Source organism: Haliotis rubra, unplaced genomic scaffold (assembly GCF_003918875.1).
Source record: "Haliotis rubra isolate DU_JTF1 unplaced genomic scaffold, ASM391887v1 Scf276, whole genome shotgun sequence".
In the NCBI taxonomy this organism is placed as follows: Eukaryota; Metazoa; Mollusca; class Gastropoda; order Lepetellida; family Haliotidae; genus Haliotis; species Haliotis rubra.
Window position 1 is genome coordinate 294438 of NW_025766847.1, and position 278810 is coordinate 573247.

The 278810-nt window shown below is 40.1% G+C and overlaps 10 protein-coding genes and 2 long non-coding RNA genes across 18 annotated transcripts in view; 7 read left to right on the top strand and 5 right to left on the bottom strand.

Moving 5' to 3' along the window:
- Positions 1–8615, bottom strand: part of LOC124280936 (chitotriosidase-1-like) — a 21168-nt gene extending 12553 nt beyond the window's left edge. Inside the window, exons 1-7 of the mRNA XM_046716941.1 lie at positions 8569–8615; positions 4057–4254; positions 3541–3797; positions 2962–3086; positions 2204–2324; positions 1609–1773; positions 192–311 (exon numbers count right to left, since the gene is read on the bottom strand). Coding sequence (XP_046572897.1) covers positions 192–311; positions 1609–1773; positions 2204–2324; positions 2962–3086; positions 3541–3797; positions 4057–4254; positions 8569–8605 — 1023 coding nt within the window. The 5' untranslated portion in view covers positions 8606–8615. The remainder of the gene's footprint in view (positions 1–191; positions 312–1608; positions 1774–2203; positions 2325–2961; positions 3087–3540; positions 3798–4056; positions 4255–8568) is intronic.
- A 7511-nt stretch (positions 8616–16126) lies between these two features.
- On the bottom strand, positions 16127–30475 carry LOC124280901. 4 transcript variants are annotated; one of them, XM_046716885.1, is made up of 18 exons: positions 30261–30475; positions 28706–28786; positions 27037–27231; positions 26558–26814; positions 24797–24921; positions 24513–24636; positions 23884–24042; positions 22306–22428; positions 21988–22126; positions 21451–21612; positions 20265–20426; positions 19613–19892; positions 19063–19168; positions 18623–18716; positions 18095–18256; positions 17546–17671; positions 17117–17222; positions 16127–16734 (listed from the first exon to the last, which is right to left on the bottom strand). In XM_046716885.1, exons 2-18 carry the CDS (start codon positions 28752–28754, stop codon positions 16299–16301), a joined length of 2805 nt encoding a protein of 934 aa, XP_046572841.1. In that variant the 5' UTR covers positions 28755–28786; positions 30261–30475; the 3' UTR covers positions 16127–16298. The 4 variants fall into 4 exon arrangements, with proteins under 4 accessions (XP_046572841.1, XP_046572843.1, XP_046572842.1 ...); XM_046716887.1 differs by having other exon boundaries at positions 27037–27232; positions 28707–28789; XM_046716886.1 differs by having other exon boundaries at positions 27037–27232; positions 28707–28796.
- LOC124280902 lies at positions 24928–26570 on the top strand. The gene is made up of 2 exons (XR_006899791.1): positions 24928–25436; positions 26090–26570. It is a non-coding gene; the product is annotated as an uncharacterized LOC124280902 (long non-coding RNA).
- A 2933-nt stretch (positions 30476–33408) lies between the features above and the next one.
- On the top strand, positions 33409–39172 carry LOC124280903 (baculoviral IAP repeat-containing protein 7-like). Of its 2 annotated transcripts, none has more exons than XM_046716889.1 (6): positions 33409–34119; positions 35120–35280; positions 35707–35734; positions 36127–36270; positions 36528–37067; positions 37920–39172. In XM_046716889.1, exons 1-6 carry the CDS (start codon positions 33549–33551, stop codon positions 38177–38179), a joined length of 1704 nt encoding a protein of 567 aa, XP_046572845.1. In that variant the 5' UTR covers positions 33409–33548; the 3' UTR covers positions 38180–39172. The 2 variants fall into 2 exon arrangements, with proteins under 2 accessions (XP_046572845.1, XP_046572846.1); XM_046716890.1 differs by having other exon boundaries at positions 36127–36213.
- Positions 39173–44333: 5161 nt separating this feature from the next.
- Positions 44334–48608, top strand: LOC124280937 (testis-specific serine/threonine-protein kinase 3-like). The gene is made up of 4 exons (XM_046716942.1): positions 44334–44466; positions 47004–47470; positions 47558–47694; positions 48351–48608. Exons 2-4 carry the CDS (start codon positions 47036–47038, stop codon positions 48547–48549), a joined length of 771 nt encoding a protein of 256 aa, XP_046572898.1. The 5' UTR covers positions 44334–44466; positions 47004–47035; the 3' UTR covers positions 48550–48608.
- A 7340-nt stretch (positions 48609–55948) lies between these two features.
- Positions 55949–201408, top strand: LOC124280905 (unconventional myosin-XV-like). The gene is given in 65 exon segments (XM_046716891.1): positions 55949–56162; positions 81844–81983; positions 96331–96424; positions 109705–109768; positions 117862–117971; positions 120315–120389; positions 126494–126694; positions 127147–127210; positions 129246–129359; positions 129645–129806; positions 131566–131679; positions 131809–131867; positions 132013–132142; positions 132381–132608; positions 132872–132997; positions 133573–133587; positions 133589–133651; positions 133817–133971; positions 134525–134695; positions 135013–135136; positions 136728–136903; positions 149943–150027; positions 154854–154943; positions 158365–158446; positions 159403–159533; positions 160353–160451; positions 161210–161284; positions 161881–162041; positions 163484–163653; positions 164367–164439; positions 164943–165149; positions 165892–166029; positions 166032–166614; positions 167812–167908; positions 168134–168240; positions 169265–169648; positions 169650–170457; positions 171202–171464; positions 171664–171799; positions 172278–172399; positions 173331–173446; positions 173645–173735; positions 181410–181460; positions 183639–183641; positions 186274–186388; positions 186695–186792; positions 186959–186985; positions 187229–187341; positions 190072–190196; positions 191831–191883; positions 192068–192140; positions 192399–192475; positions 192780–192862; positions 193528–193658; positions 194316–194410; positions 194698–194781; positions 194946–195036; positions 195406–195572; positions 195848–195910; positions 196131–196195; positions 196485–196624; positions 197027–197076; positions 197245–197322; positions 197698–197832; positions 198081–201408. Coding segments are annotated over 63 exon segments (8244 nt in total). The 5' UTR covers positions 55949–56162; positions 81844–81983; positions 96331–96362; the 3' UTR covers positions 198177–201408.
- A 9596-nt stretch (positions 201409–211004) lies between these two features.
- Positions 211005–212134, bottom strand: LOC124280894. The gene is made up of 2 exons (XM_046716876.1): positions 211644–212134; positions 211005–211372 (listed from the first exon to the last, which is right to left on the bottom strand). The coding sequence occupies exons 1-2, from the start codon at positions 211801–211803 to the stop codon at positions 211071–211073; spliced, it is 462 nt and encodes a 153-aa protein (XP_046572832.1). The 5' UTR covers positions 211804–212134; the 3' UTR covers positions 211005–211070.
- A 5305-nt stretch (positions 212135–217439) lies between these two features.
- On the top strand, positions 217440–218988 carry LOC124280906. The gene is made up of 2 exons (XM_046716892.1): positions 217440–217605; positions 217816–218988. The coding sequence occupies exons 1-2, from the start codon at positions 217449–217451 to the stop codon at positions 218115–218117; spliced, it is 459 nt and encodes a 152-aa protein (XP_046572848.1). The 5' UTR covers positions 217440–217448; the 3' UTR covers positions 218118–218988.
- Positions 218989–219596: 608 nt separating this feature from the next.
- Positions 219597–231119, bottom strand: LOC124280907. Its single transcript, XR_006899792.1, has 2 exons — positions 230958–231119; positions 219597–219796 (listed from the first exon to the last, which is right to left on the bottom strand). It is a non-coding gene; the product is annotated as an uncharacterized LOC124280907 (long non-coding RNA).
- Positions 231120–233146: 2027 nt separating this feature from the next.
- Positions 233147–248525, bottom strand: LOC124280908 (chitobiosyldiphosphodolichol beta-mannosyltransferase-like). The gene is made up of 13 exons (XM_046716894.1): positions 248236–248525; positions 247670–247750; positions 246940–247043; positions 245919–246067; positions 245477–245566; positions 240719–240829; positions 240200–240297; positions 239406–239444; positions 238383–238445; positions 237648–237758; positions 234493–234607; positions 233859–233934; positions 233147–233346 (listed from the first exon to the last, which is right to left on the bottom strand). Exons 1-13 carry the CDS (start codon positions 248432–248434, stop codon positions 233203–233205), a joined length of 1380 nt encoding a protein of 459 aa, XP_046572850.1. The 5' UTR covers positions 248435–248525; the 3' UTR covers positions 233147–233202.
- Positions 248526–248721: 196 nt separating this feature from the next.
- LOC124280909 (ankyrin repeat domain-containing protein 54-like) lies at positions 248722–259009 on the top strand. Its single transcript, XM_046716895.1, has 7 exons — positions 248722–248873; positions 251485–251698; positions 252566–252613; positions 253325–253495; positions 255940–255987; positions 256543–256667; positions 257159–259009. The coding sequence occupies exons 1-7, from the start codon at positions 248814–248816 to the stop codon at positions 257342–257344; spliced, it is 852 nt and encodes a 283-aa protein (XP_046572851.1). The 5' UTR covers positions 248722–248813; the 3' UTR covers positions 257345–259009.
- A 6010-nt stretch (positions 259010–265019) lies between these two features.
- On the top strand, positions 265020–271705 carry LOC124280910. 3 transcript variants are annotated; one of them, XM_046716897.1, is made up of 5 exons: positions 265020–265106; positions 265487–265574; positions 266328–266417; positions 266612–266663; positions 267053–271705. In XM_046716897.1, the coding sequence occupies exons 2-5, from the start codon at positions 265546–265548 to the stop codon at positions 267443–267445; spliced, it is 564 nt and encodes a 187-aa protein (XP_046572853.1). In that variant the 5' UTR covers positions 265020–265106; positions 265487–265545; the 3' UTR covers positions 267446–271705. The 3 variants fall into 3 exon arrangements, with proteins under 3 accessions (XP_046572853.1, XP_046572852.1, XP_046572854.1); XM_046716898.1 differs by having other exon boundaries at positions 265021–265106; positions 265397–265574; XM_046716896.1 differs by lacking the exon at positions 265487–265574.
- Positions 271706–278810: the final 7105 nt, after the last annotated feature.

Below are 278810 nucleotides of genomic sequence, written 5' to 3' on the forward strand. Positions count from 1 at the left end.
GACATGGACATGCACTGAGACATGGACATTCACTGAGACATGGACATGCACTGAGACATGGACATGCACTGAGACATGGACATGCACTGAGACATGGACATTCACTGAGACATGGACATGCACTGAGACATGGACATGCACTGAGACATGGACATTCAGAACGACACAGGGCTACCTCACTGCTCTCCTACCTTAGTATCCACTGTTCTGAAGTTCTCGTAGTTCACCCAGAGGTTGTCGCTGTGCATAGAGGCCGTCATGGAGATGTTGTCCCACACTTTCCTCCACCCTTGACGTAGTCGTTCACACACCTGACAGTACAGAGGAACTGTAGTAGGATGGCATAACATATACAACCCAGATTACTGAGAGGATCTGTAACAGGCAGTCATAAAGGTTTTGTCGCGAAACTTATTATAAAAGTACAAGTCTCTAAGTATGGACAATCAACATAAGAGTACTGACCTCATCTGTAATAGTGCGGACAGTCATTTCATTACAAACACGTTTACAGACAATGGGGACACAGGGTTGTCCAGAATGTTGATTGTGGTATTTTGATTCTTGACCTTTTGTACCAACATGTCTTCCGTAACTGATACACAGAGACATGTGAATTTGGCCATGATTTCCGTCTCAACGGTAGGTACTCCAGTATTAGTGTCATGGCTGCCACAAAAAGTCATACAGAGTTTTCAGATCCGCAATGTTCTGGAACTGCTTGAAGTAAACAACGCCCCAGAACCATGTTCGGTATGTTATGTTGGCTGGCCGTCTTTCAGATGGTTTTCAGACGTCAGATGGGCTGAATGGTGCCTGGCGCTATCATTCAGAAAAGTGATTTCCTTGGATGACACCAGTGATCAAACCAAGAAAAAAAGAATCTAGTATAAGGCGTCCTGCTGATACCGCTGACAACTGATGGCCAGTCACAGTGACAAGCTGAAGCATGTCAACTCGACACAACCATAGACCCGCCGCCATGGCTGCTGAAACATTGCTCTGTGTGCATGCTGTGTGTCTTCCCTGCTCGACGCGAGTTCGGCCATTTGGCGCAAAAGGAAACACCCCTCACACGCACGCACGCACGCACGCACGCACGCACACACACACACACACACCTAGAGGACCGTCCTCGAGATTCCAACTCCACTCAACCGTAATTGATCACAGGCCGCTTCACATGTCTTCTTGTACGATATCCATTCGTTTTCGGCCCATTCCTTCAGACAACTTTCTTAAAATGTTTTCAGTAAAATACTCACTTGTGAACATGTGAGCTACAATATGCATGTATAAAACATCTGTCTAGTGTACCTGTATTAGAGCAATACAAATTTAAATCAATAATATAATTCATTGTTCAGGGCATTTATCACCTAAGTGTGAGTATTGAAAACACTCCTATGCTGCAATAATTTTCCCATTCATAATTTTTTCTTAGTTCACAATATTATATGCAGTTTAATGATTATCCATTAAACAACACTTTCAAACAGTCATCATTCCATGCTTATGTCGGTTACCATCACGTTTCTTTTAGAAACGTAACAGAGATAGTTCTGCCCTTCTACTACTCCACCTCTGTATTTGTGTAATATGTATTACCTCTGGGTGGTACAGTTCGGTGATAGTGCTGTTGACTTTGATCGAGTCACCGTAGGTAAAGTTGCTCCCATCGTCGAAGGTGTACTCACGAGAAAACATAGGTACTCCCAATACAATCTTCTCTGATGCTACACCGGTTTGGAGTAGAAACTGCACGGTCATGTTCTGGAACAATATCGGATGTAGCTAATGAGGATGGGGACGTGTTGTCAGTCTGGTGAATTCTTATTTCCTTAATTGTTATGTTAGGCGCTTTCTATCTCAGTTGTATTCTTTGGTTTTATCATTGATCCCTTTATACTACATGTGACAACTTCAATGTTTAAAGAGCCTCAATTTGCTGAGCAGTCCTTAGCAAAGCCTAACAATGTTCAGAAAGTAATGTCTGTTCGTTTCGAAAAGATGTTCGCCCTTATTGTAGCGTTTTTGGGTTGTCAGCAATGTGCCACTGGCATGGGTCCCTCAAAACAGTAAACATCTAACACTTGGATCACTTCGGGCTTTTCCTCCATAAAATATCCTACAAAGTCCGAATCACTAGGAATCCCCGCTAGTCAGATACTACAGTCATGGTCAGCTATTTGGGTATGCTTACGACGTTCAGCTGGTCCGCGGGGGGCGCGTCTTCGGGTCGTTTGTACAGAGGCGCTGCGTAGTACAAGCCCTGTCTGCTCACGTCAAAGTCGTAAGCCATCAGGTTGATGAAGTCCATGGTCCTGAAATGCCATTAAAATGTGTTACATTTCTGGGGCTACAGTCCTTCCCTATCATGTAGTATAGACTGCACTGAGAGGAGACTGAGGAGAAATGGGGTTAAACGTCGAGATCAAGATTGTATAGTGACGTAGTGCACATGCGCGGTGGGCGCGCGCTGGTAGTATGGAGATGCGGATTGTATTTGTCTGGGCGAATACCGATGTTATAGTGCTTGCCTATTGTGATGCAAAGCCACAGTAAAAGGATGCCCTTCTCAAACTAGTCCTTAAATAATCGTATTAATGTTATCTCATTGGTGCTGAGCGCCAGGCTTGGAACAACAAGTACCGCTTCTAGGTATGATGCGGCCAAGCAATCAGGGCCTCGTTCCTCAAAGCGATCGTAGCGCTACAACTGTCGTAAGTCTATGTTAAAGTATGGGAGTTACGATCATCTTAACGCTACGATCGCTTTGAGGAACGGGGCCCAGAACACCGACATTCCGCACTCAGGGCAGATGCTCTGCCTGCTACACCATGGAGACTGTGATGACATTAGGAACAACTTCAGGACATACACATAGAAGACGTAGAGTGTTGATAAAGACATGGAAATTATACATTAGACATTCATAAACATAGATTTTCAATATCTCACCTAAACACTTTCGCGACTTCGTAGGCTTTCTCCATTTTGGACGGTATGGCGGGCATTGCTGTCGACAACAGCAGGCGGGGTTTGCCGGATGCCACTGCCTGTTCCTCAAACTTCTGCATCAGTGTCTGCAGTAAGGAAAATATTTCACTATTAACCGTTCAGTCATTCATTAAACGTTTACTCTAATACCAAGCTCATTATAAGAAACGGATGATAGTGTCTTTTTGAGTATCTGTCACCACATGTCCCTGGCCATACTAACAGCAACAAGGCATGCCCTCATCCATGTCTTCCCCACGCCCCACTCTGAGCCACACTGTCAGCAGTGTTTGCCCTTAACCCTAAAAAGCTGCAGAACCTAAGGACCCAGAACCATACAAAGTTATGGGTCCTGATCAGAATGTGTAGACCCTATATTATAGCTATAATATAAGTAATTCCCAGCAAACAAGACCATAAGGCCCTGCAGAAAACAGAAGCTGTGGGTCCGAGTGGTTTTCAGTCGGCTTCGGGCCTAAGGACCGACGTTAATTTGGATGACATCCCCTACCCCTACCCCGATACTGAAGCCTCACCCACCTCTGCCAGGAACGTGAACCTCTCTCTGTCCGAGTCGTTACTGCCCCTGTGCGCTGGATACTCCCAGTCAAGGTCAAGGCCGTCAAAGTTACGATCTCTCAAATACTTGACGACGTTGGCACTGAAGTTGTAGACTTTGGTGTCGTTGCTGACAAGTTCGACAAACGGCATAGAACCGTGTGTCCAACCTCCTACTGCCAACATGATCTTCAGTTGAGGGTTTACGGTCTTCAGAGAAGTCAGCTGCTCATAGTTTCCTGCAACATGGCCGATGAGGCGCCATCTTACTTCTCGCTCGTCTATGGAACTGACAGTTTACTCTTTACAAATATGTATATGGTTTAAAACAGGATGGCTAATTCGGCATTCAAAAATTCAAAAATCAGGAGTCCTACATCGTTTAAAGGTCTCCGCTAAGCTGGAGTACGTGTCTGTGTATGCTACACACAATGGTAACCCTGGCAATACTCAGGACATGAGATCCTGCCTACTTTTTAGTGGGTGTAGTAAACCTACCTCCCGGTATGTCGTCGTTCCACTCGTATGGTGCGATGGTGTCCTCTTCTGGAATTACTTTTGAAAAGGCAAAGATGTAGTGAGTGCATAGCGTCGGGTCGCTGATGTTGGCGGCGGTAAACTTGTGCGTCCCAGTACGATACTGACTCCAGTTTGTTATGTAGCATGTCCGTTTGTACTCTACACACGTACACACACCTGCAACAATATCTGCTGTACAGTTTTCCCAGAAAATATTGAGAAAATAGTTGTTTCCTAATACTGATAATAGAATTTTAAAAGATGTGTTACATTATGTAATAAGGTACTCAATATGGGAGGAAACTCTTCTATGCTTAAGAATGAACCTTACTACATGAAGAGTTATCTCCCCTGGTGTAGCTGACAGCTTCCTTTGTTGACATGACAGATTTGACAGCAAAAGAGAAAAGAAAGCTGGTTCTAGATGATTTCGAAAGGGGTGTTACTAATGCAAAAGAGTTAGCTGGTAGACATCGCATTCCTCTGTCCTCAGTTTACAGAACTGTGAAGAATATTCAGTCAGGAGGTGGGATTGAGCACAAGACGGGGGCAGGATGGCCAAGGAAGTTCAGTACTACAGCAGTACGGTCCGCTGGCGACTTGATCAGATTGTGAGTTGGGGGAAATTGAAAAGCGTTGAGTATATCAGAAATGAGATGATTAGCAGAGGAAGTCCCCAGGTATGTAATGAAACCCTTAGACAAGATGCATAAAGACTTGTGAAAAAGCGCGGAATTCCCTCACCTTTGATGAAAGATGACAAAAAGAAAGACGTTTAGACTGGTATAGGGCTCACGAAAATCAATTGGGATAATGTTTTCTTTTCTGATGAAAGTTCTTTCTGGCGTTTTCCGAACGGAAAACAGATACCGTGAAACCTGTCTACCAACGCCCAAAACATAGCCTGAAATTTCACATGTGTTGTGGAATATCATCACGTGTAGTGACGCCGTTGTGTATTTTCACTGAAAATTTGACGAAGGAACGATATGTTGACATCTAAATGATCACCTCCTTCATTTAAGTAAAACTTCTATACTTTATATGCATGTATTAGATATTTGCCGAAACAACTTTCTCTGTAATTTCTGGAAATACAATACTCCACACGCTTACATTTACACGAAACACCATTTCAGGTCCACATAAGAACATGTACCACAACTACAACACCATCTACTGTAGTCCCTACATATGTATACACATCTGTAACACCATCTACTGTAGTCTACATATGTATACACACCTGTAACACCATCTACTGTAGTCTACATATGTATACACACCTGTAACACCATCTACTGTAGTCTACATATGTATACACACCTGTAACACCATCTACTGTAGTCTACATATGTATACACACCTGTAACACCATCTACTGTAGTCTACATATGTATACACACCTGTAACACCATCTACTGTAGTCTACATATGTATACACACCTGTAACACCATCTACTGTAGTCTACATATGTATACACACCTGTAACACCATCTACTGTAGTCTACATATGTATACACACCTGTAACACCATCTACTGTAGTCGTATATGTATACACACCTGTAACACCATCTACTGTAGCCTACATATGTATACACACCTGTAACACCATCTACTGTAGCCTACATATGTATACACACCTGTAACACCATCTACTGTAGTCTACATATGTATACACACCTGTAACACCATCTACTGTAGTCTACATATGTATACACACCTGTAACACCATCTACTGTAGTCTACATATGTAATACACACCCATAACACCCATCTACTGTAGTCTACATATGTATATGTTTACACCATCCTGTAACATAATATGTTTACACACCTGTAACACCATCTACTGTAGCCTGCATAATATGTATACACACCTGTAACGCCATTTACTCTAGTCTACATATGTATACACACCCGCAACACCATCTACTGTAGCCTACATAATATTTATACACACCTGCAACACCATCTACTGTAGCCTACATATGTATACACACCTGTAACGCCATCTACTGTAGTCTACATATTTATACACATACTACTGTACTACATATGTATACACACCTGTAACGCCATCTACTGTAGCCTACATATGTATACACACCTGTAACACCATCTACTGTAGTCTACATATGTATACACACCTGTAACGCCTCTACTGTAGTCTACATATGTACACACACCCACCATCTACTGTAGTCTACATATGTATACACACTGTAACACCATCTACTGTAGTCTACATATGTATACACACCTGTAACACCATCTACTGTAGCCTACATATGTATACACACCTGTAACACCATCTACTGTAGTCTACCTACACACCTGTACACACCATCTACTGTTGTCTACATATACACACCTGTACACACCATCTACTGTAGTCTACATATGTATACACACCTGTAACGCCATCTACTGTAGTCTACATATATGTATACACACCTGTAACACCATCTACTGTAGTCTACATATGTATACACACCTGTAACACCATCTACTGTAGTCTACATATGTATACACACCTGTAACACCATCTACTGTAGTCAACATATGTATACACACCTGTAACACCATCTACTGTAGTCTACATATGTATACACACCTGTAACACCATCTACTGTAGTCTATATGTATACACCTGTAACACCATCTACTGTAGTCATATGTATACACATAACGCCATCTACTGTAGTCTACATATGTATACACACCTGTAACACCATCTACTGTAGTCTACATATGTATACACACCTGTAACACCATCTACTGTAGCCTACATATGTATACACACCTGTAACACCATCTACTGTAGTCTACATATGTATACACACCTGTAACACCATCTACTGTAGTCTACATATGTATACACACCTGTAACACCATCTACTGTAGTCTACATATGTATACACACCTGTAACACCATCTACTGTAGTCTACATATGTATACACACCTGTAACACCATCTACTGTAGTCTACATATGTATACACACCTGTAACACCATCTACTGTAGCCTACATATGTATACACACCTGTAACACCATCTACTGTAGTCTACATATGTATACACACCTGTAACATATCTACAGTCTACATATGTATACACCTGTAACGCCATCTACTGTAGTCTACATATGTATACACACCTGTAACACCATCTACTGTAGTCTACATATGTATACACACCTGTAACACCATCTACTGTAGCCTACATATGTATACACACCTGTAACGCCATCTACTGTAGTCTACATATGTATACACACCTATAACACCATCTACTGTAGTCAACATATGTATACACACCTGTAACGCCATCTACTGTAGTCTACATATGTATACACACCCGCAACACCATCTACTGTAGCCTACATATGTACACACACCATTATCTACCATGTAAGTGTATTCCAACTGCAAAATCTATTATGTTCCAAATGGGTACATCAGCAACACCATAATAATAATAATGATAAATGGATATTTCTTGTGCGCCATAGTCCACCCAGAGCATGCTCAAAGCGCTACATCTGAAAGTGTCACTAGAGTTGATGAGGAAAATATGTCAGTTCGTCAAAAAGACCATCAGAATATTTGGCAGTTATAGGTTGTAGAAGTTTTTTAAGAGGAAGGTTTTGAGTCCGGATTTGAATGCTTCTAAGGATGAAGCATTTTTTTTATGGGAGAAGGAAGACTGTTCCAGGGGGTTGGTGCTGCAAATTTGAATGATCTATGGCCAAAGTGTTTGAGATGAACTTGGGGAACTGTGAGAAGATATATTTTGATTCTGAGAGCGGAGAGAACGGGCAGGCATATATGTTGACAACATCTCAGAGAGGTATGGAGGAGCTAGGCCGTGTCTGCAGCGGAAAACAAGAGTGGGGATCTTAAACTGAATTCTGGCTTCACCCGGCAGCCGATGCAGACTCTGGAGGATTGGGGTTATGTGAGACCATTTGGATGTTTTAGTGACAACTCGCTAAAAGTTTCACTTGAAGTTTTTGAAATCTGAAGAGAAGATCATTAGAGATTCCAAACTGTAGGCTATTGCAATAATCAGTCCTGGAGAGAGCAAGTGACTGAGTGAGAACTTTAGCTGCATCTGTGGTTACAAGATGACGGATGTTACCAATAGAGTGGAGATGAAAGCAGCCTACTCTACAGAGATGGTTCACATGTTGCTCCATGGTAAGACAAGGATCAAGATAAACACCTAGGTTTTTTACACTGGATGAAAGTGGGATATCTGAGTTGGCTACTGTGATGTCGTAGAGTTTATCCTTTTCAGACGTTGCAATGTGCCAATCAACATAGCCTTAGTCTTGTCTTCACTGAGCTTCCATGTAGTGTGTTTTACACATGTACATACACTTCCAATACCATCACAAGACCACATGTTGCCAAGCCATATTACCAGGCCTGTACATTATTTGTCTACTACAGTAAATGGTGTTGTGAACAAAGAGTTATATTACCTATCAACAAAACCGTCACTGGAACCAGGGAGTACATCACGCCGAGGGCACTGCAAAGTAAAGCATGTTTCTCTTATATTTCGATACATATAAATCGTAAAAGTTATATCTCAGTTCAGACAGAACCTGCATCTCATGGATGCAGCTTGAGTTCCGGGCGTTTGACGTGTTGACGGGAATTGACTCGGTGCAGGTCCTACTCAGCTGTCACCTTGAAACATTGAGAAGGGCGTCCAGTCCCTTACAGCGCAGTAAAGTATCTACCACTGGACACCTTATACAATGTATGCCGAGACTCAGGCCTCCTGTAGAAAGTATTTGAAGAATCTTTATGCGTTAATCTAATTCTGTCAAATCTGTAAATCTAATTAGGAACGCGCGCTGATCATCCATGTAGATAATATCATTTTGGCAGTAATATTAGCTGTCTAACTGACATTATCTACTTAAAATGACGGTGCGTTCGGCCATTCTGTGTATGTTACAACGTCAGACGTAAGCATAGCCATGTCCCCCTGACTGTGTAAAATAATCCAGCTCGGCTAATACTAGTTGTAAGACACATAGCAATAAATACACAACACCTATTGTTAGATCGTGACCTTCATAGGTTGACTGAGGTTTAGAGCTATGGTAATGTCCCACTGCTTTGGAAAGCCTTAGAAAGCAAAAACAATACATATAGGTTACATAAAACCGATACTACTGAAGTATAGACGACACATGCAGCCATATATGTGCTACATTCGACCAAACAGAACATGTCATGCTTGAAAACAACGAAAGAGTACACGATAGTGAAACAGAATATAATGTCTTAGAAGAAGAAGACTATATTTCGGTATATAGCCATTGGCCCGTGTACAATTAATGCAAAGTGGTATATGATATATAGACAATATGGTTTAAACATATACATAGGTATATATATACATGTCTCTTCTATTATTGGATAGAATTCCTTTTAGATAGTGCATGTTTAATAAATAATGAAATTTTTATAAGTAAATTCTTATCTTTGCATGTTGACAACTTATGATATTTGCTTAAAACAGATGGACAATTAAATTCTGGTAGGTATTTGCTTCTTAAATTTGCATATGCATCACATAAATATAATGTCTTAAGTAACATTTGACACGTTGTGATTGACTATAGTTTCCAACGGGAACACGGCAGTTTTAGTATGTTACTCTATGTTAATGTGGTGAACGGAAGCGCTTAGGGTGATTCCTGCATTTACTTTATGCACATGGAAGTCTTTGATAAGTCCTTTGATAAGGTCACTATCGGTGTGTGGTTCCCACGTCAGCGTAGGACACACAGCCAATGTGATTGAGGTGCATACTGATAAGATGCATCCCTCTATTTATCGAGCGTGACAGTTGTTTTGAAATACGAGAAACATCTCTGTACGGATCAGAGTATATGGCATGGGGAGTACCACAGTACGTTGTATTTCGCGCTGACAAGAGAACCGGGGAAGAATATCAGTCCCGTTGGACCGCCCGGAGTACAGTAGGACTTCACTGCTAGGGCAATTGTGCTGAGTAATTCTTTAAAACTTGCATTTGTTACAAGTATAAAACGGTGTCCCCAATACATTTAGAACTCAATAACAAACAATAGATATTTCTATCATTTAAGTTTCTATCTACTCCTTTTGAAAAAGTTATATTTTGTGTTTATTTTAAAAGTAATATCTTATTCACTATACATTATATTTTGCATTCATAACCTGGAACTGAGGAGTTCTTTTGACACCGGGTAACGAAGGGTTGAAAGCTACATACATTCAAATTGAGACAGCAGTGTACGGTGTCTGCTGGGGGAATGTCTTAGGTCAGGTTTGAGGCCAGAAAGTGCCTTTACACATGCCTTTACGCAACAGCGAATTTTCAGCTTTTAGTAACAAGAAGATTTACAACGATAATAGGTATGTTATCGATACTACATACATTTCACAACTGACGGGTTACAGGTTAATAAGTTAACATCACACTCAAAACAGTTTACATGTAGAGGGAGTTCATTTATTGGATAAATGTAGCTTACTGTTATACACCTGTAACGTCATCTACTGTAGTCTACATATGTACACACACCTTATACTCGTTATACTCGTTTTTGAGAAGACTTACAGTGTGGGACTGGCTGCTAAGGAAATCGTCTCCGTCTAGGATATGTGCTGGAATGTAAACAATATATAAAGTATAACTAAAGACCTACGAGCAGCTACGGATCATCTGACCGAGGGCATGAACAGTATTAATCCCTTGCCTTTTGCAGATAATCCGACATATAGGTGCACGATCACATATACGGGGGCTTGGTCCTGGGATTTTATAATACGTAATAAAGGAATGTCAACACAAATGCTTGAAAATAATAATTATGCTTTATATTATTTCTTTAAGCGGTGGGGTATCCTGGTTGTTAAAGCGTTCACCATAGTTCCCCACATGGGTACAATATGTGAAGCCCATTTCTGGTGGCCCGAAGTGTAATTGCTCGAATATTGCTGAAAACGCCGTCAGACTAAACAACTCACTCATTAAATATCCTCATCGCCCCCAGCCCCAACCAACCAAAATTTATGAACGGTCTATACCGAAACATCGCATCCGCTGCTATAAAGAAGTTGTCCATCCATAAAAAAATGGTTCCGGTTCATCATACCAGCTTCTAAATGCCACTCAAAGAACTGAATACATTTACTTTCCATGTATATTTATGGTAAATGAGGCGATTCCCAACTGAGGTATTTACAAATAGCGACTTCATAACATTTCAATGTAAGGTGGTGTTAAAAACAAGAAGATTGTGGCCAATGGCGTCACATAGTCCTTTTAGAAAGAGAGGTTTTGTTGTTGTTGTTGGGGGGGTGTTTAGCAGTGAGACACCCGTCTCTGTATCGAAACGTCGTGCTCTAGAATTAAAGAAGTTGTCATCCATATATACTAGTTCTCTCTACTTCCAGCTTCAAAAATGCCACTCAAACAAGTTACTGCAGTTCAAACCATATTTGCCACTGTTATATCAGTCATATTCCCGTTATACCATATTAAACAACGTTATGTGAGTATATGAAGTACTGTTATACAATCCTGGTTAACCATATCTGCTGTACCGTTTTTCATTTCGATGTACATGTATCAGTAATATTTTACCTTGGTATGTATACCAATCCCTGGTTATTTATCAGAAATATCTTTATGTTTGGAAGGAATTATTTAGAACAGATAGTGTAAAAATAACTGATTTAGAAATGTGTTAAAAAACTTATCTTATCTAGTTGTTGTATATGAAATAGTTATCACAAATCCCACCCAGAAATCTGTATTTGCACCTTATATAATGAATTGTTATAGTCCTTACCTTACTTCATGGGACGTCCTTTCACAACGAGATACATCCTCTGTCTGGCCTATCAAGGGCTTTTCTATTGACACACTTGCTCATGAATACCCTCTGTTTGATGTATTGATAGTACGACCAAGAGGCTGGTATTCCCGGGCGGGGCAACTGAATTCTGGTAGTGAAATAAAATATATTGTGGCAGAAACTTCTGCAGAAATGCATTTTCAGAGCCAATGTTTGACCTTATGAACACTGGCACATGAACCTTTTGGGTTCAGCTCCTCGAGATCATCCCAATGATATAGAATATGTCTTTTGTAGCTTGCTTCCTTCTGTGTGTCAAGTTAGGACTCGCTGGCCATTTCTAAGTTGTCCCGCCCGGCCTTTATTCATAAACGTCCTTTCAAATACCGCAGTGCCCGACCTTATCTACAGCGCTTATCTATAAAGTATAGGTACATCCCCAACACACACAGCAGCCTACATAACCTAACGCTGACTGTTCATCCCTCTAGTCTTCCCTTGCACCCTTGATGGGGTGTAATGAGTAAGCAAATCCCATACCCTCTGATCATGTTTGAGATGGTATAGTCGACAAACATACCCTTTGTGGCTAAAGGTTCATTGCCGTTAAACATATGGGTGCTGGGTACGGTCCTGGTCCTCCGTGCTGTTTGTCATCCGTGGGACAATGCTCAATGAACGTAAGCTACTAAAGATACAGTACTTGAGTTCAACAGAACCGTACCCGTGTCATTGTTGCTTGAATAAAGTCACTAACTCAATAGCTCAGTACGTTGGTTTGGTGTATTCGGTTACGCTTCGGAAATATCATATATTGATTAGATTACGTATAAAAAGGAACAATATTTTTTTATGGACAGACAACTTCTTTATTATAGTAGATGCATGTGTTTATTGGTAGAACAGCAAGCGGTGGCTTCAGTTGTTCAACATCCATGTTGTCTAGTGGTTCATTCAGCTTGTCATCAAAGATGTTTTGTCAGTAGACGACTTTTAACCCAAAAGTTCATATTTTTGTTTTGCCTGTTTGTCGCCAACCCACGCAGGTGTTGTTGGTGGTGTATCATCGTATGTATGGCTGACGTTTTTGTGGCATTGCCTAAACAAATGTTTAAATCTAGCTAAGCCGCATTACACAGACAATAACCATCGGTGTTGACGAATAAAGGTAATATCAACGTGTTTAAATCATAATTTATGAATGTGTTGGAGATACACAGACTTTCCTATCATTGTAAATACATTATGCCCAAACACATATTTAACAGTATCAGAGGACGAATGATTCTGGTGATGCCACAGAATATTGCCATGACTATTCCGTCATGTCCCATCTGCCATGAGGTCAGTAGCTTAACTGTAGCAGTGAGTGAGCGAGTATGGCTTTACGACAATATCACGACGGGAGACACCATAAGGAGACGCCAGTACCAATCAAATATCACTTTCTTATGAAATTAGGCAAGGTAATTCCTTTTTCCATACGAAATCTGTGCTTAAGCAATGTCCACTGTACACTGTATTGATAGCTATACTATCAGCATGTGTGTATTAATCACTGTGGAACAGACATGCAGGATTCCTCTGACAGACGAGCATGCTGCAGGGTCCAGACAATGTGATATATCGGTATCTATCACATCTACCTCACAAATCAACAAACAAATATAATATAAGACTAATGAGAGGTAACAGCGACACCCGCCCTGTCCGACTTGTCTAAACAACAAACCTGCACAAGGAGAATATGTACTGGCGGAACTTCCTTTTCCTAAACACCGTGTGGTCTGCTCGCTCGCTGTCTAGTGCCCCATGTAACGTGTTCGTCCCCTAACCACCGGGACACTCATCTTACAGGAGTGTAGTGTACATAAACGATGAATACATTCTACCTGGATACAAACACAAAATTCTATTACAGCCCGCACCCGCCTAGATGACAGCATAAAACAGGTAAATGTTTGCGAATGACTTGTACAGGCTGAATGTTCCTATTATGATGATGTGTAACATGCGACTTGGATTATTGCACAACTGGACGCTCATCCTTCCTCAGCCGCCCCAACGCCTTCATCCCCATCCAAGTGCGAGTAATATATGTGTATGTTAATAGGGAGGGCCTACACTAGAAGACGCACTGTGTCCTGTTGACACCACACGCCGATGTCGCAATGCACAGTGATATTTCATGCTTGTTACTAGATAGTTTTATGGAAATGCTTACATAAGGTATGCAATGAATTGGTTAAAGGTCACATGCAACCAAAAAATCAAACATAATTAAAACACAATTATCACTTCTTCATGACATATAATATACATTGCTGGTTATGAAAAAAACATATAAACAAAATTATAAGAGTACAATCGCAAATCAAAAGTGCAAAATTGTGTACTTCGGTTTACTTCCCAAGAAACGAAGCAGCCGGGACACCGAACCCAGTCAGAGCGGGTGGGTGTGCACTCAAGTGTAACGGCTGGTTCATTAGCAGATGCCTTCACGGCTCATTGTGTGTGTATATATAGAGATGTTGGGTTTTGTAAATACATGCTCATTTTTTGTGTATAACATTTTGCAATCAACAGACATCATAACACGTCATGTGTTCAAGTATCACACCTGCCTGTCTGTGTAATTACATAATGTGACAGAGACCGAACTCGGGCCATAAATCAATGCGTTTTGTTTATGGTGTATAGCCTGATTGGTGTTAAGTTCAAATTGCATGTGGTCAGTGATCGCAGTTGTGTATTGAATATTGTCATTAGCAGACAGGCAGGCAGACACACAGGTGTCAATAAAACAAGACATTGAGATTTGTCTGTGACAGCGACATATCTATATCACAGTTAGAAATTGTGTCAACGCCAAATAATGACATTGCTTTTAAGTATCGAACTGAGAAAGTGACTCGGTAAGAAGAACGTGTGGTGAAATAGATAAATGAAATTATATAAACAGTTTATTTACTGTCATAACATATAAAAAGCTCGCGCCTGTGGGATATCAACAAAACATTATGAAAATAGCTCACACCAAAGCCTTCACCGAGTATTCACCAGACAGCCCGCCTCCAAGTTGCGCGAACCTATTTCACTGCGCACTATGAGCGCAGCCCAGCTGTTGAAACCCGTATTCCCCAGAAAAGTCTGGGGAAAATTAGTGAAACGTTTGAACTCCGATTTCGCGCGTTTTTTTTCATCGCGTTATTTTTCAACTTTATAAGTTGAATTTGCATTTTTGACGCTTTGTTTCGATAAGTCCATACCGAAAGGTATCAGAATCTGCAAAGTTGTGTTTTACGTTGCATGTGACCTTTAACCTCAGATGTTAGATATATATATGAGTGAGTTTAGTGTTATGCTGCACTAAGCAATATTCCAGCTATATGGCGGCTAGGGCTGGGACGATTCACCAATGCATCGATGAAATATGTTCAGAATGTAAAACTGTATCAAAATCTCAACAAAAATGTGTTAAAGATATTTCGACTCGAGCAACGTGTCTTATTTTTCAGCCAAGTAGTATATTTGGTACAGTCGTGATGGCTTCGAAGGCTAGTAATGAGAAGAAGAATTACAATCAGGCCGAATCGAAACCAAATTGTCATCAAAATCATCAGCGTGACGACCCTTGGTCTAAACAATGTCAAGGACATAATACAAACAGTTTCAGGCTAAATAACTTGAACTAGAACTATGATGCCACGAAGGAATCCATCAGAGCAGTTTGTAACAATATAATGTAAGAGTTTGACTTACCAGCATTCGTATTACTCCAGTGATAGTAGTGTTACGGACAAGAAGCTGCTTCTCGTGGTAACGTTACAACCGAGCAGTGAGTTGCCTGCAGTTCACTGACCTACACTGGGTATGGACAGAATAAACGCCTTCACTTACTTACTGAATAAACACACGTACAAAGGAAAGAAAGTACACACCCGGTGGTTTGGGATCATTTTCCAAAATCAACGAAAATGGTCTCTTTTGTACGTCCGTGCAGTGTACCCTTCAATATAGGCCAGTGCTTCCAGCGATGAATATGTCATGTTTCACTTTCAAAAGTGACAATACCATTTCCATATTTAGAAGTGATCCCTGCTGAAAGCTGAAGCCATAGTATGAAGCCATAGTTACCAGGTATGCTCCTGTCTATAACGTACAAAATACAATCTGAAAACGATATGTCTTTAATGCGGATGTTTTACATGTTAATATATTTTAAACGAAAGTAATGTATTGTGAAGCTTTCATTGAACGCATCTATGTAATGCAGCAACGCGTGTCGCACGTGTAGGATGTCTTTGGTTGTGTTTTGTATCCCTGTTATGTTCGACACGTGCTAATCACATCCTCAACATAAGCGTCTCAGGTTTAGACATTTCTGAGTTTTTCAGTTCCTCAGTACCGGCATCTACAGCAGGTGACACAACATCAACGTCATAAGTGGCTTGAGCTCCAGAAACATCAGGCTGGATGGGTTCTGTATCCTTGACAGCAGTTTGAGTAACCCCAGTAGCCGTCTCCGGAGTAGTCTGAGCTGTCGCATCAGTAAGGTTAGACGTCGAATCCAGTAGAATGACGGACGGCGTTGTGAGAGTGTCAGGTCTGCCGCCGCGACCTGGACCAGGGGCGAGAAGGGGGCTCTCAACGTAGTGAGGGTCTGCAGCGATGACGACTGGCGTGGGCAAGAAGTCGCCGGACATAACGCCTGTGACATAGAAGAGGTCGTCGTTGTTGTAGTCGTTTGGTGCTGATGACTCCCGGGTCTTCGCTCGGCGCCTGACGTGGACAATGAAAGAAAAAACCACCAGGGTAAACACTAGTTATTTAACACCGTCGTCATAAATGCTTTGACTATGGAATATAGGAATATACAGGTTATTTGAATTATTCATCAAAACAAATACCACTTACCTAATAACCCGAGTAGTGACAGAATCCGCTAATAGGTTCTTAACCAGGGCAACAAGCGACACTGGCGCTACAACTTTTGTGCTTTCAACATGTCTTAAGCTGGTACTCCGTGATACGCCTCAAATACTCATCAAACCCGCGTGAATACTTGCCCCTGTTCAGATTATTTGTTGCTATGTTATGTTGTGCACTGGTTGATTCTCGTTTGAGGATGAACAAATCTACTGACAAATGACTTTATACTCACTTATAGCACACACAGCAAATCACCATGGCAACGCCGATGATGATGAGAGACCCCAGTCCTCCGACCACGCCCCCCACCACTGTTGGTACATCCTGTGACTGACGTTCTGTAACAGCATCAGTTAAATCATTAGGTATACATCTCCCGCCCTTTCATCAGCTCCATAGTAACATCCTATATGGACCATTTTGCACGTTGTCTTTCTGTTGCTGTATTGTTGTGTCTGTACTAGAAATGAATAATGTTTGCATACCGGATCAGTCTACGATTTAAAAATCTCATAAGGTTGACTCATCGCCAAGAAAGCTGTTATATCTGCATACAATAACTATAATATTGATGGAATAATTAATGTACATTTGGTTTCAGATGAAATCATGCGGATGCTGTTCCACCTTCTTTAACTGCCACATCGTGATTCATGTTTACCCGCATGGATATCACAACGCTCGCCGTAGTAAGGCTCCGCACACTGACAGAAGACTTTAAGTGACTCCGACTTCCATACACACTGTCCGTTGTTTTCACAGTAATTTGGATCCACGTCACAGGGAGCTGTAAACAAGGGTTTAGAAATATATGTGTAGAGTTTCCCGTCGCAATACGGGCATATTTCAGTATTATAGGTATTATATCGTATAGGTTAAGGGGCGGTTGGGTAGCCTAGAGGTATAAGTATTCGTTCGTCATGACGAAAACCCAGATTCGATTCCCCACGTAGGTTCAATGTATGAAGCCAATTTCTGGTGTCCCTGGCCGTGATATTGCTAGAATATTGCTAAAAGCGGAGTAAAACCTCAATCACTCACTCACTATTACTGGCTAGAAGGTTCGCCAGTAAGGCCGGAAACCAAGGACCGAACTCGTGTCTCAACTTGTGACGGCGTAAATAGTGTCATGCCGTGTTGTCTTTACAACTGAAAAGAAATATACTAAGTATTCTATTCGGTGATATTTCAGTTCACTTATAGGACTCACAGAGGCACTGTTGTGGTGTTCTTGATCCTGTACCGAAAGTCAGCATCGGTCCTTTACACGCCTGACATTTGGTCTGCGCCAACTTGTCTTGATAAGTGCCCACTGGACAGGCTATACACTTCCGTGGTGTCGCCTGTGCATAACTCCCCACTGGGCACGGGACTATTATAGAATAACAAAAGTAAAGTAATTAGTACATTGTACAGATACATAATATCATGAAGTAAGAGCAACTGAACCTGAAACTTTGTAAATCAAGGCATGGGCGGATCCAGGAATTTTGAGAGAGGGGGGTGGGTGGGTGGTTTTCAGGGGGTTCGAACCCCGAAGTCTTAAAACTTTCCAAACTTAGGGTCAAGTCTATGTTGTTCATCACTGTAGCCAACTTTCTACGTCCGTGTTCATATTACTTTACTTAATAATGTACCTCAGCATCATCGAACATGTATTAAGGTACATTTCCTGCTGTTTTCTACGCCTCTAATGTAATCTTGTGAGATGATTTGACTTGCAATGGTGTGAGCTTACCACAATCTCCATCGTGGAATACGTGGCCTGTGTGACTGCATAGCTTCTCCACCAGCCTCCCAGTCAGTCCTACGTAATGGATGCCATACACCGCCTGAAACAGTCGAGGGACTGAACAGATTCTGTGTCGTCTTCCTGCTCTGGAATATCATAAGCATGCCTAACTCTCCTCCATACCCATTGTAGCAATGGTAAGAAGTCAGTACCCTATGAAAATCCTATGAAAAAGCCAGTGCTGTTTTAGTAACGCACACGTGCATCGGACGGAACTCGACGTGCAAAGTTGTCTCCCTTTGATGACATGATCAGCTGAACTTGCCAGACTCGTTCCCATTGTGATGCATCATACCCGTCTAGCATCTAGTGGCAAAGTCCTGGAAATACTGTTACGAATTACTTGAAACTTATATGTCTGGGTTTTTTTAAGCACTGTAACTCACCAGACTTGAAAAGATCTGTTTGTCAAAGAACATCTCTGTCAGTACACTGTCCGTCGTGCGCGTCACGATAACGCCATTAGCGGTGGGCGCTGATGTGAGCTCCTCACTGTACGTGTGGAATAAAAAGGAAGACGAAAAGCCTAGGGTCATTTGGGGCTTTAAAAAGGGGATTGTGTTTTCTTCTAGTCGGTTGACATGTTCATTTTTCAGAGTGACTTGATAAATTTGACATATTCAAGAATGGTGCGAGATGAGATGTATTTTACTAGAATAGACAAATGTAGAGGATACCTATAACCGCTAGTACGAACTTGTATTCACGCGATTAAATATTGATGGTCCAAAGAAACTCCAATCAAAAATTGTTTGGAAAAAGTGAAAATAGATGTCTAACTACATGCAAACAAATTACTACCCGCACTGAAAGCTAGTCATTGTATTGTGTTTACCAAAAGCCAAAATAATTATCTATATCAATACATCAGAAACTACTGTATAGACCATACTATAACAATGCATTCTATTCAGAATTACATAAATGTTTACTCACGGTATGTTCTCCACAACAACCCTGACTGTGAGCTGGGTTGTCTCCCCTGCTTGTCTCCGCCTCCTCACCCCTCCTCCACACCCATCAACGCGCACCGTCTTTGCGTTCCTGCACCCCTGGTGACACACCTTGGGCCACGTGTGACTAGCGTCGGCCATCACGTTTGTTATCCCGTTTATGATGGCTGCCTTGATGACGTCTCCTCTCTCACACGTCGTCGTGTTCAACTTCAGCGTCATGTGATACATCGTCATCAGAACCTCCCTCCCGGGAACCCCCTCTACAACGACCAATACACCATCCATGGGATTTTCAGCCGATATACGAAGCCCTAACCACCTCACAGTATAATGAGGTAGACACAAAGATTACTATATATAGGATACAATTCGTGTGGTTATGGATCTGTTACATACACACACACACGCACGTACGTACGTACGCACGCACAAAACATTTTTCTTTTCAGTAATGTGTCCCTAATGTTGATCATCACTGACACAGCCAATATTTCTCATGTGGGACATGTGTGTGCACGATTGCTAGCAGGGGACCTATGGGACGATAGGCGCGATTCAAAGCCACGGATCTAACGTTACAAGAGATGACGATACAGAAACTGACAGTAAAATATATATGAAGTAAAATATACCCGGAAGAGGTACACATGTGGCGCTGCCAGTTGTCATGGTAGTATAGCCAACAGGACACTTGACACAGTAAGCAGACGACAGGTCGGGGCGCGTGAAGCCCAGATGACATTCAACACATTTCTTGTCGCTATAGCTGTATCCATGGCCCACAGAACACGATTCTGCAACACATGGAACATACATCATTGTTCAGTATACCAAGAAGGAATGATACGACTAATACGAATCCTTGCTATCACACATGTTCAGACACTTTTTTCAAATTCTTCAGTGTAGCCTTGATGTGATAAAAATAGTTTAAACGTAATGTGCTGGTAAAATTGCTGAGACCAAACAAGTCAAAACATTGATTACACAACAGTCTCGTTTCCTGTTGACTGGGTTCCATCCTATTGCGCAACTTAGTACAATGACCAGTCCAGAATTTTGAGACCAATTCATTTAACTGGATACATAAATATTACTCTGTATTATTTGATACATCTAAGCACTTGTATATTGCAACACTAGGCTCCTTATAATCCTTGCAAACATGACGCGCAGCGTGCTCTGTCGTACAGCGAGCACTGACAAACAGAAAACTGGAAATCTTGGAAATCTCAAAACGAGGCTCTGTCGCTAGAAAAGTTTGGCGGTCTGGTACGGACTTAATACTATATCAATCACATTGTGCGTTATAGACCTACACTGAATAAGCGCAAAAAACACGTAACAGGTGTAACCTTTGATAGATGCATTGTGAATCATTTTACGACTTCTTCAAACAGGGGCAGTCTGTGACTTCTTAGTTAAGGTCATGCTGCCTACACCTCGCCATAAAATTATAGAAATACGATGCTATTAAAGATTAAAATTCATTTGTAAATACCATTTTCTTATGAAACAAGAAATTGGAATTCAGTGTAACCATAGTTGTTTGTGATGTCTCTTCACTTTCACACGAGAAAATTCGGATCGGCTGAAAAGTAGGTCATTGTCTGAATAGGTTAATGAGACTCATGTTTCGGTTTGAACTTTGCCTGAGGAACCACTCATAAATACGCCAAACAGCGTATAATACCATCCGGTTTTAAATTATTCGAACTAGATAAAATGAATCCGTGCATATACACGTAACACCGAAGAAGAAGATATTTAAGCATTGGATGATCATCTTGATATTGAGTAAGACGGCGGTACCCTTACCTACACAGAAATACCGGTCTCTTGCACCCTCCATGTTGGTGTTGGTTTCCACTGGACACTGCAAACACTCGGTCCTCTGTTTTCGGGGCTGGTAGTACCCTCTTGGGCAGAGGGTGCAGCCAGACTCTCTCAGTCGACCAAAGGACCCCGGTTCACAGTCGTCTGACAGGATAATGGCATAGTGTTACTTATATACATCCTCCCGAGAAGTATGGTTCAATATTCGGTCAATGTACATCAGTTTTACATTTGCTGTAAGTATTCGAGTATGGTCTTGTTAAACCAGTTGTTGTAAGCTGGACTCCGCTGGTGTACATCGTCACTCAAACAGACTGGTCAGTCATTGCAGCAAAACATTGTTCCTCATCATAATGTACTCTTCCGACAAGACTGGTCCCATGTTGACCCATTAAGTGAAAAAGTGGAATTGTAGTCAACATTCTTCATCTGTGATAACGCCAACAGCACGTGTATTTGTCTTTCTATGAGCTACACAGACATGTTATACTTCTTCAGGACAAGGAGCCCATCACCAACCTTTGGACGCAGTTAGAACGTCCCTCACTCTTGACAACAGAGGATATCTGCCCTGACCACAGAACTTCCCGCCAAAATCATCCTGTCCAATTTCCCAGAACATAGCGCCCCCTAGCTGCTGCTCCCGGATGTATAATGCCTGGAAGAAGATACACTCTATGGCTCAGTTGTCCCGTTTGGCCATCAATTTACTTGCAGTAGAACAATGTAAATGTCCAGGGCATTGTGGAGATCAAGAAACATCTTCTCCATGGGCTGCTAATTATGGCTTTATATCTGACTGCACTTTATATCAGACACGCCTTTCAAAAATCGAACCTTTTTCTCTAGACTTTGGAGATCGTCGTACCCAACCCACTGGTCGCGGCTGTAGATGGTTGGAACGTCGCTGTCATCATCCCAAACACGTGTCCAGTTGGTACTTTGGACAAACTGGCAGATCTGTCGACATTAATTGATAAATGTACAAGTGCTCAAACACCTGCCAAGGTATGATCATTGGAAATAGCTGCTGATGTAATGTAACGGAATATTGTCATATGAACTACACTTAGATAGTCTGAAAACCCTTCAAACATGAACAATTACCAGTCACTCGCGACCGTGTACGTCCACTGTAACATGGATACCATTGTAAATACCTGGCAGCGACCGTGTACGTCCGCTGTAACATGGATACCATTGTAAATACCTGGCAGCGACCGTGTACGTCCACTATAACATGGATACCATTGTAAATACCTGGCAGCGACCGTGTACGTCCACTGTAACATGGATACCATTGTAAATACCTGGCAGCGACCGTGTACGTCCACTATAACATGGATACCATTGTAAATACCTGGCAGCGACCGTGTACGTCCACAATAACACGGATACCATTGTAAATACCTGGCAGCGACCGTTTAGGTCCACTATAACATGGATACCATTGTAAATACCTGGCAGCGACCGTGTACGTCCACTATAACATGGATACCATTGTAAATACCTGGCAGCGACCGTGTACGTCCACTGTAACATGGATACCATTGTAAATACCTGGCAGCGACCGTGTACGTCCACTGTAACATGGATACCATTGTAAATACCTGGCAGCGACCGTGTACGTCCACTATAACATGGATACCATTGTAAATACCTGGCAGCGACCGTGTACGTCCACTGTAACATGGATACCATTGTAAATACCTGGCAGCGACCGTTTACGTCCACTATAACATGGATACCATTGTAAATACCTGGCAGCGACCGTTTACGTCCACTATAACATGGATACCATTGTAAATACCTGGCAGCGACCGTGTACGTCCACTATAACATGGATACCATTGTAAATACCTGGCAGCGACCGTTTACGTCCACTGTAACATGGATACCATTGTAAATACCTGGCAGCGACCGTGTACGTCCACTGTAACATGGATACCATTGTAAATACCTGGCAGCGACCGTGTACGTCCACTATAACATGGATACCATTGTAAATACCTGGCAGCGACCGTGTACGTCCACTATAACATGGATACCATTGTAAATACCTGGCAGCGACCGTGTACGTCCACTATAACATGGATACCATTGTAAATACCTGGCAGCGACCGTTTACGTCCACTATAACATGGATTGTAAATACCTGGCACCATTGTAACTATACGTCACAACTGGAACGGATAAGTTTGCATTTGCCTCAAAAGTTCTGTTTTGACCACTATTCGGACCTGATATGTTATGAGGTATAACTTGATTTAGTCCTCTTACTCCTTGAGGAGCGTAGGGCCTCAACAGTTGTCCTCCACGATTGTTCGAAGTATCAAATAGATAGTTATTGGTTGGCCCCAATGCAGTGGGCCCCTCCAATCCCCTTTCACCCGAAGCCCTCATCAGTGCGTCTACCTGATAGTAAGGGTAGAAGCCAGTAGTTCCGTTCGCCGGGCTGTACAGGGAGGTCAGCTGTTGACTGAGCAACACGTGGTACCGGCCGTAGAAAGGCAGTCCAACCACCAGCTTGTGTCGGGGTGCTCCCTTGTTCGCCCAGTAGTTGATGCTGTAGCGCTGAAACACCGTGGTTGTCCACGGAGACATAGTATTTGAACATTCACTCCGACATGTACTAGATTCATATAATGTTAGACTCGTCCATGAAACATGTTCATGATTTTAGTCGTAAATGATCTACGTGTTTCAAGATAACAAGCTGCGTTGTTGGACTTGATGACATCCTGTCATCAATCACAGGAGGATCAAGGGTACCAAGGATGATGAAGAGATTGCCCAACTACATACCCGGCTGCCTGTATCAAAATGGCTGACCAAAGAATGGGGCCACGTCGTACACACAAGTCAGTTTTACAGTACCTTTACATTGACGTGCGCCCTCAAACAGCGTCAGGTATACCACATGTTTTTACCTAACACTATATACATGCTACGATCAGCTTCCATAGTCAAGGGAGATAACTGACTATATAGGTCCAGTTGACATTATCCCTTGCCTGAGGCTGCTATCAGATTCTGCTACCTACAAGGTTGTACTTCCGGTCTTCTTCCGAGTCCCCGGGTCGGCTAGAGAGGGGTGCATGGTGGAGGAGGCGTGGTCCACGAGACGCGTCCAGGTCGAAGGTCATTACGCTCAGGAAATCCACAGCTCTGAATAACGATAGTACCGAATTACTGACACCTGCTAAGTCCTACTATCGGAAAGCCTACACATACAGCATGTTGGTTGTGGGATTAGCGAGAGAAGGGAAGTACTATTATTCTACTTTCCATGTACAAAAATACCGTAAAAGGATAAAAGGAAACTTACTGGGCAATCTTATCAACCTCGTATCCAGCGTCGACGATGTGCCGGGAGGCGGCGACAGCGGCAGTAAGGAGCAGACGCGGTAGGCCAGTCCGGCTTGCCTCAGTGTTGATCTTGTTCCGGAGACGCTGACAGAAACAAAACAACCACTAAACTTTATCCGCAATAACATGTCGAAACATTTCGTGGTATTGTATTCGAGAGACCGTCTTAAACATTTGTCCTATTTAATGGTGAATGGCGAGGATAGGTTTTACAATCAGGGTGCTACTTGCAAACTGGCACCTGAACATGAAGGTTCGATACGAGAGTACATGTATTGTATATAAGCGTATATAGCATAGCAAACACTCGTCTATACAAGGATTGGCTCTCGTAATGCACCAGGTTCATCACTGTTTGTCACATCAATCATCGGATTCTGATGACAGACCAATGTTAAGCATTGGGTACAGACAGAATATTAGATGTTTGTAACTTTGGTGGCGAATCTGCGAATTCAGGTAACTGTGGCAACCATTGACTTCAATATCCAAGGAAACATGGAGTAGATTCGGACACCTGAAGTGTACCTGTAGATGTGATGTTTAGCGTTTTTTTCTTGCTTTAGTGTTGTTTGCCATTGTTTACGGTACCTGCAAAAGTGTAAATATATTGTATATCGTTGTTTACAGTATCTGTAATAGTGTTATGTACCGTTGTTTACGTTACCTGTAAGAGTGTTGTGTATCGTTCTTTACGTTACCTGTAAATGTGTTAAGTATTGTTATTTACGCTACCTGTGAAAGTGTTGTGTAGCGTTGTTTACGGTATCTGTAAAAGTGTTGTATCGCATTGTTTACGTTACATGTAACAGTGTCTTGTGTCGTTGTTTACGCTACCTGTAAAAGTGTTGTATCGCTTTGTTTACGTTACCTGTAACAGTGTCTTGTATCGTTGTTTACGCTACCTGTAAAAGTGTTGTATCGCGTTGTGTACGTTACCTGTAACAGTGTTGTGTAGCGTCGTTTACAGTATCTGTAATAGTGTTATGTACCGTTGTTTACAGTACCTATAAAAGTGTTGTCTCGCATTGTTTACGTTACATGTAACAGTGTCTTGTATCGTTGTTTACGCTACCTGTAAAAGTGTTGTATCGCGTTGTTTACATTACCTGTAACAGTGTCTTGTATCGTTTTTACGCTACCTGTAAAAGTGTTGTATCGCGTTGTGTACGTTACCTGTAACAGTGTTGTGTAGCGTCGTTTACAGTATCTGTAATAGTGTTATGTACCATTGTTTACGTTACCTGTAAAGGTGTTGTGTATCGTTGTTTACGTTACCTGTAAAGGTGTTGTATCGCGTTGTTTACGTTTCATGTAACAGTGTCTTGTATCGTTGTTTACGCTACCTATAAAAGTGTTGTGTCGCGTTGTGTACGTTACCTGTAACAGTGTTGTGTACCGTCGTTTACCGTATCTGTAATAGTGTTATGTACCATTGTTTACGTTACCTGTAAAGGTGTTGTGTATCGTTGTTTACGCTACCTGTAACATTGTTGTATCGCGTTGTTTACGTTACATGTAACAGTGTTGTGTCGCGTTGTGTACGTTACCTGTAACAGTGTTTTGTACCGTTGTTTGCGTTACCTGTAAAGGTGTAGGGTAGCGTTGTTTACGTTACCTGTAAAGGTGTAGTGTAGCGTTGTTTACGTTACCTGTAAAGGTGTAGTGTAGCGTTGTTTACGTTACCCGTAAAGGTGTAGTGTAGCGTTGTTTACGTTACCTGTAAAAGCGTTGTGTAGCGTTGTTTATCCGCTGGACCACTGCCTCCCTGAGCAGGCCAGACCCAATCTATATCCACGCCGTCGAAGCTGACTCTCCGGATGTATTTGATAACGTTGTCACAGAACGTGTTGATCCTTTCCCCGTCACTCACTACCTCTACGAAGGGGGCGGATCCATGTGCCTGCCCGCCCACAGCCAGTAATACCTTCAGACTGGGGTTCGAATCCCTAAGCTTGACCAGCTGAGCGTATGTCCCTTAAAACAGATGTTTTTGTCAAATGTTTTGAAATTCCTGCCATTAGTTCTTTTATTACATTTATGCCTATGACTCTTACTGATACAGGAAAAAAAACATAAGAACGATGCGTAGCACCTCCATCCGATACAGAGTATAGAACTGAGTTGGAGAGACATATAAAACTCTCTCGAAAAACACTCATTACTTTACTCAGCTGCATTACGTTTAACGAAACTCACCGTCTGGTATGTCGTCGTTCCATTCATACGGCGCGAGAGTGTTACCACTGTCGTTGACCTGAGCGAAAGCGACAATGATGTGGGTGCAGAGGGAGACGTCAGTGATGTTGGCGACAGTGAAGCGAGCGTCTCCAGGACGATTCTGTGACCAGTTGGTCATGTAGCACACTCGAAGATACTCGCCATGACAGGACGCGGTGGAGACCAACACTACTATTTCTGTTACAATGTACAGATGTATGTCAAGACGTGCTGTATGTCCAGTATAGCGACAACATCTAAACAGTTCCCCTTGCCTTGTGTATAGCGCCAGTATATCCAGCAGTGTTCTTAATCATGTGTTCCAGTAGTTTAAATCTTTACTTGAACCTGAGTCGTATCTATACAACTTACGTAATAAAAATCTTCTTAATGTTTTCAGACTCCTGAGACTTGGCCTAAACCATATATCTATCAATCAAGGAAGATATTCATAAATTTTAAAATTACAAAGGTTCAGTCCATTTTGTAATACTGTAGAGAATAAATTACATCTTTTCCCTGTATATAATGATTTTAGGCAAATGTATTTTCCACAGTTAATACTACAAAACTGTATTCAATACTTCCTGTAAAGCATCCCTATTACAACATAAGGTAGCTCTATTTAGTTATCGTGCGCTTGTATTGAGAACAGATTCATTGTAACGTGTGTGTATCATATCTTGTATATGTTGTACATATTATGCATATGTATTTTGCATATGGGCCTATGGCCTTCATGCAATGAACTGATTTCTTGATTGAATGTGTGCCCTAGTGCAGCAATCGGGAGAAAACGTCCAAGTGTGATGATCAAACTCGGTTCCTCAGGTAAAAAGAAGCTGCCTTCCATCAGTTCACCTTTATCTACCCAGCATTATATTCAAATAATTTCAATGATCTAAACACCTACCACAAAATACTGGTCTATATCAATGAAAATCTGGGTTGAAGACAAACACTTGCTACCATTGCTAAATGGTCAACTTAAAGCATACAATTACTACAGAACTCCCTCCTATTTTGATTTGTGATCACAGGATGCACCCTACCTTTAAATAAAATTATGCATACGCGCTTGTCAATATCAGTCCCAACTCATGTAGGACTAGACCCCATGAACATCCGGGTAGAGTAGGTATTAAATAACCCCCATGAACATCCGGGTAGATTATGCATACGCGCTTGTCAATATCAGAGCAAATTCTCAGTTCACTCTTCCATGATTTTGTCCGATTGTTGGACCAAGAACTACAGAGGTATTAAACAACCCCATGAACATCCGGGTAGAGTAGGTATTAAACAACCCCCATGAACATCCGGGTAGAGTAGGTATTAAACAACCCCCATGAAAATCCGGGTAGAGTAGGTATTAAACAACCCCCATGAAGATCCGGGTAGAGTAGGTATTAAACAACCCCCATGAAGATCCGGGTAGAGTAGGTATTAAACAACCCCCATGAAGATCCAGGTAGAGTAGGTATTAAGCAACCTATGCTTGTCGTATGAGGAGCATTCATCGTATCCGTCGTTCGTAGATCATCGCTCATAATATTGATCACTTGATTGTTTGGCCCAGACTCGTGGAGCCGGTGGTGCCTTAGACAACAAACAACCAGTAAAAATGGACTTCACGTTTCATACTTACCTGTGAAGACGGTGAGCAGAAGTCCCACCATAGACCACACCAACGACATCTTCACCAAGGCGGTCTCACTCCACAGTGGGTCTACCCAAAACAATACATAGAATACTATTTGAATATCTACAACTTAGAGATAAATATGTCATATAATTTAAACAGAGAATTCTCAACAATGTTTAATGCTACACAACTTCCTGCCTTGGATGATCTGGGCAAGAACATGTCCATACTAAACCAGGATGGCCGTAGGAAGCGACCAAACAGATGGACTGGTCAGGTGTTAGGTGACATGGTTGATTTTGTGTGATTGTATCCGACGGGCCATTGCTCACAATAGCTATCACTGATTCTAGGCCGCCACCATAGAGACGTAATACTGCTGAGTGCGACGAATATAGTTGCATGGTGATCCCTTGTGAAACCAACATGCAAAGTCATCTTTCCCTTTTATTAATTGTAACATGTTCATAGAAAGGTATTTCTCGCCTACAGACACTCTGTTGTGGGCTATGGTGCAGATCAAATCATAAACAACATCCCCCTTAGTACCATCCACGTCCTGGCTATGACAGGTAACAGCTAGTATCTACCTGACTAGCGTGACTGTGTGCGGACAGTAATTGAACTCTCAGCGTTCCGACCCACTAACTTCTATATCTTACAGGACATCAACCAATCACTGATCACACTTCAAACTGTTCTCAGCCTGGGAGTATAACAATAATATGCCAACTTAAGGGTATACATGACAGGCATGCACGTATTATTTAGATCACAAACAACACAGCAGATATCACATTATTACATGTAGATACATGCATTGTAACCATTATTTCTTGTGGCAATGAATGTATGTAGTAATACCAGACTGGTCGAACTGCCAGCACATCTGGAGGTGGGGGAAGGTGCCCATTCCCAGGTGTCAAATGTGAAAAGGAGATATTCAAGAAATGGTTACCTCAATTAGCGTTATATAAATTCCTTTAGAATATAAACAGTATTGATGTAAGGTGATTAACGGATTGTATCTGAACATTTTATACCTGTTGGTTGTCGTTTCGGCCTAAAGCTCATCCACTAATGGGTCCATTACCTACATTCCTACACATGTTAGAGGATGATCTCGTCTGTGATAACAAGTACCAGCCCAGTGGTCTACAGAACAGGTGACCGTAATTGGTACAAGTATGTCATAGATTGGAAGAAGACACGCCAAGCTGTCTGCTAAACAGTGCATATACAAGTATAGCTCCCCCACTCCCGCTGAATGCACTGCATATAAAATATTTCACAATTACATCAATATTTATCGGACATATCATCTCCGTAGTCTAATACTGTGAACGTTTATCATGTGCACATGCCACCAGTTCATATATCAAACCAAGATCCTTCGTAGTACAGTGTATACTGGTTCAAACTCATTCAGCTACACCGTTGAGACATCCACAAGTCTATAAGATGATGATGTTCATGTTAACACAAGATAATTGAAGACATATGACCCCCAAAAAGAAAACAGAATATTACACCTTACAGACCCCGAGGAAATACTTACTTGAAGTTATCGCCTGCTTAGCTCTCCATCCGGGGCTCACGGCTTGTTCATGGGGTCGTGTTAAGAAGCACGATTTCTAGTTGTCTCAGCGCTTTGAAATCAGTTGTGCCTAATAATACGGTATCGTTTTTAGCAAGATGTACGTTATTATGACGGCCTTCTGTGTAAGCCCACGGAGGGTGGTGTAGGGCGACATGAATGTTGCGTGTACGGGCGCTCACCCAGAACGTTGCAGTCTGTAGATAGATCACAGTAGATCCCACTTACACCCTAGGTCGCCGCGTTCTCATCTACCCGTATCTACCTGTTTCAATGTGCTACTACATATCCAAGGGAGTGAAACGAATGTTTTCAAAATATTCAGATGCGTCAGTGAACGAGACGGGACCTCGATGATATTTGCTGCAAAAGAAATATGTATATGGTCAATGACATTGGTGATAGGGTGACTGGTTTGATGCTATTCACCGTGAGCGTCTCGCTGTGGAGCATGCACGCACTCCCCACGACTGCCCAGCTTATGATGCAGGAAAAGCTGAGTCTGTGACAGATGAAGAGGCGTCTTTATATAGATGCGCGAAACCAGTTGGACAGGATCCGTCTGTTCACGCATCTTCATTGACATATTGAGTATCATCAGATATTTATCTTGTGGAAACAACTGCAGAAGCTCCACGAACCAACGGGCACTAACACTGTAATTACTGTCTGGTCGTATTTCAGATAGTAGGCCTATCACATAGAAAGCCGACATGTTTGGGATATGTTGTCGACGGACAAGTGCAGTTTTGTCACTGCAGTTAAGGTGTATACGACCAACAACCAACCACTGAAAAACAAAACTGTACACTCCACTGTCAGCTATTTCCTCTAATATATGCATATAAGGTTATTGCGTTAAATATGCAGCTTTTTTCATCTTGTTTTAGTTTACGGATCTCTGTCACCAAAATGATGGTCGGTAGGTGGGACAATGAAATAGAAAAGAGTCCAAATTCAATACATACATAGTATTTATACCCAGGGGCAAAAGTAATTGTGATATGTATGGGGTTTTATTATTGGTAAGCTTGTGAATGCAGTTAGGACGTGAACCAGAGAAAAGCGTGTCAAAATAGTCGAAGAAACGCAACCAAGTAGTTATTGGTCGAATTGCACGAAGTTTGCATTACATATTTGAGAAAAATTATAATGATCAGCAATGTTCACTATAAAAGGCCAGACAACCAGACACAACTCATTTCCACTCAAAGCAGTCTTAAGAAGTGCTGAAGTAAGAAAAAAACTCCACTCATTGTTCTGGAACATGTACGACAGGTCACGCCTTGGGGAAAATCACAGAGTGAGAGCTAAAGGTATGCTTCACTCTGATACCTCGCATCGTGACGTTGCCTCAACGTCCATAGAAACACCATGTTTGCTCTTATGGCGTCGTTTTCCAGCAAAACAGTCCGTGCAACCCCGAACAACGAGACAGGTTGTCTTCTGATTTTCCTCTGTCATTTTAGAAAGTGGTCACATGTAACATATGTTATATTTGGGATTACATGTGGCCACTTTCTAAAATGGCATTGTGTACTTCATAGCTTTCGGCCGTGGGAGCCGTGCCAATTAACACTTATCAGAGGGGTACACAAAGTCCGCAGTCTAGACTACCAGTTGTCCGACTTCCATTTTTTATGGAAGCCGCGGTGGCTGAGCGGTCTAGGCGTCTGACTTTATGTGCTGGCGATTAGGTGCCTGACTCTGAGGGTGCGGGTTCGAATCCCAGATGGGACTCAACCCCAAAAGTACTAGAATCTGTACTTTACTAAGAAAGTGTAATCCCAAATATAACATATGTTACTTGATTATGTTGTTTAAAATAAGGCAAAATGTTGTTTCTATGGACGCTGTTCAAATCGACGCTGCGAGGTACGAGATGCCGAACTTGTTCCAGAACGGTGAATTAAAGTGTTTTCTGTCTTCTGCACTTCCTAAGAACGCATACAGTAGAAATGATAAGAGCCTAGTTGTCTGGCCTTTCAAAGTGACCACTGCAGGCCATTTTTCTGGAATATCTGCCATGTTTCTTGGTTGCGTTTGACGCACTCAAACACAAACATTCATTCACAAGATCACCAATGTAATAGCGGTATGTCACAATAACGTTTTGGGCGGTGGGGTAGCTTAATGGTTAAAGCGTTGGCTCGTCACGCCGAAGACCCGGGTTCGAATCCCCACATGGGTACAATGTGTGAAGCCCATTTCTGGTGTCCCCCGCCGTGATGTTGCTGGAATATTGCTAAAAGTGGCGAAACTCTGTCAGTCAGTCACAATAACGTTTTCCTCTGAGTATGTTATCGCCTATCAAGGCAAGTCCAAATTAAGTGTATGAAGCGAATGTAAAATATCGATGCTCATCAGCGTCTGTTGCGTGGTAGCCGGTATTATTCTTGTTAGCATAATGGAAAGTGATTGTTCCTCTTAACGGCAATCGGTGGAATCAAGCAACTATTGCTAGCCGGCTATCCTGATATTCCCTACATACTTCAAAGTGCATCCATTAATCTGATACAAACAACTGAAAGTACATCAGTGTAATCTTAAAGTTTAATAAGCAGATTTATTTAAAGTCGGATACTGGAGTAAACAGAATATAAGCCTTAAATTTTAAACTTATTGGTACCAGCTTTGTTCGGTTGTTCTCACAACAGTATGCCCGATCTATACATCCAATACAATGAAAAATGAGACAAACATGATATGACATGTACAGTGGATCTATTTTTAGAATGTATTATGATTATCTCCCTTTTTCGCGGAATATCCCTCACAACAAATATGGCCGACGTCTGTTGATATTTTGGTAGCGTTACCAAAAGTTTTTTATCTTCTTTGCTGAATCTAAGGTGCATCGAGCTTTGAAATATTGTCATTTGGATACCATGGATACCGATCCCGTCATTGTCATGAGTGACAGTCTCAGGAGACTCGCCAGTTTCCAGGAATACCCTCTCCCATCACCGGGGGGCAGGTACCACGCGTCTTTGTTGAGGTATAATTCACCACTGAAGTTGGCAAAAGCAGGGTTTTTTCGCCCACCTAATGCTCGAGGAGATGAGGTGAAGTGTTTCAAGTGTTCTGTGTCCTACCGGGGCTGGTCAGGGGAGTCACCGATGGCTGTACACCGTATCCTTAGTCCAGACTGTGCCTTCTTAGCGAGACACACACCGGCACATTTGACAGCTCGAACAACCGGGAGAATCACGAACAGGTGCCCCCACTAATGTTCGGAGACGTCTACTAATGGGCTCACCGACGTCGACGGAGGATACAGCTGATGTCACAACAGTTGGAACCCAGGAACAAAGTATTTTGGCCGTGTATGACCGCTACAATACTCCCAGAACACCTGAGAATTCTGACAATGAGACTGATGGTGACGGACAGAGTGGGTCCATGTTGTTTGAGAGTCACAGACTTCTCACCTTCCCCAGCCCCACCCACCCACGTGCTGAGGAGTGGGCAGGGTCGGGATTTGTGTACGAGAGGGAGGAGGGTGGTGTTAGGTGTGTGTTCTGTGAGCTGCAGGTGACATATAACGAAGGTGAACCTGCAACACTTCACCGGGAAAAGTCCAAAAATTGTCCTCTGGTGAAGTGCCTGGACATTGGGAACATTCCACGAGACTTAGAGAATAAGATTAGATCACAACATCTGGAACAGTCTTGTGACAACACCTGTGTGAGTGGTGACCCCATGTTTAAACATCCTCAGTTTGAGGAAACACAAGACAGACTGGAGACATTCAAGTATTGGTCTAAACAAATCAGACCCACAGCAGATCACCTTTGCAATGCAGGGTTTTATTTCACTGGTAAGTTACTTTGTGTCATATAAATACTATATGGACAAACATAATATTAACAAAGTTTCAGATTGTGTTATACCAAGATACACATGTTGCTGATATGCCTGTAAACATGGTAAAGTTGTTAACATGTTGAACAAAGTATGCTATTTCTTGTTTTATGTGCTATGGGTTATAACAAAATATTCTATTTTTTTTAAATGTGTTGGATATTATTCAGTTATACTTTAACTATACTGATTACATTTCTAAGGTTTATATATGTTAGTCTGATGCAAAATGACTTGGTTGACACATGTCATCATATCCGAATTGGGCGGATCGATGTTCATGCTGTTGACCACTGGATTGTCTGGTCCAGACTCGCTTATTTACAGATCACCACCATATAGCTGGAATATTGCTGAGTGTCATGTTAAACAACAAATAAACAATTTCTTTATGATCAGGTGGGTTTCAGCCTAATACCTGTGCTTCTGAGCTTCTCCATAGTAGAAAATATCTCAGGCCTGCATTACTGCAGAGTTTCTTCCCACATAAGACTCCCACAGATTTAATAATAATAATCTTTATTTGCACTGAGAAGGCCACAGGCCTATAGTACATAAAGTTATGTTACATTTGAGAGGAATTTAGATCGGGTAATCATAGCATAGTAAATGAACATTGAAATATTTTGTAGAAGAACTGGATTTTTACTACTTAACAGTGAGGAGAATTTTATCACATTTGGATGGACATAGTAATATCTTTTAATATATTTTATTCGAAACCGGTCATAAAATGGACATATTAGGAGAAAATGTAATTCATCTTCTATTTCGTTAAAATTACAAAGTGTACATATTCTATTTTCTCTTTTTACATTCATATATCTGCCTCCCAGTCCCACAGATAAGAGACTAAGACTCCCAGTACCTGACATACCATTCAGAGCAGCACTTTTAATCTCTCTTTTTTTCCAGTGCACAAAATTACAACTTGTGTCTTATATAATCTTGTTTAGGATACACAGATAGGGTTGTGTGTTTCGCCTGTGGGTGCAGCCTAAGGAATTGGGACCCAGAGGCCGACCCCTGGGTACAGCATGCCAAGCATGCCCCTCTCTGTGTGTATGTCAAGCAGCACAAGGGAGACAACTTTATCATGGACGCTCAGGAGGCTGAGGTTAGTTGTAGCAGATAACAGATATTTCTTTGTATATACAAAACCTATTATTTAGTGCACCATATATTTTAGGCATTATTGTATTTGACTGCTGTGTCCAACTGTTTGAACTGTTCATTAGATAACTATATCAGAGTATATCACAAGCATACATATGTTCTTTAAAAGATACCACTGGAATTTGAAAACTATTGCAATTAGAACTTGATGTATAACTGATCGTAATGAACAAACTTACATTGCCATTTAGCATATGTATTTACTAGATCATATATTAACACTAAAAATCAATTGATAGCCCTACGACTATCATAAGTCTGTGTTAAAGTATTGGTGATGTTATCATCCTCGTTGCTATGATCACTTTGTGTCACTTTAGGCCCAACTGAATTTCTACCTGACTATATTGACTTTTGTCTTTTCCAGATTCTGACAGAGACTGACACAGTTGAAGGTAGGTGGTAGGCAGTGTCTGCTGTATCATTCAGTAATTAGATATACTGGGTAGATTTTAGACACTGATATCAGTTTCATCTTCTAGCTACTATATCAACTAAGGCTGGTCTTGGACCACATTGTTGCCTTGTAAGGAAATAACTCTGAAGAAATTTTTGTATATTAACAGTAAAAAGAAATATGAACCAGTTATTGGGTTTAGTGTTCAGTGTAGACATCACATGTAGATCTCATTTAAGATTTTTAAAAATATATATAACTGGTAAAGGGAGATTACTAACTGTGAGATTTTTTTCCATTTTTAGTAACTGAGATTTTTGCAATACCTTTCAAGTCAGGTTTGATGAAATATTCCTGTAACTTACTTAATGAACATATCTCTGTTCACAGACCAGGGCAGCCTCTCTGACACCCCCGCCTTGCAGTCCCCGCTGCGCCCCAGTCTGGACATGGCGGCCATCAAGGCAGCTCTGGCATGTCAGTATGACATTCAGCAAATCCGTCAAGCCGTTCTCAAATTCTTTATCTTGTCCCGTGAGTGTACTGAGCTCATGTTGGAGTAACTGGAATATCCTGCTTGTAACCTTGCAAAATGAACTTGATATTGCTATCGATAAATATCATGGTAGTCTTTCATATCCATCAGACAGGTCCAAAAACCTATTTAAAATGTAAATTATCTCCCTTTAATGTGTTGTATTAATTCACTTTTTACGACACAAGTGTTACAACTTTCCACCTGTAATAAAGTCCCATCACTGTATCCTTATGCACCTGTCCTTTCTATACAGGTGGGTTCTACCCTAACGATGCACTCCTCCTCGGCACACTGCGAGCATCCGATGCCAATTTCTCCCAGCTACAGAAACAAAGGGAGACAATATACACAAATTACATGAGTCTCATCAGACAGAGTGAGACCCTCCAGCAGAAGAACCAGGAGATAGCAAGGAATAAAGAGGACATAGAGCGGACCCAGGAGGAGTACCACACAGAGCTGAGTCGGGAGCAGGCACAGAGGCGGTGTGAGGTGCGGGACCTCAAGGAGCACAACAGGGACCTCAAGGAGCACAACAGGACACTGACAGACAGGCTGCAGGGCCAGGCCCAGGTCATCCAGAGACAGGTCCAGGTGGTGCAGGACAAGGACCATCACCTGGGACATCAGGGAGAGGAGCTAGACAGGAAACAGAGGGCACTGGACAGTCTGGCTGAGGAGAACAGGAGGAAGGATGAGGAGAACAGGAGGCAGGCCGAGGAGATGATGAGGCAGGCCGAGGAGAACAGGAGGCAGGCCGAGGAGCTGGAGAGACTCAGGCATCTTCTGCAAGGTTTGTTTGCTTTTTTAAGCTACTGTTTATCTCCCTTGTGTCACATCACAAGTGACATTCATTCCCGTGGTGGATTGATGTTTGTGTGGAAGTCACCTTACTTAGAGAAGTTATGAATACATCAATGCCATGTAGAAAGTGTTCAGATGTGACATAATTATGTCATATGTTACTTCATGTTGTGTATTGTTTGTGTAGCATACAAGTGATATGAATACACAATGCCATTTTGAAAGTGGTCAAATGTGACGTGTTATATTTGGGATTGCACTTTCTTAGTAAAGTACAGATTCAAGGACTTTTGTTGGGTTGAGTCCCATCCGGGATTCAAAAACACACATTCAGAGTCAGGCACCTAATCAGCCAGCACACAAAGTCAGATGCCTAATCCGCTTAGCGTTGCTACCTGTATACATTTAACACAGACACATGATAATCACATGTGAAAGCCGAGGTGGCTGAGCGGGTTAGGCATTTGATTTTGTGTGCTGGCGTTCGAATCCTTGATAGGACCCAACCCCACGACAGTACTAGAATTTGTACTTTACTGAGAAAGTGTAATCCCAAATGTAACATATGTTACATACAAGGGATAGTTGAAGTAAATTGTTGTTTCAGGGAACTTCCACTAGGATTCTGTACCTATGCTGCTTTTAAGACCTAAAAATATGGTCTGCAAGTAAAGTATATATTTTGGGCATTGAACTAATTTGTATCATATATGACAAAAGTTTCCAGTGATTTAATGTCATAATTAAACACCAGAACATATGTTCTCCCTGTGAGGACAAGCCCAGGTTGTAGTTGTATCTTATAACCTGTTTAAGGATTCATTGCCTTTTGAATCTGCAGCTAACAACATTGAGAACAACGGGCCAGTCAACAACAACGCTGTCGCCCCTGTTGCCCCTGCCGACCCTGTTGTACCAGCAACCCCTGCTGTCCCTATCGACCGTCGCTGTAAGGTGTGTCTGGGTGAGGAGGCCCAGTGTCTGTTCCGCCCATGCCGACACGTGTGCTGTGGGACTCAGTGTGCCCCTCGCTTCATCGGGAACAGGTGCCCCATCTGCCGGGACAAAGTCAGAGACTGGGAGATTGTCTTTGTGGCCTAGGATAGAGAAACAGGGTTTTGTTGTATCATTTGCTGATCACAAGTATATTTTCACAAGGAAATATTCCCCATACTTTTCATATATATATATATATATACATTATATATTCCCTTTCTGAAAACTCTTCAAAATGATGATATAAGAACAATATTTTTCTCAAGTTGAATTGAATGTGAAGTTGCATATATTCTCCTCCATCTCATTACATAATCATATGCTGAGAATTATTTGATATAACCAACACAGATACCTCTTCTGAGGGACATGCTGGTCATGCTGTTTAGGTTTCACAAACATTAAATGTTTACTTCTACAGCTATAATTCTCAATACTGTCAGGAACTATGTTAGATCGAGGTGTGTCTCCTCCTACTGCATGGACATACACACATATGGCAGGGGTGCAGCTCCTAACTGGGGGCAATTAGGGTTCTAGGAATTAGTTTTTAGTCAGATAGGCACCTGTATATACCTGAATGTATATTAAGGCTGTATGTATTCCATCTGTATCTGTCTGTGTTCTATTTATATCCATGTCTGTCTCTGTCAAGCTGCTGGCAGCTATACCTGTTATTCTGTCCTGGTGGATAATCTCTTATACCACCCTCTGTCTTTATAGATATATTTTACACATGAAATATACTTTTAGAAGTTGAAGATTTTTATTTATTTTTCATGTTGTTCATAATTGTTGTACATAAGACATAGTAAGGGGCATGCCACTTTGTCTGTGGACTCTCATATTCCATATTACCCAGAATGTACTCTTCAATCTGACAACATTGTCTGTTTCTCTTTATCAGCTTGCCATTCTCATTCTTGATATTATACAAGTTCTAGTTAATATGATGTTTGAGATGAATTTTGTTTTATGATTGTAAATAGCACTTGGTGTACAGAAGAGGGTATGCATTTTCATCATCAATCATACCATAGATATAGTAACTGGACAGTTTTCTATGAATGTATCCACATACCCATCTCACAGTTGATGTACTTATGTAATTAGAGGCAGCAAACTTGTTAGGATGTTTTTTGACATATTTTATTCCACACCATTTCATCATAACCAGTCATCAGTACATCACACATTACAGTCAGAGCTGCTCCACTGCCATCAGAGATATCCAGTTACTGTATTACCATGGTTACCAGAGCAGGTTATGGTTACAGCAGGTTATTAGTGATGTCACATTAGTCCACACAGCAGTAATATACACCATACATGTACCCATATATAACTTCAGAATTTAGGTGACACAAAGTTTTGTAAAGATGCTTTCCACAAAGGCGTTTCTATACCATCTCTCAAAACAAACTGCTACATCTTATAGTGTATATTAGAGCTCCAGACAAGATTTAGCTCATGTGGGTACTGTACCCACTGTACTTTTTTGGAGTGGGTATTTCATTTTCCGTTACCCACTGCTTTCAAATATGTGCATATTTCAGTCATTTTACTCACCTAAGTATTATGTCGTTGAGTAAGTTTACTAAGCAGGTATGTTCTGCCTTATGCCATACCTAATCAAAACCAACTTAAATATAAGGGAAATGATTTCATAAAAAATCGCTCATCCTGTACTGACAGTACAACACTTGTCCTATTCTAACAGTACAACTTGATAACAATCAATGTCATTTTCATTACGCAAGCGATTGTTATAAAAATATTCCATACGCATTTGTTTTAAACTTTTTGCATATCTAACATTTTAAATGCGTAATTGGTACGCAACAATTATTTTTCAGTGCGTAATTGTAAATTTTGTATGCTTATTATACCCGGATAAGCAGCTTATCTAGGCCTCTGTGATGAGCCTAGGTTAATCAGTGATGCATGGTAAAACATGAACTGGCTGATATCAACGTTATGGAACATTGAGGAATTCATAGCTAACAGCAGAAATATAGAATTGTGGGACATGGTGTATTTGACTCTAATATTGCAATAATCAAGATTTACATATGTGACATCCTAGTGATTATCATGTGTGTATGTTGAATGTATACAGGTAGCAACATCTACATCAGCCTCAACATCTACGCATACAACATTACATGTGACAGTGACATCCTTCAGGCAGCTACAGCAACATATAAACATCATGTCATACAACTGGTTCACATATGGAGAGAGAATAGGACCATTATCCCCCCTTTCTCTTAACATTACAAGCTATGAAATATTTGTACATTATTGAAATATTTGTATATTATAAATATATGGATAAAATATATTACCACTGATATCTGTGTAGATATGTTATGCTTGTAAATATGCAAATATGGTATGTTAGTACATGCTGTTATCTTATGTCTGTTATACATGTATTATGTTTATCTCATTGTGCTTATCCATCTTTGCGATTGTGCCATACATTAACTTGGTGAAATACGTTTTACACTATCAAGTGTTTTAACACTCAAAGTGTCAGCAATATGAACCCTCAGCTGTAGAACTGTATGAGTTTGTATTTGGGACAACATGAAGCCAGCGTCACTTGAATTGGAAGCCAACGTTTCACATATTTTGGGGTGCATGTACCATGTAGCAAAGTGAGATTCTCCCCTCGGCAGTGACTGCTTATGCAGGTAGTTTTACCAACATTGCTGTTCGTTTCCATCAGCCAAATATGAACATTTTCTTATTTGTTAAGACCTTATATTATTTTGCTACGGTGATTTGGGTCAGGTTTTTAAATATAATATGAAGGTTTTCATATGAATCTATAGATTAGAGTTCTCAAAATTAGAGTTCTCAAAAGACATAGTCATATGTTTCATATCATACTGTTCTTGTGCACTTATATTTCCGAGTTTTATCAATAGAGTAGACCTGTGAGTTTACATAGTCATTCTTAAAGATTAGTAATATGTTTGATAACAGCAGATAACAGAACTTTAACTGATATTTTAAACCTCATTTTTGATAGTATCCTTTGTACAAGAAAAGGTTACTTCTCTGAAAGTTTTTTGGATTTGAAGATTATATTTAGGGTATGGGTGGATGTTCGACAAAAAGCCTTTATACAAAAATATAATTCCTGTTTAAAAGTTCTTGTAATATTTTTCTAATGTCTTCACATGGTTACTTTCATTATGGTGCATTGCTTTCATATGTATTCCGTTATGAGAAAATACTTGGTATGTTTGATCAAGTCAAAATGACGTTTTCAAGGAAAGTAAACATTTCACTTTTGAAGATTTTTCACAATCATCCAAACTCAGCAATATTAGTCTAATGACTGCTGTTTTTATATCATCAGTTTTTATGTAGAAAGACCATTGACTGGCATCATTAGCACCGGCCAAGCAACTTAGATACACAATGCCAGACATGATCACTAGAGGCCTTACATAGGGTAACCATGTCATACACAATGCCAGACATGATCACTAGAGGCGCTACATAGGGTAACCATGTCTCATACAATCTCAGATCTTTGTATCAACCACTGATAAGTTTGAATATTTGAAAAAACATATCTTTTTACGAATTCACTCTCATTATCATTTTTAAAAATTCAGTGAATTTGAAATGGACATTGTACATCTAGTGGAGTCAATATTTGTAGCACATTTTCTAAGTTGCAAGGAAATTGGAATAAATAACATACAACTCTACCCCCACTTTGTTTTCACTACCTTGCATGTTGATGGGAGTTTGTTTGTTTAGTTGTTTGTTTGTTTGTTTAACCTGGCAGTCAGCAATGTTTTAGTTATATGTCTGTATTCAATAGATAACTATGTGTGGACTTACAAACCAGTGACTGACATCATGAGCATTGATCCACACAGTCGGTATGACAGGTATCAACCAAGTATATACAAGCCACCAGATCTGTCACTTCTTATGACAGGCATGGATTTCTAAATACCAATCTAATCTTCACTGGTATCTTGAAGAAACGTGGAGTCTCTGTTATCAAATAACCACATTCAAGTATGTGTTATGTTATCACTTGAAGTTGTTATACATAAAGTATGGACATTTGGCTTATCATATGGACGTTAGCTAGGTTTTTAATACCTGATATCAAATGAATGTAGGTTAGCTTCTGTTTGAAGCGCCCTTATTATACGTAAGGTAGGTAGGTGTACATGTGAAAATCTAAATTTAAAACACTGCTTAAATTTTCATACTGTGCACGAACAATCATACTTTCGAAACATTGCCTAGGAATACCGGTGGCTTACCTAAGGTATGGCAAGTATGACAGTGCTGTGGGTGTCACTTGAAGCCGCGGCGCCACTGAGCACTTTCTATTCAAGTCAGATAAAGGAATTTTCTTCAGATGTATGATCTGTCTTTGATTGTCATGGACGAGAGGCACTGCAGTGGCTGAATTGTTAAACCATTCATATAAATTAATACGTAAAATACAGTGCTGGATTTACGTGACCAGGTACCTCATAGTACCACTTGTCCAATATTTCCAAGATCTGTATAACACAGGTCACTCCCTTCTAAAATATCAACATTTTGGGGAAATACTTCTTGTATACCTAAATGTGCCTTCAAATCTCAAAATGTGTGACCGATCTAGTTTCCGCAACCCATTCATTCTTTATTTGAGTGCTTGTCATATACGCTATTTTCCGTAGGTAGGCCCGGTACTATCCCGTGGGGTTTCCGGTAGAACAGGCCCCCAGAACTATATTACCTGCAAGGGGGAACTAGTTTTGATCTCGTTCGTTGACTGTGTTCCAAATTGACTGCGTGTCTACAGCACTGTTCACAATATCATGGGTTTGTCTGGCCCATGCAGCTCTATTCACGCTCCCGTTGCGTGTCTTGCATGTTGTAGACTGTGAACGTGAACCATCTGGAAAACAAAAAAAAACATATACAGACCGCGCAAGATACTTACATAAGGAAAAGATTTCACTGAGTTAAAGTAACAAACTCATTTATGATTTAATCAGTCTGATGCCAATGTGAGAAATCTCTATGACACAAGAGACAAGCCATTCTCGGCTTATTGCCGACTGACTACAGATCAATGTGCAGGTAGTTTCTAGCCCTTGCTGTATCCCATGGTCATCTATCACTGTTTGTCTGCAGAAGGTCACCATGACGACTGATACCGACGTAATCATCCGATTCTACACAGTGATAACTTGTGGACAGAATATTTGGATGGAAAAAAAAATCAAAATTAATTTTAAGAATTCCATGAATCATTGCCAGACTACAGAGTTGCATGAGTGTCTTGTGAACATTGCTTATTGTTTACATGTCCTTTTCTGATGAGCGAAATATTCACATATTTGATCGGTGCCATAGCTACTACGTAGCACAATAAGCAAACACTGACACTTTAGTTGTAATATATAATAAACAAAGAAATAAATAACAATGCTAAAGAATGTCAATGTTTTCTTGTTGCGTCAACTGGGTTTGTTCACAGCTACCATACTGTTCTACACTTACAGTGTGTTATGTTCTGAGCCTGCCACGGACATCATTGTGAAATCTCCGGTAGATATTTTGTATTGTTCTGCTCGTGTTGATAAGTGTTTACAATTTCACTTCCACTCGCTAAAACTCTGTTTACATGAAGTTAAGTTCTTTCGTCATACTAGTTATACACTTGGCATTATTTTTCTACACGTTTATCACAAGTCGAATCATTATTCAGCAAGGGCACATGGTATCTGCGACTATCATCCTCCAGATAAACACCACATGAACTTCGGCATCTAACAGAAACCACTGCAACATGTGTGGTTAATGAACACCTGTTTTTGAACTGCGTGTAGTTCATATACTGGCGTCAAACAAATGACGATGAAAGGTCAAAATGACTGATTATCAGTGCAGTTGTCGAGCCCACGATAGATAGTGTGGACATGACAAAGAAACATGTGAATCAAGGGTCTATGAGCAGTGTACATTGTTCATTGTCAAGTGGCCACAATAAAGAATGTACTGTATAACGTATTTTGTTTTCCTTAAATGCCCGGAGCGTCGAACGCCATCGTGTTAACGCCTAATTACCTCCTAAATACCCGAGACATCGAATTTATAAAATTTCAATATTCTAGAGTCCGGGTGAACAGCGGCGAAGCTGACCCTAAGACCATTGGACCGTGTCTCAGTCAACCTGTTCTCGACAGCAGACATCGACACACTTTCATGTCAGTGAGTACAACCGAGAGGACAAAACCTTACACTTTGGTTTGTCAGCCCATTATGACGTCAGTACACTGTGACGTTACAATGCCGATGACGCATCACATAGAAGATCATGTTAGACATCGCACGTTAATATAAAAGCTCCGGTAAGTGTCTCAAAGTGTCTTCATTGATTAGCATAATATTACATTCTAATATATCAACCTCATGTTTGTCTGTCTTGTTCAGGGTAATACGTCCGTATAATGATTGTCAACCAATGATTACCCCAGAAGTGTAGATCAATGCTTAAGATGTTTTCCACTGGATTGTTTGACTCGGTTATTTACCGCGATGTAGCTGGAATATTGCCATGGCGACGTTATACAACAACAAACAACACCAATAACTCAGATCGGTTAACTGGGCCCGCCAAACAAAAGCACACGTTAACCCTAGACAAAACCTGTATTTCATTTATATTATTATAAATATTACAAGAAGAAAACCAAATGCATTACAGTCGAGCACCCTTGTGTCGAACTCTGATAACTTGATATCTCGGTTGTCTCGATATAACATCTCGGTCCCGGCAAAATCCTTCATAACTTATCATTATTCAAACTCTTTTAACTCGAAACAGATGTTTCGATGTTTCGGATATCTCGATATAATTTCATGGTCCCAACAAACAAAATTACCATTTTAACTCGATATTTGCAAAGCAACTCGATATTCACCTACCTTTCATTGGCAAGTATTCCTCTGAACTGAGGTTGTTTCCACACGTTTACACACGGTGCGGCATGAATCTAAGGGATGCGGTAGTGTATATAGATACCCACTCTTCTATCCTTATAGGCTGACCGTGAGATAAATCATAAATCCAGAACAAACTCACAGTGCACTCATCTTGTTGACTGGTATGCCGTGATGACTTCAGCACATGATCCTTTCATATTGCCGAGGTTTTTACAGGAATCTCACTAATGTGAGGTAGACAACCCGTAATTCCCTGTGTGGGTTCCTATTCTGCCAGTAGACCCCGGGCCTCATGCCTGTAGAAGTCAACTGAGATGAGGATCGGTTGGTCACACTTTGTTCCCTAAGACATCATCGTTGCAGATATCATTGTTGCTTTCAATCATTATTTAATGAATGAATTGCAAGCGATTCCAAGGTGACCTGTGATTGGTTAACCAAGCATATATTTTGCGTTTATTTCCCTATATACTATAAAGAATTAGGACACACCAAGACATCGCTCAACGATTTTCTACTCTTGTCTACAGTACGTCAGTGACTAAAGAAGACGTTTTATTGTAGGTTTATTTATTTATAAGAAAGTATTAAGTAGAGGGTAATGTCCGAGTAACTCTCCATTCCTTAGAAATATTGGAGCCGAGGCCCCGGAGGATATTACCCTACTTAAATTACATTCAAAGTATTGGGAATGTTTCTGTTATCAAAATGAAATGTCAAAATGACAAAATGAAGGCTTTAATTTGAAAGTGGTACACATCGCTTCATTCCTGAAAAGTAATGAATGACGTCATAATTGTAATGTATATATGTGTTCCGTATTGGGAGGCCAAACACTATTTGCACATTTTGTGCCAATCCACTGTCCGCCATAAACGCAAGAAATTCATGATTTACCTTGACAGGGGAGACCGGGGGCAATTATAACAAGGTACAGTTGTAACAAGGGCGATTACTCTAAAAGTTTTCGCTCAAGCATAGTGTAGGTGAGTAAAGTTATTTCCCTTTGCTTTCCTCTGGTTCACATCCAGGCCTTTTTCAGCTGCTCGCTCATGGCGAGATACAGCTGATGAAAAATCGTTTTTCACATAGGTTAGTAAATTTTTCACAAAACGTAATAGAACGTTCTTAATGCAGTAAATGTTGCTTGGTATGAAATTAACTTTTTAAGTGTGAAATTGAGGTATTACGACATGTTTTGAAGTAGAAATATTTGAGAAGCCCAAAGTGGTTAACATGTGACGTGGCATGAAACATGGCTACTACCATCGGGGGCAATTGTAAAATAGTGTTACATGTAATTTTCCATTGTGCTATGATGATGAAGCACATTTTGATGAAGGTTTTATGTTAGTTATTTACTAGTTTTATCATAGAAGAACATTTTAAGTGTTATGTTGATAGTATTAGCCCTCGGGTGACAGTTTTTGGTGCTAGTCGTTGTATTATATTTTGGGCATACGAAAACAAGAAGTTTAAACCAAAACATTTTAAATGTCGATGGTGACAAAGGTTTAATCCTAATCCATTTCCACCTCAATTGATCAAGATAACATCTTTCTACACTTTATTTTGATTTTATTTGGAAAATAAACAGATTGTTACATTTAAACCTTCTTTGTTACAATTGCCCCATCCACCTGTTACAATTTGCCCCGTGCTAGGGGTCAATTGTAACACTTGTAGTCATTACAATTTATACGTAATAACTTTATAACGACATGATAGTGAACTTTAAATGACACTGAGGTTTAAAGCCAAGATGCCAATGTATTAGTTAGTACCGATTGACTTTGTGAGCGGTCGACTAGTATCAAATTACAAGAAGTTACTAAAAAGTGTTACAATTGACCCTGGTCTACCTGAAATATGGAAACACCTTCTAGTGGTTACTCATTCATTATAAGTTAAAGTATTGAAACGTGTTCCTGTGGACATACAGGTGACATCGACCAGTCACCCAGGCTGACCCCTATGTCATCAGATGCTGCGTCCTCTGGGCAGAAGGACGAGGATGATCTCCATCCCCTGAAAGACCAGGGCTACTCTCTCGGTCGTCAGATTGGCGCGGGAGCGTACAGCCGGGTCTTGCTCCTACACCGAGGTCACCAGGCACGTGCAGTCAAGGTCATCAGCAAGGTGGGGTGTCCCCAGGATTACCTGGAGGACTTCCTCCCACACGAGCTGGACATCTTCCCGTCACTGCAACACGAGAACATCGTCACGTGTCACGAGATCTTGGAGTCCCCGACGTCCTACTGCATAGTGATGGAGTATGCAGATGGCGGAAGTCTGCTGGAGCGTCTACAAGAGGACGGGCCAATGGAGGAGGAGGAAGCAAGGAGGATGTTCTTCCAGACTGCACGTGCTGTCAGTATTGCCACCACCAGGGGACAGCACACAGAGATCTGAAGCTGGACAACATCCTCTTGTCCCGGAGCGGCGGTATGACGAGAGTGAAGCTGGGTGACTTCGGTTTCAGTACAAGGGTTTTAGACTCTGAGGGGGAAGAAGGTGCTGAGCGGGAATTTTTGTGGGAGCGCTCCCTACACAGCACCGGAAGTACTTCAGAAAAATGGTCCGTATGACGCCATGGCGGCAGATGTATGGAGCCTCGGCGTCATACTGTACAGGTAGCAGTCAGCGCTGTAGTTCCATTAGATTATTTGGTGCGCATACTGTTCTCAGAACACGACGTAATCTTACGGACATCTTTGGTTTGTAGATGTGTCAGTACTACGATACACTAATATCCCGTGGGGTTTCTAGGTTAGAACTGGTCCCCATCAACCTTGCCACTAAATATATCACCTGGTGGTTGCATGTCACCACCGTACGGTACGGATCGTTGCTCATGATATTAATCGTCTGGTCACCCTTAATTGTCTGGTCACCCTAACTGGATTGATTACAGGCCGCCGTCATATAGCTGGAATATTGCCGAGCATGGCATTATAACAACAAACGTATAAAAGGCCATTAATGTATAGAGCAGTCGTTGAGTGACTCGTATGGCGTCTGTGATCCGAAGAAGCGGACGTATAATATGACGATCAATTTCGGTGTAACTCTATGTACAGCACCAGAACGGAACATCACCTGACACTTACAAGTGATTCTTTACCTGTACAACCTTTACTCAGCTTGCATTTACACATAATACAAGACTTATCCCCTTTACGTGAGATAGTTTAAGGCCGGCGTTCAAGCTCCCAATTTGATATGGCCCTGCTATCCGACATGCTACATGAGCACAGTGTATTTGCTGACAATCATTTCGTAATTTCAGCATGCTGTATTTCCGGATGCCATTCAACGACAGTGACCTGGACATCATGCTACAGCATCAGCTACAGCGTGACGTGACATTTCCCGCACTTCACCCAGTAACTGTCACATGCAAAACCCTCATCAAGGCCATGTTGGAACCAGATGTACAACACAGGGCCACTGCTGATAGCGTCTTGGAAACGGACTGGTCCATATGAAGGAACACTGTGGTCTGAGATTGTAGCAATATCTGGAAAATATATTTTTTTCTACCTGATGATGTCTGCAATTTTTCTCTTCTCACTTAGTACAAATATGTTTGTCACTAAGTACTTATCAACATCTATTTAAAAAGGGAGGGAGCACACCTACCTCCCTTCTTCACCACGCCTGTAAACATGTTTTAGTTGCCGAGCCATTCATTATAGTTCTCCCCATATTCACGTGTTTCTTATCTCTTACATTGAAACTACACTGTCATTAAGTCGTGGGTGTGGTAGTCAATTACCTTGAGCCCCGTTGGCCATCCCAGTCAGTAACAGATGGAGTGATTTCGGTCAGATCCATGGTAACAGTATGTCAGTTAGTGTCCAAGTTTCAAACGAGTGTCATACAGAGTCACGGGTATGGTACGGATTGGGTACTGGCTTGTTACGCATAGGGTTCTCATATTGTACGGTAAAGTATGGTACGAAATGGGTACTGGTAGAGTGTGGTTATGATACTGGTATATGCTACGGATTGGGTACGGTTATATTAGGGTACTGGTATGGTACGGTTAGCGCATTGGTGTGGTACGGGTATTGTATAGTAATTGTCTTGTCTTGTCTTGTATACTGGCATGGTACGGTTAGTGTATTGGTATGGTACGGGTATTGTATACTGACATGGTACGGTTAGTGTATACTGACATGGTACGGTTAGTGTATTGGTATGGTACGGGTATTGTATATTGGTATGGTACGGTTAGTGTATTGGTGTGGTACGGGTATTGTATACTGCATGGTACGGTTAGTGTATTGGTATGGTATTGGTATGGTACGGTTATTGTATGGTACGGGTATTGTATATGGTACGGTTAATGTATTGGTATGGTACGGGTTTTGTACTAGTATGTTAAGATTCGGCACGAATGGAGTACGAGTTCTGTATAGACAAACCAGGAATCACACTCAAGGAGAATCTGTGACTCGACCCTACAATCAGGGGGTAGCGGGTCGGGGTTTGCTAAAAGGTGACTGTAAAGCATTACATACTGTACGCAGTTGCACAGATCGATGCCCATGCTGTTGATCACTGGATTGTCTGGTCCAGATTCGATTATTTACAGACCACCGCCATATAGCTGTAATATTGCTGAGTGTGGCGTAAAACTAAACTCACTCACATACTGCACAAAGGGAACCCCCGTTAATCTGAAGTATTCCTGTCACAGTGAATGTACAGACAAAACAATTGTTACATACAGAGTATTGTCCTATAGATACACGCAACCAATATAGTATTTCGTAAAGGTTGGTATCCCCGGACAGCGGGTAATAGAAGGAGCCAGGCACATGTGCGGGTTGAGTACATTCATGTGTGTAGATATAGGAATAGGTATAGACTCCGACTAAATGATGTTTTTATGTGCCTGTATACAGTGGACATGAGGCCATGTGTCGGTGTTTCTTTGTAAGGTTTGTTATAAGTAGCAACGGATTATGTACTTTAACAGGGCGGGTCCCAGCTGATCATTATGATCCGCAGTGTACACAAGGCGGGGAGGACGGTAATGTAAGTTGGTGTTTCTTTGGTAGTATTTATTTCATAACTTCGGCATAGTTTATATGAGGGTGTATGGTGTTTCATATCGTCAGGCAATGCTCTACAGGTTATAGACACACACCCCAAAACCTGACATATGTTTACCTTTGTATTTGTTATTTTGCTACCACTCATACATAACTACAGCCTCCCGCGAAAATGCAAGGGTAAGTGAGGACAGACGTTGTCATTATCATGAGAGACCAACAAGTTGCGATTTAGATGAGCATATCGACTATCTGTGTGGTCAGGTAACTGTTGGGAAGTTCCTAGTGTGCTTAGAGTGGAAGTGCCCCCAGCGGCGTTGATATATGTTCACACTATCGACCTACTGGTTTGCAGTAGACATATCTATAACATGCAGACCGTTGTAACGTCCAATTCTCATAATGTCTACCACAGGGATACCATAGGCCTCTAATTATGTTACTCAAAGTCTGGTTCCTTTGAGTTTGTATGTTTTTGTTTCTAGGTTTGATATATTTTATGTACTTTACTATTTCGTGAATGACAAATGTATGTTATTTAAAACGTGTGAGTGTTAACGATATATGCATAAGAGTTTAAAATATTTATTTGAGAGTTGTGAGGGGTATTTACAATGGGTGTTTACACGTATTTAGATCACTAGATGACTTGTATCAGCATTACCTTGATGCTAAATGTACCTGGGCTGCAATCGCTGCACTGATTATTAGGGAACAGAGGTCGAAGAAAATAAGACGGATTTTACGTCCAAGGACTGATCCATAATGTTTGATACATGATGAATGCTTGTGTTTGATGTTGTACAAGATATTTATTTTGGCTTCCTGCTTGTATCTAGGTGACGTGTATAGACATGACTCGTAATCGTTTGATACTTTAAACAAACGCTCTGAACGCTGACAGTGTGTGTACCTACTCATCAGTCCGTCCACGTGTATCCACAAGCCAGGCCGGGTACATCTGCTGCCAACAAGGCGACGGCCCTCCACCCGAGATATGACACACCACCTTCAGATACCCTGCCTATATATACAGTCTATTTTTAGAAACACCTACGCCACGGCATGTTGCTACCGTGAACACAGGTTACCACAAAGTGACTGATATGATCGACGTCTTTGCAGTGAACAAACAAAGCGCATATCGACAAGCAAGCATAGAGGATAAAGACCGTCGCCCACAGGACGGGGATCTTCAAAAGGGCAATATGACACCATACTTCCGAGGTTTTAAGTGTGCCAATGCAATAACCGATCGTCCACCTCAATGTATAAACTATTTGTTAATCGGGATATATATACCGTAGACTAATAAGCATGAATATAGCTTATGGTGCTTGAACAGCTCTGTGACACCGGTACAGCCTGATTTACAACTATACACGACAAGGCCAATTAGTTTGAACAAATAATAATGTGTGTTTAGGACATTATGGAAAACGTCAATGCAGGTGTTTGCAGAATTCCTGCAGACTTTCCTGTAAACAATATCGACAGGGATAGGCGACACTGGGTCAGGCGTTTCTTCACCACCTTGCATGTATTCCACCAAGGACTTGTCTCGAGTTGATTCCAAAGTTTTACTGAAATTCAGTCCATAAAAGAAACCAACAAACAACACAGCAATGTGTGATAAACAATAATTGTATTCTAAAATTATTTTACAATGTAAAACAAATCGCTACAAAAGTATTACAGTGACAGTACAAATCCTAAGGCAGTATAGTACAAAAATTGTAATTAGGGCAATAAAGACAGAGATGGTAATATTCTCCTCACTCCAACAATTAGGCAAAATTAGGCCAAGGCTGAGTATCCAGTGTACCAATGATCTCCACACAAGTGCTTGTCTTTTTGTGACTTGAGGTGTAATGTGAGATTAGAGACACTAGTTGTAGTTAGCTTCCAGTATATACCTAAGACAAATACTCCAGATGATTCTCAAACTCCCTGGGTCAGAGGAATAGTGTAGATAGGCTGCTGTTCCCTGTAGTAACTTCCAGAACCCTGTCCAAATATAGCACAAGTCTAAATATAACATACCACTGCCCTCCTTACTGTACAGTGTTACATACTTGAACATCATAACACAATGAGTGAGTAAGTTTAGCTTTACGCCGCTTTTAGCAATATTCCAGCAATATCACGGCGGATGACACCAGAAATTGGCTTCACATATTGTGTCCACGTGGGGAATCGAACCCAGATCTTCGGCGTGACGAGCGAACGCTTTTATCACTAGGCTACCCCACCGCCCCTCGAAACACTTCGAATAATACTGACACATAATATTAAAGTGTGTTTCATATATTTAACCACAACAGTTCTTACATACCAAATTTTGTCTTCATAGCAGAACGCAATAATTTCATTCTGGACCTATTTATTTTATGCTACTTTGTAAACAGTGTTGTGAAGCGGTAAGTTCATTTCTATGTCGATATTTTGGTCCGCAATTGAATGACATTGAACGAAACTGATAAAACATTAAATATTCTCTCGCAAGACTTAATGTATAAATCCACATAGACCAGTAAACGTTGATTCAATTAATATGCTATTTGTGATAGATGCATGGTGAATATTATTCTAGTATACAGGTTAGTGTATGCGCCAGTGTATAAATCGCAAAGTGCTTTGGAAAACAGAAAGTTACATAACAAACAAAGCATACGTTTCGACCATCTGCCCTGACGACGGTCATCGTACTGGCTTGATCTAAATCTAACAGTCAAAAAGCAGTACATGTACGTTGTCTCTACGTTCTGCAAGTATAATGTGTTCGGCTAGGGAAAAATTAACAGAAAAAAGTTACAATAACCAATTCTATTAAATAAGTTATGTTATTATCACCATGATCATAAATCATACGTTTATTATTAAATAATAAATTCAAGCACTCAGATATCAATCAAAATTCTTTGTGAAATCGCATGTTCTACCCAACCCCATACAGGAACTTCCTGTGACTTTATTTCCATGACTTTTTATCCGTGACATTTTGTTCCTGTGACTTTCTATCCTATATTTTATAATGTATAAACAGTGATGCTCGTGTGTAGATATCCGTAGTTTATGGTGACGCGTTACTTAGACACACTGTTCCATTCCCCATACGTACATGTAGATTAGTGAAGCCCTTTCAGGGTTAAACACGGCAACAAGTGAAAATCCCGGACTACAGGTAATTATTGTGTGGCAAACTCTACACATTTTCCAATGAACCACTTGTCCTGCATGGTCTCCTGCAATGACGTAAATGGCAACCCCCGAGCGCCACTCACTCACTCTTCGTGTGTCAGTAAAATAGGTTGCATTTAGGATTTGACGTCATCAAAAAGCAAGAACCATATACGGGCTTGATATATGTATGTATAGCAAATTTCCAAATTCAAAATTCATACAAATATAATTATGCAACCCTAACGCACCCTTCAGGTTACCGTATCTTTCGGTCAAATCACCCCTTTCGGCCGCACACTAAATGACCTGGCAGGCCGGTGTGCGAAATACACATCATGTTAGAAAGCGCGCGGTAAATCTCCAATCATCATCATCAGAGCACGTCATCAGTGAGAAAATCCACTTGAGACGTCCAATCGAGGCCATGACGTTGTTCTACCAAACACAAGGTTCAACCATGCGTGTCTATGTACACGTCGGCGTGTCGAAGGACGTGCATGTAACTGGCGGAACAGGCTCCGGGGTACATCAACCATAACGCTGGCCACTTGTCCTGTGTGTCGTGACCCGTAATCACTAACAGGTCGAAGTTCAGGGTCATCTCCTGGGGCGGCGAGACAAACCTGCCCATCAACGCCAAAGAGGGTCGGAGCGTGACGGCCTTCTCCACCCCCTACCCCCTCAACAATACGTCATGCATTCACTTGCAGACTAGCGCGACACTATATGGGCTGTAAAACATGCACTCGGTGACACCTACTTGTGCGTCAGGGCAATCGGGCATGTCATACCTATGAAATGTGCAGGTATTTTGACTAGAAAGGACTTACAACAACTTGCGTCAGACCAAGAGAAAACACAATGACGTTACCTGGCTTTCATCACAATGCTTTCCATCAAATGATACACGATAAATGCATTAATCCTCCCAGTGTGAACAACTTAAAGATATAACGATCTTTGTTTTTCGTCTTAAGACGAATGATGTCGACTGATGGGTCGTGAAGTACAGAGTAACAAGGGCTTTACAAGAATGTATTGAATGGTTATTGAAGACGTCATCTGACGTTAAAATATCACCATCTATTTGCTTGTTCTTTACATTCACTCCTGTTTGTGTCTTTGCCAGGGGCGTAGCTACCATTATGAAAAAAGCCCGGGCTTATACCTGATTATGTTAAAAAGGTTGCGCAAGCCCTCAGGACTCACATCTACATATAAAGCTTTGCAACCTATCGAGCTTACACGAAAAAACAATTGGCTCGCCTGTTCGCTGAGTCTTTAGTTTAGTTTGTCCACGTGTTCATTTCATCATAATTTCCTAAAAATACGTGTATACATAATGTTTCAACATCTGACTGTCTCTTCACAGCCGGTGACAGGACTTACATCAAAGATGATTAATGAGACATATATATTCATCACGTTGTGGACAATGCTGAGAATGTCGGTGTAGCACGAGACGTGACAGCACGTGTAACGCATCCGTCCTGTTGTCGTACAATCTGATTGATTGACCAGTTCTTGTATCAGTGTAAAAGCCAAAATAAACATCAGAATCATTGTGTTTATGTACTGCTGCGTCTAAACACTCATACACTGGTGACTGAAACGTGAAACTATGAGAAGAGTTGGAGTGAATATAGGGGAGATAACTCCATTGGTCTTCGTAGTGAATAGTTACCATACCTGCCGGTGCGATTATACTCAGCATCGCTCTTTGTATCCCGAGTGGAAAACTTTCAAATACCTATCATTGAAAACAATTTATTCTTCTCTATCTTAAGTTAGAAATTACTACATATGGTGTACTGCCTCATTGCAATACAACTTCAACTTTATCGTGAGATCATTCGAATTCCAGCTTTTCACGAAAACCTTATCCGCTTTTTGCTCAATGAACAAGGTGTACAAGCACCTGTTGGTCGCATTCCACGTGTATAAGTGAAGCTACAAAATGATTCATCTACAAAGTGATTTAAATACGACATAAGAAGTCAATAACTTCTTACAGTTTTCATTCACATCCTGATTAGATGTACTATTGTATCTAGACGAATCTGCAGTAAAATGTTAATGAATAGTTTCGTCAACAATTTATTGTTATTTTAAAGTGAATAAGAAATCAGAAACAACGTAATGGCGACGTATACCTTTTTGGCAAGAATTGTGTTATTTCTTTATTTCACCTGTGCTCGTGTTGACTGACACCCAGTTAAACAGCGCCAAATTGGTAGTTAGGAAATAACCGTTTTCCTGTGACAAGACCGAGTTAGGGCTTGTTCAAATAATGTCAGGGCAGAACTTTGTCTGTGTCCAGTCAATCAATGTATCGCATAGTTCTCCTTCCACAGAGACAACATTGCAGCAACAGCCGTTAATAGTCGGTGACAATGGATGAACACGGGAATGGGACGATCGATAATTCAACCCAGCCATATGACTCTGTGGGCTGGAATGTTTGTCAAATAGATTTTATTCCATTTGCAAAAATCAGCAGAAAATTGACACAATCTTTTTACACGTCCCACATTCCACTGAGAACAATTCAGAAATGTAAACATACATAATCTACTGGCGCGTGATGGTTGACCTCCATGACCTCCTACTTCGACCAATGAATAAGCCGGATATGTTCATGACTATTCATGACACCCTTCGTCTTACCGAACACCTTGGAGTAGGCTAAACGGCGAATTTAGGAAAACAAAGTCGCGCCCGGCCACTCCCTGGACAGGATATTACATTTCGGAACTTTCACATCTCGGAAACATTGTGATAAGACGACACAGGCATAATTTCAATTTGTGGGACACAAACTTTGTCGGATTGTACACCTGTGCTGAGATCTACAGGTAAGAATTTCCTCTCACACACCCGGGTTGGGCCGGTCTGTCGCTCGCCCTGATCCAACAGGTACTCTAAAATAATCCACGTGCAGAAATACACGTGCGACAATTAACACCTCAGTTAAGGACAATTTATTTACCATTTACTAAGTGGGTATATACGCGTAGAGTGTTAAACATGTGTACATTTCAAAACGCGTTATAACGAGGAGAAATGTTCAATCATGTGTGACCAGTAGCTGTCAGTCGACCGCGGTTTGCTGGTGATTACTGACCGTGAATGTAGATCTTATACCTATTGTATGTTACACATAATCTCCGCCAGGTTCTCAGTGTAATCGAATAATTAGCGAACCTGCCATGACTTGACTTTAAGGAAAAAATCAGGTAGGAGTCTCAAAAGAGTACGTAGTATTATAGAGATTCTGGAAAGTGATAAAGCATTACGGGTAAAACAGGTCAAGATATTGCCAAATCTGGGCGTAACGGGTGGATGTTGACAGTGTCTTTTGAACACGCCCGGTGACATCAGTCGTTACACGATTCAACACAGAGACATGGCTTAGGTTTCTAGGCCAGAATACGAATCAAACATTTGCTTCAACATGTAAGTAATTTTATCCACGTACTGAAATTAGATATTGTGTATCATTGAAAACAATAGGCTGCCGTACATATTGATTATTTTACAGTCGTTAGAAGAACATAATCAATATTTGTGTATGGGCACTTTTAGAATTTGATATTTATATTTACTTGTTTATGTTTATGTTCCTTTTATAAACAAAATGGATCCTTTAATTGTAATATAGTAAAGTAGTCAAACGGCTTGAATGAACTTTTACCCATATTGAAATCTCCCCATATCTGAAGTAGTCAGTTATTATCATGATTATGGTTTGTTCATGCGTGGTTGACAACAGAGATTCATTGTAGGGTGGGCTAAACATAATATGGCCAGGAAAGATTTTGGGCAAAACACATACTGCTGATTATTATGATGGTGTTGAAAACAACAGATAGTCATTATTAAAAAGATTCTTAAAATATTGACAATAATGTACATCTTAGGAGAAGGTAACTGAAATATGTGATCCTTTCTGTTATGTCAACTACCAATGGTGCATGACATGAGATATATATTTGTAACACATACTACAACATTGTGTTATCTGTTATGCACAAGTGGTGCAATAAACAAGATAACGACCACTATGAGTAATACAGACATCTAACAAAAGTGCTTATTCATGATGAAGTTTCATATCTAAAGAGATGATTTTGAGAGAGATTGGATGTTCATAAACTTATAATTTTTATTTATTGTGAGGATTTCCTAATCAAAGATGGTGAATGCCATCAAACTGGTCCATGTTTACTGGGTGTCAGAACATTTCCACAAATGAGCATACTATCCATCAACAGTTTTCAGGGATATCTGTTTTATTTGTTTTGGTTGTGTACACATTCAAGTCTTAAAGAAAGACTATTTCTAAGTTTAAGTCATACCTCAAGCCAGTATGATACAATGGTTGTTACTTATGGTTGTTTCATTAACCACTGTTGACCCTCAAGTGAAGGTAAATCATATCACCAGTTCAAGCTTGGACACCCAAGCAGGTTAGGACCCCTCTATGATCTAAAGAGTGGATGGAGCATCTGTCTGCTTCAGTCCCATGCAAGCTTTTTTTAAAATGGTTCTTGTTGTTACCTTGCCTGGTGTACAGCATTATGGGAATAGAACAACTGCTGGTGACCCGGGGTCAGTATACAGAGTGTGTGGGGTGCCCACATGTTACACTGCAGCACAGTATCTCATTGGGCTGGCACTATAGGCCTGCCATTAGTCCTAACAAGCAGTCACACTCACATGCAAGTTGCTATTGAAGTGCAACCATTTTGATCACAACTTTACACTCCATGTCACCTTATCTCTGTATGACCACTGCATGAGCTAGTGATTTGTCAGTTGTATGGCTTCCAGCACCTGTTGCATGTTTGGGCAGATAATGCAGACAGTATTCCCGGCATTATCACACAAGTGTTAGATATATATCTCAGACCGATAGGTAAAGGTCTCCACTGGCACAGAACATGAACACAGGTACGACACGTCAGTTAGTTCTATCAGCTTGTCTGCTCGGCATGTCCTAAATACACCAAAGCTTTACGACTAAGTGAGTTCATATGTATCTGTCCCATCATATTACTTACCATGAGTATTAGAAGGTAGCAGGGATGTTGATATGGCTGCTGTTGATTTCAACATCTGATATTGATGGAATAATCCAGGATATATGGCATACTAATTACTACACCTTCTATTACTACAGTGATATATATCTGGGGCCAATATTTGACCCCAGATCTACATAAATGTCTGTGGAATTCTGGGATTGGTATAATATTTCCAAATTAAGATTATCTCAATTTGATAATGCTCTTGAGGCAATCTTTTCATTTTGCAAAGTTTTTTGTTTTTTTAACAGATAAGAACACAAGAGAAATGTTTCATATCTTTTTGTGTTTTCAATGTAATGCAAAGATATACCTTATGTTAAGAAAATAAAGGCTTCTCAATTTTGGACCATTTTAAAAAGTTGATTGGATGGTTGCTGGTTGTGGCTGTCTAAGTACCCTGACAACATGGATGGTTGGTCACAATAACTGTTGGATTGTCTTGTTGAAATTTGATTATTTGAAAGTCTTATAACTGGATTATAGCTGAATGGTGCTTTAAACAACAAAATAGAATCAACATGGTCCAAACTTACCTGTCATGGGCACAGGACTATATCAGAAGAACGTGAACATATGACAAAAGCCAGTTTGGTATGCTGCTAAGAAGGTTGATATACAGTACAATGTCTAAAAGATTCCTTGCGATAGATTGTAGATCTAAGTTGGTTTGATCGATAAAGCCTGCACTTTTCCATTACCAGACAGAGGTAGGTGGAATAATTTCTTTTGTCATAATAACTTTAATTTTACAAGTTAATGAGAATTGTCATGAAATATCTTAAAAGTATCCATCTTGAAGATGATATAACATCTTTGACTTCGAAGCTGAAGATGTTCTGTGTTGTGGTTGTGGATGCTTGTGTTGCATGTATTCGCTCTGTCCTGTTAAGGCAGCCCTTGTGACTGCCTGCCGAGATGCTGGATGTACACACTGATTAATACATCCATTATACATAGGACTGGCCTGCTTTCCTCGACAACAGGTAGTCACGACCACAGCCCAGGGTTCAGATCACGCAAGCAACCCACATGTGCTGTCTGTGTGTGCGACAAACAGTTAATATTCCAGCCATATTCATTTCTTGTTATACTGGATATAGCAGCATTGAGATTGTAATTACAGTTACTGTTTCCAACAAAAAACATCTTTCGTTCAAAAAAAAAGAAAAGCAACATTTATGACTGTCAGCTTCTGTATTGTGAATAACACTACAATCAGGTGATGAAGGATCAAGCATACACTCCGAAACGTCATGTTATTCACAATAAACAAGTTGACATCCATAAATCTTGCTTTTCTCATGTATTCCACTTCCAAATTTCCTTCAAAGATTTGATCTTTCATAAAGACAGATTTTCTACCGTGTCACTAGCTCTAATCCAATACCATGTTTTCATGTAGCAGTTCATACAAGATATCTCTTGTAACTGTATTTCACAAGCCTGTATCATGTTGTAATGCAGAATTATTTAAATAAGTTGAAATCTATATTGGGAAAACAATTAAATTGATAAACTTTACACTATGTAATCAGGTGGGTTTTTTCAAATTGTCAAAATTTATTATTTCATTGTCCTGAAATCTTTTCTTGTGGAAATTAGTCAGCACAATATGGCACATGTATTTCACGTTATCTTAATGTCTGTAGTTGGGACATGTGACTCAGGGTTCAAATTGTGTGATATGGAGACGACACTTCACGGAAGGAGTGGCCTGTCAAAAACATGTCAATCTCTCTGACTCAAGTCACACTTCTGACATTGTGCAATGTTTTCTTTCTCCCATGATGCAACAACGAGAGGTGACAGGGTTATTGTTTACCAAATTGTGTGATATGGAGAGAGGTGACAGGGTTATTGTTGACAGGGATACCACCAACAAGGAGAGGAGGTGACTGGGGGTTATTGTTTGACTGGGTTATTGTTTACCAACAACGAGAGGTGACAGGGATATTGTTTACCAACAACGAGAGGTGACAGGGATATTGTTTACCAACAAGGAGAGGTGACTGGGTTATTGTTTACCAACAACGAAAGGTGACTGGGTTATTGTTTACCAACAGGTGGCAGGATATTGAGAGGTGACAGGGATATTGTTTACCAACAACGAGAGGTGACAGGGATATTGTTTACCAACAACGAGAGGTGACTGGGTTATTGTTTACCAACGACGAGAGGTGACAGGGATATTGTTTACCAACAATGAGAGGTGACTGGGTTATTGTTTACCAACAAGGAGAGGTGACAGGGATATTGTTTACCAACAACAAGAGGTGACAGGGATATTATTTACCAACAACGAGAGGTGACAGGGATATTGTTTACCAACAACGAGAGGTGACAGGGTTATTGTTTACCAAAACAAGAGGTGACTGGGTTATTGTTTACCAACAACGAGAGGTGACAGGAATATTGTTTACCAACAACAAGAATTGACTGGGTTATTGTTTACCAACAACGAGAGTTGACAGGGATATTGTTTACCAACGAGAGGTGACAGGGAGAGGTGACAGAGGTGGGATATTGTTTACCAACAACGAGAGGTGACAGGGATATTGTTTACCAACAACGAGAGGTGACAGGGTTATTGTTTACCAACAACTTGAGGTGACAGGGATATTGTTTACCAACAACGAGAGGTGACAGGGATATTGTTTACCAACAACGAGAGGTGACAGGGATATTGTTTACCAACAACGAGAGGTGACAGGGATATTGTTTACCAACAACAACGCCGTGAGACAATGATGGAGACTGTACACTGGCCAGTCAGCTTCTCATCATCTTCAGTATTTAAATGGTTTATGTGAAAATAAAATGAAGAAAATCTTTAAAATGTAAAACAAATTTATTTCACCAAATTCTTTCTGTTCTGCCCAATTTGATCAAATATTTTTTTTTCTGTTTTTAAAGTTGACAGAAACAACATCATTATATGAGGCATTGTGTGGGCTGGCTAGGGGGATGTACCAGTAGTGCATTTGAACTGACACACTGCCACCTTAAATTGGTTTGAATTCAGCTTCATGCTTGTCAAAGGCAACTAATGGCTCACCGAATACTGGTTCATGCATGTCCAGTTGCATGTTCCAGTTGCCTAGATCAGTGCTTTTGTTGGCAGTCACTAGACTGTCTTGTTGAGACTCAAATATTTCTCCATCATAGATGGTATACTCCTCAGTGAGTTGACATTAAACAACAAACAAACATGTCACTCACCAAAAGGACATATTTAGCATTGCAACATCATGTCAAGGTGTTACAGACCTACAGGACATATTTAGAATTAGGACATCATGTCAAGGTGTTACAGACCTACAGGACATATTTAGAATTAGGACATCATGTCGAGGTGTTACAGACCTACAGGATATGTTTAGCATTAGGACATCATGTCAAGGTGTTACAGGCTTAAAGGCCATATATAGCATTAGGACATCATGTCAAGGTGTTACAGGCCTAAAGGCCATATTTAGCATTAGGACATCACGTCAAGGTGTTACAGGCCTAGAAGCCATATTTAGCATTAGGACATGACGTCAGTCAAGGTGTTAAAGGCCTAAAGGCCATATTTAGCATTAGGACATTATGTCAAGGTGTTACAGGCTTAAAGGCCATATATAGCATTAGGACATCATGTCAAGGTGTTACAGGCCTACAGGATATGTTTAGCATTAGTACATCATGTCAAGGTGTTACAGGCCTACAGGATATGTTTAGCATTAGTACATAATGTCAAGGTGTTACAGGCCTACAGGATATGTTTAGCATTAGGACATAATGTCAAGGTGTTACAGGCCTACAGGATATGTTTAGCATTAGGACATCATGTCAAGGTGTTACAGGCCTACAGGATATGTTTAGCATTAGGACATCATGTCAAGGTGTTACAGGCCTACAGGACATATTTAGCATTAGGACATCATGTCAAGGTGTTACAGGCCTACAGGACATATTTAGCATTAGGACATCATGTCAAGGTGTTACAGACCTACAGGATATGTTTAGCATTAGGACATCATGTCAAGGTGTTACAGGCTTAAAGGCCATATATAGCATTAGGACATCATGTCAAGGTGTTACAGGCCTAAAGGCCATATTTAGCATTAGGACATCACGTCAAGGTGTTACAGGCCTAGAAGCCATATTTAGCATTAGGACATCACGTCAGTCAAGGTGTTAAAGGCCTACAGGATATGTTTAGCATTAGTACATAATGTCAAGGTGTTACAGGCCTACAGGATATGTTTAGCATTAGGACATCATGTCAAGGTGTTACAGGCCTACAGGATATGTTTAGCATTAGGACATCATGTCAAGGTGTTACAGGCCTACAGGATATGTTTAGCATTAGTACATAATGTCAAGGTGTTACAGGCCTACAGGATATGTTTAGCATTAGTACATAATGTCAAGGTGTTACAGGCCTACAGGATATGTTTAGCATTAGGACATCATGTCAAGGTGTTACAGGCCTACAGGACATATTTAGCATTAGGACATCATGTCAAGGTGTTACAGGCCTAGAAGCCATATTTAGCATTAGGACATCACGTCAGTCAAGGTGTTAAAGGCCTAAAGGCCATATTTAGCATTAGGACATTATGTCAAGGTGTTACAGGCTTAAAGGCCATATATAGCATTAGGACATCATGTCAAGGTGTTACAGGCCTACAGGATATGTTTAGCATTAGTACATAATGTCAAGGTGTTACAGGCCTACAGGATATGTTTAGCATTAGGACATCATGTCAAGGTGTTACAGGCCTACAGGATATGTTTAGCATTAGGACATCATGTCAAGGTGTTACAGGCCTACAGGACATATTTAGCATTAGGACATCATGTCAAGGTGTTACAGGCCTACAGGATATGTTTAGCATTAGTACATAATGTCAAGGTGTTACAGGCTTAAAGGCCATATATAGCATTAGGACATCATGTCAAGGTGTTACAGGCCTACAGGATATGTTTAGCATTAGTACATAATGTCAAGGTGTTACAGGCTTAAAGGCCATATATAGCATTAGGACATCATGTCAAGGTGTTACAGGCCTACAGGATATGTTTAGCATTAGTACATAATGTCAAGGTGTTACAGGCTTAAAGGCCATATATAGCATTAGGACATCATGTCAAGGTGTTACAGGCCTACAGGATATGTTTAGCATTAGTACATAATGTCAAGGTGTTACAGGCTTAAAGGCCATATATAGCATTAGTACATAATGTCAAGGTGTTACAGGCCTACAGGATATGTTTAGCATTAGTACATAATGTCAAGGTGTTACAGGCCTACAGGATATGTTTAGCATTAGTACATAATGTCAAGGTGTTACAGGCTTAAAGGCCATATTTAGCATTAGGACATCATGTCAAGGTGTTACAGGCCTAAAGGCCATATTTAGCATTAGGACATCATGTCAAGGTGTTACAGGCCTAAAGGACATGTACAGCATTAGGACATTATGTCAAGGTGTTACAGGCTAAAGGCCATATTTAGCATTAGGACATCATGTCAAGGTGTTACAGGCCTAGAGGCCATATTTAGCATTAGGACATCATGTCAAGGTGTTACAGGCCTAAAGGCCATATTTAGCATTAGGACATCATGTCAAGGTGTTACAGGCCTAAAGGCCATATTTAGCATTAGGACATCACGTCAAGGTGTTACAGGCCTAAAAGCCATATTTAGCATTAGGACATCATGTCAAGGTGTTACAGGCCTAAAGGCCATATTTAGCATTAGGACATTATGTCAAGGTGTTACAGGCCTGAAGGCCATATTTAGCATTAGGACATCATGTCAAGGTGTTACAGGCCTAAAGGACATATATAGCATTAGGACATTATGTCAAGGTGTTACAGGCCTAAAGGACATATTTAGCATTAGGACATCATGTCAAGTGTTACAGGCCTAAAGGCCATATTTAGCATTAGGACATCATGTCAAGGTGTTACAGACCTAAAGGACATATTTAGCATTAGGACATTATGTCAAGGTGTTACAGACCTAAAGGACATATGTGACGGTAGGTATATGACTATGCCATGTCAGGTCAGGCTGGACATATACGCTGAAGACATATTATGTCTGCTGTAGTAGGTTTATAATGAGAGGTATTACAGGTAGCAGAGTCTGATTATGAGGACATAAGTAGATCAAACATGTGGCTATACCTGACAGGTGTGGAGATACAAGCACATATATCAGTTCACTAGTGCTGTTGATGGGCAGGAATGTGGCCTGGTCGGGTCATCAGAATGCGGGGTGTGCCCCGGGATGTCTCTACCCACTTGTGGTGCCACGGAAATGCTACATTGTTGTCATAGTAACAACAATCTTTTGATGGGATGGATTATAATAAGTGCTTCTTATGACATTAACAGTTCAAAATTAGAGTTGTGTGTAAGAGCATATGATATGATAAGAGCATGCTCACCTGACTATAAGGAGACCATGCAAGTTTCAAGGACATAATTCACCTGTTCTAATATATTCAGCTGCAGTGTACACTCTAAATTAAAGGTCACATGCAACGTAAAACACAACTTTGCAGATTCTGATACCTTTCAGTATGGACTTACCGAAACAAACCATCAAAATTGCAAATTCAACTTATAAAGTTGAAAAATAACACGATGAAAAAAACGAGCGAAATCGGAGTTCAAACGATTCACTAATTTTCCCCCAGAGCTGTGACGGCATCTGCAAATGAACCAGCCGTTACACTTGAGTGCACACTCACCCACCCTGACTGGGTTCGGTATCCCGGCTGCTTCATTTCTAGGGAAGTAAACCCAAATACAGAATATTGCACTTTTGATTTGCGATTGTACGCTTATAATTTTGTTTATATGTTTTTTCATAATCAGCAATGTATATAATATGTCATGAATAAGTGATAATTGTTTTAATTATGTTTGATTTTTTGGTTGCATGTGACCTTTAACCCCCTGGATGCCACAGGGACATATACATGTATGTCCTTCCCCTTCAACCCTCAATTTCAAGTCCAATAAAAATCAAAATATCCCACGCACACAAATACACTTCACAGTTCCGAATTCTGCGGGAAATTTCCTGTTTCTTGATACCATCCACTATTATTTTAGACAAAGCTCAAGTGCTGAAAATGATCTTTCAAAATAGGCTTTATCGAAAATGTCGCCATTTTTGACACAGTACGAAAACGCGATTCACAGCGTTATTTGCTGTATGTTTTGAAATGTGAAAATCGGATAATTACTGGGAGTATTGAATTTAAAAAATAACATATTAATGAACACTGATATCACTTTTACATGAAATCGCTAATGATAATTCTGAAAGCGTTGCCGATGAATATAGAATCGGTTGGGATGTTTTCGAAAATACACTTACACGAAACCGTGAGCTTTCTGCCATATTGGATAGTGTTTACAAAAGCGTTTACAGAAGGCTGGTATTGAGGCGCCTATTACATCAACGTATATTTCATATTCAGCTTAGAAAAATGCATCACTGAATTCCCCAGACATTTTAGAATCAAATTGCAACTGGTCTTCGTCACCAATACCAACTGTCCAGATAAAATGAGATGAAACATATTGGGTGTGAAAAGCGAGCGCTGTGCTTTCGAAAGACTGCGCTGGTTGAAATGTAAACAAAGACAAATTCCGATTTTACACTGCGTAGCATTTTCTGAAATTTTCCAACATTCATCCGTCTATTCATTGCTTACAATGGCTCAATACCTTTGGAATATGCATGGAAAGAGTATCGTAGTAAAAGAATAGGAAATTATAAATAGATACAATGCAATGATTTGATAATTCATAAGAAATTGTCAAAGTTTCCGTGCAGCGTGACGCCATGACTGATGCAAAATCACGCAGAATGACAAGTGTAATTGACAGCATTTCTGGCTTCTTCTCTTACTTACAGTGAAAACGATAAAAACATATAACAATACACAGATAGTCAGAATCATTCTGATTACTTACATGTCATATTTATGTACAAACGATCACTGAATCAATGGAAGGGTCCTCGCAAAATCCTGTGTATCCTTGTCAGCAAAGCCGCCGTTTTGTAAGAAATAGGTCATCGGTAGTGATGTCATATGTCAACATTGTTGTACATATTAGGCAAATTTTTTTTAGGTGAAGGTCGGTTGAACAAGAGTAAACACAATCGCCCAATCCTTCCGATTACACTGTCAGTATTATGATGTATATTTTGCGGATAGTTCAGATACTTTTTCATGAAACTGACCTCAGTATCTACATTTAGCCTTGTCCAATATCATATCATACGTGCATATAGGGTTTACGGTGTTTTATTCTTTGAAAGTTTTTGATTGTTTGAATAATATTTACATAAGAAATTGACACATTTAGTGCAGTACATTATATTCTAAACTTTTACACAAGTGTTAGAAGATCAAACGTAGCCATAACTGCAATTACTTTAGTTCCTATGATGTACAATATTCAATGCATTTGAACTAATATTGCAGTTTCACATGAACAGGTTAATGAACGGCGATTTGATTAAACCTTATAAGTAAAAATGATAATATTTAATGAAAATGATTTATGTATGTTATGAAATGTATATGCACACACATTTAAAGGAATTGTCTTGTTCTTCGCACATTTTTGTGTCGCTTTTATAGAGAAAACAATGATGTATATTGATTGGCCAGGTCTTGGCGTTTGTCGGAAGCGTTTTATGATTCACTATCATTATTTTTCGATAATATAATCAATTCATATTCGATTTAAAAATATTGTGATGACAGGATATCAAACTCTAACTATATTAATACGAAAATTGTTTAAAAATGTAGAAACCATGTCATGTCTTAATTTAGACAAATCTAACATCCATATTCTAATATATAGTACGTACTAGATCCATATATAAAAAGGTATCTTTTTTGCATCTTCCATTGCATACTTATGAAGAGAAATAGCTACATAATCATAAATAAATAAAATTCTTAGCCTAAACAAAATATTCGGGTGTTGTGAAATGTTATTTTTCATTTACGTTAAATTGATGCCAAACAGGTGCGCGTGTTGCTCATGATAAGATACACAGTCAAACTGTCTAATTGTTGATATATTCAGGACACTATTTAAATGGAAAAAACAGTCATTTTATGTTTTGTCTAAAGAGTGTTAATTCTGACAAAGAAGCCGAGACCTTTCACACAATTAATGGAAATTAGGTGAGATATATACTTATCAGCATACCAATGTCATTTTTTTCCGACGTCGCAAAATGCACAAAACAAGCAATGACGTCAACTAAAATGTTGTATTATTTTCAGCAATTTCATTACATTTGAAGATATGGCTAGTACTCTGGTAATAACGATGCAAAATTAGTCAAAATACATCTACACAAACAGGAGAATATGGGAATCTAAGAACTAACTTATATATCGGATAGGGCCATCCAAATCGCTATTACGTGCCTTCACATGTAGTACGTTGTCATCTTTTCTTATAAATTGTGAAACTACCAAAGCGTAACCGCTCTTATTGGGGAACTTTGAATTGGAATAGTTTGGTTCACCGTGAACAAAAAATAACGAAAATATAGTGTCCGTATCCACAACAAATACTCTCCATGTGATCTGAGTTACATTGACCTAGTATTAAGCATAACGGAGTTATGCTCCCTTATCATTATACGTGTATGACCTCTCTGTCGTCGTTTGATGTCGTAGAAGAAAATCCATTTTTGACATTTATTGCGAGTCATTTTTAATGTTGAGTGCATAATGTTATGCATAAGCACATAAATCCAATTCATATACACTTATGTCGTTCAGATACCGGCTGTATTTTCTTCACTCACACTTTCCGTAAAGATGCCAAAATAAAAATTTCGTAGCACAGTGCTTTTATCGGTGCGCGATAAAAAGCAGATAAATTTACTGTTTTTAAAAGCATAACTAAAGTTTAGACAACATTTAGCAAGGTCTATTTCTCAAACCGTCGAGGTAGTTGCACTTATATTTAGACCAACGGATAGGAAATTTAATATTCTACATTTCTGTGTAATTTTATAGCCTTACGTAGATCCAGGACCACGCGAGCGCAATTCTCGCACAACGTTCACTTTTCAAAGCGTATGAAAATGTGAGCCTGAAAAAAAACTCGGCATCAAGGGGGTTAAATATAATACAAATGTAACTGGAGTAAACAGGCACTGAAATTGATGTTAGGTCTTACTATGCAAGTCTTTAGAATTAGATCCCGGGGGTGAAATATAAATATTATTTTTTTATTGCCAGGTTTGGTCATCTGTTTAAGTTGTGATCAGCCATTCAGTGATGCACTGATATGATATCTATCTATATAAGTAAAATTAACCATCCATGATGCATAGAAATCCAACTGTCCTTTCATATGATAATCAACAAGCTGACTTCTGTTTACACTTAACCCATTTTGATCTTGGCAACTGAAAAAGTAAATGGAAGGGATTTTTTGTTCACAGTGAGACTCATACGCTAACACTGCACATCCAAAAGCCTTTATTCTCTGTGGGTTTTTTAGCATGTAAGTGTTAAAGCCTACATTTGGAGAGATGGCACTGTGTATGTCCACAGTATAAGGGGCTTGCTTGATGGACAGGCTTGTAAACCAAGATGTTGACAATGATGGTGAGCAAACACGCATGTTGACAGAAACTGACAGATAGACTCGCAGCTCTCAAGATGGCTACTGGCTGTAGTTACCACAAAAAATACTTAAGTCTATACTGCTCTATTTGGCCGATATTGCTGATGACAACAATGATGTGTTTCTAATGCAAGCATCAAATTATGTTTTTAAGTATCTTATAAGTTGGTTTTAAAGTTTCTGAATTCATTTGCCTCCATGACTTTTATAACTTCAAGGTAAAAGGTGAAATAATTGGTTGTATTAATGAGTGAGTGAAAAGTGTAGTATATCCTTTTGACAATTTTTTTGTAATATTGTGTTTAATTAAATGAAAAAGGATTTATGAAATTTTCAGTGTAGAACATAGGTCTTCTTATTCATGAACACAGACCTGAAAATTTCACTATATATTATGAGACACATTTCGTTGTGTTCTTCATGTGTCTGTGAGTGCCTCTGATCCTTCATGGCCATTATGCCATTGTTAAGTAAGTCACAAGTAAGGAAACACCGTAGTGGGGTATTTACGGTAGCAGATATATACAGTACTTACTTAATGTTTGCCTACACTATAGTTGTCAGACTTCATTGATCACAGTTTGCGCAGAAACTTTTTAGCAATCCTTTAACCCAGTGTTTATTCAGGCTTCAGTCCTTTTGATGGCGTCATTGTATAGCAGTCATATTGCCCTACATAGATGCCCATTGAGGAAGTGTTCTATCACTTGTCAGAGAACTGCTTGTGGTCTTTTAAGAACATAAAGTATGTTCATCTGGTGTCCTGGAAAGTTTCTTGTTTTGTTGTGATAAATATTAAACAGCCCAATCAGACAATATTCAGGCCTGATTAGCCTGTCTGCCTGAACAAAATGTTGAAACAAAACCTTATGTCAAGTTTTTTTAAATTGTTAAAAATTGGATTAAACTTTACCGAATTTATCAAACGAATATGTACCAATTATAAATTGGAAAATAAGTACGGGTAACTTTTACTTTTTCTTTTTTTTAAACTTGCGTTTTTTCTGAAATATGGCAACAAAACCGTGTCCATGCTTATAAGACAACAGTATTTTTGAGGAATAGTAGCATGATACGCTTTGAAATCAATGCAGAAAGAACATGCTCAAATGTAACATCAATGCAGAAAGTTGTTGCTCAAAAGTACACATCAAGAGCTTTTCCAGTTGTTTAGAATGGGTACAATGTGTGAAACCCAAGAGAAGAAGTACTTTATATTCTAATGTGAGCTTTTCCATCTTGTTTGCCATTGTCATGATCACATATCAAAATAACACACCACAAGTGATGATTTCCTTATAATAACAGTACTGTGCAGGGATGTGCCATGATAGAGGAGAAGGCTTATGTTACACACACAATACTGCAGAGCACCTGCCAGTTACACATGACATGATAGGATTGCCTTACCTATCTGGGGAGATACATGTCAACCTGTCTTTCATTGTCACTCAACCACAGCCAAGGTAGCAAGAATTACATTTTCCAGGAATAGAGCTAAGATTTTCTCAGAAATGCAGGTTCATGTGCCTAAGACCTTAAACTGCCTTTTCTGCACATCATCTGCCTGTGATAGTGAACTTGTCTTATCAGTCTTTGATTCAGGACATGTTTTCTTATCTCCACAGGGTGCTCAGGGAGCCAGTCTGATAGTGACAGTGTTAGACATACATTGTTAATTGTTAGAAGCATTCAGAGAAACCTTGTTAGTAGCATTCAGACACGTCAGAAGCATTCAGACAAACCATGTTAGAAGCAGAAGCATTCTAAATTGTTAAATGCATTCAGAAATACATTGTTAGAAGCATTCAGGAATACATTGTTAGAAGCATTCAGACATAAATTGTTACAAGCGTTCTACAAGCGATCAGACATGAAAATTGTTAAATGCATTCAGTTCAGACATGAATTGTTAGACAGTATTCAGAAATACATTGTTAGAAGCATTCAGACATACATTGTTGGAAGTATTCAGACAACCCAGACATAGAATTTTTCAAGCATTCAGACAACCCTTTTTAGACGCATTCAGACAAACCTCATGAGAAACTTACAGACTAATTTGTACAAGATGTTGTGGATGTTGAGTGTATGATTTCCCACGTACCACAGTCAGCTGAACGGTTGTATGCTGTGTGTGTGTAAACCCTACAACATACAAAGTTATCTGATCGTGCACCTTTGTGCACTGACAAACACTCAGGTTAAATACAGGTAAGAGGTAGGTAAATCAAGCTGCCATACATCTAAACCTGTGTGTGATGGGGACAATCTCAGGTGATGCATTACGCTCTCTCAGGTAAACAGACACAGAGAAGCAGAAACCTCCTTACCTGATATTTACCTGCCAGGTGTAATGGCAAGAGAGGTGAATTACACATTCAGTCATAGAACACTTCTTTTGTTTTTTATGGAAAGGTCTGAAAAAAGAGGCCAATGGTTTAATATTTTGTGTCACATGAATTTCATATTATATTTGAAAGTAAAATGTTTATGTTTTCTTTTTGGGTGGTGAATGACATATTTCAATATTTAAACAAGATGTTCGTGAATGGTATTTATTTTCATGACTAAAATGTTATGTTATGTGTGGATTGCAGTGCATCCCTCCAGTTGTGGGTATCTTTAACCTATTTTGAGTGGTATATGTTGTCATTTAATCACATAGTGAGTGGAGATGAATAAAGCTGTCATTCATGAAGTCAGTGACATAATGATGAAACGTATATTCTATGTTTAGAATGAAAAGAGTCTAAGAGACAGCTCAGATCTAATGAGGGGGATCTGACCAAGGTTCATGACACTATCCTGTGTTGACTGAGAGGTAGATATGTTCACATGGCTAATACATCAATACATCAATACATCTAACCCAGCCATGTCTATAGTTGTACATGTAAGTGTAATATGGATAATTTCCAACAAGGGGACTTAGGATCTGGGTCTATTTATCCAGCATCTTTTCACATGACCGTGTCTATTCAGACTTGAACTGCAAACTTAAAAAGACAAGCATACTGACTGTTAGAAGGTATCAGTGAATTTTTAACTGCCATGTACAATTTATATGCTGCATTGAAAGCTATTTATATACTACTCAATTTACAATACACCCTGATTTTCATATGACTATAGTTAATCTGTCATGGCGTAGAAAACTTTTTAAATCAATGTAGATTGATATTTTTTCCCTCGATGCAGAATTGTGATGTCAAAGGTTAGATTGTCATCATTATAAAGTTGTTTTAAGTAACAGCTATTTGAGACAGTGTCAAGTATAAAATGTATGAAATAATGACCTCAGTTGACTGCTCAGTAACTGTGAGTATAGTCAGATTTATGTTGTCATTATAAATAGGCAGAGACGTTTGTTTTTGTTTGCCCAGACAGAGTTGTTTCGTTCATCCGTTGTTCTCTTTACCTATGCAGGATAACCTACACTTGTTTATTCCTTCACGGAGGGCCATGGGAAAGTTGAGGTTATGTGTGTGCTTGCATATATGATCTTTGTATGGGCCTGCCATGCTAATAGAAAGTTCCCCCACAGAGTATCTTGTCATTATTTAAAACAGGGCTACCCAACAAGGATCCAGACCACTGAGGATCCCATTTAGATGACTTTGTTTAGTACTGGTATATGCTGCATGTTTATATTTTTGGCTTACAGTTTTTAACTTACATGTACATTATGAAAATACTTTTGGTGGACTTGGTTTTATTGAACGAGGAATAGAATATGAATAGAAATCAGTTGTCTTGCAGATCTACTCACAATTAAGTTAAAAAATATGCAGTGATGTAACGAAAAGTATTTCTATGCGGTGATTGAAAGAAGTCATGTGAAAAAATAATGTTTTTCTAGAAATAATACTAGTTGCAGTACATTTAATATGATAATAACCACAATTTATGACAATTTGTGTACAGGTAAGATGAGTAGAACTCATATATATTTATGTCCGTGCCACCAGACTAGCCTGAGTCGGTCAGTGTGTTTATGGGGAAAATGGCACAGTGCGACCTTGTTCCGCTGCTTTGTGACAGACAACACTCACAATGTCTGCTGCCATGAACGAACATTCAGAGATCACACTCAGCTTAAAGTACAGATCTATTCATGATCATTAGTCTTTGCAAGATTGAACACAAATTGACAGTTTTTCTTATTAATGATATGGATGTGTGATTGATCCATGCAAGTTTGGGAAAATTTAGTCCATAGGACGCATTTTGTAGCCGTGTTGTGGAATATTACTTGACAGGTCATGCAGTGTTGAGAAATCTGTCTCACAAAACTGTTACTGTCTCAGTGGGAGGTGAGAGTGAGTGATATGTTGTTGTAGGAACACAGAATTCATGTGTTCTGAATGTTATAATTTACTGAACACTGTAGCCATAAGTCAAACAGACAGAGATAGGTACAAGTTGTTGTCTACATTTGAATGTCTCATTAAAGCGTCTCATTAAAACTGATGCTGTAGTATGATTCACTGAACCTGTGGAAATATTTCCAAACTTTACACAGCACTGGCAAAAATTATGTCTTAGGGAGTGTTCATAAGTTATGGCTAAGGGGTGATGATGATTTTTGGGGGGGGGGTACCCATTTTGTTTCTGGCGAGCTAGTGGGGTTCATCAATTTTGCACACACATACTTGGGGGTCATCAATTTTGTACATAAAATATGTTTAAAATTAAGCTTAGAAATTATGGGAAGGGGGAGTCATTGATTTTGTACATGATATGCACGGGGGGCACTTATTTTGTACATAAATTTTAGTGGGGATCATTCACATTGTACATGCATCTCATCAACCCCATCCCCTCAGCCATAAATTATGAATGGCAATAGCAATGTTCTATTGTTCCATGTGGTTTTTCTGTTGGACAATTGCCTTGCCTTTGCCTGTGTTTGTGATGGATGCCACAGATGTGGCAGGATACATTCACATTTTCATGAATATCTGTTGTCCTCTTTATCTGCTTATGATAAAGTTGCAGGGATTTATAATAATTCCTGTTGCTTTTAAAAAAGTCTCTATAGTCAAAACCTACACACAGATGTGTGACTTCAGAATGTGGGTGAGACTCTCAAACCACAGTACTGACGCCATTGCGGTGATCCTGCTGCACTTGCTCAAGCCAGTCACAAGTCACACATGCATGATCAATCTTATTTTAACATTTACCAAGCAGGGGCAGTCAGATTCCCAGAGTGGCGTCCGAAAGCTCCTGTCTGACCACGTGTCCAGGCCACTAGACAGGTCTTCAAAGGCAGTTTGAAGTGTGTATGTGTAGTCACACGTGGGTGATCACACGCCGCACAACCTGCTCATGGGACTGTGGGACATTCAGTCTGACAACAGAGATTGCGATGGGTGTGGGACAGACAAGGGCGTAGGCTTACTCCTTCACATTTATAAACAGCGTGATGTCGGGTTTGCAGGGAGCAGGGCACAGAGTATGTGAGCTAGCTACACAACCAAATGTTCAGTTTCAGGTTACATAACCAGGTTAGGTTAATGTCCAAATAAAAGGAATGCTATTTGAGCAAAACAGGGACCGAGTGTAGTTTTACACCGCTTTAAGCAATATCATGGCAGAAGACACCAGAAATGGGCTTCACACATTGTACCCATGTGGGGAATCGAACCCAAACTCAGGTCTTCAGCGTAACAAGCAGACGCTTTAAACATTAGGCTACCCCACCACCCTGAGCAGAACAGAAGTCCTATATCAGTATATGATCTTGGATTAGAACAATTATTTCAGTTTCTTGTGGCGATAGTGTAATGCTTTTTGTAATTTTGTAGCACTGAATGAAACTACATCAAGAATCACTTTCACAGGTAAGGGTTTGAAACGTGATGAGTTGAGACAAGGAGGAAACATGATACCATGGCACACATCCTGACCCCACATGAAGCCTTATTGTGGGGTGGGAGGTCATTCATGAATGACGCTTGGCATTGACCCCTTGCTAAAGGCATATGCAGATTTCAGTATGTCCTAGCTATGATACAGATCTGGTATCTCATTAAGGTACATTCCACTGTTTGTCAGGTACCATGCTGTTACTTTCCTTTAAAAGTTTTCATATTGATATGCCTTTAGTGTCTTCATGCCAGAGTTATTTTAGTCCAAGATTGAAGAACTTATATGTACACTTGACAAAGTTAGTTTTATTTAGCTCTTTGCATGTATTGTCATCTTGGGACTGATAAAATAATCAAACGTCCACTTTTTTTCAAATGATTTGGTTAACATTTCACCAGACCTACCACAAACAAACCAGTCATGTCACTATGTTACTTTCACCAATGACCTAAAACATGGACCAGGTGAATAAATGTAGTTTATTGTGGTCACATCTTGAAATGGAATCTCAGAATGTAGTGATTATAAATTAACAAAGATGCCTATGTGTGTGCTAATACTTATGAAGCAATAAGGAATTTAACTTACGCTAATAACAGAAACTATAAATGTACAAAATCGCCTGGCTCCCAACTCTTCCTCAGATTCTAACCATTTGATTATTTCATGTATCATATTGGGGATTACACTTTATCATTAAAGTACAGAATCTAGTTCTTGTGTTAGGTTGAGTCCCAGCCAAGGTTCGAACCCACACTATCAGAATCAGGCATCAACACACAAAGTCAGTGATCTAACCCACTCAGCCTCCATGGTAAAAGGGGCGGTGGGGTAGCCTAGTGGTTAAAGCGTTCGCTCGTCACGCCGAAGGCCCGGGTTCGATTCCCCACATGGGTACAATTTGTGAAGCCCATTTCTGGTGTCCCCCGCCGTGATATTGCTGGAATATTGCTAAAAACGGCGTAAAACCATACTCAGTCAGTCAGTCCATGGTAAAACAATATGGAAGTCTGACAGCTGGTAGTCTAGATCAGGTACATTGGGTACCTCTCAGACAAGTATATATATGTCAGGGTAGAGACTGCGATCTGGTAGAATCAGAGATTCTACCAGTAGAGATTGCGATCGGAGTCTCTACCAGTACTCCAAAACAGACTTAACAAATAAAGTTAACAAGATAACAATAAATAAGTTCAATTATGACTGGCAAATAATAGGAAAACATTATCCCCACTTATTATACTTGCTTGCATAAGCTTGAACTTGCTTGCATAGGTTATTCCATATAATCGTAGTCTCTACCAGTAGAGACTACGATTGCAATCTCTACTAGTAGGATCAGAGATTCTACCAGTAGAGACTCCGATCGCAATCTCTACCCTGACATATATATAATGTCACAGCTCTCACAGCTGAAAGGGCTTTGTGTACCCATGGTGATGTTTATCAGGAACAAAATGGATATTAATTAAAATTATACTTTGCAGTTTTTGTGATTTCTGTAAGTAATATTTCTTATTGCAGGAATGACTTCTGTTCATTATCTGATCATTTATAGTACACACATTTTGCTATCTTCCTTAGTTAATAATTGTGATATTTCGACAGTGGCAAAGACTATAATGTATAAGTATGCATAATCAGTCAACATGTCCTTACTATTATGTAATAACCAGTGCATACACCTAGTGATCCTTCTGTACATATGTACACCCTGCTCCTTGAACACTGAAGACTACTGCTAATTGCTGGGTATTAATATAGTGGGTTATCAACAAGTTCAACATTGCTAATTCTATTAAATCACCCTTTAAAGCACAAAGGTTACATGCAGTGGTGCAATATGTCACCAGTGGATATCTTAAGCAAGCAGAAGTAAATATGCTAGAAGGATATTTTCAACACTGAAGAATACAGGATGTGGACTTGTTTAAAAATTGGAATTTTCCCTAAAACAACAGGTGGTTCTTTTTCTCATTGTACATAAAAATGTATGCCAGTTCGGCTGAAAAAATGTAGCATGAAAAAATTGAAAATGTCTGTGACAGTGACGGGGACAGAATGTCATGTGTTTCGGTTAATCTTGGCATAGCACCACTCCTGTGAAATAGATGACCATTCCCTAACCAGGAAGCTTTCTGATATGAAGGATATATATAGTAACGGCAGGGATCGGTACCTGTGTGGTGATAAGAAATATACATAAACACCCTAACTACAGTCATGAATAGGGAATAAAATGGGGTTTTTTTTCATGCAAGCCGATACTGCGATCACCCATTAATCTCACGTTCTCCTTTATGTAGTTCAGGCCCTTCTTGGTGTTACTATGTAGCTGTGTTGAAAGGTGTGTCCTGGTGGTAATAATGTGTCATGTTAAACAACTTGTGAAGGTAAATGAGAATCGCACCAAAGTGTCTTTTGATATGAAGCGTATCAGCACAAGTCTATTATCGTACAAAACTCTCCGCTTCAGCCAAGTATCTGCTATGGTGACATGAAAGCAAGGTCTCAGATTTAGCATTTACACAAATAATATTTCCCATTTAAAAGCAATTTGATGTTTGAGATCATCTTGAAATTGTTAGGGCACCTAATGCAATACGAATGTAACGACATTACCTTATTGATTTTGACAGTAACTTTCTTACAAACAACTCAGTTTATGTTCTTCCTACATTGTGTTTGAAATTACTTTACAGATATTGTTTTTGTACGTGGTCCTCATTTTAAAACACCATGTAGAAGTTCAAATTCCCAGGCATCAAATTGTGAATAAAGCCTCAAATTCTGATAAAAATGTTATGTACATCTCGGAAATATAGAATGTGAAACAACATCTGATGTACAACAGTAAAACATGAGATACAACATATGATATAGAAGAGTAAAGCATGTTATACAACATGTAATTTTCAACAATGTAGAATGTGAAACAGCTTGTTATGATACAACCATTATGTAACAACAATGTATCTATTTAACCGTAGTCAGTTAACATTCCACACTGAAATATGTTTACAATGTTTTTTATTGGTTTGAAATGAAGTTCTGATACATACAACCCCTGTTGTATATACTACTACAAGCAGTAACTATTGTCCAATTAGACCTGTTATTTCATGTCTGACCTGCTGTGTGTCTCTCCATCCCAACACAGCTGCTGCATGATTCTAGGATGAGGCGACAGTGACTGAACATTAGTCCTGTATTACCATTACAATTACATCATTTATATACACTTAATGTGGCTGCCAGAGACTGCTGTGTATTTCATTTTATGACCACATGCAAACTCAATAGAGCTACAGTCACTGTTTTAATACTAAAATTAAAGCTGCTGAAATGTTTTATGGTAGACATGTGGAGGACAGTTCTAGGTTTTACACATCAGTTACAAAATTGAAGTTTGGTGTAATTCCCTGTTTGACGCATGGTTTTCACAGGGAATTGACTTGCCTGTACATGTGTTTGTGACAGGTGCCATCATTAGGGCGTGATACACTCACCTTTTTAGAACACTTTGAAAAAGAGATATTGATGTTCATTATACAGTAGGAATTATACAAAGGACAGGACTGATTCAGCAGAGATTTCTTGATTATGAAAGGGCATCTATTTATTTATATGTATATGTAGGCATTTAATCACTTTGATAGAATCTTTGCATTAATGTTGGTACCACACCCCCACCCACTTAATACTACTTGCATTTTCAACTATAGTCTGTTTGATTTGATTTGAGACTGATGAATTGCTCACTAATACAAAATCTAATAAATGCAAGAAAACCAAATTTTGCAGTCCCATGAAACTCTGTTGATTTGTCTCATAATTTTAGACACCCGAATAAAAAAGTTATTTAACAAACAATCATTATTTTGTTGTCATTTTTCGATATATATTTTTTCACGGTGGACCACTTGCTGGTAGAACAGCCAGGTAATGTTGCAATTATTAGATTTTATGTTAGTGAGCAATTCTTCCGTCTCAAATGAAATCAAATGGACTGTAAGTCTGTCCTTCTATGGTTCACTTTGTTATTGGAAGTGTCACCATCCGTGCCATTTTTTCAAATCCACCTTCATACAATATCAATTTGATGTCTTGTCTTGATTCACCATGGCATGCCAGTAGTCCAAGTGTTTACACGGCTTCCAGCATAGCTTAGAGTAATCAGAATCAGATCCATGATAACAGCATGTAGGTATACATCACGTCCATTACTGACGTACACTCTGCCCTGGAACAGGTAGTTTCACCTGTAGAGCACAGCTCAGATCAAGATGTCTCTGTCCCCAAGTATGGAGGGATCCAGATTGCCATTAGGTGTACTGATAAGATGTTAGTCGTAAATTGAGGTGTTCTATCAGTTATTATAAACAAGGTTAGATCACACGTTTGCGGCCTCTGGCCGTTGATTCACCTGCTTGTGAGGACATTGGGTGGAGTTATGTGATGTTGTCCTAGCCTGGAGGGATTGGTCTTGTACAGGCTCTGTTCAGATGGCTGCAGTACACCGGAGGCAGGTGTTGAGGTACTTGTGTAGGGCTGCAGTACACTAGAGGAAGGTTTTCAGGTGCTTGTGTAGGGCTGCAGGACACTGGAGGAAGGTTTGCAGGTGCTCATGTACACTAGAGGAAGGTTTGCAGGTGCTCATGTACACTAGAGGAAGGTTTGCAGGTGCTTGTACTCTAGAAGAAGGTTTGCAGGTGCTTGTACACTAGAGGAAGGTTTGCAGGTGCTTGTACACTAGGGGAGATTTGCAGGTGCTTGTACACTGGAGGAAGGTTTGCAGGTGCTTGTACACTAGAGGAAGGTTTGCAGGTGCTCATGTAGGGCTGCAGTAGTGGAGGCAGGTGTTGAGGTGCTTGTGTAGGGCTGCAGTACACTGGAGGAAGGTTTGCAGGTGCTTATACACTGGAAGAAGGTTTGCAGGTGCTTGTGTAGGGCTGCAGTACACTTGGAGGAAGGTTTGCAGGTGCTTGTACACTGGAGGAAGGGGTAGAGGTGCAGGTGTAAGGAGTCACTGCCCTTTTGCTCACTATTGATGTGAGTTTATTGAACAGTTTTGACAGCATTGTGTGACTGTAAGTTTCCAGATTGTTGGCTTCATCACAAGCAATAAACTGAATGAAAGTGTTGTATACCAGGTTGTATTCAGGCAATATCCAGTGATGTCAGAAACATGTTGTACACATCATACACTGATGGGAATCAAACCCAGGCTGTCTGGGCACCATCTCCTAATGAATAGATGGCCACAACAATCTGGACATGTTGCTTCTCTACTTTGGAACTTTAAGCCACTTACTGTTGTACTTTAGCCTATATATCAGCCAGAGGATGTGTACAGGAGTTGTAGTGGGATGTAGTCGAATAGGGAAACAGATGGCTTGTTCGTTTTATAGGTTCTTGTTGCAGTAAGGAAAGGATAGTCAAGGAAACTGATTGCCAGTATCAGGCTTAACTGTTGATTCACTGTGTCATCCCTCAGTGGGCTGATAGCGAGAACATACCTCATACATTTAATCAGTTCAGAATATGTTTAGAATTATTTCTCACCATCTCTCTATATAATGTTCACTTAAATAGTTCTGATAACTCCTTTTAGATTATAGAGAACACCGGTTTCTTTCATATTGCTACAGTATATCATTGTATGATAGATAAACTTAGTAATGTGAAAGTGTGTATGAATTCCAGTGTTCTTAAGTAAATTTAGTAGTATACATTGTCTATAACCCTTGCTAATGTTATTTTGTGACAATTTTTTACTTACTATGACCTTTTCTTTGCTGGTGTAATTTGTTGTAACAATCATAAACAATTTTAGATGCCACTATTCCCCCAAATATGTTCCACCTAATTTCAATATTTATATAACTGAACCTTGACATGCCACGTCAGTCAAATGCAACATGACCATCCACAAGCCCCTCTCAAATCATATATTGCTTTTGCTGAAATCATTTTGTGTGTCTTCTTTCTGTAGCATTCAATATATAAACACAGCTAAGTGTCAGAAAAACATCAAATATTGACACTGGAGACAAAGACTTGATTGTTCTTGGTCCAGTTGTTAGCAAGACCAAACAAGATGATCAATAGCATCAGCATAAAGGTTTCGTTTTTTGTTCCACCCCCTCCTGAAGACTGTTGTGTTATTTATGGGAATGTAATCATATCAAGGGGATTAATAATTCATGGCATGATTAATGCGTGTATGCTACCATTCATTACCTAGTGGCTGTGTTGTGAAGATATACAGTGCAATAGTTGTCCGGATTACGTGGTTAGGTGTAGATAAAATTGACGTAGTATTTCAGATTTTCTCATGCATAATATATAAAGAGTGTTATTGTTCTTTTTATCAAATTTATTTCAAGAGTTTCTAGTATTGACCTCTGCATATATTTGTGTGTATGAATTAATGTTTGTCATAGTTTTAATAGGATAGTTGTATCTGTTGTTGAATTTGTTACTGCTGGTGCAAAATCCAATATTATGATAACAGTATTAACATATGAAGCATGTGTAGGGTTTGTTGGGTGGACATGTTTCACTGGAGATGAAAGAGTTAATATCTATTCATAAAAGCTTGTACACAGTGTAGTAAGGACTTGTATTGTTGCCCACATTAAGTTCATTGTTGAGAGACCTGTCTGATATTGTGTTATATTGTAATACAACTTTTGTGCTGAAACAAAGCTGTTATGAATTGATGATTATCTAGGCATTGTGAGATAAGGCTGATTGCCTCCCTTGGGCGCATTCCATGGGGAGATATGTTGTCAGGTGACATCCAACTGAGCGTGACCATATAGAATGTCCATGGGAGGTGGTCACAGTTGAATGGGTATTGACATCTGGTTGTATATTGCAGATATACATATACAGTGGAAGGAGAACAACACGATGACATAACAAGCGGATACCTAATGGATCATGGGATACCACGCAGTGACAAGATGATACAAGCTGTGGATACTGTCTATATACTTTGTAGTTAACACAACATCACAGGTGAGAACATTTTCCATTTGGAAGAAATAATCTTTTTAAATATGTTTTTGTGTATTGCTTATTTGAATTTGTTTACTGTTTACCGTAATATCCCAGACAAATTAACTTTATCTAATGTTATCTTTTTTTGTAAGGTATTCTGTGCTTTTTTAACAGTCATATAGATTGCATTCATTTCTTTTAATGTTATTATTTTGAGTAGTGTTATTTTTCAAAGAGTTGACCTGACATGTATATAATCAAGCAGTCATGATCACCTGTATATGTACCTGGTGGTACAGGTGAGCATAACGATGTAATGTGGCTACTGTGACTGCAGGTGCAATGATGGTATCTGTAGACAGGGTTGTGGTGATGTAGAGGACAGTAAGATAATCTGAAGAACTTTCCTCAGGACACAAGGTTATCACTCTGCTGATACCACAGCTAACAATACAGAGAGATTACAACATGGAGATTATAACACATATCATATTTCAGGGATGAAGGTTATGGAGGATATAATACAAATGTATTATGTCTGATATGGTGACTGTTTCTGTTATGGAAACACAGTGGAGTAATAATCTCTCTTATCATGTAAATTCATACAATAATCTATATCTAATATGTAATTTTCTTTAATGCGGTAGTTTTAGAGACTGTGTATGAATATAGTGTTTAAGTGAACAATCAGTTTTTTATGTAGAGCCAAATAACTTGCAACCATGTAGGTCTCCGGAAACATAGGGACACTTTGGGACATGCCTACCTAAGCATATTAGGAAATGTCTGTCTAGAGTAGATTAAGAAAGTAAGCATTTACACTCTGTATGGCGCTTGAATATACAGTACAAGAACATCACAGTCTCATAGTTTACCCTCAAATCTCATACATAGATCTCCAAACATTCTAATGTAAGTGTTTGAAAAACCACATTTTATCAGGAAGAGGTTATTATACTTAGGCAATGAAATACTATGGTATCAGGGTTGACAAAGAGACAAAATTACAGGTCTGTAATCATGGCAATGCAGTCTCGAGATAACTGAACAGTTAGCTCTAATAGCTGACTCTCCGATAGCTCCCTATACTCTTACTTTCTCCTATGTCCCACTTACATCCACAAAATTCACAATTTTATGCAAATGTATCTTTTCACAACATTCTGACAAGATGTAAGTTCACCCTGTTACAAATACACCTATGTATGTAAATGTAGGTACAAATTGACACCTGTATGTAAACTGACACAGAGATGTAAAGTGGTACTTGGTGTCGAAGGGCCTGGGATCTCCTTATCTACATAACAAGGGGCTGGACGGGGCTGCCGCCCTCAGGGAGGTGTTCAAGGGGGTAGAAACATGTGCTCTCAGAGTTGATAACATACTTCATCTGCGGTTACCGCAAGACAACTTTGTTTGAGTTTTACAAATTATCTACCGTATATACTGTTTATATGCTGGATATTAAACATTTTGTTGTTTGTATATTTGTCATAAATATTGTTTTAGGAGGACTTTTGGGCAATGAGTCAAATATCACCCCTGACATTTCTTTCTTTATATTTTTTGTGCATCCTGTATCTTCGCACACTGACTATGAAGACGCGTGTGAAGATCCAGGGTAGAATAGGTCTTCAGCAACCTATGCTTGCCACAAAAGGTGACTATGCTTGTCGTAAGAGGCGACTAACAGGGTCGGGTGGTCAGGCTCGCTGACTTGGTTGACACATGTCATCAGTTCCCAATTGTGCAGATCGATGCTCATGCTGTTGATCGCTGGATTGTCTGGCCAAGACTCGATTATTTACAGACTGCCGCCATATAGCTGGAATAATGTTGAGTGCGGCGTAAAACTAAACTCACTCACCCACTCACTCACTGACTATGAAAGTTTGTAAAACGAGGATGTATCTGTGTCTGTTGTATCTCTGGCCTCATCAAACCAAACGACATGAAAAGGTGTTACTTGTTGTTACCTAGCCTAATGGTCGGCATGAAGGGGATAGAACAAGGACTGGTCAGTGAGTGGAGTCAGTTGGCTGTGTTTGAATGGGGTGTCTTGTGTCTGAGTGGGGTGTCCTGTGTCTGAGTGGGTGTCCTGTGTCTGAGTGGGTGTCTTGTGTCTGAGTGGGTGTCCTGTGTCTGAGTGGGTGTCCTGTGTCTGAGTGGGTGTCCTGTGTCTGAGTGGGGTGTCCTTTGTCTGAGTGGGGTGTCCTGTGTCCTGTGAAGTCTTGACCAGTGCATGCAGCCCCACTCACTTGTGTTAGTGGGGCAGTGGGGTAGCCTAGTGGTTGAAGAATTTGTTCGTCACGCCGAAGGCCGGGTTCGATTGCCCACATGGGTAGAATGTATGAAGCCCATTTCTGGTGTCCCCGCCGTGATATTGCTGGACTATTGCTAAAAGCGACAAAAGAGCATATTCAATCACTCATTTGTGTTAGTATTTCACGATATCAATGAAATAGTTATAAACATGAAGTTAAATCCTGTTTCACTAAGCAAACAAGACTGTATGGTTATAAATCAGTGTACAACAGGTACAAGCAAACCCCACAGATGGTGTGTGATGTGGAGAGTTCAGTGTAGTTAAACAGTTCGGACAGCTCATGTTACAAAATAGTGTGTCAGCCAGTTAGAGTTTCAAACCTCTGTTCAAAGGTAGGCATGGTGTATGGACTTAGATATTCAACCCTCTCCACGTCACATTCCTGAATATTTGCATATAATGTTGGTCTTAAATCACTGGCTGTGCTTATTACACTGGTCCCAGACAGCTGATACCTGACAGGCACAAGTCCATGACACTATACTATACTTACAGTAAGGTTTGGTTACATAGCAAACATGCATAAGGTCTTTATTACTAAGGGAACAAACTACTTCTTAATGGAGAATTTAGGCAAACTTTAAAATGTGACTACTGATTTGTATCCTGAAAAAATATCCGTAACATAAAATTATTGTAAATAGTTGTAATCATCAAACTTTAATGTAATAAAAATTGCTTGTTTTTGTGTGAGTGAGTTAAGATTTTAAGCCACATCGGCAATATTTCAGCCATATCTATGAAAAAGTGTTGAGCAAGCATGATGTACTGCAAACACTTCACATCAAGTTGTTTGTTAGAGTTGTGTATTGTACAAGGAAGGGAAAAAACTATCAGTTAGAATTATTCCTAGGAGAAACAAATTTTCCTAATATTTTCTCCACTCAAGCACTGATGAACAGCTGTTAACGTTCAAAGTTAGGCACTATTCAAATCTATCAGATAGAGGTTGTTTAAGTAGTGTTGGCCTCTACGCACACAACTCACTCACCCCCCCTACACAACCTCACTCACTCACTCACTCCTGATACCTCAAGATCCTGTGTGTGTGTGTGTGTGTGTGTGTGTGTGTGTGTGTGTGTTTATAGTGGTTATAGCGTTGGCTCGTCACGCCGAAGGCCTGGGTTCGATTCCCCACATGGGTACAATGTGTGAAGCCCATTTCTGGTATCCCCATCATGATACTGCTGGAATATTGCTAAAAGCGGCGTAATACTAAAGTCACTCACTCACTCACTCAAGATCCTCAAGTCTCCTTCCTGCTCAAGTCTCCTGTTCATATTCCTCATCAATGTTTGTGTGTATATGTGTGGAGGGGGAAGGGGGTAGGGGGATTTAATTATTGGTAGTTGAAGTAATTATCCGAGGTCCGCCATTCACTGTTCAGGTAATCACACGCTGCAGCCTGCCTTATCACTAGCCATTTCATTGATTCAATACCGTCTTTTTTCCTTAAGTTTATCGCATGTTTACACATTACCGCTTCAAACAAATTCTCGTGCATGTCAATGACGTCCTTGCAGGTAAATGTGCAGGTGATTGATTGTATGAGGTTGATTGCTTTACCTGTGTCAGGTGAAAACACCATCAATGAATGCTGCTATTGATGTGTAGGGAGGTATAGTTGTTTTTGAAAGAACATGTGTTATTAGTAACAGAAGCGAGTTCCTGCTGTATTTAACTGTTGGCCTTTCTTGGTGGTGGAAAGTGGGAGATAGTGTAGGGAATAATTGTAAAGAAATAGTTCCGCGTATCTTTGATGCAACACTTAAGGACAGCATTCGATGATATTGGTCTGTAATAGTATCTCAATTTACACTCGTCCTGGTGGTGTCACCAGGTGGTGTGTGTGGAAGCTGATTCCCAACAGCCTCAGTATTCCATTACCTTGTCTCTCCACCATAACCTGGACCTCCAGCTTTGTTCTGGAGTCGGGTTCTATTTGGAAATTAGATGTGGTATCAACAGAATTTGTCAAACTTTGCATTGCATTCTGTCCCAACTGCTATTAGAACATCATGCAGCAAGATTTCTGTCTCTTGTCTTATACTCAGGGAAAGGTTCACTCACTCACTCAGCGCCTGTGGTCTATTGAACTGGGTGTGTTTCTCGAGAGTTCGGTGGTTTGATCCTAGTCTGACTGACTGACTGACTGACTGTGAACATATAGCCTTTTTGACATATTTTGAACACTTCTTTAAGGTCCATGAATCTTCAGAATTAAGTGTATACATAAGTGGGTCTTTTGTTGTAAACTGTATGTATGGAAAATATTTATCTCTCAAATCATAATAAATAGGACATTTAAACATAAAATGTAATTCATCTTTAATGACATTATGCAAAAATGTAAAAATTCTCAAATTTCTAACAATACCCTCTCTTCTACCAATATTTTTCAATCTCTGTTTTTCACCTATTCTTAACAATGTTAACATACTGATAACAACAGTCTCAAAATTAGATTGGATTGATACTGTGGGATGCTTTCTTCCTTTTCTATTAAAGTTTGCTGTTTTGTCAATGTTTTACAGAGGGAAACATCATTTGTGACTGAAAGTCTGTGCAGATGTTAACTAGAGCTAATCACATAACTTGCTCTATGTTTCTACTCACTCACTCACTCACTCATCGTCAACAAATGTTTAATTTCTAATTTCTAATTCATCACGATATGGCTGAAATATTGCCGATGTGACAATACATTTTAACTCACTCACACACTCACTCACTCACTCACATATATATTAGCATTGAATAACTAGAGTGTTTATTTTTAGAAGTTCCATCCGAAGTGTAAGTTTGACTGTCTATTCAATGTACAACTACTAATGAATCACCCATGTAATACCATTTATCCTTTTATGTTGATGTCTAAATGTTGATGATGAATGCCAGGCTATAAAATTGTTATTTCCCCATGCCTAATTATGCCCCTGCCTTTGATTCGCCCAGTCCACCATGTTGCACAAAGTTGCCAAACCAGTTCTACACCAGATAAAGATTTTCTTGGTCTTCATTGGACACAATCAATTATTTCAAACTTTGTTAAAGCACCTGGATTAAAGCAAAATTATTGTATGGTTTATCACATTATATTAAGTGTTGTTAATTAACTTAATCACGGAGAAATCCCTGCTTCACCTGGAAGGAAGTCTGTTATTGATATTATTATTGATCTTGATATTGATTCTTGATTGGGTGTTGTGATACAATGCATTTAATCAGGTGGAGCCAAATATGGTCGTGAGTGTCTATAAACGCTCTCAGTTACAGCAGCATATTTCACTGAGATAAGATCAGGTCATGGCAGTGAAGGTTGCATGGAGTTACTTCAGAGTTGAGGTCATGGCAGTGAAGGTTGCATGGAGTTACTTCAGAGTTGCTAGGAGCAAGACATTTTAAAAGGTTCTTGCTAAATCTATGGATCATTTTGCATCAAGAAGATTGACATTGAGAGATTACTTTGGCATCAAGTCAGATGAAATGTTGAATTGGAACAGGAATGTGCCTGTAATTCATGGACAGTGTTGCGGAATTCAAGATTAGAGGGAAATTGTGATTCGGTTGGGATGAACTCATGTAGGTGCTGCTTATATATTGACATGTACCTGGTAATTTCTGACTGGAAATAATCATCAGCTTATGGAGTAATTGTGATTTGAAGTTGTGCTTTATACATTTTTATGACAATGTCTAGAGTGGTGAAGCTTTCCCGCCGCAAGGTTCTCACCTCAGAGAGCAGTGTGGAATTTGAGGGGGAGACTAATGTTGCAACAACACATACACCTGTAGTTTATGAGTGGTCTTCATCTTCATCTGTCACTGCTGATGAAGAGTCAGAAACATCCATCCAGTCCGAATCGTCTTTCAGTGATAATGAGTCAGGCAACTTTAGTGATGACCAGTCAGAGGACAGCTATGCAATGTCAGAGACTCACACAGATAAAGTTGGAATATCTGTACAGAGTGATGACCAGTCAGAGGACAGCTATGCAATGTCAGAGACTCACACAGATAAAGTTGGAATATCTGTACAAAGTGATGCAACAGAAAGTCTCAGTCTTTCTTCAAACATGTCCCAGTCAGTGAATCCTCTCATACATGTGAATGGGCAAGACTACATTACAGATATGAGAGTTCAAAATCAAACTGATCATCCACTGGCTTTAGGTCAACCAGGTATGCAACAGTGGCCAAATCCTCTCAATACAGTTCCTGCTATGACTCTGCCTGGACTGGGAACCAATAGTCTTCTGACTCAACACCATGATCTCATCCTGGAAATGTCCAAGCAACCAGGTGCAAATATTCAACTACTTAGTGGAAATTTGTCACCGTTGGTCCCCATGAATCAACCATTTACACCAAGCTTGCAGTTTCCTTTCAATCCCAGTGTAATTGTGCCAACTGATGTACAGCTGAGTTCCATTCCACATCTATTGAGTGGACAACCCATGTATCCAGCACAGACTGACCTTTGGATCGGACAGGGTGCCATTAACAGCCTTGGAGAGCAGTTTGTTCTGCCTATCATAAATCCCCATGACATCAACCAAGCTGCAAGTTCTACCATGAAATCTAAAAAGAAAAAGACCAAGAAGCATGTCTCTGAGAAGGGCATTCAGTCTGGCCCCTACAGTCATAGGGATGAGTCTAACTTAGTGAGACGAAGTGGGAAAGTCAAACAGAAAGTAAAGTTTGAGGATGAGGAGCCCCTGCCTAGTACCTCAACCGGGCGCCGGTCACAGCAGTGTGGCGTTATCCCTCTAGTGAGGATAGACTCTGAAGATTCATTTTATTCTGTGGAGGTTGGTAGTGACATTAGTGGATCACTGGAGGAAGACACACAAGACTGGTCAGATGATCCAGTGGTCATGAAGAGGTACAGAAAGAACAATGGTGAAAGGGTGAAGAAAAGACACACTTCTAAACCAGTAATCCAAACAAAACCCAGAGGCCGTCATGACCAAATCCATGAGCAGGGGGTCAAAGTTAGATTCAAAGAAATGGATAATTCAACCCAGTTTTCCAGCAGTCTCGTGCCTGAGGAAGAGAATATTGTGGTGAATGAGACCAGTTCCAGACATTTCAGTGGGCAGAACAAGAAGGCAATGGTAGCCAGGTTAGACCTGGGCAGGACCATGAAGGAGATAAGACTGAAACCAACTGAGAACATGAAGGAGGAGGACATCAACCTGAACAAGGGGGAAAGGAAGGAGAACAAGTCCAAGGTCATCTCTGTCCAGACCATTAATCATGGGCGTAGGCTACATCAAGAGAAAGGAAACATCAGACGTGAACAGTTAAAGGAACATGTCAGTCTGAAAGCAGGTACCAAACAGGCTGCTATGCAAGGACAACCCAAGGCACAGGCTGGTAATGAACATTCTGTCATGGATGGACAAGCAAAAGAGACTAAAACACAGGGTATTGTACAGTCAGGTACTGAACATGCTCCTGCTGAAGATGGTACAAGGAAAACTGCTGCAGAAGATATTGTCACACAAAAGGCCAGCCTCTCTGAAGATGGACGCAGAGACACTGTACCAGAGGGTATGCCTGAGCCTGCCTCCACTGAGAGTGAAGCCAGTGTGGCTGAACCAGAGGGTATTATCAAACTGAAATCAGGCCAGAAGCCTGCCACCATTGTAGAGGGGACCAAAGAGACTCAAGAAAATATCAGGTGTTCAACATCACTGGAGAGCTTCACACTTGCTAAAGCAGATGAAGCAAAGCAGTTTGAAATACAGGAGATAAATAAGCCTGGGAGTATGAACTCCACCAGCAAGGCAGCAAATGATAACACTTATAAAGAAAACATTGTCAAGCCAGAAAATGCTGAGCCTTCCCATGTATCTGATAGTGCAAGAGAATACACCGTAGAAACAGGTGGGTTTCATGAACCCGTGAGTAATACTAATGAATGTAGGCCAGAAGACAACACCAGGCATGGCAATACAGGGAAACTTGGCCAAAACCTGAAGACAGAGGATGTTGGACAAGGTTCAACAGAGGAACATCCTGGGCCTAGTTCTGAAGATGTGAATCAAGGTGGCTCTAGTCAAGAAGATGGTAATGTGAAAAATGGTGACCAGCAACTTAGCATCATGGGTGGTAGTTGCGAACCCACAGTATCGCTAAGGAGGAAAAACTCACAACAAAAACAGTTGGAGGACATTGTGGAGACAGAAGAACCTGAGTTATCTTCTGACATGATCAGGGAGGATGAACCATCTTTATCTGATGGCAGCAGTCAAGAAGAGAGAAGTGGTGAATATAACAGTCAATCACACACATCATCTCTCAGAACCAGCCAATCAGCACCATGTGTTTTGGAGAGTGGCATTGTTGAAGAAGTATCATTAGAGGAAAAATCTGTGGATTGTACACCATCATCGACTGATGCAGAACCAGCAGGTAATGAAGGTACATTTTCAGTTGGTGTCAACACGGCTACAAGACATAAACCAACTCTAGGTGTCAAGCATTTAGAAGGCTGAACAGTTGTTTCATGCAGACTCACTCACACACCCACACACAACGCACGCACGCCACGCACACACACACACATGCACGCACGCACGCACTCACTTACTCACATAAAATTGGTCTCGCATTGTCATCCAAATTTCAATTTGATTTCTTTTTATTGTCTTCTTGTTTCCATGTGAATTGTATTGATGTGAGTTTTGGCCAATGCAGGTGGATACTTAGTTTATTCATATCTTTTATACTATCTTCTTATAAATGTTCCAAAGGTTGTGTAAATAGTTATAATTTTAGTGTGGCTGCTGTGTCCACACATTGGTGAAAGGACACACTGGCTGGATGTAATGGAGATCCTCTGTCAGTCAATATGCCACGTTTGTGCTCAATCCTGCTATCAGATTAGCCAATTAGAACTTACAAATCAGATACATCTTTCTGATAAACTGGAGAAAGTTGTCACTGTACACTGAAGCCTGTATGCATGTAGATGAAACAGAAGATAGAAATTCTAATCTGAGTTTGGTTTGACATTCATGGTTTCTTATCAAATAATTAAGATGAAAGAAATGTTCGGTGACTTAAGGTGTGGTATTCTTTCTGTAGTTGGAATCGTACAATGAATCTGATTTTGAGCCGAGATTTCATCTCATTATGGAAATCATTTTGCCACTTTTATTCATTATTTTGTACTAAGTAAGAGACTTGGTATTGGTCAATAAATTTCCAGAAAATTTCATGAAGTAGTTCATTCATAACCTTGGCAGTTGTAATGCTTCCAAAACTGAAGAAATGATTTTCAATGAGACATTTAAGTTCAAATTCAATACAAACTGATTAGAAAGTCAGTGGGTTATGAACTAGAAATGACATATGAGTCTACAATATATTATTGAGTTATTTCATTATGGAACATTATGCTGGTGCCATGTAGCAAGTGCTTTATACAAATATTCATGGTAATTGAAAATGCTGTGTTTGGACTACAGAAGCCAGCTGGTGCAGCTGTATATTATTGAGACAGATTGCCTGTATATATGACTCACCTGACAGCCCGTGGAACACTGTGGAACATTGTATACTTCATATAGCTTGATTGAAGTATAAACATCATAACACGTGGCTGTCAAGAGATTACAACAGATAATTTATGACACTGGTTCTGTATTGATAAAAACTGGTTAAACGTTTATCTTGTTTACCATGAAAACAAACTGTTTCCTATTTCTCAGTACTAACAGTGTTACAAGCCTCCTATCATATATGTTTCATCAAAGTTCAATGTATCTTTCTTTGAAATACATGTACATAGAACACATGAACTTTGGAGTAGAGTGTGTTCATAAATTATGTAACATCCAAGATCCCAGATGCCTATAGTGCGTTTGGCTCAAAAGCGGACCGATGAATTGCAATCTAACTCAAAAACTAATAAACATATAATACTCAATGAAACGCTGATCATAATCAAAACATCAGACCAACTCTGTGATTTGTTTGCAGAATTTATGTCCTAAAATTTAAAAAGTTGTTTAACAAACTATCATTAAAATATTGACACAGTTCACTATTTGTTACGAGTGAGGAGTGCAGAGAAAGGGACAGCCAGGTGTTAAAGAAGCACGTGCACAAGTGCCGACAAAGTTATTGATTCATTAACCTGTGCTGTGCCGTCTCCTTCCTTTCTCGCACACCCGGCTGTCCCTTTCTCTGCACTCCTCCCTCGTAACAAATAGTGAACTGTGTTGATATTTTAATGATAGTTTGTTAAACAACTTTTTTATTTTTAGGACATAAACTCTGCAAACACCTCTCAGAGTTGGTCTGATGTTTTGATTATGATCAGTGTTTCATTGAATATTTTATGTTTATTAGTTTTCTAGTTAGATTGCAAATCATCGGTCCGCTCTTGAGCCAAACGGACTATAGCTGGGTGGATAGCATTCTGGACGGGAGTGAGTGAATGTTGTTTTGTGATGTCTGAAATATTCACAGTGATCTGCAGTTGATTGCATCAGCAGTCACCCTTGTAGTCAGGGACTGATGGCACATCATCCATCAAGTCAGTGACCACCCAGTCCTTAGTCCCTGTCTACTGCAGATGATGTGTCACAGTAGATGTAACGTTGGTGTTACTGTAGATGATGTTGAGGTGCCACAGTAGACGTAACGTCGGTGTTACTGTAGATGATGTTGAGGTGCCACAGTAGATGTAATGTCGGTGTTACTGTAGATGATGTTGAGGTGCCACAGTAGATGTAACGTTGGTGTTACTGTAGATGATGTTGAGGTACACGGTGTAGATGATGTTGAGGTGCCACAGTAGATGTAACGGGTGTTACTGTAGATGATGTTGAGGTGCCGCAGTAGATGTAGTGTCGGTGTTTGTGTGGTAGGGTTGTACAGAGCAACAGAAATGTGTTATGTCTCTCCCCCTATCACACTGGTAGGTAGCTAACATGACACCATTGTTCTACAATGTACATAGACCTCCATTGTTCATGACCTTTTCAGTGAATATGGACTAATGTACAATAGCTAGTTATAGTGTCAGTTTTAGTGGTTAAATACTTCTCATGTATGCCTCACCCATATCTATTGTGTTGTGTAGAGAGGTTAATTAACCTTGTGACATTGTTAACAGCATCCAACAGGACTCTGTCATGATGATTTAAAAATGAACGAATGTCTGTCTTTATAAAATATTTATTTTGCTACTTTTGACATTGTTTCCAAGTATCACAGTCAAGCGTAATTATGCTCTTTTCAACGCACCCCATGAGGAATGTTGCTGGTTCTCATGTGTAATATGTGACTGTTGGTGCCACGGACTGAATACACTGGAAATTACACACGCACCACATCCAGTATTGACAAGGTGCCATTGTTCCAATGTCAGGTGTAGTTGTGTGGCTATAGCAACTGCTCCCTTGATTGTCCTCTACCCTTGTCTTTAACCATACCCCAGTATTGCTCTCTAGAGAATTGTGAACAACTTGTTCCCGGTATACCTATTGACAATTTTAGTTTAAGGACTTCCTTAATCAGCGAAAAAAAGAGAGATTGTCGCTATCAATAAAGTTTTAATCACTGGTAATCTTGACTGTGAGTGTAGAGATTGTAATGCAGCCAATCAGATTCCGGTATTCCTGGGTGGTGATTGGCACGTGTGTGATCCCGGTGCCACTGACTTACTGGGTTGCCAGCTGCCTGCCACCAGAGGTGGAGTCAACCGTCCTGTCTGGCAAACCTCCAACAGCTGGTCAACATCTACTGGCTTCTAGCGGGCAACATAAACTATGCTCACCCCTGCTTACACTGTTAACCAATATCTTGGTAAATTTCTAAAATGTCTTAATCAATATTTCCGGGATTGATGTTTTATATGCACTAAGCATGTTGATATTGACAGCTGTTATGTACAACAGTGTCACTGGAGTGTGGACACATTTATAGTATCAAACTGAAAATAGAATATTGCGCAAAATTTCTTAACATGGAATCCAAAGCTGAAAGAAAAATCACTTTATCTTTATGTGATCAGTTTTAGAAAACACTACCACCAATAGCTAAAAACATTAGGCATTGAATTGAGTGACATATCCAGAGTCATAGCACTTTGTGTGTACTCCACTTCAGCTCACGATGTCACACATTCACAGTTCTATACATAGGTGCCACCCGTATAGCTATGACGTCTTCCTGGTAATCAATCTGGCCACTTGAAACCCTGTAGGAGAGTGTTTAATGAAAGTTACATTTAAGTACATTAACACCATATTGTCAAGCTGTGTGGGTCAGTATTTCTGTGAATAACTAGGTGTTACACACTCTATGGCCACCAGTGATATTAATCAGTGATCAATGCTTCTAATGGTGAGGTTGTTTTTTGTATTGATTGCTTAGTGTGAAATGGTTACAGGTATAAAGGAGGTAGCATATGTTCAGGTCATAAGAAAACAATGTGTATTCCAGGAAAGTGAAGACAAATATTTTGATCTGTAAGGAGTCGGAGTGAGTAAGTGTTTTGGTGAAATGACTTTTCAGTAATATCTTTTAGAATTTACGATGTCATCTGGTGCAGGTGCTGAATCTGTTATGTTGGAATTCTATGGCATCAAATATTAGTTGTTTCCTATGTATTTAAGGAATAGGTGAGTGAATGTTGTTTTGTGGCACAGCTAGGATTCATACACAGTTTTTAAAGTTATGATGCTGTCCTGCGATTGATGTAGGAGGTGATTCTGAGCCAGAAACTCACTGGCCATTCTGGATGTATTACCAATATATATATATTGATGGTACAGAATAATCTCTATAATCAGATAAACAGGTGGCATGAAATGAGTTTATGAAGTCTGTAAATGATGGTAAAGACCAAAATGCAAGATGCAGTGAAGTATCCACACAACCCATGCTTGTGATAGAGGCAACTGATGGGATTGGGTGGTCAGACTTGCTAACATGGCTGATACATCTCATTGTATCCCCAATACAGAGATCAATACTCACGATGACAATCACTGGATTTTCTGGTCTTGATTATCTGTGTTATTTCAATGCTACCATCATTTTCTGACTGTGACATTACACTACAGGACTCAACCGGAGTCCATGTTAGTTACAGGAGAACATAGAATTGATTTATTAAGAGGACTGTGGCAAGTTGTCCCAGAAAGTCTCATCCCAAGGCTTTAGTCTACACACTGTCTCCCACACTACAGCCTCCTTGATGAGTGCAACAATAGGTATAAAATGTATCCCACAATAGCCCCTGCCTCGCTTGTTGAACAGTATAAGTGTACAATAATGGTATAATGTGATTGTCATACATACACAGAGCCAAATCCTTGTCAGCCACAATAATGGTAGAATGTGATTGTCATACGTACACGGAGCCAAGTCCTTGTGAGCCAATGTCTGCAGCAAGCCGTAGCCAGTACATATACAATGAGATAATAACAGACAAAACCAGCACATATGAATGATGTATTGGGTGTTGATGTTGGTGCTTCCCCATGAGATATTGGTTATATCCAGTGGCATGGGAAAACAGCTTAGTTGACGCAATTGGCAGGTAACTCAGTGAGATCAAAGATATTAATGCACATTTCATAATGTATGAAAAATAATAATTTTTAATGTAAAGGTTGCCTATCTGAACATTATTTCCATCTATCAGGAAACTTGGTGTAGCCAGATGGTTAAAGTGTTAGTGTGGCTCATCAAGATATTGGTTCCTCTTCCAATGTAGGTTTGAAGGTTATTCATAAAGCTTTGTTGTGTGACATGATGGTGAAATACTGTTAAATGTGGCATTAAGACCTCAGAAACATCCACGCTATGTTGTTTTAAGTTGTTGAAGCAGGACCTAGGTGCACAAGTTGGATGTCAGTGTCAAGATAAGCCACTAAGCTGAAGTACCATAACCATACTAGATACATAAAACTGAACAAACATGTGTTTTAGAAATCAGATTGTACAGTTTGTATTACTTCTCTCTTAACCAGTTGCTACAGACTGTATAACGTTTGACCTCTGTTGCAGGTGACAAGGGAGCCCAGGCAAAGCAGACCAAGATGGCCCTTGCGGTGCGGGCAAGTGAGGCTGAGGATGGGGTGGAGGACATGATCAAACTCAGGTAAACTTTTCGAATACATCCATATGTCAATACAACAATACATCAATACATCAAAGTTTGTAGCACTCGTGGCAGACTGGAACATAGGTCAGGAAACAAGATGCCTTATATGAAGCCTGATATGTTGACATTATACTAGACATGTCACCACTGAGATGTACCAACAGCAGATGTTAAAGCTGTCTGTCCCAAATACTGATCCAAGAACACTGCAGACCTACCCTGATCACATGCTGCTTGTAGGCAGCTATCACACAGGAATTCATGTGAGCCACTGAGGATTAAGTTGGCAGACACCAAGGGCTCTAACTGTAATACCGGTGACCTCCCAGATAGACATGTATGATCTCTACAGTCTGCCAACAAATGTTCTAACTGGTTAGCTCTGGTGTACATCTTTCTTCACCAGAATGGTTTTGTTAATTGACCATGGATTTCAATCTGTTCTCCTGGATGCAGGTCACAGGTTAAACATTAACAGTGACGGAGCTCTAAAGTTTCCAAACATGACATTTGGATGTTTGTTGCTGGGCAAGTTCTAACAGTATGTGCTGCTGATGAAATGAGAAATAATCAAAAGACTAAGTTATTCAAGTCTGGAAGAGGCACATCCTCATTGATAACTAGAACACCATATATTTAAACCCTCTTTAAAACTATCTAGCTCCCTTATCTCAACTGGTTTTTCTGGTTAAGTCATGGAACCAAACAACTTCAGATTTGAAAGCAAAATGGGAGATAATCTTGCACCACAGGCTAACGTCACTGGCCTCTTACCTGCTTGAGGGTGTAGTGTCGGTTGTGGGGAAATGGCAGGATTAACTAGATCTTCTTATAAAGACATCAAAAGAACCTTTGGTCTCAACTTAATATTTGTTTGTAGTCCCCTCTTCAAGCGTGTCAAACATGCATTATGTCCCGTCCTTCAGCCAGACCCTTTAATGTTGGACAGTTGGCCAGTCAAGGGGAATGTTCAGTCAGCTGGAGAAATGAATGGTGTAGTTGTGTAAATGTATGAATGTCAGTGTGTGTCGGGGTCTGCCGTGTGTGTGTGGGTGGGGTGGTGGTTGGGGGGAGAATAGTCTGTCCTGATGACTTGCATGGCACATTGTGGAATCACCAGTGTCAAGGGGGACACAGCCCCCATTCTATAACATAGATTGGTTATACATGGAGAGCCCTTTATCGCAGTAACATGGGTCTATGTAGGTTATAACTGTTATATGACTGTTATCTGCAGAGAGTATAACATTGAGCTATATCATGCCTCCATCTACAGCTTTTATATACTGTAGTTACATGTAGGCTATAGATGATAATCACAAAGATATGTAGGTTATAACTGTTATATGACATAGATCTGCAGAGAGTATAACATTGAGTTATATCATGCCTCCATCTACAGCTTTTATATACTGTAGTTACAGGTAGGCTATAGATGATAATCACAAAGATATGTAGGTTATACCTGTTATCTAACATAGATCTGCAGAGTATAACATTGAGTTATATCATGCCTCCATCTACAGCTTTTATATACTGTAGTTACATGTAGGCTATAGATGATAATCACAAAGATATGTAGGTTATAACTGTTATATGACATAGATCTGCAGAGAGTATAACATTGAGCTATATCATACCTCCATCTACAGCTTTTATATACTGTAGTTACAGGTAGGCTATAGATGATAATCACAAAGATATGTAGGTTATACCTGTTATCTAACATAGATCTGCAGAGTATAACATTGAGTTATATCATACCTCCATCCACAGCTTTTATATACTGTAGTTACATGTAGGCTATAGATGATAATCACAAAGATATGTAGGTTATAACTGTTATATGACATAGATCTGCAGAGTATAACATTGAGTTATATCATACCTCCATCCACAGCTTTTATATACTGTAGTTACAGGTAGGCTATAGATGATAATCACAAAGATATGTAGGTTATAACTGTTATATGACATAGATCTGCAGAGAGTATAACATCGAGTTATATCATACCTCCATCCACAGCTTTTTATATACTGTAGTTACAGGTAGGCTATAGATGATAATCACAAAGATATGTAGGTTATACCTGTTATCTAACATAGATCTGCAGAGTATAACATTGAGTTATATCATACCTCCATCCACAGCTTTTATATACTGTAGTTACAGGTAGGCTATAGATGATAATCACAAAGATATGTAGGTTATACCTGTTATCTAACATAGATCTGCAGAGTATAACATTGAGTTATATCATACCTCCATCCACAGCTTTTATATACTGTAGTTACAGGTAGGCTATAGATGATAATCACAAAGATATGTAGGTTATACCTGTTATCTAACATAGATCTGCAGAGTATAACATTGAGTTATATCATACCTCCATCCACAGCTTTTATATACTGTAGTTACAGGTAGGCTATAGATGATAATCACAAAGATATGTAGGTTATACCTGTTATCTAACATAGATCTGCAGAGTATAACATTGAGTTATAACATCGAGTTGTCATACCTCCATCCACAGCTTTTATATACTGTAGTTACAGGTAGGCTATAGATGATAATCACAAAGATATGTAGGTTATACCTGTTATCTAACATAGATCTGCAGAGTATAACATTGAGTTATATCATGCCTCCATCCACAGCTTTTATATACTGTAGTTACATGTAGGCTATAGATGATAATCACAAAGATATGTAGGTTATAACTGTTATATGACATAGATCTGCAGAGTATAACATTGAGTTATATCATACCTCCATCCACAGCTTTTATATACTGTAGTTACAGGTAGGCTATAGATGATAATCACAAAGATATGTAGGTTATACCTGTTATCTAACATAGATCTGCAGAGTATAACATTGAGTTATATCATGCCTCCATCCACAGCTTTTATATACTGTAGTTACATGTAGGCTATAGATGATAATCACAAAGATATGTAGGTTATACCTGTTATCTAACATAGATCTGCAGAGTATAACATTGAGTTATATCATACCTCCATCCACAGCTTTTATATACTGTAGTTACAGGTAGGCTATAGATGATAATCACAAAGATATGTAGGTTATAACTGTTATCTAACATAGATCTGCAGAGTATAACATTGAGTTATATCATACCTCCATCCACAGCTTTTATATACTGTAGTTACAGGTAGGCTATAGATGATAATCACAAAGATATGTAGGTTATACCTGTTGTAGAGCCATTTTCTGTGAAAAGAAGACTGGAGGGTGTTGAATGAAATGTCTTAATATTCATTGCATGGGTGCAGTCTTTTCTATTCATGTCCTGAAGCATGAAGTGATGATGGCTCATCTCACCTCTATAATGTCTTTCTGTTGACAAAACACCTGCCTTAACTGATTTGTAATATAGTTGGTCGATCACATGCTGCTGAAGATTATGTAGACACAGTCTTCTAACCCCAAATATTCTTTTTTAACATCACTTTAGGTGTATGTTCTTATATATTTGGAATTGATTAGATTAGATATTCTGAACAAATAAGTTGTAGATAATGAAATTGAGTGGCCAGTCTTCAGCACAAAAGAATGTGCCCCCGTGGTACCCAGCACTTTGTGCCCCCATGGTACCCAGCACTTTGTGCCCCCATGGTACCCAGCACTTTGTGCCCCATGGTACCCAGCACTTTGTGCCCCCGTGGTACCCAGCACTTTGTGCCCCCGTGGTACCCAGCACTTTGTGCCCCCATGGTACCCAGCACTTTGTGCCCCCATGGTACCCAGCACTTTGTGCCCCCGTGGTACCCAGCACTTTGTGCCCCCATGGTACCCAGCACTTTGTGCCCCCATGGTACCCAGCACTTTGTAGGTTAGATGTCCCTGGCTTGTTTTATGTCTATTTTCCACTGTCTAATTTCAGTGTAGTCCTCCCAGCTGGGAATGACAGGACTTCTCACCCATGTTGTCCCTCCCAGGGGATATTTCATTTCACCCATGTGAGGTGCTGTCCCTCCCAGCTGTGGAACTTACTGCCATGTTGAGGGTATTTCACCCATGTGAGGTGCTGTCCCTCCCAGCTGTGGAACTTACTGCCATGTTGAGGGTATTTCACCCATGTGAGGGTATTTCACCCATGTGAGGTGCTGTCCCTCCCAGCTGTGGAACTTACTGCCATGTTGAGGGTATTTCACCCATGTGAGGTGCTGTCCTCCCAGCTGTGGAACTTACTGCCATGTTGAGGGTATTTCACCCATGTGAGGTGCTGTCCCTCCCAGCTGTGGAACTTACTGCCATGTTGAGGGTATTTCACCCATGTGAGGTGCTGCTGTGGAACTTACTGCCATGTTGAGGGTATTTCACCCATGTGAGGTGCTGTCCCTCCCAGCTGTGGAACTTACTGCCATGTTGGGTATTTCACCCATGTGAGGTGCTGTCCCTCCCAGCTGTGGAACTTACTGCCATGTTGAGGGTATTTCACCCATGTGAGCTGTGCTGTGGAACTTACTGCCATGTTGAGGGGTATTTCACCCATGTGAGGTGCTGTCCCTCCCAGCTGTGGAACTTACTGCCATGTTGAGGGTATTTCACCCATGTAGGTGCTGTCCCTCCCAGCTGTGGAACTTACTGCCATGTTGACACTCATGTGAGTGGGTGCTGTCCCTCCCAGCTGTGGAACTTACTGCCATGTTGAGGGTATTTCACCCATGTGAGGTGCTGTCCCTCCCAGCTGTGGAACTTACTGCCATGTTGAGGGTATTTCACCCATGTGAGGTGCTGTCCCTCCCAGCTGTGGAACTTACTGCCATGTTGAGGGTATTTCACCCATGTGAGGTGCTGTCCCTCCCAGCTGTGGAACTTACTGCCATGTTGAGGTGGTATTTCACCCATGTGAGTTGCTGTGCCCTCCCAGTTGTGGAACTTACTGCCATGTTGAGGGTATTTCACCCATGTATTTCACCCATGTGAGGTTGCTGTCCCTCCCTCCCAGCTGTGGAACTTACTGCCATGTTGAGGGTATTTCACCCATGTGAGGTGCTGTCCCTCCCAGCTGTGGAACTTACTGCCATGTTGAGGGTATTTCACCCATGTGAGGTGCTGTCCCTCCCAGCTGTGGAACTTACTGCCATGTTGAGGGTATTTCACCCATGTGAGGTGCTGTCCCTCCCAGCTGTGGAACTTACTGCCATGTTGAGGGTATTTCACCCATGTGAGGTGCTGTCCCTCCCAGCTGTGGAACTTACTGCCATGTTGAGGGTATTTCACCCATGTGAGGTGCTGTCCCTCCCAGCTGTGGAACTTACTGCCATGTTGAGGGTATTTCACTCATGTGAGGTGGTGGAGCCTGTCCCTGTGTACCCCATTTAAAGTAGGCATAAGGATCCTGCTCTCGGGCAAATGACTCCTATGGAAATACACTGGATGAACTAGCCTAGAGTTCCTATCCTGGAGCTCTCACTGTTTTCAGTTCTTAATGATTCATCATGATATGTTTTAATATGAAATAAGTCTTTGATTCTAATGTTCAGTTGGAAGTATAATATGATTTATCATTCTGCAAAATTTTAAAAATTCCCCTTTTGCTCAGGAGTAATTGGTAGGACATGTATCTGAGGTTATACGGTACATCAGTGATCTACAACTGCACCAGCACATGGTATCAACCCAGGTAGTGTAATGCCCTTGGCTTTGTGCCAGGACTGTCTAAAAAAGGAGCCATTGTGTGGTGCCCGATCTCATTTCAGAGGTATTGTTGACCCAGAGGGTCAGGAAAGTGATCACATTATGGTCACTTCTTATGAGAATGCTTTTATAACTTGTTTCCTTTTAACAAAAATATCATTTGATCAGGGAACAATGTGACAATTTACTTGTAACTTCCAGTGATGGTAGATGTAGCCGACGTCTGCTCTCAGGTTGTCAACAAACAACATGGCAGACAGACAGGTGTCCACTTACATGTCATGACTGACCAGCCATCTGTATCTGTTTACTTACAGTCAGCAGGGTATATGGATTAACCCATGAACATCCCGTGAAAGACGTAGATTAAGACCCCACTGGCAGAATGACCTCAGTGTTCATGTCTAGTGTATCTGTACCTTATGAACTCAATCGAGATCAATTCTCACATTTAGTTTCACCTAAAAATATAAAGTCAGCTTGTCATGTTTTGGAAGAGGTCATCCTGACCTTGATCGAAGCACTATAATAACTACTCACTCCCATGTTCATCGTTACCTTTAGGTACAGGTGGCAAGGGCCAGGTTGAAGGTGAAGCTGCTTGCCGTGCAGAGTTGTGTCCCTTAGCCTCAAGGTTTGGGGTTCAAATCCTGACCATATCTTCTGCCCTGTTTCATTAAAAATTGTATAAAAATGTGATGAAGGAGTGAGAATATATTTTGGAACATTGTGTTCCCCATATCATAGAAGTTGACATCCACAAAATTCCCACATTTATGTGTATCAGTTCTAAATGTCATTCAAAGACTTGATTAATTGTTCAGTTCTCAAGACTGCAGGCTTTCCTCACAAGTATTTAAATATAAAACATCACTATCCTTGTTCACTGTCCAAGAATATCTAAAACAATGTTACAAGCGGCATTGATTGTTATGATAGGTATCAGAAGCCCCACAGACACCCATCACCTTCTCAGGTGCTCACCAACCTGCATGTGTCTGTCCTCCATCTCACTACAAGAAACCATTGTTTGGCATTGTGGCTGGCCAAGGCATCTTCCTTGCCATCAGCCAAATGCCTTAATCATGTGACCTACTATGGTTTGTGTTTAGTCTATAAACCAAACACAAACATTTATTTATGGTCTGTGCTATGGTGGGCCTCCAAGATTTGTGTATGGTCTAGAAATCAATTACTTGCCATTTATAAGAAATATAATATGGGGAATGAATTATTTGGATGCTCATATTTTCAGGTTCATTTTAGGTTCATTAATTTCCACAGAACCTTAAAGTTATCTTACGTTGCCATGTACTGCTGGTATTCATTATGGCTGTGAATGTAAATACATTTGACCCAAGGAGCACTCTGAGGGGTTGCATAAGTTGCTACTGATCCACCACTAGGGTGCTTTATGTCCACTGTAGTGACAGGTCGTTTTTCTTCATAACAATCCCAGCATGTTGTGTGTGGAATATTCCATGTTGTGGGTGGAATATAAGTCTGGGCTTACAGTTTTGCCACCAGTGCAGGCAATGTGATGGGCATAAGAGTGAGGGCTCACAGTAGTTTTTTTTATTATAGCTGAGAATCATATCATCACTTAGGGCTATCCTCAAGTGAGAACACGTGAAATGGGCAGGGGTGGAAATAACTTTAAAATTGCTAGTGTACTCCGGAACAGTGGCACATGTAAAATCACTTGCCCTGATAATTTTTCCACTATACCGTCCATTTTCTTGTTGATTTTTTAAAATAAACAACATAAATAACATTGGAAAGTCAACTGGACACTGGTACAGTGTGATATACAAATTTGCTTGCCTGACAGAAAAAACACTGTACTCGGACGTCGAGTGAGTTGGATTCAATTCTGATGTGAAGAAAATATTCCTACTATATCACAGCTAGGTCAGCCATGCTCCACCTGTCCTTCCGAAGGTGAAGGTCCAGGTTAGAATAAATCTTCAGTAACCAATGCTTGTCGTAAGAGGCGACTATCGGGATCGGGTAGTCAGGCTCGCTGGCTTGGTTGACACATGTCATCGTTTCCCAATTGTGCAGATCGATGCTCATGCTGTTGATCACTGGATTGTCTGGTCCAAACTCGATTATTTACAGACCACCGCCATATAGCTGGTATATTGCTGAGTGTGGTGTAAAACTAAACTCACTCACTCACTCACTCACTCACTCACACTCACTCACTCACTCACTGTCCTGCATGTTGGTGAGCCTATTTGAGTCAAAATCAGAGGTCATCCTGTACTGAGCTCTTGTACTTTTTTACACTACATCTGTCAATCAGCTTTATCGCTTCTCTTTATCTTTTGATTTATTTGCAGCTTAGCTGTAGTTCTTGCTGATACTGTTGCCTCTTATATTCACACTTTGACAGAGTACATTATATCAGAGCCTTCTTGGAGCATGGGACTAGAAGTATTTTTGTGTTCCTTCTGGTTCTGCGTGACTTTTGGCTAAGAACTATGGCAGGTATTCTATTTACAGAGAAACAAACAATACTTTGAGGTCTGGTATGATTTAAAGATTATTCAAGACTTGGTAATATAAATACCTTATACTGATAGTGATATATAATTCATTGTAAGATGTTTGTATGTCCAAACTATTTGTAATGTTCAAAGGTATAAGGTACATTGAGTGTATATGAGTAATTCATGAAAATATGTTGACATGACATGACTGTTACCCTTCAAACTCTGGTCCCTCAGACTGGGTCAGACACACAGTTTGAGAGAGTCTTGATTTTGTTCATACATAAGGAGCATCCACAGAGTTTCCTCATGGACTCACAGCACTAGGTGGTCTGGCACGTTGCTGGTCATCAATACCCCACTGCATACATTGATGCTCATTGTGTCAATCACTTGATTGGCTGGCCCATACTCAATTATTTTCAGACTGCCGTCATAGAATGTTGCTGAGAATGGTATTAGACAACAAACTAACAAACAAATAAACAAATATTTCAACCCAAGTTGTCAGCTTACCCAAAGTTTAAGATTTGAAATCTTATTTTCCCAATTGCTGTGATTACAGCTGTATGTCTCAGGGAGGAAATTCACCAATAAGCAGAAGATGATGAATCTCATCAGGAATGAGGTAGTAAATCCCCCCAAAAGATTTTAATTCCCCATAATGATGGGGCAGGATATTATTCTCGAGAAATCTAATCTCCAACTTGTGGTATGTATATTATAAAGCAAAGGTATGCAAGTAATAGCAGTGAAGCTTGGTATTTGTCTTTGTTTGGTTTTTATAACTTGTATACCCCCCACAATGTTCCATTGATTTCCCATGCCATGTTATACTACACAAATATTCTCATGCATGTTGTCATCATGAATATACCCTGGCTGGGATCTCAGGGTGTTTCTGAGAAACGCTCATGAACAACCACACCTTCTATTTGAGTCTCTGTAGGCAAAGTACCCCACCCATCCTGGCTTTATGTGAGAGAGTATTTTAACATGGACTGGGTCACAGTAGGTCACACATAACGTCATGCAGCAGTCAATGTTGCTGGCGTAAGAGGTAATCACATGACACAATTAGCTGTGTTACGATACAGTCCCCTGCGAGTCCCCTGCAACACATCACACCCTGAGGATCAATATGACGGTTTTAAAGTTAGGGAAGAAAACAAAAGGGGCGAGTTAAAAGAAGTAGTTAAACTTGTTCTTTGGGCTGATGACGAATGTTGTTGATATATACCACATGAGTGGTGGTGTATAACAAGCGTATTTCCTGGTTCCTGTTTGTCTATATGTGCATATCACCTGTCTACCTCCTCTGAGAACAGTCTGCCACAGCTGTCATCTCCATTTTTAATACTAACATTACGTCGAGAGGAACACTGTTTGATATCACATTAAACTTGTCAAACAACATTACACATATTGTTTGATCCTGTTAAAATTTGAACTTAACACTTTTTATACCTTCTTTTAAATTTAAATTGTAATGTTTGAATATGAATAGTTTTTATACTTTCTATCCAACAAGCCTCCATGACAATGAAATGAGCCTACAGATTTCCTTCATTAAATACTCCTACATTCACAATGTACTCAGGTGAAAGTAAGCACTAGCTAAATGGCTTATGGTGGATATTTTACTGTCTGTTAAACCGGTCTACACAATGAGTAATGCTCTTCAACATAAAGATGAACTTGGTAATGTATCAAGTAGAAATTGTTGCGTGACGCACATGTTGTATGTCTGTTAAATAGACAATATTGTGTCTTCCAAGATCAAGTATATTAAGATGAGTTAATGAAAGTACAAACATCAGGGGGTGATCATTGTTCCAAGGTTTATGTTGTAATGGGTAGAAATAACTGTGTAGATAGTACATCAGAACTGCTTCAGCAGCAGGGAGAAAAATGATGTCGTTTGATTGTGATGTCATGGATATCACATCTCACCCAAGTTACATTTTCTGTGGAAGCCATTATTATATGATAAAATCCTGAAAACCAATGTATTGAAGGTGTGTAGAATGATTGAAACTATAGTATCCATTTTGTCAGTGTTAGAAGAGTAATTTTAAGTAAAACTGCTCCACAACCCCCGGCCACCCCAACCCAAGGGAGTACACCTCTGCCTATACATCTTAATACATGTCAGGGGCGGTGGGGTAGCCTAGTGGTTAAACCGTTACGCTCGTCATTCGCCGAAGACCCTGGTTCGATTCCCCACATGGGTACAATGTATGAAGCCCATTTCTGGTGTCCCCCGCCGTGATATTGCTGGAATATTGCTAAAAGCGGCGTAAAACCAAAAGTCACTCACTCACTCACTAATACATGTCCACCAGGTATCTATATGTTTGACCCAGAACTATGTACTTCCTAAACTAGGTGACTCATTTCACAGTTCTCAATGGGTATATGTCTGTCTTTGAAATCTTCCTTCAGTTGATATTCTCCTGTATTCATTCCAGGCCTGTAGATACAAGTAAAGTGTGACGGTCTATGTACTGTATGTACATGGAAGTCGGGGACACTGATTGGCTGGAGCTACATGTTGTGTATTCTCGTCGAACTGACACACCAGTACATTCTCCACTATAACGCTGGCAGACAACTGTAACTGGGATATATACACAATGTTAGGCATGTTTCTCTACCTTCAATGAAGGAGTTAGCAAAGTTCATATAAAAAGAAATATCTTATGACCTTCAAAGTAAAATGCACGTATGTGTTCATCAGAATGTATTTGTATTTACATATGTTTTATAGTATATCAATTAATGGACAATCACCCTAAAGTCCATACATGACTTCCAAACATGATTGAAAATTTACATTAACAATAAGGCATGAATGTATAATGCCCCTTTTTTCAAGAAAGAAGAGCCCCAAACATGAACATTAAGTATGACTATGACAAATAATTACTCAGATATCATTTAGTTTTCTCTGTGTAGTAGTGATGATGTGATTCATGTGATATAGAATTATATGGCATACCATGTAATTCTCATTTCATATGAGCCTTTGTGATTTATTTCCATGAAATGCAACACATGTCAGTATGAATTCTTACAGGTGTATGAGACAGGTTATGTCACCTCTATCAGTGTTTAAGGAACATGGGTGGCCAAGTTGTATGAAATGCTGCACATCACTTAGCAGAGTTGTATCCCTTAGGTATGCAAGAAACCAGTAACCTATCGTTCAAATCCCTGTATCACGCCTTGCTTGAGGGTTTCACTAATGAGGAAAAAATCTTAGACCAGTATCACTGCGAGCATTCCTTCCACATCAAGCGGACGTGCTGTGATAGAACTGGAATACTGTGCAAAGTGGTGTTAAATCCTACATGCTTGCTTGTGCAAAGTGGTGTTAAATCCTACTTGCTTGCCTGTGCAAAGTGGTGTTAAATCCTATGTGCTTGCCTGTGCAAAGTGGTGTTAAATCCTACATGCTTCCTGTGCAAAGTGGTGTTAAATCCTACATGCTTGCCTGTGCAAAGTGGTGTTAAATCCTACGTGCTTGCCTGTGCAAAGTGGTGTTAAATCCTACATGCTTGCCTGTGCAAAGTGGTGTTAAATCCTACATGCTTGCTTGTGCAAAGTGGTATTAAATCCTACATGCTTGCCTGTGCAAAGTGGTGTTAAATCCTACATGCTTGCCTGTGCAAAGTGGTGTTAAATCCTACATTCTTGCCTGTGCAAAGTGGTGTTAAATCCTACATGCTTGCCTGTGCAAAGTGGTGTTAAATCCTACATGCTTGCCTGTGCAAAGTGGTGTTAAATCCTACATGCTTGCCTGTGCAAAGTGGTGTTGAATCCTACATGCTTGCCTGTGCAAAGTGGTGTTAAATCCTATGGTATCTGACCCGGCGGCGGAGGTCCTGTGCAAAGTATTGGTGTTAATTCCTACATGACAAAATAAGCGTATTTTTTGCCTGTGCAAAGTGGTGTTAATTCCCTACATTCTCACTGCCTGTGCAAAGTGGTGTTAAATCCTACATGCTTGCCTGTGCATGCAAAGTGGTGTTAATTCCTACATGCTGACCGAGCAGCGAGGTCAAAGTGGTGTTAATTCCTACATGCTTGCCTGTGCAAAGTGGTGTTAATTCTTACATGCATTAAATTGCAAAGTATTTTTGTTATTTTCCTACATGCTTGCCATAGTGGAATAATTACTACATGCACGAGGCACTCACCTCATTACATACCTTATACTTACATTCTACCATGTCTTCTCTATGGTATCTGACCGTGTCCTCCATGGCGAGGTCAGATAATATAGGAAGGTCAGCGAAGTTTCCTATAATTTTTATGTAATGAGACCGAGTGTGGTATTTTATTTATTACCCACTTCTTACATGCATTAAATTGACAAAATAGCGTATTTTTGTTATTTTCTTGTTTCAAACGAAACCGGTTTCATAAAGAGGTTGCGGAAGATTTTTGTACTGTAGTACAATATTTGCATGATGTCAAACTGTAATGACGTCACTGCCTTGGCAACTGACGTCACGATGCATTGCAGTTGCAATCGCCTCATACAGCCTCCTACAGTAAACTACTCCGTTGCACCCCGTTTCTTGGTTTGCAGTTGCTTCATTCGGCTAACATCACTGGTGGAAACATTGCATTTATGTTTTTCGACGGATATAATGTCTCAGTTCGACTCACAATTAAACAGCGACACGGCAACGTTCGCAATGTTTACATTCCCACAATGCATTTAAGTTGTAGAATGAATGAATTCACGTGTTTGTTAAGAATGAAAAAATAGTTACGTCAGAATGTGACCTAATTGAGAGGTCATCGGTTATCCAATCAAATCGTTATAATCTCAGGTCAAGTCGTTACGACACAGGTCAACGCGATACGACACTCGTGTGATGTACGAGATTAGTATGCAACTACCCATACGTTAACCATGTAGGTAATAAAATGAGATATAGTCCATATAGCATCATCGCTGGTCTGCAGGCCATGTCAGTGTGTCCCATGTGTTAATGACAGGTACAACTGTTTATGGTAAATATGTGCTACTTGTTTGTCTCATACATCGATAAATGTTGATGTAGATTTGTTGTGTGACCCAGCTGTTGTTTACTTTGCAGTGATCTGAATGAGGACACCATCTTGAAGAACCTTAAAGTCAGATATGGCAAAGACAAAATCTATGTGAGTATCTCAGTGGTGTGTGCATGTTCATGACTGATGGAATATGATAATTAATAGGCCACTTACAGAGTGCACAATTACAGTATATGATAACAATGATGTTAATTAGATCATATTATTTCAAGATACAATCCTGTCATGGTCACAAATGCCTCACAAACCAAGTCTCCCCTCAGTCTCATTCCACTCGGTTGGAACAAAATGTGGCATTTGAAGGCTCAACTTTGGCTGAGAATATAAAATGCTGATTTTAAGCTGAAAATATAAAACATATTTAGTTGTAACTCTTCCACATTCAGATGCCTTACTTTCACAGGCTTTGCATTAATTAGGAAAGTGTAGATATAATTAAGATGGAATTGTCAACAGAATCATTACAAACATCTTTTACAATCTTGTGAAACTGTAGCAACTGGATGTACTTTCAATAGTAAGAATGAAAACTAAGCATTTTTGCCACTGATCAACTTCTACAAAAGAATGATGTTGGTTTCAACAATCTGAACTCAGACGTTATGAGGTAACTGGGACGGTGGGGTAGCCTAGTGGTTAAAGCGTTGGCTCGTCACGCCGAAGACCCGGGTTTGATTCCCCACATGGGCACAATGTGTTAAGCCCATTTCTGGCGTCCCCCGCCGTGATATTGCTGGAATATTGCTAAAAGCGGCGTAAAACTAAACTCAGTCAGTCAGTCATTATGAGGTAACTGAGTGTCCCCTGTACCCCGGTGTGATAGATGAGTTAATCAACTGAGAGAGGTCATTACCCTTCAGTCTAAGTCTTGGAGACAGGTGGATACACTGACAAGCCAAGCATTGCCATGACGATAGACGACAGGTGACTGTTGTGATTGTTTATTATTGCTTTATTATACGTGTGATTGCAGATGTCAGGACTTGTCAGTGATTGAGTGCACCCAAGTAGAAACACAATCTGTCTTTTTTATGTTACCTGTCTTGTGGAGGGGGGGAAGGGGGGCTACAGGAGAGATGGCCATGAGTGGGATCAAGGTGGAATTTGAGCGGGAATGTGAGGGGATATGCCACATCAGTGTCAGATTTCCTGTAAAAGAATCAAACTTCTTCTTTTCATTGTATGTGTGGCAAAGACCTATGGGTAATTTCTTTTTTTGGAGTTGAAGTGTAGTTCACAGTTAGAAAGTGAATTACAAATACAGGTACAAAGAAAACACATTCCAGTTAGCATCCTGTCCCTGTAATAATCAAACTGACGCCAGATTGTACTTCAGTTAGTGCTGACTCTTAGTCCTTGCTCAGGAAAACAAGTTTGGAAAATCATTGTGAAAATATTTTTCAAGCAGACATCCAGTGACTTTTATCAGTATCTTAGCACCTGTTTGCCTGAGAAAGCGGAGGGGTAGCCTAGAGGTTAAAGCATCCACTCATCACGCTGTAGACGCAGGTTCGATTCCCCACATGGGTACAATGTGTCCCTCACCATGATATTGCTGGAATATTGCTAAAAGCGGCATAAAACTAAACTCACTCTCTCACTATTACCCTGCCTGGATCTGGATTAAACAAGGGCTTTGGGTTCGAGTTGATATTCTTCTCTGAGTGGGTCATCCATGTTTTACTGTGGCATGGTGTCCCAGTGGGTGAGCAATACCAATAAAATATAATATAAAACCAATATGAGACAGACACTGACAGACAAGCAACCATGCATGCCTGCATGTCTCTATATAAGTATAGTAATCTAGACTACAACCTAAGAGCGCCTTTCATCTCGTGTCATCTCTGCACACTATACAGGGACATATGCAACAAGAAGTGTGTATATTCATTGAGCGCTATGTGTTGTGAAGCAGTAACATACCTGCCAGGCATCTGACCGTAACCCAATGTCGTAGTTCAGCCTTAAACATCGGCAGCCATTATTGTTGTGTCACGCAGGATTACCTTCCTCCAGACCTGGTCCTTCCACATGCTTGACGTCTTGTCATCATGATACACATTTGTTCCATATATACATGAACTTTAGAAAACAATTAGAATCGTCCTTTAAAAGTCCTGTCAGTTGAAATTCCCAGACATTGTGATGTCTTTTTGATGAACAGGAGGTGGAATCATTGCTCTTTGATGCATGGATAAGTCAGACCCTTGAATCACTTAACTCAAAAATAAATGTTAAGGTATACTTGTGTACATAATAGAAATTACACCATTAGGGCTCTTAATTGTAGTAGTTAGTGTGCAAAACATTCACTAATTTTTAAATGTATTTGGCTTGAAAAAAATTAAACATTCAGATTAGTACAGCTACAAATGAATAGAAACAAACAAGTCTTAACATGGCAAGATTTTGAACACTAAACTGACTGCTTTGTTTTGTTAGGGAGAGTTTCTGGAATACTATTTAATATCTGTGTTTATATTACATGTATCTATCATGAGTGGGGCTGTAGGGTAGCCCAGTGGTGAAAGCATTCACTCATCACGCCAAAAACCCGGGTTCGATTCCCTACGTGGATACAATGGGTGAAGCCCATTTCTGATGTCCCCCGCCATGATATTGCTGGAATATTGCTGAAAGCGGTGTAAAACTATTCTCTCACTCACTCTATCATGAACAGCTATAACATCTTCTGTTGTTATTTTTCATTTGACCTAATTGAAAAAGAGTATCAGACCAAATGTATTTTGTTTTCTCTTTTCTACCACTCCCGCTTTGTTTTGTTATTGTTTAAAATGATCTGGGCTTCTCAGGTCAGACAGCTTTGTGCATATCATGTGCCAGAGTTATTGATGCCATGTTATCAGTTAATGAATGACTAATGAACCAGTCCTTGGGGATGATGGACATGGCAACACAGGGCACTACTTGAATGTAATCATAGCTGATCAGCTGCTGCTGGAAGCTGTTCTTGTGTCTGGTCATATCTCCCAGGATTTTCCATGTACACTCCATGTTCCTGATGTGTTGGAACCGTATGCCCAAGCATGTCATACAGATGGAATTAAGATGACATTCAGGGACTTCATATTCAGATAGATATACTTGTTGGGTCAGATCTTCACACCTTTACATCTAGAATTGCGAAGAAACTATAAAAGTGAATACATTTAATTTGACTGACTGACTGACTGAGTTTGGTTTTACGCCGCTTTTAGCAATATTCCAGCAACATCACGGCAGGGGACACCAGAAATGGGCTTCACACATTGTACCCATGTGGGGATTCGAACCCGGGTCTTGGGCCTGACGAGCCAACGCTTTAACCACTAGGCAATCCCCACCGCCCCCATTTAATTTGAAGTCTTAAATACCTCTCCATGCAAGGAATAATGAGTAATTGTGAAATGAAACTAGATATAATTAATTTTTAAGTCAACAAATGGTTCAGTGTCAACTAGTTATAATGATCTTTGTTTTTATGAATATAAGAATTGAAAACATTTCTTTCAATTGATTTACCTATATGAACAGTAGTCAAAAGTTTGTTTTACCTTAAAACTTAAACTATTAGTCACCAACTCTATTTGTGTGGTATAGATATTGTGATAGTTGAAAGACTTGGACACTCTGCATTGTGACTCACTGACCACAATCATTGACAAGGCAGCCATAAACATAGCTCTCACAGAGGGCTACACTGGATGACAATAAGTTGATAGGAAATCAGTACTTTGTATCACACATATGTCATATGCAGGGCACCTGTAGCTGACAGTCATGACAGGCCTGTTACCAGTAGTTGTCATGCAGTAGTATAGGGTGAAGAAGTGATGTGGATTCACATGTAAGCCTGAGTCTCCAGATTTCAGGGAATCTGTCCCTACTTATTTTGGACCATATAACTTAGAACTCAGAACAGTACACACAGAGAAGATAGGAGTAGTTTCCTTAACTTAACACACCCAGTCCATCTTGTCACCTGTCACAGAAGCCTCTGCTTGTCCTAAGTTGTGACTTCTTGGATCTGGTGGTCAGCCTCTATGACAACTGATTGCATGTCACCATATCTCAGTTGTGTAAAATAATGCTCATGATGTCACTCACTGGATTCTGTGGACTAACAGGATTTACAACCCATCATCTTGAATAATGCTGAGTGTCACAAATAAACAACCCAGGTGTATCATGTAAAATGTTTATCAGGGGCTGATCTTCACTATGCAGATGATAAGTTGTTTTCAGGAAGCCAGTGCAGTAATCACATTTACATATTCAGCTTCAACTTGATGACTTCAGTGAATGACCTTGAAACAGCACTCACAGTTGAAACAAGTACACCTGTTAGTCACGTCATAAACACTGCATTGTCTTCTTGAATACACTCATGTAATGTTAGTGATTCCCGTAAAAAATATGGAGAATGATCATTATAAGATCTCCATTGTCGCTTTGTTGGGTGGCTCAAGGGATATCTGGTCATGTATATTTCATTAGGTCTGTGGAGACAGCCGTGTCACCAGGTACATGTTGACTGGTGTGGGTTCCTTGTCAGCTGGATGTGTACCTATTGTAGTACACCAGGTACACTGAAGAAATACACGACTTAATTAAGTGTTCGTATATATAACTCGATCAGGTGGATATTGTCAGTCACAGTGGATTGTGGGGATGCATTTGTCTTTGTCCTCAGTATACAAGGTCAATATCTAGGTAAATAACTCTGTGTTTGGCTTGTTTTTTTACACTAAAATCAAAGTTCTGAGGTTGCAGTGGCTAGACGTTAGAACCTACCTACCTACCTACCTACCTACCTACCTACCTACCTACCTACCTACCTACCTACCTACCTTCCAACCTACCTACCTACCTACCAACCTTCCAACCTACCTACCTACCTACCTACCTACCTACCTACCTACCTACCTACCTACCTACCTACCTCCCTCCCTCCCTCCCTCTTCAGAGTCTAACAAACAGTCTAGGTTATAATTCCATGACAAGCAAGGGGTACCTGTGAAGATCCAGGCTAGAGTTGATCTTCAGCAACCCTTGCTTGTCGTAAGAGACGACTAACAAGGATCGGATGGTCAGACTTGCTGACTTGGCAGACACATGTCATCATATCCAAACTGCGTAGACCGATGCTCATGTTATCGATCATTGGATTCTGTGGTCCAGACTCGATTATTTACAGACCGCTGCCATATGACAAGAATATTGTAGAGTGCAGTATTAAACAACAAACAAATAATAATGCTATGTTAAAGTTATTAAAGCACCAACCGATCTTTGAAATAAGTTATGTTTGCCACATCAGTGGCATGCAATGACTGGAGAGTCTGTTCAGAGAGATCTAATCTGGGGAGCTGTTACTGACTTTATTGTCATGCTTTTGTTGGGCTGGAAAGGGTGGTTATGACCGTATTCAAATGTGTATCCCATCCAGGTTAAGTACTTGAAAATTACATAGATATCAAATTCCTTTTTAGGGTTGGAAATAAAACAATTTACAATTTTGTGTCACTAGGATTTATTAACTTTTCTACCACCTCAACTGACAGTTGCCCCAACTCAAGTACTAGAGATCGGACATAGTGCATATCCTTGGATGTAAAACGTCCAGTGAACATTGTGATGGAGCCCAACAAGCTGACTCTCAGGGATGGTGAATACTTCTGTTGTATCGACAGCAGTACAACAGCCTCCTGGTGTTTACAGAGTCTTCTCACAATGTCGGAAACAGGGATCCCTACTCATATACCCCATTACAACAACCTGCATGGGATTACCAGATCAGATGGTATACCTACAGTAACTCCAATGCAGACCTACACTCAATGATGTCTACTCATGAAATGTGGGTGTATCCCTGCAATCAGTCATTGGATTCCCAGGTAGAATAAGTTCACATGAAACCGGAAAAAAAACATTTAAAATTTGGTTATGTGGACATATTATTTCATGGTTACTCTCACCTAAGCTCCATAAGCGAGTTCAGTATTCTGTTTATTACTCTCCAACATAATTTGATAGAAACTGCCTACAGTGTGATGACTCTCAGCTTTTCGTGAGTCAGGCAAGGTCTAATGCCATTGTGACAGAGGTATTAGCATTGTGATGTCATAACTGTAAACCATTATGACGTCATACGTCTAGCGGTATTACACTAGTGTAATATTGCCATAAAAATATCTTACATGGACAAGTAATAAAACAACATCACTTCATCATCCATGCCAACCAACTGCATATCCTGGCAGTGTGCCCAATCATCATGCCAGTGACTATTCACTTACAATTCCTCCCAGAATCAATCCAGATATTTCTGTTCCTACCACATCATCTTCCAGTGGGTGGAGCATCACCAGCATCTCCTTCTACACATTGTGGGGGAGGTCACCAGCCCCTACTGCAGATATTGACTTAATAATTGTCTGCAGGAGTCCTGTTGTTTATAGTGAGCCAGGATAATTGTGTGTAAATGCTACATGGTATTTCAATTAACGTATCAGCTTGTTTGAGAGTATAATAATAAGGTAGTGTTTAATTTCCTGGAATGTACCATGAGACTTACTTCAGTGCTGCAGATCTCATGGTGTTAATGTTATTGAGATCAGATGGTGTTGATGCTATGGATTAAAGATAACACTTCTAGGGAATTATAGGCCGTAATCCCCTCACAGGGGTTATAGCACCTGAATACCCTATACATACAGGCAACAGAGGTATCCAGAGACTGGGAACAATGCCTCCACATGATGCCTCCAAGTTTCTATACTTTATTCAGTACTGATGTAGGCCATCAGCTCTTTATCTTGTAAGATATATTTTATGTAGGATTTTAAATAATTGTTTGCAAAAGTAATATGAGATAAAAAATTCTGCTCCAGTAGTAAAGTTGGGAGCATAATCCATGAACCCCTATTACCTGACCCTACCCCAATAATAGAGTCGAGTACAAAATATTTGATTAGCAATCATTTTACCGGAGCCCAAATATAATCATCTGACCATGCATACACTGAGCTTGACTGAAGTTTTCTATTTATTCAAACATATTCAAGTCAGAAGAAATGTGTGTTTAGTCAGAAAGAAATGCAATCATTAGCAACTTGTGTGTAGTGTATCCATGAAGGTTTGTTATGCCAATATAGCCCTGGTAACTAACACTGGTGTAGGGCGCCCTGGGGATACCCTGTTCCTACTCAGGACCTACAACACCGACTACCTGAGTCACTCATCCAGCTCAAGCAAATAGTTTATCCCCATATATAGTGTTAGGTCCCCTTCTCAAAGATGTGAATAGCTGCAAATTTGTTGATGCTGAATAAATCAAGTGCTCACCCTTTCAAAGAGGACACAGAGCAGACACTACTCCGGTTTAGCACAGATGATAAAATCATGGAGCCTTCTCCATTAGAAAAATATTTAGTTATATTCACAATCTGACAATGTAACCTGTGATTGTCAGTTCAAGAGAATTGTTGAATGTCTTTTCAATGATGCTACTGTTGACACATTAAAGATATTTTCATTTATTTTATCAACTGTTAATATCCAGTTTGATATCTCGGATCTTCATTTTCTCAGATGAGTTTGGGGTGTTGACTGTCACTGCTGGTATACCAGTGTTGTCCAGCAAATACTGTAATTATTAGTCCTTGTCCCTCATCAAGACTTGTTCTCTCAGAACAGTGTGAAGATGTCAGCCCCAGTTTTTATCGTTTACAGATGTCTTAAACCTTCCTGACAGGGACTAAAATGGCTGTGTGATCCATCAAACCAAAAATATCCAAAAAGTAAAAAATAACGGTTCTCCTCAAAGGAAAAAATGTCTTTACCTTACATGAGTGATAGATTGACTTACATGATGTCACTGGAACATTCCCATACACAGCACTTCAAGTGGTGCTATGATAACAAAGTCATACAAGCATACCTCCATGATTTCGTCTTGTAGATGGTTAACTGTCTTTAGAGACTGTCAGCATCAATCATCATGCAAAATATATTGCTCGAGGTAAAATCCCCTTTCTCTCCCTCCTTCCCTCCCTCCCTCCCACACTCACTGTGTGTGACCTATGTGGGCAGCATCCTTGTTGTGGCAACTCACTCACTCACTCACTCACTCACTCACTCACTCACTCACTCACTCACTCTGTGTCGTGTTTCAGACCTATGTGGGTAGTATCCTGGTCGCCGTCAATCCATACCGGATGTTCAGCATCTATGGATTGGACATGGTCAAGAAGTATGAAGGACAAGCCCTTGGAGCCCTCCCACCGTGAGTATAAACTGTACTACTGTAACCATGGTAACATTCTGTACCATGAGATTTAAGACAACATACCTAAGTCTGGTGTCAGTGTCTCGTTTACATATCACAACACGACAGGGTCTTAATTCACCCAAATGATAACAGTGTTGAGATTAGGTACACATTGCCTATGGTTCTCAGTTTGGACCTGGTTGGCCCAGTTTGAAGTCACACCCAAGTGACACGTGCTGTCATTATCAAACACCAGGTACACTTCCCTTGATGCTCCCCGGGGAGCTGAGAATGGAGACTGTATCAACACTGTTCTCTGATCTGGATGAGGTCTCTATGCTTGATGGACAAGCATTGTGTTAAAATAGCTCTGTATCAATGTTCATGTCATCATCATCATCATCATCATCATCATCATCATGTGATATGAAGGATATATCACTGAAAACCATGTGAAACATGTAGATATTCCTTTATGACCTTGACTGGTTGGTCATGAATCAGGGGCTGTCACAGTGGAAGACTACCCTCACTTTTATAGCAGTTTTATTTCCCAGTAGCATGCCCATAAGTCTAATCTGTAATAAACTGTCATTGACTTCATATCATAAATATAGTTATAGGGCTCATAACTATGTTGTGTGCCTATGTTTAGGCTGATACCGTTTGGACATGGGGAACAAAAGTCAGGGCATATATAATTTGGAGGCTAAAATCAAACATTCCAGAAACTTCTTCGAATCAAATACAACCATATCAAGAATTAAAACATTTCATGACCCTCTTGATGACCAACACTTACTTTTCTGTAGGGTAGCCTGAAGGTCAAAGTGTTTGCTTATCACACCATATGCCCAGGTTTGATACCTCGCATGGGTACTGTCTTTGAAGCCCATATCTGGTGTCTTCCACCATGGTATCACTTGAATACTGCTAAAAGTGACATAAAACCATATTCACTCACTCACTTTAACACTGTAATATGTGTCCCCATTAGTGTGGCTTTTCCAAAGATTTTCTGATTAATTGGGGTAACAGTCTCTCAACAACAAAGCCAATGTTGATAGTTGGTTTAACGTCAGCAGTAAAAGCTTGTCACAATTTTATCAAACCAGTGGAGAATCTCAAATCTTCAACTTTTAAATTCCATTAAAAATGTCACTGGCTCTTGATGTTCAATGGAGAATGTGTGAGATGAGTGACATCAGTCGTGGAGACATGTCGGGAAATACCACAACAATGCTGGTCAAGCCAAGCCACACTGAAACAGTTACTGTTGATGAGCAACAAACGCCAGGGGATTAACTGTGTTGAACGAACATTGCTAAATAACACGCGTGCCACAAGGAACCATTGAAACTGGTTTACACTTCCAAATGTTAAACAAATTTACACTAACAAACAAGTTCAAGTGAAGTTGGTTTTATTTGTTTGCATGGATGGGGCAAGTTTAGCCTAACAATCCGTTCTCTCACTTGCCGATGTTGTCCGTGAGATTACGGAAAGACATGTAGCAAATACACCATTAGCAAGTTCAGTTTTTACCTCCTTTCAGGAGAGTTCGGGAGGACTCTCTTTGATGAGGCTGAGTCAAGGTTCAAATCAAATTAAAGTTGTTGGCAGTGTATAGATTTCTCTCCCAAAAGCACAGACCTGTTTCTATTTTCAGTTGGGAAGGAAATATTATGTCAGATTCTTTCTTGAGCTGTGTGCTTTAGTAAAAAACAGTCTTAAAGAAAACTTATAGAGGGCAAGTTGATGCATGTACCATGTCTGGATGTGTTTGTCTGACATGTTGCTAATACAATGTATTTGTTTCTGTTTCTTGGTCAGTTATTTGAAACTTTATGCTTTATTACCTTGACTTAGTAGTATAATAGTTTTATAAGAATATAATTGCTAAGAAACTACTCTTGACTGAATTCAACATTTGGAAGCTTTGATTGGTTCAATACTTGGATTTGTCATGGCAATATGATAACAGTGTTTTACTCTGAGCCTGGAAACAGGGAAATTCTTTGTGTCTACAACTTGACGTGGAAGTATGGAGGGCCACAATGGCTGCTGAGGATGTATTGTGTTCACGAGTTGCAAGATAAGAGATGATCTTACATAAAAAAAATATTTTCTTCACTTCAGAGGTAATTTATTGAATTTTAACATTGGATTTGATGCAGTAATGCTAATCTATGCATTTAAGCCTTGTCTACACTAGCAGTGAAATAAAGCCATGACAACGGTTAGAAGTATAGCAGCATGAAGTTGGATATCTTGAATTGGGTCTAGAATAGGGATGAATGTCAGGTATGACTACATCCATGACGTATAAGCCCATTATAATGATGCCCTGTGTTTCAGGCACCTGTTTGCTGTGGGCAGCACGTCTTACTGTAAGATGATCAAGGACAGCGAGAACCAGGTTATTGTGATCAGGTAAGAAGATAGTCACAAACAATGCTCAAATCACATGCCAAGATCCACATCAAACATGTCTTATTCCCACAACTACAACATGTCTTTTACACCATTGCCACATCCTGGCGTGTTGGCTGTCGTCACACTATGCAAAATCTTCAGTATTTCAGCAGAAGTCCGCTTTAGTGTCTACTGTCCTTAATTGTTTTATGCAAATGATATTATCCTGAAACCCACACCTCTTGACGAGGAACATCTCACGTCTTTCCTGTGTGTGTTAGCATCAACACCTACAAGCTTTCAGAGTTGTCAGAACAAATTATGAGGACCCCCTCATAGTATGCAGGAAATATCTCATCATAAAGTCTTAAGTTTGTCCATTGATTGTGGTGTATATGCATGTAAACACACCTTTACAAATATATTAATATCTATAAACTATTACAGGTATTGTCCTTTCAGGATTTTTAAATAATCCTATATTAGCATTGTCATCACAGTTTTGGCTGTTGATCACAGGATGTCTCTATTCAAATGTATTTGGCCAATCAGAGCCAAAAGCCACTGACAAAAATCAAAATAGGAATAATCTAGTGTATTTCTATTTGTCCACATACTGGCTCTTTATAAACCTAGTTAACTACAAATATCAGACCAGAATGTAACTGTTAGCTTTCTGCTTCATAATTTAACAAATGCCACTGACAAAAGGACATGCTACTGAAGTAGCACTAAACATCATGATCTTTAATGCAATAACCTTTTTCCCCTAAACCAAACAAATCATAAAAACAGTTATGCAAAAGTATAAAAATTTTCATTGATCAAGTTAACTGGCTTGAACAAATCTATAAACTGTCTAAGGCATTGATTTGAGTTAATGAAGACGAGATAAAATGGGTGAAGTTCCCCACCCAATTCCCCTCATAAGTTTCACATTACAGCACAGGGTAGTCAGGGTGTGCCCGACAATGTGATAGAAATAAACTGGTGAAATTCAAACGGGTGCTAATCAGCTTACGTGTCTTGGTTTCAAACTGTGCATGTTGAGAACAACAGATGTTGGAGAGTACACAACATCGGAGAGGAGTGTCAACACCGCCACAGCGGCACCCTGGCAACACTGGTGCCACAGAGAGGCTGGACAACTCCTGGCGGGTCATCGGGGAGTAAATCATAATGGCCGACATTTCGCTGCAAACATGAACCTCTGACATCATGTTTTCTTAAAGATAGAGATGATTCAATATAATCTCAAAGTCATGACAAATATATCAGCATGTTGGTTTTCTGTTTTTATTAATTTATTAAACTTTTGTATTAATTTTATCCATTTCAGTAATATTTACAGAATTATTTTCATTATTGAATTGTGATGGAATTAATTTTTGTTACAAGAGTAAATACTATAATTTACTTGACAAAGTAACTTAAAACTGCTTTGATATGTACATTATCAATGAAACATTGTGTGTCAGTGCCTGACAAACAGTAATGTGGAAATATAACTTGACTTGTGTTCAACACATCCTTCAGCATGGTCCGTGCAATCAGCTGATAATGGGTGTTTCGTAACACTGCCTGACGTCACATATCTTTTCTCCTGTTCTGGGAAGATGTGTTGAGTCATTTTGCTTGGTATCTGAAAAATTTCAAAATAGAATAAATTGTGTTATACCCTCAAGCCTGAGGTATTTACATGCACCTGACCTTGTTTGTGTCGGAGAATGGAAAGAGATGTCTCTCCAGGGATGTCAGGGATGTTAACCCTATTTAGTTACCTAATGCATTCAGGGTGACTAACATTAACATTAAGATTTTAAAGCCATGTATGTCCCATCAGTGTAATGCTGGGGTTTATACTCTGTGGTGTGTCCTGTGTCTCAGGGTGGTTGTGGTGGGGGGCTGTAAGGGAGCATGAGGAGGCATGTTGTACGATTACTGTACAGCAAATGCTGATACAGGATTATGTTTGGGTGTGGGGTGCACAGCTTGATGTGGGCAGAAAAAACACCCTGCACCCAGCCAACTCTAAGTCAGTGTTCTAGGGAGGGGTAGTATGTATGGGACATTGTTTCGGGATACGTCAGTATTCTAGGGTGGGGGAGAGGGGTGGTGTGTTTGAGCCATTGCTTCTGGATAAGTCAGTATTCTAGGGTGAGGGAGATGGGTGGTGTGTTTGAGCCATTGCTTCTGGATAAGTCAGTATTCTAGGGTGGGGAGATGGGTGGTGTGTTTGAGCCATTGCTTCTGGATAAGTCAGTATTCTAGGGTGAGGGAGATGGGTGGTGTGTTTGAGCCATTGCTTCTGGATAAGTCAGTATTCTAGGGTGAGGGAGATGGGTGGTGTGTTTGAGCCATTGCTTCTGGATAAGTCAGTATTCTAGGGTGGGGGAGATGGGTGGTGTGTTTTGACCATTGCTTCTGGATAAGTCAGTTTTCTAGGGTGGGGAGAGAGATGGGTTTTTTTTGCCATTACTTCTGGATAAGTCAGTATTCTAGGGTGAGGGAGATGGGTGGTGTGTTTGGTCCATTGCTTCTGGATAAGTCAGTATTCTAGGGTGGGGGAGATGGGTGGTGTGTTTTGACCATTGCTTCTGGATAAGTCAGTTTTCTAGGGTGGGGGAGAGAGATGGGGGTTTTTGCCATTACTTCTGGATAAGTCAGTATTCTAGGGTGAGGGAGATGGGTGGTGTGTTTGGTCCATTGCTTCTGGATAAGTCAGTATTCTAGGGTGGGGGAGATGGGTGGTGTGTTTGGTCCATTGCTTCTGGATAAGTCAGTATTCTAGGGTGAGGGAGATGGGTGGTGTGTTTTGTCCACTGCTTGTGGATAAGTCAGTATTCTAGGGTGGGGGAGATGGGTGGTGTGTTTGTGCCATTGCTTCTGGATAAGTCGGTATTCTAGGGTGAAGGAGATGGGTGGTTTGTTTGGGACATTGCTTCTGGATAAGTCAGTATTCTAGGGTGAAGGAGATTGGTGGTGTGTTTGACTGGCAGTGATAGTGAGGTGAAGACTATGAATTGGGTCCAGTGTGGATAAGATGTGTAGGGTAGCATAGAGTGGCACCAGGCAATGTCACTTGATTCAGGGTGCAAGGCAGCCAGGTTTGTTTTATGCAAGATATGCTTCCTTTGGGTTTGAGAATGAGGACTGGAGGCAATTAAAGGATTATGGGATTTGGAGTATATTATCACCCAGACAAAGACTAACAGATGATATATGGGTCATATCACCCCAGTACACTGGGACATACAAGGAACATCATGGATAGAAGTGTAAGGCTTATGCTTGACAGCAGTTCTAAAGGGTTCCCACCATGCAACATAAAGGACAAGGAACAAGTGTCATGAATAAACAAACAACACAAGCCGGAAGTATGGTGCAGTTCACACTCATGGGAGTTCTTCAAATAAAGGGAGATAACTCCTGTCTTGTGTGAATAGTGTGGTGTTAGAGTAAACAATCCCCTCATAACAGAGGGATTAGATACTGTATGAATGCTGTGAGCCTGTCCACTGGTCAAGCAGGTTTTCCTTTACCATGCAGGTGGACATGATCTAGGTCAAATCAGTATCTCGACTACTGTGTGTGTATGATCAATGATTAACAATAACTATTGATAATAATTTTCTGATTGACAATATCTGAGTTATGACCACATCCTTCTAGAAATTCATGGACAGCACTACTCATGTTGAACCAAAACATTACCGTGTGTGATAAGGGATATGTAAAACAAGATGGAAGAATCGTCAGATTAGAAAGCCAGTGTATTACCATCTTCATAAATGTATTGTATAAATCATTAAGTCTGGCTTACCTCCCTGCTGTGACACGATGTAGTTGATGATGGAGGTGAAGCATGTCACGGTTCAGTTGTTGCTGTGCAACAATGTATGACATCTTTTCATTATTCAGAATAAATCTCTTGAAAATAGACTACCTATTGTTGCAGTGTTCTGGGACAGATCCATCAAGAATACCTAGTGCAGCTTATCTGTATTTGTTGGGGATTTTGTTATTTTGAAATCAGTTGTAAGGAAACTTGATAATAGCTTTGTACCATGTATCTCCCAGTGGATACAGCAGTGTGACAGTTGTGCCACTTCGACCATCCTAGGAGTCCACTAATCATAGGCTGGAATCTGACACTGGGATAGTGTATTATGGTGGGTGTTATCTACCTGTATGTAACATGAGGCAGCAATGTACTAGGGTAGAGGGGTGTCCAGCTTTATGGTACTGGGTTATCATTCTCCAGCAGGGATATAGTTGTCATCATCTGACAGATAATAATTTGGTTTATGACGCCTCCTGACCGTAGACAGTACTGACCCCTACTGGCTCCTTTATGGCGCCCAGAATAGAAACCTGGTATCGAGGTTATTGGGTACCTGAAATATGTCACATGTACCAATTGAGTGCACAGTGGCAGGTCAAGTATGTGATAAGCGAACAGTCTACACATGATTACATTTCCCTCAAAATGCTCTATGAATAATAATCATAATTTCTTTGTTACTTGAAACCATATGCACTTTGAAAGAAGGGGAAATATCTTATTAAGAAGCTGATAGCAATTCCTTTGTAGAAGTGGTTGAAAGAGTTTAACCACATTAGAGACAGTCAATAATGACATAATTAAACCTTTGTCTCATTATTTTAATGTGAAATGTGGGTGAAGGACTTCCCTATTGGCCAGATTTTACTTCGTGATAAATTAAATTTTATGGAGTATTTAGAGAGATCCAGATTTGCCATTGTTCAAAATATGTAGACCACCTGTGGATGAGTAATAAATGTGAAAGGCAGGTTGCTGCATACCTGTATCTACGTAGATATGGAGCACTTCAACTGCCTCTTTAGTATCTGAGTTGTTTACACAGGTCATTATCTACTGCAGGTTTGATATGATACCCATATATACATCACAGGTTATTGTTAGTTAAACAGGGTTATGTATCTGCCATCTCCGTACAAGGAAAGAAAAATTGGCAGGCAATGTTTTTGTATTGCCCTGATCAAGAATTAATACAATGTTATGAAAAACAACTCTAATATATTTTACTATTGCTAGGAAATAATAAAAATATATTTGTGATTGAAATGCTTCCTTTTTTTATTTGTGACCTACCAACCTGAATTTTAGAGCAAAGAAGTCTGATTTGATTTTTTCACAACAAACAAATGAATTTCTGCCCTTACATTCCAGCAGGCATTGGTACCCTACTAATATATTCATCTAACAAACTTGAACCGCTCTGGTATGTTATAACATATGTTCAAGGAGGAAATAAAATAAAAATATCATACTCGTCTCCTTCTATGTGTACCAGGCTGGGGAACCAGGTGATTTATTACACCCATATTGTGTAAATTTCCAAGGAATCCAGGCAATAAAGATAACAAACATGCTGAGCATTCCACGCTCCAATTCCTCAGAAAAGAGCAATGTAATTGAGATGATTTAGTCCAGGTCTTTTATGAAGTTGAAAGTAGACAGAAGACAGCAGACAATACAGTAACAGTGGTGGGCAATGCTAAACTTTTATAACACATGCAAACTGAATGTGTGTTAACTATCAGAACCACACCATATGTCTATCTTTAAATTGTAGAAATTAAATGCAGTGGGTTTACTGGGTTGAGTTTTTCTGACTTTTTCATGATTCTACTCTATTTTTAAATAATATAGATAGGCCATGATTTGTCAGTATCATAATTTAAATTGAAAAAATGTCTCCAGGACAGTTTGTTTGTAGTCAATCAATGTGTCAGAAAACAAAAAAAATCTAAAATGCCTGGAAATGTCATTTCTCATCAGGCATCCAAGCTCCCATCTATCATGTAATATTTCTGTAAAAAGTCAATGCCATCAGCAATTATACAGTCATACACACTCAACAGATACATGATTTTTAGCCACCTCATTTAACCATTCCATAGCTCCTGTATATCTTTATTGCACGATTCACCGTCCACATGATGCTTCTGTATTTTCCCTCTTGTCCAAGAGTCCAGTATGATTGCTGTTAAGACATAGCAACACAAAAATAAAGTTAGGAATTCAGTTGGAGACATACTTTGGGAACTGAATGTTAATGTGGTCATTGTTTCAGTGGTGAGAGTGGAGCCGGTAAGACAGAGAGTACCAAGCTGATTATGCAATATCTGGCAGCGGTGAATAAATCCCGTCACAACCTCATCACAGAGCAGATCCTGGAGGCAAACCCACTCCTTGAATCCTTTGGTAACGCCAAAACAATACGCAATGATAACTCAAGTCGATTTGGGAAGTACATTGAAGTTTTCTTCAAAGAGTAAGTGATATTAGCACTATTTGTTTTTGTAACATGTTACTCTTTAAATATGATCTTCACATAAAGTGATATATTTGGTAAATTTGCGTAGTACTTTGACATTGTCATATGACTAGGAAAACTGCAACTTTGCACCATGTCTAAGATACATCTTGATTCACAATCAATAATATTTTGGTGATAATGACCTTGTGTTTTTATGCTCTGACATCACAAGGTCATAATTCTGTTTGATCAATGCATGTGAATGATGTAAAATTAATGGTTATGAACTGATTATTGATGTGCTGAACTGTTGAAGGTGCACAGAGCTAATTTTTGTATAATTTACTTGTAAAGAAAAATCGTGGAATATTAACGTAATCAAATATTGCTATAACTTGTCTAAATCATATCTTTTTACATTAATTACATTCGCAAACACAAATAAAGCGATACAAATTCTTTTACAGTGGATCAATTGTTGGTGCAAGAACACTGGAATATTTGCTGGAAAAGTCGAGGATTGTCACCCAGGTAGGTACTGGAATATGTCTCCTAAGTTGAAATGTCAGTAATGGTTGTGGTCAGAACAGCCTGTACTTGTATTGGGTGGTCAGGTGTGTACTCTCCAGACATGCTATTACACAAGTTGTCTATACCACTGTGATATACTGCCCAGTATTTGTGAAGGACCATATACTCTTGACTAAGATGACAATTCTGCTCTTTATCAAGTGTTGAGTAATATAATTGACAAGGAAGTGACTTTTTTCACTTAACCTAACTATAAATCACAAAGTGCATGTTTATAATGCACTAAATTCACATCTTAAAGTATGCTCAAAATACTTAACACCATTGTGTCTGACCTGTGGGCGTGGAGTACATGGATCACTGTGATTTACAATTTAGTACGAATTGACTTGATCTCATACAGAACGTCTCAAAATCTGTGTTTATATAGATGGATGGAGGCATGCATGCATACATGCATGTGTATCTAGAGGTCAAGTACAAATTGTTTCTGTTAACTGCAGTGCGTGCCAATTTGACATAGACATGATGTGATATTTAGAGAATAGTGTTGGGTGGCTAACAAAAGCCTTTAATGTGTATATATATTACAATACAGAAACAGGTTCACATGAGAGGGAATTGGTCCTTTCAGTAGACTCAATATATTGTTTAACATTAGGAGTTCCTTTGCCTCACATTTCATGACTCAACAAAAGTTTTGTTTGACATCTTGTTTGGCGTCAGTGTGTGAGGGTAGTGGTGTTGTATCCATGCTTGGAGGCGGCATCAGTGTGTGAGGGTAGTGGTGTTGTATCCATGCTTGGGGGCGGCGTCAGTGTGTGAGGGTAGTGGTGTTTTATCCATGCTTGGGGGCGGCGTCAGTGTGTGAGGGTAGTGGTGTTTTATCCATGCTTGGGGGCGGCATCAGTGTGTGAGGGTAGTGGTGTTGTATCCATGCTTGGGGGCGGCATCAGTGTGTGAGGGTAGTGGTGTTGTATCCATGCTTGGGGGCGGCGTCAGTGTGTGAGGGTAGTGGTGTTGTATCCATGCTTGGGGCGGCAGGGCCAGTGTGTGAGGGTAGTGGTGTTGGCATCAGTGTGTGAGGGTAGTGGTGTTGTATCCATGCTTGGGGGCGATGTCAGTGTGTGAGGGTAGTGGTGTTGTATCCATGCTTGGGGGTGGTGTCAGTGTGTGAGGGTAGTGGTGTTGTATCCATGCTTGGGGGTGGCGTCAGTGTGTGAGGGTACTACGTGTCACCACCATCCACAGCTTCAACATCAGTTACCCAATCAACATATTAGCCTTCAGACTGAGTGTACCTCTCATTAATCACACATGACCGGCCCTGGAGCTGCATGTGCCTGTGGTCATGTGACTGGCAGAGTCATGTCCATGTCATGTTCCACAGTGGGAGACCATATGTGTTTCATATGTATTTCAAAGGTTACGGTGACAGTTGGGAAGCCTAGTGTTTAAGGTCTTCACTTGTCACACCAAAGGTCTGGGGTTCAGTTCCCCCATTGGCATAATACATGAATCCCAAGTCTTGCATCTTACACAGTGATATTGCTGGAACATTGCTAATTGTGTCTTTGAACCCTTTTCACTCACATAAATGTTGATTGTTATTGAAATGTGAGAGAGTTTGCTTGTGATATTGTCTGAGATATTTAACAGTAATAATATACCCACTTGAAGATATAACAAGATATAACTCAAGTTATAACCCCAAAAACATTTTAAATCCTGACACACAAAAAATCATTTATCTGATTCACACTCATATCATTATAGTTTTCATAAAGTAGGACTTGTTCTACAGGGGCAGTGAAGTACCCTAGTAGGTAAAGCGTTCGCTTGTCACACTGAAGACCAGGTTCGATTCCCCACATGGGTACAATGTGTGGAGCCCATTTCTGCTGTCCCCAGCCGTGATTTTGCTGGAATATTGCTAAAAGTGGCATAAAACTATACTCACTCACTCCCTCACATCTTCTACAAAAGATACATGTTTGCAACTTTTGGCTACATGTTATGTCTATGTTGTTTCCAGGCTTCAGAAGAACGGAACTATCATGTTTTCTATGAGATGCTGGAATCGATGTCAGATGAACAGAAGTCCAAATATGGCCTCCAGACTGCTCCCAAGTACTTCTACCTCAACCAGGTGAGTGCAACCTCCTAGTGTACCATCAAGATATGATGAATTACAAACAGTTGACATTTTAGTGTTATCAGTGAGGTGGAAAGTCTTCGAACTGTTTGGAAATACATTTCCTCATTCAGGATCTCATGTTATGTAGCCATCACTACCCTCTTCTCCAAGATCAGGTAGTAAGGTAGCCTTGTTTGCTCCTCATGTGGAAGATCCAGGTTTGATCCCCATACATAACTGAGATGAATGTTGTAGAATGGTGCATGGCATTGATTCTGTGACATCTTCTCCCCACAGGGTGGAAGTTCAGTGCTGCCGGGTCGCGATGATGCAGAGAACTTTCGCAAGTTGCAGTCGGCCATGGACATCCTCAGTTTCCAGAAGTCAGAGAAGGAAACCATCTACAAGATCCTGGCCTCCGTCCTCCACATTGGAAACGTCTACTTCCACACTCTACTGGTGAGGGAAAGAATATAACCATTACCTACATCACCTTTGGTGTGGAGTTACTACATCCATACTCCAAGCAATCTTTGCACATAGGGGATGAAAACTTCAAGGACTTACAACAGCGCTCCACGATTTCTTTGTGAATCACATATCCTAATTGTGTAAATCAATGCTCATGCTGTTGATCTCTGGGTTGTCTGGTCCAGACTCGATAGTTTACAGACGTTGACATATAACTGGAGTAGCGCTGACTGCAGCATTAACCAACAAACAAACAAAATAAATATATGGGAATCAGGGCCGCCGTGATATTGCTGGAATATTGCTAAAAGCGGTGTAAACTCTCTCACTCACTTTGGCAATCAGGGCCCAGTTGAAATTTAAGACTTCATCTGACATTGTTTGTTTTTTTATTATGCATATTTTTTACAAAAGATAACAAATTATAAAAACTGTCAATGATCACAGAAACTGTCACTTCCTGAGATGTAGAGCTTCGGTTGACCTTTCTTTCATACCCCATTATGAACTGTCCTATAGTGTGTAGTAGTGCTCCAACACAGGCCAACAAACTGCTAATCATTTCATTTAACAGTTGATCACCAGATCATGCGTCCATTAAAGTGTAATGACAATAAGGTCTTTGTATATTGTATCTTACAATAATATCCTTTGGAATGGAAAAAAAATATGATTTCAGTCCAGTGCTTAGTATCAATATAATTATTATGATGATATTTTAGGAATTTTGGTCTGTGAATAATCATGATTTTGATGTATCCTTGATCCCATTTTTGTTTGTTGAAGCTGACTGAATTTCATTTGAACCTTTATATAGATCTCATTTGAAGGTGTTCAGATTATGATCAGTATTTGTGTGGACATTGAAATGCAGATTGGTTGAACAGCTGTGCTCCTGATTAACCTGAAATGGAAAGTAGGCACCTCTAGGATTACTCACATTCCTTGTATAATTGTGATTGTGAATGTCATACATGAATGAAAATATGGGTAAAATAGTTACTAAATATATTTAGGCCAGACCAATTTTATTTCTTGTTTTACAGATCCACCGGTCATATTGTTTCAAGAATAAGAAAAAAAATACAAATTAATTTTCCCTGTTCAAAAATATATAATCCTAATGTTTTTATTGGCCAAAAATGTAAACTTACAAGAGAATGGGTTTTTTATTGTTTTTTACCCATATACACTTCATAAATTGCCAAAAGTAAAATACTTTTAATATTTTGTAGGAATATTTCATTGACTGGTGATTTTATTTTTATTTTGTTTCCCTCCTGCCTTTAGGTTTTCTGAGGACAAAAGTCTGTAAAACAAGAAATATAATTGGTCTAGCCTTAACAACAAATAAAAGGACTTTAAATTTAGGGATAATTATCTTTTTGTAGAATTGTGTGTTTGAGTGGCAGATCATACCAAACTTCCCAGTGTGATATAATTATGGATGCAAACAACAAACAAATGAAAAATACCACATTACATATATTGACATGTGAACATAACTTCTCCAAAGGCATATATGTGAAAAGTGTTTGGTGACTTCCTTTAAAACCTTAAACTACAGGTAAAAGTTACAAAAGTTCATTAAAGAAAGGCCCCCAGTTTGCCTCATAACCAGTTCTACAGTCGTAAGCGTAACTTTACTTTCAGAGAGTAAGTGTTGGTATTAGTTCAGTGCACTGTGCTGTTAAATGCCACATACTTGTATTGTGGAAACATCATGTTAGAGAACCTATTTCTTCAGATTGACAACCATGACACAGTGCAGCTTGGCAGTGACGCAGAACTCAAGTGGGTGTCCTACCTCCTGGGTCTATCTGAGGACTGGTTGAAACAGGCACTCACCAGCAAAATCACGGTCAGTTCCTACTTTACTTCTACTTACTGAGTTACGTCATTAATTTTAAGACTGCAAGGTCAAAACCAAATTGAGACATCAGTTCCCATGACTTGTGCTGCATACATGTTTCAATATTATTTGTTTCAGCAAGCACGAGGGGAGAGAGTTGTGTCCCCTTACAACATGGACCAAGCACTTGATGCAAGGTTGGTTTCACGGATGTATAATTTTCAAGTTAGAAATATCATTAATATAAGTATCATTAATAATGATCTAACAGGAACCTAACTAAAATAATCAGAAATATTCAGAGTGAACATGTTTTATGGCATGTATATTTGTGCTTTACAGGGATGCCATATCCAAGGCTCTGTACAGTCGCCTCTTCTCATGGCTTGTAGAGCGTATCAACCAGATCATATGTAAGGCAGAGAGAGAAAAGTCAACATCACTGGCTGTACTGGACATCTTTGGATTTGAGGTAATTGTCATTCTTGTAGTGCCTCCTTTAATAGCAAATAATATCATGCTACCTGTCATGTGTCTTGCATAACAGATCCTCTGAACTAAGCAAATAGACTTATGAAACTTTCAGGTCAAAGAGAGATATGTAACGAAAATATTTTCGTGCCTGTCTTTTGGTTATTCTTAGGGGTTCAGTGATATTTGCAATATCTTAATGAGTGTCACTAAGTGTCTGACATTTTTGTTCCTGCCAGGACTTCCTCGTGAACAGCTTCGAGCAGCTGTGCATCAACTTTGCCAACGAGACACTGCAGTTTTTCTTCAACCAACACATCTTCCGCCTGGAGCAGAAGGAGTATCAGAAGGAAAAGATCCAGTGGCAGCAAATTGACTTCCGTGACAACCAACCCACCATCGACCTGATCTCCAGCAAGCCAGCTGGCATCCTCCACATCCTGGACGATGAATGCAACTTCCCCCAGGTCAGTGATGACATTGGGGCACCTGTCTTCCTGTGTTCGATCCAAGACTTCTGACAGGGACTACAGCTGAGAAGCTCAGAACACAGAACATTGTAACATCTAGAGTAATGTCATGGTTACCACACAGGGGACTTGTTTATAATACCACTGCAACAATGTAGTTCGGAGAAGTTATAACTTAACTGGTCTGCCGTTGTTAATCTTTGTTTAGAGATGTTGTAGCTCTGATGTTGTATTTACCACCCTGTTTCCTGCTGTTGTAGTCCACTGACACTTCCTTCCTGGAGAAGTGTCACTTCCACCACGCCCAGAACAGTCTCTACGAGAAGCCACGCATGTCAGACCCAGAGTTTTACATTACTCACTATGCCGGAAAGATCAAGTACAGTGTAAGTGGATAGAAATATGACTGAGTGTATGTTGATAGTAATCAAACGCTGAATATATTGATAGTAATGCAACATAGTGTCTGTTGATAATAATGTGACTCTATATGTTGATAATAATGTGACACTCTATGTTGATGATAAAGTGACACTATATGTTGATGATAAAGTGACTCTATGTTGATAATAATGTGACACTATATGTTGATAATAATGTGACACTCTATGTTGATGATAAAGTGACACTCTATGTTGATAATAATGTGACTCTATATGTTGATAATAATGTGACACTCTATGTTGATGATAAAGTGACTCTCTATGTTGATGATAAAGTGACACTATATGTTGATAATAATGTGACACTCTATGTTGATAATAAAGTGACACTCTATGTTGATGATAAAGTGACACTATATGTTGATAATAATGTGACACTCTATGTTGATAATAATGTGACCCTCTATGTTGATGATAAAGTGACACTATATGTTGATAATAATGTGACCCTCTATGTTGATGATAAAGTGACACTATATGTTGATAGTAATGTAACACTATCTCTGTCTGTCTTACAGGTCCAACACTTCTTGGGAGAAGAACAAGGACACACTACGCAGTGATGTTGTGGAGCTCATGTGTGAGAGCAAGAATAAGGTATAGACTTATGTCCCGTTATAAAGTCTCTGGATTAACTCTCTCACTGTGCATTAGCATGTATGTGTATGACCATGTGTATAATAGCATTCAGTTTATGATCTCTCGTATTCATCACGTCGGTCCAGATTGGGGTTATGCTCACATATGAAATGTGTCTTCCAGTTAATAGCCCAGATGTTCAAAGAGTTGCGAGATCGCCTCATCACGAAGACTCTCAGTAAAACCACCGGGCGCTATGTTACACTCAAACCTCGCACATCAACAGTTGGAGCAAGTTTCAACGAGAGCCTCATCTCACTCATTGACACCATGTCAAGGTAAACTTCACCCATGATATTGCTCGATGCATTTGACCAGTGATCAATTTGATTTTACGGTCTGCAGAAATTCTGCAGTTATTTTCTCATTGGAGACAATAATGATTACAATAATGTGATTCTGAAATAAAAACAGTTTGTCTGAGTTTATTTCTGTTCATGAACAAAACTGAAGAAGATGACTCATGCACAGCAATGGTCATGAATCAGGGATGAGAAGTTTCCACTGATCCGCAGAATTCCACGGACTTGATCACACCGGGTCATTCTTGTAAATTGTCTAAACCTGCAGCCCCCAAGAACCATGGCACATTTTCCCCTTTTTTTTTCACTCCTACCCATTCTCATCCCTGATAAATGACTCATACCTACTATAGTGTACAGATCACATTGTGGGTCCTGATATTCACAGCATTCATAACATTACGATATGTCGTAACTCTACAGTTTACCATTGGCTTACAAATGTATAGCGTACCAAACACTTTGTGGGTCGGGACCCATATAATCATTTATATGGAAGCATGCTGTAGTCTGATTATGTTCCCTTCAGATGTAACCCCTACTTTGTCCGCTGTATCAAGCCAAACACAACCAAAGCAGCGATGGAGTTTGAGGATCGTGTCGTTATGGAGCAGCTTCGTTACAGCGGAATGTTGGAAACAATCCGCATACGGAAACTTGGATATCCAATCAGGATCAAGTTCAGTGATTGCATTGAAAGGTGATTGAAAAAGGTTTCATTTAACAAGTAAAAATCTATTCAATATTGGGATGGAGAATATACCACATAAAAGATCAGGAGTTATAGTGTTCCAGTAGACGAGCACTTGTCAGGGCTGAGTGTCCTCAATAGTAGTACTCACAGAGTCAATGTATGTGCTCATACCTTCAACCATCGGAGTGCTTGCTCCAGAGAAACTTTTAGCATTATGTACCCATGCTTAGTACAATAACATTTACGCCTTGTGTTGCATGTTTAGAATAGGATGTTATTTCTTTTGTTAATGATTTGACATTTAATGTCTGTCTGTATTTCAGGTACCGGTGTCTGATCAGGGAGAAGTATTTTGCCAACAGGCATCTGCCAGCTGATGTGTGTACCAAAATTCTGCAGTCCCAGGGTGCAGCATTTACCCAGCAGTTCCAGGTTGGAACATCCAAGGTAAGCAGCCATAGTCAAAATGTTTGTCAAATCCATATTCTCTTATATCTATATAGTTTATACAGTTTTAGTCTCTTTTTCTCAAATGACTTGAATGAGTAAATATTATGTCAGTGTGTTGAAGTGTTAACAAAATAGAGAAATGAGCAATGGAAAAAAAATTAAAGATTGTTTGGAAAAGAATTTGTTTAGAAAGTAATGTACAAGTTGTTGATAATCTCTTGGAAAAGAACTTCTGGAAATTAAGAAAGCCTGATATAAAATTATATATAGTGGTGTGTCTTATGTAATAACATAGTTGTAGTATCATGAACCACTTACACATGTTGAGAAGCTTGGAGTTTACACAGTTGTCACAGCTGCAAAATATTACAGATTTATAGGCATTATACAGGGGTGTAGCTACCATTATGAAAAACAAAGCCTGGGCTTACACATGATGTTGCTAAAAGGGTGGGGCAAGCCCTCAAGCTAATCTAAATATGAAGTTTTGCAACCTATCGGGTTTACACAAAAAATATTGGCTTGCTATGCACCTGTTACATATTACCATGCTTGAGTTCATTTAGAAATAATTTTTGGTCCAAAACCTTTACAACCATCTTATATTCTTGCTTGATTGATCACTGCTAACAAGAGTTACATCCCTTGAACTGTAGCCTCTGGCCTAATTTGTGCAATAATTGTCTTTGTGGGTAAAAAAATATAATTTATGTTCATGTTTGAAGTTGAACATGCTGCATGTAGACACATGACAGCACCGTCTGGAATATGAGACAGACAGGGAAGATATGACACTCCCTGCCATGGTTTAACGGAATATATTCCCACATTGACTGTACATTTGACAGATTGTCGAATGCATTCTGGAAGTTTGGATTGTGTTCTATTTTAGGAGTTTAAATGTGAAACACACAGTGGTTGACTTATGTGGGGATCATGGATCAGAAGATTTCATTTCCTCTGTTATGGGCATGTTGTTTAGTTGCCTTGTCTTCAAGTGATCTGTAATTGGAATGTAATCACATTAATTAAGTTTTTAGCGCAAAGTGCATCCTTGTGTACTTGTGTACAGAGGGTATGAGAAAGATGTTCCGGAATTATCATATTAGACGATGTGTCAGTGCATTGTAACAGTAGCAACAAATTACCTTCAGGCGATTTATTGCCAAGAAAAATACCTTGAATTTGGACAACTTTGAAGGGAGATTTTGGATTTGGGCAAATGCCATTATTACGTTGCAGTGAGTAGGATTGACATTATCACAGCAAGATGTACACTCGCCAGGGCATTGTGAGCTACCTGAACTCCCTTCAGACTATGCTGGAAAGTGAGGATGAACAGGATGTGCATTGGAATATTTCTCCATCAGAAGACAATTTTTCATATATCTCAACTCTGGACGAGAATTATTCTTTCATTCCCCCTTCAGAGGATTCCTACCAATCTCCCTCAGCAGACAACAGCATCACACTGTCCTTTGTGTCGTCTGCTAGTGACCTCACTGAGGATGATACCTCCATCTTGCCACCAGATTATGATGAGATTTATGATGATGCTCATGTTGACATGAATTCCAATCATTTGCAGGTGTTTATGAAGGAGACATTTGAGCAGCATCTTGATGCTGAGGCTGCAAAGATCCAGACAGTAGCTGTTATTCACATCCAGACATTTGTCCGAGCCTGTTTGGCCAGGAAGAAGTTCCTGCGTATGAAGTCATCGTCAATGAAGATACAGAAGATGGTGCGGATGGCAGTCAGAAGGTAAACATCCCAGCAGTATTTTAATGAACAAAGGCACTCTCCTTCCCCAGACTGATGAAATGATCATATTTTATCTGAGAGTCATTGATTATGTGTTGACCACTGTGCTGTGTAAATAGATGTCTGTCTGTCTGTCTGTCTGTCTGTCTGTCTGTCTGTCTGTACATTGTTGAATGGTCTGCAGTAATAGAGGCATCTGTCATACCTTGCAGCTTTATTTACATCCACCTTCCTGTAGTTTCCATGCATATCCCCATTCATTATGCTCCTGTTACCTGTATTCCCTACCAGCTGTCTGTAGGAGCTGACCCTTTACCTGCCCAATCTGCAATCTTGTATTGTGAGACTCACATTACACTTCCTGGTCCCCGGGAATCCCGAAATAGGTAGCTATCCCACAGCTGGTGAGAAGACACCATGACCAGAGTGAACAGTCCGATCTATTTCTCAGAGAAGTTTAAGAAGAAAAATGTTTCAAAATTGTTAATTTCCACAGTGGGTCATACAACACAACACATTAAGAAAAGCTGATTATTCTGTGTGTTTACTAAGGATTGTATCATTTTCTTAAAATCTCTTAAAGAACACACTAGGTTTTATAATGTCTATAAGCATTTGTTCAGATTAATACTTCCAGGGTTCTTGTGTGATATATCTAAGTAATATCAATTTCTGGCCCCTGAAGGAAGAGGTCAGGTGCTTGTATTGTAGCTGGGCATGAAATTAAGACATTACTATGCACAGACACATGGCTTCATTGGATCCTCTTACAGGATCACCTGTCACCTCTTCTGTAGTCTGTAGTGCACACACAGGCTGTATGTGGCTGCAGTTTCCATTTCAGGGAATTCGGCAGTTACGGTTGTGATTTTACAGGTAGGCTTGGTATGCACATGAGTCAACACTATGTTTATATCAACATGCAGCTCTGTGCCTTTGTGAACCAAGCACCTGAGTGTCTAAGTCCAAGTATATCTGTGACTGAAGTAGGCGTGTTATCAATAGAGCAAGGTCTTCAAAACACCTGTCTTAGATAATGGTGTCATAGCTGGTAACATCCACAGTTCCAGGAAATATCTCCCCTGTGGGTAAGTTGGCCCTCGTCACATATTACAGTTACTATGAGATTATATTATGAAACAATTGTGTCTGTTTGTTATTGGCTCCTACCTATATATCTACTGATATATTATATGCCACTCTGACATTATCACACAATTATCAGGTCGATGTTTATCTTCACTTAAAATACCCTCGAGACAAGTCAAGTTGAAGGACTACAGTTATCAGGATTTGTTTAAAAATAAATTGACACGCTACTTACGTACATTTTTCATGTTGTGAAATAGATTCCTCCAAGTTGTTCTTTGAACACTTTACCAATCCTTCTATATGCTGGCCATCTAGATCATGTTTCTCCTGTTTGCTTGAATCAAATACAGGCGTGTTGTTCAGTCCTGCAATTAACCCCATAGGGTGTTTGTCTTGTAATCTACCAGTAATTCAATCGGCAAGTTCTCATTTCGCCTACATCCCAATTCGCCTACAGTCTTAAAACAACATTTCATGGTCTGTTGACTTTTGATTACGCAATGGTAAACTAGTGGCACCCCTATGATCTAAAAGTGGACTCTTCTAGTTAAAGTAGTTGAAGGACAAAAAGAATTTATTTCTGTTATATTTCTGTTATTTGTCAGTTATTTATTTATTCTGTTATTTGTCATTTCCCGATCACAATGACATTCACATCATATCACAAATTCACATCATATCACATTAGTATTAAGGAAGTTAACTTGTGCAGATGTCCATTTAGGAGATAAATATACTGTGTTGGAAAATTAGAGGTGTACATGTATAATGAAATTATAATAGCTCTAAATTTGAATTAAAAACCCTACGTATAGCATGAGGTTTTAAATACAAAATTTAGAGCTGTTATAATTTTGTCTCCATTCTACCATAGCTCTGTTATTAAGATTAAAAATAATACATACTGTATTGGAAAGTCAGAGGTATATAACATGATTATATAACTCTGAATGACTTTGATTAACCACAATCCAGTATTTATTGAAGGCATGGTAGAATGTCACTTCAACTTGAAAAGGTGACCAGCCGTGTCAAGGACCTAAATAGTTCAAGCATTTTGAACATTTGTGATGTGCTTTCTTTGAATAAAAATGTCAGTTGAAACATTTGGTAGATAAAATTTAAGGTGTAATGATTTTAGTGCAATTTCTATTTCCATCAGTGAAAATGACATTGCTACTTTTCGATAGACACAGAGACCAAACAAAGAGAAAGCCTTAAACTGGTTGTAAACAGTCTTTATTCACATGTTCTATGCATTTAGATAAACAATTTCCAAACTGTTTCGATGTTTTAAAGGTCACATAAACCCTAGGGGGTAAAAATACATCAATCACTAACTGGCATCATTATAAATGAAACCCCGTCATTAAAACTACTCATTTCGACCTTTAAATGACTTAAATCGACCTTTTTGACAACAGTGCACAATTCTCACCCGCGAACGAAATTTCAACCAATCAGAGCGGCGCGCGTCTGTGACATCATATGAGGAATAGCTTTGAGGGCCGATGCAGAATTCATCTACATTTTAGGGGTTAAATTATCTTGTTTACAGGCTTGTATAAACCTGAAATCGTGACAATTGTTGTGGAAAATAAAAGCTATATGTTCTCACAATCTACTGTCATTTAATTTTGTCTCCTGCTTTGCCTAGTTTCCGAGTTACAACTTGTTTTCGTGAGGCGATTCTGTCAAAATCGATTGGTGTCGTTAGGCCCTATTTGTATAATGACTGATCCAAATCGATCCCATTTCTGTGTTTTTACCTCGATATTTAATCATGTCATGTAAAAATCTGTTTGTATTCTCAAAAACAGTGTCGGCCCATAAGTTTTCACATGCAATACAGCAATTAATACTCCCTTCTTGTAACCCGTGTTAGGTGGTATAAACCTACACATGTTATTTGTCATCATTCACTTGATGGTCAGTTAATGAATTTATAACAGGTATAATTAGTGGTAACACACTTAGATTACCCGACAAAGGTTCCCATTTGGCATTTCTTGTGTCTGGAGTAAATATTCAACATTATAAACATCGATCAAAGGATTAACCGATAACACGCTGATTGATTAATTACTTTTATCTTACACAGCGGAATTGTCAAAAGGTAGTGTTTATGTATGTAGATTTACTAATCTATACTGAATACACTCTGTCGTGTCGGTGTCTGCGTAAAACAACGTCCTTCTTTCAAAGGATTAACCGGCAATAAATTGATTGATTGCCCATTATTGGCTAACTAAATTACTGTTTTTAAAGAAAAGCGGACATTATGCAATTAGTTGCCAGGTGTGCTATCTTGGGTGACCAATGAGACTATACACCAATACCTGAAAAGATTTATCACTTTTAGGTATATTAAACTGTTAAAAGACACATCATTTGGAACAGTTTTGTGGATATTGATGGATACATTCCTCGAACAAGGTAATGGCCTGATATTGTTCCTATAACTTTAATCTGTTTTAATTTTAATATTTGCATTTTGATTTGATTCATTTGTCGTAGCATTCAACAGAATCATTGTTTTCGCCGTGAAGTGTAATGAGTCAGACAACATGCACTAGGGTGTGTGTGCGAATTATGATTCATATTGGCAAACTATAAAATGTCTAGATATTACAGTTATGTTATAAATTCACTATAAGTATCAGCAGATTGTCTGCTTTTTATTATTTTATTTAGTTTCAAAATGCATACAAGTATGATAATAAACTAATCAGGAGTATAAGACCAAATATAAAGACGCACATTGACTAGTATCTACATACTGGTGAGTGGACATTAACCATGGGAATGTAGCAAGAAATGTATCGCAAGCAGTATTGTGACTTCGACCCCCACCTCGGCCTCGTGGAAGAAATCGTTATGTTATAAGTTGTGTCATGCAAAATCCGTTTGGTTATGATTTCAATACATATTTAACTACGAGTAGAAAGTAGTCTTGATTATCTAACTTGATGAAAACAAACTATAATCTCATTAATTCTAACAGATTTTTATTTTTAAAAAATGGCTCTGTCGGGAACATCCGCCAGTCTGAGGATAAATGGTATTTAGGTTTGTTTTCACCGAGTTACAAAATCAAACTACTTTCTACTGGTAGTAAAATATGTATTTTATTGATGGCCAATAGGATTTTGCATGACATAGCGTATAACATAACAATTTCTCTCGTGGCAGCGAGGTGGGTGTCAATATAATACTACTTACAATATTATTGTTACTTAGACCACAACCTCACTTCGAGGAAGAAATCGTTATGTTACAAGTTGTGTCATAGAAAATCTTTATGGTCATCAATCATATGCATATTTTACAACAACTAGTAAGTAGTTTTGATTCTTTAACTTCAGTGAAGCGATCTGAACACAAGTAAGATATCGCTTCAGGCTTCCACAACGCTTCGCCAAGACTCACAAACATAACCGATTTAGCACGAACTGCGGGTCCTGTGGAAATCTGTACATGGGGACACCATCGCCCGACCCTAGGAGCAATTGGCGACAAAGCAACGATTCGCATGTCATCGTTGATGAGAAATCATCAAAATGATGACCGTGCTACACATTCTATACAACTAACTGAAAATCGCTCATATGACGTCACTGCAGTGCTCTGGCTGCAATCGAGTTCGTAGAACTCTGTCTGTGGTTTTATGTTGGCGGGGCAGAGGGAAGCAGGCGAATTTTTGGCCACTTTTAATCGCCGGTATTAATTAACCACAAGTTTTTAAAGAATAAATTTGGTGTTCCGCATAAGACTAACCACAAATCTTTCATATGTAATGGTTAAAAGAGTAACAAAAAACAAAGTTTAGTGGTTCTTTAATATACCAGCTATGATTTAATTTGACATATATAAACGTTTATGAAATACAAGGAATTATGCGATATTTGTTTCATTTTTTTATCTTCCACCCAAAATTTTGTTTTTGATGCATTTTCAAATTTATTTGTACTTACCGAAAGTTCCACCCATTGTCTCCCAGATGAATAAGATAGATATGTAACAATGATTTGTTTGTGAAAAGAACACTAAGTGGTGCTATTTAACTTACACCAAACAAAGGTACCAAAATGGTTTTCGTAAAGCTTGAGGTTATAAAACATGAAAGAAACCATGATATGGCTTCAGAGTTTCTATAGTCATTAACATATTGTGCATGCAGAACAACAGTGAATTTGGATGTTAGGCAACATATAACCCATCTAATCACAGGATATACAAGGTATGATGTTGGTATTTGTAGGCAATTAAGAAAACGAGCCTTCAACTTCACTGATCCACCAACTTGTCACTTTTGGAGATTAGTGATGGCAACTGATTTTCATAAGAGGCAAATATGTTGACTTTACATTGGTAAAAAGAATTACAAGGTGCAAGCAATTCTACTTTGGACACCTTATACCTAGCTGTGTACACTTTTCGTTGGAATCAAACACATATCCTTATAACAACAGTCGATCAAGATGTAGTATGGCACTGACCAGTGAGTCAGGTTCATTATAAGAGTAGGGATGCAATTTCTAATCCCAATTAGCCTACAGTATTTTTGTATGTGAAATGGGATGTAGGCGAATTGAGATGTAGGCGAATAGAGACTAAACCATTCAATCTGTATGGTGAACTGTTAAACAATGTCCAGGAAACTCTGATAATCCTCTGAAGGGTGGAATACAGCCAAGTATTTATCACTTTAGGAAACTGTTGTAACCGGTTCCTTCAAGCATAATTTTATATATTGACTTTTTATTGTCATACCTCATTGTAATGTCATTAAACTCTTGATATTTTAAACAAAATATGACCAGCAACTGCCATCTCTGGGACAACACTTGGCATCATTGGTTGATCTGGTAGTTGAATTAGCTACAAAGTACATGATTGGACACAGTGAAAGTTTTCAAATGGTCAATGTTGTTTATTTTGAATATCTGTATGTATACATCTTAGATGATCTCTGATTGAAATATTGGTAGATTCTTTGCAGTGACAATGAAAAATGAGATAACTTACCCAGTACATGGAATTCCTAGGGCAAGTCAGAATGTATGGAAAGCAAAGCTTGCTGAAGTTTCATGCAATGCACTAAATGTCTGTTTGTTTTCATGCAAGAAATTCTTTTTATTTCTTTTCACTTGTTATCGAACAAGGGTAAATTCACATAGTACATGTGATTTATTAATCAAGACAAAACAAAATGATAATGCTTATTTTAATAATAAGTTATGAAAGAAATTTTTGTTGTAATGGATAGGACATAGTGTGGTTGCAGATTATATTAATATATGTTAATAACAAACTGAGTTATTTATACCATATTTTGCTGTTTGTTACTATATATATATTTTTCAAATCCAGACATCTGTCCTCAGACTAAATGTGTGTGTCCTATGTATGCCCAAGCCCATCTTCACCTCTACCTGCTATCCTCAGACCGCCTCCGTGGTGTAGTGGTTAGAGCGTCCGCCCAGAGAGCAGAAGGTCGCGGGTTCGATCCCCGACCGCGTCATACCAAAAGACGTTAAAATATGGTACTTGTTGGTCCCTGCCTGGCGCTCGGCATTAATGGGTACAACAAGGACTGGTCGGCTCGGAGTCAGTATAATGTGTCTGAGTGGGGTATTCATGCTACACTGCGGCATGGTATCTCAGTGGGCTAGCACTATAAAACCAGCTTACGTCTGGGCTAGTACAAGCAGTCGCACATACACATACACACGCATGCAAGTCGTCATATGAGCGAAATATTCTCAAGCACAACGTTAAACCCAATTTCACCTCACCTCACCTCACCTCACCTCACCTCACATGTTACCCTACCACACCCCTCAGGTATACATGTCTGCCATCCACCTTCAATACTTACCTATCTCATATCAAGGCCCCACCCACTGAGAGTAATTTGTGGTACTGCAGAGTGTGTGCATATAGGACATCCCCCTGACTGACAAGAATGTGTAACACTGGTGCAGGTATATTTATGGTCATATTTGACACCAGGGGGTATCAGTGAAGCTAGCACTACGACACTGATATGTCCTAACTTCTAGTCAAGAACAGGAAAACTGTGTAAGTTAGATCTTATCAATATATCGTGTTAGTCTCTCGTAACATTTGTAATGTGTTGTTCTCTTTAATAGGAATATGTTCCTGTATTTCCCATGCAGTTGTTTGATATTTCATTAAATTATGCCTTTGCACCTGTGTTACTGTATCAAATGTTCTATTTATGTCAACATGGGTCATAATTCTTATAATCACTTGTGCACTGAAGCTCTCCTTTAGAAAAGGCTGTTTCTTCACAGTTTAGGAAATCTCAGTCAAATCATAAGGTAAAATAAACCTCAGATATTTGAAGTATTACATAAACAAGGAGGGCCATATCTAAGTGATATTGTAGCAAGACCAGCTGTTCCCATTGATCCATCACAGGATCTATACACACATGTTGTACTGAATATGCCAGCTAGTGTATACGGCCATGAACTTCATGGACATTGAAATACAGAGATCTATAAGTCATGGAGCAGTCATTCTCATCAGGAGAAATAACAGTATTTCTCACTTCCACCAGTGAGAGTGATGATGTGTCAGAGATTGGAAGGTACAATGGATGTGATTGGATACTTTAAATGGAGCACTATTACTTACATGGATGTAGATTCCTATACCAGCAGATTGTTGTGGATATGGAGGTTTACACAGGATATACTGGGTGTGGATGAGCTGGGTGTACTAGCTGAAAGTTGGTAAAGTTTGTCAGAATGATGTCTATGCCCTGTGTCAGTGTACAGTATTTTGGTGATTTAGTACATTTATGTGGCATGTGTTCAGCCATCATTGTTCTCCTGTATTGATTACCAAATGTGACTCATTTCAAGTAATGCAATTCAACCTTCACTGTAGGTACAATGGGTGTCTGTTCTTTTGTTGCAAACAAATTGGATTTACTATACAACAGAAAGTCATTTTCATCGCAAATGAATACATGCAAGTTTCTAAAGCTTTTCAGGGGTCTGTCCAGGGATTTGCCTAATTCCCTATCTGTAGCAACATAAAGGAAATACAACAACTCTGTTTACATATTTCCTGTTTCAAGTCATTATATATTTTAATTTGACATGTTATAGCTTTGTGCCAGGCATGTGTGTAGAATTGTACAGTCACTGCAGTAGACATTGTAAACAGCAATAGATCTGTTGGATGAGCAAGCTTTTATTGCATTGGCAGTAAATGGGACTGTTCAGTTTGTTCAAGGTAGAGGGTCAGTCTCGTGACTATATTTGTACTAATTCAGGACAGGTTTTCTACATGTGTACAGAAGTCATTGAAACAGCAGCATATCTACATCAGTTGTTTACAAGGAGCATTATGTAACATTTACCTGAAATAGTGACACAACACCTGTGTAGTATCAGCTGGGTATAGTCAAGTTGAACCAGCAATCCATATCTGAACTTGTTGGCTGTCTGTGTATGGAAGGGGAGGACTGTGATGGGCTCTCATCCATGATACAGGCATCGGTGGACCAGTGGGAGGTTTGGGAATCCTTGTTTCATCTTTTCTGGTTTTTGATTTTGTATCAATTTCATGAAGTTTATGACAAGTGGTGTAATCCATTGTGTGTACTAAAACTATGGCAACAACATTCATGATCATTGGCAGGAACTTACCTTTACATACAGGACCCCTGTCAGACTACCACTGTTGAAGCCCTGACATCTGGCATGTTTCCTATTTCCAATACTCAGGAACATATGGATCATACTTTATAGGTGCAATGTTTCATGTGAATACTTGATGTCCCCTACAATGTACTGACTGTGATGTATATTTTATACTACATGGGTGCAGTGTATGAGGTCAGAGCTTGATATCCCCTACAATGTACTGACTGTGATGTATATTTTATACTACATGGGTGCAATGTATGAGGTCAGAGCTTGATGTCCCCTACAATGTGCTGACTGTGATGTATACTTCATACTACATGGGTGCAATGTATGAGTCAGAGCTTGATGCCCCCTACAATGTGCTGACTGTGATGTATACTTCATACTACATGGGTGCAATGTATGAGTCAGAGCTTGATATCCCCTACAATGTGCTGACTGTGATGTATACTTCATACTACATGGGTGCAATGTATGAGTCAGAGCTTGATGCCCCCTACAATGTACTGACTGTGATGTATACTTCATACTACATGGGTGCAATGTATGAGTCAGAGCAATGATGACCCCTACAATGTACTGACTGTGATGTATACTTCATACTACATGTATGGTGCAGTGTATGAGGTCAGAGCTTGATGTCCCCTACAATGTGCTGACTGTGATGTATACTTCATACTACACGGGTGCAGTGTATGAGGTCAGAGCTTGATGTCCCCTACAATGTGCTGACTGTGATGTATACTTCATACTACACGGGTGCAGTGTATGAGGTCAGAGCTTGATGTCCCCTACAATGTGCTGACTGTGATGTATATTTCATACTACATGGGTGCAATGTATGAGGTCAGAGCTTGATGTCCCCTACAATGTGCTGACTGTGATGTATACTTCATACTACATGGGTGCAGTGTATGAGGTCAGAGCTTGATGTCCCCTACAATGTACTGACTGTGATGTATATTTCATACTACATGGGTGCAGTGTATGAGGTCAGAACTTGATATACCCTACAATGTACTGACTGTGATGTATATTTTATACTACACGGGTGCAATGTATGAGGTCAGAGCTTGATATCCCCTACAATGTACTGACTGTGATGTATATTTTATACTACACGGGTGCAATGTATGAGGTCAGAGCTTGATATCCCCTTCAATGTACTGACTGTGATGTATACTTCATACTACACGGGTGCAATGTATGAGGTCAGAGCTTGATGTCCCCTACAATGTGCTGACTGTGAAGTATACTTCATACCACATGGGTGCAATGTATGAGGTCAGAGCTTGATGTCCCTTACAATGTGCTGACTGTGATGTATACTTCGCTTAAAATAATATCCATCAAATGATCCTTTTGGTCTTAATACATAAGAACCACAGACAAACATGGTGCACCAAGAGAAAGGGAAAAATGTGATTGAGAAAAAAAAATATGAACTATTTACTGTGTCAATAAGGATCAATACAGGTAACGACCACTACCTGTCATGATCAAGAGAAATAAAGTTACCTGCACATAAAATGTCAGTTTTGAAGCAAGGCATGAACTTGACAAAACATAGTCACAGTGCAGGTGCAATGAGTGACTCATCGATCAGCTGATCAGTGCGAGTTTTCTTACCAGAGGCTGGTCATCCAATGCCCAGGCTTGCTGACCAAATGCATTTGGTGAAATGTATATGTTTACATTGCCATTTATTGTGTGATGTAACAAGATACTGGACAGAATCCTTTATTGAGCCATGAAGTAGTTCTGGCTACAGCGAAAATATCACTTTCTCAACATCATGAATCTTGGTCTTTAACAGCTAAGTATATAATATATAGGTCATTCTAGATAATGCAGTGTATTAAGTCAGTGCATTGTGTGGCCTACAGTATCCCCTACAGCGTTATATCAGTCATACTGCATGGGTGGAATATATGAGGTCACTGCATAATGTGCTTCACAATGTCCTAAATAGTGAGGGGCGGTGGGGTAGCTGAGTGGTTAAAGTGTTGGCTCGTCACGCTGAAGACCCTGGTTCGAATCCCCACATGGGAACAATTTGTGAAGCCCATTTCTGGTGTCCCCCGCCGTGATGTTGCTGGAATATTGCTGGAATATTGCTAAAATGAGGCATAAAACCAACTTCAGTCAGTCAGTCCTTAATAGTGAAATATAGGTCATCCCACATAGGTGCAATGTGTAAGGTCAGTGCTTAATGTGCTTCACAGTGTCTTTGACAGTAAGACAACAGTGCTGCTGCATAGGTGCAGTGTAAGGTCAGTGCTTAATGTGCTTCACAGTGTCTTTGACAGTGAAATATTGGTCATACTAGAATGTATGAAGTCAGTGCCTTGTGTCTACTTCATACTTATGTGGTCATTCATTGGTGTAGTTGCTTAGTCTTCATTTCAGAAACATACAATTTCACACATGATGGTTATTTACATGTGCTTCATATTGTGCAGTCCTGATGCAGTGCAGCTGCAGAACAACAAGCTAGGATGCAAGGTCTTGTGTTTATGTACACCAGGGTAGAGATGGTGCAAGGTCTTGTGTTTATGTACACCGGGGCAGAGATGATGCAAGGTCTTGTGTTTATGTACACCAGGGTAGAGATGATGCAAGGTCTTGTGTTTATGTACACCGGGGCAGAGATGGTGCAAGGTCTTGTGTTTATGTACACCGGGGTAGAGATGATGCAAGGTCTTGTGTTTATGTACACCAGGGCAGAGATGGTGCAAGGTCTTGTGTTTATGTACACCAGGGCAGAGATGGTGCAAGGTCTTGTGTTTATGTACACCAGGGCAGAGATGGTGCAAGGTCTTGTGTTTATGTACACCGGGGCAGAGATGGTGCAAGGTCTTGTGTTTATGTACACCGGGGCAGAGATGATGCAAGGTCTTGTGTTTATGTACACCGGGGCAGAGATGATGCAAGGTCTTGTGTTTATGTACACCGGGGTAGAGATGATGCAAGGTCTTGTGTTTATGTACACCAGGGCAGAGATGGTGCAAGGTCTTGTGTTTATGTACACCGGGGCAGAGATGATGCAAGGTCTTGTGTTTATGTACACCAGGGTAGAGATGATGCAAGGTCTTGTGTTTATGTACACCGGGGCAGAGATTGTGCAAGGTCTTGTGTTTATGTACACCAGGGCAGAGATGATGCAAGGTCTTGTGTTTATGTACACCGGGGTAGAGATGATGCAAGGTCTTGTGTTTATGTACACCAGGGCAGAGATGATGCAAGGTCTTGTGTTTATGTACACCGGGGCAGAGATGGTGCAAGGTCTTGTGTTTATGTACACCGGGTTAGAGATGATGCAAGGTCTTGTGTTTATGTACACCGGGGCAGAGATGATGCAAGGTCTTGTGTTTATGTACACCAGGGTAGAGATGATGCAAGGTCTTGTGTTTATGTACACCAGGGCAGAGATGGTGCAAGGTCTTGTGTTTATGTACACCAGGGCAGAGATGATGCAAGGTCTTGTGTTTATGTACACCGGGGCAGAGATGATGCAAGGTCTTGTGTTTATGTACACCAGGGCAGAGATGGTGCAAGGTCTTGTGTTTATGTACACCAGGGTAGAGATGATGCAAGGTCTTGTGTTTATGTACACCAGGGTAGAGATTGTGCAGTGTTAAGGCATGGTAGACATGTCTGTACACTGTATGCCTCTGCCCTGAGCAGACAGACTAGACCTGTGGGTGGTGGGATATGTTTAATCTGCAGCTCATTCACCACAGGCAGAAAAAAAATGTGTTTGTCATGCCTGAAGCAAATTTAGAAAACATAAACATGCTAATGCCATGATTGTGTTTTTCTATTAAATGTCTAGAAGCAAGCATGTTCATGATTGTGGTTATTTGAAATTCATTTCATTAGAATATATTGAGTTCTTTGATATGGCTACTGTTTTCATTAAATAGATACATCTCACCATGATTTCCTGTCATTTCTTAATTAAACACGAAAGCAAATGTTATCAGTGATCTCTTTGGTTAGATTCAATATCCTTCCCTCACAAACATGATATACCTTGGAAACTATGTACTGAATGAGTTGCTAGAGGAACATCAACACCGGGAGGTGGATTGAAATCTTGGCCGACACTGCCACTACCTGACATGTTACTCATCCATTCTGCCACCTCTCCCTCCCGAATCAAAGCTGGTCTGTAACTAGGCCATCAAGTCTGTGCCAGTCAGGGACCAATAACACTGGTTCTGCAACTTCATGGAATGTTCCTGTCTTAATTTCAGAAAAAAGTTCAAAGCTCTGCGCAATGGAATCATCAAAGCACAGGCCCAGTTTCGGATGTACAGGCAGCGGGTTCGTTATTTGCAGGTATGTTTACATATTTTTAATTAGTTTTATAATGATCACTTTGTAATTTTTGTTCCTTTTATCTTGGAGCTTTCATTTTAAACATCTGTAAAACCCATCCAGTCTGCATGGTATGGGTATAAGCTGTGTTTTCTGTTGAGTTATGTAATGCGCAGAACAGAAGCAGTGTTTGTGTTGTACACTGATCCAACAAAATATGTTAAGGGACAATTTTGTTTGTTTTCTCAACATTGCTAGATGGAAGAGGTAACTCAAGTTTAATTTTAGATGTTAGATGTTGTTATGAGTATGGAAAGATTTTGGTTTCAAAGTCTTCCATTTCTGTTGTAGGATCTTATAGCTAGCTTGAAGTTGATAGTTATCTGGTAGGAAAACTAGCAGTTTGTGTGTACATCTTTCTTGGAATGTTCCTGAATATTGGTTATTTTGCACTTTGTGGACCAGAAAAAAATCATGCAAACTCATCTGAGTGTTGTGCTAGTGCTGTCAGCTAGATATATAAATTTGTTCAGTGTATTAAGCAGTGTGCTGTCCACTGCTCAGTCCTGTTGTGAACTACATCCTAAGCCTAATGTTTGTTGTCCTAGTGCTATAAGCTAGATATGGTAGTGGAGTGTATTGTACTGGTCCACAGCTTAGTGTTGTCCTAGTGCTATAAGCTAGATATGGTAGTTGAGTGTTTTGTACTGGTCCACAGCTTAGTGTTGTCCTAGTGCTATAAGCTAGATATGGTAGTGGAGTGTATTGTACTGGTCCACAACTTAGTGTTGTCCTAGTGCTATAAGCTAGATATGGTAGTGGAGTGTATTGTACTGGTCCACAACTTAGTGTTGTCCTAGTGCTATAAGCTAGATATGGTAGTGGAGTGTATTGTACTGGTCCACGGCTTAGTGTTGTCCTAGTGCAATAAGCTAGATATGGTAGTTGAATGTATTGTACTGGTCCACACCTTAGTGTTGTCCTAGTGCTATAAGCTAGATATGGTAGTTGAGTGTATTGTACTGGTCCCCAGCTTAGTGTTGTCCTAGTGCTATAAGCTAGATATGGTAGTGGAGTGTATTGTACTGGTCCACAGCTTAGTGTTGTCCTAGTGCTATAAGCTAGATGTGGTAGTTGAGTGTTTTGTACTGGTCCACAGCTTAGTGTTGTCCTAGTGCTATAAGCTAGATATGGTAGTTGAGTGTATTGTACTGGTCCACAGCTTAGTGTTGTCCTAGTGCTATAAGCTAGATATGGTAGTGGAGTGTTTTGTACTGGTCCACAGCTATGTGTTGTCCGTCCAGATATGGCCATCCAGTGTATTTAGTAGAGGGCTAGTCCCCAGCTTAGTGTTGTCCTAGTGTAATCAGCTACATATGGCCGTCCAGTGTATTTAGTAGAGGGCTAGTCCCCAGCTTAGTGTTGTCCTAGTGTAATCAGCTAGATATGGCCATCCAGTGTATTTAGTAGAGGGCTAGTCCCCAGCTTAGTGTTGTCCCAGTGTAATCAGTTAGATATGGCCATCCAGTGTATTTAGTAGAGGGCTAGTCCCCAGCTTAGTGTTGTCCCAGTGTAATCAGTTAGATATGGCCATCCAGTGTATTTAGTAGAGGGCTAGTCCCCAGCTTAGTGTTGTCCCAGTGTAATCAGCTAGATATGGCCATCCAGTGTATTTAGTAGAGGGCTAGTCCCCAGCTTAGTGTTGTCCTAGTGTAATCAGTTAGATATGGCCATCCAGTGTATTTAGTAGAGGGCTAGTCCCCAGCTTAGTGTTGTCCTAGTGTAATCAGTTAGATATGGCCATCCAGTGTATTTAGTAGAGGGCTAGTCCCCAGCTTAGTGTTGTCCTAGTGTAATCAGCTAGATATGGCCATCCAGTGTATTTAGTAGAGGGCTAGTCCCCAGCTTAGTGTTGTCCTAGTGTAATCAGCTAGATATGGCCGTCCAGTGTATTTAGTAGAGGGCTAGTCCCCAGCTTAGTGTTGTCCTAGTGTAATCAGCTAGATATGGCCATCCAGTGTATTTAGTAGAGGGCTAGTCCCCAGCTTTGTGTTGTCCTAGTGCTGTGAGCTGGATATGTTCATCTAGGGTCTTGGGCAGTATGTTAGTCCACAGCTTAGTGTTGTCCTAGTGCTATAGACTAGATATGCTCGTCTAGTGTCTTGGGCAGTCTGTTAGTCCACAGCTTAGTGTTGTCATAGTGTTATAAGCTAGATATGCTCATCTAGTGTCTTGGGCAGTGTGCTAGTTGACAGCTTAGTGTCGTCCTAGTGTTATAAGCTAGATATGCTCATCTAGTGTCTTGGGCAGTGTGCTAATTGACAGCTTAGTGTTGTCCTAGTGTTATAAGCTAGATATGCTCATCTAGTGTCTTGGGCAGTCTGTTAGTCCACAGCTTAGTGTTGTCATAGTGTTATAAGCTAGATATGCTCATCTAGTGTCTTGGGCAGTGTGCTAGTTGACAGCTTAGTGTCGTCCTAGTGTTATAAGCTAGATATGCTCATCTAGTGTCTTGGGCAGTCTGTTAGTCCACAGCATAGTGTTGTCCTAGTGTTATAAGCTAGATATGCTCATCTAGTGTCTTGGGCAGTGTGCTAATTGACAGCTTAGTGTTGTCCTAGTGTTATAAGCTAGATATGCTCATCTAGTGTCTTGGGCAGTGTGCTAGTTCAAAGCTTAGTGTTGTCCGTGTGTAATCAGCTAGCTATTGTGTCCTAGATTACTGGTTAAAGCATTTGCATTCATGGTCTAGATTCGGATCCCTAGTTTCTGGATTATATCAATTAAATGATTTTAGGACTAATTCTTGTAATTTATGACTTAATGAAATCATGTCATAAATGCAATATAGATGATTATTTTCACCAATCCAAAAGCAATCACTCACTCACTCACTCACTCACTCACTCACTCACTCACTCACTCACTCACTCACTCACTCACTCACTCACTCACTCACTCACTTACTCACTCACTCGCACTCACTCATGCTCACTCACTCACTCACTCAGTGAGACTGAACGAGGATATATAAATTTTACAAAAGATTGGGCCTGGTTTGCACTAACTCGGCTGACCTACATCTGCATCTGCTCCACGCCTTCACTGTGCATCCCTGAACATCGCGGAGCCTGTGAAGCGTGACGCAAACAGCAGACCATGCCTCCAGGTCTCCCTCACAAAACAAAATAATGATATTCATGGCATTTAAAAACTCCGTCCAGACTTTAGTTTCACATGCATTTTGTGGAGATAATAAAGATAGTTAGACAAAAATACACCAGCTAGTCCATGAATCACATCTGATAGTAAGTAACCCCTCACAAATGTGACAGATTATGCTTGTATCAGATTGTTAGATCAATGTGCATATTGTTTAAAGGTTTTCACTTTGTATGAGATGTCTAAGTATTGATAATAAATAAAAGCAATAAAGCCATTTCCATGATTATAAGAATTTGGATAACCCAAGATTTAGAGTTCAGATTCCAGTGTTACTATTAATCACCATTTCTAATAGCTGAATGATTTCCACTAAGGAACATTTCATCATGTTCTAGGAGAGCGGAAGCTTGTGGGTTCGATCCCCGACCGCGTCATACCAAAAGACGTTAAAATATGGTACTTGTTGGTCCCTGCCTGACGCTCGGCATTAATGGGTACAACAAGGACTGGTCGGCTCGGAGTCAGTATAATGTGTCTGAGTGGGGTATTCATGCTTCACTGCGGCATGGTATCTCAGTGGGCTAGCACTATAAAACCAGCTTAAGTCTGGGCTTGTACAAGCACCCGCACATACACATACACACGCATGCAAGTCGTCATATGAGCGAAATATTCTCAAGTACGACGTAAAACCCAATTTCACCTCACCTCACCTCATCATGTTCTATGGTATACAGTGTAAAACAGTTTGAGCATTCAGAGCATTATAGAAATGTAGAGCAGATCCTCAAACGTACATGCTTGGATGAGATGGTAATGTGACTGTTAGCCTCCTAGTGCTGCAGCTTTGGTTGTATACTCACCAGGAAGTTGAGATTGATAATCATGTGCCCTCTGATCCATTGACTGGGGTAATTATGTAGCACTTTGAATATACTTTACGGAATGGATTTGGCACTTGAAAATTTTTATTATTTCTGTCATACATTCTGTTTTTATATTTATTCTGTTATTCTGGTCTATAGTTATTAAAAACAAGGGGTCAAGTACACCACACCACTCCTAAAGCTGTGTTAGGGAATAAATGGAGATTCTCAAAAGTTTCAAATTTAATTTAAAAGGTCAAGTCTTTTTGTACTTGTGTAAGTATTCCTGACACTAGAAAAAGGATCACTGAAGGAACTGTAGACAATGCTGTACTGTTGATGCCATGGGAGGATTCAGTGGTGGGGAACTGTTACTGTTACAGTGCAACCGACATGGGTAATACGGTAGTTTGATCTACAAGGAATATACTGATGCTCGACCTAGTGGTAAACAAAAAGTGGGTTTGATGGTATTATCACCCAACATGGCCTCGGGAGATGATACAAACGTTTCTCTGCTGATGATATCTTACCACTGAAACATTTACATATAGACCCACAGAGGGACTGATCGTCTCCGCACCAAGGTGATATGTCGTCTGTGTTACTGACAGTCAGACTGAACCGTGTTGACTGTGGGTGTCTGGATGAGCTAACACTGTTGTAGGGATGTAGGTGGAACTCACGTCCACTTTCTTGATGTATGTATTCAGGGTAGTTTCTAAACTCTGTTATGATTGTATCGGTGAAATGTTCACATTCATAGTTGTGCAGTAGTGACTTGATGTCAGTGTTTGAATGTTCCATATGTTGCAGACAAGAGAGCAAATACGTCAGAAGCTAGAGGTGGAACGCCAGGCTCGCAAACAGAAGGAGGCTAAAGAAAAAATGGAACGTGAAAAACGGGTGAGTGGCTGTTGAGTTGTAACTACGTGTGTGATGATAGGCTAAGTGTACAATATGGAGCAGCATCTGATACATGACTCAAACACTGTTGTGTCAAAGTTGAAAGGATTCACGTAAATACCTCGAGTTATCAGAGGTTCTTCTCAACTGCAAAGTGACTAAATAAGGAAGGGAACAAGCTTAAGGTTGTCATATCAAAGTTTGACACAACAGTCTTTGACTGCATGAGCTTTCATACGAGACATCAAATATTCAAATTTTAATCCTTATGATTACAATATGTACAAAATGGTACTGTACATGTCAATTCATTGAGGTTGCGGCTAGAGTCTGTCACTTCACAATGAAAGATTTCATGTGTTAGAATACAAAAAAAGAACATTGACATTGATAAAAAAGAGGTATCAGTCCCCGTGTAGGACTAATCTTGAAGCATGCAGTATTGCATAACCTGACACAGTGTGTCATAGTGGACGTCTATTTCCCACAGTCAGACTAAACCTTGCTGTTTGGTCCTGATGAATGTAGCACCTGGTGATTCAGCATCGCTGTAGAAGGGGGTCAGGAACATCGCTGTAGAAGGGGGTCAGGAACATCGCTGTAGAAGGGGTCAGGAACATCGCTGTAGAAGGGGGTCAGGAACATCGCTGTAGAAGGGGGTCAGGAACGTGTTCAATGCCAAGTATTGATTACACTGCTTGGGTGAAGTGTTTGGCTTCACAATGCATAAAAATATGTATATATGTGTCGTCACTACAAATAAATAGGCCAGTGGTGATTCTGGGTTAAGTAATATAGATTCACAGGAACTCTGAGATCACTGAATGGATCAGATGGTTAGACTTGGTTCCTTGCATATCGTTGTATCCTAATGTAGATGTACAGTTGTATGTACTGTTGTGATGTAAGCAGAGATGCCAACCACTCCGATTTTCAAATACAAAATCTGCTCCCCGATTTCTCTTTAAAAAACTCTGATTTTCTAGAAAAAATTCTGAATTTATTTTTACGGTATACAATTTTGTAAATCACCTGTGATTTATTTGAGTGAACACTGGTAAAAGCATTCAGAAGCTTAGTGTGTGATCCTTTGGGTGCCGATTGTGTATATTGCGTGTTATTGACGATGAAGTTTCACAAAGTGTTTTCCGAATGCATGTCATAGTCCGTATGAAAGTGAAACAAAATGGCAGAGCCGACCACACGCTCACCCCCAACTCTCACCTTTGGTGCTCAGGGCTGGCTTTCAGTAATGACTCTGTCTTCCTTAGATTCAGGGTTGGCATCTCTGTGTGAGGGTAAATGGTCCTTAATACTTCAATCACACTGGACTAGTTGATGAAATGGGGACTGGCCTGAGATTAGTGACCTGAAACCATTCAATAGTTGATCAGTCATACACCTTAACAATGATAGGCAGGCAATAGTTGGTCAGTCATACACCTTAACAATGATAGGCCAGGTAATAGTTGGTCAGTCATACACCTTAACAATGATAGGCAGGCAATAGTTGGTCAGTCATACACCTTAACAATGATAGGCAGGCAATAGTTGGTCAGTCATACACCTTAACAATGATAGGCAGGCAATAGTTGGTCAGTCATACACCTTAACAATGATAGGCCAGGTAATAGTTGGTCAGTCATACACCTTAACAATGATAGGCAGGCAATAGTTGGTCAGTCATACACCTTAACAATGATAGGCCAGGTAATAATGATAGGCCAGGTAATAGTTGGTCAGTCATACACCTTAACAATGATAGGCAGGTAATAGTTGGTCAGTCATACACCTTAACAATGATAGCAGGTAATAGTTGGTCAGTCATACACCTTAACAATGATAGGCAGGCAATAGTTGGTCAGTCATACACCTTAACAATGATAGGCAGGCAATAGTTGGTCAGTCATACACCTTAACAATGATAGGCAGGCAATAGTTGGTCAGTCATACACCTTAACAATGATAGGCCAGGTAATAGTTGGTCAGTCATATACCTTAACAATGATAGGCCAGGTAATAGTTGGTCAGTCATATACTTTAACAATGATAGGCCAGGTAATAGTTGGTCAGTCATATACTTTAACAATCTCATGATATAACAAGCAGCATTCATGTGGTTTTAAATGGAACTCACTCACTCACTCACTCGCTGACTGGATTATCTCTCTACCTTCGCCTCTGCAGCCAGGGCATGAAATCAAGCGGAGAATCTCATTGTTGTTCCCCGTTCCGAACATCATGATGTTGAGTGATGAGGAGAAGGTATATCCTCCTGTTGCCTCCACCTTCCCTTTACGTTCACCCAAATTTATTTGCATGATGATTATTTTAATATAATGTTTAATTATCATTATGTTGTATACTTAGTTACACATATTTTACCCCGCATGATCCGAGCTTATGTCAACATTTCAGCATTTACTCTTGATGCAATTTGATTATCTTGTAGTCTGTGAACACACTGTTGAAAAATTAAACATCAGCTTCTCCTGTAAAGCAAAACTACATGTCTCTTCCAAAATCAGATGTGATCTACCTGTCAATCTAAAACTTTAGCATAATTGATATCGATATAAGAATCATGGTATATACTCCATATTGTAAGGTATATTACATCTGGTGCATTGACCTGAACTCTGGCCAGAGTCATCTATAATTCAAATGGTCTAATGATCAACATCAAACCAAAGGCTTAAAATAAAATCTGAAGAATTTGTGTTATGTTTATTGGGTGGTCATGCATTAACCAGTGCCTGCTGATGAATTACTTACTGTTGTTACCTGGTAATTGCCTTGTGGTGTCCTACCTGTGTAGCACAGGTGTGTAATCGCACAGCATGGCAGACACAGGTAGAGTTACCTGTTAACGAGCTCCGTGGCATGAAGTAGCTTGCTTGATGTTGTTGGCCATAGACTTAATCATTATGTTAATGACAATTAGAACTGCTTCGGAATGGTCCATATTTGTCAGAAATATGGTTCAGGTATATAGAGCATTCATTTTTACATATGTTCACATAGTATTATTTGTTCGTTTTTTGTAGTTTATTTTGGGATTTGTATCAAATTGGACTTATATTTTGATATGTTATAATCTTAGGTCATTAATAAATGTAATGAAATATTTAGCATATATGTATCAAATTTCCTATACTAGTTCAACTACTTTGTTAACAAGTTATATGTTATCGTAATAAACTTTTTACATAGTTTCAGTGTATTATTGTTCACATTCCCCTTCATCTTATTGATGTACAAGTGAAAAGAATTCTGGTAAAATAATTAGTCATTGGTTCATGAATTCCAGCTGTATTTTGATGCTTTTCTAGAATGTCATCAAACTGTTGTAATTGTGCTTGGTAAACAGCATGTATGAAAAGAGGAAAGTCTTTGCTGAGCAGTCTGTTATATGTTTCAGGAAAGGGAGGCCCGGGCTGAAGCCAGTGTGTCCAACCTGGACATCCCAGGGGAGCTAGCCTTTGTCTACAACAAGCTAGATGGTAGGTAGAGGACCTTATGGTAGTACCCCCTGTGTGTAACGGCAACAGTCTTCCCCTGTAGGATTCAGAGCATGTTTAGTGATGAAGGGGCTTCTTGTGTCAACTCCCACACCTTACACTGGATGACACATTGGTCTAAGGTGCTGCAGTTCACTACCCGGAGTTGTGTCCCCTAAACATGCCAGATTCCTATAATTATCTATTCAAATCATGAACTGCCATGATAAAGATTCTTGGCTTGACAGCACCACCCTCTCCATGCCAGTGGGCTGCACCAAAATGTTTAACATCCAAGATCTGCATCAACCTGGCCGTCAGGGCTCCCTCCCATGTGAAGCTGTCCAACAGTTATACAACTGAAATACTGATCTAAGTGGCTTTATACCACCTCCCTCCCAAGGACTCTGGAATAGGTGTAAGACTGCTGGGGGAGGTGCTAGCTTGTCAAGATCTCTGTGTAGGGCACCTTGACTGTGTCACTATCATGGTCTTAGCTTCAGGATAGCTCCATACTGACTCGTGATGAGAACTTTCAAGGGAATCCCTACTGAAAGAGGAACTGGGGTGCTGTGGGCCATCACAATTATCAAAGCCATAAAACCAGTACTATCTTGTTGAAATATTGCCTGAAATATATATGCCAAATGAAATACCTTTGAAATAAGTTTAGGTTTTGTGCAAAGTCAAGAGATAGGACATGACTGCATGTCCATCCATGTTTGTGCTTATTTCTCTTTCAATGCCACTTTCCTTTCTTTCAAATTTGGCAGACTGTCAGAGGCTGTATTTGTCAGTTCAAATTTCAGCCTGGACAAATTCACTTAATAATAGAATAATTCATCACTTTCATTTTTCATATTGAATAATGCATGAATAACTGGAGAATAGTTGAGGTATATGCTTCAGGGTGTTTGATGAAAATATGCATTTTACAATCATATGTTCCGTTGTTGTAGACTGGCGGCTGGTGCACACCGGCACCAACATCAACGTGGTGGCCGACGTCAAGCCCATGGACATGGCCTACAAACTGCCAGTGGACATCAGTTCCCACACATTCAGCAAGTACATGGGCGCTTACTTCAAGGTACAAACATGTAGTACTGTGGTCCATGCAAGACATGCCCCATATTCCAGCAGGAAACACAGTACATGTATATACACATACACTGGAAGGTGAAACCAGCAAATGCTCACACAGAAAGTCATGTGACAGGCAGGGGTATCAGTACAGCAGGACATGATTAAATGTTTGGCAAACACCTGGTGTCATTCATTTTCAGCGGTTTATTCATACATTTTTCATTGCTGTCATTTAAGTTTCAGCAGATAACTAGGATGTTGTGTTTAATTTTCTGTATGCCTCTACAGAAAAGTATGAATTTGATGTGTTAGTTAACAAATGCACCTGGTGCAGCAAAATGACCACAAGACCCCTTCTTCTTGTTTGGGCAGTTATATTACATATATTAGAAAGATGTTAAATACTGTTGTATAGACCAGCAGACAAATCAGGTTGTATAGACCAGCAGACAAAAACAGGTTGTATAGACCAGCAGACAAAAACAGGTTGTATAGACCAGCAGACAAAAACAGGTTGTATAGACCAGCAGACAAATCAGGTTGTATAGACCAGCAGACAAAAACAGGTTGTATAGACCAGCAGACAAATCAGGTTGTATAGACCAGCAGACAAATCAGGTTGTATAGACCAGCAGACAGATCATGTTGTATGAATTGGTTTTCTGTTCCTAGGTTAGATCAGAGACCATATAATAGATATTATATTGTCTCTGGTTAGATCCACTTCAAAACATAAAATATGAAAATCTCATTTCCTGTAAACTATTGTTGTAGTAGTCACGAACCAAGCATTAGGCATAACAATGACTGTTTCCTTTTGCAGAAATCTGACTGGGGAATTCAAATTGAGCCAATCAAAGCACCTTTTACAAATCTACAAGGTGGTGACCTTTCGCATAGGGCTTTGTCAGTATTCAAACTGGTAAGAAAATAACTAATAACATGAGTCACAGTAACATGGTTGATAATATGTCACCTTACTCCAGTAGTTCGGAGCATGCATAATATCAATCACAGGATTGCTTGCTCCAGACTTGATTCCTTAACAGACCAGCCATGATCTTACAGCTGGAATATTGCTGAGAGCATCGTAATACAAAGGCAATACTAATCAATCATTAAATGCCAGCATTATTGTGATGTACACATTCCATGGATGAGTTTCCTGGTCCACTGGGAAGGCCTAGCTTCCTGTCCTCTGGTATCCTGTGAAGCTCTCTCGTGGCCAGATCTTACCGACCACACCAAACAGGAAGTGGCCCACACAAATATGTGTGTTGGGAAGACTATATAGTATTTTGACATCATTAGTAATCAGGTAAAGAATGCATAAACAAGGTCACTGTGTGGTGACCTCCTGCAGCAGACAGGGATGACCCCTGCAGGGGAGATGTTTTTGAATACTGACCATCAGTTTAGTAGCCTTCAGCTGCAGCAGCAGCATCACATATTACCAGCATGGTAAAGCCGTTTCGGATACCTGTGCCGCCAAAATCGGCAGAACTCAAGAGGAAGTTCAAAATCTTCAAGGTTTCGTTAAGATTTTCTATTGTGGGTTATTTGTTACAATATTATATATTTGTGATTCACTTTTCTTTACATTCATATTTGATCAAATTTTTGTCACTTTTAACTGATGTAATGCAAACCATTAATGGGGATCTGGATGGTTATGTTTAGATTCTTCGCTTCATGATGGAACAGAACATGTCTGAGAAGAAGCAGAAAGTTCTGTCAGATTATGTCGTACAGCTGGTGAGTGGATATATTTTATTTGGTATTATGTTACATAGATGTGAAATATAGACCTTTCTACATGTTTCATATCACACTGATGGGAAGTCATGACTACATCGGTATCCAATGATGAATTATGTTTCTTTGCATTGAAGTATAATCTCACAAATATTTTAACAAGCCCACTTAAATTTATTTACCATAGTTGTGTTGAATGTTGTTTTGTTTGTTTTGACAGTGGTAATATTTAACTGAAATCTTAAATGTATAGCACCCAAATACCATCTGTATATTTTGTCAATCATCATTGCTACACTGAAATATACTGTCAAGCAATGCTGATGTGATTTAACTTGACTTTCTTAGTACATAATATGTCCATACAGCAACTCCCTTTGGAGGAGGTGATCGAGGGATTCTGTTGGTTGGCTAATGACCCAGTCCATTCTGTTGGTTGGCTAATGAGCCAGTCCATTTTGTTACTCTACATGGATACTATATCTTAGGCACAGTTTTGTGCCCATATCTGATATTACTGGAACATTATTGGTAAGGGTGCTTATTCTGTCACTCTTCCCTTGTATGAACTCTGACCATTGTTGCCAACTCTACAGGGTCTGCAGAATGAAGGTTTGAGGGATGAGATCCTGTGTCAGCTGACCAATCAGACGTGGAAGAATCAGAACATGTCCCAGGCGGAGAAAGCCTGGCTGCTATTGGCCTGTTGTCTCAGCTGCTTCTCACCCAGCTCCACCCTCTTCAAGTTCCTGCTCAAGTAAGTTGCCGAACCTTCATGCCCATGCCCACATATTAGACAACATGAACACATATGTGAACATGTGAACACCTGACACATATTAGACAACATGAACACACATGTGAACACACCCAACACATATTAGACAACATGAACACATATGTGAACACACCAGACACATATTAGACAACATAAACATATATGTGAACACACCTGACACATATTAGACAACATGAACACACATGTGAACACACCCAACACATATTAGACAACATGAACACATGTGAACATGTGAACACACCTGACACATATTAGACAACATAAACATATATGTGAACACACCCGGCACATATTAGACAACATGAACACATATGTGAACACACCCGGCACATATTAGACAACATAAACATATATGTGAACACACCTGACACATATTAGACAACATGAACACATATGTGAACACACCCAACACATATTAGACAACATGAACACATATGTGAACATGTGAACACCTGACACATATTAGACAACATAAACATATGTGTGAACACACCCAGCACATATTAGACAACATAAACATATATGTGAACACACCCGGCACATATTAGACAACATAAACATATATGTGAACACACCCAACACATATTAGACAACATAAACATATATGTGAACACACCCAGCACATATTAGACAACATAAACATATATGTGAACACACCTGACACATATTAGACAACATAAACATATATGTGAACACACCCAGCACATATTAGACAACATAAACATATATGTGAACACACCTGACACATATTAGACAACATAAACATATATGTGAACACACCCAGCACATATTAGACAACATAAACATATATGTGAACACACCCAGCACATATTAGACAACATAAACATATATGTGAACACACCTAGACACATATTAGACAACATAAACATATATGTGAACACACCCAGCACATATTAGACAACATAAACATATATGTGAACACACCCGGCACATATTAGACATCATAAACATATATGTGAACACACCCGGCACATATTAGACAACCTGAACACATATGTGAACATGTAAACACACACCACACATATTAGACAACATGAATGCATTTCTGCAGACACACATATGTGCAGATATGTGTTCATATTATGTCATGTGTTTATATTATCTAATATGTGTCCATGTGTTCTTATATGTGTCTGATGTATCATCTGTTAATACACATCTTCATCTTTCAATTATGTGTCTGATGTGCACAGATATTTGTTCATATTATCTAATGTGTATCGTGTGTCCATTTGTTCTCATATGTGTTCATGTTATCTAATATGTGTGTCCATGTGGTCTTATATGTGTCTCATGTGTATGTCTGTTAAGATGCATGTTCATCTTTCCAACTTTGTGTCTGATGTGTGCATGTTTTCAGTAACTGTTGATGTTTCCAGATATGTGTCTGATGTGGGCATCAATGGCTACCGAGCAGTGTGTCAACACAAGGTGCTGCAGAGTGCCAACATCCCCCCACAGCTGTGCCGCACCTACCCCCCATGTTTCCTGGAATGGGTTGCAGCTCAGAGGAAAGCCAACATGGCACTGCACGTCAAATTCCCAGATGGTATGTGTCAGATATATTGTGTGCTCCATTTTCATATGTCATTGTCTTTTAGCCTCAATGATAATAGTTGTCTGTTATTTTGTTGGTCATTACTGACCTTGTATTTTCTTCTCAATCAATCAAGTTTATTTCGTAACAAGGCCTTAGGACCACGTACAATACAAAATAAACAAGTGTAATTATAAGATAGTGGCAATTGACAGTTAGATTCATATGTATAAAGAACGCAATGACAATGCTTCCTTAATGTAAGTAGAACAATTTGTTGCTGTTGAAAAATTGGTACATGATAGTGTGTTTAGAAAGTATTGCTGATCTATGTAATTTGGTAATGCTTTAAAATACTTACAGCGCAAGTCATAATAAATTTTACATTCCAAAAGGAAATGAAATTCATTTTCTACAAAATTATCGTTACAAATATTACAAAGTCTTTGGTGCCTCGGAACTCCATCAAGTCTACCGTCTACCAGTATTTATATATATTGGAAGTGCACCGATTTGTAACATTGTTATTCTCCGTCTCGCATCTTTAGATTTTCTTCTGAAATCTTTGAAATGAATTAAAACTGTTTATGTACCTTTACTGGCTTGCGATGAGAATACTGGTACTGCATTTTATGAGAAATATGCAAGTGTGTTAGATTATATGGATAATTCTTACAAGTAATAAAAAGTGACTTAAGTTATTGTGGTGGTGTGATTGTTTTCAGACCGCGAACATTTGGGCCATGTTGAATCCTGGACATCTGGAGAACTCTTCACATCACACTTATTGAAGCAGAGGTATGGAGTTCAGTCTGTTCATGTCTGCTGTTGTTAAATTTGACATCATTTGTCCGAGAACTTCTTTTTACATCAAATACAGTCAAACACTGTTGTGTCAAAGTTGAAAGAACCTCAGTAAATATTTCCGTTATCCAAGGTTTGACGCACACGAAAAATAACATAGCATACATCTAACGACTTACATGAGAAATGAATAACAGAGAAACAGGAATTTGTGATTTAGTGTTAGGGCATTGCTGAACTGCCATCCCCGTGTCATACTTAGTCTCAATGGATTTCAATATTACTGTGTAGGAACCATATTTTGTCACATCAGATTCAATACATCATAGGTAATAATGATGAACAGGGAAGGAAAACACAGAGACCAAGCTTTTGCTTCAAGACAACCATCACTTCAACAAATCAAAGTTTGACACAACAGTGTTTGACTGTATAACACAAATATTGCATTCCGGAGAATTGACGTCAGTAATCAACTTATAATTTTTATCTGACAGAGGTTTGCCAGAGAATGCCCATGGCTGGACGCTAGTATTGCAAGAGGATCTTGATTACTACGAACTGATGGGATATGACTATGTCCTTGACCTTGTCAGTGAGATTGAGATTGCCCCGGGATTCCCGGTGTGTAAGTCCTACTTCCTGGTGTCGACAGATAGGAGCCAGGAGAGAGTCAGTCAGCGGAGACATGCTCACACAGATGGGTGAGTCTGGAGCCTTCAACAGTTGTACTTTAACCAAACACCTTTTGAGGAAGAATGTAAATTCTTTGAAATCAATGTGCAAAGAAAATGCTCAAATGAAATTTATGATGACTTCATTCAGCAAATCTTTATTTCCAATTTACATTGGGTTACCATAAGAAACATAGGGTTGAGATGGGGTTACCATAAGGAACATGGGGTTATCATAAGAAACATGGGGGTTGAGATGGGGTTACCAGATGGAACATGGGGGTTGAGATGGGGTTACCATAAGGAACATGGGGTTGTCATTAGAAACATGGGGGTTGAGATGGGGTTACTATAGGCAACATGGGGGTTGAGAAGGGGTTACCATATGGAACATGGGGGTTGAGATGGGGTTACCATATGGAACTTGGGGGTGGAGATGGGGTTACCATATGGAACATGGGGGTTGAGATGGGGTTACCATATGGAACATGGGGGTTGAGATGGGGTTACCATAGGCAACATGGGGGTTGAGATGGGGTTACCATAATGGAACATGGGGTTTGAGATGGGGTTACCATAGGCAACATGGGGGTTGAGATGGGGTTACCATAAGGAACATGGAGTTGAGATTAGGTTACCATTATGAAGAAACATGGGAGTGAGAAGATGTTTAGCACATGAAAGTGAAACTTCATGTGTTATGACATATGACTATGACACTGTATGGAAGCATATGCAAAAACTCCCATTGTTCATTGTATGTATATTGCAGCGCCCACAACCCTGACCGAGATCGCCTGATGGTGGTGATTGGCTCCCTGCCCCAGATGATCAAACGGACTTCCCACAGCCTTCCTCTGGACACGTGTCAGATATCAACAAGCATCGCACAACATCAACATCAAAAACAATTGTTCAAAATGGTACCACGGAAAATCTCAATTTCTCAATGACAAGTGTCCTCAACCAGCGACCAACAGAAATTTTGGAAAATGGTTTGTCAGAGAGCAAGCTAAATGTTCGCTACAACAAACGGCGGGCACCAGCACCGCCATTAGCCAATGGCCATGTTTCAAATGGATTGTCAAATGGGGAAATCACAACCATTCTTGAAGTCGAGAGTGACATTGATCTTGCAGAAAACAAACTTAACAACCGTTATCGAGCTCAGAATGGCGATACCAAAATATACACAGATACTAATGGTGATCTTTCACAAAGCAAACTCAACACTCGATATGTCAAGTCAAACAAAGGTAATGCCAGGAACAAATCAGGTGTTGCTGATCAAATAAGTCGCAAGGACAAAGTGTTTGATCGAAGGTCAGTAGCTTCAGACCTGTCTGATGGTCAATCTGCCTGGTCCAACTGGGTCGACGATGTGTTCAATGATGCTCTGTTTAATGAGGTCCAGGATGACATCAGTGACGGACGTTCCCTAGAACAGAGGATCAAGGGAGGAGGGAAGGGTATCCCTGGCCTCACAACACAGCAGGTAGGCAAGGGGGGACTCTCAAAGGATGCTTGGGAGGGACTCTCAGGGAAGGCTAAGGAGCTAGGGATTTTCAGGGGAAGCTCAGGAGGGACTCTGATAACACTATTGTCAACAGTATGACCTGTTGTACTGAATACTTCCCACTATTGTCAACAGTATAGCCTATTGTGTAAAATACACCCACTATTGTCAACAGCATAGCCTACTGTGTAGAATGCTCCCACTATTGTCAACAGTATAGCCTATTGTGTAGAATGCACCCACTATTGTCAACAGCATAGCCTATTGTGTAGAATGCTCCCACTATTGTCAACAGTATAGCCTATTGTGTAGAATGCACCCACTATTGTCAACAGTATAGCCTATTGTGTAGAATGCACCCACTATTGTCAACAGCATAGCCTATTGTGTAGAATGCACCCACTATTGCCAACAGTATAGCCTATTGTGTAGAATGCACCCACTATTGTCAACAGTATAGCCTATTGTGTAGAATGCACCCACTATTGTCAACAGTATAGCCTAGCCTATTGTGTAGAATGCACCCACTATTGTCAGTAGCATAGCCTATTGTGTAGAATGCACCCACTATTGTCAACAGTATAGCCTATTGTGTAGAATGCACCCACTATTGTCAACAGCATAGCCTACTGTGTAGAATGCTCCCACTATTGTCAACAGTATAGCCTATTGTGTAGAATGCACCCACTATTGTCAACAGTATAGCCTATTGTGTAGAATGCACCCACTATTGTCAATAGCATAGCCTATTGTGTAGAATGCACCCACTATTGCCAACAGTATAGCCTATTGTGTAGAATGCACCCACTATTGTCAACAGTATAGCCTATTGTGTAGAATGCACCCACTATTGTCAACAGTATAGCCTACTGTGTAGAATGCACCCACTATTGTCAGTAGCATAGCCTATTGTGTAGAATGCACCCACTATTGTCAACAGTATAGCCTATTGTGTAGAATGCACCCACTATTGTCAACAGTATAGCCTACTGTGTAGAATGCACCCACTATTGTCAACAGTATAGCCTACTGTGTAGAATGCACCCACTATTGTCAACAGTATAGCCTATTGTGTAGAATGCACCCACTATTGTCAACAACATAGCCTATTGTACTGAAATGTGAATGCATTCAGTTATCGGCAACAGTGTATGCATGTGTTCCTATCTGTTGTAGCAGCCGTTAATACCTTCTGGACAGATTGGTCTGGGTCTCCCGCCAACAACACCCATCACCCCCAACATTGGCTTAGGAGTGGGATTTGGTGGAACAGGTATGATCACAAGAACTATGAACATATTTCATTAAATTGCTGAAGTATCTAACTTTGATCAGTGGGTACCTGGTATGTTTGAAGTGAGAAAAAACAAAGAATCTTTCTTAGTCAGGATTATATTTGTTTTGTCATAATGAAGAATAATATGTGGAATGTTTAATGCTTTCTGTCTTAGAAGAAATAATACCTTACTCAGATGCTCTTCCATTGCTTCTCCTTCAGACCCAGTTCAGCAACTAGTGGCCCAGCAGGTGCTTGCTCAGCAGCAAGCACAGCAGCAGGCTCTAGCACAGCAGCAACAACAGCAGGCTGTGTTACAGGCTTATATGGTGAGTAGATATCTGGGTACAATATAACCTGGGAACATGCAATATTTATGTCTTTCAATGAGTCAATAATAATTTCAGTTATAGCAAATACATTTATGCAATTGCCTATTGGAAGAATTAGATTGAAACCTTTTTAAGTTTAGCCCCATAACGTTGATGTGTTGTGGTAGATGATGAAGTGTTGGTTCCAACAGGAAACCGATCAGCACTAATGTGTTTTGAACCAGAGATAATTCCATTTATCATTCCTGAATCGCTGCCACAAGAGACCGGTGGGATCGAGTGGTATTATCTGGAGGAATGGTCTTGGGTGTTAAATAGAATCCCACTCTGGTATATTTTGATATCAAACTGATCAACAGTCAAATTAAGGTGACGTGTTTATCACTTTGTGTTGATATATTTCGTATCAAAAGATTCATTCCTAGGAGATATTGCTGCAATGTATTGCATCATAATGCTCTGTGGACTATGGTGACATCATTGGTTACAATGGTGAACTGTCACAATGACTTTCTACACTCAAGGCACTGGTTATTAGTGTTTACAAACTAAAAAGGGTGGAAGAATGATCTTAGATGATAACAAGAATATCACCCTCATGTCCCTCATATTAAATACAAATTGAAAACTGTTCAGCAATGTTGATATAACCAGTGTATGAAATAAGCCAAAAATCCAGCCAGACATCAGGGCTGTTAACTTCAAAATGTTACCAGCCCAAAATGGATTTAACCAGACCAAATATGTTGAATTTACTCAAATGTATGGAATATCTAAAAAAAAATTACCAGACCATCGGGCTGGCCAGCTGTAAATTTAGACCGTCCGTCAGAAATCTAGACCGCCTCAGGCAGTCGGACGGGCCTTATTTCATACACTGATATAACATAGTTTAAACTCAGGTCAGTTCTCCATTCTGTATATTATTTATGTGCCTCAGAAATGCCAGTAAATGCAAGTATGATTGAAAAAGTTTTGCTGGTAATGAAGAGATCATACATATTAATTATCATTATCACAGCAAGCACAGCGGCAACAAGAACAACAGCAACAACAGCAGCAACAACAAGCTATCCTCCAGGCTGCCCTACAGCAACAGCAGCAACAGCCTGTTCTGTCCCAGCAACAACAAACCTCTGCTCTGCGTGCAGCACTTGCACAACAAGAACTGCAGAACAAGTTGTTAAAGCAGAGCATCGAGCAGGAGCTGTTGAAACAGCAGCTGCAGCAGGTCAAGGTGACCCCCACACCCATTGTCAGCCCTGCCCCCAGTTTTGGGTCAGCCCTTCCTTCAGCCCTTCCTTCAGCCCTTCCTTCAGCCACACCATCAGGCATACATCCAGAGACAGGCCAGCCAATTGCCACTGGCAGTCAGTTCCCAGGCCAGAGAAACCGAGGATATGGTGTTTCCAGTGATCCTCCCCCCTGTACCTAGTAAAAAGGTTGCCTTCCAGAAGAGCAAATTTGAAGGGCAGACCCATCAGCCAGCTAGGTATACTATCACTACACAGGCAGCTGGTGGTGCCAACAAGCAGGTTGGCATTATTGGAATAGAAACTGGCCGACAAGAAGCTGATCAGCAGGCAACATCTCCACCGTCGCAACCTCCTCAACCACCTCAACCACCTCCCCCTCCTCCTCCACCAGAACAGTTTGCTGACACTCCGTCTCCTCCTCCTACTGTACACCAGCAGACAGGCAGCCCTGCTCCTCCCCCACCACCACCTCCCCCTCCTCCAGCGCCAGAAATTATTTCATCCAATGACAAAACAAAAACTATTCGTATCCGCGTTGGCAACATTGTGTGGCCACCAGTGAAAGAGACAGAGGAGAAGTATCAACGAGAAGTGGGCAAGCTGCTCATAGACGAGAAAGTCAGCAGTAACTTGGAAAACAGGTATGGAGGTAAGAAGACGGCTGTCAAGATAGAAACAAAAGTTGATGAAACAAGACCTAAATCCATCCTGAAGAAACCTGATGATGAAAGTAGGCCACCACTGAAGAAAACAAAGTCCTTGGTTGATACCCATGCCAACACCATGAAGCTACTGGAGAGCAAGCTTGGAGGGGGTGGAGCTGCTAAACGGGAAGAAACGAAACCCAAGGTGATGGCAGAGGCAACCCAGACAACAGACACCCTCAAGTCCACCAAAACATCAACAACAACCATGCCAATACCACCTCCACCTCCTCCACCACCTCCACCACCTCAAGGTAAGAACATTCTACTCACACCATCATTGGCTTTATGCAGATATTTAACACCTGTCTGGAAATATTGTTTGGGCAAGACAATCCTGACATCATGAGCCTATATTCACCATGGGACATTGTGACTTGTATCAAACAAGTCACTGGCCTGATCCCCTGAGTACATTTCTTCTTGTGACCAGAAGGTGCCAAAGAAGCAATTCTAAATGCTTTAGTGGATAGAGCAGCCATACAGAAAGTGGAAGGTCAGTGGTTCAAACCCTGACCATGTGATGCCAGATGTTAAAATATGGTACTTGTTGTTACCCTGTCTGGCCCTTGGTTGGCTCAGAGATAATCTACTGTGTCTAAGTAAGTGTGCTCACATTTAAACCCTGTTGTATGTGACAGATGTGAGGCCTGATGATCCTCAGCCTCTTTAGATGAAAAGCAATTTTGAACTTCTCAAGAATTTTCAAGAGTTATTGGCTTGGGATTACAATTTAATACACTCTTTGCATGGCATTTAGAAGTGATACACATAAAGGGTCACATTTTATGGATATCAACTTCTGTAGTATGAAGAACGCAATGTTTTCCTGGATATTCTAACATCATATTACAGAAGTTTACTTTTAACTTACTATCCCCCTTTATGGTTAAACAATTTATGTTCAAGATTGTGGAAGTGCCTTGTTTTCAATAAGAGCTTCATAACCATTGACTGATGAATATTTCTAGACAATAATCTGTACGCATTGTCTGCAGGTGATGCTCCCCCTCTCCCCTCCCGCCCCCCACCCAAGAAGAAGGTGACGGCTAACATCACCACCACCATCACAGAGACCACTACAGAGACGGTGGAGGTAGCAGCCAGGACATCACCAGTGTACAGCACGACGATTGAGGAGCCGAAGCAACAGATTGACTATGCTGCCCTTGAGAGAGCTATCACAGAGCTGTACCCTCAGAACAAGACATTCTTCCTGGCCTACAACCGAGTTCCCTGGACTCTACACATCAGGAAGGAGGTACGTACTGAAGCTACAGGTGCAGCAATCAGGTACAGGGAACCCAACTGCACCTTCTTAATCCAGACATCCTGCCTAATATGGACAATTATCACACACACGCTTGACCTTTGATTATTTCAATTAATTGGAACACAACTAGCTATTGTTCATCAAAGTCTGAGACCTTCACAATTCAGGTATGGTGTCCATGTTGCAGGTGTTCTGGCCATCTGAGAGACTGGACAAGCCACTAGCACTGCACCTGCTGTTCTGCCAGATTGTGAAGGATGTCTACAACAGTGGCTGTATTCGCATCTCCAAGGACGACAGAGTCAAGATGAAGAGTCATCTCGGTACGTAACCCAGTACATCAAAATACTGAAAATACATTGTCATGGGTCTTATATGGATGAGGTGTGTTGGATTCCTTCACAGAAATTTCTATGTGTTCTTCTGGAAGCATTATTAGGAAGGGAAATGTCACTGTATGAATGAAGACCTGGGAAATTTATATCACACCCTGAATGAATGATGTGAAGATAATTGACATGTACTCTTTTCTAGCATTTGTCTTATTGCCCATGCGTATTTAGCATGTCATCCTAATATTCAATTGAGTCTGAATATATCCCATGGGCTATAATTGCATGGAACATTTCTCATAGTCTCTCTCAGTCTCACTAATGCTTGATGTTGTGACAATATCTTGAGAAACTGTAAATTATGTGATTTCTGGAATATTTGTTTTACAGATATATGGCCAGGAAAGATAATGTTATGTTTGTGTCGTAATTAGATGCAAGCTAGTGACTGTGGTTTTTCTGTTTCCAGAGGCCCAGGGCATAACCAAGGATAACTATATCACCAAGGACGTCTCCAACCAAGTCAAGAAGATCATCATCGACACAGCCAAGGAGTGGCCATGTTATTTCTGCAGACTCTTCCCAGTTGCTGTAAGTTTACCTTCATAAATGCCTATGTGAAAAAAAACACCACCTCAAAACTCTTTTTCTATCAAAACCATAAACAGTGAATTAAGTTTGTTTTCAGAGATTGAGCATTAGTTATCAAACGTAGTGCAAACGTCAATGATACTAGAACTTGTTCAGTCATAGTTACTGGGCAATGATACACCCTTCTGTGTTCCTGTTCCAAGGAAAGTCTGTAACATTAACAAGAAAGCATGGATTGTCATGTTCAGACTTATTGTGTGCTTAATAACAGTTACCGGTAGTTAAAGATTGGGTGAGCGGTTGGTAGGGACCCCCCTGTTGGAACAGGATGCACCAGGAAGTGTGGATGCTTATGAAAATATTCATTCTTAATAGGGGGTGCTAATAGGAGATTAGTTAAAATAGGTTTAGAGATGAGCCTTTGTTGGAACATGATGCTTAATAATGTGGACACCGTATCTGCAACAGGATGCTGCCCTTCCTACAGATTCACAACCACTATCAATTAATAGTTGATGGTATTACATGGGTACCAGTCAGAACCTGGATAGAACTATGCTGTATAGAATATACTGTAACTTGAGCATCAAACAGTGTGACAATCTGTGTGTCTTCTAGTCAAGCTGTCACTACGTGGGTACCAGTCAGGAACTGTCAGTACACAACTATTCTGTACAGAACATACTGTAACTTGTGACAATCTGTGTGTCTTCCAGCCAAGCTGTCACTACATGGGTACCAGTCAGGAACTGTCAGTACACAACTATTCTGCACAGAACATACTATAACTTGTGACAATCTGTGTGTCTTCCAGTCTAGCTATCACTGCATGGGTACCAGTCAGGACCTGTCAGTGCACAACTATATTGTATAGAACATATTGTAACATGGGCATGATACCAGGTACCTAACTCTCTATGTTTCCTTCCAGTCCAGCGGCCACTACACTGGTGTGAAGTATCTTGGTGTGAGTCACAGTGGCTTGAGGCTGGTCAACAGGGAGAGGGCATTCATGGATGACCACCTGTCAGTCACTGAGGAAATCAGGTTTGTAAAACTCTCACCTGGCACACCTGGCACACCTGGAACTCAGACACTTTATGACACCCTTTCAAAATCAAATATTTTGTTTTATTTCGTGTATTCAATCACAAAAAAAGGATGCAATTTAACCCTGTATGAATGTACTTGAATCTGTCATCGTTGTGTAATGAAGTTCATCTGTAATCTGGTGTTTTGCTACAGGTTTGGCGATGTGGTGGATACCGTGATGCCGAGTAGTACCACCTTGCAGCTCAACCTCAAGACCAAGTCCATTATGTTCTTCACACCACGGGTAGGTGAAAGTTACACATTCTCAGGTGGTAAAACCACACACCATCAGTAGTACCATGTTCACAACGTTCCAAGTCCCTGCCGGGGATGAATTGTTTTGTTCTGTGGTTACACAAAATTGGATGTTAGGATGGGTCAGTGATTATCACCATCCTTTCACAGAGAGGACTCCTACATTATGTAACCGCCTCCGTGGTGTAGTGGTTAGAGCGTCCGCCCGGAGAGCGGAAGGTCATGGGTTCGATCCCCAGCCGCGCCATACCAAAAGACGTTAAAATATGGTACTTGTTGGTCCCTGCCTGGCGTTCGGCATTAATGGGTACATCAAGGACTGGTCGGCTCGGAGTCAGTATAATGTGTCTGAGTGGGGTATTCATGCTTCACTGCGGCATGGTATCTCAGTGGGCTAGCACTATAAAACCAGCTTAAGTCTGGGCTAGTACAAGCAGCCGCACATACACATACACATGCATGCATGCACGTCGTCATGAGCGCAATATTCTCAAGTATGACGTTAAACCCAATTTCACCTCACCTCACCTACATTATGTTGTGACTACTTTGGAAGCCTCAGTATACTGGTTACCTCACTGTGTTGTATCTCCAGGGGAAGCCACTGTATACTGGTTACCTCACTGTGTTGTATCTCCTGGGGAAGCCACTGTATACTGGTTACCTCACAGTGTTGTATCTCCTGGGCAAGCCACTGTATACTGGTTACCTCACTGTGTTGTATCTCCTGGGGAAGCCGCTGTATACTGGTTACCTCACTGTGTTGTATCTCCTGGGGAAGCCAGCTATATACTGGTTTACCTCACAGTCTTGTATCTCCTGGGGAAGCCGGCTGTATACTAGTTACCTCACTGTGTTGTGTCTCCTGGGGAAGCAGCTGTATACTGGTTACCTCACTGTGTTGTGTCTCCTGGGAAGCCCGGCTGTATACTGGTTACCCCACTGTGTTGTATCTCCTGGGAAGAAGCTGCATACTAGTTACCTCACTGTCTTGTGTCTCCTGGGGAAGCAGCTGTATACTGGTTACCTCACTGTGTTGTGTCTCCTGGGAAGCCATAGTATACTGGTTACCTCACTGTGTTGTGTCTCCTGGGAAGCCACTGTATACTGGTTACCTCACTGTGTTGTGTCTCCAGGGGAAGCCACTGTATACTGGTTACCTCACTGTGTTGTACTTTCGGGGAAGCCATAGTATACTTGTTACCTCACTGTGTTGTATCTCCTGGGGAAGCCACTGTATACTAGTTACCTCACTGTGTTGTATCTCCTGGGGAAGCCAGCTGTATACTGGTTACCTCACTGTGTTGTATCTCCTGGGGAAGCCAGCTGTATACTGGTTACCTCACTGTGTTGTATCTCCTGGGGAAGCAGCTGTATACTAGTTACCTCACTGTCTTGTGTCTCCTGGGAAGCCAGCTGTATACTGGTTACCTCACTGTGTTGTGTCTCCTGGGAAGCCATAGTATACTGGTTACCTCACAGTGTTGTATCTCCTGGGAAGCCAGCTGTATACTGGTTACCTCACTGTGTTGTATCTCCAGGGGAAGCCACTGTATACTGGTTACCTCACTGTGTTGTATCTCCTGGGGAAGCCACTGTATACTGGTTACCTCACAGTGTTGTATCTCCTGGGGAAGCCGCTGTATACTGGTTACCTCACTGTGTTGTATCTCCTGGGGAAGCCGCTGTATACTGGTTACCTCACTGTGTTGTATCTCCTGGGGAAGCCGCTATATACTGGTTACCTCACAGTCTTGTATCTCCTGGGAAGCGTAGCTGTATACTAGTTACCTCACTGTGTTGTGTCTCCTGGGGGAAGCTGTATACTGGTTACCCCACTGTGTTGTGTCTCCTGGGGAAGCTGCTGTATACTGGTTACCTCACTGTGTTGTATCTCCTGGGGAAGCTGGCTGTATACTAGTTACCTCACTGTCTTGTGTCTCCTGGGGAAGCCTGGCTGTATACTGGTTACCTCACTGTGTTGTGTCTCCTGGGGAAGCCATAGTATACTGGTTACCTCACTGTGTTGTGTCTCCTGGGAAGCCACTGTATACTGGTTACCTCACTGTGTTGTGTCTCCTGGGAAGCTGCTGTATACTGGTTACCTCCCACTGTGTTGTACTTGGGGAAACCATAGTATACTGGTTACCTCACTGTGTTGTATCTCCTGGGAAGCCACTGTATACTAGTTACCTCACTGTGTTGTGTCTCCTGGGGAAGCCAGCTGTATACTGGTTACCTCACTGTGTTGTGTCTCCTGGGAAGCCTGTATACTGGTTACCTCACTGTGTTGTATCTCCTGGGGAAGCCAGCTGTATACTAGTTACCTCACTGTCTTGTGTCTCCTGGGAAGCCAGCTGTATACTGGTTTACCTCACTGTGTTGTGTCTCCTGGGGAAGCCATAGTATACTGGTTACCTCACAGTGTTGTATCTCCTGGGAAGCAGCTGTATACTAGTTACCTCACTGTGTTGTATCTCCAGGGGAAGCCATAGTATACTGGTTACCTCACTGTGTTGTGTCTCCTGGGAAGCCATAGTATACTGGTTACCTCACTGTGTTGTGTCTCCAGGGGAAGCCATAGTATACTAGTTACCTCACTGTGTTGTGTCTCCTGGGGAAGCCACTGTATACTAGTTACCTCACAGTGTTGTATCTCCTGGGAAGCCAGCTGTATACTAGTTACCTCACTGTGTTGTATCTCCAGGGAAGCCACTGTATACTAGTTACCTCACAGTGTTGTATCTCCTGGGGAAGCAGCTGTATACTAGTTACCCCACTGTGTTGTACTTTCGGGAAGCCATAGTATACTGGTTACCTCACTGTGTTGTATCTCCTGGGGAAGCCACTGTATACTAGTTACCCTCACAGTGTTGTATCTCCTGGGGAAGCCAGCTGTATACTAGTTACCTCACTGTGTTGTATCTCCAGGGGATGCCATAGTATACTGGTTACCCTCACTGTGTTGTGTCTCCTGGGGAAGCCATAGTATACTGGTTACCTCACTGTGTTGTGTCTCCAGGGGAAGCCATAGTATACTAGTTACCTCACTGTGTTGTGTCTCCTGGGGGAAGCCATAGTATACTGGTTACCTCACTGTGTTGTGTCTCCTGGGAAGCCATAGTATACTGGTTACCTCACTGTGTTGTACTTCTGGGAAGCCATAGTATACTGGTTTACCTCACTGTGTTGTATCTCCTGGGGAAGCCACTGTATACTAGTTACCTCACAGTGTTGTATCTCCTGGGGAAGCCTGCTGTATACTAGTTACCTCACTGTGTTGTATCTCCAGGGGAAGCCAGCTGTATACTAGTTACCTCACTGTGTTGTATCTCCTGGGGAAGCAGCTGTATACTGGTTACCTCACTGTGTTGTATCTCCTGGGAAGTCAGCTATATACTGGTTACCCCTCACAGTTTTGTATCTCCTGGGAAGCAGCTGTATACTAGTTACCTCACTGTGTTGTATCTCCTGGGAAGCCACTGTATACTGGTTACCCTCACTGTGTTCTATCTCCTGGGAAGGCCACTGTATACTGGTTACCTCACTGTGTTGTGTCTCCTGGGAAGCCATAGTATACTAGTTACCTCACTGTGTTGTATCTCCTGGGGAAGCTGCTGTATACTGGTTACTCTCACTGTGTTGTATCTCCTGGGAAGCTGCTGTATACTGGTTACCTCACTGTGTTGTGTCTCCTGGGAAGCCATAGTATACTGGTTACCTCACTGTGTTGTATCTCCTGGGAAGCCATAGTATACTGGTTACCTCACTGTGTTGTATCTCCTGGGGAAGCTGCTGTATACTAGTTACCTCACTGTGTTGTATCTCCTGGGAAGCCATAGTATACTAGTTACCTCACTGTGTTGTGTCTCCTGGGAAGCCATAGTATACTGGTTACCTCACTGTGTTGTGTCTCCTGGTTAAGCCATAGTATACTAGTTACCTCACTGTGTTGTATCTCCTGGGGAAGCTGCTGTATACTGGTTACCCCACCGTGTTGTATCTCCTGGGGAAGAGCTGCATACTAGTTACCTCACTGTGTTGTGTCTCCTGGGAAGCTGCTGTATACTGGTTACCTCACTGTGTTGTATCTCCTGGGGAAGCCGCTGTATACTGGTTACCTCACTGTGTTGTATCTCCTGGGAAGCCATAGTATACTGGTTACCTCACTGTGTTGTATCTCCTGGGGAAGCCACTGTATACTGGTTACCCCACTGTGTTGTATCTCCTGGGAAGTCGCTATATACTGGTTACCCCACAGTCTTGTATCTCCTGGGGAAGCCGCTGTATACTGGTTACCTCACTGTGTTGTATCTCCTGGGGAAGCCACTGTATACTGGTTACCTCACAGTCTTGTATCTCCTGGGAAGCAGCTGTATACTAGTTACCCTCACTGTGTTGTATCTCCTGGGAAGCCACTGTATACTGGTTACCTCACTGTGTTGTATCTCCAGGGGAAGCCGCTGTATACTGGTTACCCTCACTGTGTTGTATCTCCTGGGGAAGCCATAGTATACTAGTTACCTCACTGTGTTGTATCTCCTGGGGAAGCTGCTGTATACTGGTTACCTCACTGTGTTGTATCTCCTGGGGAAGCCATAGTATACTGGTTACCTCACTGTGTTGTATCTCCTGGGGAAGCCATAGTATACTGGTTACCTCACTGTGTTGTATCTCCTGGGGAAGCCACTGTATACTAGTTACCTCACTGTGTTGTATCTCCTGGGAAGCCATAGTATACTAGTTACCTCACTGTGTTGTGTCTCCTGGGGAAGCCATAGTATACTGGTTACCTCACTGTGTTGTGTCTCCTGGTTAAGCCATAGTATACTAGTTACCTCACTGTGTTGTATCTCCTGGGGAAGCCGCTGTATACTGGTTACCTCACTGTGTTGTATCTCCTGGGGAAGCCGCTGTATACTAGTTACCTCACTGTGTTGTATCTCCTGGGGAAGCCGCTGTATACTGGTTACCTCACTGTGTTGTATCTCCTGGGGAAGCCAGCTGTATACTAGTTACCTCACTGTGTTGTATCTCCTGGGGAAGCCATAGTATACTGGTTACCTCACTGTGTTGTATCTCCTGGGAAGGCCACTGTATACTGGTTACCTCACTGTGTTGTATCTCCTGGGAAGTCGCTATATACTGGTTACCTCACAGTCTTGTATCTCCTGGGGAAGCCGCTGTATACTAGTTACCTCACTGTGTTGTATCTCCTGGGGAAGCCACTGTATACTGGTTACCTCACTGTGTTGTATCTCCTGGGGAAGCCAGCTGTATACTGGTTACCTCACTGTGTTGTATCTCCTGGGGAAGCCACTGTATACTGAGTTACCTCACTGTGTTGTATCTCCAGGGGAAGCCACTGTATACTGGTTACCTCACTGTGTTGAATCTCCTAGGGAAGCCACTGTATACTGGTTACCTCACTGTGTTGTATCTCCAGGGGAAGCCACTGTATACTGGTTACCTCACTGTGTTGTATCTCCTGGGGAAGCCACTGTATACTGGTTACCTCACTGTGTTGTGTCTCCAGGGGAAGCCACTGTATACTGGTTACCTCACTGTGTTGTGTCTCCAGGGGAAGCCACTGTATACTGGTTACCTCACTGTGTTGTATCTCCTGGGGAAGCCACTGTATACTGGTTACCTCACTGTGTTGTATCTCCAGGGAAGCCACTGTATACTGGTTACCTCACTGTGTTGTATCTCCAGGGGAAGCCACTGTATACTGGTTACCTCACTGTGTTGTATCTCCTGGGGAAGCCACTGTATACTAGTTACCCCACTGTGTTATATCTCCTGGGAAGCCACTGTATACTGGTTACCCCACTGTGTTGTATCTCCTGGGAAGCCATAGTATACTAGTTACCCCACTGTGTTGTATCTCCCTGGGAAGCCAGCTGTATACTGGTTACCTCACTGTGTGATATATCCTGGGGAAGCCAGCTGTATACTGGTTACCCCACTGTGTTGTATCTCCTGGGGAAGCCACTGTATACTGGTTACCTCACTGTGTTGTAGCTTCGGGGAAGCCATAGTATACTGGTTACCTCACTGTGTTGTATCTCCTGGGGAAGCCACTGCATACTGGTTACCTCACTGTGTTATATCTCCTGGGGAAGCCACAGTATACTGGTTACCCTCACTGTGTTGTATCTCCAGGGAAGCCACTGTATACCTGTTACCTCACTGTGTTGTAGCTTCGGGGAAGCCATAGTATACTGGTTACCTCACTGTGTTGTATCTCCTGGGGAAGCCACTGTATACTGGTTACCTCACTGTGTTATATCTCCTGGGGAAGCCACTGTATACTGGTTACCTCACTGTGTTGTATCTCCTGGGGAAGCCACTGTATACTCGTTACCTCAACGATTAGTATCGATACCTGTGATACATGCATGACAACTAAACTGACATTGCTTCCACTGTCTACATTTCTCGCAGTATATGTTCTCAGATGTGGAAACAGGTCTTGCTGAGGGCAGGGCTTTTATGTCATGTGTAGACATGTTGGCATGTGGAGTTTTCCCTAAATATATATCCAAGTTAGTTAATAAATAATATTTTCATTACAAGACAAGTCTCTATAACAAATACATCAAACATACCTGTATCAGTAACGGAAATATAATGTATCATATTTATAGATACAATAATGTTTAAAGAACAACGTATGGCAGTAGACCATGGGTGATGTTATCTTGCTGTGGACATACAATCAGTGAGAGCCTGACTCAGCCCAAGCTACAGGTGTTGTGTACAGATGCACTGCTGTGTCACATCCCCCGTGTCAGGCTGCCACATTTATTACCACACAGTGTCATGAAGTTTAACAGTTATTATTTGTGGATGCTTATTCCCCCCATTGCCAGCTGCACTGTACAGGACTCTAGGCAAACAGGTGAATCAGTTTTTGTTGTTAGGGAGATTGCATGTGTAATAGTTTGGGTGAATGTTAAGTGAATCAATTCAAAACTTTAGCAGTTTTTTACTGAATTGTTTATATTTATTGTGGAAATGATTCACAAGATATGTTCCACATTCTTTAACTGGTTTATGAAGAAACTGTTCTTGACATGGTTTGTTTTGGGGGGTTTCATTCGCAGCTTAATGTTATATATGTATGTGTTCCTATTCTTCTGCATGCTAGTGTATGTATGGGTCTACAGAGTGTTCTAATAGTTTTAGTTTGATTAAACCTTTGTTTATTGTGTAAGGTCTTTCTTAATATTTTTTGAAACCGAGAATGATATTGTGTGAGACTTGTTATGATGTGTGAGATCCATTTATATCATTTGTGAGACCCTTTTTGACAACATGCATTGTGACACACTTCTTGATAAAATATGAGAAACTTTCACCAAGTGAGGTTTCAATCCCAACAACATTGTCCCACCAGGCACTGTGTGTTAAACAATGGGGTTCTGTCATCAGTGCTGTAAGCCTACATAACCCTCCTCATCTAGACTCAGATGTGAGGAATCATTGGGAGACATGTCAGTGTAGCAGTGTGCCATGATCCATGTCTGGCTTGCCTAATGGTGAGGCTGCTCCACATGGCTGTATATGTGACAGTAGATGTAGTTTACCGTTGTGTGTTGACAATAAATAACAGGTGTGTTAGACTACAGGTGTGTTTAACTTGTCTCTTATCTTCCAGGCACAACAGATGAAGGATATGGTTGACAAGTTCTGCCAGGAGAGTGAGAAGGTAAGTCTGTGGCATTCTACCAGTTTCTAGATGTGAAACAAGTAATGTTTTCTGGTTGTCTGTACAGTGAGACAAGTAGCCGTATGAAGATATGGAGTGTGGGGTCCTGGTATTGCATGGTGCCTACTTATACAGTTACATGTATGATCAATCATATCAGATACATGCAGGTAGTATAGATGTGGAGTGGTTTTATTCTGAGAGAAATATTATACCATCTTAAATATACTGTTAATATATGGCTAGATATTTGTTTTCATTTCATGAATTGAGAAAGCTGTTCATCATGAAACACACAGACCCCTACACTCCCCACATCCACACCCGATTCTATGTCATTTCCCATTATGTCCTTCCCTACTCCTGCTACACCTCCATTCCCACACACCCATATCTTCACCACACCCTAACCACACCTATAGCCACACCCACAGCCCACACCCATAACCACTCCCCACTCTCACACCCACACCCTCTCCTCTCGCCTCCCACACCTATAGCCACACCCACACCTATAACCACTCCCTACTCTCACACCCACCTTTCTCCCAGCCTCCCACACCTATAGCCACACCCACACCCACTCTCACACCCACAACCCCTCCCACTCCCACACCTATAGCCACACACCACACCCATAACCACTCCCACTCTCACACCCACAACCTCTCCTACTCCCACACCTATAGATACACCCCACACCTATAATACACTCCATCACTCTCACACACCCACATCCTCTCCCACTCCCCACACTATATAGCTACACCCACACCTATAACACCCACACCCACCTACTCTCACACCCACACCTTTCTCCCACTCTCACACCTATAGCCACACCCACACCCATAACCACTCCCACTCTCACACCCACACCTCTCCCACTCCCACACCTATAGCTACACCCACACCCATAACCACTCCCACTACTCACACCCACACATTCTCTCCCACTCCCACACCTATAGCCACACCCACACCTATAACCACTCCCACTCTCACACCCACATCCTCTTTCTCCCCCGGCTCCCACACCTATAGCTACACCCACACCCATAACTCCACACAATTCCACACTCTCTACACCCACACCCATCCCACTCCCACACTATATAGCTACACCCACACCCATAACCACTCCCACTCTCACACCCACACAACTCACAACACTCTCCCGCCCACCCCACACCTATAGCCACACAGCTACACCCACACCCATAACCACTCCCACTCTCACACCTATAGCCACACCCACACCCATAACCACTCCCACTCTCACACCCACATCCTCTCCCACTCCCACACTATATAGCTACACCAACACCCACACCCATAACCACTCCCACTCTCACACCTATAGCCACACCCACACCCATAACCACTCCCACTCTCACACCCACATCCTCTCCCACTCCCACACTATATAGCTACACCCACACCCATAACCACTCCCACTCCCACACTATATAGCTACACCCACACCCATAACCACTCCCACTCCTCACACCACAACCCCTCCCCACACCCACACCTATAGCCACACCCACACCCACACCCATAACCCTCTCCCATCCTCTCCCACACCTATAGCCACTCCCACCCCATGCCTCCCACACTATAACCAATCCCACTCCTCACACCCACATCCTCTCCCACTCCCACACTATATAGCTACACCCACACCCATAACCACTCCCACTCCCACACTATATAGCTACACCCACACCCATAACCACTCCCACTCTCACACCCACAACCTCTCTCGCGCCCACATCTATAGCCACACCCACACCCACACCCACGCCCATAACCACTCCCACTCCCACACTATATAGCTACACCCATACCCATAACCACACCCTCTCACAATACCTTTCCCAATCCAGCTTACTCTCCCACACCCACACCCATAGCCGCATAACCACACCCTCTCCCCCAGTGAACACCATAACCACAAACACACTCACGCTTGTCCACTATGTGGTGAGGTAGCTTTGTTGTGACTGTTGATTCATCTAACCATAGACGAGATAAAGTTCACATACTCACCAGCAAACTCTCCAAATCACTCTTCACCTCAATTTTAAAAAGTAAAGTTTCACATTGACTGTATAGATGTGACTGAAATCTCTTGTCATCTCAAACTTCTTTCATAATCTTTTTCATATAAAAAAGATGGTGAGTGAAAACGAAATCTTTTCTTAACCATGTGTGTTTGTTTACTTTGAAATATTGTCCCTCTATAAGTGTGATGGGAATGCACTAATACTGCCGCCACTGTGTGTCCGTCCTCCATCTACTTCCAGCTATATCACAGCAGATCTATGTCTAGGAGGCCTGTTGTTGCTTTCCCTGTCAGTGTGTTGACTGAAACAACAAACCTCACAAACCAGCTATCTAACAGTTGCCTGGCAGAGTGACACAATGTACTGGATAAGTCTTCAGTCAGTTAGATCACAGCATGTAGACACACTCAACATTGTTATGTCTGATCAGTGTGTATGGAAGGTATTCATCTAAACTGATCTGTGTAAAGTACTATGAATATTTGAGGAGATTGTCAGGTGGCCCGTATCTTCCACAGCAACATGGACAAATTCTTATACTAACCTTGTGTGAAATGCTTGTGTTTGGGGAGAGTGTAAAGAATGTGTCCATTATTATGGCATCTCTTTGGGATGGTTTTTTCTGGATTGGTCTAAGCTACAGCTAAAGATTATTGAGTTTCCACTATCTCTATAGAAGTATATATGTATCAGAGGTACAGATAAGCTGCGTATCTGCGTAAATTACGCAAATATTTATGTGAAAACTCAATTCCTATTAAGTCTGTTGCGTACAAGTACGCTTGAATTTTTGAAAATACCCAATAATTTTGATCTTACATGCATACACACAAAAATGTCAAATCTTAGCTTGTGTACCGGTGGATAGATAAAATAACTGAGGAATACTGATAGCTTCTATTTCAGCACATGAACTTGGCAACTTGCAGTCTTTCTTATCGTTTCTCATTTTACAGATCAATATAAATAACAAATACGTAAACCAACATTTAAATTTTATTATATTTTTATAATTAATGGCAAAATACCCAATTGAGTTTAAGTAAGGTGGGTACAATTTGTTTGGTTACTCAAAGGAAAATTGATGAACACAAGCGAGTACATAACTCAATGACCCAAAAAGTTATCTGTAGCTCTATGTATACATGTTACTGCAACAACACTATGCACAGTTTTAGCATTTATCATACAATCAGGTGAAACAGACAACACACAAGATTATTAGTACTATATGTAGGTAATTATCTTACCTTCATGTAAAATACTTTAATGTCATTGGTCAATGATGCTTTAACAAGTTTCCGTGTCACCCTCTCAGGAGGGTGACAACTGGAAAAAATATTACCCGCTGCCACGGTAACCATCAAGCTAAAGCGCTAACAATCGTATGACGTTATAATATGACACATGCCGTGCCCATAGTTCGAAAACTGTTCGATGAGCTGTGTTCACTTCGTACAGATTTATTTTACCAACTTTCACTGCTCTATTTAAGCTATTTTATACATTTGTAAATAATTTTTGCATTGAAGTTTAGGCCAAAAAATTATATGCCAGCTAAAACAAAGCCTGATAAAAGGCTCCAAAATCTGTACCCCATGCAGTATAACCAGGATGGCCAAACAGAAACAGTGAACAGTATATTATGATGTACATCAACAAGGCACGTTCTGTAATCACATCTAGGTCCAGCCGACCCGTGAAGATTCGGGGTAGAATAGGTTCAGCAACCCATGTTTGCCACAAAAGGCGACTATGCTTGTCGTAAGAGGCGACTAACGGGATCGGGTGGTCAGGTTTGCTGACTTGGTTGACACATATCATCTGTTCCCAGTTGCGCAGATTGATGCTCATGCTAATGATCACTGGATTGTCTGGTCCAGAATCGATTATTTACAGACCACCGCCATATAGCTGGAATATTGCTGAGTGCGGCGTAACACTAAAGTCACTCACTCTCTCACTTGGTCCAGCCTATAGTCCCTCAGCTGACATCGTACAGTGGTCATGGATTGGCCTGAGTATTAGCTTTGGTGTGTCAACTCAGGGTTAGACTACTGTGTTACATGTCAATCACTTGCAACACTTTCGGCTTTCTTCCCACAATACTGAAATAATGTTCAAGGCACCCACTCTCACACACAATCATCTTGTTGAGTCACTATGATGTAATTGTTACTCAGTCAAGGTAGGGTATCAGATTCTGCCTAATGACCCATGTATTCAGTTAACTTGACGCTGAGGTCATTTAGTTTTCTTTGAAGTTAATATTGGATTACACTACTTGTTTTGCTCTACCATTTCATAGCTTTGGAACAATATGTGCTTGAAGTGACAAACTGATTTCTGTTCTCCGCCTTGCAGTTATAACATTGCAATAATTCCTAGACTGTCGGTAGTGGATGCATGTACTGGGGAGTGTAAAGGGTGTTTCATATGTCAGCTCACATAGATACATGTATTCTGATACACTAAGAATGAGGAACAGCAATCAGAAACTGTTTGTTTTTGCAATTTTTGTTAAGCTCAGCTGATGAGTTAATGTGAGTTAAGGCGTAGAAGGCACAGCCAACACCAGACGTAACAAACTTCCAGGAACTTTAATTGTCAGTAGGGTGTATTGTGATGAGTAATCACTGGGGAATTAGACCAGGGAATGTTACAGTGAAGTTTTCACCAGAACTACCTTCCTGTATGTTGAGTTGACTCCTGACCCAGTGATGATGGCATGTGTTCCCCTACAGGACAACAAATATGCTGTGGCCATTCGGGACTACGTAACAAGGGAATCCACACTGCTCAGTTTCCGCAGTGGGGACATTATAAAGCTCCTGGATCCTGAGATGAACTTAGATGAAGGTACAGTTGTCTCATCTCATAACAAATTTGAGTAGTCTCTCGTTACTTAAAGGTACAGTTGTCTCCCCATAGATGAAAGTATAGTAGTCTCCCTTAGATGAAGATGCAGTAGTCTCCCCTTCAATGAAAGTATAGTAGTCTCCCCTTAGATGAAGGTACAGGTATATTCCCCTAGATGAAAGTACAGTAATCTCCCCTTAGATAAGAAGGTTCAGTCAGCATATTCATGTTGGGAGTCATCATTTATAGCCTAATTAACTTTTATTTGTGCATCACTATTGTCATGTTTGTCTTTCTTTCCCGTAGGCTGGTTGTATGGGTCCCTGAATGGTCTTGTTGGAATGTTACCTGCTGAATATGTCAAACCCCTTGCTAGACATGAGGTGGAAACCAACAACATGAAGGTCAGTTGTCTCCCTTGTTTCAGTGGCAATTTTGAATGTTGTCATGAAGCACTAGCACTTTAGCACTAGACTTCACTTCAAACTAGATGAATTATGATTTTAAATAAGTGAATGCTTTGTTGCTGTTAGCATGCTCTGAGAATATTGTTTTATTTTTTCATCACAGGTTCAGTTGACACGGCAAACAAGTCGAGTAAGTCTCACACCATGAAATACATGACCTTCACTATTCCTTCTGCAAATTTCATACATAATAGTCACATAAGCAGTTTTAACATAAATATAATATTAAACTAGCAGGACTGTGATATGTATAGCATGTGCCTCAGGCATGTAGTATGGGACACAGTGATGCACAGGTTGCTACTCTACGCACCTGTTCTGTCATGCTGCAGTACCAGTGCAGCAGTTCCTCCAGGTATGGTCTGTGTTGCAGGATGGCCACTATGCTGATGACCACAGTGACACCAGCCAGGGCACCATCGTAGCAGATGGGAAGTACTCAATGATGGAGTTCGCTCTACTGCACTTCCGGGAGTCAATTGAAAAGTAAGTAATTTGTCACACTGAGAAACATCAGTGTCTATAAGCTCAGACCTTGTAACAGTGATCTTATATTAGTAATTTATAATATATACTCTGTAGGAATGTTGAAATGTTTATGTGAAATATTGACTGAGTAAGTCATTAGAAGCAAAATGGAATATTAGAAAATGGCAACTGAACCAAGTCTAATTATTGTTATAAATGACAGCCTGAACTGATTAACTTCTTACACTATGAGAAGGATGTGTGATATATTATCTGGCTATACAGGATGTGGAAGGAGTGTTATATTATGCTGGAGTGAGTGAGTGGCTGATTGATCTGATGACTGATTCACTAACAAACGTTCATTTGAACAGTACCGTCACCTTCTCCATCTTCATTGTTAGTAATTTGATTGAATTCCTTATTGGCCACTTTTATCATTCAAATCACTCAAATAAAGCTAGTAGTTGGAAGTGAGAATGTCCAGGATATTTAAAAGGAACAGACACTCAGTGGCTGGACCTGCGTCATCGTGTGGGACTCGATTCCCTGATACAGGTTTGGAGTTACCAGTGAGATACTGGATGGTCATTCATAGCCTGTTGCATGGAGTAGTTCACTACTCTGAGATATCTGTGTATCATGTTCCAGAAAGATGATATTGTAGAATCTACGCGCAAGGATAATTATGCACATCATAAAATAATTTAAGCGTTTAAAGCTTCAGAATGCCGGAGTAATCAAAACAACATAATCATATTTGTATCCATAATTGCTCTTTAGGATTGTAATTAATTAGAAATGTTATTACACCACAGTATCTTGCTGTGAGGGACTATTTAGTGCACATGTTAAAACAATGTTTCAACAGCTATAACCTATTTCAGGATTCCCGATCTTTCCTTGCGTCAGAGGTAACATATTTTTTGCTAGCAGTATTAAAGCTTTATACTGACCTCACATTGGTTATATTGCAGTAGAACTGAGATATGTGATGTGCATTACAGTGCACGCAGGTGCTAGAAGTGATCATAAATTTTCACAGAATCGATAGCATGTTAGTCACACATTCAAGTTTTGTCATGAATGAACCTTTTAACAAGCAAACTTGCCTCTCATCACTTCAAAATTATTTTTCTTATAATTGATCTTCACTGTCAAATTATTTGTATAATAGGTTTGACAATTATTCAGAGGTAATGTTAAGGGTGTCCCTTGTCTTATGAACTAAATAAGGGGCGGTGGGGTAGCCTAGTGGTTAAAGCGTTGGCTCGTCACGACGAAGCCCTGGGTTCGATTCCCCACATGGGCACAATGTGTGAAGCCCATTTCTGGTGTCCCCCGCCGTGATGTTGCTGGAATATTGCTAAAAGCGGCGTAAAACTAAACTCAGGCAGTCAGTATGAACTAAATAAACTTTCTTTATCTTATATCTGAATTTTTTGCACTGGCTTGCCTGTCAAATGAAAAACTGTAAATATGTAATGTATTAACTAGACAAATCTGAAAGTTGCAATACAATCACTTAAAGAACTGCAGTATATGAATATATTGATGCCTTAACACTTGGCTTTGTTAATTTTGTAACTGTTACGACATACTTTTCTAAGAATGAAATTTAAAGTTTAAACATATAAGTTAAGCTTGAGTACACTATATAAATGTTATATTCACTAAGAAAGATACAATGTTGTTAAAACCAGTGTCACATTGCAGACATGCACGAGGTCCGTCTCGAGATATTCGCACAGGTAATGCAGCACGTGAGAGAGGCTAGCTCCTTTGGTTAGCCAGACATGAATCGTATAGCTTATACCTTGCATCTACTGCCAGCACAGAAACAGCATGTGTGACCGTACACCTCACAGCACAACAGTGTATCACATACTGAGACATGCCACATGTTGCTGCTGCAGTCAGTGGGTGCTGGGAAACTCTCTCATTGGCTGGGGAAGTTCTGAATACCCAACAAGATCTCTCATTGGCTGGGGAAGTTCTGAATACCCAACAAGCTCTCTCATTGGCTGGGGAAATTCTGAATACTTGTCAAGTTCTCTGATTGGCTGGGAAAGTTCTGAATAACTGACAAGCTGTCTGATTGGCTGGGGAAGCTCAGAATACCTGACAAAGTCTCTGATTGGCAGGGGAAGTTCTGAATACCTGACAAACTCACTGATTGGCTGGGGAAACTGAGAAGGGGGATTAGATTCTGATTTGGCGACAAGCTCTCTGAATGACTGGGGAACATTCTGATTGAGTAGGAAGATACTGATTGCAAATGTGTAGAGAAAATTGCAAAAGTACAGGGAAAATTCTGATCATTTATTGAAGATTACAACTGGTTGGGGAAAATTAAAAAATGATAATGGTCTCATCTACAATTTGTCTCTACACATGAATGTGATTTTAATATGATATTGAGGTATACCAGTAGGTAGAAAGTCTGATTACCAGCCCCACCACCACTCAGCACCAACATGATTGTCTCAGATATGTGTCAACACTGCAGCTGAGTTTCTGCATTGTATGAGGTCATGTACATCCTATACTCCATCGCAGTGCACAGGGACTCCACTGTGGAGGATGATTCCAATGAGGCATCAACTGGAAAACTGGGTTGTCATCACTTTTCTCAAATGGAATTTAGGTTCTAAATGAAACCTGGTTTTCCATTGGTTTCCCATTGAGCTTACCTAGAGCTGGTATTTAACTGCCTCCCTGTATTCAGCTAACCTGATTTGTATTTAGGTATGAGATGATGCGGACAGATGATGGATCGATACGAGGAACCATTAAGATGATCGAGAGTCTGAAGCTGCGTAACCTGCAGCAGCAGCAGCAGCAGCTTCAACAGCGTCATCATCGAGGTGATGGTGCGGTGCTTGCTTCATTAACTCTTCTTGTAACAGACGATGTAGTCAAAGCTGTGACAATACACACATTTCATCATAACTGAATTTGACATGAAATGGAGAAATACATTTTGCAAAATTATCTCGCCCTTTTTTGACCATATGTATTTGTGTGTCACAGCTTTGAATATGTTGTTGATAACAACTCTTGTATAACATATATAACTCCTATGTCCTGTCCTGCCTCTAACAGCCTCTAACAGCGTGGTTAGGCAGCTTGTATTTTATACTGACAATAACACTCCAGCATTTACTGGGATTCTCCAATAGCCAGCTATCACGTTTATTATTTCATTGCTTTGTTTTTGATTTTTTCACTGTTGTTGGTTTGTTTTAGTTCACTGTTGTTTTGAGCATCTTTGTTGATTATTTTCTATTCCCTCAGAAAAATTAATTATTGTTTGCATTAATGACACATATCATTGTTTTCTTTGTAACCATTGTCATGTCATAAGGCACAACAATCTCATTAAATCACATTGTCTACCGGGGTTCCAGCAGAATCTGAAAAACATTTCCAGAAAGGTCATGTCAAGTAAACCTTGTAACCAGTCAGTGTGGGACCTCTGAAGTCTTACTTGACTTCCATATATCAGAATAAATGTGAAGGGGCAATTCAAGATGGAGTATGGCAATGGCCAGGCCTTGTTCGGGATATTTTATTCCCTGTGATTTTCGTCAAAATTCCTTTTTTTCTCTTACTTCATTTCTCCTACATCAAACATTAGTAAAACTGCCTAGAAAATCAAAATACTTCGTCTTGTATGATCTCATCAGACCTTTTATCTCTTGAGTATATTCCCCTGGCTCTGTTTTCACTGATATTTTATCCCTCAATCTTCAAGGCATGATGCATGGATTGAAACTTTCAGCTTGTGTTACAAACTTGGATGGAGTGTTTGCATGTCTTCAGTTCACTCTTTGTACTGTGTGGAATTTTATCTTCAGTGTTTGTCAGTGTTTTTACCATGTGATTGCAAGTGCCTTGCATGTGATGTGGCATGGGATTGGAGAGTTTGTGTTCATCCTTTGAGTTTCAAGTCTCATGTAGATATATTGGCATCCTTTGAGTAGATAAACATTCACCCTTTGAGTGTCAAGTCACATGTAGATATTCCCCCTTTGAGTGTCAAACCACAGGTAGATGTTCACCCAACATGTTCAACTGTATGTTCAACTTCTGAAACTTCTAAAATTAGCATTTTTCTTTTAAAATTTTGGAAAATAGCAGTTGTGAATATTATGGACCCGACAACTTCATATTGCAGAAATTATTTTTCTTTAAGATTAGCTTCAAATAGCAGGAAGCTACTGATTTTGAAATAAGTTAGTTTCCACATTCCAAATTCCTGATTTAAACAAATTTATCTCTTAGCATAGATGAATTCCGACCAGGGAACAAACTGCACAACCAATACAATAAAAAATAAAACAGAAAAAAAATAGTTGGTTTTGTCCTAGTGAGTTGTGAATTTGAAAGTCCTGAAGTGAATGGTCTATTTTCTTTTACTTCAGTAGTAGATGTTAACATGATGTAAGATCAACATAATTCTTGTCGTTAGTGAATGACCGTAACATTGTCTTCTCTGTAATAGCGTCGTCTGATTGGACGTGGAAGGAACAGGCAGAGCTAATCAAGTGGACTCGGGTAAGACATAGACGACAATCTTTGATGATATGTGTTTGATATAATATATCCTATAATATTCCCCCAAAATAATTTGTTTATCTTAATTATTTTTTTAAACTCAAAACAAAGACATGATCAGAATAATGAATTTAATGTATCTGTGGACATGGTTGCTTTGAAATTTGTATTTCTTCCTACACAGTCCCCAATCCAGGCCTCCCTGCTCAAACTACAACCTTCAGAGCTGAACAAGTTGGCTCTCGAGTGCTTCATGTGTAAGTAACAGCCTCCCTTGTGTGAGACTTGTCAATAACAAAACATTCCTGGTTTTAAATAAGAAAACATGTCAAGGGATACAACTCTTTTCAAAGGAATCAAATGGGAGACAATTCCTTATATGAATATTTGTGATATTTTTCTATGAGATGTTGTTTGTCTTCTTGAAACCCCCTTTGTGTTCAGAGAAATGGAAAAACAGAGATTTGTGTTTAATGAAATCTGTATTTATAACAATGTGACATGTGATGTTTCAGCTATTATGATATTCATGGAAGACTACCCAAAACAGAGAAACGTGACTGACTATGACTGTGTGATGAAAATTCTCAAGGTAGGTGCATCATCATCCAGTAAAGGCATTTCCTGAAATAATAGCCTGTCTGTATTGAGGACAGCATGTAGACTGAAGACTCAACAGATTTAGTGAAACAACAGTTGATTCTGTCATAGTACCGTAGTTAATCTGCCATCTGCCATAATGTTGTATGAAAGGGTTGTGAACAACAATAGAACATGAGAGAATCAGATGTTCTTTACATGGAGTGACAGATTAGCTGTATTCATATAATATAGGGTAATGCATTCTCCAAAGGGATGTAAGTATATACATGTATTAACTTTCTGTCCTGCAACAGAGCTGTCACAAGTACCCCGAGCTACGGGATGAAGTCTTCTGTCAACTCTGTAAGCAGACCACCAGCAACAGGAGCATGAAACCGTGAGTAGCTTGTCCTTCGAATAATTCTGTCACATAGAACAACCATAATGCAGAGTTCTGTCATATTGCTGGCTAGTCAAATGTCTGTTCACATAAACTGATCAGTTCACCTGTCCTGTGCGATACCACCTCATGAAACTACTGCCAACATACGGGGGTGGTGGGGTAGCCAAGTGGTTAAAGCGTTCGCTTATCATGCCAAAGACCCAGGTTTGATTCCTGAGATGGGTACAATGTGTGAAGCCTGTTTCTGGTGTCCCCTGGCGTGATACTGCTGGAATATTGCTAAAAACAGTGTAAAACCAAACTCACTCACTCACTCCACCACAAAGATAAGGGTGAAGAACTGATGTTGTGGCATACCACTCGCTGCTACGTCACCAAGAACTTTTAGTGACATCTATGTATAGAGACAGCACCTAATTCATCATTATAAACGGTGTAAAGCTATTGGCACACAGGTCGTCCTGGATTTGCATAGCTCAACACATTCTGTGCCACCAGTGGTAAGTTGTTTGGGTGACATCCACAGAATGATGTTCTTTCTTGTTTTGCTACATTGAGCGAGTTTTTAATGGTAGATGTGGAAATGTGGCGTACTGTGATTTGTTTAAGATGTTGTAATGTATATGCCTTCCTTCCATGACACTACGCTCCTGTTTCAGTCGAAGTGCTTCCCGTGGATGGAGGTTGTTTGCTCTCATCGCAGCATTCAGTGACTGCTCAGAGATGTTGCGACCATATCTGTTTAAGTATCTGGAGACAACGGCCTCGGACACATCCCGCCACTACAGCAGTGAGTGCTTTCATGTATACTACACAACAATTGACAAGGAAATGATACATGACATTTTGTGAATAATGTGTTTGTACATAACATGAAGTATTAGTTTCCCTAGCAATAATTGGGGAGTATATGTTGATTCAGTTCGGGGAGGAATGACAGTTTTACTGGCATTTAGGAGTTGGATGTAATTTGGACAAGGGGTATTATTTGCAACAAATTCAGTAACCTGATGAAGAGGCAAAAGGTTGCGTTATCATGTTGCGTATGTATGATGAAATGTTTACCCATAATACTCCATTTCTTGATTTTGGATTGCCATTTAGTCTCTTAGTACTCTCATTTCACCTGAAGGAAGCGTAGATGGCAAGGCATTCTAAACAGACATGCCGACACTTAATGACTGAAGTGTATAATGCTCAGGTGTACCCTCCCATCCCAACATGTGCAACAGTGTAAATATTGCCACGAAAACAAATCCAGCAGACTATAAAAACAATCACACTTTAGGTTATTGAAAGTAGTACCTATAAGTTACATTAAGGTGCATGGTGTACTCTTCCTGTTTCATTCCAGCAAATTTCCTAGTCTTGATTAATTTGTTAGCAGTGATATGAATGGTGTCTGATCACCGTCCCTGTCCCTGATGTGTGGATGTTTCTGTTGTAGATGCTGCTGCCCTCTGTCTGCAGAACCTCCGGAAGACGTTCAAGTTTGGCGGCCGGAAGAACACACCCCTGAAAGAGGAGGTGCAAGCTCTGGCGGTGAGTCGGTCTATCTTCATACAATACATTCAGGACATCCGAGCAGATGCCTAATATATTTACCTGTTACATGTTGTTGGGGCACAAGTTCCCAGTTGTCAAACAGGCAGCAATTCACTCACTGAGTTATAGACCCTAGTTGATAATGGATCCGCTGATAATGGTTTGAATTCCAGATTTCCCCCAGAGTATGATTTCTTGTTCTCTCAGAATGTGTATACCTGTGCTTTAAGATTTCTACTTTTCTACAACGGTTGTCACTGAAGTTCTCACTCCTGCTGTTGTAGGATGGAAGAAACTCCAAACGCTTCCCGTTCATCTACAGTGGGTCGGACACCCAGGGTGGCATGCTACAGGTCAAATCCTGCACAGTAAGTTCAAGTTTGGTTCCATCAGTACAAATGTTGGCAAGACTCTGCAAGACCACTACTAGCCATGTGTATGAATGTTAACAAATTATATATAATGTTATGAAATTTCCTTTCCAATTTAGTTTGAAATGTTGATCATGTATTGGGGCTATTACCATTATCAGATCGTGCTTGATGCCATTGATATCATCTGTCGAGACCTCAACATCTTTGAACCCATCGAGATGGAAGAGTACACCCTCTTCATGAGAACACGTAAGTCTACCTGCAGTCAAGATGTCAAGTGTCTGTGATCTAAGGAATGAAGACAATCCTCAGGCAGAATATGTGATAACAATAAGTATCAAACATCAGTGCTGGAGAAAACCAAGTCTTAGTTATCCACCAGACCAGATTCCACTGGATGTAAGAGTAAAAATATCAGTGGAATTAAATGAATGTAGCTAGGTGTTACCCAAACGGTCCTGTTATCATCCCTGCAGCATCCACAACTCACTCAGTTTGCAAGGAGAAGAGAAAACCCAAATTGTTTAGCTTATGGTATATTATGGTATATCAACTATACAGGCCCCAGTCTCACATTATCTGGCCACACAGAACATTCATTGTAATTTGTGTTTACAGGAGATGGGAAGTTCAACAAGCTGAGTCGGGAGGAGTACATCCTGGATGTGACAGCCCAGTTTGCCCGTGAGAAGAATGAGTTTGACCTGATCTTCCAGCGCACTGTGTGGTTCTTCCCGCTCACCCACCTGGACAACGAGATCTACATGGACATGATGTTCAACCAGGTACGTGTCTCATGTAATGTGGCGTCAGTGTCATGCTGGACTGCTGTGAAACAGATCACCTGGATAAACGGAAAGGAAGCTCAGCTAAGTCATAAAATAACAAAAGGTCTGCCCAAGTAACCATCCCAAACATAACGTCCATGGGAGCTAGCTGGGGAGAAGTGGTGACGTACATTCAACCATCTCTGTGTTTACTGTAAACAATAATTCCCTTGACATTTTGTGTATTAACACAAGTCTGTCTGACGCCATGTCTGTCTGTGTGTCTTCCACAGTGCATCCTGGACTATCTTGATGGGCTGCTCATCAACAGGAACTCCCTCGGCAAGGAGGACCTGGTATGTAGACAGTGTGAACCAAGTCTTTCTCTTCATTATTGTTGACTACTAATCATGTTAAATATATGCTGCATGGTATTTTTGGAAGTAATACAGCTTTGGAGTTTTTGCATATTCTAACCAAAGATGACAGCAGTGTTATTAACTGGGAGTGGTAGTGGTAACAATCACATGTACTTTGAAGTGTTAATCTGTGAATGTTCACACTTGCTCTCTCCAGGATCAACTTGCCCGGATGGGATCCCTCCTGTACAAGGCACAGAATCAAGTCAAAATACCAACCATGTGAGTAAAACCTACTCTCTAGTCCCATACCCTCATTCACACATGGCAGTCTAAACAAACTACATAGCATACTTCTGTATTTTATGAATCTGTAGAGGAACATTCTACTGTACTGAATCTCTATACATCCTGATGCTGATGCTCCTTGAGAAATCATCAGAGTAATAACACATTTTCCATTCCTTTGGTAGATGGACATTTCAAACTGACATTGTCTGGAAGGCAGGGTTTCTGGATTAAGGGGTGGTTATACCTGTGTATCATGTCTGTGTATCATGTGTGTTTACAGGAAGGACATCGACATGATGATCCCCAAGACAGTGAAGTCCCACCCCGAGATGCGACCCCAGCAGTGGCTGAACCGTGTGACTGACTACATGCGGGGCATTGCCCAGATGTCACCAGCAGGCTGCAGGCTTACATTCTTAGGTCAGTCACAGTTGCCAGGGAGATAGTGACAGAAGCAAGCATGTATGGTTGCCTAGTTACAGTCTAGATGCCCATTCCTCCAGGTTGTGGGTTCAGAGTCCATCATACCGGTACTTGTAATCCTCTCTGCACAACACTTAGAGCTACACCAAGTCATTATCATGGTCTCCTGGATGTGTTGCTTGGTCCAGCATTATGCTGACCACTGGGAGATTACTGCAGTACTGTTAGGTGTTGTACCACCAACCTCACTCATCAATAAACACTAGAGCTGTTGAGTATTTCCTATATGTGGTTCATACTTTTGTATGCTTGTGCAATAGTTAATGACTTATGTGTTGAGCAAATACTTTGTATTGGTTTTACTTGCTAAATCTATGATGTTGATCATTTGTTTTTCAGAAATGCTCTCAAGATGGCCACTGTTTGGCTCCACTTTCTTCCTCATAAAGGTCAGTTTCTTCATCAACAACACCAATATTTTATATGTGACAATATATGTTGATGCATAATTAGTATAAGCATCATGTTAACATTTCATATGTATCTTACCATGTTAGAGATAGAAGAGACATTTTGTTCACCAGTTATTAGAATGTAAACTTTGCTTTCTATGTCAGAGTGTACCAAACGTGGCGGGAGAGTGCATGTTGGCTGTAAACAAGGTCGGCATCCAGTTCCTCAAGAGAGACTCACAGGTAATTATGCAACCATCACAATGATTACAACTGAATTTACTGGTCTCGAAATCAAATTGACATATGTATCTTCTGATTTTACATTAGCTAGCTTATGATATGCTATTCCGATGAAATGTACACTGCCCTGGTCTGAGACAGAAACAAACCGTTACCAGTCACAGCTATTTTTGGAACTAATGTAAAGGCTAGGAAGACCTTTGGCCAATGTCCAAGGAGTTGGTTGGTTTTTTAATTAATCAGTTGAACATAATCAGTGGTGCAGTAAGTGCAACATGGCTGGAAACTGCTATGCTCTACCTGCAGTGATGTGAACTAGTTGTCTCTGTGAGACTTTAATCAGTTTAGTGTTTAATGTGTGGAATTTGTTCCCAGGATGTGATACTGAACCATCCGTTCAGCGAGATCCTGTCAACACGACGGTACCGCAGCGACTACAATGTCAACTATCTGGACATGAAACTTGGTAATCTCATGGTGCAGAAGATCCTCCGCATTGAAACAGATCAGGTAAGCAGATGATGTGATAGCTCTTTGATTAAAACCCTGATAAACAAATAGGACTGAGAGATGGTTGTAGATGTGAGATTAATAAAAATCATTGTGTTTCTCTGGAATGGTGTGATGAGTAAGATGTATAAAGACTGCTATTTCAATAAAGGACTCAAGAGAAAGAACATGCTGGTGTGTCGACTTACCAAATATACTGCCACATGAATGTTGAAAGTTTATTATGTCAAAATTTCTTCCTATTCTAGGGTTCTGACATCTCAAACCTGATTGGTCAGTACATGCAAGTCATCAACCGATATCGCAAGCGGCCAGACCGTCCAAGTAATGGTGTCTATAACTGAGCACGTTAGCCAATCATATCACTTGTACATAGTCATGTGACAGAGCTCCAGAACATCATGGGATCCTCACGCCATCACAAATAGAGCAAGAATCTTCCATTGTACAGGTGGCAATATAACTACTCCATGAGATACATGCCTATATTACCTGTTGTGTAGAACTGTAGTCGTATTGTATAAGGTTCTGTCATGGAGATAGTTCCTCTAGCCTGATGAACCTACAGATGCCAAGATTCCCTCAACTTCATCATTCCAAGAAGCTAAGAGAAGTGTGTTTCAAACGGCCATGTTATTACAGTGCATATTGGTGGTGGGATTCGCATAGTGAGGTGCTACCATAGTGACACTACACTGTGATCTGCCCTGTAGTGGAGAAATATAACGAGGTCTCAAAAACACTATGGACACAGCCTTATAGCGATGCATCAAAGTAGTGCCATGGACAAAGTGTTGTAGATCATTAGTGTACACTCACTTCACTCATGCAGTTGTGTCGACAAGCACAGAGGCTGATGCCTTGTGATCAAAAGCTCTGTTTCAGGAAGTTTGACAAGAAGGACATGAAACCTGTGATTTGTTGATTGTTTCAACAACAGATGATATTAGCCAACCGGAATATGTTGGATAAGTTAAGGCACTAACGTCGTTGTGATACCTTGGTGAGCAGAAAGATTGCTCACCAGATGAGTGGTTACCCTGGAGACCGCCAGCTTGAAAGTGATTTGTATGTGTAGCTTTAACCATGTACATATTTATTTACAAACTGACCAAAACAAACATTTGTAGATTGATTTCTTCAAAACTAAGACACTTCTTGTCTGAAAGTTAATCAAAAAAGTCAAATGTATATAGTTTTCCTTTTTGCAGGTATTACAAAACAAAATCTGTATCATAGGTTGTTAGACCAGTAGAATCTGAGGGAGGCAGCCATTTTATTGAAGGATGATGCTATCGGACAGTATAATTCTATGCAATTAGTTAGTATTTGCTTCAGCTTTCATGTCTGGTACAGGCGTAAAGTATTCTGATATATTTGACTGTCGTTGTCCTTGTGCTAACTAAAGCTGTAATACTTATAAGCTTTGCCAGAGCAGACGTATAGTCATCTGGTCTGTTGTATCACAGACCGTACACCCATCTAGAGATCAGTATTTCATTTTAGCATAATATCACTTTATGGTTGTATATAGAAAGAATTGTCTTCAACATCCTGTAAGAATACTAGAGAAAAGGTACCATCATAAGTATTGCTTGTTGAGAAACTGGGTCTCACTTTGTCAAATTCCTATTTCTATGGATTTTTGCAGCAGAATATATCAAACTCTTATTTCAGGTTCTGTCATTGTACAAAGTTTCTCAGGAGAAGGACGTCAGTCATCTTACAGGATGTGTGTATATAGTCATTATTTTAGAATTTCCATTACCATTTGTTGTCATGCTGTGAACACACACCGATGTGACATGTCTAGACAAGGGAAACTGTACATTTTAACATCAAATATACTTCCGATCAAGATACAATTATTTTATCTGTATTTGGAAGGCATGGAAGATCAATTAACATAAGCACATGTATACGTCAACTGTGTAGCAGCATGTATATCAAATGTATTATGTATTGTATATAGTCAGAGACCCCTTCCCTCCAAGGAGAGAATATATTTATATTACCAACAAGCTTTCCAATGAGAGGATATTCATACTGCTGTCTGTCAAACTACAGAATTTTAACATGCAGTTTCAAAATTTATATTTGCATGTCATAGGGTTTTAAAAATGCAGGAGTAATTGTTTGTGAGCACCAAGTGCACTTACATAGCCCCCAAGACCCCACTTTTTAATGTCCATATAGTCTAGGCGTCTGTAGTTGTTTAAACAATCTACACACAGGTAGCATGTTGTCAAAACTCATGGTCAGTTGTCTTCATGACAAAAATCTTGTAATAAAACACTTGCAGTTTTTATAAATCATACAGCACTCTATTACATGTCTGTACGTATTATAAACAATGGACTGTCCAGTTGTTCGTTCATTGTGAAGATGAAGATGACCATCAGTTTGAGGCAACAGCTACTCCAGGAATTCATCCCGTCTTCCACGAACTCACCACTAAATGATGATCTGCTGTTTTACATGTTTTTATGTTGTCTGTTACGGTGTTACTGACTCTAATATTGTTGGGTTTGTTATTTACATATATTACAGACAGATAGTTTTCTGTTGAAATCAAGATTCATATTTGCAATGATATATTTCTACCTTACATAGCCAATTCATAACTTACATGTTTGTCATTTAATAAACACAATACTTAATCTTCAGTATCTGCACTCAGTGGATTTATTCTGTTTGCGATCATTTTATAAAATATCTGTTTACAAAGGTTACGGATATGGCTTATATTCTTTTATATCCCATCTGCTTACTGCTGATAGTTGCTTGTATCTACCCTGCTGATTGTACTGCCCTTGTATATAGCTTATACTCACTGGACTGATGTCACCAAGCTGTCTTGTTATGCAAAGTAGCCCTTATACACCACCAATACTTACATATTACCCTCTACATAAGATGAGAATATCATGTTACTGTTGGCATATTCTTATCGTTATTTCGTTCTCCATTTCAATGATGAGAGAAACATTTATTTCAAGTGGAGTAATTTTCTCCCTGCTTCTATTTTCGTTCATAACATTTGTATATCATATATTTGGTTCAACCAGTGATCACTGTTCTATGCAAATATCTTCATATATGACAGTACTTTCCTACTACTGTTTATTATTACACAGTTAGTCAAGAGAGTGCTTCAATATTCTGCCTATTGTTAGTTTGGAGGAAATGGCAGAAATGCCGTAATTCTGTTCAATGTATAATTTATAGTGTTTACACTGTTCATGAAGAAAACAAAATGTCAACAAAACTAGGGCACAAAAGTGGTGCAGAAAGTAGTTTTGTTCCAGTTATAGTTTATGGGATCACAACAGTAGCCTTGCATGTAATGATCAACATCTGCTATTCAGATACCCAAACACATAACTGATTGAAACAAAGAATAGTTGTGAGGTGGCTAGCATACATTTGTCTCCATATACACTGACCCTACATTTATGTGCAATCTTATGCCTGTAACTCTGTGTTGAAATATACATATTATAACCTATGTTAAAACAAATATAGGACATCATTATATATTTTTGTAAGGTATGAATAAAATTTTGTATTACATTATATATCTTCTGTGCTTTTTATGAAAGAATGTTATTGGTTTAACACCACTCTCCACAGTAATTTACCTAATGTGGGGGAAAGCTGTAAGTTATGGGTGTTTCATGGACATTTACCTGACATGATGGATCATAAGCTGACAAAGATGAGACTTGAACCCATACCTTCCAGAAATTCAATTCTGCTCTTCCAATTGCAGCACCTAAAACTTCTGGGACATCTGAAAGTCAAGTATTTCACAGGTTCAAATCCTAGTATTTGTTGATAAAATGGCTTTCCCAGTTGTTGGAACGTCCAGGCAGCTCATGCCTTCACGAATCTTACTGATTTAAAATATAACAAAATGACATATACTGATTGTGGTATCTCCTCGCCAGAGTTCAGCAAGTCTTACTGTCTTCAGTCTACAATGACTACGCCTTCTGTAGGTCATTTATAAATATTTGGTCTTTATCTGAAAACGTAATATCTTTAAAACCGGTTCCTTTGTATTCCATATGTGCTTTAGTATTTACAATTCAGTAATTCTATGTCTGTTTCGGGACTACAAATTGCAACTCTCCGGTGGAGGCAGACCCAGATAACGCACCCAGGAAGAAAGGACTTGTACATCGTGTAGCTTTATGGCGCTTGTTTATGAACTGTTTTCCATCTTCTGACATGAACCCTTTACACACATGAGATTTAATATAATATACCACCTCAAACCTAGCCTGTAACCAGTCTCGATTATCCAGTCAAACATACTCCATCCAGCGTGAAAGGCGTCATAGCTGCGAAAACTAAATCAATGGATTACTGAAAACAATGGTGACACCAGGTGTTTTCGAAAAGGGTAAGCCCTGTTCTGCCCTACCGGTGGCACCCGCCTCGTGTAAGCTATGTATGGTGGTCTAATATGTACAAGTTATGCTTTCTGCGCGAACAATTGGAAGAATATAGAGCACAGTCCAAATACTATTAACACAAAAGCGGCATAGTCGTTTTTCAAAAGCATATGACATTTCTTCTGAAAGGCCTTGAATGTTGTAACCCAGAAAAAAATAAGAGTGAGAGTCGCATGACCTTCCAAACTCCCTTAAAAGTGCATGGTCGTATGAAAAGCTAAAGCAACATTGCTCTACGTAAATGAGAATAAGGACTTGGAAAGTTGGAAGACATCCCTCTTGTAACCCACTCTTATGGTAGATCATGTCGCTCTGAATCTAAATATGAAACAGATGAGGCAGTTTCTCTGGTCTGTATTATTTTCAGTTCATCTGTCTCATTTAGGAAGTCCGATCATTGAACTGTAATGGTTTTAGCCAATTTCCTATTTCGTAACTTCATATTTGAAAATGTGGCATCCTTCTATCTCTTGCCATTTTGAATCTTATGTAAATTTAATTCATGGTCTTGTACACGTCTTGTACAACTGTGGACGTTTATGGAGATATACAGATTTTCCTTTCAAATTTGGAAATTATTATTATAGGATATTCATATAGCGCACATATCCTCGCAACTACTACATGCTCAAGGCGCTGGTATTTTTTCCCTCGATCATTGGATGTCAGTCTCAACGGCAAATCGTATTATCAATCTGAACTCCCCGGGGATCATACAACTCTTGCAGCCACTAGGCGCACCGTGTTATTGCGGCATTCTCATCCTTACAGGTACCCATTTACAGCTGGGTGGACTGGGACACATAGTCACAGTACTTTGTCCAAGTTCACTGCACGTTGCTGTACCCGCAACTAGGTGTTTGCACGTATTCATGTAGCCACCATCGGGTCATATACCAGGGGGATTCGTGGGTTCTTTAAGTGCACAGGGTTGTGTATTGTACACTAGGGGTTGTGACAACACTGAAAGAGTCTGCACAGAGAGTTGACTCCAAGGACAGAGATCAAGTTGACTCCAAGGTTTTTAGACCCGGTCACAGGTGGGCTCGATCCGTTAGCCAGCTCGCCCACCACGCCACCCAAATGTCCAATATAGGTAAAGAAAAGACATTTTTTACAAATAATAGTGTGAGTTGAGTGTAAGTGCGAATATATGCATCAAGTACACACAATTTCTGGATAACATCTTCAACGTGCAATTTTTAGCGGCGTTTAATATAGACGCTTTTACCGCTGTCAAATAACTTTACAAACTACACAAAGGCAGTTTTATATCCTGTAGACACCCAAAAAAAACAATCGGTTTCATTTCGCAGCTATGCACATCAACAGACTACCCACCGGCGAGACATCCGACACCATAGGGGTTTGTGATGATGATTATTTGGAGATTTTACGTGCGCTTTCCGATATAATGCGTATTTCGCACACGGGTCCGCCAGGCCATTTAGTGTGCGGCCGAAAGGGGTTATTATGACCGAAAGAGAGGGCAACGTGAACATGGTGAAGGGGGCATTCGGGTTGAGTATTTAATTTTCGTATGAATTTTGAATTTCGAACTTTGCCAGAAGTTGTGTTTGGGAGGGAGCGGAATTACGGAGTGGTTTGTTTGGTATTGTTGTCTTCTTTCTATTCTGTTTCTTTAGGTTATGTAGGCTAGTCTCAGACTGGGACTGGTGAGGTGTCAACATTTAGTGCTACAGCTTTTATGCCGAGTTATGGCAATCAAGCGAGTAATCAATTCTTTTATTTTTATCTCTCACATTTGTAATCTCGGCATTTACCCTCACAGTTCTAAAGAACAGGTATTATCTTAACAACTATAACCATGAGATATTGTCTACATGTTTGTAAACAAGAGATCTATTATCTACTTATTATAAAAGAGAGATATATTATACAGATTCATAAACAAATGGTGTATGTCCTGACATCTATAGGCCAGAGATAGTATTTTTACATTTATAAACAACAATAAGGTTCCCGACAGGAAACATTCAAGTGTTTTCTTACATTTTCATGAGGTCAAGAAATACAGAATTGTTGTTTTGTTCTGGGCTTGTTTTGGGGTTTTTTTGTTGCGTTTTGGATTGTGGTTTTGTTTTGTTTTTGTTCGTTTGGGGTTGGGGGTGCAGCCAAAACTGACAAACGCCAGTGATCACAATTCTCATCATGTTATATAGGTAGACCGTAGGTGGGACAGTATAAACAATATATTCACCTTGATGCTAACAAATTAGTGTTATATAACAACGTATGGTTTGGATTTACAATTTCTTTATTGTTTTCAACACGGCTTTTCTTGTTCTCTTCTTGCCCCTTCATCAGGTGAATGATTGAATGGTGTTGTCATGTGCTTTATTTAACGTCGCACGCACAACTAAGGTATATCGGCCACGGGTAAGTACACTTATGAAGAAATGAGGGGGAGCAATGAATGTGATTTACAAGTGCGTACAGGAGGCCAGGAAGTTAGTTTGCTACTTAACAACCAATCAGGCAATCGACACTTGGCACCAAAGGACCTGCTCCAGTTCGGTTACCGCGAGCTGTTACCCAGCCATTCAGACAATGACGCTCAGTGTAACTGTAACAACATTTTAAATAGCTGACGTCACGCCAATCAAGCAGTCTCCTGTGCGGCGCTGTGAATGACGCAGTACTACGAGAATTGAGTTTCAGTGGCAGGATTAGACGTAATAATCCCTGTTAATCCATGTCATTCTCATCTGTGGGAGAACTGAGCTAACTGGCACTACTCTTCCGGACTACTCCATGCCTCAGTGTCATGCAGGCAGGTATATAGAAGCAGAATGTCTGGTCGGTGCAATGTACGTCCACCTCCATCGTCGTTTCAAGTTGTACGTTCATTCTGCCATTTAACTAAGAAACCATGTCAACACCCGCCTGTGCTGACCCGATCTGCTCCCTGTCTGCCACTAACGTGGCGTCTGCTACTGCCTTATGGAAGGACGACCCAGTGTCTGCATCCTTCCAACTCTTCAGTCTTATCGAAATGAAGGATAGATTCCTCAAGCAAGTCCAGGCCATAGGTATGTACATTTGTTTTTGTGAGTTTGTCATTAACGGGATATAATTACGTGATTTTTCTCATTCACTATTACATCATATTCTGCAAAATTGGTTTTATAAGTCATTATTTTATTCGTTACTGCACAATCCGTCAAAATATATATAAATTGGCAGACTAAAACACTAAAAAGCATCTGTTTTTTATTTCAGATGCCTACATCCTGGAACTGTCCGAGAAGATCGTGAGAGATGCAGACAATGGCGGCCATGTTGGACATGGGTTACTTCTGCTCAACAGGAAGTGTGTAGCTGAAGGTGTCCGTCAGGTGTACCTACGACTGGCCACACACAAGTGGAGACAAGTCAGGCAGTGCAACAACTTCATCAGACAAAACTACGAGAACCAGGACCATCTTTCAGCAGCTGATGTGGATGAGTCACATGACCACGAAGTCACCCAGATTGCTCGTGGACTTAGTATGGAGTGTTGTGAGTTCCAGCGGTCATGCTAATTGGATGAAACAATTCACAAACTGTCATTATTGTGTAGATCCTGTCTCCACTGACGACATCTTGCTTATTGTTGTTATTGTTAAATATAAAGTGCTGTCATGACTACATGTATTCTGTGAATGGGAGTTCTATATGTGAAAATAAAATTGTCATTCTCAGTCTTGTGTTAAGGTTACAGAACAACTGCGTTTCATCTCCAAAATAAATACCTCATGGGAAATGTATTAAGCGTTGAAATTAATTTCAATCAGATGAGTCATCTTCCCGAGCCAAGCCTATTTCTTCCTCGACTATTCGCTAAAAATATATGCGGGGATATAGGACTATTAGTAAACGTTGTACAAAATCAATCAATTATGGTTCCTTAAATTTAAACAAATATTTTCGAAGTTCAATCAACTCGCTCACTTACTTTATAGAATGATTTGGTTATATTCTGATTCCTGATTGAGCGTTTCCAAAGAAAAGTAATCTGAAATATCATGGTTGAAAACTAGACTACGATATAGTCTTGTGTACACTATTGGCTTTGGAAACTCAAGACCAGCTGACATCATTGGGCCATACGGGAGTTGTGTATTCTACCTTTATAGCAGTGTATGGTAGAAACATGCATATAGCAACGCTACCTACCATGCTTCGTATTTCGGCTAGCTCAAATATCCAGCTGTATGTTTAAAACGCCCGGGGTAATCTTCCTGTCAACACAGCAATTTAAAACATTATTTTGACATGTGTCATTTTCTGGATTACACCAGTAACACTATTCCGGTGTAAGGAGAAACAGATCAACAGCAGATGTGAACAGATACTACCCATTGGCGAAGCATACTACTGGTATAAATGTTATATAACCTAAAGTGTCAGATCTTGTCAAATCCAGCAACTCACATATCAGGGCATTTAAATGTGTCTGAGTTACTATAAGTTATAAATTCTTTGTCCACCACCACCCTGTACTAGCACGTACTGCGACATTTATACTTAGCGTGGCCGTTGTGAGGATTGATTTACGCTCTTCAAGATAGTCAGTTAGTTCAGATAAACAAACTCTGACTGGATCCCAACGCCTAAAATATGCTCTTGGTCCCTCCTTAAGTCACGTGATAGTGAAGGGATAACTCAAACTTAAAGGTCACACATAAACCCTAGGGGTACAAATACATAAATCACTAACTGGCATCGTTATAAATGAAACCCCGTCATTGAAACTACTCATTTCGACCTTTAATTGGCTTAAATCGACCTTTTTGACAACAGTGCACAATTCTCACCCGCGAACAGAAATTTCAACCAATCAGAGCGGCGCGCCTCTGTGACGTCATATGAGGAATAGCTTTGAAAGCCGATGCAGAATTCATCTACATTTTAGGGGGTAAATTATCGTGTTTACAGGCTTGTATAAACCTGAAATCGTGACAATTGTTGTTGAAAATGAAAGCTATATGTTCTCACAATCTACTGGCATTTAATTTTGTCTCCTGCTTTGCCTAGTTTCCGAGTTACAACTTGTTTTCATAGACGCTTCTGTCACAATTGATTGGTGTCGTTAAGCCCTATTTGTATAATGACTGATCCAAATTGATCCCATTTCTGTGTTTTTACCTCGATGTTTAATCATGTCATGTAAAAAATCTGTTTGTATTCTCAAAACAGTGTCGGCCCATAAGTTTTCACATACAATACAGCAATTAATACTCCTTGTTGTAACCCGTGTTAGGTGGTATAAACCTACGCGTTATTTGTCATCATTCACTTGATGGTCAGTAAATGAATTTATAACAGGTATAATTAGTGGTAATAATACACTTAGATTACCCGACAAAGGTTCCCATTTGGCATTTCTTGTGTCTGGAGTAAATATTCAACATTATAAACATCGATCAAAGGATTAACCGATAACACGCTGATTGATTAATTACTTTTATCTTACACAGCGGAATTGTCAAAGGTAGTGTTTATGTATGTAGATTTACTAATCTATACTGAATACACTCTGCCGTGTCGGTGTCTGCGTAAAACAAGGTCCTTCTTTCAAAGGATTAACCGGCAATACATTGATTGATTGCCCATTATTGGCTTACTAAATTACTGTTTTTAATGAAAGGCGGACATTATGCAATTAGTTGCCAGGTGTGCTATCTTGGGTGACCAATGAGACTATACACCAATACCTGAAAAAGATTTATCACTTTTTCGTATATTAAACTGTTAAAAGACACATCATTTGGAATAGTTTTGTGGATATTGATAAACAAGGTAATGGCCTGATATTGTTCCTATAACTTTAATCTGTTTTAATTTTAATATTTGCATTTTGTTTTTATTCATTTGTCGTAGCATTCAACAGAATCATTGTTTTCGCCGTGAAGTGTAATAGGACAGACAACATACACTAGAGTGTGTGTGTGCGAATTATGATTCACATTGACAAACTATAAAATGTCTAGATATTACAGTTCTGTTATAAATTCACTATAAGTATCAGCAGATCGTCAGCTTTTTATTTAGTTTCAAAATGCATAAAAGTATGATAATAAACTAATTAGGTTTATAAGACCAAATATAAAGACGCATATTGACTAGTATCTACATACTGGTGAGTGGACATTAACCATGGGAATGTAGCAAGAAATTTATCGCGCAGTATTGTGACTTCGACCCCCACCTCGCTTCCGTGGAAGAAATCGTTATGTTATAAGTTGTGTCATGCAAAATCCGTTTGGTTATGATTCCAATACATATTTAACAACGAGTAGAAAGTAGTCTTGATTTTTAACTTGATGAAAACAAACTATAATCTCATTAATTCTAACAGATTTTTTATTTTTAAAATGGCGGCGCCCTGTCGGGAACATCAGCCAGTCTGGAGGATAAATGCTATTTAGGTTTGTTTTCACCGAGTTACAAAATCAAAACTACTTTCTACTGGTAGTAAAATATGTATTTTATTGATGGCCAATAGGATTTTGCATGACATAGCGTATATCATAACAATTTCTCTCGTGGCAGCGAGGTGGGTGTCAATATAATACTACTTACAATATTATTGTTACTTCGACCACAACCTCACTTCCGAGGAAGAAATCGTTATGTTACAAGTTGTGTCATAGAAAATCTTTATGGTCATCAATCATATGCATATTTTACTACAACTAGTAAGTAGTTTTGATTCTTTAACTTCCGTGAAGCGATCTGAACACAAGTAAGATATCGTTTCAGGCTTCCACAACGCTCGCTTCGCACTCACAAAACATAACCCATTTAGCACGAACTGCGGGGTCCTGTGGAAATCTGTGCATGGGGACACCATCGCCCGACCCCTAGGAGCAATTGACGACAAAGCAACGATTCGGCATGTCGTCGTTGATGTCGAGAAATCATCAAAATGATGAGCGTGCTACACATTTTCTATACAACTAACTGAAAATCGTTCCTCATATGACGTCACTGCAGTGCTCTGGCGACAGAGTTACGTAACCTGTCTGTGGTTTCGTATGCGGGCGAGAGGAAGCAGGCGACTTTTGGCCACTTTTAATCGCTCGGTATTAATTAACCACAAGTTTTTAAAGAATAAATTTGGTGTTCCGCATAAGACTAACCACAAATCTTTCATATGTAATGGTTAAAGAGTAACAAAAACAAAGTTTAGTGGTTCTTTAAGTTCAATGGCTATTTTAACTGATGTATCAGTTGTATTATGATTTTTACTCTATGAAGATAACACTATTTGTTTGGTTTGCAACAAAGATCCTGTAGAAATGCAAAAGAATTTAGATAATTTTAAAAAATAGTTAGGTGTGGAAACTGAAAGGAAATGTTTAGGAAATAGACTACATGTATATTACAATTAGAGGAAACAAAACTATGAAATATACCATTAGAACTTAATGGAACAAATTTGGAAAGTGTGAATAAATCGGGCAATTGTCTCCCATAGATAAAATAAATTCAACACAGGAAGGAAAACCGTTATGCAACAAGCAACAAAAACTGTGTATTATATCCTCTAAATGGAAGATCAAATAGCCTATCAATACAGTGTCATCTTAAACCTTTTGATGCATGAGGATCCTAATGATATTATACAGGCGTGAGGTGTGGGCTTCTGGGGACTAACGAAGTATTGAGAATGTACATTTAGACTTTTTTCGTAAACGTCTTCCACTGAAAAGAGTGCGTCTGCCTAATGATATATGGCGAGCTTGGAAGAACACCTCTGTACCTACAAGCGTACACACGTAACGTACTCGGCAGGAATGGTATCAGGAAAGACATCTAAACATTTAAACTTGCAGTATCTTTGAAGATCATTTCCTGTCACAAAACATGAATGAGTGGATTTGTTCATTAAGGAACCGGTCTTACGTACATTTGGCAGTCTAAACATTTTAATTCTGTTCATATTTTGCAGAAAATAGTGATTGAAAGACTTATGACTCGAGACTTGTATTATAGAAAACTCCCTAGAAGATAGTGGTGTCCACTTATTCAATTTCAGACATTATGTCACAGACTACCAGTTCAACTAGGCAGACGGAATAATGTCCACATAATGGAACGAACCTCTAACCTGTGTCAGAATAACCGCGTTGGTGGTGAATACCATCCACCTTTAGCGAATATAAAAACAACAAACTTTTAGTTTCACGAAATCGTGTTACAACTTGGTACTCTGTTTAAAAGAACAAATCTGTACTTAAGAAGTTAAGTAAAGTTTGTTCTCTACTAATCTTAAGCTACAAGTCTTCAATGTAAGCAAATAATTTCCAATTCGTATTTACCTCAGAGAATGATAAAACTATATCCGTGCAGTAAGACTCCGTTACACCTCACCTCAATACTTATGATTCTATTCTAGCGGAGATCATTTGGCGTGTTGTATATTGGAAATGTACTTTTCTTTGTTTGAATGTCACATGTATGTTCTCTGCCAGGGCCTTTAAAACTGGAGTTTGAGGATGATATCCTACGGGAGACTACCTGGCTTATACATTAAAAGAGCATTAAGAGAGTCTTGAGTGTGGCTGTACCAAGGACAAGCGGTTCTGGGTACAGATATGGCTCAGTTGAAAAGATTCCCAGTACATAGATGTTTATTTACAATATCACGCATTGGTAGACTTGGCCATCACGTGTAATTTTGAATATTTACAAATAGCACTAGATGTCCATCAGTGTCCATCAGACATATATCTTCAACGTCAAGTTTCATGAGAGTCTCCCATAAAGCTAGCATGATCGCTGGAACGCACAACACTCCATACTAAGTCCTCGAGCAATCTTCGTCACCTCGTGGACATGTGACTCATCCACATCAGATGCTGAAAGATAGTCCTGGTTCTCGTAGTTTTGTCTGATGAAGTTGTAGCACTGCCTGACTTGTCTCCTCTTGTTTGTGGCCAGTCGTAGGTACACCTGACGGACACCTTCAGCTGCACACTTCCTGTTGAGCAGAAGTAACCCATGTCCAATATGGCCGCCATTGTCTGCATCTCTCACGATCTTCTCGGACAGTTCCAGTATGTAGGTATCTGAAATGAAACAGGAGAATATAAGTACTTGTACTGGTACATCAAAATAATACCCCACACTATACTACAACTTAATACAGTGATTCATATACATGGGCAATATTTTAGAAGGAATTACTTCGCGCTCACGAAATATAGACGTTATTGGCCATAAAATGTGTCAATATTATACTCGCAACTTCTAAAATGCCACTCAAAGATATTGTATGACGAAATTTAACCGGACAATTTGATTCAGAAAGAATTACCCCAGAATAAAACATGTACATACCTATTACCCGGACTTGTTCCAGGAATCTATCCCGCATTTCAATCAGACTGAAGAGTTGGAAGGATGCAGACAGAGGGTCTTCCTTCACCTGGACAGAAGATGGCGGCAGTTTAGTGGCAGCCGGTGAACAGATCTGGTCAGCACTGGTGGAGGTTGCCATGGTTTCAAGTTAATTGCAATGATGTGTTTAAAAGAAGCACGGAGGACTGTTAGATATCCTTAGATGCGATATGAGTGGTGTCCATCAGACATTCTGCTTCTTTATACCTGCCTGTATGACACTGAGGCATGGAGTAGTCTGTGGGAGGAGAGGCAAGCTGTGTTATCCCATAGATGAGATTGGCAAGGATTATCCTGGTCAACCGCGCCTCACTGACCTAATCTCATCGTCCCCTCTCACTGAGAGTGCCGGTCTGGAAAGTGTTTGATTGGCAGGTGGATTATGGAGGTGTATAACATGTTGTTACAGCAATACAGCAATGTTCAGTCACCGCTGGGTCGTCACTGATTGCTTTGATTGGAAAAGGACCACCTCAGTTATATTATAAGAGATGGTGTCATTGTGTATGTAGTGATGACTGATTGATTATTTGGTCGTTATCAAAGCGATTAGTGAAGCTTCTTATCATGTTACGTGTTTAATATAACCTCCTATCAACCTGGATAAACTATCTTATCATACCCCCAAACCATTGATTATATTGTTGATTTTGTCCGACAGACATTATATGCCTACAGTACAAGCTCCACCAGCAGACAACCTCGTGACCTCAGTATCACTGGTTATAAACTTTCTTGTTGTTGTTGTTAGGACACGTATCAGTGATAGAATGTAGAATTTGTGATTTGTTAATTAAAAAAAAGAATGGCATGCAATTGACTTGTATATAGGCGCTTTCACATGCACATCATTTGGTTCGACATTCTTTCAATAAGTAGATTTGGTTCTCATCTTGACTCACTCTGTTTGCATAAATCAACATCACGCATTATTGCAAGAAATTGAATCACGAGTGGTGTAAAATGTCAACAGTGATTACACTAATCAGTAATAGTGTGATTTGTTCATAAAACAAGCAAAATCAGGAAATCTAGTAACGGCATCCATTAATGCATTCACCAATCATATTGACTTTGGTGTTACAACACACACATGCACACACACATAGAAATAAACAATCGGTGATTACAAAGGTGTCATCACTGCATTACTGTAACAACATGTCAATCACTAAGGTTCCTGCTCGACTCTTCCAATGAGACTGTGAGATTAGGTCACTGTGAGACTAGATCAGCCAGGATAATCCTCTACAGTCGCATTAACTGAGAAAGCGGACTCCCCAATATACCTCATGTCCCGTTATGTGGAGTAGCTTGATACTACTCCATGCCTCAGTGCCACGCCGGCAGGTATAAAGAAGCAGAATGTCGGAAAGATTCTTTATCTTAACTTGCAAGCAATCACCGAGTCTGGTTTAAACCTCGTTAAAGTTAACTTGAAAATATGGCAACCTCCACATCTGCTGACCAGATCTGTTCACAGACTGCTTCAAAATTGTCGTCTGCTGCTGCATCATGTAACAACGACCCCGTATCTGCCTCCTTTCAACTCTTCAGTCTCATAGAAATGCAGGATAGCTACCTCGAACAAGCCCAGGCCATAGGTATGTACAGGAGTCAATCTGAAGTGATTTGTTCGCTTCCGTTCATCACTGTATGCAGAAATACTACTGCCAACAAAATAAGCTCAATAACTAGGTGACCGTCCAACGCGTATGAATTACTGTCTCATCTATAATGTACATGTACTTTGAAAAATAATTTGGACCATAAAAACTTATAAACTTCTGTCTTGCTTCAGATACCTACATCCTGGAACTGTCCGAGAAGAATATGAATCACTGTATTAAGTTTAGTATAGTGTGGGTATTATTTTGATGTACCAGTTCATGTACTTATATTCTCCTGTTTCATTTCAGATACCTACATCCTGGAACTGTCCGAGAAGATCGTGAGAGATGCAGCCAATGGCGGCCATGTTGGACATGGGTTACTTCTGCTCAACAGGAAGTGTGTAGCTGAAGGTGTCCGTCAGGTGTACCTACGACTGGCCACACACAAGTGGAAACAAGTCAGGCAGTGCTACAACTTCATCAGACAAAACTTCGAAAACCAGGACCATCTTTCAGCAGCTGATCTGGACGAGTCACATGACCACGAAGTCACCCAGATTGCTCATGTGGACTTAGTCTGGAAATCCCTTCAAGAGGATCCTGTAGAAGACAAATGGAGTGTTGTGCGTTCCAGTGCAACAACTTGATCATGACTAGTTTCAGAGCTGAAGAGTCACATGAACGATGACACCCAGATTGCTCGTGGACTTAGTATGGAGTGTTGTGCGTTCCAGCGATCATGCTAGTTTCAGAGAAGACAGAAAATGACTTGACGTTGAAGATATATGTCTGGACACTTATGGACATCTAGTGCTTTATGTAAATATTGTCATAACACTTGATGGTATGGCCAATGCTACCAATTTTGTATTTATTTTGTAAATAAACATCTATATACTGAGTCTTTTCAGTTCAGCTGTTTCTGTTTTTAGAAGAAGAAGAGTTTAATTTTGGACTTGAACAAATGTGTTCTTCGTCCCCAAAACACATGGTGTACAGGCCTGTAAAGGACAAAGGATATATTTACAGTCAAGTTATGGAGGCTGGACAATGTATTGTGTTTGAGTTCTTACGTCAATAGAGAGTTTAATATATTTAGCTAAGTTTCGCATGGCAGATTTATTGGAATGTCTAAACAGTGACATAAACTTAAAACACTTGGTTTCTAACCCAATAGAAGCTTTTAATATATAACTTTCTAAACTGTAAATATTGCCAGTGTCCCCCCCCAATTTTTTTATTGGAGAGCGGGTGGGGTGGGGGTGGGGGCTGGGGTGGGATTGACAACAAAATTGGCATGGTATATTTAGGACAAATGAAGATAAAACTGCTCATCTTCAACAGTGTGTTGTGTTTGAGTGCTTACGTCAATAGAGAGTTTAATATATTTAGCTAAGTTTCGCAAGGCAGATTTATTGGAATGTCTAAACAGTGACATAAACTTAAAAACACTTGGTTTCTAACCCAATAAAAGCTTTTAATATAGAAATTTCTAAACTGTAAATATACTCATGCCAGTAATGGTTGTCACCCCTTCAATTTTTTTATTGAGAGCGGGAGGGCGTGGAGGTGTGGGCTGGGGGTGGGGAGGGGTGACAACAATTATTGGCATGAGTATATTTAGGACAAATGAAGATAAAATGATACTCATCTTCAACAAAGATTTTATACCCTGGCTATTGCAATAATCACAAATACAATCTTCCCTTGGAATATTACTGTATCTACCAATTTCGCAGATGTTCGCATTTGCGTGATTAATTTCTTATCACTAGCATTTCTAACTAGATCCAAATATAGTTCAAAACCAAAATTTTCTTTTAAAGTTTTGTAAAGAAATAGTTTACCATTTGACTCTCTAAGTAAGATCTCCATTTCTGAATATAGATATCAATGAGACGTTGCTTAACAACTTTACAAAAAATTATCAACATTTTCAATTGAAAATTTAGCACACAATTATATTACTTGATGGCTTTCTTAATGTGTAAGCTGCGGAATCAGCTTTTGATTGTACCTTTTAAGAACTGAGGATTGTATGATTCGGTTGGTAAGTCGCGAATTGATTGGCCTGCTTGTTAGAATCATGGTAAATTTTCTGTTAATATTGTCCCACCTAACCTGACACACCACAGGAGGCTCCAATTTGAGCTATCCTTTCATGCAGTTATTTGAAGATAAACCGATTTGAAAGTATTTGTAGGACCTGGATACAGGCTAGATATTATATTGTCAAGATGAGTAATTCAGATAAATAAAAGTGGTTCTTGTAGTTCTAGCTGTGCAACATTTGCGACAAGCCGAATCACACCTCACCGTTTTAAACACGCTTAAAGGGAACTTTGTGGACATGTATAGGTGTATCTTATATTATGACAAACGGACATGTTAACAGATAAACAATCGATTGCTTTGTCATTCTTGGTATAAGCAGTTATCTGTGTTTAACCTTTGGCTCGTAAAAGTAGACAAACATTGAGACAGTTCTATTTACACGTTTCGGTATGGAGTTTCTTAAACCGCCGTGAAGCAAGACAGAATAATGAACATGTTAGCTATACAGAACTACACATGGTAGGTCAAGAATTAACAATTCTAGCAATTGTCATACACACGGGCAATACTGTCGTTCTTGGGACAAAGCAAATCTCTGAGATATCTGTACTTAAACCACAATTGTGATGACCACCAGAAATTCAATACAATGGGTTACGTCCTTACACCCTTCCTCACACAATAACGACAAATAGACCAGTCCAGAAACCAGTCCAAAACATATACAGTAGACTCAGTAGACTGAATAAACACATTTATCAAACTACTTTCTGGGCTTATGAAGCTGTACTGTCAAAACGAAAGGAATAAAGTCCTTAATATAGAATTTGATACAACTCTGCTCATGCAAGCAGTACTGTCAAAACAAAAAGTAAAAAGCCTTACATATAGAGTTAGATACTGTTTCTCAGATAAACTGTACAATGGCAGAGCTTCAGAGAGTAGAGTATATTACTTCTCAGATCGGAGGTCAGCAGGTTCCCTTTGGAGACCGTCGCCAAACTGCCACACACTGGAAATTTATCATTTCTAACTTCTAAGGTCGCCTTACCACAGTAGGTGACTATGTGAGAAATGCATCCCCACGCAGTCACCCCAAGATTGAAGATGCTGAGAGTCTCCGCTTCGTGAGCAAGTTAAGAAACCGTTCCAGAGAAAAAGTTACCCCCATGCAGCAGATTTACAATGAGGAGCGGAACGCCCTTGACGACAATGATGCAGCACGTACTTTGAATTACCTGCCGTTCAAGCCATCGAAGAAGTCTTCCCAGACTGTGAGGTTAGAGGCTGCGTATTTCACTACAGCCAATGTATGCTGACAAAAGGGCAAACCCTTTGATTTGTTACAGACTACACGAGAGATGCTGGAGTGCAAGCTATAGTTCGTCGTGCAGCATGTCTTCCTCTCTTGCCCACTGCACAGACTTAAGAACCACTTAGAGAAATTGACTGTCGGCTGCACAGACTTAAGAACCACTTGTTAGAAGGTTGCCAAACCAAGCTACAGTTCCTATTTATTAGGTGAATAATGATAAACATATAAAAGGTTAAAAAATGTAGTTGATAAAAAGAGAACTGATTTGACATTTGTGGAGGGGGCAATATCAACAATATATTCACTGTTATACTTACCAACAAAACAAACAATCATCTTGTTTTTGCTGCCATTATATAGATTACAACACTACCGCAAACTTAATTATGTAGGATGATTAATAACGTAACGTTAACCATTTCCAAACAAACACATCTCATCGTACATTATTGCATTGCTGTAACAACATGTTATACACCTCCATAATCCACCTGCCAATCCAACAGTTTCCGGTCCGGCACTCTCAGTGAGAGGGGACGATGAGATTAGGTCAAAGAGGCAGGATTAACCAAGATAATCCTTGCCAATCTCATTTATGGGAGAACTTGCCACTACTCTGACAGACTACTCCATGCCTCAGTGTCACACAGGCAGGTATAAAGAAGCAGAATATCTCATGTGTGCCGTTCATTATCTCAACTCAAGCAAGCTGCGAGTCAAAAAGTCACCTGTTGAAATTAAAGCCGAAACAAATTTGAAACCATGGCAACTTCCATCTCTCCTGGCCAGATCTGTTCACCATCTAGCACTAAACTGTCGTCTGCTCCCTCATGGAAGGACGACCCAGTGTCTGCCTCTTTTCAACTTTTCAGCCTTATCGAAATGCAGGATAGATTCCTGGAACAAGTCCAGGCCATAGGTATGTTCCTATATTAATCTAAAGTAACTCTCTAAAATCAAATTCTTTGGTTAAATAGGTCAAAATTGTGTAACCAACCATGATAATAGCATAAGATATATACAAAAGTGATGCATGGGTACAGGTGATTTGACTAACTGATTGGTCTGTTAGACAAATCGCTGTCTTCACTTATACACCAAGTACTAATAAATATCTGTTGTATTTCAGATGCCTACATCCTGGAACTGTCCGAGAAGATCGTGAGAGATGCAGCCAATGGCGGCCATGTTGGACATGGGTTACTTCTGCTCAACAGGAAGTGTGTAGCTGAAGGTGTCCGTCAGGTGTACCTACGACTGGCCACACACAAGTGGAAACAAGTCAGGCAGTGCTACAACTTGATCAGACAAAACTTCGAGAACCAGGACCATCTTTCAGCAGCTGATCTGGACGAGTCACATGACCATGAAGTCACCCAGATTGCTCGTGGACTTAGTATGGAGTGTTGTGCGTTCCAGCGATCATGCTAACAGTATCTGACTGACTGAGTTGGTGAAAACTACATCAAGCTGAAGCTGCATCTTTATTCAGCAGTATATAATAGTAAATACTGTACCACGCTTGGAGTGTTGTTCGTTCCAGCGATCATGCTAGCAGTATGTAAAATACTCATGGGATGACTTGATGTTGAAGATATACGCCTTCACCGATGGGCATCTGGTGCTCATTGTAAATATTCTTTGAAACTCATGGATGGAATCTTGTGAGTTTCAATGACCAAGCCAGCTGGACAAAATACTCTTTAACGTATGTTGATGAGTCTGTTTTCACTGACTGAAATCTAGTGCTTGTTATAAACATTGTTAATACCCGGTGATGTCATAGCATCATAACACATTATTTATGTATCTTTAATAAACTGTTTAACAGCCAGTGTGTTGTTGTTGGTTTGTAACACCACACATTATATTGCCAACCATTATTGATAAACCGGGGCTGTACCAAATTTATTAGTTTCAAGTTCTTGGAGCTTGAAATCGAATCAAAACATTTCAGGATTAACAGGTGCAGCATAATTTCATTCTGTACATATACATGTTGAAATATATTCAGCAACACCCGTATTTTCTCAGACTGAACAACTTTAATAAACTGGTGCAAAACATGTGTCAAGGTTTCCATACCATATGAATTTTGAAGTGAAAATAAAGAGTTGAGGAGAAACATAGCCAAGATTAGCACGACATAATCTGTTTTATTTGAAGATCAGACAAAATCTGAATGGAAAACAGCACATCACTGACATCCTACACTGGGTTGTTGTTCCACATTTCCATGACCATCCTCTGAACACAAAGCCAGTCCTAGTGGACGACAATGCTAAGCCAAATTGTGCATATGTCATTGGTGAGTTCTACGTTAAGAGGCAGCAGCGAACCTATAAAACTCCCATAGAGCATTATGGGTTGCAGAATATGCCAAAGAGATTTTCCAGTACAAAAGACTGATGTATTGGAACTCCATCAAGAATGGAATGCAATATCACAATGATAATATTATTTAATGTCTGAACACAGTCAATGCGGAGGTTTGAATCTTTAACACTGAGGAGAGTCAATGACGTTATTGCATTGGGCAGAGGTTACAACAGACATTGCTCTCGGTTATTGATACTTATGGGATTTCTGCAGGATTGTGTGCCAGAAACTTGAAAATGAACGCACTTATTAACACTATACAACCATAGTTATCAGTGCTACAAAATGTGTCAATGTTTTGCAGCGTTCACGAATAACTAGTTTTTTCATTCTTTAAGCATTTTCATTGCCATTTATTTACTCTTTGACAATCAGATGATCCAGATAGCAAGTTAAAAAAGGATAAGTTCCTGGGCTAAGTTAAGGTAAAATATTGATACTATGAAAAATAAGGGTGTTGCAATACTTTTTCCATGTGTATATATTAGAGATTTAGAGAAATGCTCTCTACTTTGAAAAATAAGGAACACCTTTTGGTAACAATATGTTTTATATAACATGATTAAAACAAGGGTAAATGTTGACCATCAGTCTGTCTTCACTTTGTCCTGAAACAATGGGAGAGCAAGTCGGGCCCACTGGTCGTGCCATCTCACTGACTGAAACGACTTCACATTGTTTCGCAGTTTCTTCAATTCTGACTGGTTGTCTGGAAATCCCTTCAGGAGATCCTGTGAAGACAAGCATTGATTTTTGAGTTTTCACACATTTGATACCTGTAATTCTATTCTTGACACCATGCTTGAACACTGAAGAAGCAGGTTTATAGTGAGAATGACTGTTCTTTTACACATGTGAGATATGAAGAAAGATCTTAATGGGACAAATAACTGATCTCTTATAATGATTTGCACACTCACTTGTCTCTACAGTTTAGTTAAGGGGTATTCTTTTCTATTTGACTCTCTAAGTCAGATCTCCAGTTCTAAACATAGATATCAATGAGACGTTGCTTAACAACTTTACAAAAAATTATCAACATTTACAATTGAAAATTTAGCACACAGTCATATTACTTGATGGCTTTCTTAATGTGTAAGCCGGGGAATCAGCTTTTGATTGTACCTTTTAAGAATTGAGGATTGTATGATTCGGTTGGTTAGTCGCGAATTGATTGGCCTGCTTGTTAGAATCATGGTAAATTTTCTGTTAATATTGTCCCACCTAAGCTGACACACCACAGGAGGCTCCAATTTGACCTATCCTATCATGCAGCTATTTGAAGCTAAACCGATTTGAAAGTATTTGTAGGACCTGGATACAGGCTAGATATTATATTGTCAAGATGAGTAATTCAGATAAATAAAAGTGGTTGTGTCTTGGACGCGCGAGGAGGGTACAGAAGATATTGAATGGCCGAGTGCTCCATGATTGACATTTTCATTTTGGGGGTTGCTCTATACAACTGATGTTTGCTAATGCTGTTTGAGCTTTTTGTCTGTATGCCACGATGTGTCACGTTTGTTAACACATTAAACATTAGGAAGACACTCTTAGTTCATTTCTGAGAAACTTTTCTTTACCTGTGAAAATCACATCAGTGCAAAATCAGAAGTATGGTTGATACATAAATCTCAACAGATACAAGGATATGTGTATAATGAAATGTATGCAACTACCCATACGTTGACCACGTGGGTAATAAGTTCCTTTATTACCCACGTGGTCAACGTATGGGTAGTTGCATATTATTCTCGTACGTCACACGAGTGTCGTATAAAGTTCCTTTATTACCCACGTGGTCAACGTATGGGTAGTTGCATATTAATCTCGTACGTCACACGAGTGTCGTATCGCGTTGACCTGTGTCGTAACGACTTGACCTGAGATTCTAACGATCTGATTGGATAACCGATGACCTCACAGTTAGGTCACATTCTGACGTAACTATTTTTTTCATTCTTAACAAACACGTGAATTCATTCATTCTACAACTTAAATGCATTGTGGGAATGTAAACATTGCGAACGTTGCCGTGTCGCTGTTTAATTGTGAGTCGAACTGAGACATTATATCTGTCGAAAAACATAAACGCAATGTTTCCACCAGTGATGTTAGCCGAATGAAGCAACTGGAAACCAAGAAACGAGGTGCAACGGAGTAGTCTACTGTAGGAGGCTGTACGAGGCGATGACAACTGACATGCATCGTGACGTCGGTTACCATGGCAGTGACGTCATTAGTGTGACGTCATGCAAATATTGTACTACAGTACAAAACTCTTCCGCAACCTCTTTATGAAACCGGTTTCGGTTTGAAACCAAAAACATAACAAAAATACGCTATTTTGTCAATTTAAATGCATGTAAGACGTGGGTAATAAATAAAATACACACTCGGTCTCATTACATACGAATTATACGAAACTCGTGACCTTCCTATGTTATCTGACCTCGCTTTCGCTCGGTCAGATACCATAGGAAGGACACTCGTTTCGTATAATTCGTATGTAATGAGACCTCGTGTAGTATTCTCTATATATTAATCTGCAGTAACTCTCTAAAATCAAATTCTTTGGTTAAATAGGTCAGAATTGTGTAACCAACCATGATAATAGCATAAGATATATACAAAAGTGATGCATGGGTACAGGCTATATGGCTAACTGATTGGTCTGTTAGACAAATCGCTGTCTTCACTTATACACCAAGTACTAATAAATATCTGTTGTATTTCAGATGCCTACATCCTGGAACTGTCCGAGAAGATCGTGAGAGATGCAGCCAATGGCGGCCATGTTGGACATGGGTTACTTCTGCTCAACAGGAAGTGTGTAGCTGAAGGTGTCCGTCAGGTGTACATACGACTGGCCACACACAAGTGGAAACAAGTCAGGCAGTGCTACAACTTGATCAGACAAAACTTCGAAAACCAGGACCATCTTTCAGCAGCTGATCTGGACGAGTCACATGACCATGAAGTCACCCAGATTGCTCGTGGACTTAGTATGGAGTGTTGTGCGTTCCAGCGATCATGCTAACAGTATCTGACTGACTGAGTTGGTGAAAACTACATCAAGCTGAAGCTGCATCTTTATTCAGCAGTATATAATAGTAAATACTGTACCACGCTTGGAGTGTTGTTCGTTCCAGCGATCATGCTAGCAGTATGTAAAATACTCATGGGATGACTTGATGTTGAAGATATACGCCTTCACCGATGGGCATCTGGTGTTCATTGTAAATATTCTTTGAAACTCATGGATGGAATCTTGTGAGTTTCAATGACCAAGCCAGCTGGACAAAATACTCTTTAACGTATGTTGATGAGTCTGTTTTCACTGACTGAAATCTAGTGCTTGTTATAAACATTGTTAATGATGTCATAGCATCATAACACATTATTTATGTATCTTTAATAAACTGTTTAACAACCAGTGTGTTGTTGTTGGTTTGTAACACCACACATTATATTGCCAACCATTATTGATAAACCGGGGCTGTACCAAATTTATTAGTTTCAAGTTCTTGGAACTTGAAATCGAATCAAAACATTTCAGGATTAACAGGTGCAGCATAATTTCATTCTGTACATATACATGTTGAAATATATTCAGCAACACCCTAATTTCTCAGACTGAACAACTTTAATAAACTGGTGCAAAACATGTGTCAAGGTTTCCATACCATATGAATTTTGAAGTGAAAATAAAGAGTTGAGGAGAAACATGGCCAAGATTAGCACGACATAATCTGTTTTATTTGAAGATCAGACAAAATCTGAATGGAAAACAGCACATCACTGACATCCTACACTGGGTTGTTGTTCCACATTTCCATGACCATCCTCTGAACACAAAGCCAGTCCTAGATGTGTAAAAAAGCCTAAAAATGCGCGACTACGCGACAATGCGACAACGCGACATATTGGATATGTCGCATTGTCGCCCTCTTCGATTACCGATGCCCATGCGTAGAAAGTCAATTACACTACGCATGTGCAGGAAAAGTTATACTCTATTTCACACCTCACTGGTCTTTTGTTACCTCCAATGGTTTTTGAAATGAAGTAGTACTCGTAATGGCAATGGGGGCTGTTTTTCTTGAACTTAATGCAAATCTTTCATTGTTGCTTTGAAAATTATTTTATATATTGTAAATGTATTTAGCCAATCAAGTGTGTTTTAGCAGCAAGACAAATTATTAGCGCTACTATTCATTGTAATGACGGCACACGGTGGCCCTGTCATTTAAGGCGGGGCAATTTGCTGTGCAGAGTTGTGTCTCTTAGTCACACCAGAAAACTAGAAAACTATGATCATAGGTTCGAATCCCAGCACCATACACATTCATCACTTTGCACATTTCACCAATATCAAATCAAATCAAATCAAATTAGACACTTGTATAGCGCTACATATCAGAGTATAGCGCTACATATCCAGAGTCCTGCTCATGTGCGCTTAGTCGAATGCTCGTTTGAAGAAGTTGGTTTGGAGACAAGATCGGAAAATGTTGATATTTTCCGATTTTCTGACATTTTCAGGTAATCCATTCCAGAGTACAGCACCCGCTCTGCTAAATATTCTGTCCCCGTATGTTGTGGTTCGGACAGATTGAACATCTAAGCTTTGCTGACTAGCTGATCTGAGTGACCTTCCAGGCTTCTGAAGGTTGACTAGTTCCAGGAGATAGAATGGAGTAAGACCATTAGTGGACTTGTAAACAAACACAAGAAGTTTGAATACAACTGTCTTTTACAGGGAGCCAGTGTAAGTCCTTCAGGACTGGTGTTATGTGCACATACATATGTGTGCGTGTTATGAGCCTGGCAGCTGTTTTGAACACGCTGTAACTTGTCCATGTACTTCTGCTGTATTCCATGGAGTAGACTGCTGCAGTAGTCTAGGCGTGATGTCACAAATGCATGGGTTAGGCATTTTACAGATTTACACATATCAAGCTGACAGGTTGTGAAAAAACTGAAATATTGTTAAAATTCAGGCCACATCGGCAGAAACATCAGGTGATGTCCTCGAATGGGTCACTATGTTCGACAGTTTGGCTCCTGACAGAGTTTCTTGGTACAGTCCTGTCCGACGCTGATGAATTTGTCCGACATCTGCCTCTGTTCAGCCAGCAGTGGATGGATACCAGGTAGAATGAGATGGTAATATCGCTTAACCATCCAGCACCTCAAAGACAGTTTAGGTCGACTTTACGCCATACTAATGGACTGTTATCATTATGATATTAAAAACGATGAAATCGCTTGGCAGAGTTGCGTACTCTTGGAGTACCCGAAACCAACCCTCCCTCCCTCCCTCAGCTCAGCTCAGCTCAGCTCTGCTTCTCTCCACTCCGCTCCACTCACTGCACTCCACTCTACTCCACTCCACTCAAGGTTATAGGGAGTTTGGTAAATTAGCAAGGTATTTCATTACAATAATGTGTTGTGATGTATGTTTTTCAATTCTATTTGAATCCTATATAATTAATCCCGGACATGCCATGATTCACAATATATCGATAATTTTCTCATACGATACTATACCCAGCGATAAACATGTACTTGTATCGTTTCAAACATACACCTACTAAATCATAATACTTTTCAGCAAAATGGCCAGTTTGAATACATCCATTCTATTAACCAAGGACTCTTAACCCACAGACTTCACGGCCACATGTACGTTCATTTATTATTGTTCGATCCCTGGGTATCTCAGCCCTTTAAAAACATCGAAAACTAATTATTCTCATCAAAATGTCGCGTTGTCGCATTGTTGCGTGTCGCATTTTATTAGTTACGGCGGAATTTACAAACTATCACAAGGATGATTATATTTCGATGTTTTTAAAGGGCTGAGATACCCAGGGATCGAACTCAGAGCAATAATAAATGAACGTACGTGGCCGTGAAGTCTGTGGGTTAAGTGTTAATAAATAAAATAATTTTCAAAGCAACAATGAAAGATTTGCATTAAGTTCAAGAAAAGCAGCCCCCATTGCCATTACGAGCACTTCTTCATTTTAAAAACCATTGGAGGTAACAAAAGACCAGTGAAGTCTGAAATAGAGTATAACATTATCTGCGCATGCGTAGACTAATTGACTTTCTACACATGCGCACCGGTAATCGAAAAGGGCGACAACGCGACAATGCGACATATTCAAAATGTCGCGTTGTCGCGTGTCGTGTTTTAGTCAATATGTTATAATACATACTATACTCAATATTTTAAGAAAGCACGACACGCGACAATGCGACAACGCGAGATTTTGATGAAATGTCGCGTTGTCGCATTGTTGCGTGTCGCGTTTTAGTCAATTTTTAGGGGGTTTTTTAACACATGTTAGATAGGGCGACAATGCGACAACGCAATATATTTGTCGCCATGTCGCATTGTCGCCCTTTGGAGGAATAGAAAAATATTATTCAAAACGCGACATGCGACATCGCGACAATGGAACAGATGGCCGAAATGTCGCGTTGTCGCATTGTCGCGCTTTGGTTAATTTTGCTTCATTTTGCTTGTATTTGAGAAGGCGACAACGTGACAATGCGACAACGCGACAATGTCCCTTACAAGATTCCATAACTAGTAGTGAACCCAAGCTCACTACTCTCCCCAATACTCCCCATGTACTTAGTTAGCGGTACCTAGTTAGCCTTACTTTCAAAACAATGCTATTATATCAGGCTTCTCACCAAATTCAAGGTCGAACTATTTCTTAAATCAAATACTCCATCCATTTACGTTAACATAACTATGAAATCAAGATTTTACATCAAACTCAGCATTTTTATCAAAGTGAATATTCTTTTTTATAGGAAACCAAATTATTCATCAAAGTCGACATAAGTTTACAACAAAATCAACATAAGATGGAAATATTATCGAGTAAAAAAGATTTCATCTTTGTTGATCAGTCTATACTCATACTATCAATTGCGCATGAGGGTGGCGCAGCAGAGGTAACGAACCAGTCATGAATTCTGGGATATCATCCGGGTACTCACGGGAGAAAAACAATAACAAAAGCAACAACCAGTCCACGGAAATTGCTCTGGATCAGTGCCCCTTTAAGAAGCAGTTGCACCAAAACATCCAGTCTGTAAACAGAGAAGTTGTCATTCTTGGTTTTGCTTACTATATTAACAAACCAAGCTAGTATTGATTAATGTAATCAGTATGCGAGCATATTGTTGGTTTGCCACACCAATGGTGAGTATATTCATGCATTAATGCGTTCTCGTTTGATTGGCATTTTAGAAGTTGATGAATAACAAGAAAGATACTTTATGGATAACAACTTCTTTATTATATTATGATGCGACGTTTTGGTATAGATTCTTATACCGTTGTCAGTCAAGAGTGAACACAAAACGTCGCATCATAACATACTCGGCGTCATTAATGAAGGGTCAAGCTATTGGTAACACTATTTCTTAAAAGCTGTAAAATCTTCGTTTTTGTTAGAAATATACACGACTGAAGGTTTTACAAACTTTCTTAACGGTATAGAAAAACACATCAGTTCGTTAACGTCCGAAACATTTTGTTACAAATGGCACATTTTTTATTCAAATTGCCAATATGGAAATCCACCTGCCACTTAATGTCAATGATTTGCCTGTGCATGGAAAGTGGAGGACAATGCACGTCACTGATGCTTTTTCAGTTTTTCACTGATCAGGTACCTGTTTCAAATCGCAGCTTAAAATGAGACGTTTTTTGACACTTGCTGAAAGGGGTCAAGCAATGGACCTTTTGGAATCTGGTCAAACTCAGCGGCAGGTTTCTGTCCGCTTTAATGTGAGTCAGGGTGCTATGGGTAGGCTGTAGCAGAGATTGCATGCAAATGGGTCCGTGGAATGTGCACGTCGACCAAGTCGCCCCAGAGTCACAGCAGACCGAGATAATAGGCACATGATAAACACAGCGTTACGTAACAGATTCCTTTACGCAGCAGATATTCAGACAGAACACTTCAATGTTAACAATGTAAGGATATCCAGGAGCACCGTTCATCTACGTTTAAGGACAGCCGGACTCCGCTGTAGGCGACCTGCAGTTCGTCGACCACTAACACCACATCACAGGTAGGCGCGTTTGAGATGTAGTAGACATCATGGCCGCTGGAATCAACATCCATGGCCGCGTGTGCTCTTCACAGGTGAAAGCGGATTCAATTTGTCCTTCCATGATGGTCGGTAGTGGATTTATCGTCGCAATGGAGAGCGAATCACAGATTCAACTGTGGCCCGCATAACCGATTTTGCGGGGAGTCTGTCATGGTTTGGGCATAAATAACACCTACTGGACGTGCTCCACTGCACGTGGTCGACGGTAATCTTACTGGACAGCGTTATTGGGACGAGATTCTGACTCCTATAGCAGTATCCTTCCCGCAAGCTATGCATGGCTTTTATGGTTGACCCTCTATACTGCAAGACAACAACGCTAGGCCTCATAGGGCCAGGATTGTCACGGAATTCCTTAGGCAGCAGGGTGTAGAGCGGATGGAGGGGCCAGCATGCTCGCCAGACCTCAACCCAAGTGCGCATGCCTGGGATGACGACGTGTGTACACTTGTCACCCAACACAAGTGGATCTCCCTGTACCCCGCAGAGTTCTACTAGAGGATTGAAATGCGTTGTTGTTGTTATTTGCTTTATTTAACGTCGCACGCACAATTAAGGTATTTCTGCGACGGGGCAGTACACTTATTAAGAAATGAGGGGACCAAAAAATAGAAATTTTGAAAGAGCGGTGTTACTACCTTATTGTTTCAGGAAGTTGGATGAAGGTTGATTTTGTGTAGATAGTGATTAAGATTGCAATTTGCTAATCTTAATATGGTTATGGCAACATCAATTCGGCGTGTTTGGTGATAATGTTTAGATTTTGTATTTAGTGTTTGTTGAATTTGGTAGAGTGGATAATGTTTTCCTATTATTTGCCAGTTATAATTGAATTTATTTATTATTATATTGTTAACTTTATTTGTTAGGTCTGTTTTGGAGTAAGGTATTTATTATTTTATTTTTTGAGTGGAGTCCAAGTTTGGCAGCTTGGTCTCCCATTTTGTTGCCATGGACTCCGATGTGTGACGGGACCCAGATAAAATATATTTGATTATTTTTATTTTGGTGGTATAGTATTCTTCTGTATATGTTATTTATTAGATCTGGTCTTTTTGTTGTAGAGTAATTTTTGAGAGCTTGTATGGAGCTTAAGGAATCCTTTAAAATGCAGATGGTAGTGTTTGTTTGGTCAGATGTTGTTTGCAAGGCCTGAACTATGGCTGTGATTTCTGCTGTGAAGATACTGGAGTTTGCTGGGAGATTATTGGATTGTTTAAGGCTTTTGGGGGAATGTAGATACCAAAACCAGTATTGCCATTTTGGTCCTTGGATCCGTCAGTATAAATGTGAAGATTATCTTGTGGATTGTAATTTTGTTGTATGAATTCTTGCACTGTGAATTTATTAAGTATATACTGTTCAGTAAGTTTTGTGTTGGTCAAGTTTTTGGGCAGTAATGCTGGAGGAAGAGATTTGTAGTATGTGTTTGTATTACATTCTGTTGTATATACATCACGTTGTTGTTTAATTTCTTGTATTTTTTGTCCAAAAGGTTTTGGGTATTTGCCTTTATTGATAATGATTTTATTTTTAAGAGATGTTAGTGGTTTTCAGTTTTGTTTGTAATGGAGTTGTTAAGGGATCGAGTTACATATTTCATTGTACTTCTTTCCCATTCGAGAGTGAGGTCTAGTTCCCCGCATTCTACCAATAATGCTTGGAGGGATGTTCCTGGGATGGCTCTAGTTATACATTTTAGTGCTTGGAATTGGATGGAATTAAGTTTATTTTAATGTGTTTGTGCCATATCTTGAAATATTTCGCAACCATAGAGAAATTTAGATTTGATGAGTGATTTATATAGTAGTAGTAATGTTTGTTTGTTGCTACCCCATTTACTGTGTGATAGGTATCTAATAATGTTGAAATCTGACTTGCATTTTTCTTGTATGAATTGAATGTGTTTGTTCCATGTTAAGTGCTGGTCTAGGTTTAGACCTAGAAATTTTACTGCATCTGATTGCGGTAATTTTTGTTTGTTAACATAAAGATGTACGTTTTGTTTTCGTCGATGTTGTGCTTTGAATACTACAGTTGTTGTTTTAGTGGTAGAGAGTTGGAACCCCCATTGGTTGGTCCAGGTTCCAATATGGTTAAGTGCAGCTTGAATTTGTTTTTATGCTTTGTGTATATTTTTTTCATTAACCCATATTGCTCCATCGTCGGCAAACTGGGATTTGTTTATGTTTTTACTGAGGTTGTTGAATATATCATCAGCCATAAAATTGAAGAGGGTGGGTGAGATGATACTTCCCTGGGGTGTGTCATTTTCTAGTGTATGGTTTTTTAGATTTGATGGTCTATGGAGACCTCAAAGTCTCTGTCTGTTAGAGAGGCTGATACAAAATTTAGAAGTGACCCTTTTAAACCTTTTCTTTGTAATAATTGTGACTTGGACGCGCGAGGAGGGTACAGAAGATATTGAATGGCCGAGTGCTCCATGACTGACATTTTCATTTTGGGGGTTGCTCTATACAACTGATGTTTGCTAATGCTGTTTGAGCTTTTTGTCTGTATGCCACGATGTGTCACGTTTGTTAACACATTAAACATTAGGAAGACACTCTTAGTTCATTTCTGAGAAACTTTTCTTTACCTGTGAAAATCACATCAGTGCAAAATCAGAAGTATGGTTGATACATAAATCTCAACAGATACAAGGATATGTGTATAATGAAATGAATAACGAGTATTACAATTTTCTGGTCACGGTAGAATAGCAAGTTTTGTTCATAAATGATAAGATGATGAAAGCAATAGATCAGTGTAAATATGTGTGTGTGTGTGTGTGTGTGTTTTATATGTTTAATCTTCCGCCTATATGGTTCGGGACAGCGAAACTCCCTACAATTAGTGTCTTGATCACTTGCTATCTTGGTCCCGAGGTTAGCACAATTTCAATTGCTTCATATCAGTGCAGAATTCATCAATAATATACCACTATATATGGCAGAAAGTTTCTGAACTTTCTTAGAACAAATTTCACAATATTAATTAACCTTTGAATGGTCCATATTCTTATTGGACCATTTATCCCAATTTATTCCACTGAGTTTTAAGGGAAATTTTAATGGGAGGTCGAATTATATAGGTAAAAAGTATGAAATAGGTAAAGAGTAATAGAGATTTGGAATTTAATATAGATGTAGTGTAATAAATGGTTATTGTTATTGTTTTTGGTTTTGTGAACCAACCCATGTTCAAAAACATATTTATTAGGTGAATAATGATAAACATATAAAAGGTTAAAAAATGTAGTTGATAAAAAGAGAACTGATTTGACACTTGTGGAGGGGGCAATATCAACAATATATTCACTGTTATACTTACCAACAAAACAAACAATCATCTTGTTTTTGCTGCCAGTATATAGATTACAACGCTACCGCAAACTTAATTATGTAGGATGATTAATAACGTAACGTTAACCATTTCCAATCAAACACATCTCATCGTACATTATTGCATTGCTGTAACAACATGTTATACACCTCCATAATCCACCTGCCAATCCAACAGTTTCCGGTCCGGCACTCTCAGTGAGAGGGGACGATGAGATTAGGTCAAAGAGGCAGGATTAACCAAGATAATCCTTGCCAATCTCATTTATGGGAGAACTTGCCACTACTCTGACAGACTACTCCATGCCTCAGTGTCACACAGGCAGGTATAAAGAAGCAGAATATCTCATGTGTGCCGTTCATTATCTCAACTCAAGCAAGCTGCGAGTCACAAAGTCACCTGTGTCTGTTGAAATTATAGCCGAAACAAATTTGAAACCATGGCAACTTCCATCTCTCCTGGCCAGATCTGTTCACCATCTAGCACTAAACTGTCGTCTGCTCCCTCATGGAAGGACGACCCAGTGTCTGCCTCTTTTCAACTTTTCAGCCTTATCGAAATGCAGGATAGATTCCTAGAACAAGTCCAGGCCATAGGTATGTTCCTATAATAATCTCAAGTAACTCTCTAAAATCGAATTCTTTGGTTAAATAGGTCAAAATTGTGTAACAAACCATGATAATAGCATAAGATATATACAGAAATGATGCATGGGTACAGGCTATATGGCTAACTGATTGGTCTGTTAGACAAATCGCCGTCTTCACTTATACACCAAGTACTAATAAATCTCTGTTGTATTTCAGATGCCTACATCCTGGAACTGTCCGAGAAGATCGTGAGACATGCAGCCAATGGCGGCCATGTTGGACATGGGTTACTTCTGCTCAACAGGAAGTGTGTAGCTGAAGGTGTCCGTCAGGTGTACCTACGGCTGGCCACACACAAGTGGAAACAAGTCAGGCAGTGCTACAACTTCATCAGACAAAACTTCGAGAACCAGGACCATCTTTCAGCAGCTGATCTGGACGAGTCACATGACCACGAAGTCACCCAGATTGCTCGTGGACTTAGTATGGAGTGTTGTGCGTTCCAGCGATCATGCTAACAGTATCTGACTGACTGAGTTGGTGAAAACTACATCAAGCTGAAGCTGCATCTTTATTCAGCAGTATATAATAGTAAATACTGAACCACGCTTGGAGTGTTGTGCATTCCAGCGATCATGCTAGCAGTATGTAAAATACTCATGGGATGACTCGATGTTGAAGATATACGCCTTCACCGATGGGCATCTGGTGCTCGTTGTAAATATTCTTTGAAACTCATGGGTGGAATCTTGTGAGTTTCAATGACCAAGCCAGCTGGACAAAATACTCTTTAACGTATGTTGATGAGTCTGTTTTCACGGACTGAAATCTAGTGCTTGTTATAAACATTGTTAATACCCGGTGATGTCATAGCATCATAACACATTATTTATGTATCTTTAATAAACTGTTTAACAGCCAATGTGTTGTTGTTGGTTTGTAACACCACACATTATATTGCCAACCATTATTGATAAACCTGGGCTGTACCAAATTTATTAGTTTCAAGTACTTGGAGCTTGAAATTGAATCAAGACATTTCAGGATTAACAGGTGCAGCATAATTTCATTCTGTACATATACATGTTGAAATATATTCAGCAACACCCGTATTTTCTCAGACTGAACAACTTTAATAAACTGGTGCAAAACATGTGTCAGGGTTTCCATACCATATGAATTTTGAAGTGAAAATAAAGAGTTGAGGAGAAACATGGCCAAGATTAGCACGACATAATCTGTTTTATTTGAAGATCAGACAAAATTTGAATGGAAAACAGCACATCACTGACATCCTACACTGGGTTGTTGTTCCACATTTCCATGACCATCCTCTGAACACAAAGCCAGTCCTAGTGGACGACAATGCTAAGCCAAATTGTGCACATGTCATTGGTGAGTTCTACGTTAAGAGGCAGCAGCGAACCTATAAAACTCCCATAGAGCATTATGGGTTGCAGAATATGCCAAAGAGATTTTCCAGTACAAAAGACTGATGTATTGGAACTCCATCAAGAATGAAATGCAATATCACAATGATAATATTATTTAATGTCTGAACACAGTCAATGCAGAGGTTTGAATCTTTAACACCGAGGAGAGTCAATGACGTTATTGCATTGGGCAGAGGTTACAACATACATTGTTCTCGGTTATTGATACTTATGGGATTTCTGCAGGATTGTGTGCCAGAAACTTGAAAATGAACGCACTTATTAACACTATACAACCATAGTTACCAGTGCTACAAAATGTGTCAATGTTTTGCAGCGTTCACGAATAACTAGTTTTTTCATTCTTAAAGCAGTTTCATTGCCATTTATTTACTCTTTGACAATCAGATGATCCAGATAGCAAGTTAAAAAAGGATAAGTTCCTGGGCTAAGTTAAGGTAAAATATTGCTACTATGAAAAATAAGGGTGTTGCAATACTTTTTTCCATGTGTATATATTAGAGATTTAGAGAAATGCTCTCTACTTTGAAAAATAAGGAACACCTTTTGGTAACAATATGTTTTATATAACATGATTAAAACAAGGGTAAATGTTGACCATCAGTCTGTCTTCACTTTGTCCTGAAACAATGGGAGAGCAAGTCGGGCCCACTGGTCGTGCCATCTCACTGACTGAAACGACTTCACATTGTTTCGCAGTTTCTTCAATTCTGACTGGTTGTCTGGAAATCCCTTCAGGAGATCCTGTGAAGACAAGCATTGATGTTTTAGTTTTCAAACATTTGATACCTGTAATTCTATTCTTGACACCATGCTTGAACACTGAAGAAGCAGGTTTATAGTGAGAATGACTGTTCTTTTACACATGTGAGATATGAAGAAAGATCTTAATGGGACAAATAACTGATCTCTTATAATGATTTGCACACTCACTTGTATCTACAGTTTAGTTAAGGGGTATTCTGTTCTACAGCCAACAGGTGACAACAATGGAATGGTGAACAGAGAATGTGACTGACAGTTGCCAATGTTGAACTCTACCCATGCATCGTTATTTCAGAATACACTTAGTTATTGTTTGTCTTGCAAAAGTTTTCTGTCAAAATATGCAGCCAAACTTTATTTTTTCAATAAGCTAAAAACATGATGATAACTAGCTTTATAATCAGGACAATCCAGCTTTTGAACTGTATTCCTTTCAAGTTTGAAATATTAATCTGCTGTAATATATTCACATTATAATGAAGTATAGTTACCTGTAATTGGACTGACAACTGCTGACTGTCTTGGAACACCAGACCATTCTCTCCATGCTTGACCAACTCTGGCAGACTGGCAACACAAAACCACATGACAGTGCCACATTAAACAAATTGTTTAAAATATCAAGTCATGCCATGAGTTTATGAAGAGTTATATTTCATCAGGAAGAAGGTCAGGCTGGATTCCTGTTTACACAATATTTCAGCAATACCATTGGGTCCATCACGTCACCTTGGACGACGAACATTGGTTGCTGGGGGCTTATTCTAACCCAGAACACCCATCAGGACACGCATAGGCTGCTCGAAGTCTTTTCTAACCAGGAATGCCCATAAGTAGGTTTCTGGGGTCCCTTACTAACCAGGAATGCCAATCAATAGATTCCTGGGTCCTATGCTAACCATCATTTGAAACCCTAGAAGGTCATTTGAAACACTAGAATGTCATTTGAAACATAAGAATGTTATTTATTGAAGTTGTTTCATGTTTGCCAGTGCTGAGTTTGGAAATGAATGCAATTAACTTACTCATTAGTGAGTGAGTGAGATCCCTTAAGTTGACTCATGACAAGCACAGGTTACTTTGGACCAAATCTACACAACCAATCAGTTGTGTGTATTCACTGACCATTTAAAATCCACTGCACAAACTGGAAGGCCACATCCAAACATGTCCACTACTTTCATTGGTAGATCCAGCCCACTGGAGGACTTGTGAAGACACACGCCTATGTCAGCTGAGCCTGTGGGAGAAAGGAGAAACCTGCACACTATTGACGTATTTATACACACTTCTGTCTCCTTCGGTAGCAGACTCAACCCTTGTTACATACAAGAGGCACCTGCAGAGCCATGAGTTTTTATAGCTCAATTTGATTTTTCTGAGCAAACTTCAAATAATCCATTAACAGGTTTCTCTCCAGAATGATAATTCAATGGATTGATAAATAAAGGGCTAGAGGGCTAGTTCCTGAGTGAAGAACTGACTAATTTAGATAACTTAACCTGTGCTAATTGCATCCAGATACACAAAACCCTCCCAGCAAACATTCATGATGAAGTCATATGCACTGATCATGCTGATCTTCTGTTGTTGTTGTTGTTTGCTTTATTTAACATCGCACCCACAACAAAACAAAAACAACAAAAATACAACAACAGAGTATTAAGGGAAATTTGAATGGGAGGCCGAATTAAAAAGGTAAAAAATATGAAATAGGTACAGAGTAATAGAGATTTGGAATTTAATATATATGTAGTGTAATAAATGGTGTTTGTTATTTTTTTGGTTTTACACCCAACCCATGTTTAAAAACATATTTATTTAGTGAATAATGATAAACATATAAAAGGTTAAAAAATGAAGTTGATAAAAAGAGAGAATATTCGAAGTGTACATATATATTTGTCATCATAAAGTCTGTTTAATGCAACCCAACTTCTTCTGATTAGTTTAACAACATCTCACCCAATCTCAAACTATTAACACAATTTAGTTAAGCTCTGTCACCTGTGTAACTAATACTGAATAGTTAAAGAACATCTCACACAATCTCAAACTATTAACACAATTTAGTTAAGCTCTGTCACCTGTGTAACTAATGCTGATTAGTTAAAAACATCTCACCCAATCTCAAACTATTAACACAATTTAGTTAAGCTCTGTCACCTGTGTAACTAATGCTGATTAGTTTAACAACATCTCACCCAATCTCAAGCCAATAACACAATATAGTTAAGCTCTGTCAGCTCTTCTAAAATACCAATCAAACAGATAAGCTCTGTCACCTGTGTAACTAATGCTGATTAGTTTAACAACATCTCACCCAATCTCAAGCCAATAACACAGGTTATTAGTCTGTCACCTGTGTAATCAATACTACTGTCAACAATCAGACAAAGCAAACAATGTGTTAGCCATGAGAGTTGAACAGCTGTGAGGGAAAAGTACCAAAGTAGTATTGTTTGTGCCAGTGTGATTTGTAAAGAAACATTTCAATACATGATGTTCATTATCCAAACATCCTGCAACAGTATACTTTATCACTTGACATTTTACAATTAGTGTAGGCTAACATAAGAATATGTTCATTCATGGTCAGTAAAAACAGCACATGTAGTCAAATTTGACCTGTCTGTATTTATTACCTGCAATAATCCAGTTGTATATTCCCTGCTGCTTACAGCCAATGAATTTCTAACTATTTATAGATCACCCTAATATCAATGAGCTATACCAATACTAGCTATGAAACACCACTAGCTATTTCACCACCACTTTACAGCCAATGAAACACCACTAACTATTTCACCACCACTTTACAGTCAATGAAACACCACTAACTATTTCACCACCACTTTACAGCCAATGATTTCAAACAATCAGTCAACACTAACTTTTCCTGTGCCAATGAAACATCATGGCTATTTCACCACCACTTTACAGCCAATGAAACACCACTAGCTATTTGCCATACAGTCAATGAAACTCACTAAATTTCACCACCACTTTACAAATGAAACACCACTTATTTTGTGACTAACTATTTCACCACCACTTTACAGTCAATGAAACACCATCTATCACCAATCTACCACCTACATCCAGCCACAGCCATGACTAGTTCCAGCCCAGAAACACCACTAACTATTTCACCACCACCAATCAGCAACATGTTTTTCCTCAGTTAGAACTGTGATTAGCACATGATAATCCAATCAGTTGATTAGCCATGATAATCCTTGTTAATCCCATCTATTGGAGAACTCAGCTTGCCACTAATCCAACAGACTTCTCCATGTCTCAGTGTCACACAGACAAGTATATAGAAGCAGAATGTCTGGTTCAAACCAGTCACATTCAAGCTTTGGATGTGAATTGTCAACTTGTCCTCCCAAATCCATCCATTCTAACTCTGACACCATGGCAACATCCAGTTCCACCACCTGTGATCAGACCTGCTCCCTGGATAACTTGTCTTCTGCTGCTGCCGTATGGAAGGACGACCCAGTGTCTGCCTCCTTCCAACTTTTCAGTCTTATTGAAATGCAGGATAGATTCCTCAAACAAGTCCAGGTCATAGGTATGTATACATCTTGTTCTATAATCATTCATACCAACTAAGTGGTCCTTATAACCATATTTACTGTATTACCCAATATTCTCTTTTTATCCAAACATTCAATAAGCATAAAACTGTTGAAAAACGTGTACTCATTTCAGATCCCACTAAAGTACTAAAATATATTTCTGATTTCAGATGCCTACATCCTGGAACTGTCCGAGAAGATCGTGAGAGATGCAGCTAATGGTGGCCATGTTGGACATGGGTTACTTCTGCTCAACAGGAAGTGTGTAGCTGAAGGTGTCCGTCAGGTGTACCTACGACTGGCCACACACAAGTGGAGACAAGTCAGGCAGTGCTACAACTTCATCAGAAAAAACTACGAGAACCAGGACCATCTTTCAGCAGCTGATCTGGACGAGTCACATGACCACGAAGTCACCCAGATTGCTCGTGGACTTAGTATGGAGTGTTGTTTCGTTCCAGCGATCATGCTAACAGTATCTGACTGACTGAGTTGGTGAAAACTACATCAAGCTGAAGCTGCATCTTTATTCAGCAGTATATAATAGTGCTTATTGTAAATACTGTACCATGCTGTTAAGTATTTTGTTTTTGTAAATAAACATCACAATGTTCAGAGCTTCCTCTGTTTGTTTGCTCACAATGATCATTTATGTCACCTATAGCTTGTACACCTGCTCCAGATACTACTCACCAAGCAGGAGTGGATAGTCCTCAGATGTTAGCCATGGCAGACAGAACTTGACATGAGAGAAAGTCATCTCAGATATCTTCTTCATATAAAAGTCTTTCTGAGGACCTTTGCCTGTGGATAGACAACCTACTTTTGTAGGTACTTATTTCTGAAGTGCAAAGTAAAGAGTTCTGATCTTCAGAGATTCTGTATACTGGTAAAATTATTCAAAATGCTAAAACATATCTGTATGACCGCCAAATCGCCATAGTTACCAAACAGCGTAACATTTGGTGAGATACTGATAATGATAATCACTTTACAGTAGCCTGAAAAGAATGTCCTAACACTATTTTTCTCTTCATCAAATATATTAAAATTTGAAAAAGATATTCAGAGATGCCAACCCTGAATCTAATGAAAGTGGAGTCATGCCTAAATTTACAAAATTGTATACGGTAAAAAGAAAAAGGTTTTCATTCTCTTTAAGTAGTTATTTATAGAGAAAAAGGGGAGCAGATTTTGCATGTGGTTGGCATCTCTGTATGATATTGTGCAGCCCGGCTGAGATTACTCTTTAGAACAGCAGGTTACAACAGACCCCTAATACCCACTGTGTAGTGTGACTTTAGTTGGAGAATTTACACTTTGAAATGCAAGCAGCCTCTACACACATGATGACCACTGTTTTCATGTCATCAGCTACACAGGTGAACCAAAGCCCGAAAACATGAGTCTTCTATAGGACCTACTCACCTGTAATCACACAGATCAGGTCAGGTAAGGACGAGGATTTTGTAGATACTGCCGCCTCATATTCTGCAAACGGGAATAGAAATTCACTTTTTTCACTTGACAAAAATCCATTCACAACACATGATCCTTGTTCACACACGGTAAATAAAGCTGCTGTTGCATTTTATCATTGTAGGATATTTATATAGCGCATATATCCACCCCAACTCGTACATGATCATTTTCTCAAGTTCACACTTTCTTGATTCCCACACAGCTTGATTATTTGAAATGTTTATAGGATTACTACATCTAATCTAATCATCTCTATGTTTCAACTACAGCATCAATAGTCATATTATAACAAACAATAAAATAGGTAGGTAGTATCGACGTCAGCAACTGAGGCGAGCCAATCATCTCACTTTTACCGTTGTTACTTGGAAAACAGATTCACTAACACAGCCTAAATCTGCTTTACCCATTTTTCAATTCATAGTGTTAAAAACAGTAACATTAGAATAGTTCAAAACTAGTAACTTGTAGCTGATGTGTATACAGTAATCAGCTTGCACCATTGTTATAAGGTGTACGAGTTTCTAGTTAATTAGACTAATGGTATGTTACTGCAAAGCTTCCGATCTTGCCACAATGGCAGAGTGGTCAGCCGAATATTGTAAATTGAGTTGACAGTTGAAAGGTTAGCAAGTGTGGGTGTTTAGACGTCATATTCTTTTTCAATTTGTGTGAGTCTTCAAGGAATTTAAGGCTCTTAAGGGGAATTTTATGCATAGTTTGGATACTTGAGAGTCCCAGATGAGTTCAAGACAAGGATGGGACACGCTCAGCACATCCATGTAGACCACATGGTTATGCATCCACATTTAGCGATAGAAATACACACACATCCTCAACTAAAATGAACTGAGCATCGTTCATTAAGCATTTCCGCATATTGTGCATGTGCATATTTACTTAATCAACATACGAAGTATATATGATAAAGTAAGTTGTGTCGTGCTGACTTCTGAGGTACTGACTTACTTTCTAAAGCAGAGAGTAGGATACCAAAGTCTTCATCCTCTGTAATAGGAAAGGACAGATTAGATTTCATTATGTACTTCCTATAGGAGTTGCAGTCAAATAACCACATGTCAAAATGAAAGCCTCATTTAGCTGATATCTCAGTTCTTTCATTTGAGAGACTATTACAGTGAGTGAGTGAGTGAGTATGGATTAAGGCTGCAGTATTCCAGTTGTATCAAGTGATTGAGTGAGTTGGGTTTTTAACCGCTTTTAGCAATATTCCAGCAAAATCACGACGGGGAAACACCAGAAATGGGCTTCACACATTGAGCCCATGTGGGGAATCAAACCCAGGTATTCAGCGTGATGAGTGAACGCTTTAACCGCTGAGCTAACCCACTGCCCCTAGTTATATCAAGGCATGTCAGCATAAACTTAGGAGGATAGCAACACACAGGTACGGTACTGACAATCCTAGAAAATTGGTGCAACCAGGATTTGAACACATAAACATAGGTTTTGAGTGATTTCGACAGAGCAATGGGTGAAACAGAACAACAATATTCCAGTCAAATCACTGTCTGTCAGCTTATTGAGGAGAGATGCTCACAATATCTTGTTTTCCCACCAGAAACAAAGGGACATAATCCTGCACAGTTAGATGCAATGCTTTTCACCACTGGGTCACTTATCCTCTCTCACATATGTACAGGTGACAGACTGATTATGAAGAAACAATCCACCAGTCTATCAGGTAAATCAATATCCTCCAAGCCATTACAACAAACACACTGCAAGGTACAGAAGCTCACCTGTCCAGCTGGTACTACTGACAAGAAGTGCTGGCCTTGACCTTCGTTCCACTACACCTAACTCGTCTCTGCTGGTAAATACGGGATTCTCTGGCGACCTGCACAGCGCAATGTCATATGATCTCCATGTGTTGTGTATGAATGTCTGTCCACATCATGATAATTCTCAGTCCAGTTGTTTCAGTTCAAGACATTTCCAACTATGTTAAACTCATAATGCTTATTTTGATATTACATGAATGTTTCTCTCCTACACCCTCTGTAATTTTCATTACAAAAGTAAACTGTGTCTGTCTGTGTGTTGTGCTGCTGTAACATAAAGACTAGACAGAGCACAGTCAGATCTTCTGGTTTGTCAAACATCAGTCAGGTTAGTTGGCATGGGTTGAATGAAAATTGGAAACAGACAATTTTGGAAATAATACAAAATAGTTAGAAGTTTCAATCTCTAACCCAGAGCACTAATATCCTCCAAATCATGTTTGATTCAGATCTGGAAAAGAGTGACAGTATACTTACTCTGCAGCAAACACAGGGTATTCCTGACACAGTCTGGAGAAGAGCTCATGTTTAGTAGAGACTGACGTAGCCTTGAATCGCTCTGGTGGTCGGTCATACAACGTCACTGCTCTGGGACAATTAGACAACCCTTGTTTTACAGGGCATCAAAACATGGTACAGGCAGACTTTGAAATCTTTGTCTTAAAACTAGTCTACAAGCATAGCATAAACCTTATTTGAATGGCCATTGCAGCTTGTAACTAGTGCTGCTTACACAAGGATAAAATGATTGGTATGTTAGTTTTTCTGTCAGTCTTGTTCAGCTGAATTTGTATGAAACCTGAAGCACTGACAACTGGTTCAGAATGATGGACCTCAATGACTGCCAGTCAATGAGGAATGCCATCATGGGATTTCCATTTCACATAATGTAGTATAGTCTCTTTGTGCATGCTGCTGTGAAATATCTTATAAAATGCATGGTGAACATAAAGTGTCTGAAACTATCCAGAGACAGTTTAGGTAAATGAACATGCACAAAACATAAGTTTAACCTCAGATGTCAGATATATATATCATAGTGAGTGAGTTTAGTGTTATGCTGCACTCAGCAATATTCCAGCTATATGGCGGCTATGGCTGGGATGATTCACCAATGCATCGATGCATCGCAATATATTTAAGTTTGATACAGCTATCGTATCGTCAACTGGTGTATCGATACAAAACGATACACAACTTTTTTGGCAAAACAGTATTATCCTTAACATGTTACAGTACATATTTAGAGAAAAATACGCAAGTAAGATAGAGTTACTTGTTCGTTTATTACAATAGTGTTATTATTAAACACAAATACCTTGAAATAAATCATTTTAAATCTTGATACCGAGTCATTCTTTCAAGGTGTATGTATCGTGATACGTATCATATCGCAGGTAAAATATCACGATATGTATCATATCGTGACATAGTCGTATCATCCCAGCCCTAATGGCAGCGGTCTGTAAATAATCGAGTCTGGACCAGACAATCCAGTGATCAACAGCATGAGCATCGATCTGCGTAATTGGGAACTGATGACATGTGTCAACCAAGCCAGCGAGCCTGACTACCCGATCCTGTTAGTCGCCTCTTACGACAAGCATGGGTTGCTGAAGGTACATTCTAACCTTGACCTGCACGGGTCTATATATATCATCATAGATGACTAAACAATGATTAAACAAATAAAGGCATCCACTGATATTGAAGGGCGGTGGGGTAGCCCAGTGGTTAAAGAACCACTAAACTTTGTTTTTTGTTACTCTTTTAACCATTACATATGAAAGATTTGTGGTTAGTCTTATGCGGAACACCAAATTTATTCTTTAAAAACTTGTGGTTAATTAATACCGAGCGATTAAAAGTGGCCAAAAAGTCGCCTGCTTCCCTCTCGCCCGCCATCGAAACCACAGACAGGTTACGTAACTCTGTCACCAGAGCACTGCAGTGACGTCATATGAGGAACGATTTTCAGTTAGTTGTATAGAAAGTGTGTAGCACGCTCATCATTTTTATGATTTCTCAACATGAACGACGACATGCCGAATCGTTGCTTTGTCGTCAATTGCTCCTAGGGGTCGCTTATGACGCCGGCGCACACGGGAAGTTCATGGTCGTACTGTCACTTGAGCATTAACAACATGTCTGAATAAGAAATAAGGCAGTGTCTGAATGCACATTCATGTTTATTCATTCAAATAAAAACAAGATATACTGTATTTTGTTTACCTTGTGAAAAAGGCACTGATTTTACTTTGTATTGTAATGATCCCGTCTCTTCAAAATATCAGAGACAGTCTGTCTGCCGATTCCGTATGTTGATGCTAATGCTTTCTGTGTAGGTCGAGGTGTTTTATCAAAATCTTCTATCAGCTGCACTTTTTGTTGAAGGGTCAACTCACATCGTGCTCGTTTTGCCGGCCGAGGCATTTTGGCGATGCTGACTATTACACTACTGACATTATACGATTTTACCTTAAATACATGTACCCTCGAATCAACTAAACTCTTGCTGGTTTTTACAGTCAAACTGCCCATGTAAGTGACACGTACCACTCACTGATTAACAAGACACTGATTGACATTTCCCGTTTCTGAATAATCTCAGGAGTCAATACCCTCGAATCAACAACATGTAAACACTTGCTTGTTTTTACAGCCAAACTGCCCACTACATGCATTAATTACTCTATGTAAGTGTTACGTACCACTCACTGATTAACAAGATGCTGATTAACACTTCCCGTTTCTGAATAATCTCGGGGGTCACAGCGAATTGTGTTGTTACATCATTTGGACCTAATCTCATCAAAGGGTTACGCCGTCTTTCATGTGCCGGTTTTTACAGATTCGTTTTCATAACAACTTGTTTGTTGGGACTGAAAGACAATGCCGATATCCTGAATAGACAGATGCCGATGTTTACAGATGTTTCTAAATGAAAAGAACGTGCATTTCTGCCGGGACTGAAACTTTGAGCCGATGTAGACAGAGTGCCGGTGTTTACAAAGGCCGGTATTGACAGAGTCCACTGTAGTTTGTTTTCATCAAGTTAGAAAATCAAAACTACTTTCTACTCGTAGTTAAATATGTATTGGAATCATAACCAAAAGGATTTTGCATGACACAACTTATAACATAACGATTTCTTCCACGGAAGCGAGGTGGGGGTCGAAGTCACAATACTGCGCGATAAATTTCTTGCTACATTCACATGGTTAATGTCCACTCACCAGTATGTAGATACTAGTCAATGTGCGTCTTTATATTTGGTCTTATAATCCTAATTAGTTTATTATCATACTTTTATGCATTTTGAAACTAAATAAAAAGCTGACGATCTGCTGAGACTTATAGTGAATTTATAACAGAACTGTAATATCTAGACATTTTACAGTTTGCAAATGTGAATCATAATTCGCACACACACCCTAGTGTATGTTGTCTGTCTCATTACACTTCACGGCGAAAACAATGATTCTGTTGAATACTACGACAAATAAATAAAAAACAAAATGCAAATATTAAAATTAAAACAGATTAAAGTTATAGGAACAATATCAGGCCATTACCTTGTTTGAGGAATGTATCCATCAATATCCACAAAACTGTTCCAAATGATGTGTCTTTTAACAGTTTAATATACGAAAAAGTGATCAATCTTTTCAGGTATTGGTGTATAGTCTCATTGGTCACCCAAGATAGCACACCTGGCAACTAATTGCATAATGTCCGCCTTTCATTAAAACAGTAATTTAGTTAGCCAATAATGGGCAATCAATCAATGTATTGCGGTTAATCCTTTGAAAGAAGGGCGTTGTTTTTACATGAACACCGACACGGCAGAGTGTATTCAGTATAGATTAGTTAATCTACATACATAAACACTACCTTTTGACAATTCGCTGTGTAAGATAAAGTAATTAATCAATCAGTGTGTTATCGGTTAACCCTTTGATCGATGTTTATAATGTTGAATATTTACTCCAGACACAAGAAATGCCAAATGGGAACCTTTGTCGGGTAATCTAAGTGTGTTACCACTTATTATACCTGTTATAAATTTATTAACTGACCATCAAGTGAATGATGACAAATAACATGTGTAGGTTTATACCACCTAACACGGGTTACAACAAGGGAGTATTAATTGCTGTATTGCATGTGAAAACTTATGGGCCGACACTGTTTTGAGAATACAAACAGATTTTTACATGACATGATTAAATATCGAGGTAAAAACACAGAAATGGGATCAATTTGGATCAGTCATTATACAAATAGGGCCTAACGACACCAATCAATTGTGACAGAAGCGTCTATGAAAACAAGTTGTAACTTCGGAAACTAGGCAAAGCAGGGAGACAAAATTAAATGACAGTAGATTGTGAGAACATAGCTTTCATTTTCCACAACAATTGTCACGATTTCAGGTTTATACAAGCCTGTAAACAAGATAATTTACCCCCTAAAATGTAGATGAATTCTGCATCGCCCCTTAAAGCTATTCCTCATATGATGTCACAGAGTCGCGCCGCTCTGATTGGTTGAAGTTTCGTTCGCGGGTGAGAATTGTGCACTGTTGTCAAAAAGGTCGATTTAAGTCAATTAAAGGTCGAAATGAGTAGTTTTAATGACGGGGTTTCATTTATAACGATGCCAGTTAGTGATTTATGTATTTTTACCCCCTAGGGTTTATGTGACCTTTAAGGCATTTGCTCGTCATGCCAAGGAGATGGGTTCAATTCCCCACATAGGCACAATGTGTGAAGCCCATTTCTGGTGTCCCTGCCACGATATTGCTGGAATATTGCTAAAAGCAGCATAAAACCAAACTCACTCACTAACATTGAGAGACCTAACCTGTTCCTTAGATCCAGAACTGGTTCCTCATTCCAGGTGTATATACATAACTTTGAGGCATTGAACCTGGCATCAACCAACTAAGTTCACCCCCCACCCACCCCAACTTAATTCCTATGCCCTCCCCTCCACTAAACTCACTCAATATTTCAAACAATCCAAACATAGTTCAGTTATATGCATAAAACTTTTGTTTACCCTCAGATATATTTTATAGATCCAATGTTTAATGATGATTACACAAGTAAAAACATCAAATAATTTCAAGGGACTTTAACTTAGATCCAGGATTGGTTACACCTTCCATGCATATATCCCCAAGTTTGCAGCATTAGCACCGATCTTAACAACAAATTCCACTCAACTCACTTTACACCCCAGTTGTCATGCAGGTCCTTCCTCATGGCTTCCGTCACACACAGGTTGGAATTTGCAAATCTTCCAAAGAATCTTTCATACCTGAAAACAAAGGATTTTGTTATATTTCAAACTGTAATCACAATTCGATTGGTGGTTAGACCTAAACAGACACAATTGTAAGAGTAATATCTATAGATATAACTGCTATTACAGGCCTTTTGAGAGATTTGGCCATAAAGCAGCCATATTGTGTTTGTGTGTAAAATTGTACTCAGTGGAAGTTTTAACCTTGAAGACCTGAAGACTAACTGCATGAATATAACATACGAGGTCAGGCATTCTCTAAAAACACAATCGGTGAAGAAAATCAGGTAAATATGAAATGTTTCCAAATGACTTCCACACTTGACATTAATGCATCAGCAAGTCTAAAACAAGAAATCACACTGACCACTTTGAGAAGGCCACGAGTGGATGAGACCTGCCCAGGCTAAGGCTGAGGATGGTGTAGCCATAGTTGTGCCAGTCTACCACAAGATGGCTGGATCTCAGTAGCGACACAAGCCAGCAGACGGCAATAGTTGGGATGGCAGGGGGGTTCTAGGGAGAACAGACAGACATCATCTTCAAGTGCCAAAGACAATAACCATCTGACGGCTGACAAAGCTGTTCCATCAACAAGTATGAATAACTCAGGAAGCTCCATGGTTTAGAATACTGATTACAAGCTGGAACTTTAACAACTTTGACTATCTAGTTTCAGCCTGACTTGCAACCTAGAAGAATGTTTCTTTACATAAACTGACATGCACTTGCAAAGTGATCATCAAACTGTCACCATAATGTCCACAGTAGGTGGCTTTGTGTTTGTAGTATTATTGTTCATAGCACAACAAATAAATTTCATTTGATTTGCTAACCAGTGTTTTTCTTTAGCTTTTACGTTACTATTAACCTTATCATAAACAGGCCACTCCCAATAATAGACTACAGTTTCTTGTTTGGCTGATTATGGCCATGTATTGTGTTACTCCGGTTACCAAAGCCATATTAATGTACATTGTCCATCTCTCATATGTTAATGATTAAATAAGCAGTCTGTGAGGTCATTACTGTTGAATAAAATATTCCTAAGAATTGATTTCAATATTATTCATATTGCCATAAACAAATATTGCAGTTAATTCTTAAATATTTCCATTAATAGACTATATAAAGTATATTGTTCAACATCCCTCGTAAGTATTTCAAAGCCAATTATTCTATATTTAACATGAGGAAGAGTAATTCAATACATATGATTCAATAATGTTTCATCAATGTAGTTTTGTAGTTTCTGTGAAAGTGTTTGATCATGCAACATGTTATATTTGTGATTACACTGTCGCACTTTCTCCATCCAAAACATGTAGAATCAGATTAAAATAAAATTCTTGTCCAATGAAACAGTGATGGACAGATGAGCATCTTACCTGCAGCAGTGTATATCCAGACTTAGGCAACAGGAGAAGAGTAAATCCAAGAACAGCTGATTGCCAGATGACTTTCAGAAAATAGCCTATGATTCTTGGAAACACTGTAAAAAATGAACCCAACGTCAAAATGATTCATCTACTGAGTACAGCTTTAAACAATTTGTTGTTTAAAGCTGTACTCAGCAATATTTAGACCATACAGTGGAAGACAATACAGTGGGAGTCTGTAAATAACCGACTCTGTACTTGATAATCCAGTGAATGACATCGTGAGCACGGACCTACTAGATATGATGAAATTCATCAAGAAAGTGATGAGCATGATCACTTGATCATTCTTTATAAACATATCAAAGCAGTGACAAATGTCAGTTTCCCCATATTTATAGTAGGTTATCATTGGTATGCTTTGAGGATCACATTGTCAGAATATCCTTACATCTATTTCTCTGGGTTTTTTGTAATTTAAGAACAATTACAACAAAATGACTTCTAAGAGTTTTCTTTTCTGTGTGCAGAGTGACAATATTCATATGAAGAAATAACTGGAAACGCCTCTACCTTCAGGCTGGAATGCTCTCTTACACTAACTTTTCTTGAACTTCAACTCACTCAGACACTCACTGACTTTTAAATTCTTTCAAACTCATCAGTGTATTAAATAACATCATTATATATACATTTTGGATATGCATACCATGAAGAAAATGAGAAAGGTACGGCTTACCTCTGAACAGAGCAGGAGGTTCCATCATTGTGTGAACTGATATGTTTTCTTCATCTGTTACTTGTTTATGTGGAACTGAACCTTCATGTGAGTAAAAACGTAAAGTACATTTGCAAATATGTGATTATATACATACTGTAGTATTACTGCTGAATGCTCTAGTAGTTAAAGCCAAACGGTATACTATTAGTATATATTTTCTAGTTAAAAATGTTCTATACCTTTCTCAAACTTGAAAAAACTCTTTCATAACCATTTGGATAACCAGTGATAACAAATTCCCTGTCTAGATGCTAGATAATCATTTTATCCAAAGTGCCTACTAGTGAATTCATAGTATATTTTAACATAAGCGTTCAGTGGAATTGTTTCCCAAAAGTAAAATACATTGAAAAGATTAGCCGAGGGCCACGATGCGGTCCTATGTACAGATATATACAATACAGTCACGAGCGATGCAGGGTTATGTCTTGACTGAATAGGACGGCATCGCGGCTCTAAAAAGATATGATAGTATCACCCGAGTCAAGGTCAGATCAACAAGAAATTATCTGTTTGTGATTTACCTCCATAGCCCACGATGTCCACCATGTATCCTTCCTTTGCAAGTGACAATGCATGATACTGAATCCGTGGGCTACGTCCGATGTCTCCGAGTACAACAACGCAAGCTGCCTTTTTTCCTTTAACAACATAATTTAGTAGCAGGTATAAAAATATCAGTATAAAGGGAAACCAAAACAAAAGTTGGAACGTATATAACATTATAGATACTGAACATATCGTGAAAAATCCTGACGTGTAAATCTGTCAACAACGTAATACACGAAAACACGTGTCAACGTCAGATTGTAAACTTCCGGATGTTCCATACATCAATCCAAATTCATCATTTTTATTTTATATAAATGAAAACAGATAGGTTGTATTTCAACAATAGAAAGCTATTAGTAGCATATTACATTTCGGGCATATTTTATGTTGAAACAAAAATGATCTACTTAATAGTTTGCTTTTCTTCTAAGCGACTCAAATTCAAGGGGAGATAAGTGCGGTTCATTATATGTGCCAACTTAGCAGACTGGAACTTGAAGACACTATATTTTCATTTTTAGAACTTAGAACCGTTTAGTTAATTGCAGGAATGAACAACGAAACGGACGACAGCGAAAGTGATGGAACCAGCACTGAAGGCGAATATACGGTAACTAATTAAACTGAAGAGCGAGAGAGTGAAAAGCAGTGTCCAAAATAGTTGTTTGCCTGCAAGGATTGTAGTAAAAGTCTTTTTCATGAACTAATCACACCTGAAATTGCCCTTTACATTTGTTTATATTTTTTAAAATGAGATATGATTTGTTTCAGCTCAAATTTCATGTTTTTAAATTCTGGTTGCACTCGATGTGCCTTTTGTAATAGGCGTGGTTCTCAGAGGCTGTAGGTGAATTCGTAGACCAGACTGGTTCGTAGACGTGGAAATCTGGTGGATTCGTAGACGGATTGAGCGGTGGATTCGTAGACGTTAGTAAAATGGGAAAAGTTCAACCTCAGTGGTGAAGAAAATCGACTAAAAGTGTTTGCATTTTGTGAAATAAATAAAATATATCAGGTAAGTATGATCGGCGGTGAAAATATGCTTAAAATAATAAAATAATAAAACATGCTTCACAGCGGTTCACGTCCGACAAACTTGGACAAATCATAGGCCGCTAATATATTAAATTCAGTTGTGTAAAATTAAAAGATATGTATTAGGTAAGTATCGTCATTCAACGTTCAACTACGCAGACCAGCAGAGAAGTAGCAGAAAACACTTACATCTCCTACACAGAGTATTTCTGCAATCAAAACAACTCACCACTTCCTAATTAACATTCACAACAACTCAGTGAAACCTGTTAATCCACATTCACAACAACTCAGTGAAACCTGTTAATCAGTCGGGAAATTATCATTTATTTATTTCATTATCTCTGTCTTTTTAATAATTGGTCGTTTATGGTATATTTCTTTTCATTTCTTTTTTTTTCTTCATATTGCTGTAGAGTATTTTTAATAGTGTTTTTTACATGTTCCACATATTTTTCATCATAAAGTAATGAATTATTAAACTTCCAAAAACCTTTTCCTCGTGGTGTGTAAAAATCAAACTTAATATATACTATTATTCAATTATTAATCACCGTCTACGAAATCACCGTCTACGAACCAGTCTGGGTTACGAATCCACCGCGTCTACGAACTGGTTCAGTCTACGAAATCACCGTATCCCTTCTCAGTAGACTACCATCGCCCAGTGACAGCTGAGTTAAGTTAAGTAGTGTGTAGGAACATGATGTTTAATCAACCTTGTTTGGACTTTGCGTTGTGTACTTTTATTTTATATGTGTGCGTTCGGGTTGATCTGTTCTCTACTCAAAACTCAGTGACCAGTTCGTGAATCGGGCATAAAGCCTATTGGGAAATAACAGACACAAGATAACACTGATAATATAATTTATTACAAAAGACAAACAAAAACTTAACAGTCTGTAAACTACACTTCTCTCTCACTCACATAATTAGATTTAAGAAAACAAGCTTCGTGAGGAAAAACACCAAACCCCTATAACCTCTTCAAAATAGAACCTCCCGAAACCAACCCCGTCTAACTGGACATTACCCAAAGTCTATAACTCAATTTCTATTCCGTTTCCTACTCCTAATTCTCCCCCAACCCGACCTAAGACTAGTTTAAAAGGAACCTAACTTCCCCATTTTAACAATCCATAGAGAAACTTCTTCTGAAAAGCCACCCCAAACCAACCCCGTTTAACTGGATATTACCCAAAGTCTAAAGCTTAATACCTATTCCGTTTCCTACTTCTACTTTTCCCCCAACCCGACCTAACACGAATATACAAAACTTAGCATCCCCCTCCACAAAACCTAACATTCCACTCTGCAAACCGGGAGGGAATGATCCTGAAACAGGACCTCGGGACAGAGATATTACCTGATGCTCGGATGACCGAAAGCTAGACACTGAATCCAGAGAGCCAGGTCACTTATATAGCTCTCTAGAACAACCTCTGACATGGGTCAAAGTTCACCTACTGATGACGGACGTCTCCGCCAATCAGAGCCTACCCAACATATTTAGCACCAACCACGTGGCCTACCCAATGTATCTAGCGCTACGATGAACGGTAACCCCGGACAAGAAGTTGTCCCGTAGTAGAGCAAGTGAAACAATGTGCTACAAGACTATCTGGTAGACAGTTATTTTATATGTGGTACGTATAGTTTGAATATCCCGTTATGAAGCCCCTGCCCCCATGCTTACGCTATAATTTAACCCAGTTTTCCTACACTTTTATCACTGGTAACAATATTTCTATGCTGCACATTGTAAAATAATATAGTCAGATTTGCAGGGGAATGTAGGTATGGTTACCATGAGTTGGAGGCCCAGCAGTACCATGTCATGACAATATGAACATGACTCAGAAATAGTCTTATGAAGAATGATGACAATTTTTATGAATATAAAACTTCATTTGTGAAAGGCGACATTTTGACATAGATTCTAATGTTGTTGTCAAGCAAGCTTCATCATCATTCTTAATCACCTCGGCTGCTATAATGCCCATCAAACTAGTCATAGATTTATTATGTCAGATTATTTATACCTAATATGTAAATGTCTACTTTCCGATTCTAAATATGTTTTTCACGAGACATACCAAGTTTTTAAGATACTGTTTAGTGGCAAACTGATTCTATAATCACACTATCTGTTGTTTATTACATGGCTAAAGAATTGCTGGTTGCAGGTAGCAGGGTTTGAGCATCCCAAGTTTGACTTCACCAGCTGGAACCCAGAGCCCCCTGCAGGGCTCCAGTTCATGTGTCTGGTGCCTCTTAACCCCTCCTACACCAACTCTCAGCAGAGGAAGGTCACTGGAAAGATCAGAGTGTCACAAACACACCGTCGGAAACGCATGAAGGAACAACAAACTGGAAGGACCACTGGAAGAAATATTCATGGTCAGTTTGTAAAATTTTCAGATTCATCCTGATTTTAATCCGATACCTGTTTGTTTTAAAGTGGTCCCCTATAAAAAGGGGAATTACAGACATCTGATCTTCCACATTCCACTGCAATCTCCGTATTCCTGTTTTATCAATACATTATTTTGTCTTAATTGCTTACTGTTAGGAAAAAGCATTGAAGCTAGTGCTGGGGCAATTGATTGAATAATCGGTCAAAAGACCATTAGATTAATTGATATTCATAAAAACGGAAACATTGAACTAAACATTAGAAAGTATGTTTCTTATTGTTATGTTTGTTATATCAAGACATAAACAACTGATGCAGTTTCCTGTCAAAACAGGAAGTATCCTTGATCGTCTTGATCGTGGTATTAATTGTTGCCTGTTTTGTTTGTACAATGTTATGAATGAGTGCTGTTTTTACCAACATGAGTTTTGTGGTGGGGTTCATGATTACAATTGATTATTGATCGATTACTGCACTCCGATTGTCTATCTGCACATCATGAGCGATAAACAGCAGTAATTAAAACTGAGTTGTTGTTGTATGATTTCTCACAATACTGTGTGTCAATTGTTATATGAGTGACAATGAATGTTACAGCAGTTTGGAATTTGGAAATGTACTGGGTATATTAGATATGACAAATTTTCATGCTTTGACAATTTGAAAATCATATTTATGAAAAAGGCCATACATTTTAAGTACCCCCATGATTGTTTTATGTTTTATCATCAAATATGAAAAAGATAGCAAGTGCTTTCCATGATGACTCATAGATAATGTGCAGTCCCATATTCATTGAAAAACAAGAACCTCCTTATATTTCTTTATGGATGCTTTAATTCTTTTTGCAGATGAGAAAAAATTAAGAAATGCAGCTTCAAAAAATGAATATTGTACAGGTATGCTTTTTTGGAATTCATGAATATTATACTATACAACAAATATTTGTCAAGTTGACAAATACAAGTGGACACTACTTATATATTTTCTACTGGCCAAGATAATGTCTACATTGCAATGACATCACATGTAGGTAGGAGCCATAACAATGACATCACATGTAGGTAGGAACCATAACAATGACATCACATGTAGGTAGGAACCATTGGACATCACTTGTTGGTAGGAACCATAACAATGACATCACTTGTCACATGTAGGTAGGAACCATTGCAATGACATCACTTGTTGGTAGGAACCATAACAATGACATCACATGTAGGTAGGAACCATAACAATGACATCACATGTAGGTAGGAGCCATAACAATGACATCACATGTAGGTAGGAACCATAACAATGACATCACATGTAGGTAGGAACCATTGCAATGACATCATTTGTTGGTAGGAACCATAACAATGACATCACTTGTAGGTAGGAACCATAACAATGGCATCACATGTAGGTAGGAGCCATTGCAATGACACTACTTATATATTTTCTACTGGCCAAGATAATATCTACATTGTGGTATTTTCTTTGTTAGACAGGCCAGAAATGACCTTATTGGGCAACCATAAGAAAATGACACTTCTTTCAGACAGAACTGAATTGTTTAAATGTTTGTTTTCTGTCATGTGGTTGAGATGATGATTCTTTGTGCCCAGTGATTGAGTTGCTGGACAGTGGAGTTGATCCGTGCAGCCATGATGAGAAGAAGAGGACTGCCCTTCACTTTGCTTCCTGTCAGGGTCATGAGCTGATTGTGAAGGTGTTGCTGGACAAGGGAGCAGACGTCAACCAGAAGGATATACTGGGAAACACTCCACTGCACCTAGGTAGGACCCATTGCAATGACATCATTTGTAGGTAGGAGCCATTGCAATGACATCACATGTAGGTAGGAGCCATAACAATGACATCACATGTAGGTAGGAACCATAACAATGACATAACTTGTAATGACATCACATGTAGATAGGAGCCATTGCAATGATATCATTTGTAGGTAGGAGCCATTGCAGTGACATCACATGTAGATAGGAGCCATAACAATGACATCACATGTAGGTAGGTGCCATAACAATGACATCACATGTATGTAGGAGCCATAACATTAACAATGACATCACATGTAGATAGGAGCCATTGCAATGACATCACATGTAGGTAGGAGCCATTGCAATGACATCACATGTAGGTAGGAGCCATAACAATGACATCACATGTAGGTAGGAGCCATAACATTAACAATGACATCACATGTAGATAGGAGCCATTGCAATGACATCACTTGTAGGTAGGAGCCATAACAATGACATCACATGTAGGTAGGATCCATAACAATGACATCACATGTTGTAGGAACCATTGCAATGACAGGAACCATAACATTAACAATGACATCACATGTAGGTAGGTGCCATAACAATGACATCACATGTATGTAGGAGCCATAACATTAACAATGACATCACATGTAGATAGGAGCCATTGCAATGACATCATTTGTAGGTAGGAGCCACTGCAATGACATCACATGTAGGTAGGAGCCATAACAATGACATCACATGTAGGTAGGAGCAATAACATTAACAATGACATCACATGTAGATAGGAGCCATTGCAATGACATCACTTGTAGGTAGGAGCCATAACAATGACATCACATGTAGGTAGGAGCCATAACAATGACATCACATGTAGGTAGGAGCCATAACATTAACAATGACATCACATGTAGATAGGAGCCATTAACAATGACATCACTTGTAGGTAGGAGCCATAACAATGACATCACATGTAGGTAGGAGCCATAACAATGACATCACATGTAGGTAGGAGCCATAACATTAACAATGACATCACATGTAGATAGGAGCCATAACAATGACATCACTTGTAGGTAGGAGCCATAACAATGACATCACATTGTAGGTAGGTAGGAGCCATTGCAATGACATAACAATGACATCACAATGACATCACATGTAGGTAGGAGCCATAACAATGACATCACATGTAGGTAGGAGCCATTGAAATGACATCACTTGTTGGTAGGAGCCATTAACAATGACATCACTTGTAGATAGGAGCCATTGCAATGACATCACTTGTAGGTAGGAACCATAACAATGACATCACTTGTAGGTAGGAGCCTTTGCAATGACATCACTTGTTGGTAGGAACCATAACAATGACATCACTTGTAGGTAGGAACCATAACAATGACATCACATGTAGGTAGGATCCATTGCAATGGCATCACTTGTTGGTAGGAACCATAACAATGACATCACATGTAGGTAGGAACCATAACAATGACATCACATGTAGGTAGGAGCCATTGCAAGGACATCACATGTAGGTAGAACCCATTGCAAGGACATCACTTGTTGGTAGGAACCATTGCAATGACATCACATGTAGGTAGGAGCCATTGCAATGACATCACTTGTTGGTAGGAGCCATAGCAATAACATCACATGTAGGTAGAAGCCATTGCAATGACATCATTTGTTGGTAGGAACCATAACGTTGATATCACTTGTAGGTAGGAGCCATTGCAATGACATCATTTGTTGGTAGGAACCATAACATTGACATCACTTGTAGGTAGGAGCTATTGCAATGACATCACTTGTAGGTAGGAGCTATTGCAATGAAATCACTTGTTGGTAGGAACCTTAACATTGACATCACTTGTAGGTAGGAGCCATTGCAATGACATCACTTGTAGGTAGGAACCATTGCAATAACATCACTTGTAGGTAGGAGCCATTGCAATGACATCATTTGTTGGTAGGAACCATAACATTGATATCACTTGTAGGTAGGAGCCATTGCAATGACATCACTTGTTGGTAGGAACCGTAACATTGACATCACTTGTAGGTAGGAGCCATTGCAATGACATCACTTGTAGGTAGGAACCATAACAATGACATCACTTGTAGGTAGGAGCCATTGCAATGACATCACTTGTTGGTAGGAACCATAACATTGACATCACTTGTAGGTAGGAGCCATTGCAATGACATCACTTGTAGGTAGGAACCATAACAATGACATCACTTGTAGGTAGGAGCTATTGCAATGACATCACTTGTTGGTAGGATCCATAACAATGACATCACTTGTAGGTAGGAACCATAACAATGACATCACTTGTAGGTAGGAGCCATTGCAATGACATCACTTGTTGGTAGGAACCATAACAATGACATTGCATGTTGGGAAGAACCATAAAGCTTGTGTTTCTGACAGCCTCTTGTTATTCCAGCTGCATGTACCTGCCAGGTGCCTGTTGTGTCACTCCTTCTCAAGGCAGGTGAGTAGCTACTTGGAGTAATACACATGCACATGCTACCTTCATTCTTTATTAGATGCCATCAGTTGTCCTTTCAACCAACTTTTTGGCGGGCTTAAACTGAAAATGTTTCATATACATTTTGAAAGTACACTGATTTGGTCTAGTTAAGTATAACATTAAAATCACTATGAAAACAAGATAAATCATTTTACTTTTTGTACTTACAACCAGGAAAAGGTGGGGTGAAATGGGATTTGATACTGCATTAAAGTAGTGCACTTATACAGCATTGCACATTGATGTGTCTGTATGCAGCTGTTGTTTTCATAGTAATAGCCCACTTATATACAATATCACTTTTAACATGGACACCCATTCAGTATGCTGAAACCAGCCACCTTTGTTTTATCCCTTAAATGCCTAGCACCAGACAGGGTAACAAGTAACATCTTTTTATGTCTTTTGGTAAGATGCAGCCAAAAATAGAACCACAGACATTAAGCTCTCTGGTCATGGTGGCAGTTTCAACCAGATCTAAGGTCTTCAGCTTTATCTTTGGCATTCCCGTTTCAGGTCCAGACTTGGAGCTTGTGAACAAGTATGGCACTACCCCAGTGACTCTAGCAAAGGCCAAGCTGAAGTACTTGGCTGAGAACAAGACTTATTCTTCCAAGCAGATCCGAGATGAAGTTGTGCATGTAGGGATGGTTCCTTTACTTTCAAGATTGATTGATCTATCTGTGTCATGTGTAAATTATACTCTGTTTTGTTTTGGATAGGTTAATCTATGTTGGCAATGGTGACTCTAAAAGGACAAGTCTATTGAAAAGGATGTCACACTGGTCTAAAGCTCCCTTGTTGCATTCCTTGACAATGCCAGGTCCAAATATTTCTCAACATGAACCAAAACAATAACTAAACTCAATTAGTTTTTCTTAGTGGAAAAAATGCAGTTGTGTTAGAGAATATTGATTTGAATCAGTAAAATAAAATTTGTTTGTGTACACTTGCCCTTTTTGATTGGTCCTGATTTGTTGCTGAGTAGGGCGTAAAACTAAACTCACTAAAATGGTCCTGATTTGAAAGACTTTTTGTGGCCTACTCAATTCCTATTTATTAATCAGAATCCTATTGGTGGAATTTGTATACACATATTTAATCACTGTTCATATACATATAAATATTGCAGGTGTCAGAGATGATGAAAACCTACTTGGATTTATCAGGGTTAAAGTCAGAGTCAGAGCAAGTAGATGAACTGTGTCAGCAGCTACAACGTACGTCAACACGAGAGCAGGTGGACAACATCAGCTCTCTCCTGGCAGACTTTACCAGCATGACCTTACAGAAGAAGAATGATCAGCACCCAGGATGATGTGTGGGTGTGTGTGTCTCCGTGTGTGTACGTCGTTTCATATGTGTGTGTCTGTGCATGCATGCGTGCGTGCATGCATGCGTGCGTGCACGCGTATGTCTGTATCTGCATGTGTGTACATAATGTATGTCTGGGTGTGAGAAAGTATGTGGTAACAAGTCACAGGACCAATAGATATACTTAGTCACAGTGTAATGCATATCAGTATAGTAGAGCTCAAATACCATTTGACAACAAAAATTATTCAAACACTACTAGGCAGTCATATTCATGAACACCTAAAATTACATTATTTAGATGACCCTGCAGCCAATATTTGGCATATTGATCTACCGTGCCTAAGTTAAACAATCTCGCAAAAGTCATTTAGACCAGTAATGAATAAACTGATAAACGTTTGAAGACAGATCACAGTAGACTTCTGATCCAACCTTCAAATGTTCAGTGTTGATTACCCAGACAAAATGTTCTGCAACACTTCACTTACCAATATCTTTGTGTACCAAGACACAAGGACATAAAGCACCTTTAATATGATTCTAGTTTCACTAAACATGAAGACTATATGCTTGTTGTATGTATGTATGCCTGTTTTTGGTGGCAGCAAGTTACTCCAACAATGTTATTACAATGCTACTGCATTATGAGGGTGGAACGTGACCATTAATGTGTAACATAGGTCAAAACTTGTAAAAAGTCTGAAGGGACAAGATCCATTTTAGTTATTTTATGTAAACAATTTGTCTGGAATATTTTGAATTTGACAAACATACCTAAAGGTTTGAGAAACCTGTGCTTTCTAAAACTAGTTTTAGTAGTATGGATATTTATGGCATTTTCATGGCAGAACTAAACATAGAAACATCTTTGTGTTTCACATTTACTTAGGTCTTGATTCCAGAGCCAAATCAACCCCTGGGGGTTCCAGGTTAGAAATGGCCCTAAGCAACATAAGCTGGTTGTGATAGGAAATTTAATGGATGGTCGTGACTTGGTTGATTGTGTGTCAACATACTCCTATGGCATGGATCGTTGCTCACAGTATCAGTCACTGGATTGTCTGGTCCAGGCTGGATTATTTAGAGGGCACTGGCATATAGCAGCAATATAGCTGAGTGATGCATTAAACAACAAACGCACAACTTCGCACATGGAGCCTGATCATCAGATTCGCTGTACTTCTATTTTATTGTTACTTGCAAGTTTAGTTAACTGTCACAGAATTGTGAACATATTTGTACTTTTGTTCCTTATAGGCTTTTGAAAATTCACAATCTTTTTGAATGAATATCTTATATTTGTATAAGATATATTGTATTTCTTATGTATTATTCAAAGTTATATCTTGCTTGTTTATGCACAAAGTTGTATTTCACCCTTGTGAAACCTGATGGTCACTCATTACAAGGAGGATCTGCATTTGATTCTGTTTTCATGTTGAGCAATAGCCTTGCACAGAAGAGGCTTGTCATTTGTTTAATTGTCTTCATGAACTTGAAAAAGTAGGATCATTTAAGGGCTGTGACTAGATTGCTGGCCTATGAGACTGAAAGACTTTAAGTTACCACGAAGGTATTGACATTGCTGAAGAAGTATTTACATGTATATCACTTTTATACATATTTGTTGTGTATTGTATATGAAACAAATATATAATTGAAAGTATGTTTTTGTCATCTTTTATGATCACTAAATCTATACAAATCAGATGTTATAGGTATTCAGAACAAGCATAACACTCAATCTGGCGTTCATTATGACTTCAATCAGACACATGCTGAGCGAAGGAAACTAGTCTGTCAAGTGTCACATGCTGGATTTATGGTCATTTCCGTTTACATGAAGACTATCAAGAGAATCTAGGAAATATGTACTCTTTTGAAGGGTGGATACAGCTTTTTGAGAAAGGGGATGTTCACACTTCATTTTCACGAGCGTTTGAATGGTCATTTAATAAAATCTCAGGACAAAAGGGTGGGAGGGTGCACCCCCTGCATGTTTGTCGGCTACACATCTTGTCCCTCACACAGCTGAGACACGTCTCAACAATAGAAACCATGACGTCATTTCAGATTCGTCACCTCCTCCCTACAATAGACTTGACACATTTGCTTTGGCCGAGTCGATGTAACTGACTGTAAGTATAGCAGACTACCGCTATACACTATGTTTCCGAGTGGATTTAGTACTGATCACAGCTGGAAGAACACGTCACTGTGATAAGGTTACTGCTGTTTTCAAGTATGAGAACAGGTCCCTCGCAACCTATGCTTGTAAGAAGAGCTTACTTGATCGGGTGGTCATGCTCATTGGCTGCATGTCATCGTATTCCAATTGTGTGGATTTATGATCCAGGTGTCAATCACTGGCTGATCTGGTCGAGAGTCAGTTATTTTCAGGCCAGCCTCATATAGTTCGAATATTAAACAGACCAAACGTTGTATGGGGATAAACTTTGACTTTACTGATGACAAAACCAGTTCCCATCGATCCAATTCAAGAAACCTTCTGTAGCAGCAAAGAAACAGAAGCCTTGCGTGACCTGACCTTTCCCATATTGACAGTTTGTTGGATGTCACGCTTGGTTGTTGTACAGAATGCATTGCAAAACATCGGGGACGTACCAGATCCTGACATTTGTTCAATGTATATATTCTGTTAGCAACTCAATATAACATAACTGTTTCAAATGTAGCAGGGTTTTCATATACTGTCGGTAGTATATATGCATGCAATATATGACGGTCTGGTCTTTTCAGACATTCCTAAACATCACAGTGAAAGGAGCCGTGAAGATCCGGGGTAGAATAGGTCTTCAGCAACCCATGCTTGCCACAAAAGGCGACCATGCTTGTCATTTGTTTGCTTATAACAAACTCCATTAATTCTTGCAAGGCCTCTGAGATATCCACCTCATGTTGGCTTACGAAGTAGCCATGGTACTCACTTCCAATGCGTGTGAATTAAAATACAACATATAAGGATAGAGTCTTTTTATTTAAAGGCTATTATTGGTAATTCCTTAATTCAGATCAATAAGATATAGTCACCAGCATTGAAAACACACCACTTACACAAGTTGAGATTACTAAATAATAATAATATACTCCTCACAAAAAATTAAGCAAGAAGTATTTTCAGTGTAATATCTTTATCAATCTCGATAGCGATTTTTGCCGACATGTTACTGAAAGGTAAATATTCAAAGAATATATAACCTTTAGTGACTGTCAAATTGATTTATCTGATAACATTGACAACATCACATCACTCCACTCTTCACACATGCACCCTGATCGGTGTAAACCTACCTGTAATCATTCTTCTTGCACAACAAGCGGGTCCTAACTTCATTTTCATGGATGATAATGCCCGTCCATGGATGATAATGCCCGAGAAAGAGTTGTTAACGATGTTGTTTAGATCAACATCACACATATGGCCTGGCCTGCAGGGTCACTTGATCTTCATTTCATTGAACATGCTTGGAACATTAAGTCGAAGTCGTGTTTACGGTCTCCATGTTCAGCCCCAGACACTGGATGACCTTGAGCAGGCGTTACAGAGTGAATGGCAGAACATTCTACAGCAGCAACTTTAAAGCCTCATTTGGTCAATGCAAAGACGTGTAGAAGTTTGCATTTGTGCTCATGGTGGTCATACGCGTTACTGAACACTGCTTCACTGTCCAAAACTGACTTGAACCTTAATGTTTACATTTTGCTCCATCAATGCAGCACGTTTTGCACGACTGTTTCACGGGTACATGCTTTTGATTATTTGTAAGTCCATTATTGCTCAATAACATTTCATTTCATTTTGTTAATCGTGTGTACATGTTTCACTTTTCTATTGCATCATTCCATGATTTGCAATTTCAATAAATGAAAATGTAATGAGACTACAAATGTGTGGCACATTTGTGGCACAACAAGCTTAACTTTTATTAGGAGTATACTAATAATGCTAATTTTTGCGCCTAGGATCCAACGCAATGCTGTTCTCAGATGTCACATTATTACCCTGAAGGAATTGTACTTTCAAAGCAGCTATAGGTCCGTACATCCGCTTCTCAGGTACCCATTTTAAACAGCTTGGTGGACTGAGTGCAATATGGACGAAATGCCTTGCCCAGGGAGAGACCACAGTATGAAACCCAGGTCACACATTTTGGGTGTCTCCACCGGGATTCGATCTCGGCCCTTTGGCGTGAGAGGCCAGCATGCTAACCACTACACCACTGTGCTAAAAGCACATGTAAGCAATTGATATTTTTTAGTGGATAATAACAGATGGATGACTGACAAAAACAACAACACAGAAGAAACGCTCACTCATTTAATTGTTTCACAGTCAGAAAGGATCAAACACAATTTGTATTTGCCATTTGCATTCACACATGCAGTGCAACGTCTCTTCATTAAGTCAATAAGCATCAGAATAGTGTTCTGGGGGATGGCATTCTACTCCTGGGGGATGGCACTCTACTCCTCAAGGTCCCGGATGTTTCGCATCTGTTGTCGCCGCGAAAGATGTTGACCAATTTCGTCCCACAAGTGCTCAATAGGGGATAAATCTGGTGACTTTGCTGGCCAATGAATTACCTGGATGTGTTGCTGGGCCAGATACTGCATGGAAAGTTTAGCTGTGTGTGCCCGTGCGTTGTCCTATTGAAAAGTATGGACATCTTGGTGGTGATTGAAGAATGGTACGACGTGATTCTGAAGAATCTGGCCACGGTAGTAAAACAGTAAATAACTCTCCTTTGACAGACATGAATGCAGTCGTGTAATGTAACTTATTCCACCCCAGACCATGATACTCTCACCATCCCAACGGTCTGTCTGAACGACACACTACGCATTACGTAGGTGAAAACGTGACTCGTCGGTGAATACCACACCATGCCAGTGTTGTAACCCCCATTGAACATGCTTGTTAACCCATTGTATACGCTCATTACGATATCTGTCAATCAGAATTGGTCCAATGTAATAACATTAAGCATGGAGCCCCGCAGCGAGTAGACGGCGTCGCCCGGTGTCGGCGCTGATGACCCCACGTCGACCTTGAATTAGCTAATGCAGCAGAATTCGATCAGGGACATGGTCATGGACAATATGGAAATCTTGACGGCGCGTCGTGACATGTTGTCAAGGTCGTGGAAGTCACGGGTGCTGCCTGTCTGCTGATGTCGTCTATGAAGCCTAACGATGGTGGAGTGGCTACATCCAAGTCGTCGAGCAATATCTCTGCTGCTGTGCCAACCTGAATCATGCCTAGTGCACGCTCTATTTCCTGAGGTGTCTCTGCCCTCGTTTCACAATCGTTAGTGAAGAAATGACAATTGTTTTTCATACACCTGCTTTTAAGGTCACAGTCAGCATAATTTCAGAACGAAATTCGCTTTTTTCATGGCGTGGGTGCATGTTGTTGCGTTTTTGAGTTACGATTATTATGTGAACAGGAACTCGTTTCTAAAACATTTTTTCAACTGGACATGCCCTGTGACTTCATGTTAGTCATATTCATTGTTAATTGTCATGCTGAAATCCATCTTTATGAAAATATGGACAATTTTAGACTGGTGCGTTTTCAATGCTGGTGAATATATACTGAACCTGAAAAGAAACGTCGCTTTTCAAAACCAAATGAAAGATTTTGTTTTTACAACATGGTGTTTATATTATGATTGTATCAGTTTGTTAACATGTTTTTCAATCCAAATTGACAGTTATTACCAACATCAGTGTGTTTTCTGATGAAAAGGCATATAACGCACCTAAAAAGGCAGACTTGGTAAAAGGTTTCGTATGACATTCGTGAAAACGAAAATGCCCGTGCGTATCGTGACAACCCTACCAATGAAAGCGAGTGCCAAACGCGCCTGAAATCATTTTGTTTTTAATCAGTCGCCATGGCACGACTTACGAGGGATCAGAGGAATCAAGTCTTGGGACAATTACAAGCTGGCCAGACTGCACTGAGGGTAGCCAATCATTTTAATGTTGATGTTGGGACAACCTACCGACTGCAGGAGTGGTATCAGGTCACTAACAGCATCCAAGGCCGTCCACGCAGTGGGCGACCTTCAGTAACATCACAACGTCAAGACCGACAGGTTGTGCGCCACCAACTGCAGTATCGCTTCCCCAGAGCGACGGAAACAGCACGCCAGACCATTGGGACTCACAACAGACCCATCAGTGCCGATACAGTGCGTCGACGTTTGCGCGGAAGAAACCTCTGCTGTCACAGGCCATATCGTAGTCCTGTCCTCACCGCTCATCACCGCCAAAACCGACTGCAATGGGAAACTCAGCATCGAAATTGGCGTTATCGACAATGGAGAACTTTACATTTTTCTCATGAAAGCCGATATTGTGTTTCGACAGTCGATGGAAGAGTGAGAGTATGGTGAAGGCTTGTATTGTTGAAATAGACTCGTGGGGTGGTCCAAGCATGATGATGTGGGATGCAATCGGTCTGAACCAGACAGTGGAAACCGTGGTGTTCCAGAATCTCGGTCCAGGATGAGGAAATCACATGACAGCTGCTCGCTATATTGACCAAGGCATAAGACCCCACGTTGTGCCACACTTTGGAAGTTACAGAAATCATATCTTCCAGCAGGACAACGCTCTTGCCCACACTGCCGGAGTAACATTGGACTTCCTAAGACAACATGGCATCCAAACCATACAATAGCCTGCACTCAGTCCGAATTTGAGTCCAATAGAACACCTTTGGGGCGAGATTCAAAGAAGACTGAATGACCTCCACCCAAGGCCGACAACTGCTGCTTGACTCAATCAGGCATTTCACAGAGTATGGACCCAAGTGCATATAGCCTTCGTCAGCCGGCTAATTCATTCCATGCACAGACGATGCAACACTTTCATCGATGCCCATAGAGGCCACACACAATACTGACTTTGGGGTATCTTAATGGTACTATTCTTGATGATTTTGTTTGTTTGAACTCTAATTGTGATTCCCGACAATGTGGTAACCATAACTGTCAAGTTTGAACTGAATCCTCCGTTTTGATTGTTAATTAGAGTGAATTAAAGTGTGTGCTTTAAGATACCGCTATCGTTGCGACGTTTCTTTTGTGGTTCAGTATATAAAGGGGAACCCTTTCTTAGTTACCATCATATCAAAAATGGCGATGGTGTATTGGTGTCATTTGTACTAATTACACTCATAATTAACTCCTGCAACTTCAAGCATCACTCTCTCGGTGCAGCCATTTCCATCTCAGCACTGTTCACCTGACTGTTAGCACACATGATTTATTTTCTGCCTCAGATTTAGTCTTTTCTTCCAATAATTCTTTGTACGTATTATACAAGTGTAATATTTGCAATGTTTTTTAAGTTAGTTTCTTCATATATCTCGAGAACACAAAGACTTAATAGTGCATTGACGAAAGAATATGTGCATTGGGTTAGAGTTCCTTACGTACCCCCCACCTAATTTTTTACATACCTGGGATCGATCTCGATGTCAGCGTACGTAAGGAACCCTTTCCTGTATATTGTATATATTAGCCACAAATTCAGGTGAGCCAAGAACAATATTGATCAACTGTTTCTTTCAATCATAACCTTAAAAGGGCCTCAAAATCTCCTTCAAAATGTTTTAGAGTAACCTCCCTTTGGTTTCAGTCAGTTGCCACTTCCGTCTAAAATTTACAATCATGCCAACTCATGAAAACACACTTGGTGTTAGCCTTTCCTGTTGTAATGGCTGCTGCTAGGTAACTCTATAAGCGTGTCAACTATTTTAACTAATATTTCCAAGTTGCAAGAAATGTTTCGCTTTAAATCTCTTCTATCAGCCTCAAAGGAACAACTTGCACTGTGGCAGTTAGGTTTGATCCAAGCTATTGTGAATTCGACCATTGTGATTGTTTTACTCCGTCGCATATAACGTTGAAAGTACGTTAAAATATATCAGGGATAAATTGGAGAAATTTCATTACATGTATTAAGAGCAACTGCTCTTTCATGTAAATAAATATGTTGCTTATTGATTTGCTTTTCAAAGGCCAGCTGTTTCTTTGGGCGTTCTATTAAACTGACAGTGGATTTGGAGTCCCATTTCTCCATTGTTACCAAGAAGATATGTCCATTTTAGTTGGGGCCTTTTAAGCAGCATGTGAAGAAAAACGTAGGGTCATTTTTGACAAGACGCCAATGACACAGACAAACATGAAACATGCCAAGTGAGTTTTGTCTGAATCCATCAGTAAACTGATAAATCCCAAAATATGAAGTCAATGACTGGCATGTATCAGATTCAAAGTTGAATCAATCTCAGGATCTGAGAAGTAGAATTTAAGAGTATCAGAGAAAGTATGATATTGTTTGGCCCATCATGCCCAATTTAGAGAGAAAGAATCCTTGCTCCCATATTACCCAATACTGTGGTAAAACCTTTCTCATAAACCCTACATAGGAGCTTCCAATTTCAGATTTCTTGGTCTTGAAACATTTGCTACAGTTCAATGACAATTGTGGATATTTTGCACATCCCATTGTATGTGAATGGTATCACTTATACACCTAATAGTTCACTCATAGCACAAATCATGAGACCTATGGATGTTTTATAAACTCTTTTCAGTGAGATGTTTCATATTGGAGTAAGAGACCTAATTTTAATGAGATTTTAAATATGATGAAAAAGGATGGACAGATTCAGCCTCTTTGGTTTTGGCAAGGGACTCAATGTCGGGCACTATGGGCAAATTCAGTTATGTGTGTGTATGTTTAATATTTTGATCTATCATCTCTCCAGGATCCCCGATTACACTTTGTTGTGTACAACTGATTCTGCAGCAAATTATAATGCATCTTTCATGTCATACATTTCATTATGTGTTATCAACCTGAATTGCAACTTTTATTTACACCAGCCCTTTGTTTCCACATTGTTATGTTACAACTAATAAACACTGTGTCACTTTCCACTTCAGTGTTTGTCGAAAACGTCCTCGCAGTGACTTGGAAGAAGACTGCGATGACTGTCTTCCAATATCAAAACGCATCAACAAACTCCATATTGAGTGAGTACTTGTTACCTTAACTTTAAGTGTAAGGCCAGTGAAGTGTGTATTGGTGATAACTAAGGGCTAATGTAGTGTTCTGCAATAAATGAATGAAGAGTATCATATCTGGGTCATCAGGATCATGAAAAAAGGAGCAGTAACAAACAAATGATGATAACGGTAAGATTTATCATGGTGATGTCTGTTTTCAGATCGGCCAGAAGAAGTCAGGAGGAAGGATTGGTTAAAAGAGATGCATCTCAGGTTGGTGAAAATAGTTGATTTAGGGGGAAGTTTTGGACATAGTTACTTAGATACTTTGATGAAGTAATATTGTGTTATGGAAACATCTTGTTAAAAAGTTCAAAATCCACTGTGAGTCTTTTTTATTTACTTTAGGAATTATCTTCTCGTATTCTTTAGATGGCCATGAAATTTGTAGCAGTAAAATATATCATGCAGTTATGAAGACTTAAAGAAATACTTCAGAGGTGTATTTTTGAAGTTCAGATGTACTTTCTTCCATAGATTAAAGTTTATTACCATTTGGTGTTACGTTTGTGACGACCAAAAGACTGGAAAACATTGTTGAAGTGTTATGCATATTAAAGATGATCTGTTTTGAAGAAAAGGTATTTCTTGTACATGTTCAGGGCTTCACTGGAGAAGGAACTTCCTCTGCAAACTGTGATCCTCATCTGTTGCCTTGGCAACAAGCTCAACTAGTCAATCAAAGTCTGGTCTGTGGTCCTGGAGCCAATCAGAACCAGTTGTCCATTCCTGGGTGTTCAGTTGCCAACCATCAAACACAGTCATCGCTGAATCCAGAGGAGGCAAGAACGAACAATAATGATATGTTAAACAGTCCTGATAATGTTGCTGCAGTTTGTGATCAGTGTCCAATCAACATGGAGGACATCGCAGGTTATGATCCGGAACTGAAAGAGGGAGAGAACCCACACTACTTCCGGGTCAACAATATTCTCTATGATGCCCATGTGTCTCGCGTCACACGGACAAAGTCATTCCATGAGCTCAATAGCTAGTGTTGCTTGTCTTCTCGTGCCTCTCATGTGTCCGGGCTTGCACCACAGCCCAGTCAAAGAGAAGGAGGTGGCAGTTTGATGAATACTGTATTAGCTATATTTAGCGCTGTGCTCCAGTGAATGCCCCCTGACCAACTCGAAGACCAGTTTGTTACTATGGTCCTTGTAACCAGTCCAAACTTAAAACTAAGACATAACACATGACCGCCCATATGTTAATCATTTCTTACAGAAACAGCAATGTACACAGGGAATATGATAAAATCTGAAGTATTAGAAAGGTTTTAGTTTCATCAATATTTGTTCTCTACTGCTCAATCACTGACAAAAATTCTTTTTAAGCTTTCAATAAGAACCTCCCCTCCTCCCCACCCATTAGTTTATTTTCTATGATCCAGGGAGGGTTGATTAGGCAGATATGATACCTTTGTTTAACAGTGTTTAGTATTTATTTTCCAAAAAAAATTCAGAAGGAAATTGACCATTGTCTAGGAATTAGAATGGGACGATTTTATTTGGGTTTGCAAAAGAGACTTGATTCACTGTGTTGGATGACTCAGCAGCAGTACCCCTTGATGGAGCAGTAGAGTGTAGAGAACATGTTAATGTTAGCATGCGAAGACGTGTATATGTCAGTGTGTGAAATAGTCACCTGCCTGATAGCACTTTGCTGTACAACTTGCAGTCAGGCTGAAGATTCTGAAATGGTCCTAGCCAGACTGGCAACTGAGATTTACAACTTCTGTGAGTAGCATTTAGAAGTTGGTTTGCTAACAAGGGCTATAGTTCTGAGGATATACAACTTCTTTATTACAATATATGTAACATTTCGATGTAGATACTTACACCATTATCAAGCATCACACTGTACACCCAAACGTTGCCTAGTTTATAACAAAGAAGTTGTATGTCCTTAGAAATGATAACCCATGTTAAGATTTATGTTTGCTTCATACCAAGGAAGAATCAGACTTCTGGTTAAGTATGCTGACATATTTAGGCTAGTGAACCTTGTAATAGACCACCTGGCCAGCAATATTTTGAGATTATTTCACCCACTGGTATTTGTTCTTGAGAAGACTTTTGGGAATTTGTTTGCATTACCAATACTACTAATTTCAAAATACTGTTATATGTTCAGTATATAGTTCAGTTGCTTTCTTTTTACTGGCAATATTAACAATGTGATAGTTCCTAATTACTGACAGGCGGTAGCCTAGTAGTTGAAGTGTTCACATGTTACACCAAAGACCGAGGTTTGATTGCCCACTTGGATACAATGTATGAAGCCAATTTTCTGGTGATATTGCTGGAATATTGTCAAAACCATTCTCACTCATTCCCTCATTCTCTCTTGCTTTGTACCAAGTTGTAATCATAACAATAACTGTCACTTATCCTAACATGTATATCGGTGCACATATGAAGTTCTTTCAATATGCGATACATGTATTTAATATTTATGAATACCTTGAATATGAATAATAACCATATTTGTAAAGCAGTATGAAGTGTAAGCTTCATCGCTATGTGATACTTGTTGCTAGAGTTGTGACATCAGTGCAGACTTGCACACATTTGTTTCATGTTTTTTTGGGAAGTCCATACAAACTAAACCTCACCCATTCCTGCCTTTGAAATTCAGATCTATTTAAAACTAATCCCGAGAATTAGGGATAACTGTATTTCTCCATTCCTTAAAGACTCAGTTCCCAGTCCTGCTTTAAAATAATGTTCAGTATGTTTACATTATTCAGTTCCTATTTGTAACAATGTGGAAGTGTTGTGAGCTATTTTGGAATAAGAGCAATCAAATGGTACTAGACCATGATGACTACCATCACTGGGTTTATACTTGTTCTCAACACAATGAAGTAGTGTTTACATACAGGACTCTTGTGAATTTGAAGGCTGGTCCCTTGTTAGAAGTAATCTACGAGCACAGCTTGACAGGCAGCCTTTCATACAACACTGCTTTCTTTTTTGCCCCTTGGTACTTGTTTTATTTGGCGGTTTAAAAGTTGATTTTTTTCATCACAGATCATTCATAGAGGAACAGGATGTCAGTGTGTGACATAGTGGATGGACGGATGCTGTCATGTCAGTTGTGAATATGTATTCAATAGGTAAATGGAAGATAGAGATGTTTGTATCATGAGAAGTAGCTGTGACATGTTGCTAGAGGCGAGTGACTGGAAGTATCAACTTCATAGCATTTCAGTTGGTATGACTGAGTAACTGTTAAAATTGTCATGTAATGGCTTTCTCTACAGAATTTCATAAATATGTATGGTATTATACTGGACTTAGTTGTAGTTATCATTATCTCAGCTGTATGTAGTGAGAAAAGTAGTGTGGTATATTGCCCATTACAGTGTTCGAAATAGCTTTAGTGTGTTGCCATAGTTACTGTTGAGGTGGAACCTCTCTAACAGTATTACAGCACAGTAAAGTCTGAACACTTGTATGCTTATCTCTTGCTGATATTTTTTAATTTGATGAATTCTCTTTACAGTGTGGCTCTTTGCTTTAGATTGAGATAGGTTCACAATGTTATATTTACATTATATAAATATTTTGATGCATGTTACCATATTGACAGCTGGAGTAAAGAAAATGGAGAGATTAGTGGTCTATGGATAATCTACTGGCAGCTAATTCGAACACTGTAAACACGTAGAAAATGATGAAACTTTTAAGTTATACCCACCTCATTAAACTTTGATGTCTTCTTCAAATGCAGTACCTTTATCCTTCCACAGGAAGTCTCAAAAGGTGAAATTTTCTAGGTTTTCTAAGCAAGTGAACAATTTAGAGTACCGGTAACATATTTTGCTTTTCTGAATCATGACAAAGGATTTGTTTGAGTGGCATTCTAGAAGTTGCTGGTATAGAGATGACACAACTTTATGGATGATCAACTTCTGTATTTTAACAATAGCGACGTATCAGTATAGGTTCTTATACCTTATTCTCATGCTTGAAAACGGTATAAGAACCTATACCGAAACGTCGGTATTGTTAAAACAAAGAAGTTGATCATCCATAAAGTTGTGTCATCTCCATGACATAGGAATGTAAACTTACAGTTCTGAATGAGGACAAACTAATGATATGCTACACTCCATCATTGATGAACACTAAACCTAAACGATCAACAAAAAGCGAAAACACAGGGATATTTATCGAGGTTATTTTAACATAACATCAGTATGTCTGCACATGAGTCTGAAGTCATACATATAACAATGAAAGGAACTCATTGTGTTGACAAAATTACGAATGTATTTCAGCTGAATTGTTTTAGAATGCTATCTCTGGTTGGGTATCCAGGTTTACTCAGTGTTCGACCGGTCACGTCCTGTGGAGGGTTTGTCAGATCTTGGAGAGAAGTCTCAGACTGTTATCATGGTCATACAGAACTAATACTGCATGCATGGGGTGATATCATGATAGTGTATGCTTTCTATACTTCACTAAGGGACTGCTCATATATATAAAGGGGGCAGTGGGGTAGCCTAGTGGTTAAAGTGTTGGCTCGTCACGCCGAAGACACGGGTTCGATTCCCCACATGGGCACAATGTGTTAAGCCCATTTCTGGTGTCCCCGCTGTGATATTGCTGGAATATTGCTAAAATCGGCTTAAAAACTAAACTCAGTCAGTCATATATATAAGGGGTTATGAACAAAATGACACTGTGAATAGTGTCAATGATATTTATCGCAACCATTGGGTTTGTTACAAAAACTTAGGGGAAGGTAATCAAAATGTGATAGACTAATCTCACTGACCCCCGCACCCCCTTATAATAAATGACCAGTCCCTAAAACCTTAGGAAGATCTTGCTAATGTGGAGCTTTGGAAAAAATGTAGATATCAAATTGATTCTTTAACCAGGTGTTCATGGGTGCAGTTCTACATGTTTGACAAACACAGTTCATAAAACTGTCACTTCAATACAAATTCATGTTATGATTCAACACTGAAATAGTGAGTATAGTATGTGAAGTGTGGATGGATAACACCACTGTTTACCCCCAAACACTGTAGACTAGTATTTCTTTAGTAGATCTTACATGTATATCTAGTCAAGGAATGAAAGAATGCTCCAAGTTTGTTTATTTATGATTATATTTTCCTCTTTGCTTGTACCACCATGTTGGATTGTACTTTTGCTGTAGATGTTATTCTACCTTATGTCACATATTATGGCTTGACGGTCTCAAGCTAAACAATATAATATCTTTCAACATTAAAATTGTCTGTTTTATTCTCTGGAGGTGCACTAATCCAGTCTAGCGAGGCAAACCAGTGGCAGACCAGGAGAAACAGTCAGTTACATGTGCTGGTGTGGTTCTGTGCATAGAGTTCAGGTACAATCAGGTTATGTTAAGCAACGTATTTGGCAGCTTGACTCCTGAGGCTTTCTTCGACTTCAGTCCTGCCCCACAACGAAGCACATGTCATACATGTTGTCTCACCATAGGCAAGTCAGTTTGTTCAAAATTGCCTCTGTTCACCCAGCAGAAAATGGGTACCCGGTGATGAGTCATGGGATAAGTCATATGACTATTAGGTGAGTGAGTTTAGTTTAACGCCACACTCAGCAATATGCCAGCTATAGGGGGCGGCGGTCTGTAAATAAATCCAGGGATCACCAGCATGAGCATCGATACAAAGACATGTGTCAACTAAGTCAGCAAGTCGGACCACCCGATCACGATAGTCACCTACGACAAACATGGGTTACTGAAGATCAATTCTAACCCGGATCTTCACAGGTCATGTGACTATTAACCTTCTTGCACCTCACAGGCAGCGTCGGTTATCTTGGATAATAATGTGCTGTGGTTTGATTGTTAGCGCTATGACCTTTCACCTAGGTAATGGAGTTTAGCGCATTATAAATGCACTTTCTATTATCTGGGTAAGGATAGTCACACTTTGTGATGGATATTCAACAGAAGATACATTTGTTTCACAATTATCTGATAATTTGCTACAGTTGAAAGGTTTAAGCTCCAATTGTTTAATTACCAATGAGTGAGTGATCAAATGTTATTTGATACTGCAGTAGGCAATATGCTGGATGTCAGGCCTTGTCAACTGGTATACTGCATGGCTGGATGACAGGAAATGCTCATCTGATCTCCACATGCCAAAACTTCAGTGATGAAACATATCTTTTCTTTCGTACAAAGTGTATCAAATCAATAAAATATCTTGTATTAAGCTCATGAGCACACATGATCACACATTTTATATGAAAATCTTAAGTATGTATGAAAGTCTAATTTACTTGTTCTGCTGTGTACACTGACAAGACTCCGGAGTTGTTGAATTGGACACCAAGACAAACTGTGTGGTGTGACGAAAGCCTAGACTTAGTGAGGTTGGTACCCTCAATATTACAACCTTAATTAGTGTGGCCTGGAAATAGTCTGGACCAGGCAAGCACAGATACAAGCCTCCATACCTGAGGGGCAGGATAACACTGAATCAGCCAAGTCACAGTCTCAGTAGTATATAGAATGATTGTCCGAGATCAAGTCCAACAAAAGCTTCTGTAAAGCTTTATTTCACAAATAAAGCTTTTGTCAGGCCCTTAGATCTCGCCCCCATTGTATAGACTACTTTTGAATCCCCAGTTAACTCCCCCGGCCACACGTGACACTATTGGGCCACTATGACCGCGAATATACCTATAGAAAGATAGAAAGGTTCTAAAAAGTAATAAAATGTCCCCGCAGCCACAATTCTAAAAGTAATAAAATGTCCCCGGCAGCCACAATTCCCCAAGGGTGAAATTGAAAGATGATGTTGCGCTTCTCCCAAGGGGAATTGCATCGGCTGCCTTTCTCTCGCCATGAGAGTGCCCCGCTCAGCTAAGCCCTTTTCAGCGACCCAACTGATATGATCCTGATTCCTTACCGAAACACCTCACATCACACAAAGTTGCAAGGAATCTCCACTGAGGCAACGGCGGGATACGAACCCACATGTATAGCTCGCGCAAACTATACATAATGAGCCGCACCACTCAACCAATTGAGCTACCGGGGACTTAGCTGAATAATCTCAGTTTAACAGGTCTATCCTGAGATTGCATCATTCAAAGCTGGGACCGCGAACTAGCACTTTCCAGATCATGTGACACTATGTCGTGTTGACCTCGAGGAAACAGTTTAATGTGAATGAGCTGGTTATAGGATACTATTGGGATTACTCAACAGTAAGTGTTAAATATTTTGCTTGGGGGGTAATATTGTGCCGTACGGTATTACTAATAATTCCACTCTGATGAAACCTCTCCCTGGCCCATCTCTAAAGTAGTACAAGTTTGGCTCGTCGGCTTTGATGTCCACTTTATCTAGGTTGTAAGTTTTGACTGACCATATCGGATTGGTGGCTCGTTTCCGAGTGTCCCCTTCGTGTTCCCCCAGCTGGTAGAGGTACCTCACGAGGGCCCTATCGGGTATCTGTTTCTCCTTCCCACGCGATGGTGCAGCCGGTTCTGCTATCACTGATTTCAGTTTGATAGCGTCAGCTGGTTTCTTGCCGGTGAGACGGGTGGTTTCGTGGTTGATAGCCGACACCACCTGAGGTAGCCGCGCCACCCATTCCGTCGATTGTTTTCCTGGGTTGACCATCTCTCTCGCATACTGATGCCCAAATAAGCGTTCGGCCAAAGTCCTATTGCATCTCTCAACTATGGCTTGACTGCGATGAGCCCCGGCAGCGACACGCCTGACCTTGGTATCGTGTTTGTCTAGCAGTTGTGACACGGCACCCCGCCCGGGGTCGACTTGCAGCTCTGTGGGCCACGTCAGTGGACTGCGTTTGTACATGCGTTCGAATCCACGGGCTACCTGGGCCGAGTCTTTCTTGGTTAAGGGTTCGGCTTCTTTGTAGCGGCTGGCCACGTCCACGACGGTTAGGGCATACTTGTACCTCTTGTCGTGGGGTAGGAACAGGAGGTCGGCCTGGTGGACACTATTGGGTATGTTAATGCCGAACTTTCTTCGGGGCACGTAGCGTGGTGCCGGTAAATAGATCTGCCACAGGGCTTGTTTTTCAAGCCACGCTTTGGCCTCACCCGGGGGTACTCGCGCCATTTTGGCTATCTTATGTAAGGAGCTAGCTCCTTTCGAGTACCCACGCGGGCTGTAGTAAATAGCCTCAAACTTTCTTTGGTTACATGACATCGTTGTCGCCCCGACAGGGTATCGTGTATATATATACACCTATGTTCTTGGTTCAATTTTCTCATGCCCGTACGCGTACGTGTTGATCCCGTCGATGGCTATCCAACGCTTCGTGTCCATCGGTGATAGGGACGTCTTGTTTATCGTCAGTCCGTATATCCTGTGCCCGTCGCTTCTAAGCGTGTTCATTTGATGCCTGAAGGTGCGCGTCTTGAACAGGGCTTCCTTGAATCTGGCGTGTTTGATGTGTTGTTTCACCACGTACATCTTAACACCCTTCGCCTTCCGGATCTCCCCATTGTCGGCCTTCAGGATGGAGTACATCTTGGGCCTCAAGCCTATGTACTCAGCTATGGGCGTGCCAGCACACTCGTCCTTCATCTTACCGAGGACCTTTTTATTTACCTTGCTGTGTATGGCATGGTCCTTGGGGTAGTCGCTGGTGTCATACAAATTGAGGCGTTTCTTCATGTCCTCGTACACGTCCTCGGTTCGAATTCCATCAGCAGGGAGTCTGTGTCCGTGTACAACACTTCGCACCTGGTGCCGTACTGTTTCTTCAGTTCGTTGTAGTAAAAGTCGTACATCAGGTGTTTGGATAAATCGAGGATGCTCATCCCCACGTAAACAGGCTGGTTGAATTTGATGTGGCTTTTCTTCATGTGTAGGGCCACCAGGTCGTCGGTGAATATCTTGCTCCGGTTGAATGCCGGGCTGGCTATCAGTTTCCTGAGCTTGTCTTCCTCTTTGACCGAACCAGCTTCACGGTCACGCGTTTCCTCAGGTTCTCCATTGTCTTACTGAACACCGAGTTGTTCATGAGCTTGTAGAGGTTTTTCTCAAAGTCACTGGTGGCCAGCTTTCGCGGAGTCCGTGTTCATTCTGATGTAGGGCTCCATCCAGGGGCTCTGGTCGAACCACGAGCACCCTGTGTATTTTGGTCAGCCTCATACCCAGCGACAGGTACAGCTGTAGGTTGCGATAGTGAACGATGTACTTGGTCTTATTCATTAAGTTGGGCACGAGTTTTTCAGCGTCTGCCACCCGCCCACCCAGCAAGTTATGTTGGTACTCGGACATCCAGTCTGGGTTTACCCTCAAACGTTCAGGGGCCAGGGGGTAGCTGTTGTGCGATGTGTGCAATGCCTTGGGGTATTCCAAGTCCACTTCGAGGATATAGCCTTTGTTCAAATCCGGCGCGATGCTCATAACATCGATCTCGGGTGATACCCATTCGAATCCCCCTGTGGGTAGATACTGGCTCATGGGCCAACCGTACAGGTTGTTGGCATCGAGGTAGAGGATGTGAGTGTTTGGCTTGCTTGAGTCGTAGCCCTTCACGTATTGATTATTGGCTTTGCGTGGCGTTTAGAGGCCATGGAAATCCCACCCGCAAGCCTTTCTCAATGAACAGGTGCATGTCGTAATCGGTGAGCAATTCCAACTTAACTTTTCTTCAGCAAGGCATCCCAAGATAGACCTGGGCTGGTGTAGTACCATGCGGGGTCGAGTTGATACTGTTTAAAACATGTCCTCCTAAACGTCTCGAACACGTCGGCTAGCAGGAGTACGTCTGTTCTCAAGTACAGGTCGTGGTAGTCACCCAGATTCTTACAGCCCAGTTTATTCCTTACGTTAATCGCGTGCGAGTAATCGTCTTGGGTGATTGTCGAGTCGGTCAGGTTGCTGTAAAATCGGTTGATGGGGGGTAGTCAGGTCTCAGCGAACTTGGCCCAGCCATCCATGTACTCGTAGGGGTACACGCCCTTCCTCATCAGCAGGGGTCTAGTCTCAGCGTCGGTGTATCGATCAGTGATGGGGAAGGTATCGTTGGCCTTGACCAGACTGTCGAGTGACGACAGGAGGAACTGAACCGAGTCGATGAACCTCAGAACATTCAAGCTGAAGGAGATGTATCTCTCCATGTGGTTGGGGATGCACGTCAGGTTGCCGTCGACCTTCGCGATGGCCTGCATGATCAAGTGAGAGTCGTACCCTCTCAAGTTGTGGAAGACCACAGGGATGTTTATTGTCTTGGGGTTGATTCTAAGCTTGAGGTTGCACGCGTTGTGAGCGGCGCCTCTATACTTACCGGTGACGTGGCAGTGATCTCTCACCGCGCCGTTCAGCGGTTTATCACCGCCGTTCAGTGGGCTATCACCACCGTTCAGCGGGGTATCCCCGCCGTTCAGCGGTTTATCACACACATGGCAGTGAGTGCTGCAGCCATGAGCTAGCCGGTCGGCTTGAGTCATACGCATTGGAGCGACTGTGTGCAGTGCATTCCTGATACTTTTCTCTTCCTCCTGCAAACACTTTAGAAACTTTTCAGCCGCGTCGGGACCCCTGTACACTACGGGAGCTTTCGTTTCCCAATCACATTGGACGACCACGTATCCAAACCCACAGGCCTCGTGCTCCTGTGTTTTTTGTGTGTTGGGGGTACCCCAAGCAGCCTCAACGGGTTTGACCAAGGCTTCGAAGTCGGCGTAGATGATGTAAGGCACGGGCATCTGGTTCTTGTGGTTGTCGAATTTTAGTATATTGTCACCTTCCTTGGGCATGTCGACTCGTATGGCCGTCTGCCCCACACCTTGGCAATCCTCCCGGTGGGATTCCAGCAGGGTGGGTCGGCTGAAACCGTGCAGGCATCGTATGCAAAAGTGTTTTTTCCCAACGTGTTTCGACTGGTCGTGCAACAGCCTGCTGAGGTGTTTTATCCACGTGTAGTGATACTTATCACCTCGCTGGATCATGAATATATTGATAACGCGGTGGGGTTTCCCCAACATTGGACTGATCCTGTGCACGACCGTTGTGTTGCCTTTGTGCCCTAAGACGTTTATGGCTATATCATTCTGTTTTTCTATTTTAGTGATCTGGGATATGGGGGTGGGTTCGGCTATACCATCCCAGTTGAGCCCATCGTCTTGGGGATAGCTAGAAGGCCTGTTCGAATTAGTGTCAGCTGGAAACAAGGCTGACCTGATAGCTAACCTCATGCAATCGTCTCCTCTATTCTTGATGTTGACTATGGCCTGTTTTGCTTTGTAGTAGGGGGGCAAGTCTAGGTACGACCCCCCTCTGAATGGCACGTAGTTAGCTATGTCTAGATAGACCTTATCGATTTTATCCACGACCCACCCGGAACCCATGTGCGTGTAGCGTTCTAGGTATTCTCGTATCTGCTGAAAACTGATATCGATTGACTTGTCTATAGTCTCGGTATGAGTCACGACTTCTTGTTTACCTCGGAGATAAGGCTGAACATACTCAGTGACCCAAGCCCCCTGCTGTTTATCGAGTGACATTTTCACTGTGATTTGAAACTTTATACTTCCCAAATCGCTTAGTTCCTCATTGACTTTATCAGCGATTAGAGGCTTGATGTTGGCGATGTCTATGTTCTTATCAACATGCATGCGCCAGCCTCTCAGATAGTTACCTACAGCGCGCTCAGTGAGCACGAACTCTAGGTCAATAGCTTTATTCTGGCGTAATAGTTCGACTAGCTGGGGCTTCCTCATACGGGAATAACCTACTAACCCTAGCTCGCGGGCTTCCTGTTTGAGTTGTTTCACAGTGTGGGGCTTTACTATGGGGTCGTGTAATAGTGTGACTAACCCGGCTTTCCCCAGGCGGGAATAACCCGTCAACCCAAGCTCTTTCGCTTGGAGTTTTAGTTGTTTTACCGTGGGAGGGGGTTGTCTGTTGAGTAATCTCAACAACGCTGGTTTCTTCATTCGGGAGTAACCCACTACACCTAGTTCTCTCGTAATCTGCTTGAGCTCTCGGACAGTAGTCATTGTTATACCAAGGTGTATACAATCTCTAATTGGGACGCCAACAAGGGAAGTAACTCCTCTCACCACGAATCTAGTCCCCCACCCAGCGCTATATTTAGAATAACAGTATCGATTCTGGGCTCAGGATAGCTTTCCCGTTTTATTATTTCCAGAACGTTGGGTATACACGTATATATATTAGCTGATTCAGTCAATACTTGTTCTCTGAAGACATCCAGCTTTGTAGTAACAATCATTTGAAAGTTGATGTGGCCCAATTCATTTATTTCCTCTTCGAGTTTGCTAATGACCAGAGGTCTGATGTTGTCAATACTACATTTACCAGGAAACATCGACCAGCTTCTCAGGCCAA

What these genes read in the sequence shown, in the direction of transcription:
- LOC124280901 (XM_046716885.1), bottom strand. Translation starts at nt 28,754, where the DNA reads ATGTCGTTGGTGTGGTCTATGGTGGGACTTCTGCTCACCGTCTTCACA. An exon ending in GAACGACGACATACCAGACG is followed by an intron (nt 26,815 to 27,036) that starts GTGAGTTTCGTT and finishes ATCTGTTTTAAG; the next exon opens with GGACATACGCTCAGCTGGTC. An exon ending in GTTGTTGTGGAGAACATACC is followed by an intron (nt 19,169 to 19,612) that starts GTGAGTAAACAT and finishes CCACACGTACAG; the next exon opens with TGAGGAGCTCACATCAGCGC.
- LOC124280903 (XM_046716889.1), top strand. Translation starts at nt 33,549, where the DNA reads ATGGGCTCACCGACGTCGACGGAGGATACAGCTGATGTCACAACAGTT. An exon ending in TGCAGGGTTTTATTTCACTG is followed by an intron (nt 34,120 to 35,119) that starts GTAAGTTACTTT and finishes AATCTTGTTTAG; the next exon opens with GATACACAGATAGGGTTGTG. An exon ending in ACTCAGGCATCTTCTGCAAG is followed by an intron (nt 37,068 to 37,919) that starts GTTTGTTTGCTT and finishes TTGAATCTGCAG; the next exon opens with CTAACAACATTGAGAACAAC.
- LOC124280937 (XM_046716942.1), top strand. Translation starts at nt 47,036, where the DNA reads ATGTCATCAGATGCTGCGTCCTCTGGGCAGAAGGACGAGGATGATCTC. An exon ending in GGGGACAGCACACAGAGATC is followed by an intron (nt 47,471 to 47,557) that starts TGAAGCTGGACA and finishes CAAGGGTTTTAG; the next exon opens with ACTCTGAGGGGGAAGAAGGT. An exon ending in CTCGGCGTCATACTGTACAG is followed by an intron (nt 47,695 to 48,350) that starts GTAGCAGTCAGC and finishes TCGTAATTTCAG; the next exon opens with CATGCTGTATTTCCGGATGC.
- LOC124280894 (XM_046716876.1), bottom strand. Translation starts at nt 211,803, where the DNA reads ATGGCAACCTCCACCAGTGCTGACCAGATCTGTTCACCGGCTGCCACT. An exon ending in GGAACAAGTCCGGGTAATAG is followed by an intron (nt 211,373 to 211,643) that starts GTATGTACATGT and finishes GTTTCATTTCAG; the next exon opens with ATACCTACATACTGGAACTG.
- LOC124280906 (XM_046716892.1), top strand. Translation starts at nt 217,449, where the DNA reads ATGGCAACTTCCATCTCTCCTGGCCAGATCTGTTCACCATCTAGCACT. An exon ending in GGAACAAGTCCAGGCCATAG is followed by an intron (nt 217,606 to 217,815) that starts GTATGTTCCTAT and finishes GTTGTATTTCAG; the next exon opens with ATGCCTACATCCTGGAACTG.
- LOC124280908 (XM_046716894.1), bottom strand. Translation starts at nt 248,434, where the DNA reads ATGTTATATACGTTCCAACTTTTGTTTTGGTTTCCCTTTATACTGATA. An exon ending in GGACATCGTGGGCTATGGAG is followed by an intron (nt 247,751 to 248,235) that starts GTAAATCACAAA and finishes ACTCACATGAAG; the next exon opens with GTTCAGTTCCACATAAACAA. An exon ending in ACCTCCTGCTCTGTTCAGAG is followed by an intron (nt 247,044 to 247,669) that starts GTAAGCCGTACC and finishes CATTTTTTACAG; the next exon opens with TGTTTCCAAGAATCATAGGC.
- LOC124280909 (XM_046716895.1), top strand. Translation starts at nt 248,814, where the DNA reads ATGAACAACGAAACGGACGACAGCGAAAGTGATGGAACCAGCACTGAA. An exon ending in AAAAAATGAATATTGTACAG is followed by an intron (nt 252,614 to 253,324) that starts GTATGCTTTTTT and finishes CTTTGTGCCCAG; the next exon opens with TGATTGAGTTGCTGGACAGT. An exon ending in AAACACTCCACTGCACCTAG is followed by an intron (nt 253,496 to 255,939) that starts GTAGGACCCATT and finishes TTGTTATTCCAG; the next exon opens with CTGCATGTACCTGCCAGGTG.
- LOC124280910 (XM_046716896.1), top strand. Translation starts at nt 265,057, where the DNA reads ATGAAAACACACTTGGTGTTAGCCTTTCCTGTTGTAATGGCTGCTGCT. An exon ending in GTTGTAATGGCTGCTGCTAG is followed by an intron (nt 265,107 to 266,327) that starts GTAACTCTATAA and finishes TTTCCACTTCAG; the next exon opens with TGTTTGTCGAAAACGTCCTC. An exon ending in ATCAACAAACTCCATATTGA is followed by an intron (nt 266,418 to 266,611) that starts GTGAGTACTTGT and finishes GTCTGTTTTCAG; the next exon opens with ATCGGCCAGAAGAAGTCAGG.